At 40.0% G+C, this 251220-nt stretch overlaps 2 protein-coding genes across 3 annotated transcripts; one reads left to right on the top strand and one right to left on the bottom strand.

Annotated features, from left to right (window-relative positions):
• Positions 1 to 8559: 8559 nt before the first annotated feature.
• GHSR (growth hormone secretagogue receptor) lies at positions 8560 to 16143 on the top strand. The gene is made up of 2 exons (XM_072139573.1): positions 8560 to 9812; positions 15387 to 16143. The coding sequence occupies exons 1-2, from the start codon at positions 9002 to 9004 to the stop codon at positions 15689 to 15691; spliced, it is 1116 nt and encodes a 371-aa protein (XP_071995674.1). The 5' UTR covers positions 8560 to 9001; the 3' UTR covers positions 15692 to 16143.
• A 9119-nt stretch (positions 16144 to 25262) lies between these two features.
• FNDC3B (fibronectin type III domain containing 3B) lies at positions 25263 to 213289 on the bottom strand. Of its 2 annotated transcripts, none has more exons than XM_072142793.1 (26): positions 213148 to 213289; positions 176762 to 176899; positions 165779 to 165854; positions 134544 to 134620; positions 129934 to 130174; positions 127442 to 127723; positions 101828 to 101886; positions 94809 to 94966; positions 94322 to 94381; positions 93386 to 93524; positions 93165 to 93218; positions 90620 to 90744; positions 88489 to 88660; positions 85369 to 85455; positions 82284 to 82422; positions 80957 to 81028; positions 77461 to 77579; positions 76033 to 76138; positions 75601 to 75761; positions 73323 to 73436; positions 66902 to 67051; positions 58394 to 58674; positions 50793 to 51005; positions 36706 to 36872; positions 35844 to 35971; positions 25263 to 29593 (listed from the first exon to the last, which is right to left on the bottom strand). In XM_072142793.1, exons 2-26 carry the CDS (start codon positions 176870 to 176872, stop codon positions 29282 to 29284), a joined length of 3603 nt encoding a protein of 1200 aa, XP_071998894.1. In that variant the 5' UTR covers positions 176873 to 176899; positions 213148 to 213289; the 3' UTR covers positions 25263 to 29281. The 2 variants fall into 2 exon arrangements, with proteins under 2 accessions (XP_071998894.1, XP_071998895.1); XM_072142794.1 differs by having other exon boundaries at positions 176762 to 176895; positions 213148 to 213284.
• Positions 213290 to 251220: the final 37931 nt, after the last annotated feature.

The raw sequence follows: 251220 nt of genomic DNA on the forward strand, positions 1-251220 counted from the left end.
TTACAGTTCGAAGACACCAACCAAATTGTACAGCTGCTACTGTCTATGAATGGAGGTGACAGACAAATTTGCTTCATTAGTTACATTGTGATAACATTTGGTACATTCTCTGCCAAATAATTTTTAAATATTGGTCCACATACATCATGGGACATTGTATGTTATACAGGAGGCGATAGGCAAGGGGTTATAAGAATTGAACGATTGGCACATCTTAATAATGGTTTGGTAGCCCACCAATCAGATATTGATGACCTATCCTGAGGTGCAGTGAGCTCTGCAGATTTTTGTGGCAGATAACTTTTAAAAAAGCATTAGCAAAGCGAGTGTATGAGCTTGGCAGCGAGTGTGCATTGATCTGAAGTGTGTGCAGTGTCTTAAGTGTGACTTACGTTTAAGGGAAGGAATACTTTTTGGATCCAGCAACAAATAGATAAGTGCATCTACATTTTTTATTTCCTGATATTCATTGTGTGATTTTTATTGCAACCAAGTAGATCTGAAGGTATTTTACTTGCATAATCTGTATATTGTGTGGGGGTATAGGGAGGCAGTCACCTTGTTTATCTAGACAGTATAGTCACAGGTGCTGCCTAATTAATAGTGGGGTGTGGCTATCTAATTAGCAGCCTTTATATACTTCTGTGGTCAGTTTGTTTGGTGGTTTGCAGCCAGATCTTGTGCAGTGAGCTCTGCAGATTTTTGTGGCAGATAACTTTTAAAAAAGCATTAGCAAAGCGAGTGTATGAGCTTGGCAGCGAGTGTGCATTGATCTGAAGTGTGTGCAGTGTCTTAAGTGTGACTTACGTTTAAGGGACTTAAGTTTGAGGGGCTTTAGCAGGTAACTTCTGTGTTCTGTGTTACTTTGACTGTAAATTCTTCTTTCTGTGCATAATTCTATTGTAATCCCCATTAGAATAATGGACTCCATAAGTGGCATTGCTACACGGTGTACATCCTGTGCCATGTATGCTTTCCTTGAACAGCCGTTCGAGGGGGAATACTGCTGTGTGGGGTGTGTGAAAATTGCTCATCTGGAAGCCCAGATTCTGGATCTAAATGAGCAAGTTTCAAGGCTGCGGGCAATTGATAATATGGAACGAAGTTTGCTGCTCCTGGAGCACAAACTCTCTGGGGAAGATGGGTGTGGGGAGGGAAGTATGGAGGTGCAGAGTGAGGGGGCAGCTAGTTGGGTAACATGTAGAAGGCGGGGTAGAGGGAAGAGTTGTAGAGAGTCTAGTCCTGATCTGGTGCACCCCAATAAGTTTGCCAGGCTGGAGGATGAGGGGGATATCAGCTCTGGGGTAGCAATGCTGCAGAAAGATGTGGCCGCTAGCAACCAGGGGAATGTCTGCTCCAGTAAGAAGGGTAATGGGAGCACAGGCAAGGTCAGACAGGTGCTGGTAGTGGGAGATTCCATTATTAGGGGAACACACAGGGCAATCTGTCACAAAGACCGTGCATACCGAACAGTGTGTTGTTTGCCGGGTGCTCGGGTTCGGCATGTTGCGGATCGGGTTGATGGATTACTGGGAGGGGCTGGTGAGGAACCAGCGGTCATGGTCCACATTGGCACTAATGACAAAGTAACAGGTAGGTGGAAGGTCCTTAAAAATGATTTCAGAGATTTAGGCCATAAGCTCAGGGCAAGGACCTCAAAGGTAATTTTCTCAGAAATACTGCCTGTACCACGTGCCACACCAGAAAGGCAGCGGGAGATCAAGGAGGTAAATAAGTGGCTCAAAAGTTGGTGTAGAAAGGAGGGGTTTGGGTTCATGGATAACTGGGCTGACTTTTCTGTGGGCTACAGGCTCTACAGTAGGGATGGGCTGCACCTCAATGGGGAGGGGGCCGCTGTTTTAGGGGAAAAAATGGCTAGAAGGTTGGAGGAGTGTTTAAACTAGAGACCTGGGGGGAGGGCAACTACACTTGTGCAGGGCAAATAGACGGTGTACATAGAGAGCTGGGAAGAGCCATAGTCCATGGGGGAGGAAGGGGGGCTGGAATGAGATTGGGGAATAAGGACAAAAGGAATACGGACAGGGAAAACCATATAAAGTGTATGTACACAAATGCCAGAAGCCTCACAAACAAAATGGAGGAACTGGAACTCTTGATGTTGGAACGGAGATATGATATAGTGTGTATCAGCGAGACATGGCTGGACAGTAGCTATGACTGGGCTGTTACTATAGATGGTTATAGTCTTTTTAGAAAGGATCGTATAAATAAAAAAGGGGGAGGGGTTTGTTTATATGTGAATTCTTGCCTCAAGCCCGTCTTGCGAGATGACATCAGTAACGCAAATGTGGAGTCCCTATGGGTGGAGATAAGAGGAGGGAAAAATAAAAATAAAATATTACTAGGGGTTTGTTATAAGGCTCCAAATATAATGGAGGCAGCAGAGGAAATGCTGATAAGTGAAATGGATGCGGCTTCAAAGCATGGTGAAGTACTTATCATGGGGGACTTCAATTACCCAGATATTGACTGGGGGGCAGAAACCTGCAGGTCCTTCAAAGGTAGCAGGTTCTTGTCAACAACAAAAGACAATTACCTGTCGCAACTAGTCCTGGAGCCAACAAGAGGGGGGGCACTGCTGGACCTTATCCTTACCAACAGACCTGATAGGGTATCAAAACTACAGGTTGGGGGGAACCTGGGGAATAGTGATCATAATATCATTGATTTTGTATTACGCTTTACTAAGCACGTTAGTGAAGGGGCAACCAACACTCTAAACTTCAGGAGGGCTAATTTTCATCAACTAAGGGAAGACCTAAAAGGCATAGACTGGGATAATGCTCTCAAAGACAAAAGCCCCCCCAAAAAATGGGACTTTTTCTCATATATTCTGAAAAAGTCCTGTGAGAAACACATACCTTATGGGAAAAAGCATAAAAGGAACAAGAAAAACCCTATGTGGCTAAATAGTCTTGTAAGGAAAGCAATAAGCGAGAAAGATAAAGCGTTTAAGGTGCTAAAACGTGAAGGTAGCGATGAGGCATTACAGGATTATAGAGAGAAAAATAAATCCTGTAAAAAACAGATAAAGGCCGCAAAAATAGAGACTGAAAGAAATATTGCCAGGGAGAGCAAAAATAATCCCAAATTATTTTTCAAGTATATAAATGATAAGAAACTAAAAACAGAGAGTGTGGGTCCCCTTAGAAATAACATGGGGGTCATGGTGGAAGGAGATGAGGAAAGGGCCAATCTACTGAATGTCGCCTTCTCAACTGTCTTTACCCAGGAAAATCCCCTGGTGGAAGACACAATGAGGAATAATGTAAATTCTTTTTATAATGTCAACAGTTTAACCCAGGAAGAGGTACGGCGCCGCCTCGCAACCACTAAGATAGATAAATCACCTGGGCCAGATGGCATACACCCCCGGGTTCTGCATGAATTATGTACGGTGATAGACAGACCGTTATTTTTAATATTTGAAGATTCACTGAGGACTGGTTATGTTCCACAGGAATGGCGCATAGCAAATGTGGTACCAATATACAAAAAAGGATCAAATAGCGATCCTGGAAACTACAGACCCGTAAGTCTAACTGCTGTGGTGGGGAAAATATTTGAGGGGTTTATTAGAGATGCTATCCTGGAGTATCTCACTGTGCACAACCTTATAACCCAGCGTCAGCATGGGTTTATGAGAGATCGGTCCTGTCAGACTAATCTGATTGGTTTCTACGAGGAGGTAAGTTCAAGACTGGATCTGGGGGACGCTGTGGATGTTGTATATCTGGACTTTTCAAAGGCATTTGACACAGTGCCACATAAAAGGTTGGTATATAAAATGAGACTGCTGGGAATAGGAGAAAATCTGTGTATCTGGGTAAGTAATTGGCTTAGTGATAGAAAACAGAGGGTGGTCATTAATGGCACATTCTCAGATTGGGTTGATGTTACCAGTGGAGTGCCACAGGGGTCAGTATTGGGGCCACTTCTTTTTAATATTTTTATTAATGACCTTGTAGTGGGTTTACACAGTCAAGTTTCAATATTTGCAGATGATACTAAGCTGTGTAAAGTAATAAATACTGAGGTCGATAGTTTAGCATTACAGAGAGATTTGTGGAAGCTTGAGGGATGGGCAGAGAAATGGTTGATGAGGTTTAATGTAGATAAATGTAAAGTTATGCACTTGGGCCATGGAAACAAAAAGTATAATTATGTTCTAAACGGTCAATTACTTAGTAAAACTGAAGCTGAAAAGGACTTGGGCGTATTGGTGGATGGTAAACTTAATTTTAGTGACCAGAGCCAGGCGGCTGCTGCTAAAGCAAATAAAATAATGGGATGTATCAAGAGAGGAATAGATTCTCATGATAAAGACATAGTTCTGCCCTTATACAAATCCCTGGTCAGACCACACATGGAATATTGTGTACAGTTTTGGGCACCAGTATATAAAAAGGATATAGTAGAGCTGGAACGGGTGCAGAGGAGAGCAACCAGGATTATTAGGGGAATGGGGGGACTAGAATACAATGACAGATTACAAAATTTGGGATTATTCAGTTTAGAAAAAAGACGACTGAGGGGAGACCTCATTACAATGTACAAATACCTGAACGGACAGTACAAGGATCTCTCCAAAGATCTTTTTATACCTCGGCCTGTGACCAGGACAAGGGGGCATCCTCTACGCCTAGAGGAGAGGCGATTCTACCATCAACATAGACAAAGGTACTTTACTGTAAGAGCAGTGAGACTATGGAACTCTCTGCCGCAGGAGGTTGTTATGGCCGACTCTATGTACATGTTCAAGAGAGGCCTGGATGACTTTCTGGAGAGAAAAAATATCACGGGTTATGGGGATAAAACATTTATTTAATTCTTGAAGGTTGGACTTGATGGACTTGCGTCTCCTTCCAGCCTTATATACTATGATACTATGATACTATGATGATACTATGATACTATGAATTCATGTAAAAAAATGCCCTTTCGGGGATCGCTTAGGACGGGTAAGTAAATGTACCCTGTAGTATCCAACCGCAGGAGACAGCAAGACTGAGGACAATCAGAACATAAGCCATGGAAAAAGAAAACAGAACACTTTGAGGAAAATTATTTGAAGAACACAACAAAAAGGTGAAAACTATAGCCACACCAAAGATAGCCACCCCCAATTGGTTAATAAAATAATAAACTAAAAGTATCCCCCCAAAAAATGAATTCAAGTGGGTGCAATATCGAAATGACTGTATCACAACCCTTTTTACAAAACACAATTACAGTAATTAGGAGAAACCCAAAAAGGAAAAAGCTAAATACAGTAAACATACTGCAACAAGCAGGACAAGCAGAAGAGCATCTCATGGAAGGTCAAAATCAAACCTAGCCAGCTGCGTGCCTAGCCCGGCCCAACCTTGCCAGAAACAAAAATGTCTGCATGGACCTGATGAGGATTTGCACTATGGTACATTAATGTTGAATATATACACTCACCGGCCACTTTATTAGGTACACCTGTCCAATTGCTCGTTAACACTTAATTTCTAATCAGCCAATCACATGGCGGCAACTCAATGCATTTAGGCATGTAGACATGGTCAAGACAATCTCCTGCAGTTCAAACCGAGCAACAGTATGGGGAAGAAAGGGGATTTTAGTGCCTTTGAACGTGGCATGGTTGTTGGTGCCAGAAGGGCTGGTCTGAGTATTTCGGAAACTGCTGATCTACTGGGATTTTCACACACAACCATCTCTAGGGTTTACAGAGAATGGTCCGAAAAAGAAAAAACATCCAGTGAGCAGCAGTTCTGTGGGCGGAAATGCCTTGTTGATGCCAGAGGTCAAAGGAGAATGGGCAGACTGGTTTGAGCTGATAGAAAGGCAACAGTGACTCAAATCGCCACCCGTTACAACCAAGGTAGGCAGAAGAGCATCTCTGAATGCACAGTACGTCGAACTTTGAGGCAGATGGGCTACAGCAGCAGAAGACCACACCGGGTGCCACTTCTTTCAGCTAAGAACAGGAAACTGAGGCTACAATTTGCACAAGCTCATCGAAATTGGACAGTAGAAGATTGGTAAAAGGTTGCCTGCTGCGACATTCGGATGGTAGTGTCAGAATTTGGCGTCAACAACATGAAAGCATGGATCCATCCTGCCTTGTATCAACGGTTCAGGCTGGTGGTGGTGGTGTCATGGTGTGGGGAATATTTTCTTGGCACTCTTTGGGCCCCTTGGTACCAATTGAGCATCGTTGCAACACCATAGGCTACCTGAGTATTGTTGCTGACCATGTCCATCCCTTTATGACCACAATGTACCCAACATCTGATGGCTACTTTCAGCAGGATAATGCGCCATGTCATAAAGCTGGAATCATCTCAGACTGGTTTCTGGAACATGGCAATGAGTTCACTGTACTCAAATGGCCTCCACAGTCACCAGATCTCAATCCAATAGAGCATCTTTGGGATGTGGTGGAATGGGAGATTCGCATCATGGCTGTGCAGCCGACAAATCTGCGGCAACTGTGTGATGCCATCATGTCAATATGGACCAAAATCTCTGAGGAATGCTTCCAGCACCTTGTTGAATCTATGCCACGAAGAATTGAGGCTGTTCTGAAGGCAAAAGGGGGTCCAACCCGTTACTAGCATGGTGTACCTAATAAAGTGGCCGGTGAGTGTATATGAGGAGCAGAAAGCTCACCACAAGGGATGAGTGGATCCTATTAAATTTAGGATTTAAAAATCCTGTTGCGGTCCAGGTACCGAGTGGCAATAAAATTAATGTGTGGTGTGCGTGCAACTCTTACCTGACGCAGCACATGAGTTCCAACATTAGTAAGTCGCTCCTTGTGACCTCATAGGGCAGCGCAGATCCCCCCCCCCAATATGGTGCCATACCTGCGCCATGGCTGGCAAGTGCCATTGGCGTGGCCCAAATGCTCCTGGCAGCATTTAAATAGATAACATTCGTGATCACGACCATGGCCAAAAGGCATTGATTTGGGCATTTTTTTACTTTATGACGTATTTATTCAATCTAGAGAAAGAGGGTTAATTTGAAATTTTTATATATTTTTAAAAAATGTCCCTTTTTTTATTTTATATTTTTTCCTTTTATTTAGAGACCTAGGAGGTCTGATAACTCACCTAATATACTACAGTGCTACTTTATGAAGTATATTGCAAATTTGCTGGTTCTCTATCACATTTCGCTGGACACACGGTGTAAAAGTGATTGTTGAATGTCAACCATAAATGTCACCCTATATCACGGACAAAATAAAGGTGACGCTGATTTGGCCCTCGGGCTTTGGGCAACACTGAATGCTGTTCATTTTCTGAAAGAAAAATTATTTATTTTTTTTTTCTTCAATGTATTGCTGGATTCACACACAGTCACCGCTATGATCCTTCCAGAAATACCCTCAGAAGTGTAATCTGACATGTTCCTGATTGTTGCAATAAATTTACTATTGGCCTCTTTATTTCCAGTGTGCCTTTACTTTACATATAGGGCAACACGGTGGCTGAGTGGGTAACACTTCTGCCTTGCAGCGCTGGTGTGTCGGTTCAAGTCCTACCCAGGTCAACATCTGAAAGAGTTTGTTCTCTCCGTGTTTGTGTGCATTTCCTCTGGTTTCCTCCCACACTGCAAAACATACTGGTAGGTTGTTTAGATTGTGAGCCCCATAGGGACAGGGACCAATTTGACATGCTTGTGCAGTGCTGCATAGGCGCTATATAAATAAAGAATTATTATTATTATTAAGTTAACCCTTAACTCTAGTTCTAAGCTCCTGAAGTTGATTATTGGCTGGTCCCCACTTCAAGAGGTTTCTGGCTTTATTATAAAATTGCTCATTCACTGTCCATTGTCACGATGTATGATTACTGTCCGTTAAAGTAATGATTCTTGTGTAAACTTTGGGGTTCATTACAAGTGGGGGTTCATGCACAGCAGAATTGTTGCACAAACCTCTTCAATCAGAGTCCGGTCCATACATCTGTTGTTTTGACTTCAAGCACATGGATCTCAGTAAGTCTTATGTAAAAGTCTTTCCTTAACCCCATTAAATGAACATATAGCAAGTGAATGCATCAGATATCTCCTGGATACAGGATGTACATGACAGCTTTATCTATAGTAACATCAATACTTTCAGCTGTCCTGGTGCTAATATACCTGTAATGTGTATCTGCCCCTGCATTAAATATAGCACTGCTGCTTCCCTAACCTCAGAACATGCTGTTAATGTTTACAAATGTAGCCATCATACTTACCTTTATATGGGAATCTGTTTTCATGGCTTGTCTTCATTCATAAGGAATAAAAGAAATGCCTTAGATTACTGTATAAATCCATGCAGTGGATGACAAATACAGTGTGTGGTGTATAGGAATAAATACATGACCCTACAGCAGCTGATAGCATCCATATAGCACATCAGTGAGTACAGTATTCCTTTTCAGGCTTCTTACACAGGCTGGGAGTTCCTAGAGCTCAATAACCTGAAAGCAAAGCATAGAGACATCTATTACATGGGAGGGAGAAGGGGCGTGCTGAGGATCTCTCTGAGGTTTGTTCTCCAGCTTCTTCATACAAGTCTAGCAGCTGAAATACAGTGCACTCTCCAACACCAAGCAAGGAATAGATGAGACATCAACTCCAGGAACTTCATTTCCATTGATCTTCAAGTTTCTGCATCATGACTTGACTCTTAAGAAGAATGGTCAAGAAATCTAGACGTTGAAGAAAACAGAACTCTTCAGTTTTTATTTTGTTCTGAAAATCTACCATGAACTGGAGTGCAAACCTTGTTCTATCCTTGACTGAAGCCCACAGAGAAATCCTCAGTGTTTACTGGATTGGACATGTTTAATTTAATCAGTTGAAGGTAATGGGTTGCACACCTGCTTCTTCAAGATTACACCTGCACCTACTTGTGGACCTGTGTTACCTCCATACCTGAATTTCAATAAAAGGAAAATGAAGAAATGCCTTACGATTTGCCTGAAGTTTCATGGGGAGAACATTGCACAACTTTATTTATGGCCAGGTGAGAACCATGTCCAGTGAAAGTTATTCAGACAATATAACCAAGGGTTACTACTATAATGTCACCTGGCCAGAAGATCCCCTCTATCTTTTCCCAGTCCCAGTCCTTACAGGAATAACTGTGATTTGTGTGCTCCTTTTTATTATTGGGATAATTGGTAATATTATGACCATGCTAGTGGTGTCTAAGTACAAGGATATGAGAACTACAACTAACCTGTATCTGTCTAGCATGGCATTCTCAGACCTCCTCATTTTCCTCTGTATGCCCCTGGACATATACAAGCTCTGGCAGTACAGACCTTGGAACTTTGGAAGTCTTCTCTGTAAGCTGTTCCAGTTCATCAGTGAAAGTTGCACTTACTCCACAATCCTGAATATCACAGCTCTAAGTGTGGAGAGATATTTTGCCATATGTTTTCCTTTGAAGGCTAAAGTGATCATCACCAAGGGCAGAGTGAAACTGATCATCCTTGTTCTTTGGGCAGTATCCTTTGTTAGTGCTGGACCTATCTTTGTCTTGGTCGGTGTAGAACATGAAAATGGGACCAACCCTTTAGAGACAAATGAATGTAAAGCTACTGAGTATGCAGTCAAGTCTGGACTCCTCACCATCATGGTGTGGACATCTAGTGTCTTCTTTTTCTTGCCTGTCTTCTGTCTCACTGTCCTGTACAGCCTTATTGGAAGGAAATTGTGGAGAAGGAAGATGGATTCTATAGGTCCAAGTATCTCACACAGGGATAAGAATAACAAACAGACTGTCAAAATGCTAGGTAGGACTATTCCTGATATTTCTGTGTTTATGCCTATTATACTACAGTTTAGATTGTTCATGTAAGAGAAGCCTTATCCTCACATGGACTCTCTTCCACATGGTAATGCTTTTAACAGTTACCATTTACTGAAGGTACCATGAAAATAAGCATTTTATGTTGTTTTATGTGTTCTTTAAGTATTGTATCATTTATTATAAATGTCTATATACTCATTAATATAAATATTAATATTAATCTAAATACAAGACAAAAGACATGTCTTGTATTTATAGCATTTTACATTTCTTCCACCTACACACCTATCTGTCCTTTGAGAAAATGTTTTTATAAGCAAAAGAAAAATTAACTAAAAAATGCCTTATTCCGATTCCTTATTTTTTTTCTGTGTGGTCTATGCACACAAAATGTGACCTATAGTAACCATCTGATTCACTCTGTTGTCAAGTTGACAATAAGACTGCGGCACTAAAAGTGGTAGGGTTAGTAAAACAAATAATTATCTCACAATAAAAATGTTTAGTCGCAGTTTCCATGATAAGCAGTAATTGGGTTCCCCAAAATTCAGCAAGCTTTTATCCTATTAGTAGTCTTTGGCTCCTCAAAGAAAATTATCTTCCCTGAGGACATTGGTTATTGCTTCAGCAAATGAAATATAATAATAATAATAATAATTAAACTTGGAATATGTGTATTTTTGTCGGCATATAAATTATACTGCATGCAGGCTCCTTTTGGACCAATTGCTTTAACCGTAGTACAAGACTTTAGCACTAAGTAAACTTATTGTGTGTGTTTACAGGGATGGCGTAAGGCCAGTATAAAAATGGATGCTAATGAGAATATACAATTCATAGCTGGTATAAACAAGCACACCAAAATCTGCACGTAGTGACGCAATTTAGTAAAAGGGAAGACTGTAGTTGCTCATTGCTTACTACAATCCCATATTTTGAAGCCCCCCATAAAATATTAGTACTTAAAGTTGATTCCATTCTAATCTTTAATCTATTTTAGTCCACAATTTTTCATTTTCTCTAATACAAACCATGGTTTAGTAAAATTTGATGCACTATTCAACCTTTTCCGATTCATGAATACAATGCAAGAACTGCAGTAAAACTGACATACTGAGAGAGGAGATGGGAATGTTATTTCTGATTTGTGATTTCTATTTGAGTTTGAGGGAAGCTAAGTGAAAACTAATACGAGACTCCAATAGCATCCAATATTTGTAGCAGTACATAAGCCATATGGAGACTAAGAAATTAAAAGGGGTTAAAATTGGGGATATATATATATACATATATATTTGGAGCTCCGCCCCCAGTCATACAAATGGTATCTCAAAACCCCATTTCAGTCATGCAAGTGTACTAACCCTACATTCAAAGTTAATAGGACTGATAGATTCTTTCCCCTCAGTCCTGTAGACTTAAAGGCATATTCCCATTTCAGCAAATAAATGTTGTTGCTATGCAATACATATAGTTACACAATTTTCCAATATACTTTATGTATCAATTTTTCACAGTTTTCTAGATCTCTGCTTGTTGTCCTTCTATAGGAAGCTTCTATATTTACTTCTAGTAGAAAGAAATCTGAATTCACTGTACAGTTTACTCTATATGATACTAACCTGTGTGACCATGATTAGATTTCTGTCCACTGGAAGTAAACATAGAAGCTTTCTATAGAACAGTGATGGAGAACCTTTTAGAGCCTGAGTGCCCAAACTTCAACCAAAAGCCACTTATTTATTCCAAAATGCCAGCACAGCAATTTAAGCAGTAATTTATTTCTCCTTGTTCTTTGACAACTTTCAATCGTTCAGCCTCCTAAAGACACCAACGCAATTGAAAGGAGGAGGGCAAATTCGCCTATCATTGTAGGAGGATTCTGTAGGAAAAGTCTTTTGAGTCCTGTCTGGTGAACTTCATGCTGGGGTGATGGTGATGGTGCCCACAGAGAAGGCTCCGAGTGCCGCCTCTGGCACTAGTGCCATAGGTTCGCTACCACTGCTATAGAAGGACAGCAAGCAGAGATCTAGAAAACCATGAGGAATTGATACAGAAAGTACATTGGAAAATTGTACAACCTTTTATTATACAAACCAGAACATTAATTTGCCGAAATACCCCTTTAAGAAAGCATTTATCCTTTGTGTCCTTTTACTTCTGTGTTGGTCTTGTGTGACTGATTTTGGTTTTTTGTCTCTTGTTCAATTCCACAAAATAATTGTTATTATTTGGATAATTTATCAATAAGTTATACAATTTTCTAATACAGTTTCTGTATCAGTTCCTCATAGTTTTCTACATTTCTGCTTGATGTCATTCTGTAGGAAGCTTTATTGTTTACTTCCTGTGGATAGAAATCTCCCCCCAGTCATGTGATGTCACACAGGTGCACGTTATAACACACAGCTCTGATTGCTCTCTGTGATATAACAAGCCGTGCACCTGTGTGACATCAGTTAACAATAAAGCTTCCTATAGAATATATCAGAAAATTGTGTTCACACATACCAATATGCGACCTTCAACCATGGAGACTACTCAGTCACAAACCGGTCCCAAAAGTTCATCTATTTCCAAAAAAAATATAATGACTGGAGCTCTACATGTCCGGTTATAGCTCTTGCCAGACCAAATTGATGGATAAATCCTTTAAAAAGTTCCAGAATCACCAGGACTCCAACTCTGGAATAGGTTCATGTTCAGATTGCAGACCAGCAATAACATACACGCTTAGCATAGCCTGTACAAATGGTCTTGTATACTCAAATTTATGAAACACATAAATCCCATAAAATCACATCTACGCGTTTGCTGGTCCCAGGGAACACATCAATGGGATTTTATGTGCAGACCAGCAGGTCTGCAGTCTGAATGTGAACCTACTCCAGACTTGGAGCTCCGGTGATTCTATGGTGTGAATCCAATTATTGCTCCATCGCTCTTCATGCTTTCTCTGTAGTGTGCTGCAAATCTGTATCTGATGCCAATGTGAGTGATACATTTCCCTGCACATTCAAGCCGCTGCTTTGCACACAGCAGAGAAAGGAATTAAGTATTCACCATTTAACATGAGTCCCACAATTTTTCAATTTTTGCAAATATTTGATTTGTATTAAAATACAACATGTAAATAACTTAGCTTCATGTAAATGTAATTGTTGTGGTGCTAGGGCTAACACTGGCTTCAGTAAAAATGGTTCAAATTATTTCCTTTTATCTTGGTGCATGTGATTCCAGGGCAGTGGATTAGTAATAAGACTGGTACACTACATGTCAGTCTTAAAAAAATGTATGACCTTAAGCCATACGTACACAACACACAGTAAAAGTGTCTATAATGGGCTGCATGGCACAGATAAATTTGTTAAATTAATTTAAAGGAGATCTACCACACGAAATCTACTTGTACCCCAGCCTGTACCACATCCTGTTTTTTCACTTACTCTTGAATACAGCTGCTCCAGAAATAAGGTTTGATCTTTAAATATGCAAATTAATTCAAGGCTAATCCACGCCCCCAGTAGCCACTACAGACTACAGACCTCTACATGTTGTGGCCCGTTCTTCTGGCGCATCTACAGCAGAAATTGAGCTCGCAGTGGGGGTGGCAGCGGGAAAGCTCTGCACATGCTCAGTAGCTTCCCAGCAGCAGGTGGGTCGGTAGCAGTAGAATAGGAGTCACTGTGCTTTCGCAGAGCTCTATTGCTCCCGGAGAGCAACCTGGTGCTCGTAGGGGCGGGACTGTAGTTGCTACTGAGGGTGTGTAGTAGTCTTCAACCTCAGAGCTGTCTGAGGCTACTCCATGCCCCCGGTAGCCACTGAAATTAATTTATATATTTAAGGATTAAACTTTATTTCTGCAACAAGGAAAAGCGTGAAAAAATGGAATGCAACTACTGCAGTGATGGGAAATTTACCATGGGGAATCTTTCCAAAAGTAGGTTCCCCATGGTAGATTTCCTTTAAAGAGGCTCTAAACTTCTATACATTTAGTAGACTAATATGTTAATTAGTGATGAGTGGACCCAAACTGTAACAGTTTATCCCCCACAATTAAACACATGATTGGTGCTGGTACCATTCACCGTTGTTATAAATTACATGCCGCCGGCACTACGCCATTTTCCAGAGGATTGCTCCCCCCCGTGTTCATGGTCTATGTAGCTGAATCTCCAATGTTTGGTACAAACCTTGTGGTACAGGTTCGGCTAAACCATCCAACCAGTAACACTTGCAAACAGATCTGACACTAATCACAAGTGTTATCTCTGTAAACACACTTTAATCATTGGTGCTGGCACTTACATGTTGGTGGCCCATGCATGCTGCCATTTGGAGGAGGACCATCGCTCCCCAATACCGCCGGTATTTACAAAGTTAACACTTGTAAACGGTGCCAGCACCTATTGCGGATGTTACTGATACAGGTCAGGATTTTGGGTTCAGTGCCCAAACACAGATCCAAACAGAATTTTCAAATTTGGGTTTGCCTGAACTCGGCTCAAACTGCAAAATATATAGCAGATCTGCCGTGTGTGAACTTTTATTCCAATAACCATCTAATCTAATAGTTTAAGCTTGCAGTAACATTACCATAGTAACGGAAGCCCTCGGTTCCCATAGACCTGCATGCATGGAAGGTCCCTTCCATTTATGATGTCAAAATAATGTGGGCTATTTTGCCCTTCTAAATAACAGAAGCATGACAGACATGCGAGTCTATGGGAACTGATGGTGATGGAAAGGCTTCTGTTTATCATCAGTATTTGAGTTCTGTTTTTTTGTTCCACAATGGAAAATGTAATCAAAGAACAAAAAGTTTCTAAAAATGTTCGCTAGTAAAGAATTTTCTTATTTACTAATTAGTTTAAAAAAGCAGTACTATCTTTATGGACCTGCTATCACTAATATTCCAGCACTGTTCAGATGCTCCTCTGTTTTTTTGGGTCCTTCTTGATGCAGCAGAAATGCTGTTCGGCCAATCAGTGTTGGTGCTAGGTCACTGCTGGGGCAGTGATTGGCTGAGCAGCACTTCCTGTGTGTTGAGAGTGACCAGGAAGTAGGAGACCAGAAAGGCATTTGAAAGTGTTGGAGTGGTGGCAGTAGTGGTGGGAAAAGTATTATTTCATTTTAAGATGACATATGCAATAGATCCATAAACGCATGGAGCACACCCTTTCCATGCAGCATTAGCCTACCTTTTAGTTTTATAAAGCTATGGACACTACCTGTGCAGATTATAGTGGAGGCCCCCGCTGTCTAGAAGTACAATCCCGTGTATTGTTCCCTAGCATTCAAACCGACTCCGTCACCAGATTTGACCACAGTAATCTATAAGCTGCCTTATCGTACATAAAAGAAAGGATATGTCATACCCTACCTGAGGATGCTGGTAGTTCAGTGGGTAAAATCCAGTGAGGCATTCCCTTTAAAATGGTGAAGCCTTAAAGAAATTGTTCAATAAACAAAGACTAAAACACTACAATTTACATGGTAAGATAGCAAATAACTATTAACAGACCCTGACTCTAATATATTTTTGTATTTCTTTCAGCTGTGGTGGTGTTTGCCTTCATCCTGTGCTGGCTACCATTCCATGTAGCACGCTACCTGTTCTCTAAATCCTTTGAAGCAGGATCCTGGGAAATAGCATTGATCAGCCAATATTGTAACTTGGTGTCTTTCGTGCTTTTCTACCTGAGCGCTGCTATCAACCCCATTCTATACAACATCATGTCCAAGAAGTACCGTGCAGCGGCCTGCAGACTATTCCGCCTGAAGAAGGTTTGCAGAAAAGCCCCTTATGCAGCGAATGATGAAAGTTCACCTGCTTGGACAGAATCCTATGTAAGCTCATGACAGGAAATATCTGCACAAGGAAACATGGCCTGCTGTTAGCCGGACAACACTAAAGCCATACGATGTAGGATCCATAAATAGTGCTGTGTTTAATGGTAACACACAATAGTATCTCAGGATTATGTTTGGGGGAAAGCCTGGCCAGTGTTCTGCACCAATGAAAATTTAATATCTGTTCCTATTTTTAGAATAATTTTTTCCTCGGTGAAAGTGATATTTTTTGTATCGGTTGCTCGGAAGGTGCTCAAGGCAATATGGTTCTCATGTGGGACTTTCATATGTTCATATAGTATTTATTACACTATAACCTATATGTCTAAAGTGCAGCCATGAACTATCGGTTTTCTGTCTACATTCTCTTTTCATGCACTTCCTGTGGCTTGGTGTCCAAAGATTAATGGTCCTCGGTAAAGTATAAAGTTTTCATGTCTTGTGATAGAGAGGACAATAAAGTCTCATTTAAAACTGTAATTGTTGTTGTCGATCTTGTCTCCAGAATAAGATCTCAAGATTTGATGGACAAGTGTCTTTTTTCAACCGTATAAACTATGATACAATGATTTATTGTATTTGCATTCATTTACAACCTCCCTTCATTTTTCGTGCTAAAAATGTTGCAAAAGTAGCATGAATCTATTTTATGTTTGCTTGTAGCAGGCATAGATTTTATTTTTAAATTTATAGACACCCCCAAATGCCCCAAACATATTTATATGTGTTAATTTCATTGGTATACAAAAAACTATCCATATTCTTCAAACTCTCATTCAGTTAAATGGGTTGACTTAACATAACAACAGTACCATAGAGTTGATTGGAGCGGCAGGACACATGCTTGACCTGCCGTTCCACCCATTAGTGAGAACAGAACCCCCGAAACTCTGGATTGCTGGAGGTGTTCAGTGTTCTTGTGATCTGTGAGGGTCTCAGGAGTTGGACCCACCCACCAGCTTGTTATCCCCTATCTATCCTGTAGATAGAGGACACCTTGTATTATAGAACACTCAATATACTTTCCACTCAGAAATAGAACACGTGTGTAAAATCTACAGATTCAGAACACAGATAAAGTACAAAACAGTTTATAAAACTAAAAACCTTAAAAATTAAAAACCTATAAAACTGAAAACACAGCACAAGCACAGAGTTTCATTCCATCTTGGTAAAGGAGCTGAAGTATACTCGTCTCCAATGGAAACAAAGGATAAATTGCAGAGTTTGCATGCTGTCCACTAAAGGGCAGTTATATACAGTACTAGTCCCTTCCATATTTCCTAATTATTTTCATTTTAGATCCATCATACAAAAAAGAAATGTTTGTCTGTGTGAACATTTGCAATCCCTTGTATCATTTACTACTAACATAAACACATTCCCTTTGCTCATGCATTTTAGTGCTGAGGGCTGAGTTGTTATTATTATAGTGTATGTGTTTCAATAACTGTTATATATGAGGCACCATTTTAGGCTCCAGTTTATCTGGATGACGCAACTTCCTGGACTGTACCACATAGTTTTTCAGGGGTAGAGGGCACAAACCCCTATCCCAGTTATGACAGCATATTGGATTTCTTGCACATAGTTGAGACTTTAGTATTGAAATCCCTTTTTCTACATTATAATTATATAGGAAGTTACTATTGTTTACTGGTTATTGGAGCCTAACTAGAGAATTTTTTTATGGCTCATTGCTTTGTAAATAGTATAAGCAGTGCAATTGTACCGGGTGCACCTTTTTTTCCACGTTCTCAAAATTAGACCAGACATTTTGTCAGAAAGTGAGTTTCCTGTTGTCATTTTCATAAAATCGGCCACAACATAAAAGAAGATGACAAAACAAAGCTAAGTGGACATAATTACCCCGTTAACTTCCAGTTTGCAATACATTTGTGCGGAAGTTATAAACCAGTTAGCTACTTTGAAGGCTCATCTAAATGGGGCCATGGAAAGTAGGATTTGTTTTCAATAAATTGTAAACAGAATAAAAGCCATGCAAATACATCTTGTGGAGTATTAGAGGTTGGTAAATGGGCTTTAATGGATTGAGACGGACACAAAAGTAAAAGTGTTCATAAACAGGACTTATTTAAAAAAAAAGAAAAACAACCAAAAAAGAAAACTTTCCTTGGCACAACAGAAAACAAAACCTGCTTGATCAAGCTTGTATTAAACAGTTATCCATCTGACTATAACTGGTATCTTACTACCAAGTCCTGGGTACAAAATGGCACCAATGCACAGGGGTGGCTCCAGGTTTCTGTAGGTCCTTGGGCAACAGAGCCTCAGTGGACCCCTTTGCAGTGAACTCATGTGGCTGCATTAAAAATTCCTTAACTATTATTTTATATACAACCTTGGATTCAATAAATATAGCTCCTCCTTACCAGATGCTGCAGGCTGCTGGAGACTGAGATTCGGCGTTGTGGGTACAGCTCTGGGTCCCTGCACTTGCCTGGGTATGCCTGGTGCTATCACCTGCCCTGCCAATGCACTAACAACAGCGTTTGAAGTGCCAAAGTTTGTGGTGTTAACTATCAACACTGTGCGATCAGCTCCAGAAGTCAAAGAGAGAAGCTTCACCAAGTCTGCTCCTGTTACACCCCTGCTGCAGGTACAACTGTGTGCTTGGTCTTGTGGTGCTAAAGGCAGACTTGGACTATGCAGGGCAGTATTTTCCACTAGGCCAGTGGTGGCGAACCTATGGCACGGGTGCCAGAGGCGGCACTCTGAGCCCTTTCTGTGGGCACCCAGGTCATCACCCCAGAATGAAGTTCACCAGACAGAACTCAAAGAATCTGCCTGCAGAATCTTCCTACACTGATAGATGAATTTGCCCTCCTCCTTTTAACTGGGTTGGTGTCCTTGGGAGGCTGAAGGATTGAAAGTTGTCAATAAACAAAGAGAAATACATTACTGCTTAAATTGCTGCGCTGGCACTTTGCAATAAATAAGTGGCTTTTGGTTGAAGTTTGGGCACTCAGGCTCTTAAAGGTTCGCCATCACTGCACTAGGCTCTAAGGGTGCTCGGCCTAGAGCGGCCAGTAGAGGGAGGGTGGCTGCCAGGTGGCTGGGAAATTTTTTATAAATTATGCTGCACTATACTTGGATGTCCACCCCTCCAGTCAGAAGTGTATGTACACCGTGTATGTATGTATATGTATGTATACTGTGTATGTATGGATGTGTATCTATACTGTTCGTATACTGTATGTATGGATGGGTATGTAGTGACCTGTATGTATACTTAGTATATATGTTTGGATGTGTATGTATGTATGGATGTGTATCCATACTGTTTATATACTGTATGTATGGATGGGTATGGATGTGTATCTATACTATAGATGTATATATGGATGTGTATGTATACTGTGTATGTATGCAGGGCCGGCTCCAGGTTTCAGTAGGCCCCTGGGCGACAGAACCTCAGGGGGCCCCTTTGCAGTGAACTCACGTGGCAGCATTTAAAATTCAGAAACTAAAAGTCTCCTGTTCCCTAAAATATTCCCTAATTTATCATCCCAAACAGCCGTATCACGGAAAGGGCAGTTTTGAGGTCAACCAACAGGACAAGCCTAAAACTTTGTGCCCCTCTGCCAAGTAATAAAACTGAAGCTTCTACTCAGCTGCTGCGGAACCTCATAATACACCCCTCAGCTGCTGCGGAACCTCATAATACACCCCTCAGCTGCTGCGGAACCTCATAATACAGATCACTGCTGCTGCCTAACATCATAATACACACTTCAGCTGCTTCAATACATCACAATAACAGTTCAGCTGCTGCAGAACCTCCTAATACACATCACTGCTGAAACAGAAGCCTCTCTCCTACTCATGTACATACAAACCAACAGGCAGTCACACATGCAGCAAGACATATAGAGGCAGTCACACATGCAGCAAGACATATAGAGGCAGTCACACATGCAGCAAGACATATAGAGGCAGTCACACATGCAGCAAGACATATAGAGGCAGTCACACATGCAGCAAGACATATAGAGGCAGTCACACATGCAGCAAGACATATAGAGGCAGTCACACATGCAGCAAGACATATAGAGGCAGTCACACATGCAGCAAGACATATAGAGGCAGTCACACATGCAGCAAGACATATACAGGCAGTCACACATGCAGCAAGTATAGCTACATACAGACAGATACATACAGACAAGCATGGAGGCAAACACATCATCACACATACCATACACTCACCATATGGATCAGTCATACACAGCCATACATGTGACATTACACCCTATGGTGTCTGCAGCAGCCCTGGCATCACACAGAGGAGTCTTCAGGCTTCTCTTCCTCCTCCTCCTCCATCTCTTTGTCCCGATCTCTAAGCTGCCAGATCTCTGCTATACTGCAGCTCCGTGTGAAGAAGAGATGGGGGAAGGGTGGGTTAACCTATTATGTGCTGTATCTCACAGGCTGCTCAGCAGCCTCTAACTCTCCTGTGCCTTGTCCGAGTGAGGGAGGAACAGTGCAGGGCACAGGACACTTCCTCAGTCAAAACAGGAAGTGAAGATGTGCACAGTGTGTGTGGGCCCCCGGCAGCTCTCTGGGCCCCGGCACTTGCCCAGGTATGCCGGGTGCTGGAGCCGGGCCTGTATGTATGTATACTGTGTATGTATGTATGGATGTGTATGTATACTGGGAAGGACTTTATCAAAAGTACACCAATGCATTGTGTGTTAATTCATGATGAAAGCCCTGTGCCTCCAACATGCCAAATATATCACGAGGCTCCAGCTTCCTGATGCATCTGGTGGATGGCTTGCGCTGGAGTGAAATTCTACACCAGGCACTGGCATAGCGAGGGTATTGCACAGGCATGGGTTGAGGAACGCCCCGTACCAGCCCACTCTGCTGCTGTCGGTGCCACATTTGTTCCCCTGCCATGGCCATTTGACGTGGTGGTGGCATAAAGGGGGAAATAATCCCAGTGCTTCTCAGTTCGCAAGGAAACGGAATTAGTTCAGGGCTTGTACACCAGAAAACCTGTCTATATATGGATGTGTATGTCTGCTGCGTACAAATTTCCATACACATTCGGCATTTGCTGAATGGTACCAATAATAAGGCATAAGTAGTGTGAATGTCTAGAACAGCAGTAATTCTAAATATGGCCCTGGGACTATGGATTCGGAAACCTGCCCTAATCTTTCTCAATCCAGCTCCAGGCCCTTTTTCCAGGTTTTACAAACAGCCTGGCTTGGAAAGTCAGTGGTTTTTACTAGATACAACAGCTCTCTCGAGCCTACAACACATAAGTCAGAAACATTGGGGAAATACATCTGCCCTCAATGACTTTGAAGGTCACAGTCTCACAACCTAAATAGTAGGATTAAAGGAAACCTACCATTTGATTTGATGCATTATGAAGCAAACATACCTTGAGAATGCTGTAGCTACACTGATGCAGGATCATATCATAATCCCTGTGCTGAGTGGTTTTGCTGATAAAACAGATATAACATTATGATAATGAAGCTTTGTCGCTACTATGGCTGCTTCAGCGCTTCTCCTAGCACGTGAGTTATTCTCTGCAAGAGAGGATGATGTAATCCCTGGGTTGTGCCAGAAGGCAGAATAATCAATTGCTGCACCATCCCCCAGCTGCTGTCTATGAGTGATCCAGCTCAAGTTGATTAGTCATGTCTTGACCTGTCTTGATGCCCAGAATGTTATAATTGATAAGTCTATGTCCTTACTAGATTGCTCTGCAGAGAATTACCAATAAAAAAATTAGTTCAGCGCATTCTCAGCCCGACTTTCTCATGGTGTAGGGGGATGAAATTATCTACCCCTTAAAAAATTTAAATACAGTTCCCTAAATACAGCCTTCTAATACTATATAATGTAAAACATTGCACGCAGACAATTAGGCATGACCTGTAAGGCAACATTGTTAAACAGGATATTTATGAATTCTTAAAGAGGACCTGTTACCTTTAAATAATGCTCTAGGAGCTACAGCAAATGTAGCAGTGTTAAACTGGTAGCTTTATCTGAAACTTCTGATAAAGCTAGCAAGCCCTGCAGTACCGTACCTTGAGAATGAGATTACAGCATGAGGGGGCGGGACTAGGAGGCGGTGACTGCCGCATGAAACCTGGCAGTCACCGCCAGCCTGTGGAGTGGGAGGGGCTGTCCGGAGAAGAAGCAGCTCCTAAAGCGTTTTTTTCTGGATGACAGGTCCTCTTTAACTATATAGAAACTCATTTTTTTTACAAACAGTAAATCATGTGTTACTGCATAAAGCCTTTATGCAACTCACTTCCATAAAAAGTTAATTTCAAATATTTCTATGGATCATGTCCACCTATGTGTAAAATAAGAGGCACCTACAATGCTTAGCATAAATATTGCCAGTTGAAGATACAGAATTTAAGGGGTTTTAAATGACTTAATCTTAGTGGGGGAGCGCAATAACCCACACAGATTATTTGATATCAACTAGGTCTTCAGAGATAGAAGCTGCACTACCACAGCTCAGGTCACATACAAATATCTAACACTCAAAGCCATTGTATCAAGAAATGAGGGATCACTCAAAATAACAATTTGGTTATAGATCTGGACAGAATCCAATATCTAATAAGTGATACTCCACCACCCTGCACAATAACCCCTGCACAGTTCATAGAGCAAACAACATTTTCCTATACACATCTTTGAGTCTAATGGGATTAATATAGAAAGTAAGAATGACGCAGTATGTGGTTTTAATTCCATGTATAAAAAATAGATGATACATTCAAAAGCAAAAAAAGAACTATAATTATACCAAATAACCCTATTCAGAAAATATAACATGTGTATAATTTAATGAACTGTCATAGAAATGTCAAACCGAGAAAATGTTAAGGATTGCAGAACATCGGGAAGATGTCAAAGTCCTATTGTTTGGGTAAAAATGATAATGACATGTCAATAGGATGGTAGAATACATTACACTAACTAAAAAGAACTCATGTTAAAATACAGAGTACCCTGTTTTAAGATCATAATGCTTGGGATTAATTCAAACCAAAAAATATTTCCTAATATAATTTTTGAGGGGTTTGGTTTGAAATTAGTTGTTTGATGGTTTTTTATTTGGGCTTTTTAATTATACAGCAAATAAGCAAGTAATAGTAGTAGCAATAAACAAATTTTGGGGGAGGATGTTATACTAAGGGTATGAGGAGAAGGGACAGCGACATGAGATGGGGGGATGTTATACTAAGGGTATGTGGAGATGGGGCAGCGGCATGAGAAGGGGAGGATGTTATACTAAGGGTATGAGGAGATGGGGCTGCGACATGAGAAGGGGAGGATGTTATACTAAGGGTATGTGGAGATGGGGCAGCGACATGAGAAGGGGAGGATGTTATACTAAGCGTATGAGGAGATGGGGCAGCGACATGAGAAGGGGGGGATGTTATACTAAGGGTATGAGGTGAAGGGGCAGCGACATGAGAAGGGGAGGATGTTATACTAAGGGTATGAGGAGATGGGGCTGCGACATGAGAAGGGGAGGATGTTATACTAAGGGTATGAGGCGAAGGGGCAGCGACATGAGAAGGGGAGGATGTTATACTAAGGGTATGAGGAGATGGGGCAGCGACATGAGAAGGGGGGGATGTTATACTAAGGGTATGTGGAGATGGGGCAGCGACATGAGAAGGGGGGATGGGGCAGTGACATGAGAAGGGGAGGATGTTATACTAAGGGTATGAGGAGATGGGGCAGCGACATGAGAAGGGGAGGATGTTATACTAAGGGTATGAGGAGATGGGGCAGCGACATGAGAAGGGGGGGATGTTATACTAAGGATATGAGGAGATGGGGCAGCGACATGAGAAGGGGAGGATGTTATACTAAGGGTATGAGGAGATGTGACAGTGACATGAGAAGGGGGGCATGTTATACTAAGGGTATGAGGAGATGGGGCAGTGACATGAGAAGGGGGGATGTTATACTAAGGGTATGAGGAGATGGGGCTGCGACATGAAAAGGGGAGGATGTTATACTAAGGGTATGTGGAGATGGGGCAACGACATGAGAAGGGGGGATGTTATACTAAGGATATGAGGAGATGGGGCAGCGACATGAGAAGGGGAGGATGTTATACTAAGGGTATGAGGAGATGTGACAGTGACATGAGAAGGGGGGCATGTTATACTAAGGGTATGAGGAGATGGGGCAGCGACATGAGAAGGGGAGGATGTTATACTAAGGGTATGAGGAGATGTGACAGTGACATGAGAAGGGGGGCATGTTATACTAAGGGTATGAGGAGATGGGGCAGTGACATGAGAAGGGGGGATGTTATACTAAGGGTATGAGGAGATGGGGCAGCGACATGAGAAGGGGAGGATGTTATACTAAGGGTATGAGGAGATTGGGCAGCGACATGAGAAGGGGAGGATGTTATACTAAGGGTATGAGGAGATGGGGCAGGGACATGACAAGGGGAGGATGTTATACTAAGGGTATGAGGAGATGGGGCTGCGACATGAAAAGGGGAGGATGTTATACTAAGGGTATGTGGAGATGGGGCAACGACATGAGAAGGGGGGATGTTATACTAAGGGTATGTGGAGATGGGGCAGCGGCATGAGAAGGGGAGGATGTTATACTAAGGGTATGTGGAGATGGGGCAGCGGCATGAGAAGGGGAGGATGTTATACTAAGGGTATGAGGAGATGGGGCAGTGACATGAGAAGGGGGGATGTTATACTAAGGGTATGAGGAGATGTGGCAGCGACATGAGAAGGGGAGGATGTTATACTAAGGGTATGAGGAGTTTGGGCAGCGACATGAGAAGGGGAGGATGTTATACTAAGGGTATGAGGAGATGGGGCAGCGACATGACAAGGGGAGGATGTTATAGTAAGGGTATGAGGAGATGGGGCAGCGACATGAGAAGGGGGGGATGTTATACTAAGGGTATGAGGAGATGGGGCAGCGACATGAGAAGGGGAGGATGTTATACTAAGGGTATGTGGAGATGGGGGCAGCGACATTGGAAGGGGAGGATGTTATACTGAGGGTATGTGAAAATGGGGGCAGCGACATTGGAAGGGGAGGATGTTATACTGAGGGGGCGAGGAACTGGGGGCTAAAGGACAAGGGGAGGATGTTATGAGGGTCGAGGAACTGGGGGGCTGCATGGGAAGGGAGCTTATATTGATAGGATCTGGAACCGGGGGATATTTTATAGAAGGGATAAATTGCTGATGAGGGTACTAATTATAAGCAGTTGAAAGCTGATAATGTGTGTTTGGGAGAGGGGGTAAACTGAGGGCACATAGAGCTGATGGGGGGATTTAGTAAATTTGGTGGATATTATTTTCATGGACAAATCCGAGCTGTGCGTTATAGTAAGATGCATCTTATAGTCCGAAAAATATGGTAAAACCTGCAACTTCAAAGGAATATGAGATTTCAGGAATATTCATATCCATGTCAGATAAAGCATAGCTATAGTTTACAACATTATATACAGAAATACAAGATCTTAAACAAAATAAATAACAAAACTTAAAAGAAAAAAAGATTACCATCAAGATACGAAGTAAAACATTTATTGGGCTTAAATATATTACATATACACTAGAAGTACAATTAAGTTTTACATACTGTAGTAATTTCTTATTTTGCAAAATCTATACATTAAAGTAGATATAACAGCTTTAATACAATGCATACAAAGTAGTCTTAAATTTACAATACCAGAAAACGTTACTTTTTTAACATGAAATGTTTGGAATGTTTGTCCAATGTTGACAAAAATATTTGCTTGTAATCCAATTGTGCAAAAATACAAATCTGACATGTCCAATCCTTGCTTTCAAATTGACCTAAATAGGCAACAATCTATTACCAAAAAGCCTTCGATGTGTCACCGAGATATGAGGTGACTTCTTCGCTCCTATGTTTGCAAGCAGCAAATGTAGGTCAGTGCACTTATTTTATTTGCCTGCCATGGTACAAAAGTTATCGAGTAAAAGGCTGCTCTATTATCAACAGGTCATGTCAAAATGAACACGAGTGCAGGTGTCAAATCCTGACCCAAAAGCTCTGGAGGAATAGAAAGTCACAAAGGTCAATTCTAATTGCTTAAAATGTATCATATGACAAATGTCAGATACTCTAGATTTGAAGCCTTGGAGTGCCACATATTGACATCTTTAAGAGCCTTTATTTTTTAGTAAAAATAAAACCTCAAATGGATTATGAGAAAAATATAAAAATATATTTTGGCAATTTCATATTTTTAATGGACACAATCATTATAAAAAAAATTACATTAATCCCATAATAAAAAATACGCGGCCCCCCCTCCCCCAGAAATAAAAGACAGTATCTTCTAAAACTGGCCCGTAATGTTCTTTCTCCAAAATGCATATATAAAATATTCCCATAGTGGCTTACTAACGGCTGGCATAATAGGATTATATAGTAACAGCTATCATGAAACATTCAAAGCAGCATTACTACAAAGAAATAGTTTTGAAAATGAAATGTTTTACGTACCGAAAACGTTCCCTAGCCCCACCCTCCCACGTTTGTTTTTTTAAAAAACTGAATTAAAGAGATAAGGTGCAGTTTTTTTTACAGGTACCACTTCAAATACAGTATAATGTATTGATAGTGTTAATAATACGGAAGTGGCTTCCCATAAATTTGACTATATGATATAATGAGGTACTATACATACAATAATGGTACTTAGCTTTAATCTACTGATGTTGGCTGTCTATTTTAAAAACAAAATAAAAATTAGCCCCACCCTTAGCAGAAACTAGATAATAATGCTGCTATGAATGAGAGCATAAATATTTAGGTAAAACTCGTTGGCAAAAAATCGAATATTTCCAACAGTTTTTCTTAAATTAGGAATTTATTTTAGAAACCAATTAATTTTATCAATTTTGATATTTTGTTTTCAAGGTAGCAGCACTGCTTCAGAATTTCTCCTTTAAATCACAATACTTTATTACTTTATTTCTCTTTTAAACAATGGGACAATTACTTTGTACAATTTTTTAATAAAATACAAATTTCTTTTTATTAACACCTGTATAGATTATGCTCATAAAATACAAACGACATAAGGCATAACATATATTTAAATTAAAAAAAAATAGTAATTTGCCACATTTTTGGCACAAATATTAGTTTGCAGAGCTATGTTAACGTAGTGTTTACAGTTATATTACAAGACAATTCTAACATTTGCTACATCATTATAGGCACACAGCATGATTAGTGGATCGTAACACTTTCCCCAGAAGAGATGATTAGAGAATTGGATTACATGGTGTAAACGTTTCAATCATGGATGTTTTTTTGGCTTTACATGCGCTGATTTTATGTAATGATAAAAAAACAAATCTCAAATAAAAAGACAGATATCACTTAAAATGCTGCTGGGTAAAAATGAACCTAAATTACAAAAAAAATTATGAAACATTTAATTATCATGCTACAAATATTAGTACATTTACTTGCTTTTTACAATAAATAAACAATTGCACTGTAATTGGGGTTTTAAAAGTACTTAATATAATATATTGTAAAATAATAAAAAAAAAAAAACTACAACAAACTATTGTTGGGTTCCCCATTGCTTTGGTTATGGGAATAAGTAGCAGATATATAGAGGAATATGACATGATACCTCATCGAACGTCGGACATGAAATTCAATGCAAAGAAAAGCAGCAAAAATATACAAAATATAGATTTATATAAAAGCTGAGTACATGTTGTGTGTCTGTTGCACCTTCAGCTGAAATGTTTCCCTGAGGCACTTTATAATGTCAAAAGCATGGGTAGAAAAAATGTTAGTAAAATCCTTGTGTTTAGAAATTATAAGCTTTAGATTCGTAGGTTGGCTAAATTTGGCTAAGTTATAAATTGTAGTGTCCTTTGCTTACAAGAATACAGATTTCTGTACCCTTTCAGTCTTGGATTCAATGCAACATACTCAAATGACAATGAAATATGGGCAGTTTAAATAATTAAAATTATTCATATATATGAATCTCCATTATTTTAATATTTAAATAAGTTCAAAAGTTAGGGTTTAAAAATTATTTGTCATCAAAGGAAACCTGTCACCAGTTTTTACCCCACTACACTTGCAGCATCCTGAGGTCAGGTATGGAATCTCCTTTCTAGAATGTCCTCGTTGGAGAGAAATCTTGACTCTTTAGCTTTAAAAAAAAAAAAAATCTCCCCCCTAAACCCATGAAAATGAGCTCAAAATGGTCCAGCTCAGAGGGTGGACAGGGAGTCAAATTTTAAATACATTGGGCTCTATATATTGGGTTCTTGTATCATTACTGAAAAGTAATGATACTCTTGAATTGGATGTAGATCTGCAGCAGGCATTCCCAACAAAGTCCTTAATTGCCCATATATCTGTTTCTGTAGACCCTGAAGCCATTTAAAGATAAATTTGCATGCAGCAGAGGGGCGAGTATGACTCTATTGTTATTACCCCCTCCCAGGGAAGTATTAAACTGATCCCAGATAACCCCATTTAAAGTGACTAATTTAAAGTTCTCATTACTAATATCAGTATGTGCTACTTGATAATCTACTGGAGAAGGTTTCCATAATGTATGTTAAAACATTTCAATTGCAGGTAAACACCCTAATAGACACTGATTTATACTGTATATAAGTTTTGAGATTGTGTTAGGGCAGTCACTTTAAGCTTCATTATTTGCTAAATTAAAGCCAGTGCAAAATAATATTAACCAAACGATACATACAGTAATATACCAACTATGGACTACAGTAAATAATGTTCTAGCTGGTATGTTGCAACAGCTGCGTTGGCTTAAGGCAATGCAATCTTAGTTTTATAAAGTTATTTTGTTGGTTTTGAGCATGCTGTTACTGCCGGCCACCATGTACAGCAGACAACATAGTAGCCTCAAAGCACATACGATTTTAAGGCACAATTTTTATTTGCGTATAGTGTATACCGCTTACGTTTGTAAACATGCAGTTAAGTTCCCTTCTTAAAGATAGCAATATTATAACAGTTATACAAGCAACTTCAAGTAAAATACGTGGAATTTGACAATTTTCTACATGTATGTCTTTGAATGTATATGTCATATGAAAAGTGAGTAAATGCAGAAATGTGTATACCATTATGTGTGTGCAAGTCGGTGCTTCTGTGGAAAGCTACACGGATATACAAAGCCTTCCAAGCCACATGTGTTTGGATTGCCTTGAATTATCCTGTATTCTGATCATTTGGTTAGAAACAAAGTCAAACACTAAGTTAGGTCATGAGAATGAACCAGCTAAGGAACAGTACGCTGCTACTGTAATGTATTCTGTTGTATAGCTACAACGTAGAAACAAATTTCAGCTATGTCCTGGGTTTACATTTCAAAAAGGTGCAGCAAAACACAGAGAATGTATTGAAACAGTAAAAATATGAATATAAAATGTAGAACGGAAAATGTCTGTATTTAAAAAAAAAAAATAAATGAATGATTGAATAAATGGATTATAATGCGCAGCATTAGTTAAGTTTATATCTCTAACCTGTCTTCACTGCTTACTTCATAAAGAAGTATTGAAGTATAAAGGCAAATAAAATAGACAAGGTCGCAAAGCCTAAAACAATGAGAATTGCAAACTGTTCGTCTGTAGGCACAATGCCCTTGAGTTTTGAATGGTCAAGGTGTGACAGGTCTTCCGGCAACACGAGATCGTTCCGTCTCATGATAAAAGATGTAGATGGACTGTAAGGTCCACAGAGTTCCTGTGAAGTATCGATACATCGACGACATACACAAACCCGAAATCTGTAATCCGTATTAGCTTGTACACCTGAGATATGAAATGATTTGTCTTCTCCTTTGTATACCTGTAAGAAAAAAAAATTTTTTTTAAGATCTACAACATAAATGGGAACCACCATTTGAATTAACCCACATAAAATAAATACTTTATAAAAAAAATATATTAAAAAGCATTGACCTTATTCCTAAATGGGTTCCTTTCCGTGGCTGCAAGGCCAGTAATATTATTGGATTCCTACATACTGAATTTTACTTGCATTGTCCTGCCTCTTTGTTTTCGATTGACAGGTCTCACTGCTAGGACATGCTGCTGTATGGAACTATCACTGATTGCAAATATTCAACTACATACATATACAGCTCTGTTTACATATAGTAGAGGTAGGTAGTAAATGCTGTGTCAAATGTTTTACACAGTGCCTTGTTGGACATTGAGAGAGAGTTCTGTTACGTCATTAAACACCTAAGGATATGGAACCAGAGTAATGTCATCTAGGGTCCTTTACCCACTAACATTTGCTTCACCCATTAACATCTACCCCATGTATGTATCTGATCACAAGAAATCAAATCATGTTTTCATAGACTTGTAGTTCTCCTTATGCCTCCAGTATCTCCTGTGTCAGATACATACATGGAGTAGACTTTGCAAATGTTACATGGGTTACTGCGATCACATGACACGAATTGCTGAATGGGGAGGAGACATTTGGCAAGGGTTGGAGTAGATGGGAGGGAAGCCATAGAAGGTGGTGATATGCATGGAGAAGAAAGCCCTCACAGATACTGTTATATCATGACTATTGTTTGTTTTATTGTGCACATTTATTCATGTGTGGGTACTGTATGAAGAGGGCTCATGGGCTGAGTCATATTTGTTCCGATCGTCCGATCGTTCTGATGTCATCGGGGAGCGGCAATTGGTTGCCATGACAGCCTCAGGTTTTTGCCAGTGGCTCATTTTAATGCATACTGTATAAAAATGCCACATATTGCAATACAGGAGTATTGCAGTATATGGTAGGAACGAGCAGACCTTCTAGGGTTAAATTACCCGAAAGGGTCTAAAAAGTTGCAAAAAAAGTTTTAAAACTGTTAAAAAATTTTTAAAAAACCCCTAAAAATTCAAATCGCCCCTTTTCACTAGAACTGCTATAAACCGTAATAAACAGTAAAAATCACAAACATGTTAGATATCACCACGTCTCAAAATGCCTGATCTATCAAAATATAAAAACGGTTATTGCCAGCGGTGACCCTCATAATGGAAAATTGTGCCCAAATGGTCGAAACGCTACTTTTACAACATTTTACATCACATAAAAATGTTTAAAAAAGTAATAGAAATGTCCCACAGTCCTCAAAATGGTAGCAATGAAAATGTCAACTAATTTCACCAAAAACCTACACCTCACACAGAGCGGTACACCATAGCATGAAAAAGTTATTAGCGTCACAAGATTACAAAAATTATTATTTTTTTTAGTATACATTCGTTTAATTTTTCAAAATGTATTAAAACACAATTAAACCTATTCGAATTTGGTATCACCGTGATCGTATCGAACTAAAGAATAAAGCAGAGAAGTTATTCGGAGAGCATAGTGAAAGTCGTAAAAACTGAGCCAACAAGCAAGTGACGCAAACGTATTTGTTTTGCTCTCAGACACTTCTGATAAATATTGCAGTGCCAATGCTCATCACTCTGTTATTTCACCGATGGTCCTATATAATATTATGATGTGTGGCAGTGGTTTGCTATTGTAGGATTTTCCTCTCCACTAGTCATTCTTTTGATGTTTCAGTAATTTCACTATGGTATTATTATACTTTATACTTAAGCCCAGTCTTAGCAAAAAAAAAAAAGTCTTAATGGGTAAGGAAAATATTTAGATCTAACGATGACTGATTTAGCAGGGATCCAGTAGAATTCAAGAAAACTAATCAGGATTTTATCTGCTTGGCGTGACATACAATTATATAACATACTTTTCCTGCACACTGCAGCAATCTGGAGGAAGACATATAGGACAGGGAGTGGGAATTATATTTTCCCCTATTTGTAACAAAATAAATATGTAAATGATATATATCTCAAAGCGCAAATGCCCCTCTCCTCACATTTTTATGCAATTTCCACATTTCCATGTCATGCAAGAGATATGCTTCATGTGACAGCCGAGACTGAAATTAGCAAGCAATTTACTGACTCTGTTGCTCAATTTATCATAATTCACATATTGTGCTTCAATGTGTGTTATTTTTATCTTCCTTTAATTCACTTACATATGAGAACTCTTAACCTCTCATGTAAATTTTACACATTGCCTATTTGAATAAAAGGGCCATATGTACGGGCTTTCTTTTGCAGGATTATGGTAAATGGACAGCCAAATAAAAACTAAAAATGTAATACAAAGTCAACATACAGTGTATCATTGGAGTTTGACAGTTTAAATCAGTGTCGCCCTCTTCCTACACACTGGGTATTGGCTGCATAATGCAAACCGTTAACACCCACGATTGGTGCTGGCACTGATCATGGGTGCTAACCATTTAAATGCCCCAGGCACAGCCACAGAGAGCATTTAAATGCCATAAGTTTATGGCCCCGCCATCTTTGGCCAGATGGCGGCTCCTGTTGACGTTAATGGGGGAGGGGAGGCAATCCGTTCCTATGGAAGCCAGGAGTCTATGTGAGACTCCCAGGCATGTCAAGCGCAATCTATAACAGTGTTCTGGAGGAAAATTCCCATATATTGCAATACAGTAGTATTGTAATTTATGGCAGGATTCATTAAACCCCTAAGGGTTCAAGCACTCTAAAGGTGTCTAAAATTACAGTAAAAAATATAAAAAAGTTTAAAAATAAGTAAATAAATAAAAAGCTCAAGTAAGCTCCCTTTCCTTAGAACTGATATAAAAATAAACAAATAAAATCATAAACATGTAAGGCATCATTGTGTCTCAAAATGCCGATCTATCAAAATATAACAATGGTTATTCCCGGTGGCGAACCCCTTAACGGAAAATAGTGCCAAAAAGTCTGAATTGACACTTGTTTGCCATTTCGCATCACATAAAAATTTTTAGAAAAAGTGATCAAAAGGTCATACAGTCTCCAAAATGGTAGCGATGAAAACGTCATCTGACACAGCTCCATACGCCAAAAAGCTAAATGGCAAAATGAAGTTTTTTAAAAAATCTACTAAAACATAATGAAACTTACTGTATATACTCATGTATAATCCGAGTTTTTCAGCACAAAAAATGTGCTGAAAAACCTCACCTCGGCTTATACACGAGTCATTTAAAAAATAAACCCTCCGGTGGCCCCGATACTCAGCGCGGCTTCCCGATGTCGGTGCGGCTCCTCTTCTGTCTTCCCTGCGGCTCCTCTTCTGTCTTCAGTAACAGCCAGCATAGACGCAGCCATGTTATCTGTCGGCCGGCGCATACTATGACATCAGCAGCGGCCGCGTTATAGTTTGCGCTTGCCAGCAGAGAGCATGACCACGTCTCTTCTGGCTGTTATAGAAGACCGAAGAGGAGCCGCGCCGACATCGGGGAGCCGCGCTGAGCAACAGGGCCGTCGGAGGGTGAGTATATATGCAGGTTGGTTGTATGCTACAGGGGGCTGGATAGGCTGTATACTACAGGGGGCTGGTTGGGCTGGCTGTATACTACAGGGAGCTGGCTGCGCTGGCTGTATACTACTGTGGACTGTGTCCAAGCTGTTTTTGGTGGGACTAGCAGTTCATCTTATGGGAATATCTTGTTGTGTTCCAAGAGAAGATAAGCAGCCATCAAAGGTGAAAACTTCAGTCAGGAATAGCTGTCAGCTATAAAGACTCATGGCAACTTCAATACCTTTCCAAAAATTGGTGTGGGCCTTTATATAACCTATTTGTTAGGGTCTGGACAGCTTGTGGTCATTGGTGACAAGCTTGCCAAAATCTATTCATACCTCTGCTTCCTTATACACAGTTTTAGTTAGTGTGTTTTAGACCAGTGCAATAAACAATACATTATATTTGGAAGGCCTAGTTGAAATTTTATATTTTGACCCAGCAGCTCTGATTTATCCAAGCAATATATCATCTGCACAAGATTGGCGCAGTATCGGAAAGAAAGCAACAATATACCGTACATACTTGTGTATAAGCCGAGTTTTTCAGCACAAAAAATGTGCTGAAAAACGTCCCCTCAGCTTATACATGAGTCTATAACAAAAACCACTTAAAAAAAATAACCCACTTAAAAAAAAATAAACTTATATACTCACCCTCCGATGTCCCCAATGTCGGTGCGTCCCGTCTTCTTTCCTCTCTCATGGACGCGGCCATGTTTTCTTCCTGGCCGGCGCATACTATGACGTCAGCAGTGGCTGCGTCATAGTATGAGCCTGCTGGAAGAAAACATGGCCGCGTTGTATACTACTAGGGGATGGCTGTATACTACCGGGGGCTGGCAGGCTGTATACTACTGGGGGCTGGCAGGCTGTACACTACTGGGGGCTGGCAGGCTGTACACTACTGGGGGCTGGCAGGCTGTACACTACTGGGGGCTGGCAGGCTGTACACTACTGGGACTGGTTGGCTGCATACTACTGAGGGCAGACTGGCTGTATGCTACTGAGGGCAGACTGGCTGTATTCTACTGAGGGCAGACTGGCTGTATACTACTGAGAGCAGGCTGGCTGTATACTACTGGGGGCTGGCTGACTGTATACTACTGGGGCTGTATGCTGCTAGGGGCTGGCTAGCTGTATACTACAGGGGGTTGGTGGCTGTATACTACTAGGGGCTGGCTGGCTATATACTGCTGGGAGCTGGCTGACTATATACTACTGGGGGCTGGCTGACTATATACTACTGGGGGCTTGCTGGCTGTATACTACATGGGGGCTGGCTCACTATATACTACTGGGGGCTGGCTGGCTATATACTACTGGGAGCTGGCTAACTATATACTACCGGGGGCTTGCTGGCTATATACTGGGGGGGGGGGCTGTGGACAATGCATTTTCCACCCTCGGATTATACTTGAGTCAAAAGTTTTTCCCAGTTTTGGTGGTAAAATTAGGGGTCTCCGCTTATACTCGGGTCGGCTTATACTCGAGTATATACGGTAGTCTAGTCTTATAAACACTCTTTATTTTATACTGAGTACAAAATAGCACTAACAAGATTTCCACATTAGCGATGTAAGATTCACTAATTGGCATAGGGCAAACACGCAAAAAAAGATAATAAAATATTGTTTTGTGTAGTCTTTTTAATGAGAAAACTAATGAATTTAAGATCTATGATTGCATTTAGGATATAATGTTCTACGTCTACTGCTCTGAATTAACGAATACAATAATATTGTTATCTAGAACAATTAGGAAATATTTCTAATGTGAAAATGAAATTTTATCCACAAATTCTTTGGGGATTTGGAGTAATTTGCTTTTGGGGTTCTATCTACTTGGTCTGACTTACAATCTCAGAGTTGAACGGCCTGACTTATGGTCGTCTCTCAAAGAATTACAATTTAATTACTATTTCTCTAAAACTCAGGAAAATGAGTCTTGTGGCTTATTACAATCCTCTTGTAGTTAAAAAGAATGGACATTATTTCAACTAAGATGCTGAGCTGAAAGACAACGATAAAGCCATAAAGATAGTTCCGGTGGAATATATTACACATATTTACTTATCTGTCAGGGTTTGACTGCAGTGGAGATGATTTACCAGGGTACTAAAGGTTAAAAGTCACTAACTTTTTAGGCAACTTGTGTTCTATTAATAGCCTTTCCCATGCTGAACACAATTGCTTCATTTTTATAAAACATTTTGTTAAAATTAAATAGGAGACATGTAACACGAGGGGGTCTGCTACTTTTTTAAATGTAACACTATGTTCCTAAGTGTATTCGGCCTCTAGTAGCCAGAACCCCAAGATGGAACACGGGGGGCTGAGGGGCGGAGCTTTTATCGCCTGTGCCCTCATGGCAGCTCAGTTGAATGTATGCAGCCCCAGCTCCCTTCCTACTCCTTCTTCACTAGTTTCTACTGTCCTATCTGTCCTACTGTCTATCTTGCCCCATTCTAGAGAACATATGATGACATCACTAACCCTACTTGTTCCTTTGTTCTATGCTGCTGGGCTTTTAACACAGAAGAATCACTTTCATTAACAACTAATTGGCAAGAATGCTGAGTGGTTGATTCCCATTGCTCCGATATTGATGACCTTTGCTACCAACAGGTCATAAATATGAATACCCCTGAAAACCTTTTCAATATTCTCCTTGGGAATAGTACTAACCTGTTTATATTCGGACTCTCGACCAACCTGTACTTGCAAAATGTATCCAATTGGATCTCCCCTCATAGGGGATACTGTCTCCCAGGCAATTTCACATGTGTTTCCTTCTAACTGCGTTACACGAGGAGCTGAAAAAAAAGTTTAAAAAAAAAAATATTTAGGCACAGGAAAAACTTTTAAAATAAGTGTGACTGCATATTACCCCTGTATTCTTTACCCTATATACTCTGTGGAAGCAAAATCACAGGAGTCAAGATGTGGGGATTATAAAAACTATAATCTTATATTAGAATTTGCAGTGGACTTGTATCTGCTACAACAATTCATACTGGGAATCCAAATGTCACAATATTTTCCAGACTTCAAGGAAAAGGATCTACTTTTTCCAAGAACTACTCACCTGTCCTGAACTCGGTATATGTAGTCTACACCTATTCAAGTCAATAGTACTGTACAACGAAAAAAGAACTACTGAACTAAAATTTTTTGAAGGCTCTACACATACTCAATAATACACTATAGATATATCAATGCATCTATCCATTACTGATTTCAGAAGCTTTGACTGATGCAGGCCTGGATGATAAGACCCACACTGATGGATCAGAATAAGAGACAGGTGACCCAACCTATCAACAAGTCATGGTACCATTTCAAATTTTTTTAAGTCATATGAACCCGTTAAGTATTTCAGTATTCCTGAAGCATAAAGGTTAATTTACTCCCACATTATTAAATCAACAGATGGTTACATTGGTAAAATTGGCCAAATAGGCAAAAATGCGAATATTTCTCAATAATTTGCCTGAATATAAGGTTAGTCACTACATTAGATTTCTTAATTGGCAGTTAGCAGACTCACCTTTAATGGTTGGTGGCACTGATTTGGTTGTACTGAAAGCATAAACATCAGAAAATGGTCCTTCTCCAGCATCATTCACAGCCTGGATTCTGAAGTTGTAGCAGGTAAACTCTGACAGTCTCTGCACTTTATAAGTGTGGCTTGGACCTCTATAAATGGGGAGAAACCTGCCAAAGAAAGCAGATGATATCAATAATGTTGGTGGATGGTATCAACTAATCAGAGTGTGTTTATCACAATTGCCAGTACAAAAAAGTGGTAAAAACAGCGCTAGAAAGTGAAAGCAAGCAAGAGACTGGTTATCACAGACAGACTAACGTTGGATATCCATTCCTGCTGCTTTGTGGAAATACAGTCCTAAGAATTACACAGTAGGACAAACAAGGGATCAAATCAGTGAAATAATGCTGATATAATGTATACAGTGCAAAGACATAGGAATTATATCACTTTTATCTTAATGGAAACCTAAAATCCATCAAAATGCATTTAATAGCAATTTCCAGAATAACATCAGATTACGATTAAAGCCGGAAAAGCCAAAGGAATGATGGCATTTAAACAAGAGATAACAATAGATTTTGTTTAGGAAATCTAGAATATTATGCTGGAACTGAGAGATCAAAATGAGCAATTTTCTTTTCTCATGGTACATTAATAACACACATGAGGATATATAAGCCAACAAGTTATAAAACAAAGGAGAAAAATTACATTTATTAATCAAAACAACGCTGACCTTTAAGATGATAATGGCCACTTACAGACCAAATACTCTAAGTTATAGACAACGTGCTTACATTACACAAAGGAACAACTAGTACAGTCATGTCATATACTGTTTGGTGTTTTGTTTGCCAAACTAAACTAAAACAGTTGTAGGTAATAATGAGCACAAAACGTTCTATCTCCTATCTTGTATCTTGTCCCTCAAACAATCATTACAAAAAGTAACAACTTCTTTAAATTCTATGGTTTTACACATCTAAAAACATTTGACCCTTTGTGATATAATCATTTATTTACCAAAAATGTTGGCAAAATAGAAAAGCGTTTGTAAGTACACCCAATGAAGTAATAGTCTATGGAACAACCTACAATAATTTGAAGTAATGACTTCATGAGCCATTCAAATGATACCAGAGGAATTTACCTCAATTGTTGCTTACAACCAATGCTTTAATTTATTGATCCTTCTAAGCATTCATACGCTCTTTATTCATCCTTGATGGTTGTAAGGTGTTTGTGCTGATATGCTTTGTTTTTTGCCAGTCGTAGAGCTGTGAATTATGGCCAAATATTTTGTCTGGTCCCCACAATTCTTAAAGAAAACCTACCATCAGGAATACATTATTTGAGGTCTTCCTGATGGTAGATTCCATCTTCTATACTCATTTCTACACTGTTTTTTTATTATCCTGTAACCTAATCTAAGTAACTGAAATCTTTATCTTTTATTTATGCAGTTTACCTTTGGAGGCTATTGGGGTGTGTCCGATCTCCAGCAGCTGAGGCTACTCCATGCCCCAGTAATCTCTAGCTGCTCTGCGTCCCGCTGCGCTGCTGCTCGTGCCCGCACATGGGCAGTAAATTCTGGTTTGGCTCCGGTTTCAGTGTGACCCGGCGCATGCACATTGCCAGCTTCATCAAAGAAGCACCGTCGCTCTGCATAGTTATTACACAGTAACGGTAGCCGAACCGGAATTTACTGCCTAAGCGCGGGCACAAGCATGCAGGGTGGCGGGAAGCAGAGTAGCCTCTGAAGGTTATTTGCAAAAGATAAAAATGTAAAGTTACTTAGATTAAATTACAGGATAATAAAAAACTGTGTATTACTGATAGTAGGTTTACTTTAATGGCTTGATTAGATACAACTTGGTACCAGCTTTCTTGTGGCAACCATTCCAAACAAGCCATTATTGCCCATATGTTTGTCAAGTTCTACTTTATGAACTTGAACATTAACATACTTACTGGGAAAATGCAGCTCTTTCTTTCTTCCCAATCAGTTTGACCTTGTGATGAATTTGTTAGAATGTCCATTCCAGGGAATATTTTCAACTGTCTTGAATGTTTTCCCCATGTGAATAATCTTTGTCACTGAACAATGAAACTGTTTGAAAATGGCATTAAATGACATCTACCACCAGGATGAAGGATAGTAAACCAAGCACACTTATATACAGGAACTGCTCTTCTTTAAGTTTCCTATTCTCTTGTTTTTAAGAAAAAAAAGCATTTCGAATTATGCAAATGAGCCTGAGGGGGTTCCAGGCTCCATTCACACCTATGGAGCCCAGAGCCCCTCAGGCTCATTTGCATAATTTAAAGCCTTTCTTTTTAAAAGCAGGGCATAAGAAGCTAAAAGAAGAACAGATCCTTTCAGAGGGGAAAAAAACGGTATGTAAGTGTGCTTTGTTTACAAAATTTGATCCTGCTGGTAGATGTCCTTTATCCCCTTCACAACTGCCATACGGCTGTATGCGTCCTATTTGCACATGCCCTGTGCAGAAAGGACATTTATAAACGCCTTGACAGTGACCAACTTCAAACAGCCATATCTCCTGAACTGTAGCACATAGGAACATAATTTTATGTTATTTTAAACGGAAGAATCTCCCCTTTAATATCATGTATGGACTATGTACCGGAGATATTCATTCTTAAATTTACAATTGGGAATAGAAAGCTGTATATAAAAATTATTTTTAATAATAATAATAAAACTATCCTATCAAGTTAAAGTCTCACATGTCCTGAAAAAAACTAAGTAAAAACTGTTATGATATGTAAAGCTTTTCCAGAGATGTCGTCATTTAAAGAAGAGCATAACAGAATATCAAAAATTGACCTGGACATTCAGGCACCGATGAGCATCAGTCACAAAGGGTTAAAAGCCTTCCTCAACATGATGGACAACACCAATTGTTTTTGTTGGTTAAAGATGGTTTCTGAGTTCCTTCCTCCTTTGCATTGTGGGGATGTTTATGAAAGCAGTAAGGTGCCTGACCTCTGCATGAAAGCCTGTTATTTTGTAACAAGATGTCCACCAGGCCTATATACCTGTGGTGGTCAGCTGACCAAACACCTATGTCAGTTGTTGCAAAACTAAAATATAAAACATATTTGCATTTGCCCTAAAAAGGATATGTGATGCAATATTGAAAAACAATAAATATGATGTTTATTTCAGTCCAAATTCATATTTATGAGGTCACGTTATGAATAATATATAGCAGACATAGCATTTTCACATCATCATAGTCTGAGATCCAGACAACAACATTCTGATAATTTCCAGGATCATTTCTAAATAATCTAGGCTTGCTCTTAATGTAGACAACAATGGGCTATTGGAAGACTGCCACCAAGGTCTCAGGGAATAATAAGATCTCCTTCTTATTACTGAAGTATGAATATCATTATCATTATTGAAGCAGCAGAATGCTCAACGTCGCTGCAAAGCTTAGGATGATTTGCTATTTATGTTTGTATGGCTACTATGTTGAAAGATTTTTTTCTTTTAAGATTCAAACAATACAGTATAATCCGATTACAAGACTAAGATAAACCTATTCACACCGCATATTTATAACCAACAGGGGAATTTATCAATTCTATGGTTTAAAAAAATGATGTATTTGTGCTAAGATGTGCTACTTTTTAATCAATTTGTCTGCTACTAAATATTACAATATGTATTACAATGTACACGTTTCATTATTATAACTAAGGCTTATGTTCACACTACCGTTCAAGGGTTTGTTCCTTACCTCTGCTAAAAATAGTGAAGAACATAGGTTTAACGTATCCATTAAAAATTCCATTGACATCCCTGTAAATTTGTTCTGTTTAGGCAGGTATCTATTATCCATGCATTTTTTGGGTTTTTCCGTTTTGGATAACTTATACCTGCCTAACTGACCATAGCAGAAGACATAGAGTTTACATTAATGTCAAAGGGAATTTTAACAAACGCGTTAACCCTCCGTTCTTTACCATTTTTTAACAGAGGTAAGGAAAAGAGTTTTCAACGGTAGTGTGAACTTAGCCTAATACACACAAAGGAGGAGATCTTTCCGGACCTTTATGCCAGTTTTTTGGTGTACAAACCCTGACAATTAGGGGGGAGATTTATCAGAAATGTCTGAGAGACAAACTCTTATAGTTGCTCATGGCAACCAATCAGAGCTCAGCTTTCATTTTATCACAGAAGTATATAAAATAAAGGCTGAGATCTGATTGGTTTCCATGAGCAACTAGAACAGTTCTTCTCTTAGACGGTTTTGATAAATGAGGCCCTGAATGTGAATATAGGAGGAGCACTATATTACACTGTATCAGTATGTAATAACATAGCATGAGATAGACCACATACAATATGGATAAGAATCTAAAATGTTTGGTTGTTTAGCTTGGTTGACAAACCAGGTGAAATACTAAATATCTAAAAATGTAACTTATAAATCGACTATATTCTTAACCCAGACCTCTGTATGGACGACAAACAATATATGTGTATAAATTATCCTCCACTCCTACTCCATTACCTATAGTAGATGTATCACTTAGTTAAATTAACCATATAAAATGACAGGACCCCTTTATAGACTACCACAAGATGACACAATAATGTACATAAATGTTTATGTATAAGGTAACGGAAGTCTTAAATAAATGTAATTATTTTGAAACAAATAAATATATACCATGAGCTTTTAGCAGATAAGGCTAATAAACAGATGGATTAGCTGTTTCTACAAGACTCTATGTCCCTGAAAAACCAAAGAGCTCAGCAAATGACATACACAGGGCGCTCAGCTTATAAAACCAATGTAGTGAACACTTACAAGATGCAAACGTGCAATGCCGGCAAACCACTTAAGTCATGTTCTGTTCTGAAATTGCAGAACAGTTAACATAAAAGCCGATTAAAGATGTTTCCATTAATGTCACAGTAAGTTTACTCCCACTTCTTATTGTCTTGTGACAAGAGACATGGTGATTTACTTATAACCCACAGAAAATGTTGTATATACTAATATAGATCTATATATTTCTTTATCTACCGCTGCATTCTAGAACATCAAGCTCTGGCACAAATGATTCTAGCTACTAAAAAGTTATCAATCTTCGAATAAAAAAATATTTTCAATACAGATTCTTAAAAAAGGTACTTTGCACAAATAATTATGTATTAGACATAATTATCCATAACAATATCACATAGCCTGAGGGTGCGGTCACATGTCCCGCTCCAACTCTGTTTAGAAACTGCATTAACGCGCACAGGAGTGTGCCACGGAAACGCATGCAATCGGTAACCCAAAATCCGTGTCTTGTATTGTTTAAAGTGTAACCGTCATTCTGAGCAAAAAAATACTAAAAAAACATAATTCTGCTCCAGGTGTCCCTGGGAATCATTCCTCAAAGTATTTTGCCTCTCAGTCCTCATTTAATTCCTTTTTTGGCCCATAGCAACCACGGTTTTTGCTCTCAAAAAAACTACAATCAGCAAGATGGAGGAGCGGGACCTGCCTCCTGTCACCTCATCACAAGTGCATGCTGCTGACCAGTGAGACCATATCTAACTATCTATGTATATCCTATCTATCTATCTATCTATCTATCTATCTATCTATTTATCCCATATCTATCTATCTATGTTTATCCTATTCATCTATCTATCTATCCATCTACAGTATCTATCCATCTGTGTATATCCTATCTTTCTATCTATGTACCTACCTATTAAAGTAAAACTTCTGCACAGCACATGAGGGGACAGCTTGAAGACTTGGAGATTCTCTCCTGCCGTTTCCTGCTGTGGAGTGTGAAATGAAGGGGAGGGGGGATTGTGATGGATCTGCATCTTGTGTCTATGTGGATTATTTGTTTATATACAAGTGTAGGGAAAGCTAAGGGAGAGGTAAGATTGTAGGTGTTTGGTTATAACATTAGTTAGAGCTTCTGGCAGCACAGGACAGTGCTGGAGCACTGAGCTGTGAGGTAAACTGCTGGGAGCAGAGAGAGAAGGGGTAGGTGTACCTCTCTCCGTAGTCAGCTCCTTAGTGAAGACAGAATGTGCCTAGCAATAGCAGTCTAAGGAGTCACTGACAACAGGGGGAAAGCTGCAGACTACAAGAGGAAGGAGAAAGATTCGGGTAACTAATCCAATTGCAAAAGGGCTAATTCCAACCGTCTAAACCCATCTGTTAAGTATTGTCTACAGCAAGCAGTAACCCCACTGTTATGCTCCCTCACATAGTGTCTGCATCTTCCATTGAATATAGATTGTGAGCTTTTACAGGCATGGTCTTCCTTCTACTTGTTAAAGATTACTGTAGTTTTTGTGTATTTTGTACTTCCATTCAAGGGTGCAGCTACAGAGCTAGCAGCCATGGCAGCTACTACGGGGCCTAGAGTGTCAGGGGGCTCTGCCACCCGACCTGCTACACTAAAGAATGGAGGAGGTGCATATTATTGTCACTAAACAGCAGGAGGAGCTGAGAAGATTGTTCACTGTCCTGTCTGCAGGTATAATGTTATAGAGAAGGAGCCGAGCAGATTATACATGGTGTTCTAGTTGCAGACAGAATGTTATAGAGCAGGAATAGCTGAGCAGATTCTACATGGTGTCCTATCTGCAGGCGAGATGGTATAGAGTAGAAGTAGTTATGAAGATTGCACATAATAACATATCTGTAAACAGAATTTTATGGAGTGGATGGAGCTGAGCAGATTGTCCAAAGTGCCCTACATGCAGGCAGCATATTATTGAGCAGAAGGAGTTGAGCAGATTGTACACAGTGTCCTGTTTACTGGCAGCATGTTATATTGATACCGTATTTTTCGGACTATAAGTCGCTTCTTACTATAGGACGCATCCCAGATTTAGGCTTCCAAAAAAGGAAAAATTTTACACCAATTAAAATATCCCTGTTGGTCGCACTAAAGCACAGTACACACAGATCTTCTCCATCCATACTTTTACACACACAGCTCTGCATCATCCATACAGTTACACACACAGCTCTGTGTCATCCATACAGTTACAAACAAAGCTAAGCTATACACACAGAACCCCCCTGCCCCCCACACACACACTTCTCCCCTTTCCAGCACAGCATGTCCCCATTCTCGGCAGTATGTGGTGATGTAAGAAGCATGTGATCAGTCACATGATTCTGACATCACCACGGGCCCTGTAGAAAACCTGAGAGAGGGGAGAGCAGTGCGGAGGCTCTCCTCTCTGGGAGATCAGGTGCAGTTCTATATCAGGGCATTACCCGATCTCCATTACAGTGGTCAGGAGAGTCTGGCAGTGCTGGATCCTCCTGACCTTCGGTCTATAAGATGCAGGCTCTTTTTAGCAAGATTTTTTCTTGCTAAAAAGTGCGTCTTATAGTCCAAAAAATACGGTATGTAATTTAATGGAAAACAGGTCACTATAACTTATACCTTCTCATTCTTGGCTTCCAGTCTACTGGATATCAGCGATGGGCAGCTTTTCCAGAGAAAGCTGTCAATCATATGACCACCCAATGGACTGCTAAGCCCAGAAAGGAATTAACATGGAAAAGTAACAGGACTTACAACTTTTCCAATCTGTTTCCCATCTCCTCCTGCTCAATGCAGCCAAAAAATCCAACTACATGTTCAATGTTAATGTTTCTTTTTTTAATCTCCATTATCATCCTAATCATCTGCCCGTTATCTTCTGTATATTTTACATCATCGCTGAGATATTAAAAACATTAGATATAAACCGTTTACCGCTGAAACATTACTTTAAATGTACAAAATGTCAGAAAGTGGCACAAAAATTTCATCATGACCACCATGCATCATTTCTAGTTATAAATATAGAAGTATCACAAAGTCTAATAGATCCATTTGTAGTTCACTAAAAACAGTCATCAATATATTCAGATTCTCTCTCCAGTTCACATGAAACAAACAGCTCTGCATAGGAAGTCAGCCAGAGACCAACCGTAAGATAATGCTGTCACCTTGGTAAATAGCAATATTAATCTTTCAACAGTGTTTATAACTCTCACTTCAAGCCAAAATTTGAGTCCAAAAATTAACTCACTATTTCAAGCTTCAGTTCCTACAGATGTATAACTATTGTAATATGGGATACCAGACGGGACGTGTATGTCATTTAAAGGGACAGTGTTTTTCTAAACATCATTTACGACATCATAAAACAGAAACTAACAGGTCAATGTTCAGTTTTGGGAAACGTCAGTGCAAAGCTTCTCATTGGGCCCCATAGATCATTTATTACATTTGTACAGCACAGACCGATAGGTACCACTCATATTTAGGCACTTGTGTTGGTACCCTCACAGATATGTGATACCACAGTGCAGGTAGCCCCAGCCCATAGTGCTAAGAAGATACCAAGGAGATGAATGTCTCCACTGATGCTGTTTAGTAAATCACATGAGAAAGATGTAATCTACTTAGAGGGAGAGTTTTATTCATAGGATTTCATACAATAAATACAATTTTATAGCTTTTGTCAATAGTTCCCAATTTACTTGATATACTTCTGAGATTACACTGGTGTTACAGCAATCGGGTAACCAGTGACAGGAGCAGACCATCTCTTCGAATTGAAACCCAATAAAGTCGGACCAGGCATTGAACTTCCCACTGAAGCAGTGCATGAAGACATTCACACGGATAATCTCGCTACTATGTTAATATATGAGATGTGTTGTGGATAAAGTAGCCTATTCTGTTTTCCAAAACATAATTACAAGAAGACTAAGTGGTCTGTTTAGTAAACAATAACAGGAAACACCATTTCCTCTACGTTAGGATTCTAGTTAGGATTCAATATAAAATACATGTCACGCTGTCCTTTTAGCCCTTTACAACTGATTTACGACACCTGCTTGCATGTTCAACATTGAAGGTCATGAAAAAGTGCTGCGTCTTTAGGGGTGGGATGTATCACGATTTGTGTGCCTGAATGCTGGAATACAAGTCATGACTTAGTTGCCATTGCCGGCACAGAGCCAATGGCTGTAGCCTACACGAGCTCCACGCTAAAGCGCATTTCTACACCACGCAGGACCTAGAGCAGAACTGTGCCCGGTGCGCTATAGTGCACTCTAATTGCCAGAAATATATTGAGAGACCAGAGTGCATATAGCGCAAGCGCTTGACAAAATCTGCCTATATGTTCTCAACAATCCATCTTGGACTGGATGTCTGGTGATAGGTATACTGTATTCTGAAGCCAAAACATATCCAAGGAAAACTCTCTGATTCTGTTGATAACGTGTTTGACAAACAATCAAATGTGTATAAGACCTCCCAGATAGCAGACAATGAAGAGCTAAGGATCAAGCGAGCCTGCAGTCAACTACCCATTCCTTTCATTCTGCTACCATTGGTGTCTGCATTAACTAGAAAGCTGGTCATGCATCTGTAAGTCTGGAGTCTGGAGAGTGAACTCCTGGCTAAACACTCATTTGATTGACAGCTTATCTTATGTAAATGAGAACCCTATAAACTTTTTCAAGATTTTCAAGTTGAGCGTGTGGATAGACTTTGGGCAAACCCATGAGTCTGGCTTGTATCTGGTAGGAGGAAAAGCTTTGTTTTACCCTTTGTGCAATAAATGTATATCATATGTATATATTTTTACAAAAAGATTCTATTTTCTTAGTTGTAAGTAATAAAGGTTACCAGTAAGTTTTCTTAGGTGGCAAATGGGCACTATGGGGCTTATTTACTAAGGGTCACAGATTGCACTTTTGTTGGACTTTGCACCATTTTTGGGATTTGCGCAGTTTTGACAGGTATTTAACAGGTGACCGTGCTGGGATTGTGTAGCACGCAACTAGCTTTTGCCGCGGCAGCGCTGGCTTTCATGCAACAGAAATTGGGGGTGGTGCGGTGTCTGATTCAGACTGAGTGCGGGATTTAACTTTCAAATTTTGTCCCAAGACAATGGGGGTCATTTACTAAGGGCCGATTCGCGTTTTCCTGACGTGTTACCCGAATATTTCTGATTTGCATCGATTTTCCCTCAATTCCCCCGGGATTTTGGCGCACGCGATCCGAATGGGGCGCATCGGCGCCGGCATGCATGCGACGGAAAAAAAAAATGTGTCGTGAAAATTGCACTTACCTTCACTCAGCCCGGCTCGGTGTATTTTAGTGCGTTCCGATGCTCTTCAGCGCAGCAGCGCCACCTGGTGGACAGCGGAGGAACTACCTTAATAAATCCCGTCCGGACCCGAATCCAGTGCAGAGAACGCGGCGCTGGATCGCGAATGGACCGGGTAAGTAAATCTGCCCCAATGTACTTACATGCACCAGGAAGAAGAAAGTGAACTACGGTAGACCTGAGCGGGGAAGCGACACATGCAGGATATTGGGCGCACTATGTTAAAGAATCACGGCAGAGTGCATTATCATCAAACAATGCACTTTTGGTAAATTCTGCAATCCAGGTAAGTAAATGTGTCCCTATGTGTTGGTCTTAAGCTTTAAATGATGTCAATGTAAACACACAGCGCAGGTTTCTTTGCGATCTTTCAGGAGCAGGTCGGCCATTTAGCTGCAGTCTTTTCTATTTCAGGCTGCATAACACTAACAACCATATCAATTGAAGTAGAAAAAAGTAACGGAATACAACATCATAATCATTGGACATAAAAATAATTGTGTTTCAGGGGAGTCCTTAAATTACAAGTTTAGTATAAAGTTGCAGTACCTTTCATAATACAAATAAATATACCTGGTCCGAATCCTAGAGTACATAGTACATAGTCATTTTTCTAATAGGGTAGATCCAGAATATATTCCATAGCTTACACTGAGCAATATGCTTATTACTCACAACTTCTGTCCCGAGAATTCAATATCACAGTAGCAGTCAGGTAAAATTTTTCAGGGAATGTATGACATACCGGCAATGAAAAATCGTGATTTGAAACTAACGTAACTGGTATAGATTTTAATGGGCATTTGGCAGTGAATAATGTTCTTCATGTATCGTAATAGTTCAACAGATCCCATCTGGGGTCTCGCAAATTTACCCAATGATGCTATTTTCATTGCAGATGTGCTCATCTGCTCAACAAATATATATTAACCTCATATCATATATTCCTGAAAAAGGTATGCATAAAAACTAGATGAAAATATATGACTCCTCTCAGTGAGCGAGAAAATAAATGCTACTGTCATCCAAAGAGCAGAGGTCATCCCTAACACTAGGTAAAGTCTTTCACCAGCATTCATACACTCTACATTCATACTAGGAATCTCAACATGAGCTATCATAAATTAATTGTCCGTCAATTATGCGAGGGAAACAGAGATCTGGTTCTAGGCATTAGTGTCGACAATTACATCAATTAGTGAAGCAGAATAGTAGCCGCTAGCATAGCTTAAACCAAATGTAATTTACATAACCATACTTTTTTATAAGGTCAAGACACAAAATAAAATCTGCACGTGTATAAACAAAACATGCTGCCAGAGGGAGCCAAGCACAGTACCTGGCCATCTCAGGACTGGCCATAAACTATGAACTGAGAACTAAAGTTCTGGAACAATGAAATTTGCACCTGTATGAAGTCAATGCTGAAGAGGATGGAAGATTTTTGTGAAAATATATAAAGTGCAAAGGTTTAAACACAGCTCAGTGTCCTACAAGATACAGTGCAGGTTCAGGGGGTTAACCAATGCCTATCCACACTCACAACTTGGGTAGTGTTTGACCAAGACCTTGCACTTGGTCTTCATCAGGTTGAAAAGAGTTTGATAGCTGTCATTCGAGTATTAAATCAAAAGTTCCTTCTATAGACCTCCATATAGACCATCGGCTCTGCTACATATCTAGTTAATGCAGTGAGCAGGAAGTGCTGAGGAAGCATGGGGATGACACAGTGTAACAGTCTGTAAAGCCAGATCACAGGGCAGCTCCCCAGACTCTTTAGCATAATTTTAAAAGTTGATTTTAAAAGGCAAGAGGCTTGGATAACAAATATATGAAGACTACCACAGTAACAGTGCCCCTGGTTTATCATGCTTGATGTTTCCTATACTAATAATGGCTGATTCTCTAATATTGACAGAGATAAATTTAGATTTTGGAAATTTTGATAATAAACATTTAACCATGTTATTCAAATATTATTTTCTGTTAAAAGGAAATACATAATCAGTATCTTATTATGTAATTTACCAGGTCATTTGGATTATGCAATAGGCGCTAATGACACACACTTGATGGAAACCACTGATCAGTCATTAACAGACATTTCCTTTTAATCTTCTTAAATGAAGAGCATCAATTGTGTCAAGGACTATCTGAAATGTTGGTATTTGTCTTGTATTTACCAATAAACCAACCCAGACAATTTAGTTCTTGGTATTTCAATTTGTGTTGAAAAGGATTCAGGCTAAGAGTATCACAGTTGCTCGCGTCTTCTTAGCTAATACTTTCTAATATGGATGTAGTATCCTGCATTTATAGGCAGGTGTATATGGTGGATACATTCTTTATCAGTTCCATGCGGCATCATGTTTAATCTATAATTCATCAGAGGTTACTTCCAAATTGGATGCTCATAATTCATCCATAAATGTTAAAAATGTGTGCACACTGCATTGGGTGGGATTATAAAGTAAGAATATTCTGCAGCTTATTTATTGTTGACACAAATGTCACTATTTTCTAGTGTGTATTCTGTATGAGTTCCACCCAGTTTTTAATATTTCTGGTTGTTAATGAAGAAACTTTCATTTACTTTCAGAGGATATATTCTGTGCAAGTGCAAGCTGGATTACAGTATAAGGCTACATTCACACTGACGTCTTCTCGCTGGAGAGGAGGTGGGATGAGCGCTACTCACTCCTCCCCTCTCCATAAGAATTTTGTTTGCGGCACTATTGTTTCACAGCTGCACTTTGTCCAAATTTTGCGCCTAAAGGAGCGTGGTAGAGTATGTTCTTAGTTCGCGCCACATTTAACACTGCGCCACAATTGTGTCGCGACAACATTCAGCCAAGTGTACCAAGAAAAACAAGGTGCAACTTTGAAAACAGTCCAGAACAACCAACAGTGTGAGACACTATTAAATAATGTGGCATAAAGTGCACGGCAAGACAAGCTGCACTACGGCACATTGCAGCAGTTTTCATATATATGGGCCAAAGTGTCCATTGCCAGACCAGAACTGTAATAAACAACGGAGGATCCCAAAATAGGTGCTAGTTACACCCAGTTTAAGGGTTACACTGAGAAAAACAGAATTCCAAATCTTCTTTTCGTTATACATAAAACTTTATTGTTCCTGAGAAAACGTAGTTTAGCAATTATGCTAATTAGCGTCCAGGGTCTCTAAACAAAGCCATTCGGCGCTTCTACTTTCCATAGTTATTGTCTTCTTCCTCTGCTTATCACCCCGCCCCCCAAAAGAGGCTTCTCTTACTGAAGACAGTGAGCAGTTGCCTGCCTGAGCCGGCAGATGTCACTAAATCTCAGAAAGGGGAAACAGTGGGAGAGGGAGGTGATAACCGGAGGAAGGTGGCGTAAATAATTATGGAAAGTAGGAGTCTCGAACAGCTTTGCTTAGGGAGCCTGGAGCGCCAGATGCTAATTAGCATAATTTTAAAACCACGTCTTTTCAGGAACAAAATAGAAGATCCTTCATATGCATTAAAATTCTGTATATATCCTCATGGTTAAGTTACCACCATTAACTGTATGGCCTAAAATAGCTGCATATTTGCTATGAAAATCTGCTCACCTTGAGATTAAGAAAAAAATTGGAAATGGAAATCAGCAGGGAACCCACTGGACCCTTTCTGATAAATTTCTGGGAAAATACATGAAATGGAAAAGAAAAATTGCAGTGTCATGTATTAAGAGGATAGAGAAACCTTGTTGTTTTGGAAAAATCCTGGCACATTGAGTATGATTAAGTGGCCAGAGGATGGACAGCAATGTGTATTACAGTCCAAACATAATGATGTTTATAGTAAACCAAGAGGACATAATGTGCCTTAATGACACAAATAAACAAGAAGAGAAATCATTGAACATGTACCTTTTATTTTTGTCTTCTATTTGAAGGATGAAAATGACATCATCCAATGTTTGAAACTTTGTTCCGCTTTCCCCCCACTTTAATTTCAGACTCTGGGGTCCAGCGGCTGCACACTCAAGCCTAGGAGGCAGAGGAGGAAGCGGGTTTGTCTTTACGCTGATGGTTTCACTGAACGGCCCAGCACCAATTTCGTTCACTGCTTGAATCCGGATTCTGGAAATAAGAAAAGGAATACAGTAAAAATGCTTGGAGATTTCTCTTGATTTTGCAGACAACTCATCACTTTGTATAGTGAAATCTTCTTTAAAGGGTTTTTCCACTACAGCAAGTGATATTGATGTTATTATATGTTGGTAATGAAAAGTTAATTGGAAAATTGTATAACTTCCTTACGGTTTGGGTTATAATGAGCTGTGAACCTGACCAGGGACTGGTTTTTATCCACAGGAAGCAAACAGTGAAGCTTCCTGTAGAATGACAGCAAGCAGAGATCTAGAAAACCATGAGAAATTGATACAGAAAGTGTTTTGGAAAATTACACAAACAATATAAATTTTTTTTCTAAAAGTGGACAACCCCTTTAAGTCATGGCACCATTCCGGACATGCTACTATTAGCAATGGGACAAACTGGACAGCCATTTAAACATGGAACTTTCTTTAGCAGAAAATTAGAGAAAACTTCTAAATAGCTCAGAGAGGAAAAGTCAAATTCACAGGCACTGAATACTATGGTAAATCAATGTACGGCATAAACAATGTTATAGTCTGGGACAAGGATGATATAAACTGTTTAGATGATGTTAATTGTAAATGACAATATTTCACCAAAAGACAGTTTCAACAAAAATATTGAGTCTACATGCAACACTGGATTCACAAAATTTCACGTTAATTGTGAAAGACTTTCTTTTACTAAAGATGAACTGTCCAAGATCTAGGATTTCATGAAAATGAACATTTTACAGAAAATTATAGAAAATAAAAGAACATATAATGGTTGGCAATTTCACATGACCTTTTTCACAAGTGAACGACGTGGATAACAAGAAAGCTACTAAATAATAACCAGATGTATTTTTAAGAGTCAGATCCTTCTTTGTAGCGGGTGACTGCACCCCTGATTTTGCCCCCCCCCCCATTTTGCTACAGTTGGTGCTGCCTGAGTCAAGAGGCTGAACTTGCCTCATGGCTGCTGCACCCCTTGACCTTTTCTAAGTAGAGGTTATGAATAATTTAACTAACCCTGGAAAACCTGTTTATCTTGATTTAGCCTATATATATATATATATATATATATATATATATATATATATATATATATATATATATGAGTGTCTGTGATAGTTCTTATACATTGCTATGCATAGGCACTTTCTTTCTGGCCTGCTCCATGCTAATTACACAGCAGCAGTAGAAGAGGTACACTTTGCTCACCATATGCTGTCATAACTGACCCCAGTATTGTATCGGAGAGATTTATTAACATGTTTCATAGCTTTATTGCCGTTTTGCAGCTGGAACATTCTTCTCATTATTTTCCCAGTGTCGCTACTAAACATAAACCGCTGGAGATCAGTTGGTTGCTGCTAAAACCCTGCAAACTTCTGAACTCTAAAACATGGCCTAAATACATGAAAAATACTACTCCTGACCTAATAATATAAACACAGCAATGAGAATTCTATTTGCAGTCTCGCCAGTGCTCCTAGACCAGAAAATATCTCACCAGTGAATTAATCATCGACAAGATGACATGAGAATGAATTGATATGATCATTCCCAGATAATTAACTCATTCACTGCTTTCATACTAGACCGATAGGGGTACGAAACAACCATTTTATATATCATGTGATTACATTTACATCCAGAAGTATACTTAAAGGACATCAACCCTCAGACATACTGATGGTAGACTGTCCTCAGTGACCTGCTTGTTACCTTAGGGTGGTCTGGGCACTTGTTTTCTTATTCTTCACAAGGTTCTTTATCCTGAGATAATAACTTTTTAAAATATGTAAATTAGACGGTGGCGCTCCGGCCCACATCACTTGAGCGTCTTCTGGCTCTGTATAGTGGTCACCTGTCACCCGGTTGTCTGCAAGTGTTGTGCATGTGCAATTTCTTTGCACAGCCGGTTGGACACCAGTGCGTCTGTACAAGGAAACCCAGAAACAACTTCAGAAAGTGTTAATGCACATGCAGGAGACTTGAAGAGAGCCGGTTGACGTTACCGGCTGTCTGCAGCACTAGTGGGTGGTACATGGCGTGAATACAGATAGTGGGGGATGTGCATAATTTATGGGCAGCCAGGGCAGAATCTGCCCTAATTGTAGCTTCTAATGTTCTTTTAATTATCTAAAAAGGCTTTAAAGGTTATGCAAATGAGCCTTTGGAGCTCCAGGTTGCATTACGGGCTCTTTCACATTGGCATTGGTGCTCAGCTTTGGTTGAGCATACGTTGCGTTTTGTCTCCATTGTCGGCAAAAAAACTGAAGGTTGCATTGCTTTGGTTGCATTACATTGCATTGCTGGTTTTTCAACCTCATCAGTGAAAAAAAATTGATGTTTTATCAGTTTTTATTGCGGACCCATATACTATCTTCTATTGCAGTGGTGGCAAACCTATGGAATGGGCGCCAGAGATGGCACTCAAGTGGCACTGCAGTTTGGGTACTCAATCTCTAAAAGGTTCGCCATCACTGTTCTATTGCCTTCTTGGTTTACAATGTTTGATCCTGGTAGTACATGTCCTTTAACATACAAACTTAGTAGAAAAAAGGAAAAAAAAAGGAAAAAAAAGGAAAAAAAAGATCAATTTGACTAGATTATGGGTCTGTTGGATTGTCTGTCATTTCCTTGTTACATCTTTCATTTGGATAGAATCTGCAATGGAGGGCACTAAAGGAGTCTCTAATGAAGATGTGCACAACACCTTAGCTGAAAAGAGTATTTTGATTCTCTGTCTATTAGGTCCAATAAGTAAATGATATAATAAACCATATAAATTATAGGATATCATTTTAAAGTTGCTTTTACATCAAAGCAAGCCAACTAGCACAAATGTGTTGCCTACAAGATCATCACCTGATAGGTGTAGTGTCTGAGTACTGTATATAGCAACAGCTTTTGAGCAAAGCTCAGGAGTGCAGTATCTGTCGATTTATACAAATGTTCACATTATGTCCTTGAAGCTCTATAGAAAGCCAAATAAAACAGTTTTTGAGAGGGTACAAGACCGTAATTGGACAACCAATCAGTCCTTTACAAATGTGTTATTCGCGCAACCGAGCAGGAACATATTGGTTTTTGTCCACTTATCAGTTCATTGAAAACAAAGCTCTTACAGTCAATCACGGTTATATAAGAAAATCACACACCGGTTTCTAACATTATAAAGAATTATAAAATTGAGGTGTTAGCGACATTTATTAATTTACATTATTTTTAGCAGCTTAAGGAACAACCTGTCCTTGTTTTTTTATTATATATAAATATATATTTGGCTTTGCATAGTCGTGATAATTTCTGTGTGTGTTCCCTAGGAATCAATTTTTAACTAAAAAAGTGCATCTGTAAAGGGCAAAAAAAAAAAGTTTAAAAAACATGGACGTTAGAGAAACACTTGGGAATCAATGCATCAACGTCATATTGTTAACTCATCCATATTGTGCAAAAAAAAGGAGGAATTTATCTTCAAAATAATTACTTATTCATCCTCAATCCGAATACATAATGGTCTTTATGACAGTGACTTCTTCAGATATTCCTAGCAGTATTTGTACAACCACTAACTTAGAGGCGGCAGCGGGAGGCGTCACTTTAGATGCCCTTATCTTCAGTTCTATAACATCTAGTAGTTTTCCGTATCATTTTACAAACAAGAATCTCAGCTTTAACCCCTTAGCCATGTGTGACGAATTAGTACATCACATGTCGGCTGCAGTTGTAAGGAGAAGGAGAAGCATGTTCTGAGCTCCCTTTCCATACAAGGAGGGTGTTTGCTGAATATCACAGCAAAAACCCACTGGTAACAGTCGCAATCGGTGCAAGCACCTATCTCAAGTCTAACCCTTTGATTGTGGCGGCAGCAGTCCAAAGCTGGTGGCGTCTGGACACCATGTGGCTAAGATCATCCCTGTGTCCCCATGTCATCGGGGAGTGATGATCTGTCCCCATTTTACCATATACAGGCAGTCCCCGGGTTACGTACAAAAAAGGTTCTATAGGTTTGTTCTTAAGTTGAATTTGTATGTAAGTCGGAACGATATATATTTTATAATTGTAAACCCAGCCAAATATTTTTTGGTCTCTGTGACAATTGGATTTTAAAAAATGTTGGGTTGTCATCAGAACCAGGATTAACAATAAAGCTTAATTGCAGATTCCTTTAATAACTATTACTGCCAGTGGCAGTATATGGTAAGATCAATCAGCCAACCTAAAAAAAAAATTTCATACAGTCCCCAAAATGGTAGCAAAAAAAAAAAAAGTCAGCTCATCCCACAAAAGTTGACACCTTTCACAGCTCCATACACGGAAGTATGAAAATATTATGAGCACCAGAAGATGGCGAAATGAATAACCTTTGTACAGAAGGTTTTAATTTTTGAAAATGTATTGAAAGACAATAAAAGCAATATAAATGCTATACCCCATGATCATACCAGCCCAAAGAATAAAGGAGACATGTCATTTGGGGCGTACAGTGAAAGCTGTAGAAACCAAACCCCATTTTTTTTCACCAATTTCACAGCATTTGATATTTTTTACCCACTTCCTAGTACACGACATGGAATATTAAATCCCGTCACTACGAAGCCCACACACAGCTCTTTAGATTTAACATTTTTTTTTTAAAAAGTAGAATTTTGAAGGTGGGTAGTGAAAAATGTAAAAAGGGCCTAGTTATTAAGGAGTTAACATTGCATCAGCCTTGTGGTCCTGTCTCCCCACTTCACCTCCTCCACGCTAAATGAGCCTCGAAGAGCATGGAGGGGCATGTGCCTAGTGAAGGAGGGGTCAGGTGCAGGGTGTTCCTGCCCCACGCTTTTGCACTGCCAGGGCCTGTTCAGGTCAGCTATGGCACATTTCTACGTCAGGCTGCATCTAAAAGCTAGTGTATGATCACTCTCTGCCTATGTGTTTAACTCCTGTATCTCTGGTTCTGTAACTCACAAAACTACAAACCTAATGCAGTCTGAACGATCTCCAAAAGCAGGGTTCTAGTTACTATAAAACCAAAGTTAGGGGCGTCTGATGTGACGCTCCGCTTGTAGCCTCTAAACTTGACTCATCTCAGGTAATTTCATATGACTCTTCTCTGCTCCTTTTCATATGATATTTTATAGGTAAGCTGGTGAGATTTCACATAAAAGGGGGAATTCCAAAAAAAACCATTTCATATCCTACCTGAGGCGGTTAGTACTTTACTGAGACAAAACCTGGTGACAGGTTCCCTTTAAGTAATATTTTCTCTTTCTTGAAAAACATTGCATCTATAATGTGTGTTTGTAGATTTATGGTGCATCTAGGAACATTGTACAATAAGCTGTCAAAATGGCCCTTGAGAGAGATGTATGATTCGTGCTCGCAAGGGCACGTCAGGTGTGGCATCGGGCAGGCTTGACTGATGGTTTCTTTATGCAAGCAGTGCCATCTCCATAGTAAGAGAAGCTCATGCGTTTGCATTGCAGTAATATTCGTGGTTACGGCACAAGCAGTTTTTCATTCTCCTGGAGACAACCAGACTCCAGGAGTAAATCTGTGTAATTTAATCTGGTTCTCAATTAAGAATAAACATTGACAGCAAATGAATGGAAAATAAAATCGAGATTGCCGATTACTTGGCTCCCTTGTTATATCTTGCTTCCAAACTGAAATAAAAAGACAACCTATAGAAAATGAGTGGAATGATGAGAAGTAATAGTAGGTGATCTCACAATGTTTGGAGTGATTTCTTTTACTACATTAATGATTTTCAGCCCACTCTAGGTGTTTCTCCTGCAAAATATTTATATTATATAAACGTCCTTGTTATTTTTTTTAAATCAGTCTTTTTTAGTGAACCTTATGCAGTTTTTTAACAACATCATACAAAATACAGCACCCCTCCCCCCAAGAGATGGTCGATTTCTATTTATAATATGAACAAGAAAAATATAGCACTGAAAACAGATTGACTCACTAAGACCCCTTTCTGGATGCTCTTCCATTACATTTGAGTTTCCTATTACTCTGAACCAACCATCTATGAACCAGAGATAAGAGCTTCTAAGTATAATGGCTAACCATTTGCATGACATGGCAATAATGTATGATTTCCCATCTAGGAGACACAACTTTCTCTGATAATAACAGCTGATGAGTGAGTAGAAGGTAGATATGGATAACATTTGTAATGTTTTACTCAACTGGAAAAACCCCTATAAATATATCAAGCATCCAGAACATGACTTGAGTTTTAAGAAGATGAAAGTGCTCACACAGTACAAACTATACCCTTCAAATAAATGTTTCACTGCTGGTTTCTACTACTTATTCAATGCACCATACTCACTATATAAATCCTGTATTTGAAGACTATGTAGAACTTATTGGATTCATTTGCTGTAATCTCATTGGATATGCTGTTAAATTATTTTATGAGAGAACACAAAGCATCATGGGAACTGCAAGCAGCTATAATTTATTCAGCTTTAAGGCAAAGACAGGAAGAAGTTAGTCTCTGCCCACTTCACTGCTGCTTTGGAAGATTTTTTTACAAGTAGCTTTAGAACAGAATAATGCTATAACTATGGAAAGAAACAAGTGAGCAACACAATATGGCCATTGTTATCACATCACAGTTAAGCAACAATAATTATGAAATCAGACTTTAACTATAAGTGGAAACCTGCTGGGGTAACTACAATTATAGTTAATATGTTGGGGTTTGGGAGGCTAGTTCCACTCTGTCATAAGGTGCACTATTTAAGTAAAAATCCCAAAATCTGCCAAGCACCAAAATTTGAAAAACAGTTTTACATTAAACACTAACATTATCGTTATACTCTATGTTTTTAGAAGATTTCCCCGGGTCAGATTATAATAATAATATGCTTTCAGCATATTAATTCAATAATAATTTGCTTTCAGCATGTTGATATGACCTGAACGATTGAATCAATTACCTATAGTAAATAATTTTTATGTTGTCTTCTTTAACATCTCCATTTACAGTTTAACAAATGATGTTACAGAAAGATAAAAGTATCTCACTTCCCGATATTAAAGGATTTGGTCATTATGCTCTGGTGGCATATCGAGCTCCATGACATCTGGCAGAATTTTTTCTTCTATTGCGGGGTTTTGCAACAGGATTTATAGATAAGAATGTTATAAAATAGCTTATACTTACCTTCCAATTTCCACACAGCCACAGCCACCACCACTTGTTAGAAGCTGTCCTGATGAGGAACCAACTAACAATGATGGAAGCTTGCAATTTACAATATACCTAACAATGGCTGCAGACAGTCTTTCTTATCTACTACTGGTATGTTGAATACTACTTATCCCTTATTATATATATAAAAAAAGAAAGAAGATGCTACATACTGGTAGTTCGCTTCAGGTTGTAGATTCTCGATTACATAACTTGTCACATTCTCTACTGAGATGGTAGAGTCTCCCAAGTCTATGTGGTAGGCAATGATTTCTGATCCATTACAGCAAGGTTCTTCCCAGCTTAGTAGTAGGCACACCGATGAGAGCATGGTACATGATTCTAGATGGGCTCCATCTATTACATAAAGGTTAGACACTGCATCTGGAACAGAAGATGGTGTCCTGCAGTTCACTGCATCACTAAATGGTCCAACTCCAGATAAATTTACTGCCTGTTAAAAGAAAGAGAAAATATCGGTCACATAAGTAGAAAAAATATATTATGGCATTTAGCAATCAGAAACCGCTACAAAAAAATATTGTAAAAAAAACAATCTAAAAAAACTATGTGATAAAATAATAAAACATGTGGCACTCTTCCATTCATTTACCCGCTTCTATACTGTCATCCTATCAGTTTCCTTCACATAGAAATTGCAGCCATTAACTGGTTTTGCAAGCCTGACACATCACTACGGAGTCTGGTGAATCCAACATTCACATGAATTATGTTTGTAACATCACTGCTGTTATAGCAGAAGCCGTGGTAGGGCAGAGCTGAAGTGGTATGGACGGGTTATTACTTGTAGACTGATTTCCGTAGGTTGTGGTGGAACCAGATGTTATCATTATACATTTCTATACAATTTAATGGGTCTTTGGCTTCAGGTTTATGAACTCATTGGGGATAGTGTATCATTACTCCGGCTTTGTCTGTCTTTTTTTTGGGACTTTTCTTGGCTTTTCTGCTGGTCAGATGTTATCTTCAATTTAACACAGCTTTCCCATCTACAGAATTTGCTGTTGTCCAGTGGCTGTTGAATGAAGACCTGGCTGAAGCATAGATTTCAGAGTGAAACTCATTTTATCAGAAAGGGAATAAGAAAAAAAGTAACTAAGAAAGCAGAGAAAGAATCAGTATTCACTAGTACTATTATATCTGAAAAGTTAGTCGATCATTTAATTACTTTTAGACTGATCTTATGAAATTCATGTGAAAAAATTAGAAAACAAGGAGCCAGTCTGATTTCATAGCCCACTAGCTTAGGGTCATGGTGTGAGTAGTATACTCAACCCACATCTTACTTCTTCTCAACCCACCTCATCAGTTCCCCTGATGAGCCAATATTTCTTGGTGAAACATGCCATGTCAAGTAGTTCACTTGTTTGTTTAAAAGAAGCTTAATGCATTTATTTAAGAGGGACCTTATGATCAGACAGGACCCAGATTAGAGTAACGTTCCAGGCAGGGAGGCAGCCAACTTGAAGCCAGGACTGCCGCTCTGAAGCTAGGCTGAGGATAAGTTAGGTTACCGTAGTGCCATAATAGGCATTAGTCGGGTCCCCCAATTATATCCATGTTTCTATATTTAATGTTTTCAGTGAGCCCCGTTCTTTTTAGGAGTAAAGGCATTCCCCGGGTTATGTACAGGATACGTTCCTTAGGATTGTACGTAAGTTGGATTTGTATGCAAGTCAGAACAGGTATATTTTAGAGTTGTAGCTCCAGATAAAAAAAAAATATAAAAAATTTTGTGCAGTCATGGGAACAAGGATTATCAATAGAGCTTCATTACAGACACCTTACAGCTGATCATTGCAGCCTGGGATAAAGTAAAACATCCAGAGATCTTCACCAGAGGTCACAGTGGTCAGAGGGGTCCATCTGCAACTAGGGGTCGTCTGGAAGTCGGATGTTAGTTAGTAGGGGACCGTCTATATATGTCTAAATGAAATAAAGGTTATATTTTATTATACTCCCATCATTTGGATGAGTCGTTATTAGTTTTGATGGAAGAGAATAGCGAGGTTTCCTCCGAAAAACTTTTTTTTTCTGCGAGTTACAATGTGGACCAATTTATGAAAATAAAAGGAAGCATTTGGTTGTAATTGTTGAAGATGACAAAAAACTTTTCCTTTAATAAACAACTAAATGGGATGTAGCTTATTTTGTAATACATTGTATATGGAAATGTGTGAGAGTTAGTATGTACTGTATATAGTGTTAGCATGAGGGTGCAGCGGGAGTAAAGTAGCATCAGCTGTCACACTTTGTGCTTGCAGTCTGTAACCAAGAAGACACATAGTTTTGCACAGTAGCTGTATACAAAAAAGTGTAAGTGGTTTCCACACAAAATTATTGACATATTTGCCTCATTATTTTCTTGTAAATGCAAAGAACAGTTGCAAGTGGTGAGAAATATCCCACCACAGTCTCCACTTTCAGTTCATCCAGACCAATGTTTTCATGTGAAATTGTTCAGGCCAATCCAATCCTTTATCTTGATGTTTCCAGTTTATATCATGGGTCAGAGAAGGGGGCAGAGAAATCAATCATTTCCTTCAGTTTACACTACAGCTGGATGAAAGGCAAAGTCATGGAGGCACATTGATCTTCTTAGAGCAATTTGTTCTATTTTATTTAGATCCTTGGCAATAGGCCCCATTACAATAAACGACTGCAGAGCACCATCCACATGTTACTGGCTATAATCACCGGCACAATATTATCATATATCAAAGCTACACCGCAATGCTTTTCAGAAATGTGCCGCTGCCTCTGATAATAGTACCCGACTTCTAGAAACACTTATAAGCCTTAGAAGGTATATGGGTAGAAGTCCTACGAGACACTGAACAGCTCCTGTCTTGGGAAGTGTTTGGCAGTCTTAAAATAAATATGCCCACGCAGACAAGTGACCCCCTACCAGCAATGGCGTGACTTGAAGCTGATGGGCCCCTGTGTACAATCTGTGCCAGACCCACTAGAATAATTTATGTTTTCTAGTACTAGTCTTCTCATATGGGAAAGTGACAACTTATGGGTCCCCTAAGCCTCTTGGGCCCGGTTGCGACCGCACCCTCTGCACCCCCTCAAGTTATGCCACTGCCTAGAGGCCCAGGGGTCTACATGCTTTTTATTTAAACAAAGTATAGGTTACAATAAGGTAAATAGATTGCTGTCAAGTAGCATCTGTAAACCTAAAAGAACAAAACCAGGAAATTTTTTACCCTGTGTATATTTTACAACAAATATTTAAAAATAATGAAATGGATTAAACTATATACTGAAAGAAAATCAGTTTTTACTTACTAAATGTATATTTGCATTTGATTTTCTGTGGATATTTTGCTTGAGCGGCTGTTAATTGCCGTCAGATGTTTTACAGGAGCCTCGCCGACTACATTTACCTGTAGACTGGCTTTTTATTGACTTCTATTGGAGGGTGTTCTAGGTATGATCCTTTTTAGGAACAGGTTAAAAAGTTTTTCACTACGGGGGGACCATTTTTTATAGTAGTGACCTATTTATGGTCAAATGGTCTAAACATCCCATTGACTATAATATAGTTGTATCTGTCAGTATTCTCAGGATTCTTAACAGAATCTGCAAGGGCGGCTCCATTACATAGATGTGAACAAAGTCTTAGCTAGTTCTTTTGTTGGTTCTGTAAACAAGACATTGTTGTGTCCTATTAGACCAACTATCTTATGGTGAATCTGCTGTTACTCTATACAATATAAATCAGCCACATCTCCATTCCATATGTCAAAGTTGTTGATAACCATCTCTGCTATTCTTTGCATATGGCCTTTTAGGAAACCTTGGTATACTGCCATCAATATATATTACAATGAAACACAAAAATAGCCCTGATCTGCAGACATGAATGTGAATATTATGTATGTGAAGTAGAATCCAAGGCTGCCCTCACTAATGTGCAGTTTACTCGACAGTGATCAGGCCTGTTAAATTGACAGGATCTCTAGTACATTTCTTCCATGCCGGTTGCTATAGCAAAAGGTGCTAATATAGTTTCAAGAGATGATTCAAAGACGTTCAGACAGAGGTAAATACGGGTTTCACTTTGCTTTAGGCGCACACTTTATCTAGACTGGATGCTTAGTGCGCAATGAGCATCTTGCATCATTTTCCAGCCTGGTACTGATATTACAGTATGTGACCTATTCCACGTCTGAAGGACTGACAGTTTTATTAGCCGGGAAACAGCTAATAATTACTTTTGTATATTCTCTATATATTTTATATTCTGGATGAATAAATCTCGGATAGATCTTCTAATCTGTAATGTATTTTTTCATTACAGTAGAGTCATCTTCTGTTCACCTATGTAAGCATCCTAAATGCCGCATACTCACTTTACAAGTAATAGGGCAACGCTGATGGAATACAGCATCTTCCAGGCGCTTCCAAGGATAAAGATTCTACTATTTGTCTCTCACATACAGAACGGTGACGTTTTAAAGAATGTTTTCAGTGCAATTTTGGAAAACAGAAATCTGCCCAAACAAATGGCATAAGGTGACTGTATAAAGTATGTTATCACTGCAATATTACTAATGCAGCAAACATACATTGGGAATCTTATGTACTATGGAATCTTATGGAATCTAATACACCCTCTGCTGGCCAGGGAGGGGTAGAGATAGGAGGCAGTTGTGTGTGAGATGATGGGCTTTGTATGTTTTGTAATATATATCAGTGGTCCCCAACCTTTTACCAGTACCCCCCAGTGCCAGCTGTGCCTTGGCACTTCTAGAAAAGGGAATGGTCATTGTGGCTAGGTACTACTGTCTAGCGCTACCTAGCATTAGTAATGCAGAGCCGGCTGTGCGCGGCTCTGCTGTTCTGGGCAGCTGATGCTCTGCATCACACATGGCAACCTGTAGCCAGGGCTCGGATCGCAGTGTTGCATGCACAGCTATGCTATCCATGGCTGCGACTCCTGTTCTACGTGAGACAGGTCACCCAGAGATTGGGGACCACTGCTATATATCACTGATTCACCTGATCTTAAATAGAATGCTATTAAAAGTTATGTTTTAAATTACCTACACCCTTACATTAGTCAGTGATCCTCTCCTTATTGTAATTAGGCGTCTCTATCCTATTGTATCCCAATATCAGTAAACAGTAGAGTTTGGAAATCCAAGAGTCAAAATAAGATACTGCAATAAACTACAAAGTTCACAAGCATCAAGCAGTTCTAGTAGTCTGCTGGAAGTTAGGACATCAAAGTTGACCCATGTTTTCCATATCTCTATAATGCTACCCAAACAGAGAGCTGACACTACATTAGAAACTACATTTTATTCCATAAATATGACTATTAAACCCGATCAATTTCCTCATCTGTGACGTAAAATATGAATAAAGGAATTGTGCTTTTTATATGGTGTCACACAGAAATGATGAGAGATTCTAGATATCAATTTGGAGTAAATTGAGCCCGATTTTTAAAAGATTTCTTTTATACCTTTTTTGGGCAATGTTTGGTGAAGAAACACTACAAAGCAACACTATGGGGTCTAAAGAGGAAGTCAATTTGTAGTTCTTAATGTGTTGTCAAGGCAGTATGCAGTATTTTGAACAAAAACAGCAATTTTGTTGTTAAATAATTTTAACATTGGTACCAGCACTTTACGCTAGAACTCAAACAAACACACAAATACCAAAAAAACATCAAATTATGTGTCCACCCATGGAAGGAAGTCATTAAATTATGATAGCCATTTGTGACATAAGAAGAGCTCGAAATAGACTGAAATTGTAACAGTAGGAGGAAAATACCCTCGAGAAACCCTTGTCGAAGATTTTAGCAAAAAATAAGAGAATGTGTGTGGAGTAAAATGTCATTAGTCATACACATAACAGTGAGTCAGAAATTATGTCAACACCCAATGATTACTACTCAAGGCTGATGGCCAAGGGTTCATTGTACCTGTAAGTAGCAGTCCAATAGTCACTAGAGCGAATTCATCATGCCTTGTATGCCAGTTTTTTGGCTTAAAGCCCATTAAAAAGTTGTAATTCCTTGCACATGGGCATAAAATCGCAACTTTTCCCACTTTTTGTCACCTTTAACCCGCCCCCTTTATTGAAGAGTGGGTTTGTTGGGGCAGGGAGCCTGTTACTATAGCCTATGCTAGAATCCTTAAAAAATTCCCCTTGTTGTTCCTTAGGTGAAGTCAAGATTCGCTCAAAAGAGCATTGTTCTTCAAGATCCAGGTTAGCTATCCAGCTGCTGTGAATCACTATTAAATCCTCTCCTCCATAGAGCTTCAGTGTGATATGATACTTTTGTGAGTGAAAGGCAGTTTAGGAGTGAGGATAGTAAATACCAAAGAAAAGAGAGAGGCACTTTACCTCCTCTTACACATCTTACTGTTTTTTTTAAAAGTATATTTTCTTTATAGTAGTCTGGTTTTGTACATATTTTAGAGGAAATTTAAAATTTTCATGTAATTTTTGAATTTTTTTACTGTTTGATGCAAAGTTGCATGAAGGTGGTAGTGTTTTTGTATTTAAAAGTTATTTCCGTATACATGTCAGGGGGAGATTTCTGAAAAAAAATTGATTTTGACAGAATAGGAGCTTCTTACTTTGTGTGTAACATATTTTTAAACACATTTGTGAATTGGCATATTTTTGTTTTAGCATTCTTGGGTGTCTAAATTCTTGTTGATCTTGTTGTGTATTGTGGTATATATAAATCTGCTCACTTGTTATTTTTAAATCCCTATTTCTGCATAAACCTCCTCTTTGATATGCGTTTTATGTAAAAACGCCCAGTTGCCTGTAAAAATTTATAGGTTTTAGGGTTGCCTTTACTTTTTCTGTTTTACTGCTATATTTTGCAGTTTGTGACTGTCTTAAAATTTCTAGATGAAAAGCAGATATTTAGTTATTTTAGTTTTAGTGATACCGTATTATGATGATTAATTTATGCGAACATATGACTATGAGGTATCTGAACTCTACACATGTTTATCTATTACATTTAGGAATGTGCAGGTAAATATTTTCTGTTAGGAGCACAAGTTTTGCCATGAAAGTAAAATTTTATGTATTTTCAAGAAAATTTTACATTTTGAATCAAAATTGCATAAAAGCGCCTTTGTCTATAAACTCTTTTATGAAATTTTAAAAATGGGGCAAGAGCCTGCTCTCAGAAAATATATGGTTTATTGGTGTTTAGTATAAATCTGTTGTTTGTAATTTCGGTTAGATTTGTAAGCATCAAAATTGTAAAAATAGCTTTATCCAATAATGCAACAAAATTTCCAGAAATGCCTGGCAGCATTTGGCATGCTAACATTTCCAAATTTGTAGTCCAATAACATAACGGAATGTCACCTGTGTCAGGGTTCGTGGTCAGTGGACCCCCTGGGCCACCGCGGGAGATGGTACTAGCTGACACCTGGGACCGGAATCTAAGTGGCACCTGGTCTTCACCAGAGCCTGCCGCAAAGCGGGATGGTCTTGCTGTGGCAGGGTGGCACCAAGTCGTTCCACAGGTGCGACTAGCCCGCAGTGGCAGCCGAGGTTGCAGTAAAGAATCGGAATCCAGGCTCGAGGTCAGGAAGAGGCACAAAGTCAGGGCAGGCGGCAGAGATGCAGAGCTCAGATGTCAGGTCCGGGAACGACAACAGGAGATCAAAGTAGGCAGGTACAGGAACACAAGGAACAACACAAGGGAGCATTCTCTTAGGCAATAGAGCTCAAAGATCCGTCAGGGGATCCTGGGAAGTAAGGAAACCTGGGAGTGCCAGCGCCAATCAGAGGTGCGCTGGTGCCGGCACCCGCGTGTCCCCACTCCCTAGCGGAACAGACCGGCCGGAGCAAGAGCGTGGAAAGGAGAGTCTGATGCAGGGTCCCGGGGGCAGCGCCACAACGGAGAGGGGCACGGGTGTGCCCACGATCCAAGACATGGATCACAGGGGCACCCGTGACATCATGCCTGTAAGCATTTAATACTTTAAAGGAAATCTACCAATTAATGTTATGCATTGTGAACCAAACATTACCTGAGAATGCTGTAGCTACACTGATGCAGAAACATATCTTGTTTATTCCCTGAACTAAACAATTATAAAATTCTGGTTGCATACTGGCTGCTTTACATAAACACATTACTTCCACATACACAGGAGCTGCCTAAACTATCCAGAGAGGACTTACAGTATCAACCTGATCTGGATGACTCATACACAGCAGCTGGGGGACGATGCAGCGATTGATTACTTCTGCCTGTCAGGGACAACACAGTGATTACATCATTCTCTGGAGGAGTGCATAATTAGGGTAAAAGGAGAAGCGCCAAGCCAGTGGTATTAGCGACAGAGGCCCATTATCATAATTCTATAATTATTTTTCTGAAAAAATGTTCAGGGGTTAAACAAGATTTGTTTCTGCATCAGTGTAGCTACAGCATTCTCAAGGTATGTTTGGTTCATAATGCATAAAAACAAATGGTAGGTTTCCTACATTTTATTTGATAATATACATTAAAATTCAGAAAAAAAGATATGGAAAATAGTATGGTGAAATGAAAAACAATAGCAGATATCATTAGATCTGTTTTCTTAACTTGGAAAATTATTTATTAACAGACATATATTTCAGTAAAGTGAGATATGTAACCTTTCTACACATACCTGAAGCTGGCACCAGTATTGCGTTGCAGGTGATAGATTAGACACTTGAAAACTTGTATCGGTGCCGCTGTAAACCAACTCTAGAGCATCCTCTTGTTTTCCCCACTGTAGTCTATATTCTGAAATGTCTGCACCATTGCTCTCAGGACTCTGTTGGGAAAAATAAAAAGATAATCATTAAAAATAAACCTCCAAATAATTATAGTGAAGTAGCTCTGATAGCAGGCGAGATGGCACACAATGCCTATTACGCCCCAAGCAACCAATAACCATTTGTTCTACCTGACGCTACATAAACTGAGCTGGCGATAGCTAACCAATGCCATGCTCCAGCAATTAGCCATCGCTATGCTGCACATGACAAGCACATGGAGCGGGATCACATGCCACTATGAAATCATGGAAGAGATGCTGACTTATTAGCAGGTTACTTTAGGATTTGCAATGCAAAATTTCTAAAATTAACATAAATTAGAATAAAGATTAGAATTTGAGTGGAGGTCACATGAAAGTATTTCATTAAAAAAATGTCAGTTTTCTTTCATATGTCACAAGGACTATGTTTCTAGGAATATCTTTGACAGGAACATGGGATTCAAGCTTCTTTATACTATAACCTTTGCCTGGCACATGCTGCACCCAATCAGCCTTACACCCCAGAAACATCTCTCCCTCCCTACAAGAAAAATCTAAGGACCTACTGAAGGTGTTTCTTTGCGCATACATTTGCATAACAAGGAAATAAATCTTCATTATTAGCTGCTCCCTGTAAACGGTTGCTCTATGGAAAAAGGATCGGGACTCCATGAATCTGACATTTCCATATTATTGAACTGCTAAAGTGTAATAAGCAATATTGAAGTGTTCCGTCATTACTTTCTAATATTATCACTAAAAGTGGCCACACTCCACGTGTCCTCAATGGTAATAGGGACACAAGCCACTGTAAAACAAACCCAATCCTACACAGAATGTTTCTCCAGACATGTGAAGAAGGGAGAGGACTCAGAAGTCCCAGCACAAATTAGATGGTCAGTGGGTCTGGCTGAAATGAAGAGGTTCACCTAATATAAATGTGATATATAGTTGTGCTCAAACGTTTGCATGCCCCCGCAGAATATTGGGTTTTTTTTTTGGCCCTTTTTTCAGAGAATATTAACCTCTTTACGTTGGAGCCTTTTTCATTTTTAGGTGCACAGAGGGCTTATTTTCTGTGTAATTTTACTTCTCAGTGAAGGTATTTATAAACCCATGCTGACTACTGGGAAGCTGGAAAAAAAATTTAAATGTGGTGATATTGGCGAAAAAAAACATATTTCTTCCAGGCACAGTTTTTAAGGCTTTCACTGTGTGCTTCAAATGATACATCTACATTATTATTTGGTTCATGATGAGCACAGTGTTAATACATTTAAAAAAAAAATTAAATGTGCACGAAAAAAAAAGTGTTTCACTACCTTCTGGCCCTATGAACTTCTTCATATCTCATTGTACATCTCAAGATAAGCTGCTATTTTTATTGCAACAATTTTGAGAGCTGTGCGACCTTTTGATCACTTTTTATTAAATTTGTTATGTGATGTAAAATGGCATAAAAGTGAAGTTTTGGACATTTGGGTGCTATTTTCAGTTATAGGGTTCACCACCTTGAATAACTGTTTTTATAATTTGTTAGATTGGGCATTTTGAGACACGGTGAGACACCCAACATGTTTGTGATTTTTACTGGTTATTTTTATATCATTTCTAGGGAAAGGGGGGGGGGTGTTATTTTTAGACCCTCTAGGGTACTTTTACCCTTGACACTCTGATTTTTCCTACCCTATATTACAATACTACAGTACTGCGTTAAGAGGTTAATGATACCACAAAAACAGTTTTTCCACTCACGGTAAGTGGTTGGGTGAAGAAATTTAATGTCAAGCTACTGGGTTTTCTCTTTTTAAATCATAATAACAACCAAAAACATCTCTGATAAAAAGTTCTCATACCATGGTGCTTTTTTCCTGATACCATGCACAGAAGTTTACACAAATGGGTTTGAATGGGGACTTTCCTCACCTATGACCTGTTTGGTGTAATCAGTGGATGTGCATCAAACTTTTGGCCACAAAGTTTGAGGTAAAAATGAATGCAGCACGTTATCAGCAAATACTGGAGGCAAATTTGCACTTATCAGCCAGGAAGCCGAGCATGGGATGTACTTGGACTTTCCAACATGACAAAGATCCAAAAAAACCAAAACCAAGTCAAACTGTCATTGGCTACATCAGAAAAAAGTGAAGGTTCTGGAGTGGCCATCTCAATTTTTCTGACCTCAATATCACTGAGCCATTTTGGGGAGATCTTCAGCATGCAGTTCATGCAAGACAACCCGGAATTTACCTAAGGTTTCAGAATTACCTTTGTCAAATGGTTGAATGTCAAACTGCTAAGCATTGTGTGAATTGGCAGCAAACTTCACAATTTGTTAATCGTATAGAATCTGCTGATTAGAGGATTGAGTATTTGATTGCACTTGAATTCCGATGCTCTAGTTTAACTTAAGGTCCTACAAATGTGTGCATATGTCCTGTCTGCTTTATATAATACAGGCAGTTCACAATTTAAGAACAACCAAGTAACAGACGACCTCTAGTTACAAATAACTCTATGCCCAATGTGATCTCTGTTGAAGCTCTCTGGATGCTGGTATTCTACTGAACGGTAGGACCAGGCTGCAATGGACAACATAAGAATTATGAAAGGTGTCTGTACTGAGGCTTTATTGTTACATTACAACCCAAAATTATATAAATCCTATTGTCATATGTATAAAAAAATACTTTATTTGGAATAACACTTACAAATTATACAAGTTCTGACTTACATACAAATTCAACTGAAGAACAAACCTACAGAATCTTGTACATAACCCATGGTCTGCCTGTACCAGCTCTCTTGATTTTGTAAAGAGAGTAAAGTAGGTAAGTAAATGGTTCTATGTCCAAAATCTTATGCCTTAAATACAGCAAAGTCATCTCATTCTGTTCCCTGAACTGTTATGTTTTATGGAGCAACCCAAGTACATACTGGGTCAAAAAATAAAAAAATATTTCGACTGACCTTTGAAGGAAGGTTTGCAGTGAAAAGTCACTATTCAACATCTGACAGGACTGTGTACAGTACATATCCAGTCTTGTCTAGGAGACTACTCAGCATTGTTTAACAATTAGCTGTATACTTCTAAATTTGGAAATGCTAGTAGTTTGTAAGTAATAACAAAACATATGTTTTCTAGGGCATTGATTTTTGTATTCATGGAAGAACTTAGCGCTACTAAGCAGATCTGAGGTCCAACATCTTTTGTGAGAGCCTAGGGTGAATTGGAGAATATGTAAAACTCCCTCTGCTGAAACAGAATTATTTTTTCACCATGTGTTCTCTTATTAAAGATATTTGTATGACATGTCTGGGGAAACATTTGCTTTTTAGTAGATACACCCAAAATATAGTAACAGACAAATATACCATTATTCTTCCACTTGTGTGTCTCTGCTTGTTCCATAATGAATCCAAATTATTATCACTAGTTGCTTGAAACACCAGAAGTATATACCTGGACGTGTGCCTTCTGGTAAATTCTTCTCACAATACTTCAACATCTCTCTCAATACAGGCAACACAACAGAAGTGTACAGAACGTGTGGGAAGATTGTTCCCAGAAGAGATTAGCATTTAGAAAACTGCCACTGCAAAAGCTAGAATATGATTTTACCTGCTGTTATTTCCTTTACAGAGGTAAATAGGGTTAAGCTAATCCATGTGAGTTACTAATTTTATGGCATTAAGCTTTTAGAGTACAAACACATGCATGCCTATAATACAGTAATATATGTTATATAAACAAATGTACATGCATATAATGTGTGCAGAACAAAATAACCATAACTAGGAGAAAACTGTATAGTCCAACAGCCACTGACCATTTCCTTGCATGCTGGGGTACAGATTGCAATGAATGTTTCACCATCATATTAGCATTTTCAAAAATGCAGCACAGTATAGTCATATATGTAAACTACTCCTGAAGAAGATTCTGGGCAGGGCTGGTTTTTGGGAAAAGTGGGGCCCTGGGCGAAATTTAAACTGGGGCTCCAAATGTTAGAATACTGTACCAACAACACAAGCTCCAAGACATGCACCTAACGAATTATACACATTGAGCACCCACATTAAATATATACACTCTGTGGCCCCTTGTGAATTATATACAATGCCTATTAATAAATTTCCATAGTGGGCCCCCTCATTGTATACCCTGCCCCAATATATTTACATAATGTGCCCCCTCACTAGTTTTATATACTCCCCCCCTTTATTAACTTAGATAATGTGCCCCATCATTATATACACTGCTATCCTCATCATGAATTGTATATACTGCCCCCTTCATGAATTTAAATGATGCCCCCCTCATTATATATAAACTGCCCTTCCCCCTTGATGAATTCTATATACTGCCCCCTTTCATGACTTTAGATAATGGTCTCTCCTCATTATATACACTGCCCCTCTTACAGAATTTAGATAATGGTCTCCCCTGATTATATACACTGCCCCTCTTCATGAATTGTATATACACAGCTGCGCAATCCAGGTCAGGATTTGACCTGTGTCGAGTGTGATGTGTGTCAGCGTCACATTCACTGTGCAATCTGTAGTGATCATACTTGAGCGTCCGCTTACGGCCGTATCGAGTACTGTTACAGCCACTGGCATGGGCTTCTTATGGGTATGGACAGAGGCCCCTGCGATAGAGATGCCAGCCCGACCATGCATACTGCAGATGCCCGGGGGCCCTCTTGAGGTTGGGAACCCCTGGGGTATTTCCCACTTTGCCATGACGTAACACAGGGCCTGATCCTGGAGTAAGCATCACACATGCCTGCATCTCTCTATTGAGGCTCTGACACAAGAAATAGCTGTGGGACCATCGGCAGATGGGGAGTAATAAGGGGGACATTATTAATGGGTCTTGCTACTAATAAATATATATGAATGATTGGGGGGTGCTACTATTATATACATATGAATGAGGGGGTCCTGCTATAATATATACATGAATAAAGGGGGTTCTACTATTAAATATATATGAATGAGGGGTCCAGCAGTGATATTTATGAATGATGAGGGGATGCTACTATTAAATAAATACACATGAATGAAGGGGTGCTAATGTGATATATATGAATGTACAGGTGTTGTGGTACTTTTTAATTAGGGGTCTGGCAAAGCATCGGAATTACTGAGTAGGTGCTAGAAATGTACTTATGTTGGGGTATGTTGATGCTGTATAAAAAATTGCGGTTAGATATTTATGCAGGTTAAATATTTGAGGTTTAATATTTGTGCAGGGGGTAAAATACAATAAATGATTAATGGAATCTAGTATATACTTTTGAAGGGGGCAGCGTGTTGTATGGATTGTTATTTAGCAGCACAGTGTGGGACATAGTTGCTATCCAGGACATAGTTGCTATCCAGGACATAGTTGCTATCTAGGATACATTATAAATGTAAATAACTTTTAGGGACTCAGTGTGGCTATGTGTGACAATAAGTTGGAAACACCTTGCTGGCAAATACTGCCATGATAGCTGGGAGAAGTCAAAGTGATGTTCTATACCTTATGTAGAATTTTCCCCTGGAGAAGGCAGCAGCTTTGACTGACAATCATGTAGTTTATCTCGGCTATATGTATCTCAGTCCTTGTGTGCAGTACATTTAATGCTAGTATATCTATATATATGCAGCAGATTAAATGGTGATATATATTTATATGTGAAGTACATTGTGTATATTTGTGTAGCTCATATATAGTATATGTGTATTCTCAAGTATAATGTGTGGGATCCAGACACCGGCAAGGATTTTGCTATATGGGGCCCCAACACAAGGAGGAGGTTTCAAACAAACCAGGAGGTTTCCCACCATCTAAGGCTACATGCACAGGACTCGGGCTACCCGAATACCAGAACACCGCCGGGTGCAGAAGAGGTGCGGGGCGAGCGCTAGGGTGACAACTGGAAAAATTATATAAAAATTACTTTGGTAGAATATAACATGAATAATGAGTGATAACAGCGACAATCATATAATGATGGAATGTGAGGGTTCCAATCTTAATGTTCATTTACAAAGTAATTGTTAAAAAGAAAAATGGTGAAATCCCCTGTGAAATCCACATATAACATAGGGAAAAAAAAAATATTTTTTTAGCATCAACATAAAGTTTTTCTTTACTACGATGTGTTTGTAATTTCACACCTACAACTGCACATTTCATGAAGCAAAACATGTTAGTAGAAATTAAACTGAGGCCTCCATGTGACGTCACTAGCTCTTCCCTTCTCACCACCAATGCACACACTCATCTTACCTCCCAGCTTATAAGTACACATGTGTCAGAGAGGAATGTCAGGGATGGAGGTCTGCACTGTGCGGGTGGTCCTGCTGCAGTTGTGATCTCCGTGGCGTCTGAGTAAGGACCATACTGAAATACAAATAAGTCTATGTTGGTTATTCCCTGATTTAATGTGTCTGGTCTAGATGCCACAAAGTGAGATTTTATAGCGTTTCTCAATGAAAAATACAAAATCAAAGCAGAAGGTTCATATTTATTACTAGTTTACAGGATACCCTCTTCTGATCCCTTTCATCCACGGCCAAAGTGTCTCCTGTTCAGCTTTTATGCAGCATACTACAGAATATCTTTGCCATTTTTTAGGTGATAGATCATAAATTGCATTCTATACAGCAGGAAATAGAAGCAATGAGTAATGTACCAAAGGTTCAGTCGCTTCTATGAAGAATGGACCTGCTTCTCATAATACATACACTTTAGCTACATCAACTATTTTATAAAATCCTTTGTGCATTTGTTTCCTTGCATGATGGACAGAGACTGTAATCACTGCAGCCTCTGCACCCATGAGTAACCAGTTTTTTGCCACAGGTTATAGTAAATTTGGCTGTCAGGGCATCCCCATCATAGCCTGCCTAGGGTCATGCACCAGGAATTTCAACTTTTGCATGCCAAAAAAATGGCGCACAAGGCATGATATAACAGTCCTAGTGTCTCTATCATAAGGTGCTTCTACACACCTAAAGATGTGCTGTGTCTTTTCTCTTTGTCAAAAAATATGTGTCACAAAATATACACAACAGATAGACATATCTCCCAACCATTACTGATTCCACAGAACAGTCTCAGATTTTAGGGCGCACTTGAGGCCAGCGGGAAGTATGCCCCGAGACATCAACTCTATGAGCGTCCTACAGTGTAAATGTCGAAAACCATCAGCGATCTGTATTATCACTGTGCCTATGCTGCTTTGTGTATAGCAGAGGCTGGCGGGCTTTATGATATGATATTATCCTGTTAAATAGCAATAAGGGGAAGCACCGCATGAGGGTGGCACAATATTAGGGGAAGCTGGGAGCCACAATATAAAGGGGGAGCTGGGGGCCATAATATGAATGGAAGTTGGGCACAAGATAAAGGGAAGCTGGGTACTTAATCAAGGGAAGGTTGACACAATATGATGGGTAGTGTCACATGTTTTTTCCTTATTTTGCCTCCAGGAAAGCTGGGTGATATGGATAAAGAAAGACATGAGGCCAAAGAATATGTCTTTGCAGACCACTTTATAATTCAGCTATGTAGAGTTGAGATTATCCAAAACGTTATGTATAGCTTTGCCGAATTTGTCTTTTCTGCCTATTGTATTTATTAAGAAGCAAAAATAATTCAACCAACAACAATGGGGCTCATTTACTTCCCCGGTCCAGTTGGGATCCCGCGGTGCGTTGTCCGATGAGGATTCGGGTCTGCCGGGATTCAATAAAGTCATGCGCCCGATATCCACCCGGTGTCGCTGCTTCCCCGCTGCATGCAAGTGCTTGATCTTGCAACACAAAACGTTTTTTAAATTCTGCGGTGTTTCCGAATCCATCGGGTTGTCCGACGGCCACGCCCCCGATTTCTGTCGCGTGAAAGCAGGCGCTAATGTGCCAAAATCCGATTGCGTGCGCCAAAATTCCGCCACAAATCGGAAATCGTTGGGAAACCTGACAAAATTTTTCTACCGTTTGTGGCAGCAGTTTGGATAAACAGCTCAGATTTCTTGCTACAATCTTCGTAAGGGTACATTCAGATGGCCGTCTATTGCTGCATATACGTCCCCATACACGGCAATGGCCACCCAGAGGAGGTACAGAGCCACACACGTGTGGCACCGTTCTGCACCGTACACCGCGAAAAGATAGAGCTCCTCCTCCTCTCCATGACACAGCGGGCATACCGCGTATGAATGCACCCTTAGATTCACAGAATCAACCCCCTCTCGCATGAGCTTCTGCTACGAGCTCCAGCATGTCCTGTAGCTCAGCCGCACCATATTCCCACTGATATCCAAGAAGACAGATCAGACTGAAACAAGTCAATCCTACCATCTCCCTACCTGAGCCACTTCCCTCCGTCTCTTTATGTAACACTCATGGCTCGGTGTTTTCACGCCGATTTCAGTTTCAGTAAATAAAAGACAAGATCATTCCCCTCTCGTCGTGTATATCAATATAACAAAGGGGGGAGGATGATGGGGGAGCACAATGTTGTGGCATAAGAGGAAGTTTTAAGCCGTTAAAAAATCACTTACTCCTCCATCATTCAAAGCTCGTACTCTAAATTGGTAAGTACTTCCAGGAAGTAAATCGCTGACTGTACACTCCAAATCACAGCCATGATAGACCTCAGTGGTCTGTTCTCCAGGTACTCCAAGTTCTAGGCTGTATTCTGATACTGGACACCCAGGTGCATCTAACGAGAAAGTCAATGTGAATGTTAATATTGAATATATTCCAACATAACAAAAAACACATGTAACATACTTTATCTCACTTCTAGTAGATTAGAGGTGACTAAAAGAGCGTATGAATAATAATAATAATATTTATATAGCGCACACAGATTACACAGCGCTGCACAGAGCTTGGCAAATCAGTCTATGAAAAACTAAAAACATATATAAAAAAAGCTGAAGATTCTTATATTCTCAGTTTATTAACATGATATGAATATTGATACCTACCCCATTGTAAGTGAACTTCTTTGTGCTTTGGTTTGCCTACTACTCTTGGTGCGTTACAAGGACCTGGTGCTACACACAGTGTGCAGATAGGTTGACTTTCAGAACACTGTAGAAAAAACAATGGTTTAGCAACATTTGGATTAATTATCATTTGTATTATTTTTTTCCTCTAATGTCTATACCATGGCTTAACTACTCATCACACTTTCTATTAGTCGGAGGTCAGTGGTCTTTTACATTATATCTAAAATATACAGCATGCATAAGTAATAGTAATAATATTTTATATAATATTATTATAGAAATTATCTTTATTTACATAACGCCATCATATTACTAATCAATAGTAATAGAACGCTAAGCAGCGTATATCATATGTGATAACTAGACAAATATCTGCAATTTAACAGATAATATGTGTTGACGAAGGCTTTAGTAGGTAGTTGCAAGACCGTCTGCTACATAGGAATACACACTATTATCATTATGTAAGTGTAGTAGGTTAAAGAGGTAGTGGGCTGGTACAGATTAAGAATTTGGAGTCTGTGGAGGTAATTTATCAAGAGATTTCACATGATGTTCCCCCAGCCGTACTGACTGGTTTGGCTGGTGTACAAGCCATGAAAAATGTCCCTAAGCAATTCCATTGTATCTCGATAATTGGCAATTCACCGCCAACAAAACATTGGGGGTCATTTACTAAGGGCCCAAATCGCGGTTTTTCGTCGGGTTGCCCGAAAATTACAGATTTGCGCCGAATTGCCACGGGTTTTTGGCACACGCGATCGGATTGTGGCGCATCGCCGCCGCCATGCACGCGACGGAAATTGGGGGAGTGGCCATCGTAAGATCCGACGGATGCAGAAAAACCACCGTATTTTTTTTTTAAAATGTGTCGCTCGACACGCACTTACCTGCACCCAGCATAGCTTGGTGAACTTCAGTGAACTCCGACTGACTTCAGCGCAGCAGCGACACCTGGTGGACATCAGGCGCACTACCTTAGTGAATCGCCGGGAGACCCGAATCAGCGTCGGAGAACCCCCGCTGGATCGCGACAGGACCGGGTAAGTAAATGTGCCCCAATATCCAGTGAAAGGTCCATACACTCAAAACAAATGTAATATTTTTCCTGAGGGAATTCCTGGAATTCCATGTTATTACACTACATAAAATGATAGCAACTAGGACAAACAGCGACAATCCTCAGTGATTAAATATTCCACCTATATTCTGTTTTGCATTATATCTTTATGTTGACTTCCAATATCATTTGCCCCCAAACTGTAATGAAGCAATTTTCTGTCAAACATTCAAAATGGCACATTGACCATGTCAACAAACCTACCTTCCATTCTGCTTTCTGAGCTCACAATGATATTATTTCTACCATTTTAATGGGCATACTAAAATAGAAGCACTACTTACCTGACTGTGCCCTCCTGTGCTGATGGAGCACACGCGGAGTTTGTATAAAGTGCCTGGTTTCAAGTCATTACAGGTATATTCTGTTGCAGACCCACTATATGCCACCTTCCATTGAGTTGCTGCAAAAAGCATGGCCATTATTATGTCATCTTAAGTATTCTGATTTTCAATAGAAATTAATAGAGAGAGAAGCGAACTACTTGCAAAACATGAAATACAATAAGAAGCAAATAATGACATGGGTACATTTAATATTATAAGTGTAGTCTACTCTAAAATACTATACATAGCTAAAGGCAAACTGGCCACTTTGAAGATAATATATGGACGGATAAAGAGCTTTATTATGAAACAACTGCATTCACAAAACTGCTGGTCTGTGTTCATGCTTGGATAAAACCAATTGTTATATTACACTACAAATTCATGAGATCAGACATATATATAATGAATAAATTCATCATAAATTCAAGATCTGGCCATTATTTTGATGTTAATGTGACTAACACTTATTACGACATCTTGAGCGCAGATGATACTGGTGTAAATGTATGTAGATAGGAAGCCAAGCCTAACATGCCAATTGTCATGTTCATTAGAAGAAGATGAAATGTGACAGTCTCAGCTTACTGTGCACTTAATAGAGGGCTTGATGATGTGCATCTTGCAGATCTATTGAGTTTACATTTAATTTTATTTTCCTTGAAGTCAATCCTCAAAAGAGAACAGACTAAGTTCTGATGACCTGTTTCTTGGAATTCATTAGCGCTGCCTAAGCAATCTTTACGGTGTAATTGGTAGGAAGTGGCTCTACTGCTGTCCTCTACCGCGGCTCATCTGTTTGTGTAACGCTCACCAACATTACCTTGTCCTTCCTACAGCTTTCAGATTAATGAATAAAAATGAATATACATTGCCTACTTCTAGACTTGGATTATGTTGGATAAGCCCGATTTAATTTTTTTTAAAAATATATATATTAGGAAATATTGTTTTAGATTTAAATATTGAGCGTAATGAAATTTGCATAAGAATTATATATTATATTCACAATTTATTTTATGGCATATTTTTGCTTTAAAATGGAAAGATTTTTAAAAGAAGTCACTGTTTTTGTGAAACCACTGCGATTTTGTTTATCATCAAATTTGGCAATATATTATGCATACACTTACAAGGCACATTTAAATGTTAACTGAGAGATTGGATCAACAACTGGCCCATCTATTGCGACAGCACAATAGGGTCCGACTGATCTGGTTGGTTGTATGTGTATTCTGATAGCTGTGTGACATGTATGACAGATATGGAAAATCAGGGACTTCAAAGGGGTCATTCATTAAAAAATATTAAAATATATATACACACACACGATAATTTACTCCTTTGCAGGATATAAATATATCACTGGGGGGCTTTAGAAATGAAAAGCATATACTCACCTCTCCCTGCGGCACCACCCATCACTGCCAGATCTCTGTTTGTATACTGACCATTGCCATGCGCCTGCATTGACCCGTTGTTTTCAGGCTTTAGCAGGCTTTAGCAGTGGTCGGGAAGGCACTGTCGACCTCTTTATGTACACAGAGAACTGTTAGTGACAGCTGGTGCTGTGGCTGTAGGGGATGCGGAGAGAGGCGAGTATATGCTCTTTATCATTTTTAAAGCCAGCCATTTATAAAAAAAATAATCTGTGATAAACCCTTTAACACTTATGGGCTTATGTAATCAATGATAACAGTCTCTTCAGTATGTTGACATCCAGGGGTCTCAAATAGGTCATTAATGTCCTGTCAAGACAAACTGTTGTAAAAGGTCTGGTAAACCTGGATGTTCATAGTGGTGCTGCCTTGCAGTAAAAAAGAACAAAAGTGGTGGGAGGTTCGCCAAAACACTGTCTAAAATATCTTGCACCACAGTTATCAAGGCTTTTAGACCTGTTTTTGGCAATTTCCCTGATTTTCCGATTAAAGGGGAGTGACCTTCAGGAGATGGGTGTGACCTTATGTGAAACGGGTGTGGTTTGCTGGAAATCATCCATGTGCCAAAAATTCTGGCACACAGTTTAGACCAACTAAAAGGGAGTCTGTCCGAAACTCGTAGGCCATATATTCGTCTAATGAAGTGGTAGATGGATCCAGCACTCGTGAAAAATAATTTTAAAATTGCATTTTCTTTATTTAATCCATATTATGCAAATTCCAAAAATAACACAAAAGCCATAGTAAAAAATGAGCTAGAATGCTCCCTGTTAAAAAATAGGTTGAAACGGCAGACCTACGCGTTTCGGACAGATACTGGCATGTCGTCCTTAGTCATGGTCTATCTGCCTTCATACACAACCATGTTTTATACTAAAAGGAAAAAGAGGGTGTGATGTCAAACAGGTGAGTGAGGACATGTGCAGAGGAGAGAAGGTAATGGTGTATTGTTTATCTGGGGTATATAGAGAAATGATATATACAAAGCTTATATTCAGTAGAAGTAGAGTGTGTCTGATCTATTGTTTAGACCGCATGGATAGCGGGTATCTAATTTTAAGATCCAATGAATCTCTCTATTTCTAAGTTTGTAAATCCTGTCTCCACCCCTTGATGGTACCGTAACTCTTTCAATAGCTGTGACCTGTAAGGTGGATGTATTGCCTTGATGTATTTCTGAAAAATGTTTGGATAGACATGATTTATTTTTGATAATGTTAGTGTTGGTGGCATCTCGAATATTTCTCTTTTTCTTTTTAGTATAAAACATGGTTGTGTATCAAGGCAGATAGACCATGACTAAGGACGACATGCCAGTACCTGTTCGAAACGCGTAGGTCTGCCGTTTCAACCTATTTTTTAACAGGGAGCATTCTAGCTCATTTTTTACTGTGGCTTTTGTGTTATTTTTGGAATTTGCATAATATGGATTAAATAAAGAAAATGCAATTTTAAAAATATTTTTCACGAGTGCTGGATCCATCTACCCCTTCATTATATGATATACCTGAGGCAGCACAGATTCCTCCTACAACCTAGCACCGAGCACCGTTCACACTGGAGTTGTGGATTTCGCACAAAAAGAGGTGACCCATATGCAAAAAATAGGTGAGCTGGATATTTATATACAAACTACTATTACTTTCATATATTCGTCTGTCTGGGTGGATTTTTTGGTTTGGTGTGATAATTGATTTGTTTGCTTATTAATAAAGATTATATATTTTGGCATAGCACATGTTTTGTCTATATCTGTACTCCGTGCCGGACTTGACACTACTGGTGAGGTGAGCTGGCATCCATGTTTCCACTTTGTATAGTCTTACACTGCACCAGAATTCATCAACAGTGATAAATCTGGTGCAGCAAAAGACTAGTGTTTACCAGCTACAGGCTGGCAGAACCTGAGACACATTATTATATCCCCCCAGTATGTTTCAATATCAGAATGTTGTCTTCTTCAAGGGTGATGGGTCTAGCAATAACAATAAAATAAAATTGGACATATAACACACCTTCAGAGGTCCCTTCGGAGATCTCTAACAGGTATTTGAGTATTTCTGAGCCACCATTATCTTCTGGAGCATCTGTAAGAAACATTACCATGTACAGTGTCAGAGTTCAATATTTAATCTCAATCCTTTTGACTAAATCTTCAGAACTTTACATTACGGTACCAAGGTGTTGCACCCGGAGGTCGCATTAATGCCTGTGCCAGAATCAAAGACACTTGTACAGACGGTTTTACTCCTTAAAAAAGTTTCATGCATATTAGTTTGTATATAGTATGCATGATTCTTTTCTTCTTTGTGGGATTACAGCTAGTGCCAGCATCTCTCAGCAGATAACTAACGGTGCATACACAGCCAATAACAAAACTCCTTACGGCTGCTGGTACATCTGAGGCTGCAACCTAGAAGCTCCTCTGGTATGGTGTAGGCCCTGGCAAATTTGGGGTCTCCCATTCTGCGAGATTGCTGTGGATTTCTCAGGTCCCTAATCCTGTAGAAGGAGTTGACTTCAGTAATACCATATCTCTTGAGGTCAATGGGCTGAGGGATAAGCTCTACCTCACAGTGAAGTTAGAAACAATAGTACCAGATCTCTTTAGCTTCACCTCATGCTATTTCACAGTCATAACTAAACAAAACCACAATGTGGAAATACAACGTCACAGAAAAGACATTTTGCTAAGTAAATTTATTACAAGGTTATACATTGATTATATCACAATAAAAACAAGACAAAACAATACAACCAATATAATGTTTTCAAGAAGGTGTCACAACTTTAACACCCCCCTGCCTGCAGTAGTAGGTACGTATCAAGTATAATGTGGAATGGATACAAAAGCTCAACACCATGTGCTCAGCGCTTTCCTAGGCATCTGCAATAAATCATTTCATTGTAACACATCAATATCCAGAAAATATGACCCACAACAAACAATGTTCTGCGCGTCTCCATATACAGCTCTCTATTAGAATCCCAAACTTCCAGGACGAGCAGTGTCAGGAGATGAGTGCAGGTCTCTTATCTGGGAGTGTGATAAGGCTGCCGTCTGTCTGAATATGGATGAGATTCCACTTCATTCATTTCAGAGAGCGCATTACCCCGTTCGACATTTATTAAAATGCAGCATCCGTCTTTATCTCTGTGCTCTCTGTATTTTGTGAACTGAAGTGTTTCACAATTGCTCCATATTAAGACAACAACAATCCCCAGTGTCTCATGTGAGCCGCCATTTATATGTATGCATTTCATTCTTGCACATAGAGACATACAGATTCCAGAGCAGAAGTTGTGCAAAATAATCCATAATACACATAATACTGTACTCACCCCACTGTATAGTGAAGCCATGAGCATTGACATCACCCTTAACTACTGGTTGAGATGGAGGACCTGGACGGTCCGGACTTGTGGTGCAGACCAATGTTTCGCTCGGTCCACTACTTCCTTCAACATTTGAGGCAATAAGCTGTAGAACGGGCAGCAAAAGGAGAAGAGTGGAAATTAACTGTAAACTCTACAAAACACAGTCTTGACATAAATGTTAGCAGTGGGAACTCATAATAGTCAACCAGACAGCAAAAGAGCCATCAATACAGCTTTTGCCATGCGTAATATGCTTTTAAAGCAGCCCCATATGATCTAGATGTTCTTATTAAAGCAATGTTAGACCTGAATATACAGTCTATGTTATTGTGGAGATTTAACAGGTGTGGCAAGAAACAGAGTTATTACAATATGCATATATACTGTATCTCTAGATACCCAGGTACCTGATATAACAAGATGCCAGACACCAGATATAACATGATGCCCAAATACTGTACCACACATAGGAAGAAGCCCAGACATGATATAACAAGATGCCCAAATCACAGTTATAACAAGATATCTATAAAGTAGATATAAGTAAATGCTAACACAAGGCAAGAGGCCTAGATAAACATTTACAGTCATAACAAGATGCTTATGTAGTAGATATACCTAGGAAATACAGGATATAGCAAGATGGCCAGATGCAAGGTATTACTAGATTACCCAGATGCCAGATACAACTTGATGCCCAAATACCTGCCCAGATACTAGATATAACAACAAGCCCAGATGCCAGATATAGGAATATGCCTAGATACTAGATATAACTTGTTACCTAAATGCAAGATGTAGCAAAATATGCAGATTACAGATAAAACTGGATGCCCACATATTAGGTATAACAAAATGCCCAGATACTAGATACAACAAGATGCCCAGATACTAGATGCAACAAGATGCCCAGATACTAGATGCAACAAGATGCCCAGATACTAGATGCAACAAGATGCCCAGATACTAGATGCAACAAGATGCCCAGATACTAGATGCAACAAGATGCCCAGATACTAGATGCAACAAGATGCCCAGATACTAGGTGCAACAAGATGCCCAGATACTAGATGCAACAAGATGCCCAGATACTATATGCAACAAGATGCCCAGATACTAGATGCAACAAGATGCCCAGATACTATATGCAACAAGATGCCCAGATACTATATGCAACAAGATGCCCAGATACTATATGCAACAAGATGCCCAGATGCTAGATGCAACAAGATGCCCGGATACTAGATGTAACAAGATGCCCAGATACTAGATGTAACAAGATGCCCAGATACTAGATGTAACAAGATGCCCAGATACTAGATGTAACAAGATGCCCAGATACTAGATGTAACAAGATGCCCAGATACTAGATGCAACAAGATGCCCAGATAATAGATGCAACAAGATGCCCAGATAATAGATGCAACAAGATGCCCAGATACTAGATGTAACAAGATGCCCAGATACTTTATGTAACAAGATGCCCAGATACTAGATGTAACAAGATGCCCAGATACTATATGCAACAAGATGCCCAGATACTATATGCAACAAGATGCCCAGATACTATATGTAACAAGATGCCCAGATACTAGATGTAACAAGATGCCCAGATACTAGATGTAACAAGATGCCCAGATACTAGATGTAACAAGATGCCCAGATACTAGATGTAACAAGATGCCCAGATACTAGATGTAACAAGATGCCCAGATACTTTATGTAACAAGATGCCCAGATGCTAGATGCAACAAGATGCTCAGATATTAGATGCAACAAGATGCCCAGATACTAGATGCAACAAGATGCCCAGATACTATATGCAACAAGATGCCCAGATACTATATGCAACAAGATGCCCAGATGCTAGATGTAACAAGATGCCCAGATACTATATGCAACAAGATGCCCAGATACTATATGCAACAAGATGCCCAGATACTAGATGTAACAAGATGCCCAGATGCTAGATGTAACAAGATGCCCAGATGCTAGATGTAACAAGATGCCCAGATACTAGATGTAACAAGATGCCCGGATACTAGATGTAACAAGATGCCCAGATACTAGATGTAACAAGATGCCCAGACACTAGATGTAACAAGATGCCCAGATACTAGATGTAACAAGATGCCCAGATACTAGATGCAACAAGATGCCCAGATAATAGATGCAACAAGATGCCCAGATACTAGATGTAACAAGATGCCCAGATACTTTATGTAACAAGATGCCCAGATACTAGATGTAACAAGATGCCCAGATACTATATGCAACAAGATGCCCAGATACTATATGCAACAAGATGCCCAGATACTATATGTAACAAGATGCCCAGATACTAGATGTAACAAGATGCCCAGATACTAGATGTAACAAGATGCCCAGATACTTTATGTAACAAGATGCCCAGATGCTAGATGTAACAAGATGCCCAGATACTAGATGTAACAAGATGCCCAGATACTAGATGTAACAAGATGCCCAGATACTTTATGTAACAAGATGCCCAGATACTAGACGTAACAAGATTCCCAGATACTAGATGTAACAAGATGCCCAGATCCCAGATATACGAAGATGCCCAGATACTAGATGTAACAAGATGCCCAGATACTAGATGTAACAAGATGTCCAGAACTTGATATTATTAAATGTCCAAATACTAGATATAACAAGATGGTCAGGTACAAATATTTTACAAAAACTGGATATCCTGTTTTATATATCATAACCCACTTCTTAAAACTCATAAAATACCAGTTTCATCAGTTTCATATTAGTTACAAGCTTTGGGCTATAGGAAATGTTTTCTGTAGTTCCAATGAATTGATAATTATGCAGTATATGAGTTGGAGTTGATATTTACATAGTGATTATGTTTTTGACTTTCTGCTGATGGGTATAAAATCTTTCCATAAAATAATAATGCACAGACATGATCTTGGATTTTAGCAATTAAGAAACAAAAAAACACAGAAATAACATAATATAAAAAAGTTAGAGGAAACAGCGCCATCTGCTGGTACAAGAATCATTCAGGACTCACCCTAAATTTGTATTGTGTGCTTCTTTGGAGATTGTTCACAGTACATGTTAATTCTTCTCCAGAGTATGTTGGTTGAAATACACAGTCCTAGATGAATAGCATGAAAAAAGATAGAATAAGGGTATGGTACGGGATGATAGCACAATAAATACACCGGCTGCTGCAGAGAGGATTCATGGTCTCAATCATACCATAAATGTGATAGGAGTGTGCTGTATGTACACAATAGTTACTGTATTTAAAGGGGTATTCCTCGCTTGGACATTTATGATTTATCTACATTCCCCTATTTCTCAGCCTTTCTACACTCATTTTCATGCTATTTCTGAGAATATCTGCGCAATGTAATGGGGGAACATTAAGTCCCTACCCTCCGACAACGCCAGACACATCAAGACGCTGAGCAGCGTATATTTCTACATGAATTTCTATGCCAGGTCCTAAATACATAAAGTACATAAATTAGAATTGTGCAATTAATTAGCACCCATTCAGCTTGAATGGTCACTTACTGTAACCAGTGCATGGGCACTGTTGGTTAGTGACGTAACAAGAAGCTGGTGGGCCCCAGTCCAAAGTCTGTGCCAGGCCCAGACTATAATGTATGCTTTATAGTAATAGTCTTCTCATATGGGAAACTGACACCATAAGGGCCCCCTATGCCTCCCAGGTGCGATCGCAACCTCTGCACCCCCTAAAGTTATGCCCCTGCTGTTGGTTTTGCCCCCTCATCATGCCCCTATGTGCGAAGATGGCATGAAGGGGAAGTTATTGAAATTGCTGGCGGTTCGCTAACAAATAATAGGGCACTGCGATGACATGAAGGGTCATTGTAATGTCAAAGTGGTGAAACGTGATGTTACAATGGGCACTGTAGTGTCAGAATGGGCACAGTGATGTAATAGGGAATTCTGATATCACCATGGGGCAGTCTAATTTTATAATGGTGCATTGTGATGTCACAATAGGATTGTTAAATCATATTATGGCCCGGTAATGTCATTATTGAGTGTGGTGATGGCACAAAGGGCCATCGTGTTGAGAAAAAGGGGCATTCTCAAGGGCGTAACTTGAGGGGGTGCAGAGGTTGCGGTCGCACAAGGGCCCAAGAGGTTTAGGGGGCCCTTATGGTGTCACTTTCCCATATGAGAAGACTATTACTATAAACCATACATCCATACATTATAGTCGGGGCCCGGCACAGACTTTGCTTTTAGTTACGCCACTGGCATTGTGATGTCATAACATCATAGTGATGTCACAATAGGACAGTGGGGCACATTTAGGACCTTGCGCCAGTTTTCTGTGGGACCTAGCACGTTCTTTCTAGTACAAACTGTGCACATTTATTTAAGAAGGGTCCGCACCACATATGTGTCGCACAGGACCCTTTTGTGTCCCAGCTGCACAAATTGCATCATTGAAATGGGCATTCAGGTGCGCAGATGGACCGTGCGCCAGATTTAACATGCAAAGTCCAACGAAATTGTGTTGCACTCTCTATGTTAAAGGTGCCCCCCAAAAAAGTTGGTGCACTCTTTCAGTGCAGATTCATGAATAAAGGGCGCCATTTATTATTACACTTCTGTTTTGTAGCCTGGGGTTTTTTAGTGGTTTATACAACTCTGTTTTGATACTACTGACACACTCTTTTATATGTTACACTTTGGCCTGATATATTGATATTGGTTGATACTGCTATCTTTTGCTGTCTAAAATCTAAATAAATTTTCACTCTTGCTTGAATTGTAAAATGACCACCAGCACTGCATGTTGTTATGAACTGTTTTACGTCATGTTGACTAGTATTGTTTGAAATATGCCTAATAAAGATTGATTAATTGGCATTTTTTTGGTTTAAGTTTAGTTGTAATAATCCGATATATATTAGTATAGGTACCTCTGTTAATGGGAATCGGTCACGTCAGTTTGGGAGCCTAAACCAACTACAGGTCCTTATGCACATGTGGTTTAGACTCCCAAATCGACCTCGATGAGAGTTGTCTAAAGGCACAATGTAAAAAAACCATTAGGCACATTGCACTCATATCGGTGCCAGTGCCTCCTCTTGTATTTATTTGTATTTCATTGTAGTCAGGATAACAGCCTGGCTTCATTACACATGTGCCATACCTATGGCATTTGCGCAGTGAAGCCACGTTTTACTATACCGTCTTCACTTGCAGAAATGTGTAGGTGCAGGGAGCTCCGGATCAATATTAGTATAAATGTTTGTTTTTCTTTTTTATTGGCCCACGGGAAGAACGCATACAAGGTGATTTGTGCCAATAACCCAGGGGTCTATAAGGTGCCATGGGTGGGTTAGGCCCCTTCCACACTAGCGAGTGTGATGCGATGAACTCGCATCACACTCGCAACGCAAGCTGCCGGGAACGCACGGCCCGAACGCAGCACCGCGGGAGTGAACTCAGCATGTCAGTTCACTCCCGCGGTGCTGCGTTCGGGCCGTGCGTTCCCGGCAGCTTGCGTTGCGAGTGTGATGCGAGTTCATCGCATCACACTCGCTAGTGTGGAAGGGGCCTTAGTGTCCCAAATTGCCATAACAGGTTCCCTTTAAGTGATTCTTATCCTTCTATCTGAACCACCGAATCCCACTTTATTCTGAAATTAAATGACTTATATTAAAAACAAGTTTGTTGAGCTTGTCTTTTGCAATTTCTCTTTAAGCTACAAGCTGGTAAATAAGTGCCTTGTTTCATCCGCTTTATCAAATGGACACTTCTCCCAGTCATGTCTTGCACATAAGATTGATTTCTCCATTGCGCTGAGCGGTGAACATCCACAGATGACGGTCTGACGGATATAGGGAAAACACGTGTGTAGCAGGTATGGCTACAAACTACACACAGAGCAGCTCACATGTGCTCCTTGTATATAAAATTTACAAACCGACCATTCCAAATGTGGAAACTCTGACAATCCATTGGTATTAACCCCTGTGATCCCCTATGTAGTATGATCATGCAAAAAATTCAGAGTGACTACAAAATCAAATATGTTTCTTTCCAGTTTCAGTGCCTGCGTGGTCTTGAAATGAAAGCAACAAGACCCTTACAGATCATTCTAAATCATTCATTTTTAGTGTGAAGAAACACGTACGGTGTCCTCCTGAATCTCCAGCGTGTAGGAAATCAATTCTTCTGGAAAACATCCCTCTGGCCTCATCCAGTGGAGACTTATCCATGTAATTCCAGCTCTAATAAGCTTGGGTGCTGCGGGTGTAGGAGGGATATTGCCTGATGTGTAGTACACAACCTCTTGGCTGTACTCACTATGAATAGACAAGAAACACATGAATAAGCGGCTTGTTTACTATACATTCCTTAATGAAATCAACAGCTTATTTAATTATGGTCGTTTACTCAACACTACAAGCAGGCGACAACGAGTTCAATCTCCTCTTCCAAAGTAACCAGTCATGGGAAGACACCTCACCCTGACAAGTACGGCAATGTTTCATCAGAACAAGAAACTGACTATACTACTCCAACCTTCACAGATCCTCTTCTTCCCCTTCTGGGACTAATATTTGAACAATTCTTTGACATTTGGACATTTTCTAATCAATAAACACAATAAAGACAGTGAGCTAAGTTTAACCACTTGAGAACTGGCCACTCATGGACATAAGGACAAGAATACCAATATTACAACTTTTTTCCTTCTAATGGTGGTATCATTTTGTGCTGTTTGGTTTCGTAGGAGGCTTAGAGGGTTCTGTCCATATCACATGGACTTTCTATGTCTATGCCTGAATCACAATTGATCGAGGAATACGAAGGATTAAATATCGGAGTTTCAAGCTTTCTCTGATCTCCTTTTATTGATTATGATCACATTGAGACAGTGATAGTTCCCACACAATACACATTTAGGTTGGGTCATCAGTATGTGGCTACTTCCTTATGTCATGCATTCGTATTATAGATGAACGATTAGACGTCTGTGATTCAGCTTTCATGTGAGCTCTTACAATGTGTCTAGGAGCTAGTGATAAAACTCAGAACACATCTCCAGCAAATAAGTTAAAGAAGCAACATTGATCAACCACTACTGAATACAGCATGAATATAAGGTATTTGTGGGGAAAAATTGCTAGTCGCCTGCCACTAGTCACTAGATCAGTGGTGGCAAACCTATGGCATGGGTGCCAGCGGCAGCACTCCAAGCTCTTTCTGTGGGCACCCGGGCCATCACCCCAGCACACCAGACAGGACTCAAAGAATCTTCCTGCAGTTCCAAGCAACTTAAAAGATACTGCTTGTAAAGGAACAGAGATCAATAAGTTACTGCTTTAATTTTTGGTTGGCACCTCACGATAGAGGAGGGTTTGGGGTTGCAGTTTGGGCACTCGGTCGCTAAAAGGTTCACCATCACTGATCTAGATGATGTGTATGCAAGAGTTACCAATTCCACTGATCACACTATATTAATATTTCCAATAGCAAAATATGTTTGGAACTTTTGTTTTTTGGTTTTATTTTTGCCATTTACTTCCAAGAAAAACCTTATTTCCGCCTTAAGCCTTCAGACTTAACTATTTTTATCGGATTACCCCCCAGAGTTATTATACTTCAAAAATGTCTCTTCATTAAACTCTCAAAGTTTTTTGCACCAAAATAGTGTCAAGAAGACCTTTAACGTGCCAATTACTAATAGTCCAGCTAGTCATGCACGGAGGCAGACTTTACATAATTTTCTTAACTCTCTTGGATGATTTAAATCCTTTTTATGGCAATTTTAACTGATTTCAATAATAATCATCTAAGTTTCACCGAAATTCCACTGCTGGAATTATGTCAAGTTCAGAGTTCCTGCCTAGTCATAGATGAAATCGTCAATAGAAAGGGGGTGTTTAGCAAACTTCAAAACCAGTTTATAGATATTATGTAAAGAAGCATGAATATAGCTTACAGCACCCTGTATGAAGGGGTCCTATGGCCACATTTTATACAGTACTGTTGTACAGTTGTGGCTGTACCTGGTACTGCAGCTCAACTTTTGAACTGTATGTAACAACAGCACCATTTACAACTACACCTGTAATTACAATGCCGTATATATATGAATAAGAAATGCCGGCAGTGCTGTCCCTTTATTAACAGAACAAAGGGGGTGGCATAACTTTCTATAGAGAAAAAAAAAGTCAATTACTTTTTGTGTTACTCACTATCATGCAACAGAGAAACGCCCCTATCTGTAAAGGCGTAAAGCACCTCAGCGCACTTACCTCTTCCCAATATCATTACGGGCGGCTACTCTGAATGTATATCCCATTGCCGGACACAATTTTGTCAGCTTACAGTGCCTTTGGTTCCCTGTGTAACACTCTCTGAACACACTATTTCGCTTTCCCTATGGAAAGAGGAAAACATTTTGATTTATTAAACTTTTTACAAATTTATTTTACATGTCTGCAAACTCTACAAAGAGTTTGTATGTTTTGTATGTTCTCTCCGTGTTTGTGTGAGTTTTCCCTGGGTCCTCCGGTTTCCTCCCACACTCCAAAACATACTGGTAGGATGATTAGATTGTGAGCCCCATGGGGACAGGGACTGATGTGACATGCTCTGTGTAGCACTGCGTAATCTGTGTGCTCTATATAAATAAAGGAATTATTATTATTATGTTAAATAATCATGGCCAGTCAGTGAAAAAGTACCGGGGGGGGGGGGGGGGGGGGCATTTTGAAGTATTTAGAACCCATTACATTTACGGAGAACATAAAGTATGGATAATATTTTATATTAGAGATAAATGAATCATTTAAGTGATTAGTAAGCATAACATGTTTTAGGATTAATTCTCAGACAGGAAAATATGTAACGGTGAATGAGTGAAAGGCTAGTGAAATCCTCAGAGATCCAATATTTCCTAAGCGCTCACAGGCCCATCAAGCAATGGGAAGAGAACATAAACATATTGAGTGCTCTCTCCTGACCAGGGTTACGTTCATGTTTGCCTGCTTCAATGGTTGGTCGTGCAATGTCTGTGTTTACATCCTGTTTCTTTCTAATGACCTTAACAGATGAGAAGCTTTGGGGCCATCTCTAGATGTTTTCCACACTACAGAAGGCTGCTCATATATTTGTATCTTGCCAATAAGACTGGCCCATAAATCGAAAACACAAAGAAAACAAGGCAAAGATTCTGTTTTTGTGTCGGTAATTTTAGAAAGGACATAGTACAAGATTGGTCAACTCTACCTGCATTAGAACATGTGTTACATCTTAGAATAGGGTCTTGCACAATACACATCAGTGGGGCCAAAGTTTAACTTCATATACTCATGAAAATAATACTAATACACTAATATACAGAGTAATAGCTAGTTGTGCTCAAGGATTGCTACTCAAAATGGTCTCCAGCTATAAGTGGTGTACCTTATTGCCCAGAACTAGGCCTACTATTATTTAACTTCTTTATTAACCCCATAACCAATAACTTGGTCCTTTCTTGTTTTTGTGTTTCAATTTTTCACTCCCCACCATCAAAAATCTGTAACATTATTATTTTTCTGTTCGAGGGCTTTTTTTTTCTGCATATCATATTGTACAAATTTAATATTACCATATACTGAGAAGTGGGGAAAAAAAGTCCAAATGCGGTGAAATTGGTGAAAAAATGCATTTGCACGATTTTCATGTGGGCTCAGTTTTTTATGGCTTTCACTGTGCACTACAAATAACACATCTCATTTATTCTTTGATGCTAATATCTTTTTCACATTTTGATATAAAGAGCTGTTTAGATTTGTGTAAGGTGTAATTTTTTGGAAGAAAAACTGATGTTTTTATAGCTACCATTTTGGGGACTGTATGACCTTTTGATAACTTTTTATTAAATACTGTATGTGTTGCAAAATGGTGTGAGCCTGTGAGCCATTTCTGTATATTAATGTACTTGTGATGTACTATTACATATAAGATGGAATTCATAGAAAAGTTTTTACTTTAAAAATGATACCAAATTAGTGTAAGGAGAATATATAAAGGCTATAAGCTGACTTGGACTAAGTCAGCGAGTGTTTGGTCATCCAATTGGCAAATCAGGTTCAATGTGGATAAATGTAAGGTTATGCACCTGGGGGCTAATAATGCAACATATGTCCTTGGGGGAGTAAATCTGGGAGAGTATCTCATTGAGAATGACTGGGATGTAATAGTAGATCAAAGATTAAATAACAGCATGTAATGTCAATCAGAAGCCAGCAAGAACTTGTCATGTATCAAAGAGATATGGATAGGGATGTAATATTAACACTGCAGAAGGCATTGGTTCGGCCTAACCTGGAATACGCTGTACAGTTCTGGGCACCAGTCCATAAAATGGATGCCCTGGAGCTGGAGAGGGTTCAACGAAGAGCCACAAAAATGATAAGGGATATGGATTTGATTTATTAAGATGACAGAGAAGATAAATTTATGAAAATATATAAATGGTCCATACAAAAATTGTGTTGAAAAGCCGCAGAATTATGAAACAAGAGATCACTCTCCTGAAAAATGAAAGGTTTCACCTCCAGAGGTGACAAGGCTTCTTTCTGCAAGAACTTGGAATCTGTGAAGCTGGTCACAGCAAAAAGAGCAGGGATTTTCCAAAATAGCCTTTACATGCCTTCCTACTACTAACATTGATCACTATGTAACTCTGGAGAATACTGCTCTTTCGCATCCCTTTCCCTCAGTTCTGTCCTTTGGATGAATTTGATGGACATCCGTTTTTTTTCTCTCATACTAACAATGTAACTGCACAGTCTTAAAATGTATTCTTACCTCATCCCATTGTAAAAGATAACTGGTGATTTTTGACCCATTATCGACTGGTGCCTGAAATAACAGGAGAAATCAATATAACATAAGATAATACAAAAAACATAGATCTAGAGCTTCGACATTACTTCTTTGAGTATGGCAATTATTTTGACAAAACATGATGGGGAAGAACCCCTTGGGTTATGACGGGTATAATAAACCAGCAGCAGGATAACGCTTACCTTCCATTGTAGTGTAAGTGAACTTTTGGTTCTGTGAGACAACTTAGGAGGGAAGGGACATTCTGGTGCACAGCTGTGAGTGGTGAATGTGATGGGCTCTGAACAGGATCCCTTTACTGATGTATTCGTTGTATATACCCTATGATGAATGTAAGTAACACCATGTTTAATAAGTGACCAGCATTCACAAACATACATAAAGATATAATAGAATTGTTAATTCCAGCACAGGATCCAGGTGTAGGACCCCTGTCAGCCTGATAATCTAGTCTAACAATAGGTCATCAATATCTAGTCCCTCCTTCTCCATAATATACAATTCCTGAGTATTTTCTTGTTATAAACCTTTGTGAAATAATAGATTTATGTCACTATTGATTTTGCAACGAAACACCAATAAAAGAAATAGTTGTCTACAGTTCAGCTGGACCATTGAAAAAATGTTCTTGAAAACCCTCAGCTTTCCCTACACCAGCATATAAAGAAATAATCCGCCAAACAGAAGCTTCAGCTCCTGATCACAGTGTCCCCTTCGCCTCACGTGGCAGCAGGGGAGAGGTAGCAGTGATAATGAGCTCTATACCTCTGATGTGTAGGTAAAGCACTGTGGAAAATGATTGCACTATAGAAATAAAGATTTATTATCACACAATGTTATCAAATCCTATAGATCAATATAAAATATTTGTGATATACTATTACACTGTAGATATAATTTCATGGACCTTCCATTAGTAATCAGGGTTTTCCATCTGACAAGTTCCTGCCAAAGACATATAACATTTGCAGTGTTTCCATAGACAATTATGTGCATATAAAAGGATTGCCTGTTCACCAGTTGTAGGAAAAATAGTTTTGTCTACGGCCGGCATAATTTGACAGACCCAGTTATTGTTTTCCCAGCTCCGCAGCTAGAACGACAAGGCCATAACTCACCTAACATGGTAATCTGTTGCCGGCCTGAGGTCTTTCAAATGACACTCTAATTCTTCTCCACTGCAGAGACAAATTGTACATTGAAAATGAGAGATAGAAAGGGTGAAGTTAATACAAGCATCTGCCCTCGGCTGTGATATCATCATCAATATAAGGGACATTGAGAGATATAGAGCAGAGGAGTCTGCCTGGAAGCATACCTAATACATGTAACACATTTCTGGGCTTTTACAAGGTCTTAGCTGGGATATATAGACTTCAGCTTGAAATGACATTTCTGCAAGCTTTACAGTGTCTGTGCTAAAAGACATGGAGAATAAACAAACTGCACAAGGTCACAACGGAGGTAATGACTCCAAATGGAAGTTCATTGAGTACACGGTTTCTCATGCACATAAAAAGCATTCACTTTATTACCTATAAAAAATAAGATGCATCCATGATACAGTGACCATGGCTACCATATGGTTCTCACTTAGTTTCTTACCTGTAAATAATCTTATATTTTCCATCTCTCCCCTTGTCTGATAACGCAACCTCATAACTACAGGAATATGAATGACCATTACTGGAGTTTTCTCCACCTGGATAGGCATTGGTGGGACACCAAGATACTAAAGCTGTTCTCGACTGAATGTTAGACACCTGAAAAATAAAACAAATTAAGATCTATTATATCTTAAACATGTGATGAAAAACTCTCACAATCTCACATTCTGCATGGAAAAACTATTTTTCTTTTTAGGCTGGGGGTGGGTGGAGGGGTGTTAAATGTGTAAAAATGTTTAAGTAAAATAAAATAGATCTTATTTATATTAAAAAAAACCCTGCTAATAGAGCTTTGTCGGAGCCCTGGACAGCTCTTCAAACTTTATAGTCCTAGTAGTCCAGCACTTTATAGTGTACCTTGGCTTATGTATTTAGTAGCAACATGCTCTAGATAATTACATGTTAATCTATCGATGCAGATCCTGCAAGTGCTCTGAGGGCGGTCCATCTCCATAACTGTTCTCTGCATTGACCTGCCCCACTGCCCCTCCCCTTTTCTCTGATTAAAAGATGTAGCAGGGTTCTGTAGAAAGACCACACATTTTGTTTCCATTTTTCTTTTTCATTTCAGAAAAGCCCAAGGCTTCAATGCAGCTACTCAGCAAACTCCGTTCACGTGACCACAGAATCTGCCAGCATAGTCCAAAAAGACTGTGAGCCGAAACATTTGAAGAGGAAATCGCAGCAGTAAACAATTTTTTTCTTATTACTATCCATTGGGTTTCCAAAAAAATTGTATATATCCTGCATTTCATATTAATAATGAAAGGGCACCAACAGATCATGCACTGGCAACAGTGGATATATACATTGGATGCCACAGATGGCTTTATCTAATATACTATGAAAGTTTTATTTAGACATTGCAGAATACTGTCATTACTTATGGAGATTTTATATGGTCTTTGTGGTATTACATGGTAGACACTGCATGATCAAATATTTATACAGGCAGTCCCTGGGTTACGTACAAGATAGGTTCCTTAGGTTTTTCTTAAGTTGAATTTGTATGTAAGTCGAAATTGTATATTTTATAATTGTAGCTCCTTATTTTTTTTCCCCAGTGACAAATGTAGTTTCAAAATTTTTTGCTGTAATGGGACCAAAGATTATCAATAAAGCTTCATTACAGACACCTTACAGCTGATCATTTCAGTCTGGAACTATAATAAAGCATCCAGAGAGCTTCACCAGAGGTCACAGTAGGCAGAGGGGTCTGTCTTTAACTAGGGGTTGTCTGTAAGTCGGGTGTCCTTAAGTAGGGGACTGCCTGTATAATGTCTGATGGTTACACTTTGAATCACGTGTATAGAGTGTTACTTGGCAAGTGTATGTACAAATAATAATTCCATTCAATGCAATGCATTAAAATTGTGCTCATATAATTGTGTACATTTAGGTTCTGGTTTGGGGTTTGTGTGCGTTCTGCGCGACCCAAACATAATGTCAGATTGATGACCGTGCAGCCAACCCCTGAACAATCATAGAGGGGCAATAGATAGGGGCATCAATTTACTGGACTGGCTTTATGGCCACCAATGAGGCAATATGTCCAGGTCACATGAGAACTCCAAATTCGGTCCACTCCTCTACATATTAAGCCTTCATTTTCATGTCTTTAGTTTCAGCAAATGGATAGGAATAGGATATTGTGCATTAAATAAAAAATATATATTAAAATATATGAATATTCTTTATAGGAAAGACAAAAGCCACGCAAGATTCATGCTAAAGTAAATATATTATTTTATTTAGTCTACAAAGTGCAATATACAACAATACTGCAAAGTGCAAAAAGAAAATCACATCCCCATCTCTCAGCTCCAGTCTGGAGTGGAGGTGTGCGCTTTAAAAGTCATCTTAGGTCTATTAATGAAGTGATTATAGAAGCATGAATTATTTATATAGATAGAATACAGATGATGTCTAATAAGAGGAGCAGTAAACAGAGAGCTGCTTCTCAATAGGAAAGACGAAAGCAAACAAAGGATCGCTAAAATATTTAATTGGTTTGACGTCTTGTTTACGTACAAAGCAAAACCCAACATATCTCCCCAATTATCTACCATTTACTTTTACAATCAACTCAAGCCTACTGCAGTTAAAAATACCGCTGGGTAATGAGATCCGAAAAGTTCTTAACAAAACAAAATACACAAACCCAAAAAGTATGTCACTGCTCAGTGGGAAACTGTAATTGAACTTGCTGAAGGTTCACCATATAAATACACATGGCAGGGATGCATTCAGCAAAAGGTACTAGAACTTTTTATGGCCTATATTTATGAAGTGTTGTAGGGAGTGTTTCGACATGGAGAACGTCCAGCACTCGAGGCGAGTCTAAGAGAACACTTCTGGTAGAACCAGATGAGTAAGTCGGAGAGATAAAGTAGATAGAAAGCCGTTTGCAAATCACAAACCAATAAGGAAAATGGTAGACAACATATCTCTCCCTTTCCTGGAAATTCTGCAAGTGTGGGCAGATACAGAAAATGTGTAAGATCGAATCACAATGGCAGGACAGTGAAGATGGAAAAATCATGTGGAGTTTAGAAGGAACATGGTACCTTCTTGTAAGCAACTTAAAGCTTGCTTCTTTATACTTACAGACAATATAGGTTTTATTGGAATACGCCACAGGATGGGCCACCTGGGAAGCTTGATACCAACCTTTTAAAACACCTAAGGGTTCTGTAAAAACATTAGAAAATGGTGCAACTAAAGGGATGTCCAAGAGCCCAACATGGTCATCTCCGAGGCAGCCATGAGCTCTGGCAAGCCCTCTCAAGCCCAGCCTTCCTCCACAACCTGAAAGTTCAAAATACTGGCAAGAGAGGAAAAGCCATGGAGGATACCACATCCCTAGGGAACAACCTGTATCTTCTCTCATGAAGTAACTTAGCAGCAATTCAAGGAGATTCCAAAAGTAAGCAAACTGCAGAACTATACATAAAGGATCTATATAGAGCACAGAGCATAGGAAAAGTGGTAGAAACCACTATTAGGTCATCGACGGAAGGAGAGAAATACACCAACGTGTGCGAAGATCCTTTATTGAAGTAAAGATACAGTGACCTGTACCAGGGCCTAGCGACGGGCCGTTTTGTGTTTCCTTAGCGCATTATCAAGCCAATGATTTATTATGCGCTAAGGAAGCGCTCTGTCACTGTATGTTTACCTCAATAAAGGATCTTGGTGAGTACCGCTTACTTCTCTCCTTCCATCAATGACTTTATGGACTTCATGCTCCAGCTATTAAATTAGTTACATAAACTTCATAGTCTGTTCTTTGTAAGGGATAACAGCTTCCTGCTGTTAAGATAATTTCTGGGGGGGAGGGGGGGAGACAGGGTGAGTGGGTTGCAGAGGAGTGGTGAGTATTTGACACAGCTTGAAGTGCAGGGTGAGACAGAGAAAGTTATGAAGAATCACAGATTGGGATGGAGGAATTGATAGGGAACAGTGAACCCCTTCTACCAAATTATTATTTGCAGGCGACTTCTGCATCTACAGAGATGCATGTAAATAAGGCTCTCCTGCTAGCTACACACAAAGAGAATGACTTCTTCCTCATAGTTAAGCTTTAAGACTGTATTTTTAATTTTGCCCTATTGTCTCAATTTTACTGTGGAATATTTGTCTTATGGTTTTACAAAAGATTCTGATAGGTCCTTACGTGTAACTAAATTATTACTGACTACCATATATACTCAAGTATAGGCAGACCTGAGTATACGCGAGACCCCTAATTTTAATACCCAAAACTGGGAAAACCTATTGACATGAGTATAAGCCAAGGGTGGGAAATGTATTGGTCACAGCCTCCCACTATATAGCCTGCCAGCCCCCTGTAGTATATAGCCAGCCCCCAGTAGTATATAGCCAGCCAGCCCCATGTAGTATACAGCCAGCCCCATGTAGTATACAGCCAACCAGCCCCCAGTAGTATACAGCCAGCCAGCCCCATGTAGTATATAGCAAGCCAGCCCCCAGTAGTATACAGCCAGCCAGCCCCATGTAGTATAGAGCCAGCTAGCGCATGTAGTATATAGCCAGCCCCATGTAGTATATAGCCAGCCAGCCCCCAGCAGTATACAGCCAGGCAGCCCCATGTAGGATATATCCAGCCCGCCCCCAGTAGTATACAGCCAGCCAGCCCCATATAGTATATAGCCAGCCAGCCCCCAGTAGTATACAGCCAGCCTGCAGTTTGCCAAGAACATAAAAAAAACAACTTACATACTAACCTTCTCCCCAATGCTCCAGTCCCCGCGGCTCCTCTTCTTTCTTCTCTTTGCTGTATCAGCCGCTGGAGACACTTCCACACAATTTTGACACTATAACGTAATCAGTGGTGACACCGCTACATCATAGTGTGCGCCGGCCAGCAGATCGCATGGGCACGTCTCTGCCGGCTAATGCAGCATAGAGAAAACATAAGAAGAGGTGTGCCGAGGATTGGAAGCCACACCGAGTATGTACGTTTTTTTTTTTTTTTTTACTGACTCCTGTATAAGATGAGATGAGGTTTTCAGCACATTTTTTGGTCATCCACTATTCCCTCTTCACATCAATGTATGGGTTTGTGAGCAGTTACATGTTGACAGGGCATGTCAATGCTGCAGCCATGGACACTGAACCCACTGTGGGAACCATGATTTTGGAGTAGCAGGGTTTTTTTTATTTTACCCCCTTTTATAGAATGTATAGTATATTGTATACATACTATATACAAACTAGTATAGTTTATTGTATATAATATGTCTTAAATGTCTTGTGTATAACAGTCCCTGCACTAGGACTCACATCGTCTCTGGAACTAGGATCCCTGAACTTCTACCTTGGAAAAAATATCTAAAAAAACTTTATGCAGTTGATATCAGTTGAGATACTTACAGACGTAGGACAGATTTATGAAAAGTATCATTAGGCTAAGGCAGTGCAGGGTTAGAGTAGACAGTCTTATTCTCCACAAGATTCATATATGTGTCTGATACTGAATGATAAATCAGTCATAGTTTAAGACTGTCTAGTTGTACTTTGGACCCCCTACCAGTTGGCTTATTGTACACCAGAAAACTGGGACAAAATTCTTTCGGGACAGCATTATTTGTGGTGCACAGACTTTTTCATGCCCTTTTTTTCGAAAGTTTTTGTCTTAACTTTTAGACAGGTTTTTATATGGCTTGAATTAAGAAAGAATTCATTCTTAAATAGGTCTGTTAAATCTGCCCCACTGTGCTACATCTAGTTTTAGGTCCTAACAAGACATGGCTAATGAGGTTGCTCTAAATTTCTTCTGCCGAAGTAGAAATACTCAGCTGAACATTTTTAAGGAGTATTTTTAGAGGAAGAAGAGTAAGAAATATATAGTAAAGCAAATAAATAATATAAGCATATATGCTACAAGGTTACTTATGCCGGGAAACCATTGCTTGAAACTTCACCATGTATAAATGCCATGTTTGATAAATTCTGTGTAACTAATACAACCTACACTGGGGCCAGAATTCCCCCATATCTGTGGATCCAGCGCCTACATTGGGAACAGTGCACAGTGACCTGATTGGAGATTGTGTTGTATGTGCATTGCCTCTCTCCATAGAGTTCAGGGGCTGCTGGAAGGGTGAAGTGGGCCGCTGTTCCCAAGATAGGTGCCGTTCCATGTGGTACGACCTGCACCTATCATTTATTTATCATATATCCTGTGTAAAGGATATGCAGAGAATTTCAAACCTTCAGCCATGTCATTTTAAAATGATATAGGTGAGCCATTACTGCATATTACTGCAGCTGAGCCACCAGTGATACCAGGGCCACCAACCAGCTGCTATTACATCAACCAAAAAAATTACTTTTTGCTATTTCAAATCTGCAGCTGCCCCACAACTCCTGTGTTATTAATAGATGGGTAACAATTTTCCTGATCAGCAGGATTTCTTTTTTTTTTCATTTATTTATTTTTAAGGGGGTGGACGCATGAATCGTGTGCTTGAACATGCAGTGCAGCTGTATTGTACATACATGATCAATAGATGCATGCACATAAAAAAGGTCAACCTGCCAGCACCAAAGGCTATCACAAATATAAAACTACTCACCCATAACTCCAGCAGCTGCCCCCGTGTCCCCAGCAGCTGCCTCCATGCCCATAGATACCAGGAAACTATAGGGCCACAGCTCATTCAGGGACATCTCCAGCCTCTCACTAATGTCCATATTGTTATTGCTGGCCTTAGCTCCCAGATTCAAGGCACTTTACAGGAGTCCATAGAAAAACCAGGCAACATATCACCCTGGGTCAGCCCCAGCCTCCCATCACTGCAGTTCAGACTGACATTATGAAGGAGGGGTGTGACCTCTGATAGCTCCGCCAACCTTAGCCCCAGACCTCAGTAACAGCCTCCAGTCTTTGCACACAGCTCTCACATGCTATAGAGTAATACAGATGTGTTCTAGAGCATCCCCACAGCAACCCCCTTTCTGCCAATACCGCTCTTCCCTCACTGCTTATTTATGAGTAGCATTGCATGCAGCACAGGGTAAAAACCACATGCAGATATATCAGCATTTGGCTTTTTTCAAGGCTTAGAACTGCCTGCACAAGCATCTATGACACTTGTACTTGCGTTAATGCAACCTCTGTTCAGCTTGGCGTAGTTTAAGTGCACATCATGGCATAAACTTTGACAAGAAATGTTTACTTTAAACATGATAATATGAGAAAAGTGGTATAGGAGATCTCTATTACAATGCAAATTAGCCGACCACTCAGGGTTACACACTTGGCATCCCCTGTTGATTTTACAAGGATAAATTACAAAAAGACAAATATTTTTTGTATTCCTTTACAGCCGTTCAAATAAATGGTGAACCATACAGTCCATAATAATAATCATAACACTAATAATAAATTAACACTTTATCATATGAATAGCCGATATACATAACACCTACCGTTAACTTCTCAATCCCTGATAAAATCTCTTGATTCTTCTTTATTTCAGGTTCACATTCTGTAACAGAAACATATAGAAGTATAAGTAACACTAATCACCAAGATATAAAACACAGACTCCAAATGAGAAACTTCTCTCCCAGCCACTTTGCTGTGGTTGTCCTTGGCTATGTACACACACACCTAAATGGACTCCAGACACTAATAAACTCTCCCAACTACAAACAAATTGATTTCAGAATTCTTCAGAAGACATAGCGTCTCCCTCACAGAGGCTTCATTATGGATTATGAAAAGAATAGATGTTTCAACCACATTATGCTATGTGGATGCATAAGGAGGCGGGAGCCTCCGATAATATCTGATGTGGCGGAGGGGCTCACATCATATTCTGGTGCACCTAGTGCCAGTGTATGATATATTCCCACCAATGACTACAAGGTGCCCAGGTCCTGTGATTGCAAAGCCAGCCCAAACCATAACACCACCACATTGCTTGTGACATTGAGATATCAGGTTTGGCTTGTATGAGCTATTATCACAAAACTATGAACCGTGACTTATGGCCAGAAAGATCAATGTTGGCCTTATCTGTCCAAAGGACATTGTAATTAACAAATTTGAATCTAAGTTAATTATAAAGAATTTTCCATGGGGTAGAGGTAGGCAGGGTCGGCTTCAGGTTTCAGCAGGCCCCTGGGCGACAGAGCCTCAGTGCTCAGTGCACATGGTGGCATTAAGAATTCAGAAACTAAAACTGTTCCCTAAAATGTTCCCTAGTTTATCACCCCAAACAGCCCCCTCATGGTCATCTTATATAAAGCCCCCCTCACCTAATACGGATTAATTTGGTATAGCCCTCCTGACCCCCATGGATTCCTTATGTACAGCCTTAAGTGTGTCTGACTTTTCACTGAAAAGAACGTGCAAACTGCTTGTACATGTATTTATAAAAGTGTCTGCGCCAATGTTGTGTTGCAGCTATAACAAGACAGAAAAAATGTGCCCCTGAAGGGACATGTTAATGCTCAGGTGGATATTGCACCATATTTATTACTGACGTGCACCACAATTCTGCAGCATTAACAAATTGCACCAAAAAAAACCCAAAAAACTTCCCGAGCAGTGCAGGGGGCGCCAGATTAATGAGGGCTGTGCACCAGTAATGATTAATCTGTCGCATGCTGCACACTCTACAGGCAAACTGCACATAGTACAGACTCCACTAGTTTTGATAAAGGAGAGGAGAGGGGTGAACAGAGCTTACCCCTCCTTCTACACCAGGATTGTCTCTCCGTAAGGGAATAAACATATAACAGTAATCTGCCAGTGAAGATTGAAATATTCTGGGTATGGAAAGAGTTGATCTTCATCCTCCTTATCAGTATGAAGTGGATGTAACTGATGAATGCTTTTACAGTAGGAAGGACTGGTGACAAGCTGGTTCAGATCCGAAACGCGTCTCTGCTATTTTCACCTTATTTATGGGCTAAACATCCATGACAAACCTGGTGAATAAGCTCTGTATTTTAGTTTTTAATCTAAGTGAAATAAATACTCCAGTTTTTAATTAAGAGGGTCCCCTGGACCAGTGATTCCTGCACTACAGGAGGATGACATAGAGAAGCTGCTTTGCTTAATTAGGTATATTACGAAGTTTACTATTGTCATCTGCTCTATTCATTTCTGTACAAAATACATTTCTTTTAATGTTCAGTTACCCTTTAAATTGTAGGCATTTTAATCCATGATACATTTTGTACTTATCATCATGCTGTGCACTGTGCAGTTTACACCTTGCTATCTTCATTCTGTATAGTCTTTTCCTATTTTCCTACTTATGCTTGAAAAATCCATAAAAACTAGTTTTAAAAATGCTGTTTTTTGACTGTGTTATTGTGATGAATGGAGAAACAGCAAGCGAATCTGACTGTTACTCCATTCATATGATGGACACAGGACCTCCATTCTTGGACCTGTAGGAGCACCAGTGGTTGTACCCTCACCAATAGACAATTATCTACATTGTTGATGTTCAGAAATGTTCGCAACACCTTTAAACAGACCTATAAAAATGATGTTAATGTACTTTACAATCATTATGGACTAAATTCGATGACCTGCAACCTCATTATTACCTTCTCTACATTGTTTATTAGTACGCTACAGAATGCTGTACTGTCATTATATAAATTGTCCACAAGAGGGCAGTCTAAACCACTCATTATATTGTACAGCTAAATATTAACTACAATTCATACAAGAGATGAAATTATTGATGCCACTGTGTGTATTCTATAGACAGATATACTTTATGGCAAGGGACATGCAAAACTTTTTCAATATATCATTAATGTATGCATTAAATGTATATAAAGTAGAGCTGATATCTAAAATTAGTGGAGTACAGCACACAGAATCACGAAAAATAAAGCACTCAATAAAATAAGTTGATATTACATACAGTTCACATGAACCTCTTTAGAACCTATATCACTGATCCATAGGATTCCCATATACTGCCATGCGATGCTGCTGTACAAAATCTTGCAGTGCACAATACTACCAGGCTCAATACTATTAAAGTCTGATAGCACATGCCCCAAATGTTTTATGTACTGAACATAGTGGAAGCACAAAAGTACAGGGGTCTAGTTCTCACAAATTAATGGAGTAACAGACCATGCTGCTACATTCAATACTATGGGAGCAATGTAAATATCTCCATCACTCCCATTCATTGTCTTGGAGATTGCTGTAGATACCAGGGCACTGTGTTCAGCAATTTTTGACAATCCCTGGGTATTGAATGTAGCGGCAGGACACATGTTCGACATGCTGTTCCATCAGTTAATGAGAAAGGGACCCCTGTTCTCGTGATCTGTGGGGGCCCCCAACAGTCAGACTCTCACTGATGAAATTTATATCCCCTATACATCATCAATCATCAAACTTAGTACAGTACTACATTTTTAAATTTCTCTGAAATTTGTAGCATGTGTGGATTTGGGCACTTCAACCATCATTTAATACATAGCTGGACAGGATGCGCACAAACAAAAGTAGAAAACATGCAAATTAATACATGGCCACGGTGAGCCATACATCTAATACGTCCTTTCAATGTGAACATTAGAGACTAGATTGCTTCCATCAGGTCTTTCTAGTGGATGAAGAGGCCATCAAACCTGTTTTGCATTACTTTTTACCAAGTTAAAAAATGAAGTCGGAACCAAGACTCCTAATGGTTTTGCTTTTATTTATCTTCATTTTGACTAAACACAAGAAAAGAGAATGTATTGGTTTCACCCAGCTAATATTTTCCATGCACCAAACCTTTTCTCAATTACTTATCCGCAAACATTTCCATATGCCGGCAGCTCTTTCATAATCAGATGGCTGGAGTCCCCTCTCTGCTAATGGGAAGAACATCTCCCAAGGTTACAAGCAGCCATTACACAGGTCACCATGGCTTTCTGGAGAAGGATGCCTCATAACTATTGCACAACATGCGTCTCAAGCCAAAACAAAAATTAGACGCTGTGAGAGAAGGACAGACAAAATGCCCAGATGTTACACTAAGAGGCTTTAGAATATGCCTAATGGTACTAAGAGGTACTCCCATGTTATGTCTATGCCAGACCGTGGCTGCGCCGGTGGACAAATCTATGTCAGGCAGAATTGCACAATAGCCTAAGAACTTTTGGGGCTGAATGTGCGCAGGCTATAGCTAGTGGCACTCCGCTTGCTGTGCCCCCCTTCACACACCTACAAGCCCACTTGGCATGGAGGTGGCACAAAGGGGGAAATAATGGCAATTACAGGCAATTCACTGGTAATTGGAATTATTTCAGGGCTCGTACACCAAAATACTGTCGTACAGGTCCTGATAAATACCTCCCACTATTCCAAGGGTTCCATTAGTTTTGGGCACCCAATATACTTATAGGCTCTCTACTGTTAGGTGTTTGGGATTCCTGGACTGGAGTTCACACTAGCATATTATTTCTAGGAGGATAGATTATCTATAGTCAATGACATAAGACTATATTAAAGTTAAACAGTACAAAGTTCTAATAGGTGGTTTGGCTTAATGCAGAAAAATATTTGCAACTTTTTGTTGCAACTTACAACCACATCTCTATTACCCTTTTGAGAGACCACACAATTTTGTTGTACAAGTTGTAAAATTGTCCAGTAAGGTCTGTAGCCCTTTATAAAAGTCACAAAAAGCATTTTACTTTTTTTTTTTTTTAAATTCCAAAAGATTTCTTTTACTACAAAATGGAGCTACGGTATATCAGTACAGATGGGAGACGACACCATGAAAATGATCATTTCTAGACAAGATATTAAAAAAATCTACCAATATATAAATGTAATCAATATGAAATGATTGACGGGAAGAGAAATGTTTCTTGCTATATAACGTGTTGACTAAATAGACTCTCTTAGATCCTGAAACTGGGGCTGGCTTCTGTTATAAGCAGATTTCCTGGTACAGTAGGTCAACATGGCAAATAATAGATAAATCATTGACACTTAAAAGAGGACGCCTGTCTACACTGATCCACAATGTTATGATAATGAAAAAACTGAGCAGGGGGCGATGACTGGGGAGTTCTCCTTCTTCTGCTTTCTCGGAAACCTTGTGCGGTGCATCACCCCTCGGGCCTAGACATGCTCAAGCATATATGTTTTATCCAGACTGTTCCTTTAAGATGATTTCAATATCTTATGACATGAATCTAGGAATGTTTTCACAGATGGAATGAACAACTATATTGTATCTTCCTGCTCAGTCTAGAGGATTCTTTTTCAACTGTCCCTTGCAATATTCAGTCTCAGATTTTCCAAGCAGTTTTCCCTGTAGCAGACCGGCCATGTAAAAATTAAGGTCTGTTCTGTCCTTGCTGTACAGCTGTAGAATCACTCACAATCACAAGTAAAATATTGGTCACAGAACTAGTGATATTTATAACAGTGATGTAATCTGCCCTTTGATTTCTTTCTTGCATCACTCGGAGCTGGCATCTATTATCGGAAATGTATCATTTTGTGTTTCTTTTCACTCCCTTCGCCACATGTACAGGGCTTAAGATGTCTCTAAGCCAGACGCAAAGGGATGTGAACACTTTCAGGAGTCCCAGACACAGGACCAGAGTCAAAAATCACACAGAATGCAATAAAGTTACCAGAACGCTTCCCTAGTTGTGCCCTAACCAGCCTTAAACACGTTCTCTGACGTAAGCAGGTTTGATCTATAACATATGGAATGGATGGAGTGCACAGATGCAGAGTATTCCTAATTATTCCCTCGCAATCCAAGAAACTTAAAGGGGTTATCCGGGTTTAAATTTTTTTTTATGTCCGGGCTGGGGAGGGCTAGTTAAACATAATAAACATGTACTTACCTCCTCCGGTGCTGCCGATGTCCCGCGCCGCGGCCCGTCTTCTCTGTGCGCCGGTTTCATTACACCGGCGCACAGGGAGCTTCCGGCCAGCCGGAAGCTCCCATGCGCACCATCTCTCAGCGCTTACAACGCTAAGAGATAGGGACGCATGGGAGGAGCCGTCCACATCGTGGATCGGAAGCTCCCTGTGCGCGGCTTCCGTGCCCCTGTAAACAAACAGGGGCACGGATCGAAGGGACCGCGGCGCGGGACATCGGCGGCGCCGGAGGGGGTAAGTACATGTTTATTATGTTTAACTAGCCTTCTCCAGCCCGGACATAAAAAAAAATTTAAACCCGGATAACCCCTTTAAAGAAAAGAAAGTTATTAGGAGCTGTGTTTTTTTAAGTGGGTTTCTTCAGTAGTTTGATATCCGGGCTACAACTAGATCTTACTTAGATCAGCGCAGTTGTGAAGTCACTACTCACTATTTTATATAATTACATTTTAGTGTAAGGCTTCCTGCACAAGGACGTGGCCAAAATCTTGTCTGGCATTCATTTTTCACATACCCAAATAAACTGTAGTCTATAAGTTATCAATTTAACAGGGGATTTTGGCACACATGATCGGATTTCATGCGACACAAATCGGGGCGCGTGGCCGTCGGACAACCTGACTGATTCGGACTAAGCGCGGGATTTAAAATTCAAATTGTGTCAAAAGACAATGCACTCGCATACACAGCGAAGAAGAAGGTGAACTCCGGCGGACCTCAGCGGGGAAGTGACACATGCAGTACATCGGGCACACAATCTTAGTGAATTGCGCCGGACTTCATCCTCGTCAGACAATGCACCTCTGGGATCGCGACAGGACCAGGTAAGTAAATGTGCCCCATTGTACGCAAAAAAAAAAAAAGGCTGTATATACTGAACTGCTATAAAGTATTGCATTCAGTGCTGCTTTGTGTCGCTTGTTCACAAAATTGACAGAACATGGACTATTTTCACTGTTTTCTAAATCTGTGCCAAGAGTAAGAAAAAGGAAAGGAACTGGGGCAAATAACCACCTGTGTTTGTCCAATGAAGCATCAGGTCTCTCTCTCTTCTGCAGCGCACTTTCTCTGTCTTGGCCAACACAGGAAGTATCATCACAAACTAAGGAAGTGACATCAAATCTGTGCTTGGCACTTCCTGTGTTGATCCTTGAAACATTTGATCTTTTTGTAATGCACTATTTCCAGATCATGTCCAGTACCAGAAGGGAGTAAAAGAATTAATAGTAAATTACTTACTTATAGCTTATGGAATTTTAATTCTGATATTTTGTATTTCACACATATCCGGTCAGTATTTCGTAGACAATGAAAAAGGTCTTACTTATTAACTGGTTCATAACACCTTTGTTATTTGACCTGAATCAAGCTAGTGAAACCTCATGTGTGTTATTACATATATAATAGACTTTTCTATAATCAATACATGAACAGATTTATCTACTTGGCCACTAAAATATCTAGGTAACTGTAAAAGGTTCATGTTTATATTCTAGATTTTACATTTACAGCCCTTTCACACTGTATTGTACTATCTGCAGGTCTCTGATGGAGAATGTCCTAGCGTAAACCTTGAATGTATATGCCAAGAGATGTCACTGAATGGCATCTTTCATGTAATCTATGTAATAAAGTTCCTCTTTAAGCACAAATGTACTTTTATGGACATTTAAAAAGGATCCAAGACTTGAAATGATAATTGGGGAAAATAGGAAGTTGAGCAGCAGCAGGAGGGATGAATAATATCCCTAAAATCATGAGGGAGCCATTCATAAGTCTTCGGTCCTCGACAAATAAAAGGACATTCGGTTGAGTCACTAATCATATGGTAACCAGGAGCGGAAATTGACTTGGCAACAACAAATAAACATATGATCTAATATGAAATAGTAAAGACAATAGATATAGTGCCACAGATTACTAATCATAGCAGTCAATATTTAGCTTATGTATCTATTCTCACAGGTTACAGATCCATGGCTTATGACTGCTTATTTTGGCCCATAAATATAGAACTCACAATTTATGATGTCAAACCAAATTTTCTTTTTTGCTCGGTAGTTTATCTTCTCTCAAATGCTGAGTGCCAACTCCTCACTTAGCTGCTGGACACTCTGAGTATTTATTGTATCTACAGCAACTCTCCATTCCAATGAAATGAGCTCACCAAAAGATCCCAGCCGTCCTGCTCTTACTTTGCAAGAAGAGTTTTACACTTGAGGAATCCCTGTCATGACACTAAATGTTTAGTTTGGAGCCATGATTTTTACATCCCATTTTATTTCTTTTTAATTTCCCCCATGGGTGTATTTTACAAGGACTAGCAGTAGTGGAGAAACAAAATCGCCGTACACCAAGGTCAATGTTTAATCCATATTTCATAAATCCATACGGAGGGAAAACCTTCACATTCTTGAGCCTCTGGGAAACTACTGTCCCGCTGTTATCTCAAAGATCCTCATTGTGAAGATACAAGATATTCCAAAATCCATGTTCTGTCTAGTAGTTGCCCGTTTTGTTCACTCATACAAAGCACTTTCAGCGGGGTTATGTTAGCACACCACCTGATTTTTCCTCATGAACCCTGACCAGGCTCCAAGAGATATCTTAGTAGAAGAATCTTAGGAAAAGTGTTGCCAAGTTCACACCCTCATCCAGAAGGTTCCCTTACACATTCTATTAATAATAGTGGAAAATCTAGCGCAGTAAGCCACATATTTCGTTCCACAATTATTACTGGATGCATAATGGAAGGTCCATTTAAGTCCATGGGAAAGAGAAGGTGAACCGAAGACCCTAACTTCACCTTTCGTTTTTAGTTTCTGTTAAGCCCTATAGTTACGAAATATATGATTTAGCCAGTTCTCCGATGGCAGATGGCAGGGCACAGCTAGATTGCTACGCTACACAAAGGAAACACCTCAGTAAGCCTGCATTCACATGACTGTTAGGGGAGCCCCAAGCGTATATACGTCCCCTATAGGCCGGTAATGACCCCACCGTGCGATATGGTGCAGAACACGTGCAGCACCATACAGCTCCGTACATGGCGAAAAGATAGGACATGTCCTATCTTTCTCCGTGTTACAGTGCCTTGCATCGCTAAGGAGAGGGACATGGCGGCATTAAAAATTCAGAAACTAAAACATTCTCCTGTTCTCTAGTTTATCATACCAAGCAGCCCCTTCATGTTTTTTTATATGAGCCCCCCCCTCCCGTCATATGGATTCAATACATACAGCCCCCCTCAACCCATGCATTAGGGATGTCCCCCCCCCCACCCCCACCCCCCCCCAGGAGCTCTGGGTCCCAGCACTTGCCCAGGTATGCCCAGTGCTGGTGCCGGCCCTGATGGAACCCAATGGACCTCCTTACAAATCAATAAGGTCCTGTTGGCATCTGCCATATGAAAGCACAACTTGAATTCTTTTTTTCTCTTCCTGTGATGAAATACAATGTGAAGTCTTCATCATAAAACATGTCAATAAAGAAATTGTTTAATGTGAATAAACTAGTATAACATATAATCCGTAATTCAGATAAAGCTCGACATGCATACACTGTGAATGTACGATGAGCCCGTTGTATCTAAGCCTCTGTTACCAAAGCAACAAAATATTATCTGGGAGCAGTGCACACTGATTTTTGCATCTCCAGAGACACTGTGACCCATTTCTCAAGGACCTGCCAGCTAATCCGTTCTATCAGCCAGACAGTTCATCTACCCAAGTGCTTCCTGCATTCTTTCCTTACTGAGTCTGATGCATGGACACTTCCTATATCCCTGTAAATAACTGACAAGAATGGAATCATCAGCATCAAGAAGAACTAAAAATGTGACAGCTCAGTAGTTCATATTTCCAGGTTAGATATATACGAGTCTAGTGAGATTTTTGAATGTAGAATCCGAAACCAGTACCAATAAAATTGTTATTAAAACTGCAATGCAACCAATGTTGTTCAATATTGTCATGAAATGTATTAAAATTCACTGCCTGCTGTAACTTTATACCGTGGGAAGGGGGAAGGGCTCCTGCACAGTGTAACAGCCTATGGAATGACAGCATGGAGGGGCTCTGGTAACGCCTCCCAGATCCCTTCATTTCACAAGTTGATTTTAGAAGGAAGGAGGCCATGGATAACAGATAAGAAGATTATCACAGTCACAGTGCCTGGATCTATGAGTAATGATGGTATATTGACTTTAAACTTTTCAAATTAAGAAATCAAATTCCAATAGAATTAATTAATTAATTAATTAATTATTGATTTTACTTGTCTTCAAGACCAAAGTAAAATTTTACTTACAAACAAAATCTTTAACCCTTTGTAAATGCCAAAATGCTTCAGGTTAGTGGATGCAGATCAGAAAAAGGCAGAGCACTGATCTCTTAAATTATAGCCCAGTAAAGAAAACAATGGGATGTGACTGTGCACAAAGCCTGGATTAATAGAAACATCTCACAATCCAAATGTCCTCAATGCACAAATGTCAGTGTGCACAATCTAAATGTGTGCAATGAGAAACTAAATTTGGTGCAGATTTAAAAAAAAAATTTCTACAGCCAAAAACAACAATTAGTTTGGCAGCTCACCTTGCACAGACAATGATGTACTCAGTGGACCATGAAGATTAAACCATATAAAAGTCCCTTTTAAATGGACCCCAAGATGGTACTACAGTCAGAAGAGCCAATCTAGCATCACCCTTAAAGGGAACCTGTCATCGGAAATTGGCTTAATAAACCACTAGCAGTGCGTTGTCGAGCAGCTAAAAAGCTTCTAGATGATGTTTCTTTTATGGTCCAGTTTGGTGGCATTATCCAGAAAATCAACTTTGAAGTGAGATGTAAATTGGTTTTATGAAGTCAAGGAGGCAGAGAGTTTAACATTGAAGTCAAGCTTTCCCTGCTTAAAATGCCCCCTTCCCTGTAAGTGATGGCGCTGCATCCAGGGACATCACTGATCAAACTCCTGAAGTCTGACGCATGATGTCAATCACATGGCAGGAAGTGTTCAGAGGCAGGGAGAGCTTGACTTAAATGTTAATCTCTCCTCCTCCATGACTTTATACAACCAATTGACATCTCACTTTAAAGTTCACTTTCTGGATGATACAACCAAACATGAAAGATACATGATATGGAAAGTGTTCAGCTGCTTGACAACATACTGCTAGGGATTTATTAGGCCAATTTCTAATGACAGGTTCCCTTTATGTAACCATCATGTCAGATGATTATTTTAATATTGTGGATGGGGGTGTTGTGACCATTTTTCTAATACACTTCATTAATAAATTCTTAGTTTGTAAAGAGAAAGGTCTCTCTTTGATCCATTGTTTGTTACACAGTTGTGATTGTTAACCCGTTCTGCTTTCTCCCTGGGTGTAGTATGCAATGAGCATTATTTTCAAAGTTCAAACTTTGAAGGGGTTAGTCCTCCCAACTTTCAAGAAAGTGACATGACATGAGATAATATAGAAACCTGTAAGTCTTTTTCAAAAGGAATAGACTCCCAACTGTGGACAGCACTGTTATAACATTTTTAAACTCTGTCAGTACAGTGTAGGGAACTGGTTTGGATAGAAAAGAGCCTTTAGACATCGGATCACCTAGGTAACACCGTATCATAGGTTAAGATTTTCTTCCCAAAAACATTCTGTGAGCATGTTAACCAAAAATTGGACCACCAGACACATATTTTATTAAACAAGTATAACTGCTACAATGTAAAATCTGTAGGGTGCAGTAAAAAAACACATACAGAATTTTGTGGATCTCCACTAAACAAAACCTTCAGGGAGGGGAGGGGCAGCTTGTGAAATAAACTCACGCCTGGTCTGCTTGAGGCTGCGATTGACAGTCAGCTGCTGGGGTTGTATCCAGGAACTCCTCAAATACCTGCTCCTCACCTTCCCTTGCTGAATATTTTGTCATTCCATTTCTGCTTTTACTATATTGCTGCATATTCCAACCTTGTTATGTTATTTTGCCTCTCAATTCTGTACCTCGCCGCCACCTTGGATCTGACCCAATTGCTTGGACTCTGCATCTGTCTATTTATGTGATGTTTGTGTGATATTTGTTCTTATGTGTTTGTATGTCATCTGCACATACCCAGAGTAGGGATTTTCAACTAGTTGTCTACTGTGGCTTACCACAACTTGGGCAGTTAGGCATGGACGGGGCTTGTGGGTAGCTCAGGGCAGGCCCGGCGCCAGCACCCGGCCAACTCGGGCAAGTGCCGGGGCCCCGGGGTACTGGAGGGGCCTACTCGGGCCCCCGGATCAATTGTACCAGTGTCGCTATAAGACACTGGTACAATTGATCACCATCCGGATCGATCACTTTTCTGCCTCTATGCTGCGGTGGTCGGGAGCGCAGCATAGAGGCAGAATCTAAAACTCACCTGTCCCGGTTCCCACGATGCGGCGCTCCGCAGGGTATGCGACGGCTCTGAAGCCGGTGCAAGTGATGACGTCATCGGATCACGTGTGCCGGCGCATATGGGAGGCCCAGGCCGAAGATAGCTGCAGGCGCTGCTCCGGTGGAACCAGGAAAGGTGAATTCTTTTTTCTTTCCCGAAGGGGGGGGGTCAATGTGTCTGCAGGGAGAGGGGGGAGGTAGGGGGTCAGTGTGTCCGCCGGGGGAGGGGGGAGGGATGGGGTCAGTGTGTATACAGGGGGAGAGGGGGGGTCAGTGTGTCCGCGGGGGGAGGGAGGGGGTCAGTGTGTATACAGGGGGAGAGAGGGGGGGGTCAGTGTGTCCGCGGGGGGAGAGAGGGGATCAGTGTGTCCACGGGGGAAGGAGGGGGGTCAGTGTGTCTGCAGGGGGAGGGGGGGTTCAGTGTGTCCGCAGGGGGGTTAGGGGGTCAGTGTGCCCGGAGGGGAAGGGGGGGTGTCAGTGTGTCCGCAGGTGGAAGGGGGGGTGGTCAGTGTGTCCGCAGGTGAAAGGGGGGGGTGGTCAGTGTGTCCGCAGGTGGAAGGGGGGGTGGTCAGTGTTTCCGCAGGTGGAAGGGGGGGTGGTCAGTGTGTCCGCAGGGGAGGAGGGGGGGTTAGTGTGTCCGCAGGGGGAGGGGGGGCAGTGTGGCCACTGGAGGGCGGCCCACGGAGGGGCCCACTAAGGCTCTGTCACCCAGGGGCCCACTAAAACCTGGAGCCAGCATTGGCTCAGGGCCTGCACATCTTTCTCTTGTCTTTACATCTACAAACTGTCCCCACCATTATGCTGCTCAAGAGGTCAATAAAAGACGTGCACTATATGCAGATTGGCTGGTTGGTAAAAAAGTTTGACAAATATTGCTCTGGAGGGAAAATGTAATGGGTAAAGGGAAAAAATTATGGTCTTATTTATCAACCCACAAAGGAGCTGTTTTGCATGCAATGCACATCAATTTGGGTTCTCCTCCAGTATGCATATTTGGAAATGTAGCTGCAGACAAAGATTCAGTTCCCACCTTGTTTTTTAATAGCTTGTATCTCCGATTTTGTAGCACACAATACCACAAGCCTTGAAAGGCAAGATTCTCATCTTTAATATCATACCACAGAGCTCAAGATAAGAACATCTCAAGTGATAATCATCCTCCAGCCTCTAAAAGTGACTCTTCGCAGGTAAAATATGACTCTTCTCTGCTCATGTGCTTTGGAGGAGATTTTTTCCTTTATCAATAATTGGGTGAGATTTTACATACAAGAGGGGACTCTAGAAATGCCATTTCATACCCTACCTGTGGGGCTAGTAGACTAATGGAATAAAGCAAGCAGCAGCACTTTGTAGTTTAGTAGATTCATGGAGAAAAATCTGGCTGGCTGTCATCAGATATCAGTTGTCGAGGTGGTTCGTCCCATGGTTAAAACTTAAAGGCACCATCCATCTTGCGATCTTGTACATAAAAATAATTCACAAATCAAAATTCCAGTTAACTTGTTTTTGAAATTTTTATGGTTTATATTTTCGTCTCCTCCTCATCATGGTCTTTCCAAATTTGGTCACAGCTATTTAGAATTCGTAGGGCAGTGTCAGCCTTACATACAGCAAATGACATCTGCATTTCACATTCTCCAGTGCTCATGAATTCAGCCTCAGCCCTAATGTATCCATCTGGTCATTCAATATATACAGTATGTATCCGTTTAACTACATTGGCTCTGAGTTCTGGAAGAGGGATTTCCCATCAACTCTCTCCTCCAAAGTAAAGGAACATTTGTCTGTTTAGTTTAATGATAACCATAGTTGACTTAAATATCAAATGTATAATCTTGCTCTCTAATTTCCAAGATTTCTGGTGACCGCACACTGCACTAGACAGTTTTATGATGTCATTTCATTTAAATATTGGGGCCCTTGTATGCTGATCTGAGTCTACGTTACCGTCTGTGTTACGTTCTGGCTAGACTGATGTTAAAATATTTTAAAAATGTCAAAGTAAACAAGAATACTACAAAAATGATCTGGAAACAATTTATAATGAGTGAAAAAATTCTATGGACTGTTGAGGCCAAGGTACACAAAAGACTCACCGGCCGACGGCTGTAAAGAGGCGATTTCTCCTAAATAAAACACAACTACTTCACCCTGGAGGATTTCAGTAGCCAAGATGAAATGATGATTAGTAGTAAATAAAATATTGCATTAAAATAGCCGAAAATGTCTCCTCTCCTCCTCCAAATTGTGGGATCAGACTGCTTTTTGCTTTGAATACCAAGCATTCCATCTGCCCGCCAGCTGTGCTCCTTAATCCTCTCTAATAACTGCAGCTCGCACTGCACCCTGAGAATCCACAACTATGAAAAACTTTGCTTCACACTCACTGCCAGAATTGATTTTTAGACATTTGTCTCATATGAAAGCAGTGTAAACAGTTTTTTACTGACAGGTGGTAAATTTCCAGTCGAATATCTAAAATGACATGTAAAACTTAGTTTGCAGCTGCACTGTACAGGGACATCCACCCACTTTACTGTAATGTACTGGAGTAGAGAATGTATAAACATTATAGCAAAAATGGGAGAAGACATGGGTTCTCTTACTAGTATACAGACCCTAGAGTGGAAGCCTCTCCGGCCGCAGAAACTGAAAAGGAATCTAGTGGAGGTAGGAAATTACCGTAAGTAAATGCATTCTGTCTACAGCTCTGAACCAAATAATGTATGGCATTTCATCAAGCACATGTACTGTCTCTGCCCACCAATGGTTCCTTGATCCCCATTTTTTTTCTTCCCTACAGGGATAACATGCCCTCCTTAAGGGAATCTATTGGGACATTTATGCATCCTCAACCATAAAGAGAACGAAATTCACAAAGGCTCCATTATTATAAACATGTATATTATATTCTGAAATTATGTGCCTTTCCAGGATAGAAAATATTGATGGTATGGTATTGATGGCCTGTCCTTAGCATAGGCCATTAATATTACATTCAGACACCTGACAACCCACACTTTAGCTGCTCAGAGCAGAAGCAGTGCTCTGGTGAACATGGCTTCTACCTTCCAGGCTGCTGTCGTAACTTCCATTGTCAATATGGACTGACTGCAGTTTGGACACATTCAAGTAACAAGGGCAGAGCTGCTATACAATTTATGGGGCTGTACTGTATTGGTGATATCTTCATGCAGGTGATCAGTGGTGGTGCCAGGTGTCTGCATCCATTTTAGATTGAGAATTGATTTATATCTAAACCTGAGACAACCAAGTTCAATACAAGCTGGAAAGGGCTTCTACCTATCCTGATCAGCTTGATTGACAGATCTTTACCTATTTGCATGAAAGGAGATATTCATCAATCAAGCTTAGCCAGACAAGGAGAAGACAGAGTTGGTCAAAACTTTGAGATACTTCTCCTGTTTCACGAGTGGAAAATATGATTTTGAAAGGTTGTCCGTCAGGATTTCATGCCGACCATGGTTTGTGGTTTGGAAAGCATCAATCTTCAAACAGATTTCCTTAAAGGGAATTCATCGCAATACTTTACCTGCCAGATCAGGCTGCCATGTTATGTAGGGCTATGCCCAAACATGTCACCTTTACATTTGTTTTTATTGCCCAGATGTTGCTTCTTTGACAAAACTTAACTTTGAAAATATGAAAAGTAGGCTAAAATGCTTGCGGCAGGGCACATCTTGCTGGACCCAGGAAACACATAGCTGAAGGGGGAAGGATGAGGGAAAGCGGTGGTCAGTGGAAGCCAGAGCCCTGTAATGCTCTGCTAACTTCCTCCAAAGCACTTCAGCCTGATTTGCATTTGTATAAGGTCAACATTTGGCACATAAGGAGTAGCTGGAACAAAACCAAAGCTATTGGTAGCATGTGTGGGCATAGCCCAACATAACATAGCAGTTAGTTCATATAGGTAAATTTTGATGATAAATTCGCTTTATTATGAGACTGTAGTAGTCATATAAAAGCTAGTATACAAAGTCTATTCTAGAATTGATGGGGCCACATGTCTCAAGGGAACCTGACATCAGGAGTCCTTTTTCAGCCCTTCCACATGTCCCCATAGAGCAGTGATGGCGAACCTTTTAGAGACCGAGTGCCCAAACAACAACCAAAATCCACTTATTTACCGTGAAGTGCCAACATGGCATTTTAAGCAGTAACTCATTGTAACCTGTTCTTCCACATATTTTAATTGTATCGGCCCCCTGAGGCAACCAATACAGTTGAAAGAAGGAGGGCAAATTCAGACCATCATTGTAGCTTCTCTCCTAGGTCTCTCTGTACAGGAAGAATAGTTTGTCCAACACAATGACCACCAAAGATCTTCTGTTAAAACTTTTTCATCTTTCCCCCAGTTCCAAACTGTCAATAAAGTGTTGCTTTAAAATGGCGCTGAGAGCAGTTGCCTGTGAATGCAGGAAGATTTGGTGGATTTGGTCCTGTTTGGTGAACTCTGTCCTGGGGCAATTGCCTGAGTGACCAGAGAAAGGGCTCTGAGTGCCACCTCTGGCACCCGTGCCATAGGTTTGCCACCACTGCCATAAAGAATAGTGTACACACTGCCAACGAGAAAAAAGTTAGATCAAAGTTTACCTTTCAGTAAGCAGAGCTATGTCTCTAGTCCCATGGCAGTGGCCAGGGAGGAGTGGGGCAGACATGTATGACATCCCGAGGGGGGATGCAAAGTAGGATGGAGATATGAGGGACATAAAACATGTGATTCCGCTATGTTGCCTTGCTCATCAAAGCTGTATGCACTGGATTTCCTAAACTGTATTTGCTAGGGTGTAGAGTATCATACATTGTGCATATGTGGTGTCCATAATGTATTCTAGCCAAATAAAATGAATCATAACATGTCCTTAACATTATTGCACCCTTGTCCAAAATCACTTTATTCAACACATCTGGCAAATGGATGCCTTTAACACTGCATCATTACTCAAGATAATATTCTAGCTAGGTGCGGACAAACTTGTACAAAGCTCTACAGAACTGGCTACATCCCCATATATTACATACTGGCACAGAATCCTCACTTGTTACTAGTCCTAGATTTATTTAATGGCGTCTCAAAATGTCTCCAATAAAATGAAGAATCTGCAGGCAATGGAGATGAGGGAAGGGGGGGGGGGGGGGGCGTAAGCAATACTCTCCAGTTTGGAAACACAATTATGGCTTTTGAAGATATCTTCTAATAACACATTTATGTTATGCAATGCTAAAAGGGGCCTTCATTCTGGAAACTGGTGTAAAAAACACAGAATAAAGAGAAATTAGGAGACTATGCCCTGATGCACAGGTAAATTAATTTGCATAAGGATAAAAACTGCATTTTCAACAATAATATGACAAGTTACTGGGAAAGCTATTTCTGGAAAGTTCATCAGGTGCACAATACTATTCAGTTTTACTTGTGGAAGGCATTTTGCTGCTGAAAACATTTTTGGTAAGAGTTTGGTTCGATCTCTGCCCTAGTACTATCCTTATGCTATTCGACTATTTTCTAGGGTCATCCAAATTGTGTCAGATTTTCACATCCAATTTTTACAGCTCTGAGCCTGGAAACATGAGTGAAGAAGTGACTGCACAAGATCACTTGCCCACAAACTACTTTCTGATATTAACGCTGTCCAAGTCAGACACAACTCTGACTCACTGATAGTCAATTATGCTATGCACATGTTTTGTCATAGTCCATTCATCTGGTCTTATCCTATCCAATAAAATTACAGCATGCGCGACTCTGATCCGAGTCTTGCATAAAACTCGCCTAATGCAATCAGTGGGAGCATTAAAAAAAACGGACGGCATCTTGATGCCTTCCTAGTGTGGTCAGTGTTTTCATGCACCTGTTTCAGGGATGTAGCTCAGAGTTATAAAAATTTGACCTGAAAATCTGACACATCTCACATGACACTATGACTACAAAAAATACATGGTCGGATATCACTAGGATTGAAATTGGGCCAAACTCTGATCAAAATCAGAAGTTTTTTAACTGATACGAATTATACGATTTTATCATTGTTTACAGGAAAGTGGCCTAAATAATGTACTCACCATGTCATCAACAAAAAAATAATACACCCTTACAACCATGAACGTGCCTTTGTATTTTAGGACAGAGATGGTCCATTGAGATATTATTCTCTGATATCTTTGTAACATATAAATAAATTTGTCATCCCTTTTTTACGGATGGTTAACCAAAGCTGCAGACTCATAGGATTCTACAGAACTATGTGACCTATATTAATTTTTATACTAAGGACACTTTCCTTTAAAATGTCTTTTTCCCTGATGAATTACTGAGGAACCTGTGTGTGTTTAGATATTATGATGAGGTATGGATTCACTGGCATTGTTTTCCTAGGACACTATCAATGCATGAAATCTAATTCCTAATTACTGAGGGATCTATGTGTGTATATGTATAGGGACCTATATGTGTATAGTCTACCCTAAAAAATGGATAGTAGAAGAATAATGGAAAAGGAACCATAACCAGAAAGATAAACGATCAAATGTTACAGTAGTATAACGTACATCTAAATATAGATTGTAAGCCCTCAAAGGCAGGGTCCTCCTCCTACTTGTCTCCTGATGACCGTAGTTTTGTATTTTGTACTTGCATTTGTTCTTGTCTTAATATAATGGGGGTCATTTACTAAGGGCCCGATACGCGTTTTCCCGACGTGTTACCCGAATATTTCCGATTTGCGCCGATTTCCCCTGAATTTCCCCCGGTATTTTGGTGCACGCGATCGGATTGTGGCGCATCGGCGCCGGCATGCACGCGACAGAAATCGGGGGGCGTGGCGAACGAAAACCCGACGGATTCAGAAAAACCGCTGAATTTTAAAAAAAAATGTGTCGCGAAAATTGCACTTACCTTCACTCGGCCCGGCTCAGTGTATTCCAGTGCGTTCAGATGCTCTTCAGCGCAGCAGTGCCACCTGGTGCACGGCGGAGGAACTACCTTAATAAATCCCGGCCGGACCCGAATCCACCGCAGAGAACGCGCCGCTGGATCGCGAATGGGCCGGGTAAGTAAATCTGCCCCAATGTATGTGAACTCCTTACTGTGAATTAATGGTGCTCTATAAATAAATAAATAATAAATGGAGAATAACTCCATCTCACTGTTAAGGCCTCAAGATGAGAGTGAGACGAATTCAAATATTTATCTCCTTTCAGCTCTGTACGTTTAATAAAGTCCCCTTCCCTCCAATGTAATTCTAGACCTTTGATCCCCCAGAAGCAGCTGTCCAGCATGAGCGGATTTGTGCTCTTCTTTGCAGTGTCAAAATAAGGGGTGACCCTCTAAACCTCTCGATATTGCGTACATGTTCTTCAATTCTGGTGGATATTGTACATATAGAGAGACCTACATAAATCTTGTTACAGTGGCATTGTACGCACTAAATTACCCCTTTGGTATAAGCTCCTGATTTTATAAATGGGGTTGTAGTCCACTTTTTTCACAGTTCCATCTGAGTCTCAAGAAGTTGCCTTTGACTATGATGTTCAACCAGACAGACAAAAAGCAGCTTGAGGTTCCCACTGTAGCAGTTACTGTCTGGGGTTTCTGAGTTAGGCAGTCCCACTTTCAGAACATTTGGAGTCAAGCCGCCGGCCGAGGCTACTCCGCTCTCTATTCCACACCATTGTACCACGCAGAAACCAAGGAGTGATGCCTCTGTGGACATCATATATACAGTAAAATACTATCTATGAGCTTCGTCTAGTTGGATTCTGGCACCTTCCTTTATCATTACACCTAAGCAACGTTGTTGTATCTCTTTCCACAGAAGTGTTAGTTCATGACACGTGTGTTAGTTCTTTGTATGTGCAGGCAGCGCTGGTGTATTACCCATTACTGATTGTTTATGCATTTGTTTATTTCATTCTGCATTCAGGCTTGAGGTGCCTAAGGGGAATATTGTTCACCAGTTATGTATGGGGCTCCCACGGCACCACCCTTGGCAGCTCAAGTGGTAAGATTAAATAATTCTAAATGAGTCTGCCAAACAGAAATCAAAAATGTCAACTTACCCAATACTTTCACAGTATGTGGCTGTAAAAATTCACTTTAACCCAACAAATGTTTTACATTTCATGACTCTACAGTTGCTGAACTGCTAGATGGGTAGCACATGCTTAACTCCAGCATGTTCACACCAGCCACCCATGAGCTTTAGGTCTTTTTCAGAATATCTCACAACAACTTAAGCATCTCCAAAATGCAGACCTTGTGATGTATTATTATAGCTATGCAGTGGTAAGTACCTTCTGTAAGTGACTGAACAACATACAAATGCAGTTTACTCATGTATAAGTGGACAGATGAGTGAAGGCTAGAAGTCAGATTCCATATCACAGGCAAGTGAGAGTGTCAATGCTGTCCCCTATCCACCCAGAACGCTAGGCACATGAGCGTTAGAAACGGACCATAGAGCCATGAAAGAAGGTAGACTGAATTGACTTTCTCTTATAAAAAAAAAAGAGTGTCACTTATCTGGGAAAGAGAAGACTCCAGAATGTGTAACAAAAATAGAAGGCAGGTCAGTGCAGACAATGCCCTGAGTCCTGGGAGTACCAGCGTTTGATTAAACCCTGCCCCCGTGCCAACGCCGGATATATCAGGAGACTATATAAATCAAGATTTACGCAATTATCCAGTGACCATTCAACTTGAACGGTCAGAGCCAATAGTGAGTGGCGAGGTGTAGGCCAGGAATGCCCCACACCGGCCCACTTCACCACTGGCCACACCTCCTCAACGACCCTTCACACCCTCTTGCGATTATTTCAGGGATTGTCATCAAAAACTGGCATACAAGCCCTGATAAATGTCCTCTCTGGAATTCATGGGAGTGTGATGTTGACCTACCTAAATATTATAGCAGACAAAGTACAGTAAAGTAAAGGTAACAGGGATGAACCTGTGTAGACAACACAGACAGGTTTAGTGTCCCATTAAATAACATTCTATAGGTGGCACTTGGTATAATAAGAAACTGTTAATTCTTTATCTGCCTGTAATATGACACTGGGTCATTGAAATAATTTATTGCTGCTAGCTGACAATACAGAATCTCTCTTACACATGGAGAAGGAAGCCTTTGTCCCATGTGATGAAATTCCAGACCATATGAACAAAATACCCATCATAAATGAACAAAGACATCTACTGTAACAAGTGCACAGGTGTGTGATCTTCACTACCGCTCCTGACTCTGCGGTCCAGGTAACAAATCACTGTGCCCTCAAGAAATGAATTACTGAGTGGCAAAGTTTTGACAGTTTTTCTGAGGTTACCCATCATAGATTGAGGGGACAATTAAGGAAGCAATTAAAGAGCTTATATTATCTTCACAATAACAAGACACATCTGCTTTTACTCCTTAATGAAGTATAACATTAGGGGACTCCATGGTGTATTTGTTCTAACTGCACCATGACGTTCCCCAATGTTATGGAGATCACAGGCGCTCAGCAGCCCATTCATTAACAGCGGGATAATGATAGCTGTGATCCTGGTTGTTTAAAGCCTTTAGGCGCAACAGTCAAACATGGACGCAGCATTTATAAGGCTTCGGGAATGGTGCTGATCGTCTCTATGGCATCCCCAGGGTCCAATGAAGAACTGCACTACCAACCTTGACTGCCTGGCTGATCCTGCTAGGGACAGGACCGGGCAGTGTCAATGCTAGACTGTGCATTTGTGTAGGATGACTATCCTAATAGTGCCTGGTCCCTCCCATTGAGACCGCAGAGAGCTGGTGACATCAGGGACCAGGAAGTCCATTGAGTTGTTAAAAGTGCAATAAACGCTATGCTAAAAGCTGATCTTTGTTGTCTGAAAATGAGATGTAACATATCATCTCCATGAGCATTTTGTAACATGGATTAAAAAGTCATGGCACATGGCAATACAAAACAAAAGCCTAGATATGGAGAGAATCAGAGGAAATTATAATGCAGGATAGAGACAGAGGTTTATGTAACTGTCAGAGAAATGGCATTTGGGCTGTCATCCTAACTTATGTGATGATTCTGAAGTTTTAATTTCGTACCAATAGACTAGAGAAATGATAAAATGTAAATGTTCCACTATGTTACCCAATGGATCTATGATGTAACTTTTTAGTAACGACTGGAGACCCTTTTACAGTGGAAAGTGGTCGTGGCCTAAGTTGCAACAAAAATGTTGGGAATTTTTTTTTTAATGAAAATGCAGCTTAACCAGAAGTGAAAAGACCGAAACCTTCCGTAGACTTTAACTCGACTTGCCATTCAGCATGTAAATAAATCTAGCATGATCCGGAACGGTCTACTCTAACTTTGCACAGGAGTAGGGTCTAACTTTCAGACAAGTCAATGGGATATTTTCAAAAACTTGTAGAAAACCTGCCTCAATGTAATAAGGCAGAGGTCATACATGGAGCATGTAAATAAGGTGAATATACAATTTAACAATTTAATAAAGAAATTCTCCACAAAAGATGGAATTAGCCTAAACATCCACAGTACCTGAAATTACTATCTTAGGGCATTTTTACCAACTAGATGGTTAAAAACAGAGCCCTTACGAGTCTGAGACACTCACTTTCCAAAATGCCTCTTTCCTGTGTACACGGCTAGAGTCCTATATTTTTAGTATAATTATTTCACTGTTACACAGGAAAAAGAAATACACTTCCATGCACATTTTTTCCAGGGTATGAATACCAGGTCAAAGAGTCCATTCCCTTCCTGTACAGTCACATACACCCCAGCAAAGACAAAATTATAATCTCTCTAAATAATTTTTATTCTGGCAGAATTCCATATGTTAGCCAGTCCAAAGAACACACTGCATGTTGCCTTCCACAGGAACAGCGTCTACTCTTAATTAAGTGGAGTCAAAATTTAAGGTAAACTGCCAAACCCAAATTACATGATTTACTTGGCTTGTGTACATCAGATTTGTTAAGGGACATTTCGATCATACCTTGACAAAATACACTTTGCTTTTCCCTAAATGATGAATAAGAGGTTGTCATAACCAAACCTATTTCTAGAAGCACTGGAAGTAATGTCATCATTCTCGTAAGTGATTTTTCCACTCCCTGATCCTATCTTTAAATCCATAATTCCATAATCAACACTTATCAATTATCCATAGGATAATCAGTACATATCCGATCACTGGGGACACTCATTGAGAATCAGTGGCTTGACATTGAAACAACTGTTAACAAACAAAACATTCTCCAACAAATCTGAGTGAGCTAGAGAAATTTAGCAAAATGTCCTGGCTTCTTTTTATGTAAAAAAAGACAAAAACTGGAGACAAAAGACAAAAGACAAGCCCCAACAGATTTGAGATTGTTACTACAGCTAAAGGTGGTCTTACAATCTATTGACACAGGGGGAGGAACTTCACACTTATTTTTTTTTAATTTTCAAATATTGACCCATATTATTTTCTTCACACTTCATAAATACTTGATACTTATTTGTGTGTTGCTCGATCACATAAAATTTCAATAAAATACATTTACGTTTGTAGCTCTAACATTGAAAAATGAGGAATACTGTGTGCTGGTCCACTGTGCATTTTTAAATTGGGCTCTGCATGTAGTTTTACCTACTATGGGTGAAGAATGAGAATCTGTATTCACAAGCAACAACTTGTACATGCAGAGATATGTACAGGATCACTTGCCAAGTAGAGATGAATGAAAGAGAATATTAGGGAAAGTGGAGATCAAACAGAAAAATGTTAGCTCACAAACCGCTTTACAAAAGTAATTAAATTCATTTGCATTCATATACAAGTACCACACCCACCCAACAACACAGCATGGAGTGAATGAGACCAGGTAGGAGCATATATTTAGTTTGTAAAAGGCTCCTAAATAAGGACTACAGAACCTATGTTTGGATTCCATAGAGCATTTGCAGTTTTTATTTTTGCAGTACAGAATAGAAGCAAAACTGTGTAATTGCAAGCATTAGAAAGACCTTAAAATAAAACTTTATATCAGTTTGGTCTTATGGTGGCAGATGCCGCTCAGTGTTACCAATTCTGGTATAAAAAAAACAAACAAACATGCAGATAATTTTAATGTTAATGTATGGAGTTCCATATGTTTGGTGCTTCACATGACACTGAAACCATGGCTCCAGTATTACATGGTAGCGGTAATCAGACATGTGCTCCTCAAAATCCTGAGTACAAGTTCATAGAAAAAAAAGCAACAGCTAAATACTGGAAGTCTATAGATCGCTGAGGAATGTATTATGAGGAAAAACACTTCCTGTCAAACTACCATAAGGAAACTTTCATTTCCTAAACAGCATGAAATATCCTACACTGAGGTGTAAAGCGCTTACACTAGAAGGCATCAATAGCTGTAGAGCAAAAACAACAATATAACAAAATATTCATTTTACTCCTGTATGAAAAAAAGAAAAACTAGAAATATTGTAGATATTAGTAACAGTCCATCATAGACGCAATTGTCTTATGAACCAGAGATGAAGAAGATGGGGATCAGTGTAAGGGAACGAAAAGTTCATAGTAAAACCTAAATTTGTAACTCAATTTCTTTATTGTTTTCATTCACCGCTAATTCCAAGGCTTTTTTTTTTATTTCAGCAGATTTTGTTGTGATCAGGTAGAGGATTAGCACCTTTCCACCATCTAAGGTCACTTACACACTTGCCATGTATGCTTGCTAGAATCTCCAGCCCCAAAACTCAAGACTGGAACAAAACGGACATGCTGAGTTCAGTTATACTCTTCAGCTCTCGGGTCGGAGGTCTCGGGCAGCAAACGTTGCGAGTGTGATGTGAGTTGGATGCATCACACTTCCAAGTGTGTAAGGGGCCTAAGAGCTCTCTGGTGACTGCAATCTAGTACAATTCAGAATTCACTCTTCTTAACAGTACGTAAAATATTCTCCAATTTATATGGTTAAGTGTACATTCACATCACTTTTTATTGATACGCTTAAGGCGTACTAGCTGAATGTGTCCATAGACATATACTGACAGACAGAGGCATCCTTTCCATCCTGCTTTGTACTTCCAAGCAATGTATACACTCAACGGAGGCTATACAAACCTATGGGGACAGATGCAACTGTATTGCATCCATCCATACATTGTGGGAGGTACCCAGTGATGTTTCCTTAGAGGAAACATCCTACACATCGGCAGAAGCCAATTACTGAGCTCACTCCTCATTCCGCTTACAGTGAGGAGGGATGGAAGAGGGCGATGTGTGAGATACTTCCTTGCCCTCTGTTGTAAGATTACATCGGACATCCACCCAACTGATCTTTACAACGGAGGGCTACAAAGAGATGTGAATGTAGCTTTACTTGATGGATAAAACTAATAAGTTACAAAGTAACATACGGTATGTCAATAAAAAAAAAATCAATGTAAAAATGTGAGTGTGAGTTGAGCCAACCAATTCTACTTTTTCCTTCTGGAGTATTGTCTGATCTGTCATGTGAATTCAGCTCTAGTAGACAGACTTAATTGTGACTTTTGGAGGTAAAAAGTCACACATCCACTTCATACATTAACACCTCATGTGCTACATTTATTACGCTGTCTAAAATACTCCAGTAAGATGAGTAAGATGCCTGCCTAATGATATATCTGCCCCAATGTTCTCATGGGAAATGCCTACATGAAACACATACATACCTTGAGAGTCTTGTTCATTTGCCTTCGGACTGCTTCTTGCCCTGCGTTCAGTCTTTTTAAGTCCAGCTACACCTCCCACTCCTCCACAGCTGGCTCCATTGTGAGCTTTGCCATTGCCGTTATACATAGTTGTACAGTTTCCTAAATGGCTCTTGTATAAAGTGGAAGGAGGGCTGTTCAACCGGTTTTGTCTATCGATCTGTTTGAGCTTTTTGTGTTGAGGCTTGCAATACTGGTCTTCTCGCGTAATGTAACTGGACATCCCAAACAGTGGTATGATTTCTGAAGACAGAAAAAAAATGTAGATATGAGATAAATATCACACCATTAGATGTTATTATTCATGTAATGTTTGAACAAAGACCTATCACACCCATGACTCTGGCACAAGTAACTGAATGGTAAGTCTATGGTATAGTACAGTGGTGGCGAACCTATGGCACTGGTGCCAAAGGCGGCACTCGGAGCCCTCTCTGTGGGCACCCAGGCCAGCACCCCAGCATGAAGTTCACCAGACAGGACTCAAAGAATCTGCCTGCAGAATCTTCCTACAATAATAGGCGAATTTGCCCTCCTCCTTTCAACTGCATTGGTGTCTGAACGATTGAAAGTTGTCAAAGAACAAGGAGAAATAAATTGCTGTGCTGGCACTTTGCAATAAATAAGTGGCTTTTGGTTAAAGTTTGGGCACTCGGGCTCTAAAAGGTTCGCCATCACTGGTATAGTATATCAGTGTCAATGTTATTTATGACTAGTAAACCACCTCCACATTGAGTTGAATACAAGTATTCATGCAGTTTATTTATGAAAATAAAAGCATCCTGTAGGCCGCGCAATTCACGTAAACGCAAAGTGGATGTACATTAATACAGCATAACTAAAATATCAATGAAATCATAGATAAACGTCTCATTGTAATAGCTGGTCTGGTATACACTGGTTTAAAAAAAACAACATTTAAAAAAAAAAAACTCTGCTTTCATCTTATTATTGGGAAATCACTTTTCTGAACATCTTCTAGTATTAAATAAATTAAAAAAAGAGATTCATAAAGATAACTTTTTATCAATTATACTAATAATGATGCAATTAGAATATTGAGTAGAGTTTTATTCATCCTCATCACCAGGATTAATGTCCAGCAGTCATGAACAAGAAGATTGGGCATTTTGAAACCTATTCTGCCAGACTCTTCTTTCCCTTTATTGTGGCTACCAGGGAGGTGGTTAGAAATTTGGCCATCTAAATAGGCAGAATTCTGGCCTTAAAATTGCCATTTAGTATATAATTATGATGAATAAAAACATGCATAACCCGGATGGTGCGTCATTTCCAGTGACACTTCCAGCTCTAATAACAAAATGTTATATTTTCAATGTTAATATACAGTATTTTTTGGACTATAAAGCGCACCTGATTATAAGGCGCACCATCAATAAATGCCTGCTAAAACGTCTAGGTTCATATATAAGGGCATCGGATTATAAGGCGCACCTGATTATAAGGATGAATGACCAGCAGGTGGCAGACCTGTTCACAGTTCAAGGCAGCTGTTGTCTGTAAGTAGGGTTCATATATAAGGCGCACTAGAGTATAAGGCGCACCTTTGATTTCTGAGAAAATCAAAGGATTTTTTGTGCACCTTATAGTCCGAAAAATAAGGTAATAGAGCAGTCACTGTGTTTGGGTACATTGGCAACACAATGAGGTCCTGGCAGGTTTAACTGTTTCTGATGATTTTGGTAGCTGCTTTAAAGAAAAAGGTGTACACAAGCCAGAGATGACTCTCCTACTCCCCCCCCCCCCCCTCCCCCGTCGCATAGGCTATTACTGGTATATTCTGAAAGTGACCAGAATAAAGAGGTAATAGGACTGTCTGCTCTTACGTGTTTAACCAGGCACAGCATCTTGTTGATATTATTAGATTTACCTGAAATTAAGGCTTAGCACAAACTTTTTTTTTAATTTGCCCCAATCGTTTAACTGTAAATGCAGCTGGAATTTTTTAAGAATTTTGGGTTTTCTTTTTAAAGTATAAATATAAAAATATGATAGCAAAGAAGAAAAATGAAAACAAGAGAGTTATAGACTGTAATTTAAATAAAACAATTTATTTCATATTATTGATGTTTAGTATTAAAAAGAATTGTTGTGCGGTTAAATAACTCCCGAAAAATTATTCAAGACGCGGTATCCACTTATTATCGTATCATGTTATAAGAACACAAAGTCCTCAATCAACAGTAGCAGATCACGTGACCCCCTTGCAACAATCTTCTAGCAGGTGAAGGAGGCTTTGTAGTCATTACTGTATCACCCCCCCCTCCATGATAACCAATATATAAAAGTGGTTGGATGGGTGTATGGATCTCCCAAGTCCTGCTGTTGGTGGGTCACATGGCGGGCAGCTGCTATGGACTAAATAGAAAGTTTACTAGGGTACTTAATAAGGTAAAAAAAATGTTAGGGTCCGACCCCTTATAATACTGTACCTTGTTCTCCATATATTGTAGGTGGGAGATGATGAGGGAAGAACTGGGGAGGTATTTCCCCATGCCCAGTAACTGGTGGGTAAAATGGGCTGTGTGAATTGTGTAAGAAATGTGGATGATGTGCAAGGTATGGAGGTAAATGGTGAGTTGGAGAGATGGCAGATGGATAACTAGGAGGGTAGCAATCTGGAGATTGAGGAGTAACCACCACACGTCGAACGCCTGTGCTGTCTTCTAGAACCTAAAAAATAAAGGGAATTAGAGATTAGAACGGAAAATGGACAAAAGATAAAGGGTCACTTTAAAGGAAACCTACCATTTGATTTGATGCAGTATGAACTAAACATACCTTGTAGCTACACGGATGCAGGATCATATCTTGGCTAATCCCTCCGCTGAGTAGTTTTGCTGATAAAACAGATATAACATTATGATAATGAAACTCTGTCCCTTCTATGGCTCCTTCAGAGCTTGCTTCCATGCTTTTTCTCTGCAGGAGAAGATGATGCAATCACTCTTCTCCCTGTCAGACAGAATAATCAATTGCTGCACCATCCCCCAGCTGCTATGTATGAGTGATCCATTTCAGGTTGATTAGTCATGCTTAGTCATGCTTGACTAAGCTCCATTTGTAATTACAAGCTCAGTATTGATCGAGACAGCCATGCAGATCCAGCTTTCCCAAGGTCCTGAATGTTGTAATTGTTTTTTTTTTCAGCAAAACCACTCAGCTCAGGGATTAACCAAGATATGTTCCTGCATCAGTGTAGCTACAGCATTCTCAAGGCATGTTTGCTTCATAATGCATCAAATCAAATGGTAGGTTTCCTTAAAGAATTGTACTAGAATATTATGAGAAGTTGAAGTGTGTGGACACATGTGGCAGATTGGTTGTATACATTTCTACAATGGAAACTTTTCTTCTTGTTATAAATGTTTTCTTGCAGAATGTATATCTATATATCTAAAACTTTCTGTAACAAATCTATCACCTGTAAAAATCGTGTACCCTTATTGGCTGTCACATGAAAATAAACAACTAGACATACTGCTAGTATCACTGCTGTGACTCCACTTGGGATCTTATGTCTGGGCTCTTACTGAAAATAATCGGTTAGAGCAATGTGTAATAACATAATTGTTTAACAAGAAAATTAATTAGATAATCCTGCCATATCAGTCTTGGCCTGGATTATTTGACATATTTCATGAATATATGATTACAGATTGCTGAAGGGAAAGTTCTAAGAAACCCTTAGAAACACAATTTTTCCCGCTGGTTTTTATTAGCTAAATATTTGGGGTAGAGGGAACATGAGGTTGAAAATCAAGCATGATTTTGCCCTTCTGCTTCTGTGTTACAGTTTGACAGGTGTAGCAAGAGGTTGTCATTGAGAGGTTCCTAAAGGTTACCGCTGCACATACAACAGGTCCATCTAGCAAAAACCAATTAATCAAACAGATTTAATTCGGAGAAAGGTAATACTGACAAGACTGATGCCAATTGCATTGTAAACCTGTAATTGTTTTAGCTAAATAATCCCAAAATTGTTAGTCCGTCATATTATAATCCCGTCATACCCTAATTAAACTTAGTTGCACAACACTGCACTCATTCCTCTGTACCCACCCATTTCTCTGTCCATGTCTTCCACAAATCCCTTTGTATTATTATACCATCCTCAACTGCTTTGATGATTTTTTATTACATATTATCATCACATGTAAATTTCTTTAATAAAAAAAATATTAAAATAAAGGGGGCCCAATATTGACCCCTGTGACACACCACTGGTAATGGTACATTTTTAAACTGGGTTGTAATCCTCTGGTTTCTATCACTAAGCAGTTGTATATATTTATCCCTAGTCGGAGCAGCCTAATTTTATGCACCAACTTTTTATGTGATACAGTATCAAATACCTTGGAAAAGTTTAGATATGCATCATCCATTGCCAGTCCCACTGATTACAGTGATAATGCAGAGAGAAGGCAGCTCCTTGTGGTTTCTCTTGGCCTCTGCTGTATGTAGCAGAGCTGGCAGGCGTGATGTGATGAGGTCATCTGCCTGATGGCTTCCGATCTACATACAGCAGGAGAGGAGGGAGGAGCAGAAGCTGCGGGGGAAAGGTGAGTGTATGTGTTTATTATTTCACTATGGGGGACAATAACAGGGGGAGCTGGGAGCACACGATCAGAAGGGCTACGATGTGACAGGGAGCTAGGGGATAACAATGTATGGGAGAGATGGAGGGCACTAAGGAAGAACTCATATTTTGTGGGGTGAGGTAAGGGGCAAAGCAAATGTGTGTCCAAAAGCAAATAAAATTCTATGGCCCGCATCTTTTGTCACTTTTTCCCTGCTACAAAATTTAGGAGCTGTGATTGTCATTGCGTGATACCAGAATAGCATTTCTTAGAGGCCCCACAAATATGTCCCCCCACACCCAATATTAAACTCACGGGTCTGTAGCTGCCACGTTAACTCTTTTACTCCTGTTTTCAATAGGCTATAGAACCAGAGGTACTGGCAGCTAAAGAATATGGAGGGAATTGGATCTTTATCTGCAGCTTCCGTTTCCAATTATGACTTTACCTGTCCATATCTCAGGTCCTGTAGCTCACTTAAGTAGCTCAATTTTATTTGAAAGATTTAATTATTTTCTTCAAAATGATACTAGGATCATGGTTTTCGCTGCCATAGAACCCAAGATATAGGTGTCTAAATAGATGCCCTCCACCCCACCTTCAGCCACCAAGTCAGCCAACTTCACTGGCAAAAGATAAAAGTTATTCAACATCTTAATAAAGAACTGAAAATGAATTATAATACGGTCACTAAAACCCAGGTTTTGCCAAATCTTTGATTTTAATGTCATAAATGTTAAAATTATATGTATCACTCTACCCCCAAATCCCTGTTTCAACACTAAATAAACCTTCGTTGAGCCACATGTAAAGAAAAAAAGAGATGTGCTATTTGGTCCAAATAGTCCACTTCTATTTTTATGGCTGGCTGTAGTAAATCATGTGTGGCCTGGGAAAAACTAAAAGTGGGGCCCCTAAATAAAACTTATGAACAATCACAGTCAGTAAGAGGTTCCTTTATTCCTGCACAATAATAACATTTTGTAGTTACACACAGTAGTATGGTAAGTATCTGTAATATGGGACTGTAGGAGAATTGTATAGAAGATAGACAGATGATACAGATTTATAGCTATATGATAGATTTATAGATCCACAAATATAAAGTAGATTACATATAGATAGCTAGATAGATGATATGAGGTAGATATACATGAGAGGTAGATACAGTAGAAGAGAGCTAGAAGATTGATTTATAGATGGATAGATAATAGATAGGAGATAAATAGGTAGATAGAAGATATATAGATAGACAGCTAGATAGATAAATGGCTAGACAGACAGACATATAGATAGGAAAGTTATAGGAGATAGATAACTAGACTGATAGTTTATAGATATATAGACATCAGATAAAATAATAAGCATCTTCACAAAGGGGTATTAAAGGAGCAATACATCCTCTGCCCACAAAAGTCCACATCCTTGGCCCCTTTAGGACAGGGGGCCCAGGACAAATGCCCAGTTTGTCGCCCCCTAATGCCGGCCCTGCCCAGCAGATACAGTTGTTGGATCCAATACTTTTTTCTCTTTAATCCGACCATCTTGCCATCTTTTCCCCAATATAGCTGCACCCTACCTGCATCACTGTTGTAGACCATGTAGCTAACAGCAAAGTTGTCCCAAACCCCAACCCATACCCTTAATTCCTACAACAGTCACCTGCGTACCTCTCCAATACCAAGTGCCTTTGTGGCATGAAGTATAGAATAGTATAGAAAATACTAAATTAACTGAATGAAGGAGCCATAGTGCAATGCTCATACCAGATTCCAGTTTTTTGCTTCGATTCCACCTTAATGAAACAATAGTGCATAAACAGACACTACAAAAATTGATCCTGCATGCACCCTTGAGATCTTTTGCCAATGGAATACATTCTCAGCGAAAGAAAGATATGAAGCATATAAAACCACATTTAAAAAAGTCACATTCTAAAACATTACAATACTATATTTTTAATATTCCCATTGAAGAGCAGAAATGATTGCACTTTTCTTTTCATATTAAAAGGCCAAACCATGCTATTCACTGTAACTATGACAACAAGTAATTGCAATCCAGACCAGTGTTTAATTTCGAGAAGAGAGATGTAAAGCCGTGATTTCTTCTACCACTTAACTTTTGCCCAAATTACACTAAAAAGCGGAATAGTACATGCCTAACCTCAATTTATACAAAATTACTCTTTATGGAAGTTCTCTCAAATGTCTACTGCATTCTCTATTTACAAATGGGATTGGGTTGGGATTCTTTATTGCGGGAAGCATTCCTATTGTCATATTTATTCTTGCAAAAAAACAGTGGACAGGAACCAACGCATCATATTGATATATAATGCAAGAAGTCCTGTCTGCTGACCGAAACAGCAACAGCAGTACTGTAACTGAGTGATACACATTCAACATTGTTGGCACGACAGGTACCCCTAAAAGGTACCAGTTGAGATGCACTGAACATACCTGTGAAATGTAACCAGGAGGTACATGTATTGGTGGGATGGACCCGTTGGGAGACATCATCGGAACTTCTGCAGGACCTAAAAAAGATAGAGAAAAAAACTTGCCAGTCAGGAAGTCAAACGGATACACAAAACATTCCTTAATGGGTTCTGCCTGGCTAAGTTTGGACCGAGCTGTAATCTTGACCACAATTTGGTTAAGGGGTCTGGAAGTCTGAGTGACTCTGCAGCACGCTACCTACATGGTCCAGGCTTCTGCTATCGCGCCACTACCTGAAGCCCTGTCTCTTCATATTGGCTGCTTTATATAAACACATATCTATCACTGGACCACCAGGAAGTGCACCGCAAGGAAAACATGATAAATACAGACAAGAAGATTAACAGGTAACTACATCATGAGGACTGAGAGGAAAAGATTTTCGAAATGGACGAAAGGGTCGTCCAAATTTCCTGATGTTGTGGAGTTATATGACTGCAGTTGTAAAACTTTTCCCACACTGAGCTGTATTTCATTAGAAGTTAATTAAAATCTAGCATCATGTCAATTGTTTGTACAGAGCCTTAAGTCTTTGCATTGGAAACCTACAGCCTTTCATTAGATTACAAGAGACATCTAAGTTGTGCCCCTTTTAAAAAGAACTTTAACTTGCTACTTTCAGACGTGGCCACCAAAGCCTCAAGTTGCGATTTGAAACCCTCCTGCCAGCCAGAAACCAATGTATGAGCCGATATGGCACAAGGATCAAAGATGAAGCTCCAATGTCTGCTGGGAGCAGAAGAGGAGCAATAAGAGGCTAGTATTTATTTTATTTTTTTGTCTACACTGTGGTCTCCATTATTAATATTGTCTGCTCCGTGGGCTCCATTATTATTGTTGTCTGCTCTGGTGTCTCCATTTTTATTATTGTCCACTCTGGGATTGACAAACATGCAAAAAAAATGATCTATATAGATAGTATATAGAGTTGCATCAACTGGAAATACAGTTTCAGAAGGTAAGTTATTAATAAACAGCTTAAGACTCTGACTCTCTTTAGGCTCTTTTCTTTTGACTTATGGTTAGCTAATTCTCCAGTGGGGAATACAGTCCAGGATCTAATATTTCGCTAGACTTTTGGTCATAGTGATTTATTGTATTTAACAAATTACATATTATTTCAGAATCGTGTGCTTTATGATCATTGCATAGTTTTTACATGATAGAAACCATAAAACGGATTATTATATTTACATAAGCTAATCCTAGATCTTGTAAAATACTCAGTTTTCTGAGCTTTCAAAACCAAATATGCTCCTTCATCTGTGTATCTAAATAGCAAGATGCAGAGAGGACACAACTGAAAGGAAAACTATTATACCCTTCATATTAACAGTATCATCATTACAGGCTTTTATCTCTTCCGTACAATCTGATTTCCAATGTGTACAGTATGGTGTAGTCCACTATGGATGCAATGGCAGCAATGGAAAAAATGTAGACTGCAGTGACCTTATGTTTATGCCACGTCAATGACACAGTCACATCTAGTGAGCTCTCAAGCTATCCCTAAGGGACACCACATCACGTCACACTTCAATGCACAGAAAACCTCTCTTGTCCAGTATGGGTCTGAAAGCATATACAGTACTGGGAGGGTTAATGCAGCATAGAAAATGTAAAAGGTGGCAGAAGAGTGGCAGAAATCAGGGCTTTCAGGGAAAAGTAAAAGCTTTCAGAGCCATTTAAACAACAAAACTGATGGTATATGACAATATGTTATACCATTCGAGGTATATGTTGGGTAAAACTGCCCATATATACAGTATATGTTTCATAAAGCCTGGTTATGGATGCCATGCAGTCAGAACCCTAATCCTCCTAGAACTTTTCATGATGCAGGCAGTGTAAGTGTTTGTTCTTAAGATGAATTTGTATGTAAGTTGAAACTGTATATTTTATAAATTGTAGTTTCAGACAAAAAAAAAATTTGTCCCTGTGACAATTGAAGTTGGGTGTCCTTAAGTAGGGTCCTCCTGTATTACTACAGGTCTGCAAAGACCACTGCACGACCATTGTCTCGGGCAGTAATAGGACCTTCTTTTGAGTTTTGTGGAATCATCAATCGGCACGCACATGAGCCTAAAAATATACATGGGACTGTGTGCTACCCATTGAAACAACTACTACTTGGTTGTGGACATGAGTTACCAGCACATACATTTATATAAATAGACACATTGTTACCCTGGATATAAACATATACAACAAGGTTATCCCTTCACTGGCAAAAGTAAACTTTCTCTTTATGGTGTCAACTTAGCATCTGCTATGCCCCTAATAAAATCTGCAAACATAATCTTCATTTGTTCCATATACTTATAAACCCCACACTTCCGAGTTCATCTTCTTCAGGCCTGATAAGCTAACAATGACACTAAGAGGCTTGATGGAATTCCCATTTTCAAATTCCACAATCTGCTCCTTGTGACCCTGGACAAATGACTGTCCCCTGAAGGGCCTGGCACACAAAAAATGCAGATTGTAAGCCTGAATGCGGTTGCTGTGACCATACATTCCCAAAGACTTATGGTTATGCAAATAATGTAATCCCTTCCTGCCACAACACAGCTATCTCAATACAAGCATCTTCTTTAAAAGTGTTGCTGGTTTTAACAAATATAGCTCTTGGTTAAGAGAGATGTTCAGCAATGTTTTACTATTTACCCAAGGCAGCTTTCAAGTTTTATGGTAAGAAGCTGCACACTGAGTGGCTTCTTATATGTCTAACGTGCCAGACTGACACTTTTATATGGGCGGTTATCAATAAAGTTACCAGAAACCAGAGGATTGTTATTTATCATAATATACAAATATATTCACTAAGAATACTTTTAACATTTTTTAAAATGTGATATGCCTTAGGCCAGTGATGGCAAACCTTTTAGACACCGAGTGTCCAAACTACAACCAAATCCCACATATTTTTCACAAAGTGACAATTTAAGCAGTAACTTATTACTCCCTGAACTTTCAGAGGTTTAAATTGTATAGGCACCTGAGGACACCAATACAGTAGAAAGGAGAAGAAGTTTGGATCATCATTGTAGCTCCTGGGCTGCGTGGGACTGCAAGAGGACTTGAATCCTGTCTGGCAAACCCTGCCCTGGGGTGATGACAAGGGTGCCTGTATAGAGGGCTCAGAGTGCCACAGCTGGCACCCGTGCCATAGGTTTGCCACTACTGCTATATACATATGGACGTGTGCCCGCCATACCGTAGCACGGCGGGCACATGTCGGTGCTCGGGTGAGGAGGAGGGGGTGAACGCAGCTCAACCCCGCCACTTTCCATAGCGATATATGGAGCACAGCTCCATATGCTGAGAAGAAAAAAAAAAAAAAAAATGTCCTATCTTTTCATGGCTATGGAACGGTACAGTGCCGCCCATTGCCGGCCTATGGGGGATGTATATGTGCCGTATATACTTTGCCGTATATACGTCCCCCATACAGCCGTGTGAATGAGGCCTTAAATGGTCTAGTTGTAATCGATTATATTGACAATATAACCCCAGTTTGTTACATAGTGCATAATCCCGGTTTAGAATATAAAAAACTAACCCTCATGCACACAAGCATTGTTTTTGTCCATCAGTTGATTCGATGGATAGCACATGTCCCCATGTAGTTGTATGGGTTCATACTCACAAACGTGGTTTCCATGTAGATGCACATTGTAGATCCATGTAGAGCAAGTCCCATTTGAATGAAGTAGTACAATTTCAGACCAACTTTATGACTTTAATTCCAAATTTTTAGAAGCTTTCCCTCCACAGACTCTGATATTAAATCTTCTATTGGTAGGGGGAACACAAGCTGCTATGATGTTTATAATAGACTGAACATTGAATTTGCTCCAAATTCTACATGCCCTTTCATTAGTGTATATTTATTGGCTTAAAGAGGAACCATCATTTGAGATGATTTTTGATATTGTGTGTTTGGGCAAGGAGGAGTGTGGTGAACATTTTTTTAATATACTTTATTAAAAATATTGTTTAGTTTGCAAAGAAAGAGGCTGCAATGTGCCCCTTATTTACAATGTTCCTTTTCTGTGACTATGGGAAATCGGTCTACAATACTGAAGATGGGTTTCTCTCCCGTCCCATATTTGGTACATGGCTGTGAGTGTTAACCCTTTCTGCTTTCTCCCTGGGTGAAGCATGCTAGGGGCATTATTTTAAAGATCAAGCTGAAAGTGAAGGGGATAATTCTCCCTTCTCAGAGTTATTTAATCAAAATCAGAGAGACTAGATGTGAGCACACACTGTACAGGCTGGAATACACATCTCTATGGGAGGGAGTAGCTTGTTTTGTATTACTAACTAAGCAGAATTTGTTAATGAAGTATATTAAGAAACTGTTCACCAAATACCCCCCCCCCCCCACACACACACACACACACACACAATATGAAAAAAAAAATTCTCAAACATAGGAAATGTACCATCAATATCAAGCATGATAAACCAGGGCCACTTACTCATACATGCAGGTACTGTGACCGTGGTAATAGTCTTTTATTTGCTATCCATGCCCTCCTTCATTCAACTGTTAAGATGCTAATGAGCCAGAAGTGCTCTGAGGGGCGTTACCAGAGCCACTCAGTGCTGTAGTTCACAGACCGTTACACTGTCTCCCCCCTCCCCAACTCCCTCAGCACTCCCCCGTAAATTCACAGCAGCAGAGAAAGTTTCAGATTACCACAGTCACGACGTCTGGATTTATGAGTAAGGTCCCCTGGTTTTATTTTGGTACCAGTAACTGAAGCTTTTCTATGAAAGCCGATGTAGTATGTAACATGGTCTTTATTATGTCATAGCATATTTGGTATTTCCTGAAATAAATCTTATTGAACAGAATCTGCTCACTCCTAAACATCAACAAGGTCATATAGGACATTATGGGCAGGATCTGATCAGCAGTGATGGAAATAAGGCACTTGGAGTACGACAAAAACTTACTCCAGCAGGCTGTGTATCTATTCTCTTAGTCATCCAATCTAATATATCAGTGAGTCACAATCTCTCTTGGCTCAGGAGATATTTTAATAAATGTCAGTTAAGAAAGAACAGGCAGAGAGAAAAAGAGCCAGATATATCTAATATTTTCTTGTACTAAAGATTTTATGAAAAGGTTTAGTGACAAAAGTTACACTGCAGTGACCATTTTGCCAGGGACTCTCTTGTCTCCTTCTCTGTCAATCTCCCATTACCATTAAAACCCTGTATTCCATAAAATAAGACCCCCTCCACACACACACAAAAAATAAGACCTAATAAAAATTTTTTCAAGTTTAGAAATATAAGGCTCCCCTGAAAATAAGACCTAGCGGCAGTCATTGCAGCAGCCCCACCCCCACCCCCGCCATACATTAGTATTAGTAGATCATTAAGATACAGCAAAAGGTTGTGACATGCGGGAAGAATTCATGGGATAGAATCACTGACTGTTGTGCTGTAAATGCGATACAAGCAGCTAACTGGACAAAAAGGGATTATTTAAGGAAAGTGATATTGCTAAACATAAGAGATTGGGGCAAATTATTCCAAATGGAGTCACAAGAATTTTAGAATTTTGAGTTTGAAGAGTTATAAGGATGTTAGAGAAGATGTTGATTTTTGTACAAAAAAAAAAAAAGTGAATTCTTGTTCATGGAAAAAATAAAGACATTCCCTGAAAATAACACCTAGTCCCTCTAAGAGTCACCTAGTGCCTCTAGGGATAAATTCTTATTTTCGGGGAAACGGTAGACTCAGGCAGGGACCCTCAGAGTTCAGACTTTTATAGCATATCTAGTCTATTAGCCATAAATAACTCTGGTGAAAAAGGGCCTTTAAAAGACGGCATATAATAGCCTAAGTTTTAACAGCACATATAAAGTACAGCGTCTAGGAAACCTAGCGAAGAGATATGTATCCTTGATGAAGGGGACATGTAAACAATTTGTAGTCTCTGAGGTCAATGTTCTGAGTTTACATTAGGAAGTGTTTATTTTGCCAGATAACCTCTGAATTGTGCCCTTTTTTAATTACACATTATACAGTTTTCAATCGTCACTCCCTTTTTTTTAAAATACTTTTTGTCTGCTTTTTAACTTCCTTTTATTCATATGAGATTACGTTTCCTATTTTGGGAGAAGACTTCCCACAAGTGATCTTGTGGAGCAGGACTGTCAGGGCAAATTAACCGGAGTTTTATAATACAGTATTTCTTCCCCTCTTTTTAAGTCAGACAAGGACAATGACTACGTTAAGCAGCTTATAGCTGTGAGTTTACCAGATCTCCGTTTGCAGGCCTCCATGCCTAGAATGTTTAAATAGGATGGCAGAATGGATGCTGCCTACTTATATTACTCCTCACTGAGGTCTCTTCTCAAGTCAAACTTCTCACACACAACTAACAGGGAAAGGCTTCAGAATGAGAAAATGTATTTCCCTTTCTGCAGTCAAAGTGTCGAGCACAAGAGGAGCCATTCAATGCATGGTAGGGTGCCTCACAGAGATTGCAATATGTTCTCAGTTGGCAAACACAGCTCTGTTTGGACAGTATGTCCAGCCATCCACTCAGCAAACATCAGGATTCCTATTAGTGCACAGAAAGAAGCGACAGACTGTGTGCATTCACACATCATGGAAGGATTCAGACACAAATCTCCTTGTCTCTAACCTTATTGTGCATTCTTCCGCCTCTCACCAGACGGGGAATCATTTAACACAAATCTGAATCCTAAACATTTCACTTTTTTTTATTATGATACATATTCAAGTCAAGGATGTGACTTCAACGTGGCACCTTCTAAATGTCAGAAACACGTTAGTTCATAGTAAATATTATAAAGTGGGAATCCACTGTACACGTTGTCACACTATGTTTTTGGCTCCTAATCTAATTCCTACAGAAATATTGAATAAGCAATATAAAATACAGGGAACCTGTCATCTTGAATGTGCTCCATGAAATCCCGTTGGTGCGTAATATGGTCTACATGTGACCTCGAACCATTTATAGCTTGTACCAAGATGGTTCTTGGTCTCTAATTCACACTTTAAGGAAGTTTCGAATTAGCCCTGACTAGTCCATGAGTAACAGACCATAAAGTGTCCCGTTTCATGGACTGAGCGGACTCTGGTTTTCATTTATCATAGTGATAAATGATACAAGATGTCAGCAGCACAACACTGTTATCATGACAACACTTTGGAACTGCTGTTCTGCGGGGAAGAAGGGACTTCCTTGCTTCATATATCACTGTGATTCAAGGAGTCCCTTCCCCGGCACAACGCACGGTCCGTGAGACAGGACTGTGCCCGATCCACAATTCACACTGACCACTGCAGTGTGAAATTGCACCTAGGCAGATAGTAGGTCTGAACTTTTCACAGTCATTGGGGCAGATTTACTTACCCGGTCCTGTCGCGATCCCGCGGTGCGTTGTCTGACGAGGATTTGGGTCTGCTGTGATTCACTAAGATCGTGCGCCCGAGTTCCTGCATTCGTTGCTTCTGTGCCGAGGTCCAACGGAGTTCACCTGCTTCTTCCCGGTGCTTGTAAGTGCGTGTCTTGCGACACATTTCTAAATGTTACATCTCATGCGTTGTCCGAATACGTCAGGTTGTCCGACGGCCCACCCAAAATTTTCGAGTGTGCCAAAATCCCGAAATTTGGCGCAAAACGGAAATCGCGGGGAAACCTGATGAAAATGCACTCCGCAGGCCCTTAGTAAATGAGCCCCACTGAGTCTAAAACAGCATGGCATAACTTTAAAAGTACTTTCTACCCAATTTCTCTGATGTCATGGTATATAGCTAGAGTGTCTACACTTATGGAATTTATGTCTGGAATGGATATTTAACCCCTTAAATATGTCTGGAATGGATATTTAACCCCTTAATAAGTAGATTATAAAATCACATCCCTCTTGTATTCCCATGAACCATTTTCTAAGGACTTGGAAAAGGCATCCAGAAAGCTTAGGTTTACGTCAACATGTAATTATCTAATGAGATATTACATATTTTATGTTTGACCTTCCATATAACTATGCAAGAGGAATCACAATATAATTTGCACTAATTCTACATCTACGTTAAATAAGTATCCATTTGTCTTTCCGTCCAATCTATCAGTGGTTTGTCTCATGACCTCATAAGCATATGGTTTTACTTAAGAGAAACCATCCATGCATCTCAGTGCAGCGATTCTGAATCATTGCAGGTAAAGAGATCTCCTGGAAGTATATTCCTGCCTTCAAGGCATGATATACCTCTATATACCATAACAAGGTTTATATAACACTAAGATACTACAAAAATCAACTCTGAAGGCATAGGACGGCATGGAATGTGTAGACGTGTTTCCCATTGGAGACAGCTTGCTATAGATAGTCAGGATGCTATAGAAGTTCATTACAATATCACTAACCACCGAACAGCACTGGAAATTTTCACAACATGCCCTCCAGTACTTCTGGACTCATAAAACTGAGCCTAAATATATAGCCCCAGACAGCTAAGCCAGCTCCAGAAGGAACTTTATTTCCATTGGGAAAACCAGGGTCAGGTCATAATTTGAATTCCTTGTTATTTTTTTTTTTGTACCTTTTTGAACAAGTTCATTACAAGTTCAGTGTATTCACTTCCTACAGTTAATTTGGATAAAAATCTTCTTTTTCATTGCAAAAACATACATGAGCTGCACATTAGGATGGCACACACAATGCTACATTTTCTATGGGTTAGAAACGTGTTAGAGCGAGGACTTACAGCAGACCCGTGTATATGCAGAGTCCCTTCAGGATAACGTCTGAGTTGCAGGCAGAATGCTATATAGCAGGAGATGCTGAGCAGACTGTTCATAGTCTCAAATCTGCAGGTACAATGTTATAAAGCAGGAGGAGAGGAAAAGATTGTACATAATCTGTGGGCAGTATAATAAAGAGCAGGAGGAGATTAGTAGATTGTACATAGTGTCCTATCTGAAGGTAGCATGTTATAGAGCAAGAGGAGATTGGCAGATTGTACATAGTTTCCTATCTGCAGGCAGCATGTTATAGAGCAGGAGATGGCAGATTGTATGCAGTCTCCAATATGTAGGCAGTGTGCCTTACAGCAGGAGGAGATGGGCAGATTGTACATAGTGTCCTATCTGCAGGTAGCATGTTATAGAGCAGTGATGGCTAACCTATGGCACTGGTGCCAGAGGTGGCACTCAGAGCCCTTTCTGTGGGCACCCAGACCATTACCAGACATGACTCCAGGTATCTCCTGCAGTCCCAGACAGCCCAGGACTTGCTGTGCACAGAGCTATTTTAAAGTGACAGCTCGACCTGGGACTATTTTCTGCTTTATTGGTGTCCTCAGGGTGCTGGAAACAATGAAAACTGAGACATAGAAGGGAGTATAAATCACAAATTAAATTTCTGTGGCGGCACTTTGCGATAAAGAAGCGGTGTCTTTGTTGTAGTTTGGGCACTCGGCCTCTAAAAGGTTCGCCATCACTGTTATAGAGCAAGAGGAGATTGGCAGATTGTACATAGTTTCCTTTCTGCAGAAAGCATGTTATAGAGCAGGAGATGGCAGATTGTATGCAGTGTCCAATATGTAAGGCAGTGTGCTATACAGCAGGAGTTCAAATAAAAGTTGTGTAGAAAGGAATAGGACATCACATACACGTTTGTCAATGTACGACCACTGAATTCACATTTCCACACTGAGTACTAAATCCTGCATACTTCTCTATCAGCAAGTCAATTGCTCTTTCACAATCAGTCTGTATCTTGTAGGTAAAACAATCTGTGAGAAAGACAGATTATATGATGAAATTTGGACACTTTTATGTTGCGTGACTTCTTATTGTGTACAGGAAACTCCTGCAAGTCAGGTGCTATAAACACTCCGCCATCCCAATAGTGAAAAATATGGATATAAATACATAAGGGCTGATACTGACTAAGGAACACAGCTACAACATACATTTTTAACCCCTTAGTGACCACCAACCTGTATTTTCATGGTGGTCACTAAAGGGATTTAGGATTGGCTGGCACCTTTCTATAGCAATGTAATCCAAGTGACATGGATCTTTCATTCTAGGAGAAGTGATATAAGATGTTTAATACCATCTACATAGGGAGCTTTTTGTCTCTTTCAATCAATCGGTCCTCCGAATGCTGGACTGCAAAGGATTCAATGGTAACTGGATGATGGCAAGAGCAAGTTCCAAAATATATATATGGTACCAATAATCTTTATTTATATAGCGCAATCATATTCAATAGCGCTTTTCCTTATAATATACATCAGCTTTTGACATCAATCGGTCAGCCCACAGGAGGCCACACTACCACCTGTTAACCCTTAACTGGCAGCCTATTTTTAAGAAAAGTCACGTGTCGGGCCCAAAGATCCTTTTTCATATGTTTTAAGCCGGAAATGGTCATAAAATATAAGATGACTTCTCCCATTATGAATTGCTGTTTCATTAAACTTTTAAACTGTTTTTAAACTGTCCTGAGAAAAAAATAAATAAATGCTATGAGTCTTGAAAAGTGCCAAAACATATTTACAAATCATAAAATTGCGAAAAAAAAATTTAAAAGACATATAAAAGTCTTGTATAGTTGTAACCACATAAAGTCACAGCATAAATAATCTTGATATTTAGGCAGGATGGTTACAAAAATAAAAAAAAAATCAATGGCATCTCATTTCTCTCCAGAAAGAAAAATGTAATCAATAAGTTAGATGCCGTTAAAATCTACATCTCCTACAACAAAAAACGAGCCCTAATGCAATTTACATTAATGGAAAAATAAAACTGTATACAGTAGCTCTTGGTTTGTTCATTAGGACCCCAAAAAATGGCTTGGTCATTAGGTTCAGAACAGGACACTTAGTAAGAGCGGATGCACATTGTCTGTGATCATGGAACATGAAAAGAGTTGTGTCACTGACTTGTGAGTTCTTGTTTCCCTGATATCCAGCATAGCCAACACTGGAATGATTACACTGTCGGCTCTGCTGTATATCAGGGAAGCCTGAACCCTGTACCTTACTTATGAATAGTTCAGTACCCGGCAGAGTGATCAGTCAGTGTCACAGCACTTTTCATGATCCGTGATAACGGACTAATCACTGACAATGTGAATCCGGCCTAATGTTGAAGTATGAGTGAGGTTATGCATGTCCCACCTCATATCTCACAAACAGTGAAGTCTTAAGCAAAAAAGAATTGGTTTCTGCAGTTGGAAAAAGGGAAGTGTCCGTCATCCTTTCAGCCTATATGGATGAGATCTACTTCTATAGAGATTGCCATATGGAACCAATTACCGTAATAATGTTTCTAAATTTTTGCCATCTCCTTTTTGGACCCACCTTGGTACCACCACCATAGTGTTATTATCCTGCTTTTACGCTGCTCCATCTGCACCTGTAGTGATGTGCATGTTTTTTACGATATCTCAGTATTAACATGTTTTAGCAACTTATTGTAGTACGCGGTCCAGTAGAACCATGTCCGATAGACTGTACTTATCTGCCTGGGTATACTAGAGAAAAGTGTATTCTCTGTGTCTAATACTTGTAAAACGGACAAGAAAATTGATATGAAAACATCATGCTATGCTCACAAGAGGAAACTTGAGGACAGACAGGGTATTAACATGCCAATCTTTCAAGGTTGAAGAGTAGCAAAGACGGCACAATCTCAGGAATTCAGGGTTACTGGCCAAACCACAAACAGACATTGTGTCTGAAGGATGGCATTCACCTGCATCTCTTGCCAGTGCCTCAACTACAATTCCAAACAGGAGAAGAATCCCAGGGAATGGATGAGGCTCCCATCACAGCACTATAGATACCGCTACAACTTTAATCACTAGCAGCACCCATTTATTTTACATGTATTAATAACCCTATAATAAAGCGCAATGGGAAATTATAATCAAGTTCATTGTGTAAAATACGTGATTTTCTGTAGTAAAAAAGAGCTCCTTATTGGGACGGCACCAAGCGATGCATATTTTAAAGGGATTTACATAAAATATGCTCTGTCATGAGCTGTAAATTATTTATGTTAGTCCTATAGTACAAAACTATATAGATACTTAGAATACGCTCAACAGACGCTGTACAAAATGTAATTTATTCGATAACCCATCAATATGCATAGGAAACCCATGCAAACTTCATGCATTAACATCCATCATCACCCTTTACCTATAAAGGACATAGATTCTTGACTGATTTCAAGGCGGAGAGTCTGCATGATCCACCATAGATACATCCAACTAAGGCAATGTTGTCTTCATGATGCAAACCCCATTAATTTGCTGAATAGAGACACAAACCTAATGGCCACAATGTTGTACTTCTGCCTCATTGACAATGCTGGAATATTCTTTTACACTTCTCTCACCTGCACCATATGATTTTGTGCCCCAGTCATAATAAATGGTGACTTACTGGACAGGGTATCTTGTGGGGAGCATAGGAGCTGCTAGCTATACGTTTGAACTTTATATCAATGATATCTACAAAGTTCTTATTTAAAAAGGAACCTGATGCCAGATTTGCCAACATTAAATTACTAGTAGGGTATGACATATCCTTTCTAGAATCTTTATGTGCAGTTCACATTTCCAGCTATACCTTTATCTGTCTGTATCTACAGTTCTGTAGCTCTCAGAATCACAGGTCTGATGCAAGCCTCTGACCTTGACTCATCTCAGGTAAAATATGACTCTTCTCTGCTCATTTGCACATGACTTTTATAGGTAAACCAGTAACTTTTCACGTAAAAGAGGAAATTGTAGAACGGACATGTTATACTCTTCTTGAGGGTTCTAGTAGTTTAATGGGATTTAATCTGGTGACAGGGTTTCTGTAAGAGATTTAGCAGAATATTTGGCAGGCTATATGTATATCTATTTATTTATGAGATTTATTAAGAAAATCAGTGCATGTGCTGCAAAAAACAAAGCCATTCACTGGTGTGGAACACATTAAGGTATAGAAATTTGCTATGAGTGAACCTAAGAGGACATGTTTTCCCTTTTACTTGGTCACAGTGGAACAAGGTTGTGACAACTTCATCAGCAGTAAAAGTTAGTTATAGGTCTGTTAACATCTTTTACCAGTGTAGTTCTTCATTTTATGACACCTTAATGAAAACACAGTCCTCTTTTCAGAGGCGGCATAGCTGGCATTGTGGTATGAATGGACTCCTCCAGCTAAAGTAGCTTCTAAATCATCTTACTGGACATCACTAAGTGATGGGATCCTCACTGGAGTATTTGTTAGCAGACACTTGTGACATTTTTGAGATTACAATGTGTTTCCTGTAGGAAAAGACAAACCAAAGTGAAAAGGATTCAGTGGATGTCTTCTATGCTCATGTTGGCACTCTGGAAGCCTTTATTGCAATATCTCGGCTCGGACTTGTGTCACCTCTCTGTTAACTCTCAGCTTCTTTCCAATCACAAATCAATGAATTTACATTTGCTGCATATTTCATGCTCATAATAGCAAAGGTGACTATGAGTCAGTGAAATCTAAAAGATCTATACCTAAATGGGTAATCCCACAAAGACATGATTCTTAAATATATTCAGGATAACAAAATAATACATTCTCTAATTCACTATTATTAATAAAAAATACAGCATTTCACAGACATAATTCCCACCTGTCCCTATTAGTCCTGGTGTATACAATTTTGGTTGAACCTGGATACGACTGAAATCTTCTGACTATGGTTGTATTCTTCTAATGAATAACTTCTCTTATCTGCACACTGAAGTGCTATCAGCCTCCTGCACTACCCTCCTTCATTACAAAATCAGCTCATACAAAGGCACTTCCTACTGGCAAGCAGCAGTGTGCAGAGGTTTACTCTATAAGCTACAGACAGATAAGGTCTTTATCTGGGAGGGAGGCATATAACAGAGTGGAACGTGTGTGTTATAGCTGAGTAAGCAGTGTCAAAGTTCCAACATGTCATTGTGTTTTATATCCATCTCATGGATCTCATCATCTTTCATCTGTGATCTGTCTCATCTCTCTTTTTGTACGTGTCAGATACTACTGAATATTCAGAAGCTAAATAAAAGTGCAGCTAAACCCTGGATCCTGATCATCTAAGCACATTGTCTGCATACAGCATCTCATAGCACAGAGGAATCATAAATCGTCTGCTTGGAGAGACCCCCCCCCCTCAAAAAAGTCTGGAATTTTTCAATGACCATCACTAAGGGAGTTAAAAATGATCTTTAATTGTATAAACATAAATAGGGGATTCAAATTTGAGAACTTTCATTAAAGGGGAAACCCCTTTAAGAGTATATTTCAATTACATTATTAAAAGAGGATGAAGGGAAATTGGGTTATGCATAATTTAAAGGAAATACTTCAACAGTTTTGACCATAATTGGTATAGTACCCATAGAGCTGTGGAATCATACCTTTGTGTATGTGGTAAGTAGCTGAAAAACTGTGAAGAGTCTAGTAAGTGTTCTGGTTGGGTCTTTCACCCTCAAGAGCTTTTGCTCTGGCTTTTGCAATGAACTGTACGACAGCCCCTTACCTTTGCTGTAAATGACTCCTGTAAGTATCCAATAAAAATCCTGATAGAGCATAGCAGAGGTGAAGGGCAGCGTAGCAGCACAGTGCAGAGAGCAGAAAGCTCTTCAGGGTGAGAGTCCCTTCAAAAGCACTTGCAAAAGCTGCAAAGCTGGATAAGAACTTAACTTTTTAAAGTCCTACCAATACTAACAACACACACAATGCTATGGTTACCCAGCTTTCCAGGGGTGCCACCCAACACTGTCTGGAACTTTATACGGTCTAATCTGGTATGTATTCCCTTTAAGGAATACATAGAATTTACAGCAGTTAAAATTTTGGGTCTTTTGACACTGCAGCAACAATGGACACTACTCCAATGTAGTCCTTACTATTTATGATCACCATGTTTTCGATGAGTTTATCCCAGAATGTCTACCAGGAGTTCCTGGATGATGAAGCACAGAATGACTAGAGAACTTGTTGACAGACCTAATTTAGTAATTTGAATTGCTTTGAACTCTACATTTTCTAAATAAGTTTTGGTCCATTATTCTGTCAAATACAGAAAATATCAAGGACTTTGGGTAAAGGTCTGACAGATATAGTTTATAGTTGGGGGAGGGTCTCGGTATACAATGACACTGATCCATTCACCGCATCACACTGCCGTTTTGGAGAACAGATGGCCAAATAAATAAATTGACATAGACCAGGACACATGTGAATCTCGGTGGATTACTTACATTGTAATTGCCTCCAAAAATTGTCAGTCAAACAGTTTGTACTTTCTGGGGTGTTTATTGCATAATGTCTATACAGATGAGCTCCAGGCTCGAGGACCATGAGGGAGATTCCCTAATACTTATTGAGGGAAATCCTCTTTTTCCTGGACTCATCCCCTTCTGTTTTGCAGATGTTGCAGGTTATATCTATGGAGTCTGTTTTAGAGGTTCTTTCCAGTAAATAAACTTCAGAAGAAACCTTGGCCGGTGCTTTCAAATGTAAATTACCAGGAAACGTTTCTTAAAACCAACTGTTTCATTTCCCCCAAATTGTATTCAGTTTGACAGTATTGTCTCCGACCATTTTTACTCAGATTGCTTTGTATCTCATTTATGAAATTATATTTAACTGTATAGTCAATTTAGTCGGAAGTCATCTAAGGCTCCTCTGTATCGGCCTGTAAACCGGCCCACTCACCCACCATGTGAAACTTACCTGCAGCCCTGTAGCTATGTAGCTATGCCCTGATTTCAGGGTGTCATAAACTATATGGTACTAGTCAAATAAAGAAAGTTTTAGAGGCAACCAAAGTAATTCTTTCTGGCTACACAGCGGTTCCTGCTCACATTGTGATTAATTACTAATCACCATTCTTACAGGAGAAGTAAACATTTTTTACAATTTTTTAACTTTCTAGTAAGAGCTTAATTTGACAATGTTCAAGTTACACAAGTTGTATACAAAGGGCCTTTGTGCACAACTTCTGGAGGGATTAATAGCATTGTTCCCCAGAAAACCCTCCACAAGTCACCTTTGTGTAGAGAAGGGTTTTAACTTTCAGAAGATACCTGAAAATATTTCAATTTCATTACATTTGTTTAGTGGGGGGAGGGTAAAAATGAATTTAAAAGTGCTCTATTAAAAAAAAAACACCTTTAGATACAGGGTTGGAAGAGTAAGGCACCCACCACAATGTGTTCTGTATAGTGCAGGAAATTGGGAGGAGAAAAAGGTTGAAAAGAGAAAGCTATATAGAGGCTCTTTATGTTACATTTGGACCCCGCTACTCAGGATTTTATGATCATGATAAGTTGTATAAAGCAGAGTAAACAGGATCCGGTACCAAGTAATAGAAAAGGAAATTAGATACCACTAGACCAGTAGTGACAATCATGATAGATACAAAGGTTAGATCTGAAATTTCCTCTAAATGCTTCCAATGGGACTTTAGTATTTTCTAAAAAAAAAAAAAAAGGTTGAATTATTTTGTAGCATTATTAGATATCTATCCTAATTATCAATTGCATTTGAATTTGCAAAATTTGGGCATGTTGATGGGCTTGTAGGAAACATCTGTCTTTCCTAAATAAATTGTTTTGGCCATATTGTTATCTTATCCTTTGTTCCAAATAATGAAGGAGCAGAAGGAGATCAATGGAAATCAATGTAATTAGAATTATATCACAATTTTTTTTTATATGTTCAGCATACACATCAGGAGCTTCCCAGCGTACATGCTAAAAGCTTCTAAAGGCTATGTTGGCAGACTAAGGCATCTATTTACCTCTATCTACACACTACAGCTCGCATCTAGCAGGAAACACTGGATGGAAAAAACTCAACAGGCGGCACTATATATTCCAACTTCTTGCTGAAAAGCCAACATATAAGCTAAGCAGAGGTCACTAAAGCCCACGGGGGACGGATGCCAATGTATTGCATTCATCCCTGGCCTCCACTGAACTTATGCTCTATGTGGCCCCCAGTGATATAATTGTCCATATAAAGGACAGCTATGTCACTCTGAAGACATCCTGGACAGCCCAATATTTACTTCTAGCCGTTGTATAGCCGTATATATGAACGGTTATAAGGGTACCTCAGGAATCCTTCTTGCAACAGAGGTATGAACCTAGCCTAACAATCAATTTTTGCTAGTAATGACTGCACTTCAGTACAATGCAACATTTACTGTCTTATAACTTTCTCATTTGGTTTGAGCAATTGGTTTTTCAATTTGTATTTTTATTACAACAGATCCGTTTATTTTGGATTTTGGAAAAAATTAGACTGGGAGAACACAACAAAAGAAGGTAAATGTAAATTAACTTAGAATAGCGATTGCATATACACTAATCTACTGTACTGCTAAGCCTTCTTCGACAGCCAATGTCAAGATCAAGTTAACTGGGCCGGATCAGAGTGGTAGTGCGAACAGGATCCCCTGGCCCCACTGTTTGCTTATGCATCACTTCAAAGACATTCCTTACCATACTCCAAGAACAGTTCATCTTAAAAACAGTTTAGGTCTAGCCCCAGAGGTAATATTAGCAATGCTACTAGGTAATGATTTTAGCAGCCTTGTACTGTGTTTCCATACTGGAGAATTGATATTCCAGCTCTGTTATACCACAGACTTGGACAAGCACACTGGTCCCTTCACAGTCTTTAACACATAGCACAATATAGACATATTTAATCTAAAGTACTATCCTGTGATATACACCATAATGAATACATATGTTGTGATATAAGCTTAACATTCCTAAAATGTATTAATATAAATGGTACTGCATAAAGAATTAAAAAAATTATATGACCTAATCAAAGGCAAATGGAACAAAACATTGTCAATGTTTTTGAATTTTGTTAAGCAATTTTATGTAGCCAACTATACGGCATATTGATCCAATACATCATATTATGTTGAACTGGTCTTGGGTTACAGTATTAGGGTTAGACCACAAGAAGGTGCGGCCACTGTTTGGCATGAAACTGATGTTTTACCACAAATAGTACAGTGCTAAGAAGTCGACTTGGCTAATCCACGTTATGAGCTGCACTGTGCATATGTTGGGGCGACATCCCTTATAGGACCATTACGCTGGTGTTGCCTGCAATTAGGAATTTCTAAGCTTTTCGAATGACTGAGTACGCAGGAAAACTACCCTTTAGCAAGTTCCTATCTGCCCACTATTAAACTAAAAAAATGCTTATACTTGCCTTGTTCCAGTGTTCCCCGTGCATGCACAATCCCAGTGAAATACGGCATTATAAACCCCGGCTTTACCGTTCATGCGCTATGGTTAAGGTGCTTGCGCAATGAAGGCATGGTGTACTGCACCGGCTTTATCTAACTGCTGTGCTGGTGTAGGGAGCGCAACAGATGGGTCTGATGTCCCTCATTGGACCCATCTGTAGGAGAGCATGAAGGGTTTTTATAGCGCCCACAAAGGGACTTGTTAAAGGCTGTTTGGGACACTAATCAACCAGTCCATAAGGTGTTCTGGGCATATATAAAAGGGAGCACAGGATGAAATGACAGAACAGATTTATAAAGTTACGGTAATAAACTTTTTAAATAAATGATATTTATGAGTTAAAGGCTGTTCACACATGAAAATATAATTTAGAGGAAAGCCAACACCATATATATGCAGTTCAATCTGCAAGCAGCATGTTGTAAAGCAGGAGGAGCTGAGCTTATTTATATTGATTGTTTTAATGAGTTGCTGGTGGTGCTACCAGTCACTGGCAATGCTCTATAGAGGCCACATTCACACGACCATTGTGGGGACATATATTTCCCAGATACAGGCAGTCCCCAGATTACATACAAGATAGGTTCTGTACGTTTGTTCTTAGGTCAAGAATTAAGTCAGAATTGTATATTTTATAATTGTAACCCCAGACAAATTTTTTTTGGTCTCTGTGACAATTGGATTTTGAAAATGTTGGATTGTCACAAGAACCAGGATTAACAATAAAGCTTAATTGCAGACACCTTTAATAACTGTTTGTTGTAGCCTAGGGCTATAGTACAGTAAATTTCCAACCTCCAGAGGTCCGTTTGTAACTAGGGGTCGTCTGTTAGTCGAGTATTCTTAAAGAGGACAAACGCAGCAGTGTTGCAATTGGAAACCTCTGATAACGCTAGCAAACACTACTGGGCTGTACACTGGAAACGCTGGACTGCTCTCAAAACATGCCCTCTCCATAGGCCAGAGGTGATGATGCGTGTCAGTCACCGCCCCTAAACCCACCCCCTCACGAATACAGCATTTCCAGTGTACAGCGCGGCAGTGTTTGTAAGCGTTATCAGAGGTTTCCGATAAAGCTAGCACTGTAACACTGCTGCGTTACTTTAGTAAGCAGCTCCTAGTGCCATTTTTGAGGGTGATAGGTCCTCTTTAAGTAGGGGACCGCCTGTATACATCCCCATCAAAGGCTATGGTGACAAGGCGGCGGTACAGTGGGGTATGGTACACATACTGTATATCTTTACCCTTGATTGCGCCCCTCTCCAGAGTCCTGGTGTGTGAATGTACCCTTACTGTACACACAGATAACAGTCAATCACATTATATGGAAATAAATAAAATGATTGAAAACACATTTTTCCAAATAATAATAATAATAATAATAATAATAATATAAAGAAGATAAGTTAACTAGCATTAAGAGAAGTTTTTATGTGATACTAATTATCTCATTACATAATATTTCCTTTTTTGACTGTGAAGTTTGTTAGAATATCCAAGATTATGGGGTTTGAGTATTTCAAATTCATACTAGCAATATGGATGCTGGGTTGACATCCGGAAATGCTTCTTTGCAGTCCCACTGACTTTGGACATTGTATATAAGATGGTGGCTGATGGCTGGTTCAAGCAGCAGCATTTTTATTTATTAAATTATTTTTATTCCATTCCCTTATAAACACTTGCTGGATCATTATACGGGGCAGATTTACCCATATTGTCTTACAGTTACACTTGGCAGTACTTAAGCCTCTCCCAATTTATCACAGTGTCTGATTATAAATCAGACAATAAATCTGTCCCTGTAAATCGGTACAGTTCAGCAGCCATAGATTTAGCCAGCAGTGATTATACAATGTGTGTTCCTAGCCATAGGTGGTCTTTTAATCTCATATTTATGCCAGAATCCAAGCGCATTTTGCGTAGTAAATCCCCCCTAATGTTTTATCAGTATGCTTCATGTTTACAAAGAAAGCAGAAACAAAGCACATTTTCGATTCTACATAAAGCAACGCAGCTCCGTTCCTTCTCCTACAGGTAAACAAAGAATTAAAACTACCATAAATATGGTCAGCAGCCAGGTCTGAGCTCTGAAAGGCACTGACAAAAGCAAATAAACCAAAGCACAATAATGAAGAAAAGAGATGGAATTGGAAAATGAAAATACTTTGGATGGGAAAATGTAAACAGGACATTCCAGTATAAGAAAACAAGAGAAAACAGAGAATCCTTCTCTACTAAAATGAGAACTTTATGAAAAAGTGACAAAGAATGCCATCAGATCATACTGAAGGTATTCAGAGATAGCAGCAAGTCTGGATCATTTACTTTTTCGTATAAGAATACCTAAACGCACGGACTCTACATAAGGATTGTTGGGCAAGTTGATCTCTTATGTTTATGGTTCATTTACTAAACGAGGAGACACTACACAATTACTATGACCTAATGCAACTTCTGGAGTGATGGATGGAGCAGAGCATTGGTCCAAGTTACTCATGTCCGGTAATGTACAAAACAAAAAAAAATATTGAATAATGGGAACCACATCCCTCAGGAGATCACCATGATCATAAATAACATGTATGGGAATACAAAAGTAAACGTTCAGCAATTTTACAGCAATTCTTGTGGTCATTTGTGCATTTGCAAAGGATCCTGGGCTTTATGGAGCTACAGTATAGCATGCACTTATAGGAAAAAAAAAACAATCACAAAAAAAAAGATGGAGCCACATGTGGTAAGCTTACAAAGTAGGATGTACGTGGCCCTGTGACCAAACAATAGGCTGCTAGGAATACCTTAGAAGCATAAAAAAATCACTTTATAGGAATAAAGAATCCTTGCTAAGCCAGCAACCTACTTCTATCATCCAGAAATGCCCAGGAGAGACCAAACACTCATAGATTGAATTAGAAACCAATTCTCCTGTGAAGAAGCCCCTTCAGTGGCCAATGTTTACTTGTTTACTTTGTTTTTGGTTGTTATTTGCAACCCCATATTGGAAGAACGGGAGAGCGCGGTGGCGAAATTATCAGCCCGCGGCACCGGGCATCTTGTCCCCGCACTCTGTGCTGCTAATTAGAAATTTCTTTTCTAGGTTATCCCGACGTGTGAAGACTAGCGATAGACAGCACGGGGATCAAGATGAAGAGGAGCGGCGGTAAGTATTTGAAGGTTTTTTTGGTTTTTGACTGGTAGATTTCCTTTAAGTTCTCATGTACATTCAGATATAGAAGGAACTTTATTGAGTCCTGAATTCCAGTCTAAGTTTATATCCATTAGGAACAGGTCAAGCAAGAAGAGGTAAACATATTTCACTAGGTTCATTAAATAAGAGTGTATTCTCTAAAATATTACTCATCAATGAGAGCCAAATCCAAAAAATGTACAATACTGCTTTGAAATGACCTTCCCAATGGTGAAAATGAATAGGTTCTTTGGAAAGGTCTTTTAAGGTTCAGGCTTAAAGGATGAAAGGAATGCCTTTAAGAGAATCCCCATCTCTATTTCACACTCATTCAGTCCTACATTCCTGGCTGGGTCAAATAGCATTGAATAAGGAAACACAAATTACTCTAAGTGGGATTCTAGTGATAAAAGCTACTTTGTGATGGAGAGACCTATACGGAGCCCAGGGTTGAAAACATTGGCCCCCTGCAAGTTAAAAATAACACGTTTAAATGGCTGCTAAATAAATAGGTCTGTGCAGTAATTGTACGGTGTGTAGCATATTATTCCAATATACATGCATATGAAGTATGTGCTCTAGCACTAAACTCGCAAAACTTGATATTTGCATCTTGAGAGCTCAGAGAAATTGGTATCTGGTACCAAGTATTTAAACCCTAAAACCTGTTCTAACAATCACCCAGGACTGTTTGGACCATGTGTCAGCCTTTAGAAGTTACAGTGGCTGGTTAAATGTTGGCACTGAAGACTTCAGTTCCCGACCCAACTAAGGGTGCTGGAGGTAGGTGTAAGCATGCACACATATGCGGGATTTTACAAATGTCAATTTTCCAACAGAAATCTCTAGTTATCTGGCAAAATATTGTCCACTGCAAAAATGTAAGTAAAAAAGTTTCTGCTTAACAATTATGATTCCTTTATTTACAAAATGCTCACAGATTACCCAGCGCTGCATAGAGCTTGCCAGATTGGTCCCCAACGGGGCTCACAATATAATCAACCTACCAGTATGTTTTGGAGTGTTGGAGGAAACCAGAGGACCCAGAGGAAATCCATGCAAACACGGAGAGAACATACAAACTCTTTGCAGATGTTGATCCAGGGAATTGAACACAGGTCCTCAGCACTGCAAGGCTGTGATGCTTACCACTAAGCCCCCGTATCGGTTTAACAAAACATACTCCAGCAGGAAAACACTGGAGGTGAAGGGGTCAGAATGGGATAAAACAAGTAGTTCTTATTATTCCCACTCCTGCACTGCACAGTTACCTACTGATATCTATCTATTATCCAAAAAATGCCAATCACTGACCATGGCCAGTCCCTGATCTGGAGTCAAGAATTTTTCATTTTTCTTCGGGCGAAAGTTTTTACTTTGCAAAAGGACTAAAGTGAAGAAACCAGCACACACCGAGTCAGAAGAGGAGCAATATTAGTAATAACTAATAACATCTCAACCACATCTCGCCCTTTTATCAAATGCATTTTTGCCCTAAATCCCATCAGCACTCTTCCTTCACCCCACCCCAGCCTATTTCATTAATCAATGTCATCGCATTCATCTGTCCTCTCCTACTGCTGTTAGTGATGATAACTCAGTATTTATTCATAGGGCACTGACATTTTGTACCCTTCTGTTCTCACTGTTTAGAATTATTTGTATGTGGAGTTTATATTACATATGCAGTTTTATTTCCTTGTTTTCATTTCCGCAATTCCTCTAATTTTATCCACTTGCAATTTTATCCTCATCCCACCCACTTCAGTTCAACAGTTGCCTCATTAGTCATGTATCTTGTGACCAAAGGGAATGCGGGGGTGCCTTCAACTCCTTCTACATAACTACCATTCTGGATCTCACTAAGTCAATGACATATTAAATCTGAATAAGACATCTACACATAAAAGGACTCTATATACTGTATGTCATTACAGAATGAGTCACTGTAATGCAGTTACATAGTGACTCAAGGAGAAGGTCAGTAATGATGTCACCACAGACAGTCGTGCTTTCGGTCGGGAGCTACACAGGAGGCTAGCAGTCAGTGGCAAGCCACAAGGATGTAAACAGTTCTCACAATATGGCAAATGGGGTTGTGAAGCAAAGAAGCTTTGACCCACATGTCACAGGTCAAACAAACAAAAGCAACATCAAAAAAAGATTAGGCTGCCCAAAGACCCTAACATACCAAAAGACCACATCAATATAAATAAAGTGAGCGGAACTGATTAACACCAACAACAGCTACTGACAAATCAATGATCCCAAGTCTAAGCTGAAATATGAATCATTTAAAAAATGTCCCAATATTATAATGCTGATGGATATCTAAATAGGATTGATTGAGGTGATATTATATTCATTACAAACAGTGGAACGTCATGGATTTAGAGAAATGATACTATTCATCTGGCCATGTCATAGCATTACATAAGGCCGAGCAATGGGCGCAGCCGGCGTTTTTTCTATCTGACGTAGAATAAACGCTGCGCAGCCGACTGCCCCGATACATCAAGAGGTTTTTTCCTCGAGCATCGGTGTATGATAAATATGCCCCTACATCTTTATGGAAGTAAAGGGGTAAACGTCAGCTCCCTAACTGAATGGAGAAGCATCTTCCTGACCTCAAGTCTAATTATTACAAAACTCTCCAACCCAAAGTCTACTCATTATTACAAAACTGAATAAGGTATTGGGGGAGTAATACTGAACCCCCAATAAAGGGGGATTCCAATAGTCAGCCCCCACAGATCTAACAGTCATCACATTATAAGTGTATTAGTGATAACTCAATATATCAGGGATGCACCTTTGTGCCTTTTGCATAAAGTGTAAAATTCAGATTTGTACAGAACTACAACAGGACACCTATAGGCACTATGCATATAGAAGGGAAACTATCTCTATAATATAGCACAATATGGAGCTCCCATGCAGCAGGACTGCATAGAATTCAACCAAGCATGGACTACTATTCACTGGTACAGAGACACTCGGGGGCTGTATGCTGACCAAAAAGTTAGCGTCTATTACATTGTATTCTAAAAAAACAGATGTGAACTATGTGATTAAAGAAATAATGATTTCACATCCTTAGTGCAGGCACACAAAAAGAAAACAATCAAGTCAAAAGTCAAACTATTTTTTGCTGAGAATGGGGATTTCTTTGTTTTTGAGTATATGAACATTTTGTCTCAGCTTCAGCTTTATTCCATTTTTCTTCCTTCTCTCATAGCCGGGGTGATTCATCTTTTAACCGTCTCCTCAGCAGTACACTGAGGCTGCTCTGTTCTACTCCCGCTGTGGGAAGCCACGTCAGCAGGAAACCCTGCTGGCTGCCAGGTCACATTCATAACTGTCTAGAGCAGTCAACAAGCAATACAGTCCAGTACTTTTGGTTTTCACAAGTATACAGGGCTCAAAGCCTGGAAAATGGAGCAGACCAGAAGCCTGAGACGCAGTGTAAAGTGAAGTTCACTTTTTGTTCATTTGAGAAAGTTTTCTGGGTACAAAAATAGAAATAATATCAAAAATAAGTCCCCAGAAACAAAGAGTATCAAAACTGATGCATCTTACTCAGAATAACCCAGGAATGGGTTGACCTGCAAAATGGACTTGACAGTGAATGGCAATCTGCAGCTTTCTATGTATTGTGATTCATGCAAAATGGTGCAAAATTTTCTATTGAAATTATTTGTGTCTGCAGTTTCCCATACAAAGTGGGACCTGATGTCACCTTCCTACTACCAATCAAGATTGAGGCAACTCTAAACACATCTTTACGCAATGAAAAGTGTTAGAAATGGGGAAACATGATAACATTGGCAAATCCACACCAATGTGGGCACACATAGGTTAAATTTGTGGGCATAAAAAAAAATCACATTGTGATTGGAATACATAATGTGATTCTGGGTAAGAAAGTCTAACAGAGTAAGAATCTACACATCTGGACACTAACAGAAATGTCATTTGTTTTTAATAAATTTGGTTTCCTGCTTTTTAAAGTTTTTATTTTTTTTCCTCAATGTTTCAAACTGTGCTGTTGCTCAACACAGCAGAAGAGTTGCCAAATCTCAGTGAAATTACTTACAGTCAGTAAAAGTGTTGTAGAATTTTCATCCACATAAGTAAAAAAGTCATATGATATGTTCCTGGCGAAAGCATCACAATAACATAACACCATAACCTTGGATGAGGCGGACTGTCTTTCCAGCTGCAATCCACTACTACAGTTTTTGTCATTTGTTTTTTAAAGATTACATGTCACAAAAGTTTCCATAAATCTGGTAGGACCAGTTACAGGAGCATGCCACTGTCTTCCATAGAAAAAAAAGGTTAATGTAGCTTTCCAGGTGTAAAAAACTTGTATAATTCCCAAGCAAACTCATGGCTGTATTAGCTCAAAAGGTGCTTCTGCTCAATACCGAGAAAAGTTTTTTTTGTTCTAATAAATTAGTAAAAATATCAACATTTTAGTTTTTTTTCCTGTCAGGATAGGGTACAGAGTGTACATTAATAAGCAAAAAAATAACTTTGCTTCATTGCAGCCAATTGGTTAGATCAAAAGAGTGAAAGATTTCAAGGGGTCTGAATACTTTCTGTACCCACTGTAACCACAAACCTGATGTAATTTGAAAGAGGAGATCTTATCTTTAATATGGAACACGAATGTTTCCAGGTCCTATAGAATTGAAGATAGAGGCATCTGACACCCTGCAGACTCTAAACTTCACTTTTCTAATCTATCTAATATGACTCTTTTCTGATCATTTTCATATGAAAAGAGTCATATTAGAAATTTTCATATGAAAAGAGTCATATTAGAAATTTTTTGTTGGGGGCGAAATTTCACATAAAAGAGGGAATTCCAAAAAGAACATTTCACACCATCCGTAAGGTGGCTAAAAGTTTAATGGGGTAAAGTCTCTTGATTGTCTTCTTCTTGAACAATTTAAATAGACTGCGTACTGTATACAAAATAGAATTTTCTTCACCTCAAAAATAAATCACTATAAAAGCAATAAACAGACAGCTTTCTATTTCCCTATATATTACAGGATATAGCATACACCATCCAGTACCTTACATTCCTATTCCACACAAGTACATATGATGAATGCCAGGCTATCCAGCAGGAAGTGATTAATTATGTTATGATTGCATCATATGAGATCCTTGGAGAATTGCATTAATGACTCTTAAGCCATCATTTTATAAGAATATAATGGGAATAACAATAATAACATTTCTAGTAAAAGAGTTGTCTCTAAAAAATAGGACACCTAATATATTTTGCAGAATGACGAAGAAACGGAATTGGAAACAGATTTAGGAGCGACTTTCCTCATAAAAATACATAAAAAAGATTTCCCCTTTTATTCAGTCCCATCTGGAAGGAATATTGTCCTGCTATTTAGAATTTTTTGACTTCCCATGAAGCTTCAGACTATACATGACAAGTGAAAGACATAATGGGGCACATTTCCTTACCCGTCCCGTCGCGATCCCCGCTGTGCGTTGTCCGACGAGGATCCGGATTTCCCGCGATTCACATAGCTTGGGCGCCCGATTTCCTGCATGTGTCGCTTCCCCACTGAGGTCCGCTGGAGTTCACCTTCTTTTTCCTGGCGCATGTGAGTGCTGATCTTGCGACACAATTTTGTTTTTAAATTTCGCGGTTTGTCCGAATCAGTCGGGTTGTCTGTCGTCGACGCCCCCCGATTTGTGTTGCATGCAAGCCGGCGTAATTCAGGGCAAAACAGTTAAAATTCGGGAAACCCGGCGAAAATGCGCTGTTCGGACCCTTAGTAAGTGTGCCCCAATGTATCTGAGTTACACATGTTGTATGAGTCCAAAGCTGGAACATGTGTAATAGGTGCCCTCTGAAAGATGAGAAAAGGAGATATCTACACATAGAGATAGCAGACCACTCTTGAGGTTAGTGCCGATGGAAGGTAGTCAAGATATCTTGTGTGATGTCTACATCAGATCCTGGGTGAGACTGTTCCCCAGCCTTATACAGAAGCCAGAAAGAATAAACAGGGCTAAAAGTCTCAGCCAGACTGAATATATGCAATGAATTAAAAATGCACCTCTACAACCCCCCCTGCAACTTTTTTGGCCTCACTAAAAAAAAAGAAATCAGTTTGGCACTAGCAGAACATAAAGTTTCAGAAATCCTATATAAAAGAGAGGGGGGGTCAGACTGTGAAAATATCATCTATTTAATTGCTGAGAGCAGTCCAACATACCCCACAAGAGCACAAGAACAACAACCACTGTTCACTTCATGGAAACTATTCTCCATCCTTCCACATTCACGTACAATTATGTGATGTTTTGCTTTTGTGTCTGACACTAGAAGCAAAAACTAAATATATTACTTCAATAAAATGTGTTCTTTCTCCAATCAGAAAGGAGCTTCTTGTCAGTAGACAGTAATGACCTTCGCCTCCCCTTTCCCAGGGTAAAATAGCTGCATAGTCATCTAATAGTGAATATGGATACAGTTACGCTGGGTGATTAATACCCACACATTTTGGAAACCCTTTCCAACAAATTCTGGCTTTTACCAGGTGACTTAAAAAAACAAAGTAACAAAGAATTCAATTCAGGAATGGCCTGCGAAAGGGCGGGGCAAAGTGGGCAATTACCCATGCCCCCCTCCCAAACTAAAAGGGCAGAATGCCCACCATGAGTACGGACCTGCCTCTGGCAAGTACCGGCAGCAAGGACAGAGGCAAGTCTATGTGCTCAGCCTGCGCACACACTATGATGGCGCGGGGCCTGTGTCTGATGACATCATAGAGTGCGTGCTGGGGCAGAGCACATAGATGTGCCTCCGCCCTATCTGCTGCGAGGCAGCTGTGGACATTTTTCTAATGAGGGGAGGCAGCCGTGGAAATTTTGTTAATGAGGGTGCAGCTGTGGACAGATTAGGAGTAAGCGAAGGCAGATTCAAAAGAATATATATAACTATTATAGATATATAACTATACTACATATATCTATGTACAATATGTACCACTATACTACTTTGTCTACGTCTTGTACATATATAGAACTATGTACTGGAAGATGCTTAAAAGTGTTTTTCAAAAGATATTAACCTTATGACAGGTCATTACTTTTTTTTTTTTTGTTCAGGTCATTGCTTGAGCGTTACAAGCTTTATAAATTTTGTAAAAATGTAATACGATATAGAGAATAGGTCTAAAAGAAGGCTTTATAGTCAGGCTGTATAAACCTGCTGCAAAAATAGCTAATACTAATCCATGACATCTATGATCTGCATGGTAAAACCACAGAATGCTACAAATTGCCTAAATTAATCTGGGGCTGCTATGCCAGTACAGAAAAGATTAGAGCTCAAACAACCGCTTGGCACATCTACTTGGAACAATGCAAGTTCAGAGAACCTCAGACTGAATAACTGAAGATAACGCTTGAATAAATGGTTTCTAGAATATAAAAATAGCACAAACACTCTACAGTGTTTGGAATTGTGTAAAAATAATAAACCTAATATTCCAAGCTGACTTTCTCAGAGGAAAAGTCACATTAGTGCCTGAGGTGCTGGGCTACCCTATGATATTATTCTCTAGTATCGACCTGAGGGAGTCATTCCTTCAAGGACAGAATTTGTTATACACTGTGATCCAAGTTTTATCTGAATGTATCTTTTATTGAGAAAAGGCCTGAGAAACAAAACATAAGGAATGTGTGTGAAATGAAACTGCACTTCATGTTCATGTCATCTTCACCCGTCTATTATATTCAAGAGATGCTTATGACTATACCATGAGTACCGAAATAAAACCTTACAAGGTGAAACGGGTGGTTCCATTTTACATAGATTGACTACAGAATCTTTTGGGGTAGTTTATGCAGTTGAGTTTCTATGTAATCTGACACTGCAATGCGGGTTTGACAGTGCCATTTAAAGGGTCAACACCAGAAATAGGTGGTGTTTGGCTTCGGGCTTGGGTTCAGCCAGACCTGACGGACCCTAATCCCCCTGGGTTTGCCCATCACTACTAGTAAGACAGAATTCAACAGAGAATTTTCAGAGAAAAGCAATGTAGGAAGGATGGTTAGAGCTGTAAATGGACAAGGAAGCACTTTGGCTTAATACTTGCGGTTATTCAGCTTAGAAAAAAGACGGCTAAGGGGAGACCTCAATACAGAGATCTCTCCAATGATCTTTTTAGACCTAAGCCTGTGGCCAAGGCAAGAGGGGGAATATTTACGCCTAGAGAATAGGTGGTTCTACAATCATCATAAACAGAAATTTTTTACAAAATGTATTTGGCAAAATGTATCATAAGTCATACTCGATTGCTCGTTTCGAATAACGAACCCCATTGAAGTCAATGGGAGACTCGAGCATTTTTCAAGCATATTTTTTATTGAGAAATAAGGAAGTCAGTCCTGTTTCTTTGTTTGTTTTATTCAATGGAATATTCGTGGCACTTCAAAAAGGAGAATGACCCGTGTTAAACATCTGCAATGTGTTCTTCACAAATATTGTTCTTCACATACTATTTTGAGGAACACTTTTCTGCACCAATGTCTTCTGATAAGTAAGCAGACGTATGGAAACATCTGCAATGTGTTCTTCAGTGAAGAACACATTACAGATGTTTCTGTATGTCTGCTAACTTATCAGAAGACACTAATGCAGAAAGGTGTTCCTCACAATAGTATGTGAAGAACAATATGTGTGAAGATTCTTCACACATATTGTTCTTCACATACTATTGTGAAGAACATCTTTCTGCACTAATGTCTTCTGATAAGTTAGCAGATGTATGGAAACATCTGAAATGTGTTCTTCACTGTGTTCACTGTGTTCTTCACTTAAATGATCCTTAAGTGAAAACTCGTTCTCGAGCAGGCGAAATACTCATCAGAGCAACGAGCCGTTTCGAGTACGCTGATACTCAAACGAGCATCAAGTTTGGTCGAGTATGCTCCCTCATCTCTAATCTTGAAGTATCTGGTGGGCGGCGCGACCGCTCAGCAAAACTACTCCAGGTCTGACCTAATGTAGTTTTGTGAAAAAAGAACGGAAGTTTGCTGGTTTTTCAAAAGAACATAGGCACGCACCCAGCATGGCCGTGGTGTGAAGATGGCGTATTTGATATTCACTGTGCAAGAATTTGCGATAATTTCAGAGAACTGGCGTAGAAGCAGTGATAAATCTCCCCCATGGTGTGTATTGGTGAAACCAGTTGAATACTACAAGTAACCAACAAAGTCACCTGGCAGCAGCTTTCTGCAGTCTCCCAGTTCAGTACAAGTTGGCTAGGTGCACAGGCTAACTGTACATAGATACGGTAGCCTCATAAAAGATCTTTTATAATGACAATTTCACAGTAATTCCCTGTAATGTATACAGGCACTGAATCCAATGAAATATTTTGCGCATTTCACAGTCTGCAGTCTTACTAGAATACATCTCGCCACAGGACTGCTGATTTTTTTCATCTAAAATAAACCCATTATAGTTTCCCTTTAAATAGTGGAAACATAAACCAAGCCTAAGTTTCTGCTCCCGGGCACCAGAAACCACAGTGAAGGATTTAGAATCTCCAGTCTCACTATTAAATAAGGCTAGTGTGAGAAAAGTTTTGCAGTTACAGTCTAACACAGACGTCAGTCTTCCTTACCTTGAATGCACTGCAGTGTTCCGTCCTCTGCGCGTATTGTAAAGGTTTCTCCTGGGTTAACCTGAACTAGAATGACCTGTCAAAAAAAAGATAAAAGTCCTTCAGAACAATGTAACATCTGGTGAATCCACTGGAGCAGGTAATGACTTCATACACTACCCATACCTAATGTAGTGGTGTAAATTAAAAAAAAAATACATCACATTACACAAAATATGTCTCTTCTCTGACTTTAAATAAAAGGTAATCTACCAACAAAATCAAGTCTGATAATCCAGGACAATTACTGATAGATCCAGCCTCAGTGACTGTGGTAATCTTCTTATATATGCTATCCACGACCTCCTTCCTTCTAAAACCAACTTCGAATTATTACTATAATTATGCTGATGAGTCTGAGGGGTTACCTAGACCGTTACACTGCATCACCCTCCCCCTTGCTCATTCAGCTTTTGTGCAGTGAACACTTCTTCTCAGTGCTGAATGAGCAGGGGAGAGGGTGAGACAGTATAACAGTCTGTAAAGCCAGAGCAAAGAGGACCTAGCGTAGCCTTCAGGATCACTAACATAATTTTAAAAGCTGATTTTAGGAGAAAGGGGGCCATGGATAAATATAAGAAGATTACCAAAGTCACAGTGCCAGGATCTGTGAGTAAGTGTCCCTGGTTTATCATGATGGATTTTGGTAGATTTCCTTTAAATAACATAATGAATGTCATGTAATTTCAGCTATATGAAAGATAATGTGCAAAAAATAGATGCACAAGCTGTACCTGCAATTCATTTTAATAAGAGTATGAAAGACTTGCTTCATTACATGAAACCTGTTAGCAGGACATCAGAATGGTACACAATCTGAAAACACTACATAATAAATATTGACATTTTTCTGCTCTATACTATGATGCTCACTGTTCATCATGAAAAAAGTCCTTTGGATTTTCAAATAGTGTTTAGGTTTGAAAATATTAGTTGCACAACACATTGGGGGACATTTATTATTTTTGGAGTTGTTTTTTGGTACCCATAGATTTGCACTGTAATTATATATTGTGCTGCATGATCTTAATGTACCGTATTTGCCAAAGAATGACAAAGGAGTGTCAGAAATTACACACCACAACTATAAAGAGGTTTAAAAGTTGGTGTCTTGCTTTTTTTGTCTTGTTATGCACCAAAAACAGTGCAAAAAGTGTTGGGAAACTAGAAGTGCCAAAAAAGTGTTGTAGTCCATATCTGGAATTTTATTAGATGCAACACTTTAAATGTATGTAAACTTTGCTGGGCGGATGAAAAGTGAAAATTTTTTTCCTCAAATATGCGCTAAAAAAAGTAGCAAAAATAAAATTTAAAAAATTGACCCCTTATGACTTCATAAATGTAATCAGAGCATCTGAAAAATCTGTATATAATACACAACTCACAAAGGCGTCTCCATAGTTTATGCATATGCAAGGAAGCCGCCGTTATCTCGGTGACAGATTTTGCTCAGATGCTCTGTTAATTGTCATCTTTGCCCACGGTTGCTATGTTGCATCGTTTGATTTAAGTCAACAGCAGAGAACATTGCATGTTTATCTAGGACGCAATACTTCTTCAAAAGGCCAAAAAACACATTTCTCTTCCAGTAATTGGTGATATTTTCTTGTCATTTTCACAACTTCAAAACAAACTGAGGAGGATTTACCTGTCTAATATTTTTAGCATGTGAGGTTCAAAAATTTTACCCTTCATCATCCTGCAATTAATACCCCATAATAACAATTAGAAAAACAGAATAGAAAAAATGTTGGCAATTAATTGAATTAATTGAAATGGAAAACTGAAACATTACATAGACATGTTCAAACCCTTTACTCAGGCTGAAATGGCAGAAACTAAAGACTATATCTTCATAAGTATTATTCCACAAGGTTCTGGGGGTTTTCCTATTCTTCTTTACAGATCCTCTCCAGCTCAGATTTTCTGTTTAATAGGGTCCATGTCAGTAATCCGGCCAGGCCACTCAAGGACATTCACAGAGTTGCCCCAATGCTACTCTTGTGGTCTGTGTGTTTAGGGGTATTGTCTTATATTCCAGTAAACCATTTGTCCAGACTGTAGTAGAGCACTCTTTGTGCTGAACTCTATCCAGGGTTGGCTCCAGGTTTCAGTGGGCCCCTAAGAGCATTGTAGTAAACTCACATGGCAGCATTAAAAATTCAGAAACTAAAACAGTCTCTTGTTCCCTAAAATATTCCCTAATTTATCATACAAACAGCCCCCTCTTGGTTATTTCATATAAAGCCCCCCTTACCCCCTGGATTCATTAGATACAGCTCCCACTCACCCCCACGAATTCCTTATGTAGAGACTTTTGTGGTCCGTCCCCCCGCAGCTCTAGCCCCGGCACATGCCGGTTATACCCAGTGATGGCGCCAACCATGACTATCCAGCTTTACCTCAATACTGTCAATTTTTCCTGACCATCCACTAAATCAACCTCACATCACAATCTTGCCACCACCATTCTTTATTTGATGAACGGTTATGGGCAAGTGGTAGACAGTGCCTAGTTTTCTACAGACAATGGGGCAGATTTATCAAGTGTCTGAAAGGCAGAATATTTCTAGTTGCCCATGGCAACAAATCACTGCTCCCCTTTAAAATATTCATGAGCACTGGTAAAATGAAAGCTCAGCTGTGATTGGTTGCCATGGGCAACTGGAAATATTCTGACTTTCAGACACTTGATAAATCTAAATATGTTTAGAATTGAGGCCAACAATGTAATCTTGGTTTCATTAGACAGAATAATCTTGCTTCTCCCAGTCAAAATGTACTTTACGTGCTGTATGATAACTTTAAGCAGAATTCTATATGTCTTTTACCGAGGTGTTGGATGCTACTGGCCACTCTGCCACAAAGCCCAGATTGGTGAAGTGCTGTAGTGATGATTGACCTTTCATCTGCACACAAGATCTTTAAAGCCAAGCCAAAATGAACATTAGGATCTTGGACATCTCACCAAGGCCCTTTTCTCCACATTAGTTTGTTGGGACAGCTAGCTCTATGAAGAAAGTTGTTCTAAACTTCTTCCATATAAAAATAAGGGAGGCCACTGTGGTCTTTGTAACATTCAGTGTGGCAGAAATTAGTTTCTCCAGATTTGCTCCTCTACAAAATCCTGTCTCTACATGTAGGTTGTTCCACTTCCTAAAAAACACCTCAATTTACTACATGTGAAGTTCAATCTGGGGGTTGAAACATCTCAAAGATGATCAAGAGAAATGAGAGGTCCTCAATCCTAAATTTCAAGCACCATTGCATAAAGTCTAAGGAGCTCATTTACTAAGGGTCGGAGCGCATTTTCGTCGGGTTTCCCGCCGATTTCTGTTTAGCGCCAAATTGCCCCAGGATTTTGGCGCACACGAGCGGATTGTGGCGCATTGAACGCGATAGAAATCGGGGGGCGGGCTGATGGATTCGGACAACTCGCAGAATTTAACAATTAGAAATGTGTCGCAAGACACGCACTTACAAGCACCGCGAAGTGACCTCCAACGGACCTCGGTGCAGAAGCGACGGATGCAGGAACTCGGGCGCACGAGCTACGTGAATCGCGCCGGACCCAAATCCTCGTTGGACAATGCCCCGCGGGATTGTGACAAGACCGGGTAATTAATTCTGCCCCTAAATGTCCAATATGAGTGCAGAATGAAGGGAAAAAAAACTTAGCACAACATAACATTAGACAGACTTAACTGCACTTGTGTGTGATCAGAATCTATGAAGCCAAATAAATTAATTGTGCAAGCTTTGCTTTTAGTGCAGCCTTTTTTCACCCACGATATTGCTACAGAAATCCATGTATTGTTACACTCCAGGTACAAGTTGTTTTTATATGGTATGTTGTGACAGGTACGTGTCAAGTTCACAGAGTGTGGACCAGGATATGACATGAATGGTGACCAAAGCTTTCCCAATATTATTTTTAAACATTTCAGTATAAACTGAAGCAGAAAAGTTGCGTAAAACAAGTTTGCACTTGTGTGTGATCAGAATATAACTATGTAATATAAACAAAAATGTCATCAGGATGTCTCCCATTTCTTGGCTTCTAAGACAGCTAAACCAATCGTGTCATAAAAATCAAAGGAGGCCAGGATCTCAGAACCTCCAAGAAATGGTTCCATGGGATGTCAGACACAAATGCCTAGCTAAGCATATACGGCTTCTTTTCCATAGTAATTTACAGAGGCTGTGGAAATCTAAGAGTTCTCTGCCAGACTCCTACATGTTTCTCATTACATGTCTAATTTAAACATCTTCAACATGTCCTCAAACCTGCACAGAATTTTCTGCTTTTTTTTATCAAACTCCCTTAACATGTATTCTTCTACACTTTACTTGCAAAGTTTTGGTGCAGATTCTAAATTGAATTTTTACAGCACAGCAAGTAAATTCCCTGCAAAGCAGCAGCACCAAACTTTAAAGGGCATCTACCACCAGGAGGAAAAACTGTATGCAAATAAGCCTTAGGGGCTCCATTAACACCTAGAGACTGGAGCCCCTCAGGTTCATTTGCATACAGTCATTCATTCTGGTGGTAGATGCCCTTTAAAGTTTGGTGCTGCTGCTTTGCATAGAAGGGACTCCTTGTATTATATATTACTATGATGCCTGGAGTTCTGTCTTCAACACTGCGATTTGTCTGTGAAATCTGTCTAGTGCACAGTTTATGACATGAGTCTGTGGCTCAGTGAAAATGATGGGGTGCACAAGGTTGCCGTCCATGTGCTTTGTGATCCATATGAATCCGAAAGAAGTCTATAAATTCACCAAAAGATGGGTCAACCACTGAAAAAACATGTCATCAAGATCAACAAGATCAGAACTATAAATAAAGCATTAGTTGTCTGTACCCAATAAATGGTACAGAAGGATGGAATATACAGGAAGGCAATCTGTACCATATACAATATAACTACAGCATTATTGATAAGACACCACCACATAACCAGCTTCTTTACAACTAACTTTAGTAAGTTAAATAGTTTAGTAAGTTAAAGGGAACCTGTCACCAGGAGACCCATTTTTAGCACTCTGCCAGTCCCCACAGAGCATAGTACATACACTGCCAAAGTGTTTTTGTATTAAAAATTGGTTTTACAGAAAAAAGATATGTTATATTGTACCTTTCATTAGCATCTGCTGTGTGACTAGGCAGTTGCCTTTTGGGAGGAGCTGGAAAGGAGCAGTTTTCCCCCCCACCCTTGGGGAACAGCTTCTCCATGTGACCTTTTCAAATATATGAAAACACCCATCACTTGGCTTAGCGACGCCCCTGCTCCACTACAGCCAATCCTGAGTGTGGGGAGTTATTCATATATTTGAAAAGGTCACATGTTCCCCAAGGGTGGGGGGGGGGAAACTGCTCCTTTCTAGCCCCTCCCAAAAGGCAACTGCCTAGTCACACAGCAGATGCTAATGAAAGGTACAATATAACAAATCTTTTTTTCTGTAAAACCAATTTTTAATACAAAAACACTTTGGCAGTGTATGTACTATGCTCTGTGGGGACTGGGGGAGTGCTAAAAATGGGTCTCCTGGTGACAGGTTCCCTTTAAGTAAATGAAACAGAAAATGTAATTACAAATATTACCAGTAAAGTGATTTAGAAAAGCTGGAATTTTCTGTCACAACAACAAATCTAAATGAAGGACGGGAAGTGCCTCAATAATTGTCATGTTTTGCAAATCCTTGAGTAGAGCCATACAAACTGGCAGATTCACTCCCAAGTAATTACAGCAGATCTGTAAAAAAAACACCCTTTTTCCATGTTTCTAATATATCTGTAGTTCCCCAGTATGTACAAGTCAGTGAGTAGTGCCTTAGGAATTGCTTTCTAACTGAAAATTCCTCAGATCCATTGTTTCAGTTAGAAAAGTAAATACACTGCTCTTCAGCAGGCCGCAATAATAGCTGCCCATGTGATGCTCTCCTGATGCATCATTAAGGCAGGAGGCAGCTCAGAGAAAGAAAAATCAAACATTCAAGAATGATGTGTGGTACATGTTGCAGAATGACTGTCACCTCCTGGCTTGTTTTTTTTACCATTGGGAAAGGTAGGAAGATGTGTATTTCTAAATCATATTCAGTCAACTTAATTTAAAGGGGTGTGCCCATTACAGCAAATTAAAGTTATTGTTTGTATTATAAAAAGTTATACAATTTTCTAATATACTTTCTGTATCAATTACTCATCGATTTCTAGATCTCTGATTGCTGTCCTTCTAAAGAAAGTATCTATGTTTACTTCCAGTGGACAGAAATCTGATCATGGTCACACAGGTGCACGGCTCGTTATCATGCTGATAACAGTGCTGATTATTCTCTGCATGATAACAAGTCATTCACCTGGGTGACCATGGTCAGATTTCTGTCCAGGGGAAGTAAACATAGAAGCTTTCTATAGAATGACAGCAAGCAGAGATCTAGAAAACCATGAGGAATTGATACAGAAAGTATATTGGAAAGTTGTATAACTTTTTATAATACAATCAATAATAATAATTTGCTGTAATGGGAGTACCTCTTTAATACAAGGGCGGGGGGGGGGGGCGATTTAGAAATGAGAGGCCATAGCAAAGGGTATCTTATCAAAGTTTAGTTTTTCCTTTTTAAAGGGTATCTACCATCTCTGCATGTGCAGAACATATATGATTTCCATAATACATTCATTATTTCTGTCAATTATGCTTTATCTGATAAATTCATGTTTTATTTTGAGGCAATTTGTGCACCCTCAGAACCAGGAGCTCTACTATATCCACCTGGACTATTTCCTCTCTGCCCAGTGCATCTCACAATACACTTCTCATGCTAATCTGAATGAAAAGGGAGTGATAAAGGAGGGGAAAGAAAATATATATACCGTATATACATGCTTTTTTAGACATTTCTATAACTTGCTGCCAGCAGTTTCAAGGCTAAACTCAGGTTAGATGCAGCATGATGGTTAAGTGAACTCTACCATTGCCTTGAAGCTTTCAAGTCATTGGTGTAAAATAAACCAAGGTCAACAACTCCACAAAGGATTTATTCAGCGTGTCCCATTATTTTCCATAAATTCTTCACATCAGTCTGTAATCTCTATTTTGTTATTTGATGCTAAGTATCTATAGTATGCGTTTTCCTTTGAGCAGCCCCTGTGGGATCCCAAGATCATTTCTGGTTGATGTATAAAGGGTAAATAGCAAATTTTATCCTAAAAGACTAACACTGTAATGAAAAAGTCCCAGATTGTTTATCAGAATTCTCATGATCTTCCTGACATTTTAGCGGTCGTTAACCACTAGATGTATTTCATGTGAAATAATCTCACTCAGTGCTTAGATGGTATTAGTATATTTGTGAATTTCCAGTCAGACTCTTAAAGTTACAGTGTGGTAAGATGCAACAAGAAAGTTTGGAACACAGTGATAGACCGATGTACATTGTCTAGAAGGTATTCCACCACATATCCCATAGGCAAGACATGCAAATCATTCCTTTATAACCACTATGACTAGCTAAGCCCCTAGAACGCCTGGTATATAGCAGAAGTACAACCTAAACATTTATGCCGCCTTGCATCCAGCTGCTTTGGTTGGGTCTATTCTTATGCATTGCTTACACTAACAGGAATAAAAAATGCCAATCATACATTTAAAAATGTGTAACTTTTGATGATCAGCAATTGGACACCCACTGATCAAACACTCATCATTTCTGTAACAATAGCCAACTGGAGACATGGAACCACTAGATGTCTAACAAGACTGGTGTAGGACTAAACTAAATTGCTGGGTCAAAGGGTGTTTGAGTTCTGCCAAGGGAGATGGCCTATGCATGCTCCACTGATAATTCTGGATAAGGAATAAGCAGGTAGGTCTTCCAGGAAGGAAGTGGAAAGTTATGCCTCCAGAAAGTCTTGTTAATGTGCAAGAATGAAGATGAAACACTATTAAACATACATCTAATATAAGGCTACATTCACACTAACGTAGCACGGCGGGCACACAACAGTCCCGGGGAGAGGAGGAGGGGGAGAGCCCTGCTCCTCTCTATAGGAAAACACAGCACACAGCGCCGTATTCCGTCAAAAGATAGGACATGTTTGGTACAGTGCCGCACCGTACTGCTCCCATTGGGGGCTGTGTGCCCATTGCCGTCCATGGGGGATGTATGTCGGCCGTATATATGTCCCCCATAAGGCCATGTGAATGTAGCCTAAGCCCTATCAAAGTTTAAGGGCACAGTTCTTCTCACTACATTTGCCTTACATGCATAGCATCTTTATCCATGTCTACTATACAATCCAATGGTATAATTAAATGAATGTATATTTCCTATTGTATTCATACAGTGCACAAGACGAAGGAAAGAATTTTGGTAAGGAAAGCAATGATGACATCTTAAATTATGGCTGTAGTAATACAGTCCTGAACATAAACTATCTAAATTAATACCTTCATATGTTTAAGAGGCTGGGATCAACCAACCATAAAATGATGATTTTATGATGTGGTTAGACAAACTTTAGAAATGAAAGATATCTAACAAGTGAAAAGAATAAAGAAACATTTCCCAGGCTTCCTTTCAATGGAAAAAAATATTCAGGTCCAGAAAAAATAGAAAACTGAATGTTCAGCAAGATGCAGTATTGGCCATGCAAATGTCAGAGTACTGCAAAACCAAATAACAAAATTTACTGTACATTCCCTGGAAAATTTAAGGGAGACTTCACCACTAACAGAAAACCATGTTATACATTTCTAAGAGCTTTTTAATATGCATTTCAATAGAGAAGACTACATGAGTCTCCTTACATAGAAAAATTCCAACTAACTGATGATAATAATCATCTTTACATAGCGCCATCAAATTCCGCAGATTCTGGGGAACACACAAACAAAATAAGATATTACAGAGTAACAACAGTCATGTGAAACAATAGGAGTAAGGGCTCTGCTCACAAGACCTAACAGTCTATGAGGATGAAGGGGTGACAAAAGAGGTATAAGCTTGTATAATGGCCCAGCCATAAGGGGATGGAATAAAAATAATTTCATAAATAAAAAAATGCTGCTTCTTGAACCAACCATCAGCCGCCATCTTATATACAAAGTGCACAATTAAAGAATAATCCAAGCACTCCTTTGGAATATATAATGCCAAGTGAATAGTTTATTTACAAGTAAGCGATCATATTCAAATTATTGATGTTTTGGCCAAACATAGGCCGAGCACGCTATTCCCTGACATGCTGTGTCAATACCTAAGCGCGTGCAGTGCCAGCCAAACTTTTTCCCTACTACGATCTGTGTTTGACAAATGCCTATGTTTGGCCAAAATGTAACTAATTTGAATATGATCGCTTACTTGTAAATAAACAATTCACTTGGCATTATATATTCCAAAGGAGTGCTTGGATTATTCTTTAATTTTGAAGTATTTGGGGCGGGAACCCAAATCCTACCTAGCAAACACACACATCTATTGAATACAAAGTCCATAGTCAGTGGGACAGCAGAGAAGCATTTTCTGGTTAACAGACAGGGGGAGTACCCAGAATTGGTTAATAAAGAGTTATAGTTGCATGCAGTTAGCAATTGTGATAAGCCAGACTAAATAAATGAGTTTTAAGAGAACGTTTGAAGCGTTGGGGGTTGAGTATTAGTCTGATAGACCAGGGTAGGGCATTTCAGTGAATTGGTGCAGCTTTGGAGAAGTCCTGGAAATGTGCGTGGGAAGTTTCGAATTAAGGAAGAGAATTATCTAAGATCAGTAGCAGATCAAAAAGCATGGGTTGGACGATAGACTGAGATGAGAGAGGAGAGGTAGAGAGGTGCAGACAAGTTGGTAAAAGAATCTTGCGCCTATGCCTTGAGATATGGAGATCACCCAGCAGTAAAAAAATGTAAGCCTTTTGGTCAGACCTTTTGAAAGTAAAACCTGGCATAAAATATGTACCTTAACTAGTCATAACAGCTTTATCGAGTCATAAAGTCCTGGCGCAAAATAATACAAGATATGGCAGTTCAGGCTACCGATACGGGACAGGATGTAACGCTACGGCTATGAATTTATTTTAAAGCATGCAATTTGCCTTTTCAACAGCAGATAAGTCACTAAGGCACTTCACGGTAAATATAACTCGACAATGAATATGTTTTTTAAGGTTCTCTTTGAAGGAATTTTTATATGAGAAAACGAATCCATATTTTCAAGTTATCGATACTGATGACCCAAAGTCTGGCATTCTCGACCCCAACTGATCTGCTGATTCCAGACGTCTTGAGGATAAAAATCAACACAAGGAAAAAGGCCAATTCCTTGTGATGTTGGAGAGCTGTATTACTAATACCATTTACTTGGAAGTTGAGCTGCAGCCACATTGGGTTTTCAGCCCTGTTCTTCGTGTAGATTCCAGCACCTGAGGCAGTCAGAATTGTGAACCCCCAGTAATCTGTCAATGCCCTACACTTTACCCAGCCATGGAACATGGTTAGGGAAAGTAACCAAGCTTTGCCTGTGACAAAACGTCCAGCCAGTCAGTGGTGTGAACTCATGCCAATTATAAGTGTCAATGCGTTATCAAAAGGTACTTATCTATCTATTGATGGAGTTTGTGTACAAACATCCTCCTTGTGTTTCATGTTCCCATTTCTAATAGTGTCAAGTATATGCATTATCACACATTTATGATTTAATAATAATGAATTGGTAATTTTTATATCAATGTGAGACTATGTTGTTCTGTAGATATACATATTCTTAGTTTTCGAAACCTGAAGATACACATCATCAATAAAATAAGTTATATGAATTGATGGAACATAAAATAACTTATATGGATATACAAATGCAATTGTCTATAAGACAATTAAAATAATTCAGAAAATTTCCCATGATTTTCCCAATACTGACTCTTCATTATATCAGGGCAATTTTACTAACCTGCTGTGATCCGTCTCCATTTACTATATGCGGCATCATGGCTACCTCCCCATTTAGCAAGGGTGGCAGTTCCAGTGGGATTTGGTCGGTCATCATCATTGTGACGTACATTCATGGAGAATTTTCTCAGCTGCCTTCCTAAGAAGAACAAAAAGAATGTATTAAAAAAGTCAGGTCTAATTAATATTTCAGATGAATAGCGGTATCTCTAAAACTGATAAAATAAAAATTAAAAGCCCATCTATATCTATAGAACAACACAGGAAAAATAATTCAATGTGATGAAAGAACTTGCTGTCTTCATAAATGGAAGACTTTACAATTGGTATCCCTAAATTTTTATCCCTGCAGTTTTATGGTAAAATTGCTATAGATAAGAAAGCATGGAAGCACATCCATATTGAATAAAAAAAAACTTTATTACATCTAATGTTTACACGAAACTAAATTTTTACTTACAATGTTTACTTCACCACCTCAAATGGGTGTATCTGGATATTTCACATTGGAGCACATTTACTTACCTGTCCACGTCGCGATCCCCAATCTGGAATGTCCGACAATCATGCACTGTGCCGTGATTCACTACGAGTGTGTGCCGGATATTCTGCATGTATCGCTCCCCGCTCAGGTCCGCCGGAGTTCACCTTCTTCTTCCCGGTGTATGTAAGTGCATGGCTTGCGACACAATTTAAAATGTTAAATCCCGCGCTTAATAAGTCGGATCGTTCGCCCCCCCCCCCCCCCTCCCTGATTTGTGTCGCTTGAAAGCTGGCGCCAATGCGCCAAAATCTGATCATGTGCACCAAAAACCCCTGCTAAATGCGGCACAAAACGGAAATCGTCGGAATATCCGGCCAAAGTGCGGTCCGCGGAAACCCTATTATATATACTAGATATTAACAGGTCTCCATTACTGGTATGTTGCTTTCAACAATAAGTTCATATTTAAAACAAATTAAAATAGCAGCACAGAGATAACCACTGCTGACCAGGCAAGTCAAAGGCATTTTGATGATCTCAAGGAACAAGAACCAGACAGATGTTAACCTGACTTGAAACTGAAGGTCATCTTGAGGCTGCGCAACCAGCTTCTTGCACAGTAAAATGCTTATAAGGACATGGTAAAAGTACCATTTGTTTAAAGGTATCATATTTGAAGAGGTAATTAACTCGGAGTTCTGAATTGCTTATGTATTAAGGCTTGAAACGCAGCAACCAAACTCATGACCTTAAAGTACATACCAAAGAAGTCTACTGCGGCAGCCAGGTCTATTACATAATAATCATAAATAATGCCACAGTTATTAAAAGGAAGATGAATAAATGTTTATTAAATAAACGGTTCTGCCAGGCCCATCGGTATGAAAGACAAAGCTGAGCCATGGCGAGCAAGGTAGCAACGTCTGCTCTTGTGGAAAATATTCTGAGACATGACCCAAACTAAGAAGAATGTACACAGCTGCTTGATCAGGCAACAAACAGTCTGGAAATTGTCGCGTTGTCTCTAGTGAAGAGCGAAATCACACGTGTTACGTTACCCTTCGAGGAATAAGACAGATTGATTGCTGGTCTAGAACATGCACAATAATGTCAGAATGGTGGCAGATGCTGGGATTTAGAACAGAACTTTATAAATAAAATAGACTGCACCCCAGCTGCTTTCCCTAAACACCACCTAAAAACCTTGTGTAAATTACACATTGTTATTTAAACATGTGTATTAGGAATAAGCTTGTGGTATTACATTGATACTGTTAAAGTCAGGGTGGGGGCAATACAAGCAGAAGCCACCCTTCTGTAGCGGAAGCAGTGTCATAGCAGATCAGTTGAATACATAACATGAATATCTTTCTTCTACCGCTCTGCTCGGCGCCTTTCTCGGTCTACCAGTTTAGAGTGTGTGTGGTCCTTCTGATCTGTACCCACCAAATATACTACACCCAACACTACCTTCAAATGTGAAGGTCCAAACACAAATAGGTTTTACTCTTTTTATCTGTTGAACCACGTATTGCAGTGACCTTCCAAAATATTTTTCTATTCCCATCATTTTCTCAAAATCATAACTACTTAACTCTTAACCAATTAGCAGTAGAACACTCCAAGGAGTCCTGTACATGTTGACCATTGATATGTGCTGGAAATGAAGGACACAAACAGCCTTCAATTGGAAAAGGCAAAGAGGAATAGAAGCACATACACGGTCACCTAACGGAATGAACAGCAACCTCTGGCAGGGTATGAAATATCCTTTTGATCATGCTCTTTATTATGTTAAAACTCAACCATAAATAATCAGATGATATCCAAAAGAGCTGAGAAGAATCACTTTTTACTTGATACGAGTAACTTTTAGAGGCTGGATTAGGATTCCCAATTCAGATGGGATCTATAGTGCGGAAATTTCTGGTATCTATAGTGTTTAGAAACATGCTTTTGGTATAATTTTAAAGAGAAGAAAATAAACTCAGAGTAACCTGGCTGAGCACCGGCAGCTAAGGCTACTCCATGCACCAGTAGCCTTAGCACGGCTGCCTCCTTGCTCTTTCTTGTAAATTACAGCCGGCTTGCACATGCGCCCAAGCTACATCCGCGCTGCCAGCTTTTATGTAGATCTGCACTTGTGCAGTAGCTCCTGCACATTTGCCAACCGTGCGTATCATAGCTCAAGGTAGCATTGGAGCAGGAGCATGCCCAGATTTACATAAAAGCTGACGACACAGTTGCAGCTAAGGGGGGCCGGTGCAGCACTGCTAAGCCTAATGAAGTGTGGAGTAGCCCTAGCTATGGCCCAAGCTGCTCCACACCACAGAAGCCTCTGCAGGTAATTTACCAATTACATAGGTTATAGTACTAGCAAATTTCAGATTAGGGATAAAGGCTGCCAGGGAAAGTCTAACATCAGATCTACTTCTAATGATAGATTCCTGATGGTAGGTTTCCTTTACATATATATGGTTCAATTGCTTCTGCCTTGCATATTTGCTTTTTGGATTATATGTGGGGAATATAGGCTACACCTACTGGCATTTTTTGTTTGACATTTATCAGGGTTAGCTTTTGTCACATTTTTTGTTATTCAACCAGAAAAAAAAATTGAACTGGATACTGCACTGTCTTTTTGGACAGTTTTGTTAAAACTGTGAAGGAGTATTAGTATAGAGGCTCCAATGAAGATTTTTACCTAGACAAAAAGTGTTTTTCTGCCCTGGAGGTGGTCTTAAATTATCAACACCTTCCTGCATAGTATCATAATGTATATTTATTGCAATGATAAAGTCCATAACACCCGACCCCCTAATATCAGCCTAAACCATTATATTAGTATTCTGCTATTGTCAGAGCTCAGTGACAATAAACACTCTCTCCCATAATTCATGCCTGCTCAAATTAGAGGGATTAGTTAGAAATTCAATTTGGAAGCTGTGCAACAATTATACTAAATCTGGCTTTCATTTAAGATGCTGCTGATGTATAAATGTGTACTAGTTATGAAAACCGTCTGCTGACTCACCAGACCTGCAAGAACAAAAAATGTACTCTGAATGCCAACGTGGTACCGAACGTGCTGCAAGAGAACAAGGATTACGTCATCTTCCAAAACTTTAAGGGTAGTGAGGTAGTGATCAGTAAAAACATATAGGTGTGGAATACACCCTATAAAATGGATCATTTGGAAGTGAACACTGAACACGCATTTCAGCTTGCATGGATCTTTCCTTCATTATGAAGACTCCTTATGTATGAAAGTGACTGCAATCATCTCTGGTTCACAGCAGCATTTTGGAAGCAGAACTTCCAATGCAAAAAACAGTAAACAATGTGACATTTCATGGGACAAAAATTCTGTTATTTACAAGCCACAGAACTATAAAATTGTGGAACAAGCTATTTTTGCCATAAGGCAGTACATATAACCTAGTGTTACAAAGACCAAGCTGGCACGACCCGTAGGTGAGACAAAGATAGCCCTAGACACTAAGCCACAACAAAAATGACCAAGAATGTTGTTTTCAATACTATACCTATACAAAACCTATGGTTGAGTTATATGAAAACATCTAAGTAGCCACAGGGGAGTCACACTTATATGGTGGGGGCTGAAGAACTACAGCTCAAAAGGAGGAGGCTATAAGAGTTATGGCACATGTGGTCAATATGGAGGTGTCATTGTAGCTGATACTTCGGAGAGACACTGTGGTGATACAAAAGAAGATGGAAGCTAATATTGTACAACTTGATGCTGTACAAGCTTGATGAAATCCAAAAGATGAGATTCCAATCTTTAATATGACACTAAAACACGATTCTAGGTGCTACAGAACCAAAGGGATTCCAAGGGATAGGAGTCCCAATTGATGCACCTTTTGCAGCCACTAAACCTGACTCATCTATGGCAAAATATGACTCTTCTCTTGAATGGAATATTTAAAGGTAAACAGGCTAGATTTCACAAAAGAGGGAATTCTAGAAGGAATATTTCATACCCAACCTGAGTGGCTGGTAGTTTAATATGGGAAAATAATCCTTTACTAAATATTCAGGGTGGTTACTATACTAATTCTAATCATTATGGTAAATAGCCAATTTAGTTTCCTTGTGGTTTTGAAGACCACTATGTATGAACCTACATTGGGTATGGCAGACCACATGACAATACATATGAATGCAATATAGTGATTCCATTACAGTTATTCAAGTGTTGAATAAATTGTGTCTATATACAGTATAATGCATCCTAGTTTCCTAATCCAATTGACCTACAATTTAATACAGTCTCAGTCTGGCAAAGATGATCACTTCCAGTTAAGAGCTGAGACACATGAGACCACATCCTGACCATCAGGATGTGAGTGGTCAGGCTCTGGTGCTGAATAAATGTAACACTTAATCATGAGAACCAGTATAGCAAAAAAAAAACAAAGCTTAAATATTCACAATTTCAACAAAGTGTTATGTGGAGGAATAGCAAAGATCCAGTATTGGAGAGATCTCAATGATAATGTATAGTAAAGTACATTGTCAGTTTTTGTGAGCGTACAACCAATCATATGGCCACATTACTGGACAGGAGTGAGAATGTGCATTCTATGTTCTTATTTTTATTATTTCATACATTTCCATTCTATGGCTTATGTTTCTAAAGCAGGAAAAACCCAGACTGCTTAAAATATTGGGTAAACAATAAAAATATATTATACCAAAAGAAAGCACTATATAAAAGTAGCTCTCATATAACGCTTATGATAATGTGTCCCCATGTACAGATATTATTTCAAATTTTTACCTAAATAGTATTTAAGGGATAAAGGGGACAGCTCAATTTGCATAAATTAAATAATTGGAGACCTTTCTACAGTATATAGTGTATGGATCATCTGGTCAATTGGTTAGACGTGTAAATTAAATGGTATTTCCTACTGACGGCAGGTACAGGATAAGGCATTAGTGCTGATCGTCGGAGGGCCAGCCATTGAAACTGCCCATAAACACTAGAAATGCTTAAAGGTCCTACATGTGAATGGGGCAGTGGTGCACAAGATCTACCATGACTCAAAGTACATTTGTTATGGCTCTACAGATCCATAGAAAACCCTACACACTAGCTATAACCTGCGCCTATCATAGCACAATACTTTGCCCGGTAGGGCCTGCTGTAGAAATGTCCAGCAGAGCATCCAGCCCCCGGATATATCAGGAGGTCAGAGCTTCCTGATATATCTGGTGCGACAGAGGACGGGGCTTTCATCATACGCTGGCGCACAAACATACGATAAATTAATTAAAAATATATTCATTAATGGCACAACAGTTGAGACAATGAGTGATCAGGATAAGCGGTTCCCATGCCATCAGACATTTGCTGTGAACCTACTGTATCTCATCCCATTCTAAAAATTTTGGTCGTAAATTAATTAGACAAAAGTCACTAATCATCACTATATTTAACAAAATTTAACAAATAAACCATAAACCATGAAATGTCCTTAACCACTATATGTAGTGCATTCACACAAATAATAGTGGTAAAATCAAACCACTTACACCATATAATATGCGTTTATTATAAACCATCTAGCTCGGAAATAGTTAAATTCAGCGGCATCTCTGTGTTTGGGTATGCTTTCCTCACATGTGGACATTTCACAGTCATACATCTGTTCACAGCGGAAGTAACATTGGCATGAAAATATTTCTAAGCATGCAGCAAATCAATTGACCATTGTAAGCACATAATTCATTGCTATCTGATACAACTGCAGTGTGGTTGACATTTGCATGATTTAAAGAAAGAAAAACAAGAACATGCAAATGGCAGAAAAGCTCAAAATTCAAGTCATTTTCTCCATGTGTAACTACAGTCAGAAGTATTGTGATTGTTTATATTACTGATTTCACATAATATAAAATGCAGCCGCCTGCGGTGATGGGAATTATTAAAAATGTGCATATTTCATTGTTGGAGATGACTCACAATCCAATAAATATACCAACTGTATACCAAAATTTGGATAAGTCATCAGTAAGGGTATATTCACATTTAGCTTTCTATTGTATGCATACCCCTGGAGGATTCCTGATGTATCCTTAAAATGGAGAGTAGCAGCGTGCCCAACTATCAGGTCCAGCGCCAGCACCCGGCTTACCCGGGCAAGTGCCAGGGCCCAAGCGTGCTAGAGGGGCCAACTCGGACACCAAACAGAAAAACTTTCAGCCGCTGGATCAATTGTAACAGTGTTGCTTCAAGACACTGTACAAATGATCACCTTCCGGATCCTCTTGTTATCTGCCCCTATGCTGCGCTTGTCGGGATTGCAGACTAGGGGTCCAATGCAAAAAACTCACCTTTCCTCGTTCCCCCAGCGGCGCTCCCCACTGTTCCCGACGGCCCGCACACATGATGATGTCATTACATCATGTGTGCCAGTGTGGGTGTGGGGAAATGTGGCTACCGCAGGTGGTTCTGTCGCACAGGGGCCTTATTAAACTATTTGGTCATACAGTAGGATACCTAGACTAGTTTGTCTTCTCCACCCTGAAAGGGAACGGAAAAGCAAACATCAGCAGCAGACATTGATTTACTGCTGTAGATGTTCATGGTGTCTCCATACGTGGACAGTTATATCAACAGGAAAATATCAACAGTATTCGCTCAGCGGGGGCTTTGGTTGGATACCATATAATGTATACTTTGCCCTATGACAGGGTGAAAAAAGTCTACACTGCTGTGCTTTTTTATGCAGTGTTTCCTGAGCACTAAACAGGCGAAGGATACTGAGCAGGCGAAGACAAAAAGGATGTCTGCAGCAGCCGGTAGAAGTCTTTGGACATGTTCAGCTTATACATTGGGTGCTTTTCTGGCGTATTTGGAACAAACCCAAAAATAAATATTGGAACATAGCCTAAGGCTGCTTTCACATAAGTTAATATTTTTTCTGTCCAATTATAGAAATAGAAAAATCAACCAGACCATAGAAATCAGCACGTGACAGGCTCACTGACCCACCATAATGGGTTTTATATGGATCTCCATTATGGTGTGATGTTGTTAGGAAGAAAATGCACAACATTCAGTGTTACTTTGCCCTATGTTTTTTTGTATTGGAGTCTTTGATTAAGGCTCATGAAGGAACTGCTAACACAGATGTGATCTTCTCCCTTAAAACAGTAATAATTATTGTAACGTTATGTACTTATAGCATTGACTATGCGCTTAGAAGGTATCACTATCTCCTGGGCATGTAGCCGATGCAGAGACCTGCACTGAAGAAGTTGCCTCAGGTTAAGTTTATGTAAATTATGTTTTACCAATTAGCAAGTCAAGCATAGATTACATGTTTTCTTGACACTAGACAGCCGGCTCTCTGCACCCGCAGTCTGCACTGCAATATGCTCAAGGCAAATTACTCACCCTGGAAAGAACAGAGACCCACAGTATGTTTCTTGCTTTCCGGTCTCATTTGCAAACCCTACTGGCACTGTAATAGTGGCCCTAGTGGTTGTCAAACATATCAGGAACAAATATGGCTAAGAAACTACTGTTGACTAAATAACAGAAGTCGTTTGTTGGCTGTTTTTGCTCTGTCTGTGTTTGTAACATGGAGGGAAGCAGGTGGTCACTCGTGTATTTTTCACTATCATGAGAGGAACATTTATTACTCCAGAGACTTTTCAAATTAATGAAAAGAAAGCAATAATAGCCACAGTAAGATGCAGGAACATTATGGAGCCAACGTATCAAGTCAACTCAGTTTTAAGTCTTCAAAATGTGTCAAAATTGTCACATCTGGTGACTTGTTTTAAACTTGTGACTTTTTGTTAACCCACTCCACTTTGCACTTACATTAACTTCATTCCAGATAAAAATCCTATCAAATTAATGTGCGTGAGAAATACTGATGTATGAAGACCAACTTTTTCTAAGGTGGTAATTTTAGGTGAATTCCACATACAGTGGCACAGGGAAACTAAGTTAGTTAGTTGCACCAAATTTGTCAATTTTTAGTCAAAAAGTTAGACATTCACTCCACACTTTAAAGAAAATCTACGACCAAAATCAGAGACACCTACTCCTAATCCAGCCACTGTGAGTGTGGCAATCTTCTTAAATATGTTGTACATGGCCACCTTCCTTCTAAAATCACTTATGATACTGAGCCTGAGGGGCTACCCTACCAACTCTGTGATCTGGCTTTAGAGTTACACTGTCCCACCCTCCCCTCTGCTCCTTCACCACTTGTGCAGTGAGCACTTCCTGCTTTGTTATCAGTGGTGAGGGAGCAGGGGGAAGGGTAAGTCAGACCACAGAGGGGCTAGGGCAGCCCCTCAGCATCATTATCATAATATTAAAAGTTCACTTTAGAAGGAAGGTGCCTATGGATAACAAATACAATAAAATAACCACAGTCACCCTAGCTGGATCTATGAGTAAGTGTCCCTGGTTTATCAAGCTTGATTTTGATGGCAGATTTCCTTTAAAGGACATTTACCATCAGTTTTTCTGATGGTAGATGTGTCCTACTAAGAAGTTCCCAAGGAACTATGCTTCTCAGGACTTCTTGTATTCTAACTCTATACCCAGCAATTGCAGATATATAGTTATAAAAATGATGCTAATAAGCCCTAGCCATTAGCCTGCTCAGAGTTACTCGTCTTTTAATTTATTCCCCTGTTCCGATACAAGTCCCGCCCGTCACCTGCTCGATGAACTATGGATGGGCGGGACTATAAATATGCGCTCAGAGGCTAATCATGTTTACAACTCCACATAGCCACAATTGCAGCGTATACAGTGTTAATAAAATAAGTCACAAGGAACATCGTTCACAGGACCTTCTTAGAAGGACATGTCTACCATCAGTAAAACACATCAAGCGCCACATGTATCAAGCTAAGGCAATATTCTATCTTGTTAACTTTGATATGTCCACAGTCAAGAATAAGCATACTCCTTTTAAATGAACATCTATTAAAAATAAAAGATTAAATTTTCATTATGAAAGTCTGGGTCTATAACTACATTATGTAACATGGAAGGCCTTGAGTTTAGTCTTACTGAACAGGTCCAGACAACGAGAATCTCTGTCTGACTGGAGCTGAGCAATACCACAAGCCACATGTTAGAACAAGCACTTGACAATCGCTTCTATGAACAATAAAGAAGCCTGAAAGCACAAATCCTTTATATGCTCAGGTATACTGTGCAGGACAGGAATAGAGAGGCTGCTTAGTACAGTGGGTGTCCAGACAACTTCATAGCAGACTCTATAACTGGTGTTTTGAATTGGGAAAAATTACCGTACATAAAAAGGAATGACAATGAAACACATCCATCTGTACAACTGATGAAACAGTATAATTAATAAACTGCAATTTATGTCTTAAACTAAAAGCCATTAGGATGTCTGGTACTATATCAACATCACAATAACTTCCACTGCAAATTTATAATAGTGTAAGTAACGATTTATTGATATTAATGAAAGTGACTTATTTTAATTGGCTCCAGAGTATAAAGCTATTGTATATAGGGTGGGCTGTATTTACTGGTAAACTAAATTCACAAAGCTTCTGATCTTCTATACAAAATCACAACTCAGAATACAAATTCTAAACTTTAAAAACTTAAAAAAATATGGAAAAAAGAGAATCACACACACACACACACATATTGCTATAATAAACTCATTGTCACATTGTCTCTTGTGCGGAGTTATGGAGAGGACTAGGTGTGGAAGAGTGATATTAACTTATATAGAAAAATTTTATTGAAAGAGAACCTGTGAAGTATCTTAACACATTCCAGATCATGTTTCTTTCATGGCCCACTATGGTGGCATCATCCAAAAAAGTTACTGGGGTGGTTATTGGTTATTGGTTACGTTATTTTATAATGAAATCCCCAGCCGTCCACCGGCTCTCCTAATGTATCCGGTGGACAACACGAGAGTGTTACGGTGCCACACGTGCGGCGCCGTGCCATTCCATAGACGTGAGAAAGATAGGACATGTCCCCTCTTTCTCCGGAAAGATATGATGCTATGGTAGGCCGGGCACAGGTTAATGTGAATGTAGCCTAACATTGTAGCCTGTAGCCTTTCTGGATGATGCCACAATAACATGATCTGGAAGGAGATATTCTGCTTGACATCATACTGGTAGTGGTTTATTAGGTCAATTTCCCCTATTAGGAATTAATTAATATCGCAGGGTCCATTATTTTGGTGCACTAATTCTGCAGTAATATAGACTGGGATGGTAGATTTTGGTGCAAGGGTTTAATGAATTGGAGCATAACCAAAAAAGGTCTGAACTAACTCCACATTCATGAGTGTGAAACAGAACTTGGTAGACAAGCTTTTATTTGGTCTAATTGTACAGGCAGTGGACGGGGGATATTTTTGCACAGTCCGGTACTAACCAATGAATTTTGACAAATGTTAACAACACATAATGATGAACTGCACAACATACAATTGTAAAAAATATTGTTCTCAATTCTTTTTTTTGAAGTGGAAAACAAGTATTTACTAAAGCAGACATATTAGGAGAGATACAGGTAATCTATAATATTAGAGGCCTTTCCTTAGGATAGGCCAAACTTGATCATTGGAGATCCATATCTCAGCATACTAACCAATCAAGGTAGGAAGAGTGCACTGATCTAGAATACCAGGCACGGATACAACCATCACCAAGAAGGCCGAGTGTTTCCATTTTCAGGCAAAGAATGTCAATATTTGTCCCTTAAAGGGGTTTTCCCACTGAAGGCAAGTTTGGCCTTCGTTCGTGCGCGGCCGTCTGCTCCATTAGTCTGAGGAGCGGCAAGGGGTCTGTCGGACTGAGACCCCCACTGATCAGCAAGTTAGGGCCTATCCTGTGGATAGGGCCTAACTTGCCTTCGTAGGAAAACCCCTTTAAACAGCAGACGTGACAAAGTGCCATTTTTAGCTTCTACTTCACACAATGGGGCAACAAGGAATGTTCTAGTCTCTCCTGCTTGGCAAAACTGCCACAACTACAATAAGTGTAGTTGTGGCATGTATCCTAGGATTTCATACATTACCCACGTCACTGTCTCTGCACCGCTCTTATCTATTTCTCAGCTATGGCTCAACTAAACCCATGATTAACTATGTCCAGCTGCCCTATGATTTACTATAATAAGCTGCAATGTAACATACTATTCTGCAAGGCTACACAACAGAAAGTTATTTACAACATAACCCTAGGTTTTATCCCAGCCTCTATGGTTTTCATTTATTAGAAAAGGCAATGTGGCAACCTCTTTGTAACCAACGAGCCTCCCCATGGTAATAGCATTGTGGATAGTACACGGCCCCGAATGATTAGATCCAAACGCTGCAGATCTCTCCTTTTCTTTAAAGGGCGATACACAATGTGACTGAGCAGAGGATTTGAAATGCATTCCTTTCCTCTTTGTAGCACTGAATAACACGGGTTATCTACTGTCTCCTCAGTTTACGCAGAAGCCATTGTTATAAATGCCATCACCTCTTGTGCACCTGCATATCAAGCTCTCCATTGTTTGGCCTCTCATACAGTGGATTTTGCATTCATTGTGATTGTATCTTAATCTTAGTATGGGACATTCCTATCCCATCCCTTTCAGGGTTTTGATTGCCTCTTTGGTATAGATTGATAAGACATGCAAATTATAAGCAGGGTTTCCCATTCAGCAGAGCTAAACAGCCGCCGAATGTATATTGTGCACCCTTTTCACAAAATGTTGGTTATCGCGCTGTGCTAAAAGGAAACACATTGGTTTAAGTAAGTGATATCTCTCTGTGGAACCAACAAACCCGTTCTACACAGATGAATCAGCGAGTTTCCCATACCTTTCCCTCAATACCGTCTCTGTAACCCACACAAAACACAAGTGTTTTATATATCAAACAGACAATACAATCTCAGAGGTCTAATACTAGAAGACATAACTCACATATAATATTCCACTACAATAAAGAAATTCTTTAGCATAAAAGGATTTGAAAAGAACATAGCTTAATGTCACTACTGTAAGATGCCAATGACAGGTGTCATTGGTTATAAGCTCAGATCAGCATTAAGATTCATTAAAAGAAAAATTCATGTTTTTCTTTTAATCTCCCTTCCATGGAATACAGATTTTAATACTTATCTACTTTTCCTCCTTAATAAATCCTGTGACTATCAATTACTGCCGAGGTAAGACAATAGCGCGATACCCCATCCATGAAAAGGACACTTTGGATTCCAACGAGGAGGTGGACAAGGGTGATTCCAACATTGCTTTTACTAGTTTCAGTTATGACTTTAGTACCATGTTTTTTTGTGCACAAAAAATCATTTGATTTTCTCAGAAGTCTGGTGCGCCTTATATATGACCCATACTTAGAGACAACAGCTGCCTTGAACTGTGTACAGGTCTGCCACCTGCTGGTCATTCATCCTTATAATCAGGTGCGCCTTATAATCTGGTGCGCCTCATATATGAACCTAGATGTTTTAGCAGGCATTTATTGAATAATCAGGTGCGCCTTATAATCCGGTGCGCCTTATAATCCAGAAAATACAGTAACCGGGAAGATAAGACTGTGAATCCATTTGGGCTGTCTAGCTTCTACCTCAATTCTACAAATAATCCATTTTTGATCTATAAACTAAGACATTACATACTTTCAATACATCTTGGTCTTGTGGACCAATGTTGAAGTTAAATTATCAAATTCATGAAAAATATGTTCTGATCACCTCTTTAGTGACTAAGAATTACAGATATTTCATATAGGAATGGCAGCAACTGCAAGGTAAAATACAAAATATTCTACACTTTTTTTGTCTTTTTCAAATGTGACATAGGTGGTTGTAGAAATCTAGTCCATGGGCATCACAGAAGACACATGTTTTTGACTTTTTCTGCTGATCCAACATACCACAAATACAGTTTCATTCCTACTTGGAATTTTTTTTTTGGATACACAAACAGACTTACGGCAAATCCATTGATAGACAGTATCTGACGGTGCACTGCATTTTACATTCGTCTCTGCCATTACCAATGATGTAAAGCTTTAGCTCGCCAAACCACAATTTCCATCCCTATCACAAGCATTTTCCAGGATTGCACAATCTCAATTCCAAAGAATCTCAATTCTTCTTGAATGGTGTAATAGATAACCGCAGTCAGAAAAAAACTATTTAACCCATTAAAGGGAACCTGTTGCCAGCTTTTCGCCACTAAACAGCCTCTTTCAGTAGGTAAAGAAATTATGTGAATCCCATCTTTTATGCTAAAAATTGTCTCTTTAAAAAAAAAAAATCATCACCTTAGTTATATGCAAATGAGCTAAGAAAAGGCACTTTTGCCTCAGAGATGAGTCACTTTGAGTGGCGGAGTGTCACTTCAGATGCCCCTATTTAGGTTCTGGTATACTCATATAAAGAAGAGTATCTCAAGTTTCACAAGGCACCATGATAGTGGTTGTGTGTGCTACAGATACAGGCAGTTCATGAATGTTATAGCTTGGGATGCAAGTTTTAGATAAAGATCCATATCTTATATAACTTTAACTATCTACATCTCCGTAGTATCATACAAAAATCATGATGTGTTTTTAAAGAAGAGAATCTTATCTTTACAATAACATAAAAACTGGTTGCTATAGACCCAAAGATATGAGAATCAGATATGATACTAGGAGCCATTGTTAAAAATTGAATTTCCCTAAGCTGTATCTGCTACTGCACTAGTTTTCTTCTTTCTACACCTTTCAGCCTCTTTACAATGTATTTAATACCCTCTTTAGAACAAAGGCATAGAAAGAAGATTAAAAGTGCACCAACAGGCATGACCACACCCCTAGTGCACCTAGAGTCTCATTTCCATAAAGGTAATAATTGAATTTTCTCAGACATGACCGAAAAGCTATGCATTATGAGCTATAGAGAACCCTTCCCCTAATGTTTTGCTTCATTTGTAGCATAGAAAATAAATGTCACATTAATCTAAACTGTCAGATACGTAAAATGTATCAATAATAACAAAGCAACAGAAATGAATTGCAGAAAGTGTCTGCATACTCTCCACACAGCTACACCTGAGTACAACGCCCGTATTCATAAAGTCATACATGTATGCAACACAGCGCTTTCTATGAAATGCCAAAAATTCCAGCGCATATTTTACATTTGGATTAATTGTTCCAACAACATATGGGTTCTGCTTTAACTTGTAACTGCAAAAACGCAAAGTCAGCAACAATAGACAGCTGGTTAACCATTTCACACTTACAGAGAATCTATACATGGTGAGACGCTTTCTTAATAAACGTGTACACAGAATTCTCTATATTCCTCTCTGGTATAAATAAATGAATCTTTAAAATGTTTTACATTCCAGATTTGCTGATGCAATGACTTAATCACAGGCAAGTGACTAAGAGGAATGTAATGTAGGTCATCGTTACAGCATTTATTAGTACCATTATTTATTCCATGAGACAGAACAAACTATACAAGTTCTGCAAACACAAATTATACTCATTCTTTTTTTACTTTCTGCAAATACTTTCTTCAAATATGGTTTACTGGACTTATATTAGTGGACTTTTATTTTGTATGTCACAGCACCAGGTGTTGACGGGGGGAGGGGGGGGGTGGTTAGAAGAATATTTTCCTATGATATTATCATAAGAAATCTTAGCAGCAGTTTCCCATTAAATGTACTGAACCATTGTGATTGGAGTATTTTCATTTTTTTTTTAATAATCAGAATTCTCTCACATTCTGTACATGAATGTTGTGTGCATTAGGGCAGAAAACATGGCCATCGGTGTTGTTTGCAGCCCTGTTGTCAGCGGTGCCCGAGGTCTCCTCCTCTCCGATGACAATATAAAAAGATTGTCCGAACCACAAATTCCACAGGAATAGAATCTGCTCTATAATTTGATGCCTGCATAGTCGGCTCACTCACATCACATACGTGGGCATGAGACCCACAATATATTCAGATTCACAAGCTGTACAAAAAAGCATATAGGAGGTGTCTATTTATATAAAAACGGGTCCAATTAATAGTGAAGAATTATTTTTTTAAAACAAATATATACCCGCAATTTTGAGTTTTCTCCTTTGGTCTCTGTGTCTTTCAATCCACGCCACATTACATCACATAAATTAGGATGAGAAGCTGTTAAGGTTTGGGTTCAGCCAAGTTTGGGTTGGTCTTGCCAGCAATGATCACAGGTGTTAAAGGGGTTTGCCCATGACAGAAAGTTTACAAACTGTAATCCCCTACTAATGTTTACACAATAAAGATAATTTTAACCCCTTATTTTACAATTTTACCCAGTCTAATTGCTGTTTTAGATCCTATGACTCAGTGATGGCTGGGAAAAATACCAGTGTGGGCAGGGACTCTCTAATCTGACACATAGAAAAAGATATATGAGACAGATCCATTAGCTCTGCTAACTGACCTATAACACACTGGGGCAGATTTACTTACTTGGTCCATTCGCGAACCAGCGGCGCGTTCTCTGCGGTGGATTTTGGTCTTCCGCCATTTGATTGGCTGATTAGAAATTAAGTGTTAACGAGCAGTTGGACAGCAGTTTTTTTGCTATATCCCTCAGGTTATCTCAGTGCTGAAGTAGCTGCTTCCGCTGCCTGTGCTGATAAGCCCAGTGAATCCGTAGTTTATCTGTCGGACTCCTGGGAGGGGCTGCTGCTCCATGCTCACAGAGGAGGAGGTCATGTGACAGAGTTTTCTTTGTGTATGAAGCAGAGCTGGATGTGTTCAGAACTGTGGTTAAAAATGTCTCCTGCACAGAATAGTGAGGTACAAGATCTCCCCTGTTCCCTATCAGTCCCTCCATCCCAGTCTGTCATTCTACAGAACTTTCTCTGTCTCTCTCTGCTCCTCTCCCCCACCTTGTCATCAGCAGTATCAGCTCTGTGCAAATAAGCTGTTAACCCTTAGTGCTCCCACAACACAGACTATACACTTCACATTCATACTTTACTTATGATTACTTATGGAAGCTGCCAGGCTGGTCACTAATTACATCCTGTATGTGCAATGTGAAGTGTTCAGTAGATTTACTTGTGGGAAACTAAATGGATTTAGTTTCTTTGAGAGAGAACACAAGGCATCATGGGATCTGTGGGCAATTTAACTAGCCTCAGCTTGAGGGCATAGACTGACAGACATTAGTCTCCATCCACTTCACCTCTGGTGAGAAAGATTTTTGTCAAACACTTTCACAACAGAAAATGCCATAACTTTAGAAAGAAAAGGATGCACAGCACAAAGTAGGCATCATTCTGTTTGTTTTTAAAGGGGGAATCTCGTATAATAATTTATAATTTTAAAGTTAGCCTTTAAGTATATTTAAGAATCTTGTCTTTGTGTGGGAATACCTCTTTAATGGTCAGGGGTGAGCCTGTACACTAAACCCAAAATTCTAGCTGTACATGTTTGACATGGACCAGAACATTGCAGGTTTGGGTCCAATCATCACTACACATAGGTAATCCACTAAGACTTGTACTTTTAGAGCATGTGCTGTAGCTATGTGACATTTCATGTATGCATCATCAAGGTAAAAGGAATGCTCAGAAATAAGATGCAATGGTGGTAGGATATAGGGATTGTTATAAAGGCATGATAAGTTGCAGGGTGTATATTTTATTCCTGGGTTAGGACAAGACAACCCCTGAATATCAGTTTACAAGATGTATTTTATGAAGAAATGAACCAGGGATGTACAAAATGTAGTATTTAACAGTAAGCCTGCTACAGTTTTTACTCAGAGCAAAGGAAAGATGCTGTGGAACAACTTTAGGGGTTTGCCACTTCACCTCTTTTTATTGTAATGTGTGTGTTAGTATTGTGGGTGGGATATTAGGTAATGTATTAATATACTTTCTTGATATGTAAAGTGAAACCTCCTGTTTTATTTCCTGATTAGCCAGACATTCCTGTCAATACAATGGCCATAGATGGAGGGTCATGTAATCTCTAGCTGTATTTGAACAATTACCCTGCTAGGACATTAATCTTATATCAGGCACTGGGACATGGTGACAGGTGGGCATACCAAGTGCCCGCAAGTTGTTGGAGCTGAGCTTCCGTGCCACTATAAACATGCAAATTTACGACTTTTAAAAGTTTACAACAATGTAAAGTTTACTGACCATAAAAACTATGCACCAAAGTCAAATTTCCTTCCTTACAGGAACAGGCATTGGTCACTCATCAGAAATGGAATGGAAAAGTGAACTTTATTTCAATTTTGAATTCCATTTAACTTTCTGACTGTGATATAAGCTAGGGTAGTGTGAAGAAAATATATGATAGAAGATATTTTGGAGGAAATATGTTGGACATGTTATGTTTAGAATGGCAAAGGGCCATGTAGGATGCAATTCCAGTTGCACACTGTGTTATGTTGGTCTGGGATGCAAACCAAAATAACAGAGGTGTATGGTCAGTGGCTGGGAGACGGATATACATTTTGACTGCATGTTCGTGGTATTTGAAGAGTACAAGAACAGTGAAAAGTGGTGGTGGTGGGGGGGGGGGGGTTGGATTTGTGTCTAGATTTACATAATTATAAAACAGGGCAGCTGTAAAAGTGGAATCAAGTAGGAAAACACCTTAATAAAAAATAGAATTACAATCTACACTGTGCTGTGTACAATGGTATTCGTACTGTAAAGCGGGATAACACGTATAATGTGATTCTCATTACAAGCTCACTATAAAATGCATAACAAATATGGTTTAACCCCTTCACGCTGAGGCTATATGAAGAGGACTCACGGCAACATATTCTAGCAAACACCCACCGCTAATACCCACCGATCATGAGTGATAACCCTTCCGATGCCGCCGGCGACATCTAAAAGACGGCCCATGGCGCCGCCATCTTTGTTATGATCGTCGTTCCCTGTGACTTCATCGGGTGCTGGCAATCGGTTTCCGTGACAGCCTCAGGTCTCTGCCAGACCCGAGGCTGCATGGCATCTGCAGTTTTGTTACAATGAGCCAATGGCGCATTGTAATGAATACTGTGTTAAGTAATAAAAATAGATAAAAAATTCTAATCACTCCCTTTTCCCAAGAACTTGTATAAAAGTAATAAACAAAAATAAATGAAAAAACACCTTGGCCTTAAGGGGTTAAAATATATGTTTACTTTTTGGTAAAGTAATAAGCAAGTACATGTTCCAGGATGCAATAAGGAACAGATTGCCTCTTATCTACCTTGTAAGACAGCCCCCTTAACATCAAGCATGTCTTTCAAGAAGCCTAAAATGATGTGACATAACAATTAAGTAAGAAAAAAAAAATAGTGGCTACCTCTTAAAAAGTAGTCATGTTGTGAAAAACTGCCCCTTTCTCCAATTGGTAATGTTCACATCTGCTGGACTTTTGGTTGTAGGTTCTAATCTGCGTTTATTAGGAGTCATAAAGATAAACCGACATTTACATGGTCTCATTGCTAACTGCTCCATGAAATGAGCTGGAAAACAAATTAGTTGAATTACACTTTCTGCGTACCTACCTAGTGACAGCAATGAGATAGGGCCGCTTCCCTATAAGAAACTGATCAGTTAACATTGAGGAGTTGAAGGTGGAACTCAGGGGCTTCTACGCGGGCATCCATGCTGTTTCCCCACCACACAGTTCACCAGACAGGACTTAAGGCATCCTCCTGTGGTTCCAGGTGAACTGGTCTACCTGAGGCTACAGGAAGAAAGAGTAGGTCTGGACAGGGTCAGATTATCATTGAAGCTTCTGCTTCGGGTCCCAAGAGGGCTCTCAAGGGTTCCAATGACAATATCAATGATTTTGGTGTCCTCAGGATCATTGAAAGATGTGATAGAGCAGGGAGCAAGAAGACTGCAATAAGTAGCTGCTTGAATTGCTGTGTTGGCACTTTGCAATAAATAAATGGGCTCGGGGATGCAGTTTGGGTACTCTGTCTCTAAAAGGTTCAATCTTACACTTTTTATATAGAACGGCTGTAATTCTATTCAGAGACATAGGGGGTGACCCGGGAGGTTTATACAGCTGTGCAGCCAGGTTTATGTACAACAGGGCTCTGTGGTATAACAAATTGTATGTCATTTCAATGATTTGTATATTTTAATTTTAGTTCTGGAAAGTATGCAAGTACGAACATGTCCTCTTCCCTATCTTTGTGAAGTTGACAAGCTAACAGGAAGACAGAGCTTCTGCCACAATTCTGAAGTGACGCTGTCACCGGAGGAAATACTGAAACTGATCACAGTGAATCACTCCGGTCAGTATTGATAAATCTGCTGAAGAAGTCACACAAGTTCAAGGGCAAGCAGCTGCTTGTACCAGAAGTGAAGAAGGGAATGAGTGACATGGCAGAGCCAAAGGCTTCTTCAAATATACAATATAGAATTTCTGTATGGAAGGTCTGTATGGATGGTAGTGAAAGTGAGTAATATCAGTATGTAACTATCAAAAAACTGTGCTGATCAAATAGAATTTTGTTATATTAGGAGATGCGATAACATACTAAGATGTGTCCTGGTGCAGCTACCCTAAAGGGTTCAGGAGAAATAATTCTATAATGTGTCTTGATAATGTTATTGGCAGCCTGTAGGGTGTTGAAGGAATGGGCTTTGTTTGGAGAGTGGAACCTTCATGTTACATGTGGGGATTTGGTTTGGTAAAATGCAAACAAGTCTCTGACCTAACACCATGACCCTTGTCTGAAGGTGGCCCCCGATGTAATCAGTTTCATTTCAGTAATACAAATGCAACATAAATGTATGACAAAGAATGGCAGCTACATAGTTTGTTACATGCGACAGGGGAAAGAGGAGGTGGAATCCAAGGAAAAGTTGGACGGTGCTATTGCCCGGAGCAGACAGCAGTCTTCAGTTAGACAAAATGAAATGAAGGAATGTGCAGGAGAACTTCTCAAACATGCGTGACAGGATTTGTACAGCTTGAGTTTGTTACACAGACTACACTAAATACACACATAGTGCAGTACATAAAGCCCACAGAACACACACTGTGCTAACACCAATTAGAAAAGTACAAGTTTTATGGCTTCTTACTCATTGTCTTCTTTCATTTACCCCCTTAGTGACCTCCAAGGTTTTATCCCTTCTCATATTCTTCACACATATAACATCAAACGTATGAGCAGAATAATTCCTGGGAGGATACGGGCAGAATTAGTACTTCATGTGTTGCTATATTTTTCTGCTGTAAGACAATGTGGGATTATGTTTCAATAGATATATTAGGCGTTAACAAGTAGATGTTAAACTTTAGAGGTGGATAGGGAATCAACTAGATTACCATGACAATGACGTCTATTTGCTTTCTATAATTACATGCTCAGGAGGCCAACCTTCTACCCAGGTGTAACTATATAAAATATTGTTACTATATAAAGATATCGTATATTAAATTACACCATATTTATTTATAGCCTAATTTTTATTATAAACATAATTCAAGTCTCTCTCTTGATCGAAATTAAGAATTTTATTTAAACCAAAATAAATACCTAATGAATCAAATAAAAGAAGCCCAAATATGGGACTGTGTCACTTATCAGATAAAGCAGCTGTTTAGTGAAACTGCTAAACAATATAGAAAGGAATAACCTTGTGTGTTCAGTGATCATGAACTAGCACACTTATTACCCATGGCAGCTCTAAATTCCAATATCACAATAAACCGCAGAAGTATCCTATAACTAAGAAGCATAAAAGTGACATTGCAGCATCTGGCTTTACACATATCATGCCAGCAAGTTATTGGCAATTCAGAGGTTTAAGAAATCTTTATGTTCCCGTTGAAACCTTATGCAAATGCTAAAGAGTGTATGCCGCAATGAATGATGGCAAAGGAGTACACTTCCATAGTTCACCTCCTCAGTCATTTTTGACTTATTGCCGAGGTTCATGTAATTAATGCAGAATAATGTTGCGGCTTTCATGTGACATAGTTTCCCTGCACTTGACTGGTTCCACATGAAAAATCAAGAGGGACAGACACAAAGGTTATATTTTTGTGACCTTTCATGCTGCTTCTATTGCAATATACCAAGTTTGTTTCTTCTACTTTTCTTGAGAAACATGCTAGGTACTTATTATTCTACACCTTATTTTCCTTAATTAATTTCTAGAAGAAAAATCTCTATTTACTAAGGGTCCAACGGACGCATTTCCATCGGGTTTTCCGAATTTTTACGGTTTGCCATGAATTGCCCCAAGTTTTTGGCGCACGCGATCGGATTTTGGTGCATCGATGCCAGCTTGCACAAGACAGAAATCGAGGGGAGGGGGGTTGGGTAGTGGCCGCCGGACAATGCGCAAGATTTAACATTTAGAATTGTGTCGTAAGACACGCACTTACTAGCACCGAGAAGGAGAAGGTGAACTCCGGTGGACCTTGGCGGGGAAGCGACGGTTGCAGGAACTCGGACACACGATCTTCATGAATCGCGCCAGACTTCATCCTCGTCTGACCGTCCGAATCAGGGATCGTGACAGGACCAGGTAAGTAAATTTGCCCCAATGTGTCAAATGACTATGAAAAAAGGCCTGATTTAAGTACAATGAATTAAAGGGGTTTTGTTATCATAGTTATGGTGCTTCTGGTTTGGGAACCAACCGATTTGGAACCAAACAACTCCTGGTGGCTATAGAACTAGATTCATCCAGTGACTGGCTTCTAGAACCAGGGGAAAATGGACCCTGAAAAATAGAAGTGAACTCCCATGTCCGAGATGGCCAGTTATCATATGAAGTGGATCCTGTACCCCTGGAACTTCAGGTCAGGTGCAGGGCTCGAAGCTGGAAGTTTTTTTCTTACCCTTTTCTAACTCCCATTTTCAAGGCAATCACCTTGACCAAGTCAGGAAAGAACATTTAATGTACAGGCAGTCCCCGGGTTACATACAAGATAGGGTCTGGAGGTTTGTTCTTAAGTTGAATTTGTATGTAAGTCGAAACTGTATATTTTATAATGGAAGTCCTAGACAATTTTTTTTCTTTTGCCCCAGTGACAATTGGAGTTTCAAATTTTTTGGTGTAATTGGACCAAGAATTATCAATAAAGCTTCATTACAGACACCTTACAACTGATCATTGCAGTCTGGGACTGTAGTAAAGCATCCAGAGAGCTTCACCAGAGGTCACAGTGGGCAGAGGGGTCCGTCTGTAACTATGGGTTGTCTGTAAGTCGGGTGTCCTTAAGTAGGGGACCACCTGTATATAATAAAATAAGACAGATTCTCATCTTATTTCTGATAATAGTCAGTTTTTTTCATGGATCACGGACAGCACATGGTGATGAAACAAGTCCATGTGTCTAGAGCAGAAGACCCCAATAGTAAAGTAGCAAATGTTAATGTGTGCTGGTTGACTAGGTAGATCAGCAGGTAAAACCCAGGCTACCTTCCCTACCCCCCTGTCCACTCGTTTGGAAGCAGAATGTAAAAGTATAACAGAAAGTTAGAAGGCTGCGCACGCTCTGCAATTATCTTTTATTTACTTAAATCTACGGGACCTCTTTGTGTTACTATGGATCACTTTAACAAATAACACATATGTTTAAATTACAGCCATGACTAATGATTTCCACCCGATACACATTTCCCCAGAGAATTTGATACCAAATGCAAGTCCCACTCATATTCCACAGGTCTTTACTTCCACACGCTCCATCATATGGCACTTCTGACCTAACCAGTAAAGTTGTTTATCAGAACGAGCCAGGTTGTTGGCTTTCATGATACTTCTAATTAACTCTAAGATACAGGGAGGGAAATCTTACAGACTTGGAGTATTTAGTCCATGCAGCCGACATACTTTCCCTAATTACTGTAAATACTTAAACTTTATTTGAACTCGTGCTTTTCACTCCCCTCTATTTTGGGTCCCCTTTCCTCTATTCCGAGAATTATTTTAGTGTATCTAACTCAGTTTGACATCAGTGGGGCCTGTCTTGCATTTGCTCACTAGTGCAGGGTAAGCTTCACCACCGCCATAGGAGTTAAAATCTACAGTTATGTCTGGTTTTCTTAAGACTGTATTCAGAACATCTGGTTATGGCTACAACTACACATAGCAACAAAGGCATCTCCTTTACTGCAAATAGCATGCTAAGAAATCAGGAAATCTAACAATCCCAGGATAAGATTAGTAAGAATATCATAAAGAAATCTTTGCTATGTAGTTTTGATATAGGACAGGTTTTTGATTAATTAAAGGAAGCAAGACTTTTCATTGTAAAGCAGGGAAAATGGGACAAATTTTGCAAATGTGAATATTTGTCTAAATTAGGAAGAAAAAAACAAACAAACTGAACTATATAATATTGCCTCTTTTTTCAATTTACTTTGCCATGAAGCCTTTTTTTATGGTTAATTTGCAATTCAGAGCTGGCAAGACAAACCAACAGGAGCCAGAATGGAGGCCACATTGTAAGATACTACAGAGAAGGACTTCAGTTTTGCATTAGTTACTTGAGATTTCTGTAACTGAAGAGAAAAACACAAAGCATCAGTACTTATGTGAACCCATCCTAATACAGTATAAATGTATACTAATAAACCCCACCCAAATTCACATGGAATAACGCCAACTATGAATGGACAAGATGTGAAATCATTAGAGCCTGCAACCAGCTGTTCTCACAACATGTACAGAAACACGGATGGAGTATGTGTCACATTCATTCTGGTGATGAGCAGATGAAATTACTTTTCACTAAGGCACAGCTAGTAATTCTAGTATGCCATCTGCCATCTAACAGTTCTTATGGCACCAAATACATAAATCCATTTATCACCACTCTAGATCATCCTCCCAACACGGCAACTATTGCATCTTTGTATTGTACACAGAGATTCTGTAGACACATTATCAAAGTGAATACATGGGTTCGCACTGGGCTTCTGTTTAGAGGACTACAATGCTAAACTGCACAGGACATCCTGTAACTGTGGAGAATACAGGTGACATTACAAAATATGGGGATGTGACTGTGTGTTGTGAGGCCGTCAGCATTTCTTTCTTAGTGAAAGTTGCTGTTGAAATGGTTTGTGTCATAAAGACGCCACTTATCTACACATCCAACTTTTGGTATCACTAATGCAAGTTTATTGAATAAGATGCTGACCATTCAACTAGCCATGTAAAATGTAAACTTGCCAGGTCCATCAGCAGAAGCCGCTTTCAATTTTGGTGGGCATAGTCAACCAACTACTGCATATCTGGTCCTCCAGACACTCCTCACATGTTGGGGGGGGGGGGGGAATCAGGGTATGACTCCATGCACACAACCATTGTTTTTTGCCATGTGCTAGTAATTGTTTCAGTTGCTAGCACAGAGTCCCATTCATTTCTATGGGCTCATGCACACACTCATGGTATCCACAGCCAGTTGTATGAGCCGACTTCCTGAGGTCAGCTCCAGCGGGTGCAGGTCTTATTCCTGCCTGGTCAAGAGACAGGAACAGAAAATACAAGGGCACAGCCAGCACCAAGACCAAGCAGCGCAACACAGTAAAGAGGACAGGGGGGTTTCGGAGGCATGCATCTTCACCGTGGTGGTGCTCAAACTTCCAAGTGACACAGATATAGTCCACAAGAAGGAAAGAACGAAGTGGCACACACCTGTGGTGAAAAGTCTTCTTTATTCGTTAAAAACGTACACAGGGAGGCACGCAGTGCCGCAAAGCCTTATTCCTGCCTGGGTTTGTGGCTCGGGCAGTATTTTCTCCAATCAATGGTGAGTGGATCTTACATGCCAACGAAACATTGGCCAAAAAATGAGCCACCAGCCCAAGAGCAGCCCACGGGCCTGTGCTTGATGCAAGAAAATATGGCAGCAGCCTCCACTGCATGTACACTATACTACTTCTATAATACTTCTGTTTTACAGGTCTGTGATGTCAAAACCTTTAGTGGTGCCACATCCAGCATGATCTGTCTGCATCTCAGTTTCATTAAATTGAATGGGCAGAACAGCAGTACCATAGTCACCACAGCTATACAATGTACAGCACTGTGCTCGGTACACTTTGAAGACGAAGCATGGCTCTTCCAAATTAGTTGGCCTCTTGGATGAATGAGAGTGCCGGGTGGATTATAAGAAAAAAGTACACTATGTGCTCTTTCGTTTTCTTCTCCAGATGATCTGTTCTTTACTAGGTTCAATACACCCTAACTTGGTACATCCTGCAGCCATGACAGGTACAGTATGTATACAAGTTAATAAATAGTGTTCTTGGACCTTTGAGCTTTTTCGCACATCAGGGAAATGACAGTGCAGAAGGACAAGGATATTGTATGCCTTAGAAATGCCAGCAACTAAAAATATGAAGAAAGAAAAAAAAAATCAATAATACTCATCCAGCTAAGTTTTAGTATTTTGCATGATTTCTGTACAGAACTAAATATTTTCTGACCATCTGGAGCTAGTCATGGCAGCAAGCCAACATTTTGCTAGTTTTTTTCCCCCCTCAAAGTAAACGACAAATCTGTAACTGCCACGTTGCTAATGAAAAGCCAAGAGAAAGCACATCTTATCTGTGTGTAGATTCATACAAGCTGTAAAGGATATATCTCCATTAAATACAACAAAATGCAAACATGGCTAAGGCATCGTGCAAACAAACGTCTGGGTCGCAAGCAACGTCTGGTGTGCCTTTGCTTGTGGCCTATGGTACATCAGTGGGCGAGCTCTTCTCACCCCCCTGATGTCCATTCCATGTCCATAGGCAGTCGGAACATTTCTGTTCCCACAAGGCACAACACATGCCCCATAATCTAATTAATATTTGGTGGTGCTATTACATAAACAACCCTTGCCAATCTGATACTGGTGGTCTATATTATGGACACACCATTAAATTAGCCCAGAGAACTCCTTTAAGCACAAGTCTTCCCCTTATTATTATTTAGTCCTTTGAATTGTGTACCATATGACTGATTTTAACTCTTGAACCTTTCTGGACCTGCTATCATAAAATAGGGGAATGGACTTCCCTGTATGTTTGGCCTGAACACTTAGAGACTGGAACTGAACTGACATGAGGAGTTTAGTTCCGGTCTCTAAGCGTTTGGGCCAGACATTCAGGCAAGCTTACGATGCGAGTAAATCACATCACACTCACTCGTGGGCTAAAAGTCTAAAGGGCAAAGATAAAATGATATAATATTAGAGGTAGCCATTTACTGCATCTGACTAGTTATCTCAGTCTACAGATTTACAAATAAGTAAGGTAATATAAATCTCTTTATGGAATTGTACATGAAATATAAAGCACATTTTAGAATTTAGGCTATGGGGAAAGTCCAGCAACAAAAGCCATGTACACTGTAATGACTGCTACCAGTGTGGTTTATCCATTATCTACATTCCCCATATTATACACTAGTATTGAAGACTCTATTTAAAATTATACCTTGGGTTGTTCTGATATTGGTCCTCTAATTTGGGAATATACTGACAAGTGGGTTTTCTGGCGGTGACCAATCATTGTTGACTCTGTCAGGTTGTCCAAGGTAAAACTCTTTACCAAGGGCACTGAACTATTCCTAGGTGAAATCTAGATAAAGTTATAGTTTCTCATGGTCTTACTCTCATATAGACATCATAAAGTAAGAACAATTTTCTTACGTGAGATCAATTTGTATTTATGTGGATATAAAGGCTGTTGAGTAAAGTTTTGCAACTTTGAGGAATGATCAGAAGTGCAGGACATGCAATGACTGGGGGAATGTTATATGAAAAGGAGTAAGTTAAAGGGGCTATAAACAAATAATGACAAAGCTTTCTTTAAAAGTTTTACAAGGGAGGACTTTGCAGCTCACAAAGAGATCACAGGTTGCTGGCTGCACTGACTTGGCTCTTGTTAGCTGGGTCACATAGTTTGGGTATACAAAGCTATTTCCTGCCCACCATATAAAGTCATTTAACAGACTACTATTCTGTCTTAACTCATTTGGGATGTTATTAAGTTTACAATGTGTGATCAGTCAGCAATCTTAAACACTTCTATAAAGTCAAGGGGATTAATACCATTGCGTTATTTCTCACTAGACTTGTGATCCTGCGACAGTTCATATCTGCACTTACCATTACCACACAAATGAAAGGAAGGGAGAACTACTGAAATATTTGTTAACCCCTCCAGTAGAAAAAAAAATCTTAATTCTGCCATCTTCTGGTGCTAATAACTTTTTCATACTTTGGTGTACGGAGCTGTGGGTGGTGTCATTGTTTGTGACTTTTGATGACTTTTGATTTTTAGGATTGTACAGCCTTTTGATAACTTTTTATTGCTTTTTTTTTTTTTTTTTTTTACTATTTTTCAAACCCCCCTAGGGTACTTTAAAGGGGTTATCCGGGTTTAAAAATCTTTTTATGGCCGGGCTGGGGAGGGATAGTTAAACATAATAAACATGGACTTACCTCCGGCGCCGCCGATGTCCCGCGCCGCGGTCACTTTGATCCGTGCCCCTGTAAACAAACAGGGGCACGGAAGCCGCGCACAGAGAGCTTCCGGTCCGCGTTGTGGACGGTTCCTCCCATCCGTCCCTATCTCTCAGCGTTGTAAGCGCTGGGAGATGGTGCGCATGGGAGCATCCGGCCGGCCGGAAGCTCCCTGTGCGCCGGTGTAATGAAACCGGCGCACGGAGAAGACCGGCCGCGGCACGGGACATTGGCAACACCGGAGGAGGTAAGTACATGTTTATTATGTTTAAATAGCCCTCCCCAGCCCGGCCATAAAAAATTTTTTCAACCCGGATAACCCCTTTAACCCTGGTTTGTCTGATTGATCCTACCATATCCTGCCATACTACAGTATGGAAGTATATGTGGATTTTCCTCCTCAATCATTACAATCTGCAAATAAGACACAAAAGGGGGCATTTATTCATAGTGTTGCATTTTCCATGTTTTTGGCGCACAAATTGTACGATAATTAACACTGGGATGTTAGATTGTGGCGCGAGGGCTTAATAAATTGATGCACAACCAAATATGGTCTGACTTCTCATTCATGGAAGTGAAATAAAGCTTGCTAGACCGGCTTAAAGGTGAAATCTTAAAGCACATCTATTTATGCACCAAAAATTACAAAAAAAGCATTGTGAGCTTGGAAGCGCAGGAAAAAAAAGTGTCAAGATTACTAAGCTTCGCCACAAATTGAGCAACAAGAAAAAAAAGGCACTGACACTTAATAAATATGGCACAAGGGAAAAATAAAAAATCTGCCAAAAAACTGTCTGAAAGCCAATAATAAATACCCCTCAAACTGCTCAAAACAGGCACAAACACAATGGTAGATGTGGACCAAAATTCTCAAAATCGCACAACCATGAGTAGGAACTGTGTATGCAAACCAATAAATGATACTAACGTAGCCCGGCAAGCGGGTAAAAAGTAATGTCCTTTGAATATTGCGTCACAGAAAACACCTGCAAGTTACTAAGATTTCAGTGTGTGAGATAATTGGAATTGAAATTATACTTAACATCTGAACCAATCCAAAAGGAAATCAGAAAGTACTGTATGTACAGAATACAGCTGCAACAATATTACTGCTTTCCAATCCCTTAAGAAAATAGGCTCATACCATTGTTACAGATAGGAGGATAGAACTTAGCAATTTGTATTTTCTTTGAGTTTCCTCTATTTTTTAATTTTATCTTTTTGGCAGACTTAAATGTGTCACTGTGATTTCCTTGATCAGCCTATGAATGTGTACAGCTGCAATAACCAAATGGTTTAGGGAGACAAAGATACAACTGATTTCCATGGCCGTGTATTCATTGAACTTGTTAATATTATCAGTTAATATACAAAACATGTTCATCACAATTATTCCATATAAATGCGCCTACCTTTCCTGGGTGCACTGGGAGTCATATCTAGGCAAGTCTAAACATTTTTTTTTATAGCGGCCACAGGGTGATGGATAATTAATGTCAATAAGGACTTTGATTTAGTTGCCCCAAATCACCCTCAAAGGTTCCACTTAAACAGTTATTTTGGAGGGCCAACACTAGATTTAATAAATTTATGAACAAATGTTTTATTATAAGTAATGCTAAACACTTCTTCAGCAACACAGTATTACTTCCTCTACTGGTTATCAACGACACAGCTATGTAACTAACCCCCATCATCTACCCTTGCATTCTTGTGGGGTTCAGTGTGGACATACTTCATAAAGTAAATATGTTACAAATCATAGAAATACACAATTTCCCCAAATCTCAAAAACAAAATTCATGGCTTTCTGAGCAGAAAGTTACCATAAAACCTAGAGGATACAGTATGAAAAGAAGAGCGTAAATTTGGCCTTCACAAAGGCAAAGTGATACTGCTTCCCACACGTGTTCATTATCTTCTTGTTGATCTAGCAGAATAAGCTCCCACACTCATCATCATCTGGCATTTCTGGACTGGATGCAAACCAATAACCTTATAGAAAGTCAAATTATATTTTATATTGTAAAACATCCATAACTTTAAGGTTGACCTAATTAGTCATCAGAAAGAACAATTGAGAGGCTCCAAAGTTTTATGTAAAAAAAATAGTGAAGTTCCCTATAGAATTACACTAAGCATGTATTCATGTTGATAATTATTGTTGACCTTCAATATGGCATTCATGACTGAGGGGATTTTGTCAGATCTCCATAACTGTGCAATAGAGGCAGGGTCAGACTTGGGGGCCTAGGGTCCACTAGTGATATTGATTCTGGGAGCCCACCTACTGCTACATGGAAATATTACCTGTATATTCTAAGGCCACGTTTATAGAAGTGTATTCATTGCGTTTTGAAAGGCAAAGCAAATGCATATGGTAAAATGCATCCCAAAACATATCAGTATTTATAATGGTAAAAATACAGATGTATTTTGAGATGTGTTTTGCAATGTATTTTAAAACGCAATGCAAACACATAATGTGAACTAAACTTAAGACTGTGTGCACAAGATGCGATTGAATTAATTTTTAAAATGCGTTTTAGGCACATCTAGAGATTCTCCTCCCAGAACGTTTGCACTCAGACTCAGGGAGGAGATTCCCCAGTTGCGCCTAAAATTTTGTGAACATGGATGTTAGGTCCAGCATTAGGTAGGACCTACTGAAAGTAATCAGTCCCTCTTCTAGCTCCTATTGTGGCCCCTCACCTCATGGCGCTCTGCATCATCCTGTTATTCCCCTTGTTGGAGTCCTAAACCAGCCAGCGGGGGAGTCAGCACGTGGTTGAGCTGAGGTAATAGGCATCGGGACTCACCAGGGTTTTCACCGGCACATCGTTGGGCCAGTCTGACCCTGAATAGAGGAGTAGGCAATGGCATTTTACCTGACCAAATTGTGCCTGTTCTGCTCAGGTTTAAAGAAGGCCTGTCGCCCCCCCCCCCCCCCCCACAAAAGACCCCCATAAACTATGCCCCCATAATCCTCACCCTAGCCCCTTTCTATTTATGCCATTTTTTAAAAAATTTATGTTGGGGAACTTGGTTTTAATCGATACAACCTCTTACCAAATAAGAGGTTGGATCCTCGTATCCTGGGCGCTGCAGTTGATCTTATTCAATAGGAGGCCGTCCGACACACCCCCACCAGGCCCTTGTCACGGGGACCTGTAAGAATAGCTGGCATCAGTGTATATATTGCATAATCGCTAACGGCTCTCTGTGATGCGGCCGTGCTGTGCTTTTTGACAGTGCCGGCGGAATGTTATGTATATATATTCGGACGGCGCTGTCAAAAAGCACGGTGCGGCCGCTGTCAGCGCGGCCACATCAGAGGGAGTCAGCAGCGATTACGCAATATATATGCGCTGCTGCCTGTTGGTAGGGTTAGATGACTAATGGATACTAAGGTTTGTCCCAGAGCCACAAGTGCCACAACACACAACTTCATGGGCTAACAGAAGTAATCAAACCGTATAATCAATTGTCAAACCCATAGAGTTATGGTGGTTCTTATGAGATACCTTTTTTTTTTTTTTGCTTGTCTCAGTTATTTAGGAAACTCTTGTAACAAAACAAGGACGTGCACATTGGACAACTGAATAAATTAATTGAGGCACTCTTTCTCAGTAACGCTAAAAAGCTTTTCCATTAAACACACTAATAAAATCAATTGTCTACATTTTTAAAATAAGATTTTTTAAATTCTTCTATATTAACATACATTTTATGTAACAACTTCATATATACTTTACATGGAAACAAATTGAACTGTTTTAGGCTTTTCTGTGTGGGTGTATTACACTCTGCCTTTTGGAAACATTAACATTTTGATAATACACAGATGAGTTTTGATCACAGAATAAGAGAGTCAAATGAGGACATACTGGAGAGAACTCCAGAAAACAAAAAGAATAATGGATTTTTAGATTATTGATGACATAGGAGTCCTTGGACATATGATGAGTGGATGAGCCTGGGAGCAATCTAAGCATTGCTCCCATATTAGATTGTAAACATTATGCTTTTACAATAAAAAATAAATATATATATATATATCTGTAACATCTGTTCTGCACTAGTATGAACACTGCCTTGCTCCACTCTTGTCTGTCTTAATTTATTTCCACCACACCCATCTGTCTCCTGTTGATTTTGTTCTGGGCTGCAGACAGTTAACCGAGCTGTGATTTACAGATGCCCCCTACATATTCCGCCCCTGCAGTCTGGACGTCAAGGGACTCAGATATCTCAGATATCACCTATTGCCTATTCTCTGACCATCTGTCTCCCGATTCTGTACTTCATTGTCCTTTTGGTTTTGACCTGCTGTTTTGTCTCTGTATTTGCACTTTGGTGCAGGAAGGGAATGTCGACCAGTTTCGCTTAAAGGTGTATTCCTGGAATATGAACGTCTGATACAAAACCCATAATTGTATATATAAATCAATATAACAAAACTCAATGTCATTAGTCACAAAATGGAGCTTAAATAGTTTGATTTTATGACTTACAAATTGTTATGGCTTTCTAAAAGTATGCAGAATTATCATCAAGATGGTCACCACTGGAAACTACCCATTGCCTCACTGAGAAGACGTCTCACCACAACACTGTCCATACTGGATGCACCGCAACCAACCAACTACAGTCAAACCTAGGGATGATCACATGACCTGCCCATACAGGTGCAGGACATGTGACCGGCGGCCATCTTCTGTCCTGTGTCTCCTCCCCAGGGAGAGTCACATGACTGATTAAAGGGCCAGTAGCATTTTAATTCTTCATTACAGTCTATGTCAACAGCATTTTTCTGCTTAGGGTAGCAACATTTTAAATAACAACTAATTACATATTAGATTATATTTTAAGGAACCATTTGTATATAAATTATGCTTATTCTTGGAATACCCCATTATAGCAATTAGGTAGGGACAGCAAGGGGGTCTATACTTAGGGCTCACTCTCTGTGTCTATTCCACCTCCATATGTGTCCATATTTGCCTGTCCCCTTACGGCAGCATAACAATATCTTGGTAAGCTTTACAATCTAAAATAATTGCATGCAACTACTCAACATTGAAGACCTATCAACTATATATCTATATAATACAACATTAGAAATGAATAACAGATGTCTGAGACCACTATTCCAGACTGTACATTAACTTCTTTCTATAAAATGGTATTTATAACATACATTGTTAACCTTACATACATAAAGGCTTTGTTAACACTGCAGACCACACAGCAATATAAAAAGCATCAAATACATGAATTTATAAATACAAAGTGAAAAACTCAGATCAAGCTGACATGACATTTGCAGTCATTATCATCATAATTTTCACTTACACAGCTTAATATAAAAAACAACAATGTAAAAGTAGTCCACATGATACTCTTAGACCCCCTACCATAAGGCTACTAAGTTGTGTTGTAAATGAGCAGGGGTTGTTGAGTAAAAAGAATAGCCCCTGCACTGGGCGGATTTCACCGACCGAGCACAGTGAAGTGGATGGGACTCTGACCATCATAGTAATATATGATGCATAAAGTCCCTTATTCCTTGCGAAAACAACAACACCAATATGTAATCATAATTAGACTCAGTCTATGAAATCTATCTAGCACATGGTCCATCCTCCACTGACGGATTGTGGTTACATTCCATCGGCTGTACTCTCTCAGATATTACAGCAATTTAGTGTAATGCACCTAATCACCAGAAGGCCTTCCCTTCTAAATCACAGCACATCTGGGCTCCTGGATATTACAGAGTTCTGTAAACTTATAGTCACACTATTGGTATATCCACAGTAAAAAGGTCAAAATGATTGCTGCAAATAAACTGGAATGAGACAAAGGGAGTTGTCATTTATAGGTCCAATGGAAAAAAAAACAAAAAGATCTACAGGGTTTTAACACACTGTACACTAAGAATCTAAATGAATTATAATTAACAAATAAATTATAGATCTTGTCTATGATATTTTGGGCACAATAGTCACAGATGAAGCTGAGATTATAAAAGCAGTGCAGTCTGGGCTCCTTCTCCTGCAGTGATACACATCTTATGTAGCCAAGTAGACAGTAACTGAAAGCAGTGATGTACCCAGTCAATAATACGAGGTAAGAGACGTGGTTCTCTCGATTATGGAGCCAAAACAACCATGGGACCATCCAAACCAAGGCAATAACTTAAAAGTTAGGCTGGATTCACATTTTTCCGCAATCATGACGTGAGAAGTGCCGTTCCACAAACTGATCACTCTGCTGGGGACTGAACATAAAATTGATATATGATGCAAGGATTTCTTATTTCCCCAATATGCAGTAGAGCCAACAGAACATATATCAATATTATGCACAGAGTTCAGTCCCCAGCAGAGTGATCAGTCTTCTCACTCTGATAGATTGAGTATAAATGTTATTTTTTGACCTATTGATGAATCTAAACAATAAGTAGTAAACAACAGAAAAGTAACACACAACAAAAAAGTCAACCCCAAACAGAATAAAACTGATAAATATATACTTCTAATATTAAGTATGGGATGCATGTAACACTACTGAAGAGGAAAGCTAAACACATCAATGGACTGTCTCTGCCTGCTCCATGAAATAACAGCTCTGTCAATTGGAATAACTTTGGGACTGTCATCTACATCAAAGATGATGCACAAATATTCCATGTAGCAGACATTCCTTCCTGTAGGTGGCACATTACTGCTTTATACCCATCTTCAGCAACTTTGGCTAAGTTCACATTTCCTCTTGTATCAAGAAGTATAAAAGTTTGGGTTCCCTATTAGAAGCCACAGGAAATGTGCATTCTGTGTGTGACCGAATTTATATAATCTAACGATAGAGGTCACAGTGACAGGGTGGTCTCATGGATCACATAATCAGGGATTTGCTCCTGTCATTAGTCCAGGTCAAAGGACAGCACAGGTCCAACATTCAATTTGTGGTAAAAGCTATTGGTTACGGGCGATTTTTGGTGAGGTGACAGTACTATTAATGGTACCTTTAGCTTTGCCCTGAAGCAAACTATGTTTTTATCCTTATGTAATAACTGAAATATGTCACTACCAACAGCTGTGTGTAAATATTTCCTGCTCCTGTAATGATACGAAAGTAACACAACAATATTTTAAATAATAAACTGTGATCTTACATTGTTTTATCACAAACATCACTCATTCAGAGAGAATGTATTCCAGTAGATTAGAAGTATCTGGAAGTATGTATGGAGAAGTGACAGCAGTGCCTTCATTTCTCCAATGTGCCCCCTGGATCCAGACATTTGCACTGTCTTTCCAGATAGCTGGAGGCTTCAGATTCTTTGGAGTTTTTTTTTATTATAGGAGGAGCTTTGCCTTCACCTGAGTGACATCTGGCAAAACTGTGTGCCAGACAGTACGTGCTGCACAAGAAGCCTCCTTCATTCCCAGCCTCTTCCCTGTGTCTGCCTTAGGCCATACATTTCTTCTGCTCCCCTGTTTGTTTACCCACAAGTCTTCCTAGAGGTTAATGGCAACTACTGACAGGGGAACCTTCCCAAATGTCATCTCTGCCATTGTTCTGGCCAACGTGTGATGGAACTGCAACATCTACACTCAGTCCAATAATAATGACACTACCACAAGCCATAAGGACACAAGTGACCATAAAGAGCAGACACTGCCATCCCTCTATGCCAACAACACTGGGTACAATATATCAGATTCTTCTTGAAAATGTGTTTTAAACTTTTTATTGGTCTGTAACCGCAGGGATGCACAATGCTGATGCCACTCTGTGCGGCTACCATACACATGCCAATCAGAAATGAAGCACATTTACAATTCTTTCCAAATTCTGCCCCCAATCCTCCAGCACTAGGACTACATCCCCGGCCCGGGGAGAGTGTGCAGAGGATTTGGCAGGGAGCGCACAAGAAGTGATCGGCAGCCAGATGGAAGGGAGTCAGGAGACTGCAGAGAGACACAGGGATCAGGCAGAGCCTTCCTGGAATGCTAGGGTATGATGGAGGGAGGCAGCCTGCTCTCCGGGACATCACCCGGGCTGCCAGGGTGCGTGCCCGGCACTGGGTGCCCACCCTGTCCCCAGGAGACCAGGGAGGTGCTGGTGCCACCGAGGGGAGCGCGTCCATCCCGGCACAGGGAGGATGCTGCCTGTCACATCCCTGCCAGCAGCGGTCATGTGCCCGGATGCCAGTCTCAGTGCCATGCTCAACACCTAGCGGATCTACATTACACATCGGGAAACTTTTTATTGCATTGTGTTGTGAGCAGCCAGAAAAGCAGCGTTAGCGCAGCACATGGGGACGTGTGTGAATAGAAGCAGAGAGCTGATCCGTTACCTTATGTAGCGCTGAAATAATGGGGTTTGGACAGCAGGTCTCTCGCCCGGCGCAGCCGCTCCAGTAATCCCTGCCAGCATGAGCCCTACGCGGCAGTGAGGGGCCTCCCAGTCCCCGGCTGCTAGAGGAGCGCCCTCCAGCCCCGGCCCCGCCCCCCCGGCCTGTGATTGGCCGACCCGCCGTGCTCTGCCTGGCGCTCGCTGTATTCCTGTGATGCCCATATTATTACATACGGGATACAAGCGCTGGTGACACGACTACATGTAGCCGCACTGACCACTGCCTGCTGTGCTCTGGTCACAGTCATTATTCATCACTCTCATCTTACATGAGGCGGTTTGTCCCTCAGTAAATCTTCCTGGTTAATGACACTAAGGCTGTGTTCACATCTCGTTTTTTGCATACAAGTGACAGACACGTTTTTTCACAGAAAGTTAAAACCCCCCCCCCCCCCCGGTCCTTATCCTTTTATGGTCGAGAAAAATGTGTTGTGCTGCGTGTTTCATGTCCTTTTCGAAAACTTTTTTAATATTGGTGTCTATGGACCACGTGTGCATAAAGCGTTACAGTGCATGCATGAATCTGCCACATCCGTTTTAATTCTCTTCTTAAAGGACATCTACCACCAGGATGAAGGATTGTAAACCAAGCACACTTACATGATGTTGTGGATACCTGCCATCTTAATAGGTGCATCCGGTGGCAGGTTCCTCTAATGAATGTCATGGAAGCCCTTATTAGGGCTAATCCTTGAGTGGCCTGTAACTTTATAAATCTTTTATCACTTAATATGCAAATATCTGAAAGATGTCTTCAGACAAGTGGTAGCTGCGCGCTGAAGATCTCGTAGAAGCCTCTCATATCTTTGCATATTAGGTGATAAAAGATTTATAAAGTTACAGGCCACTCAAGGATTAGCCCTAACAAGGGCTCCCATGTCATTAGTTGAACCTGCCATCGGATCTACCTTAATATGTAGATCCAAGATGGTAGGTTTCCTTCTTATGCCCTTGTTTTTAAGAATAAAAGGCTTTAAACTGCACCAAGAATCCCACAAAAAGTTGCAGAAAAAACTGCAGAAACTGCCACAAAATGTACTAAATCAGATACACCACCCATCGATGAGCAATTGCTGTTTTTATTGCGACATTTGAAGTGTAAAACCCAATGATTTCGCTGTCATATTATTCTCAGTGCGGAGTTGGAGTGCTCAAAATACATACAAACCTGAAAAAAAACCAAAATGACAGAAAAGGTACAAAAAAAAAACAAAAAAAAAAAACAATAGGAAATCAGCCAAACACACCAAACTATCCTTACTCCCCCTCCCCCTCCTCCAGCGTATCCTGCGCTCTGGCAATCAGACTGGTAATACTTACTGGTGTCTTACTGAGACGGCTTGCCGTTATTCCACCTGGCTACTGTCACTAAGGCTATATTCACACGATGTGTGCCCGCCATACCATAGCACGGCGAGCACAGGTCAGCGCCCGGGAGAGGAGGAGGGGGTGAGTGCTGCTCACCTCCACCCCTCTCCATAACAATGTATGGCAACATGTCCTATCTTTTTCCCGGGCACCGTGAGCCCATCGCCGGCCTATGGGGGATGTATATACAATGTATATTCGTCAGCCATATATATACGTCCCCCAACGGCCATCTGAATGAGGCCTTAGTATATCCCTGCTGCTGTCTCTCTGGTCATTAGTGTAGCTGGTCCATTCTGATATATGTATCCTCCTCTAGTCTCTCCCCGACATGTTTCATCATGGAGCTGACCAGCATAGTGACAGGTAGCAGATATCAGGTGCTTCTTACCAGTGAGGTATTCATTCTTCTTATCACCTCTGCACTGTAGCCATCATATTTAACCCCTGGAGTGTCTGTAATATCAGAACAATAAAACAGTGATCAGTCTCTATATGGGGTGAGGCATTTGGCCAGACTTGTTTCAGAACCATATACAGCTCTTTCCTCAGTGGATAGTGACCAGTAGCCTAAGACGGACTAAACTTTGTGGAGTATTAGTGGTTCTATGGCAAACGGCAAATGGATGGGTGGTGAATTATATGAAGAGAATTAAGAATAATAAGCATTTGAAGATAACAATGTAAACGGACGCACCTACTAAATACATGATAAGCAGTCGAATAGCATCGCTTCAGAAAGTGTGCATGAATCAATAGCATAAAAAGGAATTGCAAGGGAACAGAGAGGAACGTGAAATTTCCTTATTTATTTTTGTTTGTGATAACAATAATAACATTCAGTATGATTTATGTCTTGAGGAATTACAGGAATTACAAGAATAATAAAGAAAAACAGAGGAATCTCTTGATTTTTTTTAATGTAACAGTAATAACATTTGGTAAGATTATTGTAGGGAAAAAATGATAGAATATCATAAAATAAGGGGCAGGGGGAATTGCAGAGGAACATAAGGGACTATAAATGAAAATGAGGGCTACGCTTGATCTTTTTTATCAAATAATAACGAGAGGAAAATATGGAGTTTCTGCTCAATTATATGTATAACACGCATGAGAACCAGGTAGTAGGGGGATGGGAATTGCTTGTAATGGTATCCGCCTGAAGTGGATCACAGGAAACCAACAGCTCCAACTCAAGCCTCAAGAACGCAGGCGTCTTAAATATACGGACTAAAAACACATGCTTAAAAGCGGTCGAAAAAGGCAACACGTGGCATCGCCCTTAGGTATCAAAGTTTCTAAGTTGCATATAATCCTCTATTCTATTGTAGACATTTTTTAAAATCCTCACTAGTCCTTGTTAACTCTTTGTAGGGCTGTAAAGGTCAGATTTGTTGGATCCGATTAATGACTGGTCTTAAAATGAGAAGATAGAGAATACTTGTCAAAACCAAAACTCTTGTGTTCTGACATTTGTTTTTTTTTTTTATCAGGGTTCTCATCATTCTCCCTATATACTGTTTCCTGAAAGGACACTGGGGCACATTTACTTTGGGACTTTGCATGTTCTTTTAGGTGTAAACTGCTTGCGACACAAATTAGGGGGTGTTTTGGTGATCAGTCGAACCGTGCGCTGGATTTGTATCTGTTGCACACCCTGTGTTAAAGGTGCGCCACAAAAAAGTTGGTGAACTAAGTCGGGCCAGTGCAGGGAAGCGACAGATTCATGATTTCTGGTGCACGTTCTTCATGAATCTGTCGCACCCAGTATTATACACAGGCAGAGCACTTTTAGTGCAGTTTCCCACATTCTTAGTAAATGAGCCCCACTCTGTCAGTATAATTCCTAAGTATCCCATGTCAGGATCTCATTGATGGTGTGGTTGTAATTGCTTATTATTGTAGAATTTACTTCCATAGTTTTTCTCTGGAAAGTGGTGTCTAGGTGGTAGGTATCAACGTTTGCTATTTAGGTTTCCTTAATGTGGATTCTACACTAATGCCTAGATTTCCAGTTTTGGAATGGCCAATAGGGGGGGGGGGAGGGGGCTACTCTGTACCAATAATTTTATCTTATTTAATGTAATGTCAATGTATACAGGGGCGCAACTAGGAGAGGCAGGGCCCCATAGCAGGCTTCTGAATGGGGTCCCCCTTCCTACTAATTAATACAGTTATGTGAACACATATAGCGCATATACATACACATACAGTTCAAAAGGGAGAGAGAAAAAGGGGATCCAGTAGCTGGCACTGCTCACACCATAATTAGCAGGCACATTTGGCAGACAAATAGCAGGAGACTAGGCGTTTGGTAGCTCCAGGCAGCCGGGGTGCACATCCAGTATACACAGTCCAATTGCAGTAGAAAAAAAGGAAAAAATGAAGCACTCGCCGGAATAGTGTTGGGCAAACTTCTTTTTATTGCAGCAGAGGTAACAGGATAGAGTGAAGAGCTGCCTCGCCAAGGCGCGAGCCGTTTCGCGCGTACACACACGCTTTCTCAAGCCTTCTGGCTATACAGTGCCATATACATATGTACAGCACATTATGGATACAGCATGAATACAACAGATATATGTTATATACATATTATTCTGTACAATGTGTAGCATAATATGTATATAATGGTGCACATCCTCCACTCATTAGTGTGACTGGTCAGTTGCCAGAGCCCCCTGACACTGCGGGCCTCAAAGCAGCTGCTATTTCCCCCTCTGTACAGGGGGTTTATTAGTTGAATTGTGAACTGTGAAATGAATGGCTCCAGTGAAACGAATGGTTTCATTATTTACTGAGTTGATGCTTCTTACGATATACGTGTCTTTTTTTGTTTAAAATGTCATTGTTATGATCTCGTAAGTTTTCACCAGAGTTCAAGTTTTGCTCTGGTTCTATGATATCCTGCTCTCAGATAGGGCTGTAGAAATGCCCCCTCTTACAATTATATTAGTATTCCAAGGGTCAGTCCCTTCAATAAGAACCATGCACTGTTTGACTTAGTATACATGCAAAGATATGTATAATTTCTTATGGATTCAGTTCAGCCTTAGGTAAAAAAGCATTTATCATTACTCTTTGTGTAACTACTGTCCATTTAAATAGGACTTTAATGTTGCTGTGCACTTACAGTTATCCAGCTTAGCCTCCCCTGCTTACTGTGAAATCCCCTTTAAACGACAATAGCACGCTTATCAGTGACCAGACTAGATTCCTTTAGAGTTGTTTTGCAGACAGGAAATGCTGCTGACACGTTTTTTTAATCCTATCATTCATAACCTTTTGCTAAAGTTCATGAATCAAAATAACTTTTATACATTTTTTTCATAAAAGTACAGAACAAAGAACCAGTTTATCTTTAATATTGAACTTGACATTATAAACATAGTTAATGCAGTAACAAGCGTTGGAAATATTGTTGTCAATTCAATAGAGATATTTAATATGTTTACACATTGATGTTATACACAACAGGGACCTGACCGGGTGATGGATGTGTTTTCTATATTTGATCTGCTTGACTGCACCCATCTTGGCAAAACAGACAGCAGTCTTTAGATCTATGTCCTAAAAGGTGGCTTTGGTGTAAAACGATGGCCATGGCACTATTGGATGCTAGAGGAACCCAAAGAGAATTGGCAATAAATGTGGGGACTTGTTCCTTCCCTCCCTGCTCACCCGTGAGCCATCTCCATACTCTGTTAATGACACCAAAACATACTGTTCCGCCATGGGTCATCCATATATATTTATGGGTCATCCATATATATTTATATATGTATTGACATATTAGGGCCAGTAGTGGATTGTAATATAGGTGGTTTGGGCGGTAACCCATGGCCTAAGCCTTCTAAGGGGCCCATGGCCACCAAAACCACCCACCAAAGTTTAGATTGAGAAGGACCTTTACCCATGAAATCCTCTTTGTCAATACACAAGACACATGTACCCAAAAGCCATTTTGAAGTTCCTCCAAAGTTTTTGAAACCACAGTTTGAAATCCGGCTGAAGGGACACATCCTTCATTCCCAAAGAGACCATTCATTCCCAAAGATTGGGCCGGTGTATCATTCCTTGTAAGCTGTTCTTTGCATACGGTGCATTAAGACCCTAAAGTATTCTAGGTTCAAGATACTGATGAGGTCTGCATTGGAACAGTCACCAATATCAGATCGTCTGAATATGACAGCCTCAGGCCAGAGCTGTATTTGCCATTAGGTGAATTAAACAACTCAGGTGGCAGATTACAGGATCATTGAGGGTGGCAGTACCATCAGCACCACTTCCCTCTGAAAAGTATCAATTGTATGCAAATCTTTAACCTTAGTGCTCTTCTTATTCTATTACACTGTAGTCTGCAGTAGAGAGGTTAAAACACAAGTTCATTATTTTTTTACCAAAAAGCTTTGAATTGGTAAATGCAACCAGTTTTTATTATTCTACAAGCTGCAGCCTCTCCATGGGTTGAACTTTCAATATCAGATTAATAGGTGTCTGACTCCTGACACTCAAAGAAATTAGCTAACTGAATGCTCTGCAAGGCACCAGGTCCACTTGCTTGTTGCCAGGTCCACCACCAATTTCATTTTACCTAATAGATAACCACACAGTTTTGTGGTCCTGAAATACTCCTATAAGGTGTATCTTTTGTCTCATGCAGGAAAACCTCTTTTATGTAATTTATGTTTGGATATTACAGTATATATTTTATGTGCTTATCACCAGTTTAGTGCATTTGTTAACTTACAGTTTGCTCAGCAAATGTGCAGAAAACAATAACAACATAGAATAGCTGTGATACAGGGCTTCTTGTCTTTGTTCTCGTTTGGGAGTTTTTGTCTTTGAGGATTTGTTCACATAAATGTGGTAATGAGTCATCATACGTTGCTGAATTAGTGGAAGGTTACTTACTAATGTTTTCCAGAGAACATTAGCCTGATTTTTGCCAAGTACATTTTTTTAGCACAATGACGACGCTCTGTTTTATGCATTTAAAGGGATATTGGATGAGAAATGTATTTCATTATTTCCTGCCAGCAGATTGTATTTAACATCATTGCAGATTTATATGTAAATGTAATACATCTCTCAGTACCTGTTTAGAAGGTGAGTGTTATGGAAAATGCTTACATCAGATGTAAGCTGAACCTGCATAAGAGATGATTAATATCACAGGTCCCAATAGAAGACTCACTTAGAATCCACATTTTTTCTGTATAATATGTGTGAGTCATTTTTCAAGCCTTACTTGAAACAATAATTATAAGAAAAGTAGCATTTTCTTTACATGCATGATATATTTTAGTATACAGAAAGTCCCCGGGTTACATAGAGGATAGGCTCTATAGATTTGTATATAAGTTGGAACACTTATGCTTTGGAAGTGTGCAACAACCCTGCCAACACATAGGGTTAGGTAGGTGTTGCAAATGTGTCCCTCTCCATGTCTGGAGCTGCCTGGTGAGACTGATTACCTCATTAGGAGGTCTTTAGCATGGGAACTTGGTAAATGCAGCTGTAAGTCTCTGCCTGGGAGGTGAAGTTTTAATTGTCCAAATGTATGGCCTGTGTTACTCAGATGGTAGGAGCATGCTGGTTGGACAAGGGAGCTGCCAGCTCACAAGGGGAGGTTATAAAGCCCCTTGCGGCTGGAAAGTTCCAGGTCAGTCAGGCCAGTTCAGCCCAGAAGTTCAATACATGAAGAAGCAGTGTCTAAGGCAGGCTGCCCTGGCACCACACCATAGCAGAGCTCAACCACAAGGACTCTGCTCCTACACAACTAGCCCAGCCTGAAGCTATTTACCAGGCTGTGTGCACACCTTCCTGAGGACCTGAGCTCCGACCAGCAACCTGAAACCAGCTGAAGTTTAGCTGCTGTTAAGGCTGTAGCTTGTTCCAAGAAAGAACTTCACCAATGTGCTTCTGTGTGATCCCTGGATCCGGCTGTACACCATCACAGGCACCCCATACTTCATTCCCAGGGATCCTTATTTACATACCAGGGTTGCCCCAGGGAGAAACCTACTCTGTCATCTCTGTTTTTTCTTGCACACAACATCTGCTGCAGACCTACTAGCCTGTGGACAAGGCCCGCTAGGCTGCATTAGCCAGCCACTCCGGTTTTCAGGACCCTGGCTTCTTACAGCCACCGAAGAAAGGCTAGGCCCCCGTGGGGGAAGTTGCAAGTATAACTCCGGACAAATTTTTTTTTGGCCAAATTTGAAAAATTTTGGGTTGACAAGGAACCTAATATAAACAATAAAGCTTCCTTACAGGCATCTTATAGTTGATCATTGCTGTCTGGGACTACAGTTTAGTAAATTACCAGTGTCTCACATGGGGGAGAAAGGTAAGTTTGTAAGCAGGGGTTGCCTGTAAGTTAGGGACAGCCTGCAGTTAAAAGTGGGGTGGCACCATTTCGCACTGTACATGGGAAAAAGAGCATGCTCTATCTTCCCCTGTGTGTGAGACCGTGCAGCGCTGTTTTCTATGGAAAGGGGAGGGGTGCCTCTTCTCCACTATGCTGCCATTTGCCCGCCTGGCTACAACCGAGCGGGCATACATCTGTGTGAATGTACCCTAAAACAAACAGAAAGAGACTGCACTAAACTAATCACACTGGTGCGGTTAATCAATCAGGAGATTTATCATTCTCTTACACCATATTTGTGTTATGAAAAATTTACAAACATTTCACAGTTTCCAAACACCGGGCTGGGTGTGAGGTAGACTGTACTATGTGTAGTTTGCCTGTGGAGTCTGCAGATTAATCAAAACTGGCGCATTAATCATTACTCTGGCCCCCTCTGCACTGCTCCAGAAATGTGCAGCATTTTTTTAGTACACTTTGTTCATGCTGCAGAATTGTGGCGCACGTTAGTAATAAATGTTGGTGCAAATCCCGACTAAATAGTAACACACCCCTTCAGAAGCACATTTTTTTTGTCTTGTCGGACACATTGCAGCCTCAACACTAAACTGGTGTAGACACTTTGTAAATAAATGTACAAGCAGTTGGTATTTTTTTTTTAGAAAGAAAACTGGCGCAAACACTTTAATAAATATGGCTCTCAGTCTCTACTCTCTTTACATTGACATCAGAATGGCAACAGGATCCATACTTTTTTTTAAAACTGTAGTTTTTATTAAGATTTTTTTCATTTTTACAGAAAAGAAAGGCATGTAACACATTAGATAGTGTACAAATGAGAGCCACAATGATATAGCAGAAAAGGCAAAACATTTAAACCGTATTAATATAAAACCTAGAACAAGACAAATTGGACAAGACACAGGGACTGGTGGGGAAGTCTCAGAACCACAGCAAAACTGTATTCACAGAGGGGCATAGTTCAAATAGCTCGGGAAGGTTAAAGCCACCTCCCAGGCTACATACCACTAAGGCTTACCTCCCAACCATCCTGGATTCAGAGGGACAGTCACGGTTTTTAACCTCTGTCCCGCCGTCACGGGTGGCTAAGAGAATGTGCCGAATGTTCCCCCCTTATCCCGCGCTACCTGGGGTTGTCATGCTCGTGTCCCACCCCCGAGTACCGCCTCCGTCTTCCCACTGTCTTCAGCTCCATGCGGACTGTACTATCTCAAGCACAATAGGGGGCATTCCATGCTGTTATTTTTCCATAGGTCCATATCCGATGGGGGGCCATCTGCCCCCATGTTCTTGCTATAAGGCATTTAGCTGCCACACAGAGGCTTAGGAACAGTTTGGTTAGATGTTTTCGCATGTTCTTAGGGGGAACAGTAGATACACCAAAGAGTCCAGTTGTACACTAGTGCCCCCTCAAGGGCCTATACCCCCTCCCAGAAAGGAATTATAAGGGGACAGGTACAGAAAACAAGATACAGGGTACCAATGTCTGCCTGGCACCTCCAACATGTAGATGGCACTTCACAGTTAAGTGTATGTAGCAGTGCTGGAGAACCAGTGTATATGGATCTTATATTAGGTTTCTTTGTAGGTAGTACAAATGGAGTTCCGCTCCATATAATTTGCCACATGGCAGGAGATCATCGTATTAAGTGCTGTCTCACATTTCAGCATATATTTGTGGGCGAGGAGAGGTTCCTCTGTGGGAGCAGACAGGCTCTGGTAATTTGTGGATATGGTCCTTTTACCAAGGCACCCTTTCTACATAATCTTACAAATTCGGTCGGCTTAGACACTGAAGCTGACCCAAATTTACTCACTAGAAAGTGCCTCACTTGGAGGTGATACCACTCCTTTCTAGGCAAATTGAGCTTCTGCAGTAGCTAATCAAGCTGCCATCGACCATGTCTGCCATGTGAAACACCCCTGCTCTGGTCCAGTTTCTAACCATAGTTATTGTTAGGCTATCCGGGACATCAGGATTGTAGAGGACGAACACCAATAGGGAACACTGGGAAGTAAGATTGAAGCATTTCTTACATATGTGCCACACTAAAAGCATAAAAGCCATAGGGCTCAATAGAGAATATAAAGGCTTAAGAGGAGTAGGCCCCCATAAAAATATGTTAAGGTGTAAGGGCGCCATCCACAATTTCTCAACCCATTTAGTGTATGCAGCTGTAGCTGTCCAGAAATTTTGGCATTCTATGATGTCTGTTATCCCAAATGAAATTAAAGGTAGCTCCTCGCAAGGCCTCGAGTTCATTATTAGCTATCCACACTGGCAGAGTTTGGAAATAGTAAAATCGCTTAGGAAGCCTGATCATCTTGAACACGGCCATTCTACCTATTAGGGATCTGTCATGTGCCCACCACTTATTTAGCATAGAATTTAGATGCCGAAATAAAGTTCCATATAATGGCTCCATATAATGAGGAATATGAAGCCGTTAGTTGCCCCCCCCCCCAAAATCTTTGAGGGAAGTAGTTTTCCCTTGAAAGTTCAAGTTGTATTGTAGCAAAGCTAATTCCCTCTGCTGTATATTTTAAGGGAGGGTTTTGGAGGTAGATCCATACTTTTTAGCCTCCTCTTCCATGCAGCCATGCTTAACAGATCTGTTAAGAAAAGAATTGTATGGTCTGGACCTTGCTTACTTTGCTGATCTCCCCAAGCAAAAAAGACAACTGAAATTTACAGCAGAATTGATCATTTAGCTTGTTGGCTAGAAGATAGGATTTCTTTTAGATAACTTTAGCCAACTATCATGCATATATAGGAGTGACAACATTTGATTTAGATCAGTGATTTTCAACCTTTTTTGAGCCGCGGCACACTTTTTATACTTAGAAAATCCTGGGGCAAACCACCAACCAAAATAGAACAAAATGACACTAAAACAGTCATGTTATACATATAGTTAATAATATAGATTCTAAATTTATTTTACTCACTCAGTGTGAAACCTGGGCCTGTTTCGATAAACACAAAAGGGATATCCTGGCAGGGATGGTGGAAAGACACACACAAAGCTCTTCCTCAACAGTTCTCAGTTTCTCCCTGTTTTTAGTATATGGTGCTGATTATTATGTGGCTCATATACTGCAAAATAAAGGGGTACAATGAGAAGTACTATGGCCATGAGGCCAGAGTACAAGTGCCAGCTCATATACTCAGCATATGAGCTGGTACTTGTAGTACTCCAGCCTCATGACTATATTATTTCTCATTGTTATATGCAGTATACTGCTGGAGTACTAAAAGTACCAGCTCATATGCTGAGTATTCTGCCAACAGTTCATATACTCAGGCAAAAGTTCATATAGTCAGCATTATTGGCGGGCATTACCTTGGCGGTGGGCAAATGCGAGAGTGTCTCCGCTCTCAGGATGATGCGCCGGCCTCGGTGACGTCATTTTGTCGCGCGAGGTTCAAAGCTTGCGCTTGCGTTATTGTACACGTCTCCTACATTGTAAGCATTGCCGGGACACAAAACACAGGGGGCACCATAGTTTGGGGAACTTTCCCCGCGGCACACCTGACCATGTGCCACGGCACACTAGTGTGCCACGGCACACTGGTTGAAAATCACTGATTTAGATAATAACTGTAACTGTCCGCAGCATTCCAAAAATATGAATGCACAATATTATGGGGATTGTTTTGTGTCCTTTTTTTTAACAATCCCAGAACTTTGTCAACTTCATAAGCCACAGATTGACAGAACTGGAACATGCAAGGAACATTAGTAATATATCAAAGCATGGTGTCTGCAAACAATACCATCATTTGACATTTGATAACCTTGAAGTTCAAAGGCAGATTCTGAAAAGTTACTTCTTTTGTTCTAGATTTGACCAAAACTCATATTGCTATTGCTACATTACACCTCTTGGAGCACCATTACTATCAATGCATTTTTAAATATTTAAGTTAAAGAAAACCACTTTATTCCATTTCCTTTATTGTCTATAATTTCACACTGCGTAGTTTTCCAGAACTTAGTTCAAAGTGAACTAAGACTAAACATACAGGGCAGATTTATCAAAAATGTAAGACAGTGGCCCACATTTACTAAGCAGTCTGCACCATTATTCTGGCATAGACTGCACATAAATACATGTACAAACAGGTTGCACATCAATGTATTGTCGCGGCTGCACTATGCATGATGTGACACAATACTGTGCACATAATTGGGCGCTTTGGCGTGCATTTGTACCATGTACCACATTTATTTTGGAATCCCAACATAATTGTGGCGCAGGTCCGTAAAAAAACTGGTGCACTCATGCACTTTGGTTACCCGCAGGGTGTGCCAGATTCATGAAGACTGTGCTCCGGTTTTGATTGTTCTTGGTGACACAGCCTCTTTAAGCAAAGTAGTCCATACACAGAAGATATGTCATAATGGGTATTTATTTCTTCCACCATAATAAAATTTAATTTTGACTTGATAATATAAACACAAGGACTTGATACACAGGGCTCTGTGCTGTTTGAAAAAGGAGAGCTAGTTATAAGGCACTGTGTTCCATCACACAAGTCTCACCTTGCTAAGGAGGACAGAAGCCAAGTTTATGTTATCTCAATATTGGGATTAGTCAAGGTGGCCTGGGCTTGCTTTTCTGCACAGGCTAACTTATTTGTATATTGATGTGTGGGCATGTTTGCATATTAGCTGGTGTGGGAGTAAGCACACAGAACTGTGGCCTTCCATGTCAAACAGTGTTTTACATAATAAGGGCCAGCTGAGTGTAAAATATAACAGTCTGACTAAAATGTTCAAAACTTACAGGGTTATTCCAGGAATAAGCATAATTCATATTAATCATTAGAATATAAACATTAATCATTTAGAATATAAACATGTTATTAGTTGTTATTTAAAATTTTGCTCCCCTAAGCAGAAAAAATGTTGTGGTCATACAATACAATGAAGAATTTAAATGCTACATGCCCTTTTATCAGTCATGTGACTTTGTCCCCATCGAAGAGTCACAGGATAGAAGATGGCCGCTGGTCACATGTCCACATCAAATGTCCTGCACTTGCCTGGGCAGGTCATGTGATCATCACTACGTTTTGGCTGTAGTCAGTTGGTTGCAGTGCATCCAGTATGGCCGGTGTTAGTGGTGAGACCCATCTCAGTGGGGTAATGTGCAGTGATTACAGTTATACACATCATTACTATAGTTACAGTCTTTTAGGCATTACTGGGAATAGAACATAAGAGGGAGGAGCTGTTGCTGAGAACTGAAGAACTGGCCCTTTAAATTTCCTAGAAGTGCCACGCGTGTCCTAAGGCACGGGGCCGCGCGCACGGAGCGAGGCCGGGACTCGGGAGCGGGGAGAGGTGAGACGCGCTGGCGCGGCACCTGCGGGGAGCGAGAGGCACGGGTGAGCCCGCGACCCGCAATGTGGGGCACGGGTCCACCCGTGACAAACATTTTGTGATTCATGACATTAAGTTTTGTTTTATTAATTTATTAATAGCTTTATGGGTTTTGTATCAGAAGTTAATATTCTCTGACTACCCCTTTAAGCAAATTGTGACTCAAAAATATGTCAGATGAAATGTCACATCCAGTAAGTCATCAGGGCAGTGTGACCAGTGGAAGTGACCATGCAGAAGAATGCCAAATATTAGGGACAAGGTTCAGTACTTTCTGGGTCAGTGCAGAGAAATGTTGTCCAAGTATGGATATAAACTCAAAACAATCATGGTAATGAAACATACGTATAACTCTGCACCACTAGTAGTATGATTTCTGGAAAGTTTGTAGACTAGTCAAATAATGACATTTGATGTAATTGGTTTTTAGATTCTTTATGAAAAATATTTTTAAAAAATATTTAAAGGAGTTTTCCAGGCTCTAAAATTGAAAACTTCTCCTATTGGGAATAAAGCTGCAAAGACATTGTCAGGATCGGAGATAGTGGATCCTGTGGATCACCGCGGACGATGACACAAGCCGACACCTGGGACTGGAATCTAAGTGGCACCCGGTCTTCACCAGAGCTCGACGCAAAGCAGGATGGTCTTGCTGCGGCGTGGTACCACCAGGTCGTTTCACAATCACTAGCACGAGGCACAGGAAACAGCTTTCTCGTAGGCATAAGCACTAAGATCCAGCAGGGAATGCTGGGAGACGCGGGGCTTTATCCATTTCCTGAAAAGGGCCAGCATCAATTAGCGTTGCGCTGCCCTTCAGATCTTCTGAAGCCGGTGTACGCGCACCCTAGGAGACGGGACCGCGCACACGGCCGATGGACGGGAATCAGGAACGAGGAGAGATAAGAAATGGTGGAGGGGCGCTGGGGCACACCGAGGATCACGGGTGAGCCCGCGACAGGCATGGTACAGTCACTAACCTGAGAATGGGGTAGTTATTAAATTGTCTGTATAATAAATAACAAAATAACAGGGAGCAATTAATAATTAATTGACACAATTGGGGGAAATTGACATGCCTTGTCGACAGGTTCCAAGAACAAGGCATGTAACAAACCCCATTAACAACTTTTGTTTCAATTCTCCTCCCAGCATGGCTCTTTAAGAGTGATGGGGCAGAGAGCGGGATTGGCAGGGCTCTGAACACCTGCCTACTGTATTTAGGTCGAACCTGGCAGAAATTAAGATTGGTGTTCAATACTTCCCAATATTTTTATTAAATGTCAGAATATAAACGCAACTTAAGGACACCCGACTTACAAACAACTCCTAGTTACAGACGGACCTCTGGATTTTGGTAATTTACTAAGCTTTACCCTCAGGCTGCAATAATAAAATGTAAGCATATCAAACGTGTCTGAAATAAAGCTTTATTGTTAATAATTCTTCCTGTGACAAACCATAATTTTGAAAATACAATTGTCCCAGGGACAAAAAATAAGTTTTGTCTAGAGTTACACTTACAAAATATACCTGTTCCGACTTACAGATAAATTAAACTTAAGAACAAACCTACAAAACCTATCTTTTACGTAACACTGGTTCTGCCTGTATATAAAAGCAGAACAGGCATATCACAGAATAAATATAATACAAGGTCACAGAGAACACACACCATACATTGTGTGTCAGAGACAAGCATCTCAATCTACTGTTGCACAAGAAAAACCAGCAATTTCCCAAAAGTACAATAACAATATAATCCAGAAAAACTATTTGAAGGTTGCATCTAGACCAGAGGGTTCACAGCACTGGCACAATACAACCAGTCCCCTACTTAAGGACACCCAACTTACAGACGACCCCTAGTTACAGACGGACCCCTGTGCCCCCCTGTGACCTCTGGTGAAGCTCTCTGGATGCTTTACTATAGTCCAAGGCTGCAATGATTAGCTGTAAGGTGTATGTAATGAAGCTTTATTGATAATCTTTGGTCCCATTACAGCAAAAACATTTTAAACTCCAATTATCACTGGGGCAAAAAATATTTTTTTGTCTGTATCTACAATTATAAAATATACAGTTTCAACATACAAATTCAACTTAAAGGGGTTGTCCGAGAGTTCCGAAAAAAAACTATAGGTGGCCGGGAGCGGGCTGCTTAAAACAATAAAGATGTACTTACCTTCCGGTGCCCTACAGTATCCCGCTGTGTATAGGGATGGATACACAATGCTGTGTATAGGGATGGATAGGCGTACCCGGCGGCCGGAAGCTGAATGCAGTGCTGGATACTGGAGGGCACCGGAAGGTAAGTACATCTTTATTGTTTTAAGCAGCCCACTCCCGGCCACCTATAGTTTTACAACCCCTTTAAGAACAAACCTCCGGAATCTATCTTGTAAGTATCTTATACTGCCTGTATACAGAGCTTGTATATTAACTGTTGATATCTACAACTACATTTCCTTGAGCTGTTCCCTATATGGCATTAGGAGCTATGAATAATTAGTTCATTAGATTCTGAACATATGATTAAAGTAGTGAATTTATGCAGGCAATGTTCTGTATGTAGATCAATTATTTCCTTAGTGACCAGTCTATTTTGGGGCCAAATGATCAAGCAATTACTTTATATTTTTCATACCATGAGCCATTACAGATTTAGAATTCTATTGATACATCAGTCTAACAACACTTCTTTTCTTCCAGTTAAGCTTCATTAAGCTGTATTTTTCAATGCTACCATTTTAGGGTACAAACCTTTGTTATTTTTGGAAGAATCTGAAATTCTAACATCATTGTTTTGATAAAATTCATCTTGAAAGATACAATCCAGGGGATTTAACTTTTGTATTTTCCTGTTGTTACTAGTTGCAGTTTTTAATGGCACCATATTTGGATTACGGTACATGAAACAATGGGGCAGATTTACTTACCAAGTCCTGTCGCGATCTAGCGGTGCATTCTCATTGGAGGATTCGGGTCTTCCGGCGATTCACTAAAGATGTCCACTAGGTGTCACTGCTGCGCTGAATTCCGTCGGAGTTCACTGAAGTTCACCAAGCTATCGTGGGTGCAGTTAAGCGCGTGTCAAGCGACACTTTTTTTAAAAAAAAGCGGGTTAGACAAGCTGCGGCGTGGTACCCCCCGGCCGTTCCACAGGTGTGACTTGTCTGCAGTGGTGGCCAAGGTTGAGTTACAGAGACGGCAGACAATCTCGTGGTCAAAGTCCAGGCACAGTGTCAGGGCAGGCTGCAGAGGTGCAACGTCAGAGTCCGATCCGGGGTCAGCAACAGGAGGTCCAAGCAGATGGGTAAGGGAGCACGGCACACAGGACAGCAGCAAGGAGGAACACTGGTACACACGAACACAGAGGGGCTCAGGTAACACAGGAACACGGAGGGACTCAGGAACGCTGGAGACACAGGAACGCTAGAGACACAGGAACACAGGAGACACAGGAACGCAGGAGACACAGGAACGCAGGTAAATTGCAGAAGAGCTTTCTCTCAGGTTGTGAGGCACAAAGATCCAGCAAGGCAGTAAGGAAGATGCTGGCTTTTAAAGGGGAAGTTCAGCCAGCGCACCAATTAACGATGCACTGGCCCTTTAAATTTCCTGGAAGTCCCGCGCGCGCCCTAAGAGACGGGGATGTGAGCGCATGGAACTCAGCAGGGAATCAGGCACGGGGAAGGGTAAGCTGCGCTGCGCCTGTGAACCCCGGGTAGCCAGTGAGCCCACAACCCGCGATATGGGTCGCAGGACCACCCGTGACACATTGAAGTTGATGAAGTTGAATTTGTTGTGTGTATTTTTTCCAGTTTATTGACTAAGATCACATAGAGAAACAAACAAGTCACAAATATAAATGCCATTGGATAAATGATTATCAATACAACACGCATGTAAAAAATCACAGTAAAAGACCAATAAAATATAACTATGATTTTAGAATAGTGAACGCAAGCATAATCCAGTACATAGAAAGGATCACCATAAGGATGGGATTATGGCTAGTGGGGGCCCCTGGGCGCAAAATCTGGTGGAGGCCCCCACTGAGTGTAGCATGCATCCACGTCCTCCTGCTCATTATCCCAGTAGTAACACAGCTACATATAGCCGCCTCCCCAGTAACACAGCTACATACAACCGCCTCCCCAGTAACACAGCTACATACAGCCGCGTCACCCTCAGTAACACAGCTACATAAAGCCGCCTCGCCCCCAGTAACACAGCTACATACAACTGCCTCACCCCCAGTAACACAGCTATATACAGCCACCTCGCCCCCAGTAACACAGCTACATACACCTCAGCCACACCAACCATGCAGTCCCATGTATACATGTAAACAGCCACTTACCCTTCTCCACATGTAGTTTGTTGTCACAGCACAGCTCCTCTACTTCTTGCACTGAAAGGAGGCTTCAAGGGAGGCTCCGCCCCTTCTCATGACATCACAGTTCCCCACAGGTTTAGATCGCTCCTCTTCCCCCGCCATCACACCCCCACCCCCAAACCTGTGGGAAACTGTGATGTCATGAGAAGGGGCGGCACTTTCCGTGAAGCCTCGGGCAGTATGGCAGTATATGATAGGATCGATCAGACAACTTAGGGTTAAAGTACCCTAGGTAGTCTGAAAAATAGTAAAAGAAAAAATAGAAAAATGTTTAAAAATATTATAATAAAAAAACCTAAAAATTTTAATCACCCCCCCCTTTCCCATATAAATATTAATAAACAGTAAAAATCATAAACACATTAGCTATCGCCACGACCGAAAATGCCCGATCTATCAAAATATAATAAGGTTTTTCACTGTGTTTAACCCCGTAACGAAAATAGTGCCCAGAGTCGAAAATGAAACTTTTTTATCATTTTGAAAAATATAAAAAAATCTATAAAAAGTGATCAAAAGGTCCAACAGTCCTAAAAATGATACAATGAAAACCCTCATATGAGGGTGAGCTGAGTTCAGGGCATACTAGGGGCAGTGCTTCCACCTTTCTCCTGACCTGGAAGTTCCTTGAGTCTGTCGACAACAACCCTCTTCATCGTAACTCACAGGATGGGTGAGATCTGAGCATTTTTTCATAATGACACGACCTAAGATTGCGTTGAGTTCATAAAATTGAGGCTGTTTGTGTTTGCATATACTTTGCATAAGGACTCGGACAATCATTGTGTTTTATGGAGAGACTGACCTTGGAGTGGTGGTCAGTGTGATGTGTTTATGTACATGGTGGTTCGCATTACTTTGGGTACATACAATTGATGCTGTTTGTGTTTGCATACACTTTGCACAGGATTCTGACTGTCACCGTGTCCGATTGAGAGACTGACCACGAAGTGGTGGTCAGTATGATGTGGTTATCTTAAATTATTGATTAAAAGGTATGTTTTAGATGCCCTCACCTAAGTATATGTATATTGAATTGGGTTGGTGTCTCTAAGTAGCTGTCTATAAGTGCCTTTGGCAATATATGATTTAAGGCTATTAATCTATTTAATCTTTAACAAAGTATATTACAAAGTTCACTAGTATTATCTTTCCTATTGATTTATAAAATTTTGTCACTTTAAGGGGCAATTTAAATAGAATGTTGTTCCCACATTCCCTGCAATCCAGGGCACCAAACCCATTTGTAAAAATTACTACTATATCTTAGTTTAATGTGTATCACATTTATTGGTTACTCTGAGTGAAGACTATATACAGTGTAGATTTCTAATCATAATAGTGTGAGGAGGCTGGAGTGGGTAATTTTATCTTTATCAGTTTGTACTAGTAGAAACCCTATGACTTTTTCATCCTCAATTTAAAGGTTCTTGCTGGCAATAACTTTCTGCATATAACAGTTTCTATGTTCCTTAGTAGGGAAGAGACTATATATAGAATAACCCGCTTTCTACACTCAGCAGTGATTACATTTTTTTTCACTTTTGGTACCAAAAGAGAAAGATGCCTATGGTTGATGGGGTTCTATACTGATTACTAAGCTCTTTCTGACAGTGAATCTGTGTGACACTTACTACTAGGACATCCACAATCTGTGCTGTATGTTACACACACCAATTTTTCAACTACTTTAGCCTCAATTGCTGAAATTAAGAATGTAAAAACCAGCATCCCCCAACATGTTTTGCCCTCAGGGGTCTGATTTGTGCTCAGGTGGTAGAACATAGGTAAAATATATATGACATATACACTGGAGATCCAAATTAAAGTATAGAATATCACTTTTTTCAGAAATAATGTAATCTCCATTGACCGACATTAGACAGATTTGTGAACACCACGCCACTAGAACAGTGTTTTACTAAATTACGAGTATATCTCGTCACCAAGTTACTAAGTTACCAAGTATATCAACATAAAACCTTTATTAAAAAAAAATTTGATGAACATAATTAAAGAACAGAAGTGACTGTAGCACAGTGAAGGATTATACCCTATATACTCGATTGTAAGCCAACTCAAGTATAAGCCGAGACCCCTAATTTTACCACCAAAAACTGGAAAAACCTATTGACTTGAGTATATATATAGCCAGCCAGCCCCCAATAGTATATAGCCAGCATTTTTGTGCATTAGAAGATATACAATTTATGAAATAAGCTTAAAATACTACTATTTTACTAATGTTTGGATGTAATCACATAGGACTACACAATGACCTTGACATTTATGAAATTGAGTGTTGTTACCTCATTTTGATCTCCAGCATATGTTCTACCTTAGTGTTGTCTTTCGAAAATACCACTATAACCATGTATAGAAACAATTGCTTTTTATATAGTATTCTTTAAACATTGACATAAGGCATGTGTACATCACCATTCTTCGGCTAGCATGCCGCAGTCCTTATAACAATAGTCCACGCTCAGGTTCTCATGGCTTCACTGAATTACTGAACGCCTGGAGTGTCCTGTAACGTTTCGGAGGGAGTTCCTCCTTCTTCATCCAATAAACCTCTCAAATAGTAAAGAAAAATCTAAATACGAAACAGGCTTAGCCAGACACTTCTGAGATGTTTATTGGATCATTAAGCGTGATACAATGGGACAGATTTACTTACCCGGTCCATTCGCGATCCAGCAGCGCTTTCTCTGCAGTGGATTCGGGTCTTCCGGCGATTCACTAAGGTAGTGCGCCCGATGTCCACCAGGTGTCGTTGCTGCGCTGAAGTCCGCCGAGGTAAAATGACCCCCATTATATCCGAGAGGTCTTAATGCGCAGCGTAACTTCAGCGTATTTTCATAATTAATATTGTTAAGTCTTAAACTTGTTGTATTTATTAGACTATTAGGTTGGGTATATAGGATGTATAATTATAGAAAGAAATGTATATTATACTTAGTTACTCCATAAGGTATTTAAACCCGTCCTTAGTCATGACTGCGCATGTTTGAAGAAGGAGGAACTCCCTCCGAAACGTTACAGGACACTCCAGGCGTTCAGTAATTCAGTGAAGCCACTGAACCTGAGCGTGGACTTTTGTTATAAGGACTGCGGCATGCTAGCCGAAGAATGGTGATGTACACATGCCTTATGTCAATGTTTAAAGAATACTATATAAAAAGGAATTGTTTCTATACATGGTTCTAGTGGTATTTTCAAAAGACTGCATAATCCTAAGCGTGAGAGGCTTAGTATACTAGTCAAGTGTTCACACTCTGTTAACATCGGAGTGTCTCTGTATCTATGGTTCGACTTTAGTGTTGAACAGATTTAGTTCATCTTGAAAGACTTGTGTCTTTTTTATTTAAGATGGTTGAGAAGCTTAAAAAGAAGATACCTACAAGTCCATTAGTGCATTGTTGTTGGTTAACATCACAGTGCACATGGGTACCAGTCATGCTGACTGTAAAATCATAAAAGCTCTTACTCTGTGATTTTTAAAGTATATTTATTGAGATATATCATAAACCATATCAGGACTAGCTGGTATAAAATGTTCCCTAGTATCATGTTCCTCAAAGGAACACAGTGCTCACAGATTTTATTTTAATGACATTTAATGAACAGATTTTAAGTAGACTATGAGATAAAAGATCTTTTTTTATGGAGAACTCAGTAAATATTGTGATTTAAAATGATATGATAATGTGTATTTTTCAATAATTGTTCTACTTCTAACCAGAAATGGTATAATAATGAGTGTTATCAGTGTTTGTGACAAGAAATATAAGTAAACCAACTTTATATTGAAATGTCTGTCATCAGCCAACATTCTGGGTGTTCGTGTTTGAGATATAGAGATGATCTTATTGCTCCCTTAAGACCCCATACTGCCTAAGGGTATTTAAATATGCTTAGTTCTTTCAATCTTGCTTGTGATTTTTATTTATTTGATATAGCTCATTTTTACATCCCTGTATCGTAGCTTGACTACATTTGGAACTAGACTAGCCATCGCAGCAGGACAATGGGAGCACAGAGAAAGTTAAATATAAGATGTTTACTCTTATACTACACGCCCTAGCCATATACTGCATAAATGTTTTTTCTGATTCCGGACAACCCATTTGAGCTCAAATCCTATTGATTTGCAGTTACTAGTATTTAGAGGACCTGTCATATCCTTTCTCACAGGAATTGCTTAAAGGAAACCTACCATGAAGAATCTAACATCCGAAGTGTATCTGTGTTAAAGACAGTGAAGTGTTAAAAACTTTATTTTAGTAATATGTAAAGTAACTGCGGAGGCTAGGGGCGTGGAGCAACCTTTATTAACTTACAGATTAGGGTAGAGGCAGGCAGGAGAAATCTACCATCAGATCTACTTCTGATAGTAGATTCATCATTGTAGGTTTCTTTTTAACACATCTATGGCCTCTGCTGACGCAGGAAGAGAGACCCAGTAGCTCTTATTTTGTGAACTCCGCAACATCCCCTACCGGAGCCTAGCCTTTTCTTGTAGCCTGGAGGCAGCTGGGGCCCAGAATACCCAGAGTGGCTGGCTATTGCGGCCTATGGTACGCTGTGGTCACGGTGCTTGGTATGGGGACCAGTGGGCTAACCTACAGCCTGGCAGGTCTCCAGCTGGTGGTGTGTGCAAGAAATATGGAGGAAGAGGCTGATGCAATGGTTTCTCCCTGGGCCCAGCCCTGAGGTATCTGTTGGATGAATCCCTGGGTGATGAATGGGGAAGCGCGTGATGGTAAGCAGACTGTATCCAGGAATGAGACGGAGGCAACTTTGTGCAAATCAACTCACAGTAATTTATTCAACAGCAGGCAATGGCCAAACGATAACAGCAGGTTTAGCAAGCTGGTAGAGTCGTGGAGAGCTGGTCCAAAGGAAAGTTACACGCAGCCTGGTAGTACCTTCAGGCTGGGCTGGTAGAAATGTAGCTTAGTCTGGGTGGTGGATCTCAGCTTTGGGGCTTAAAGGGGTATTCTCATCTGGGCACTCACATTCAGTTTGATAAATCTGCCATATATAAACATTTCTTCAATTAGATGTTATTTAAAAAAATGTTCCTGTATGAAGATAATTTCTCAGAAATGTAGTAATATGGTTCCTTAGAAACGAGATGGCCTCCTCGGATACGGCCACCTCTGCTGGAGGGAATTGCACAAATAAACAAAAAGTTTTTGTATATGAAATGTTCCGGAGTTACTGCATAGCACCAAAGCCGTCCTGTGGTAATGGAGGCTGAATCCAGGAGGTCTGGCAGGACTCAATAGCGCATGTCTGGCCACCGCTACCAGAATGTGACGTGGTCGTAACCGAGGAAGCCATCTGGTTTCTAAGGGACAACATGGCAACATTTATGAGAAATTATCTTCACACAGGAACATTTTTTTTAATAACATCCAATTGAAGAAATGTTTATATATGGAAGATTAGTGAAACTGAATGTGAATGCCCAGACGAGAATACCCCTTTAAGTCTCCTGACTTGCCCTGGGTGCTTGGCAGGGGCCTGAGGCACCTGTGGTTCCCGGTATTAGGACACTGGCTTTTGCAGACATGTGCTGCTCACAGGAGCTGACATGTGGTCCAAGATGGATGGCTGACTATTGGCTGGATGATAGAATGCACCTATCCAGCACCTAGCAGTATCCAAGGAGACTAGGACCTGTGAAAAGTGCATTTTGTCATCCAGCCAATAGTCAGCCATCCATCTTGGACCACATGTCAGCCATCTCTCCTTCTTCTGACTGACCTCTTCTCTCCCTCTTCTGACTGATCTCTTCTCTCCCTCTTCTGACTGACCTCTTCTCTCCCTCTTCTGAGGTTTATAGCCTCCCTTGCTCAGGTGGTAGCACTTTACAATCAGCTTCCAGCTTGCTTTACAAGTGTTACGGGTGCTCCGCTGGCTGCCTGTCCCCTTCCCCCGACCCGCTCCTGGCTCCTGTCTGTATTCCGGGTCCCGGTGTGCCGGCCGCACACCTCCTGCCTCCAGGCCGCGTGCTACCGCTGCTAGGGCGCGCCCACGCTCACTTCCCTGACCTTCTAGGGCCAGTGTCCTTCCCATTGGCGATGGTCACTTCCGGGTTTCCTATATAACCCGGTGGCTCCCTTCACTCCCCGACGGATCTTCAAGTTTTCCCACTGAAGTGAAAGCCTCCTGTTTGTATCCCGAGGTCCCATTCCTGTGTGTTTCCCGTGGTCCTGTTTCCTTGCATTTCCAGGCGCCTCCGTGGTCCTGCGTGTTTCCAGATGCCTCCGCGTTCCTGTGCATTTCCAGACGTCTCCTGTGGTCCGTATCCTGTGGTCCGTGCCCTGTGACCATATCCTGTGGTCCGTGTCCAGTGGTCCGTATCCGTTGGTCCGTAACCTGTGGTCCTTGCCCTGTGGTCCATTTCCTGTGGTCTGTGTCCTGTGGTCCGTATCCTGTGGTCCGTGTCCTGTGGTCCATATCCTGTGGTCCATATCCTGTGGTCCGTGTCCAGTGGTCCGTATCCTGTGGTCCATGCCCTGTGGTCCATATCCTGTGGTTCGTGTCCGGTGGTATGTGTCCGGTGGTCGGTATCCTGTGGTCCGTGCCCTGTGGTCCATATCCTGTGGTCCATATCCTGTGGTCCGTATCCTGTGGTCCGTGTCCGGTGCTCCATATCCTGTGGTCTGTTTCATGTGAGTACCAGCCCAGCGGTGTCTTCACTCTGTACCAGCATTACCAGTACTCCTCTGCGTTCCTGCTGCCATGTCAAGTTGTGACTGTTTCCTGCATCTGTTGTCTTAGCTGCCACCGCGGGTCTCATACCAAACCCCGCGGTGGTCCAGAGGGTCCACAGACTCTTCCCAAAGAGACTCTCAGACGGTTCGCCCCACACGAACCGTGACAACAAGAACATCGTTGAACTATACCATTTGGTATTGTTAACTCTTGCCTCTACAGTACCAATTTCACACAGGTAGCACATGGCCACATTCATGTCAATGGCAAATACGGCCATCTGTTTAAATTACCTTATTGTCCACTGTACTGTACAGTGACTGAGGCATAAAAAAACTTCCTATTTTTTACAGGATCCCCCCCCTGCACCCCACAGAAGTCTATGGACTTTGCACCGTATGCTGCTGTACATACCAGCAGTCCCCGTCGTACATACAAGATAGGGTCCGTAGGTTTGTTCTTAAGTTGAATTTGTATGTAAGCCAAAACTGTATATTTTATAATGGTAGATCCAGACAAAAAACTTTTTTGCCCCAGTGACAATTGGAGTTTCAAAATGTTTTGCTGTAATTGGACTAAGGATTATTAATAAAGCTTCATTACAGACACCTTACAGCTGATCATTGCAGTCTGGGAATATACGTAAGCATCCAGAGAGTGGGCAGAGGGGTCTGTCTTTAACTATGGGTCGTCTGTAAGTCGGGTGTCCTTAAGTAGGGGACCGCCTGTACTAGCAGTATCCAGGGAGACCAGGACCTGTGAAAGGTGCATTCTTTCAGCCAGTCCACAGTCAGCCATCCATCAGCCATAGTATCATAGTATATAAGGCTGGAAAAAGACACAAGTCCATCAAGTCCAACCTATAAGAATTAAATAAATGTTTTATCCCCATAACCCGTGATATTTTTTCTCTCCAGAAAGGCATCCAGGCCTCTCTTGAACATGTACATAGAGTCGGCCATAACAACCTCCTGCGGCAGAGAGTTCCATAGTCTCACTGCTCTTACAGTAAAGAACCTTTGTCTATGTTGATGGTAGAATCGTCTCTCCTCTAGCCATAGAGGTTCCCCCCTTGTCCTGGTCACAGGCCTAGGTATAAAAAGATCTTTGGAGAGATCCTTGTACTGTCCGTTCAGGTATTTGTACATTGTAATGAGGTCTCCCCTCAGTCGTCTTTTTTCTAAACTGAATAATCCCAAATTTTGTAATCTGTCATTGTATTCTAATCCCCCCATTCCCCTAATAATCCTGGTTGCTCTCCTCTGCACCCGTTCCAGCTCTACTATATCCTTTTTATACACTGGTGCCCAAAACTGTACACAATATTCCATGTGTGGTCTGACCAGGGATTTATAAGGGCAAAACTATGTTTTTATCATAAGAATCTATTCCTCTCTTGATACATCCCAAGTCTTTTTCAGCTCCAGTTTTACCAAGTAATTGACTGTTTAGAACATAATTATACTTTTTGTTTCCATGGCCCAAGTGCATAACTGTACATTTATCTACATTAAACCTCATCAACCATTTCTCTGCCCACTCCTCAAGCTTCCACAAATCCCTATGTAATGCTAAACTATCGACCTCAGTGTTTATTACTTTACACAGCTTAGTATCATCTGCAAATATTGAAACTTAACTGTGTAAACCCACTACAAGGTGCCCCAATACTGACCCCTGTGGCACTCCACTGGTAACATCAACTCAATCTGAGAATGTGCCATTAATGATGACCCTCTGTTTTTTATCACTAAGCCAATTACTTACCCAAATACACAGATTTTTCCCTATTCCCAGTAGTCTCATTTTATATACCAACCTTTTATGTGGCACGGTGTCAAATGCCTTTGAAAAGTCAGGATAGCATCTCTAACAAACCCCTCAAATATTTTCCCCACCACAGAAGTTAGACTCACGGGTCTGTAGTTTCCAGGATCACTTTTTGATCCTTTTTTGTATATTCGTACCACATTTGCTATGCGCCAGTCCTGTGGAACATAACCAATCCTCAGTGAATCTTCAAATATTAAAAATAACGGTCTGTCTATCATGGTACATAGTTCATGCAGAAACCGGGGGTGTATGTCATCTGGCCCCGGTGATTTATCTATCTTAGTGGTTGCGAGGTTGTGCCGTACCTCTTCCTGGGTTAAACTGTTGACATTCCAAAGAGAATTTACATTATTCCTCATTGTGTCTTGCACCAGGGGATTTTCCTGGGTAAAGACAGTTGAGAAGGCGACATTCAGTAGATTGGCCCTTTCCTCATCTCCTTCCACCATGACCCCCATATTATTCCTAAGGGGGCCCACACTCTCAGTCTTTAGTTTCTTATCTTTTATATACTTGAAAAATAATTTGATTATTTTTGCTTTCCCTGGCAATATTTCTCTCAGTCTCTATTTTTGCGGCCTTTATCACAGAAATAGAGGTCTGGAGAAATCACACGCTTTTGTGAGGCCTCAGAATTTTTTATGTTTGGACCAATGTTTGGGACAAACCAAGTGGCAGGTAATGGGAGAAAAGTTTAATGGATGATAATGCCCAATCCTAACATTCCGAGTTACTATAATAGAGGTTTTAAACAATGGATAATAGTAATATTACTAGTAATAGTAATACGTATGAGACTGTTATGGAATAGCCTTTAGGATGTAATAAAGACATTCAAAACAGGTACATACAATAAAGGTTAAGAACACCTAAAATGCCCTGTGACTACACATTAAAAATTATCTACGCACCAAAAATAACACCTGGCTATGCAAGCGTCCCTGACATTTGGAACACCTGTATGCTGAGCCACTGACAACATGATATTTTAAAACAGGAGAAGGTAATATTTCAATTTTGCCGTTCTCTGAAAAATTCCTGCTGGAGTACTTATAATATCAAAAGCTGTTGAATGAATCCTTCAATATGTTGTAATCACAATCCCATGTTAAAGTACACTGTTGCCTTTTGCAAACTAATATCTCTGCTAAATGTGTGCCAGAGGATCCAGTCTGCTAGTCGTAGGGACCATTAACCTTCTGACTGCATCTATTACTAAATAGCATGAAGCCAGCACCAATTGGACCTATGTTATCGCCATTTTAGGCTAATGAATGGCTGACAGCAGCGTCCTTCTACTGGACGGATAGACAAGAAGTCTGCTGTATGTAATAAGATATCTGCTTCAACAATTACTTCTTTTGTACTTGTACACTGTTAAAATACATTAGGTATTGGGTTGTCATACAGGGAGATTTTTATACGTGGTACGTTCTAGTATGCCTTTCACTGTTATCATGGTCACATTTAACAATCTTCAAACTGTCCAAATGGAGAATAGTTTCTTCCCTGACCTGTATCTCCGGCATCTCACCCAGTCAAACCAGTTTCCTTCACTGTGCTGACAAGATGCAAAAACATTGAAATGGCGCTGTCCACAGTTAGGAGTCTGCTCATTTTGGACTACATACGCTTGCCTGGTTGTTGTCCCGCTTCCTAAAAAGGCTTACTTAATGTTAATGGGGCTGCCCTTTGAGGTAACTTTGAAGTTTTCCTCATCCCACACTGAAAAACAGATTTACATATTTATTTCACATGATCATCAGCAAAGCAAACATCTTTAAGTCTCCGTTCACTTCCATATGTGGCTTTTAATGATAAACTATAGGGTCGAAGTTGCTGATCGGTGGGGGTCTCAATGATGGTTTTATACTCTTTGTACCACGAGACCAAGAGAGCAGCCGATTGCGCATGGGCTGGCTGCTCCTTTCATCTCTGTGGCGCTGATGGAGAAAGCCAAGCACCATACTTAGCCATCTCTGTCAGCGACATAGAGATAAGTAGAGCAGCCAGCTACTTTCTTCTTCTCGGGGGAAGGAATGGGGCACAACGGACCCTTATTCTCATGATCTGTGGGGGTCCCATCACTGATATCAGCTAACCTGTAAGTTACTGGAGAACCCCCTTTAAAGTGGAGAATACAGTCATACATCAAATGTATTATGTAAGTTAATATCTGCTTGATGACCAGTTAATTTTAAAGGGAGGATCAATTTATTTTCATTTTATTTGTGGATTGAAAATAATGTAATACTTATTAATATACTTAATATATCACACCCCCTACAAGACCACCACGGTTAATTCCAACCTAGGGTGCATTGGTGAATTACAGAAAGAAGGCTGGCTATCTGAGTGTGTGAATTCATCACATCACCATATATCCATATCTATATCACCATATCACCATATCTATATATTAGGCTACGTCTCCTGGCTTCCACTATTTCAGCCACCATATCAGTTCTGAACATTGCTACAGGGTACCATCATTCTGTTACCTTTCTGAGTAGTTCTGAGGTTACTGAAGGCTTCCCCAAATGGGACTGGGAATGTTGTTAAGGTAAACCTAGCTGATAGATCAAATCAATGTCAGTACATGGTAATGAGGAGACAGGAAAAGAATCTGGTCAGAGAAAAGGCCCATGTCAGGACATCTATTACACCTATGAAGACTGGGTTTGAGCTCTGAACAGAACAGAACCCAGAGATAAGTCTCCAGGCCAGTACACTAGCATCTTACATCTGGTTGACATATGTGATTGTATGAAGGAAGAATGTGTCATGGAGATAACAGCTATAGAAAAAAACATTTAAGCATAATTTACACATAGGCTGTGGCCTTTTCCCTGTCACTGTGCCCAATGCAGTATATGCATTGGCAAAGCCAGTGATTCAAATATCTTCATGTCAGAGTCTGTGTCATATTTTTTAGATATTTTTAGATCCTTGGTGGGTGAATAAAGACATACAGAATCCTTCCATTATCCTCTTCTAATATGTGAGAAGATGTTTTAAGGTGTTGTCCAATGTTACAAAATCATTAAAGCTTTCTCCCACACACATTGGCACACATATCCACAGATTGGGGCACATTTACTTACCCGATGAGGATTCGGAGCTGCCACGATTCACTAAGATTTCCTTCATGTGTCACTTCCCTTCTGAGGTCCACCAGAGTTCACCATCTTCCCGGTGCATGTGAGTGCTGATCTTGCAACACAATTTGATTTTTAAATTCCGCTGTTTGTCCGAATCAGTCGGGTTGTCCGATGGCCACGCCCCCCCAATTTGTGTCACATGAAAGCCGACACCGGCACAATCCAATCGAGTGCACCCAAAACCCAGGGCAGTTCGGCGCAAGACGAAAAAATTTGGGAAACCCGACGTAAATACGTCCGACGGACCCTTAGTAAATGTGCCCCATTGTATCTGTTAATGCATTTTCACTTCTTTGATATGAATGGAACTAAGTTTAGTAAAGATAAGATATTATTCCACCATAATTATGCAATGTTTCGCCTTCTCCATAAAGGCATTATCAAGCATACTGAATCAATCACCAACACATGTGTAAACGTGACTTCATAGGGAACATACAAAACATTCTCAAAACATTGTGTAAAATATATCGTAGGTTCACTATAAAAAGTATACAAAGATACATATATAGTAAAGATTATAAATGTGACTCATAAAAATAGGGATTTTAGGGGCAAAATACGCGTCTCCGTGGTTAGACACCGGAATGCCCTGAGAAAAACAAGAGACAGAGGAAAAGTCCTTACGTCTCAGTGTGTATATTCAAGGTGTCATGCATAGATGTACTGACATATGTAAAAGTCCGCAATCTGTATGAATGGTTATTATGGTCTTCCTGCTCAGAGAGCTCTATCAATGTCCATCAATATTAATTGAGCAACTGGAACCAAGGAAACATACATGCATAGAAGGAATAAGGTTCACAATATAGCCATCTTGTTTAAGGGCAAGCCAAAATTTTAACTCTAAACAGACATAAACTGGAAAAGGACCAAGACGATCCAAACGGGACACATAAGGGAGTTGCGGGAAGATGCACGGTGGTCCCCCGGTCACCCAAGAGTCACCGTATTCAGGAAGGTCCAAAAGGTCCACTACTAAATCCAGTAATAGCTGTGGAGTATAGAAATAAAAGAAACATTATACAGACAGCTAAGGTGAACCCATGCTTCGTAGTGTACAATATGCAAGACTAAAAAGCATTGTATAAATGTATATCAACAAAAATAATAATAACAGGTCACTCCGCACGGAGAAGAGAATAGAACAGTATTAGGTTCAATTATGCAAGATACATAAATATTTAAAGAAAAACATTCAATGGGAAGTCCCTGTTAAGACCATGGGGGCTTAAAGACCCAGGTCTATGGATCCACTGTACTTCCCTACGTTTTAACAATAATTCTCTATTGCCACCCCTTTTGAGCGGAGGAAACGTAATAATAATGGTGAACCTGAAATCATCTAATTTGTGTCCAGCCTCGGCAAAATTACATGGTACTGGGAGGTTAAACTTGTTAGTACGTACAGGAGCTTGCACTGACGTATACCAGTAGGTAAGTAGAAAATTGATTTTGTATACTTTTCCAGTAGTGTGGCGAACAAATGTTTCACCCTTCAACAATAGTTTACAATTATCGCAGGCCATGCACAGTAGACAGCCTTTGCTGTTTGTTTTATTCACCCTGGTGGTTGTCACATCAGTTTTTACAAGCATATCTCTTAAGTTCCTATTTCTCCTATAGGAGAATAGTGTTGGTAGTTGAAAGTCCTTTAAATTTTTGTAATATGTCTTCAAAATACACAAATTTTTCTGGATGATGGAGGGTATGCATGTATTGCCTTTCCTCAACATTTTTTTTAAACAGTAAGGAGGTATGGTCCATCTTTTGTACTTTGTCAATGTGCTCACCTATGAGGGATTTGGGGTACTCTCTTTTGATGAATTTTCTGCCCATTTTAAATAGCTCTGTCCGTTGTGTGTCATCATTATCAATGATCCTTTTAACCCTAAGTAGCTGGCTTTGGGATAGGGAGTGTACCATGCTCCAGGGGGGTTGGCTCTCATACCTAAGAAGTGGATTACAATCTGTTGCCTTTACATAGATCCGTTTTTAAACTGTTGCTTACCACAACGACCTTAGTGTCAAGAAATTGTAGGTAAGAGTCTGACACTACCATAGTAAATTTAATGCCTGGATCACACTGTTTAAAAAGTCCAGGTAAAGGTCCAAAGAGGGGCGGTCCCCCAACCAGATGGTGAAGACGTCGTCGATGTATCTCCACCACTACAGTAGTAGATTGAAGTGGTGAGGCACATAGATGCACGTTTCCTCCAAATCGGCCATAACAATGTTGTCATAGGCTGGGGCCACGTTGCACCCCATAGCCATGCCTCTCAATTGTACAAAAAACTCAACATTGAACATAAAGAAGGCCACACACAAGGTAATGAACTTATTGAACTGCTGATACTTGTATTGCTACCTTGTGCCCTTATGGCAATTAAATATAAAATCTAATCTGTGTTGCTCTTTTATCTCGATCCACGAATTCCCACGTCTCGCATATATACATGCTACCGAGTTGGTTCCTCACCCTATATAATCCCGTTACGGACCAAGCTTACATTAAAGGAGAACTGGTGGCAGCTCAGGGTTGATAAGATTCTGTCTCACTGAGGCTAGTGAGAGGGATCGTATAGCCATTCAGGGCTGTGATTTATTGTTGTGCTATATTCAGAAGTTGTGTGGACAGTTATAAATCACTTGCTGCACCTCTTAGAACCTGTGATATCTGGGAGTGTCTATAAAAGGATAGCTAGGTGACCTTGCGTACTCTTCAGGGGTCCAGAACGTCACGGTTTCCTTCACACAAACTTTCAAAGATAACATGTTACTTTTGTTCAATGGGTGATACCCCATTTATATAGCTTTTTATGTCTGACTTGTGCATTGTTGTCTAATAAGCTGTGTAATATTGTAATTATTTTGTTGATTGAGATGTTTTAGGGTAGTTTTTATTGGCATAAAGCAGGGGTAAAAGTGAAAAAGTTTTTTTGTTATGGTTATATGCGAAAAAAATCACAATTTGCTGTTTTTTAAATTTTTTTTTTAAGGCGTTCACCATACGGGTCCAGTAATGATTCTATTTTATTGTACAGATCGGTACGGATGTGGCAATGCCCAATATGTGCTGTTTATGGTGTGTTTTTCATGTTTTATTGTGTTTGGGAGTTTTACACTATATGGGGCATGCAGGGGATTTTTATTTTGTAAAAAAACTTTTTTTTTTACTTTTTTTGTCATCATCTGGTCACTTGTTCAAATTAATACACTGCCATACAGATGTATACAAATGCATAGGCTGACAACTGCACCGCTTTTCATTGCTGCAGTCATGTTTGACTGCGGCTCCTAAAGGGTTAAACATCCCCAGGATTGCGATTATTGTCACATACAGCCTGTCTCCTGCACAGATAACACAGGCTCTGCTTCACTTCATGGTGGCTTAAGTGGTCAATACGTTTCCCAGATATGCAGTACCTCTCCGGTATCAGCAATATTTCATTTCAGAGAAAACTAATTTTCTACCTCTGGAATTGCCATCTCAATACACCAGTTTAGGTTACATGCACTCTGCACTTATGCTCATCCCGGCTGTAGGGGATGTGTACCAGATATATGTCCCCAAAACAAAGGTTGTGTCTAATGGTACTCAGGTGCCTTCTACCTACACCTTCTTTCTGCAAGGGATTGTCAACCATTCTGCACACTGGTTGTGATTTTTGGTACTAGGCAGTGTATAAATAAGAAAAAAAAAAGTGCATAGACATGACTTTGCCCTTGGTGCAACGAAAAGCTAATTTGCACAAATATTAAAACAGATATTTTCATGTGAAGCATGAAATCTATATTTGGAAATTCTGTAAAGTGACCTAAGCAATTCTAATTTAACTGTTTTGTGCGTGAGTGTGTTTCTTTAATCTCTTGGTGTCCACTCTATAAAAGGTAATGGATTAAAAATAAGGAAAATGAAAAGATCTTTTAAAAATTCTTGCAGTATAATAAAATGAATGTAGCCGATGTATTAAGACTGTCATTGTGCACCAGTCTTAATAATTGGCGCACCCAGCACGTAACATTCCAGAATTCCAACCTGCACCAGTTGTTTGGCCCAGGTTACAGTAAATTTGTCTGGACCCTCTAGGAAACCTTATTCTCTCTCATGTACCCCTTGCTCCCCCCTACCTCATGCACAAAAGACACAAAAACCCATGGCGTGCATCAAGAATTTTAACACTCATGCTTTATGCCCCCAAAAACTATTGCCACATTAATTGAGACATCACATTATTATAGCAGCAGATCATGGCACTGCACAGTGCGGTGAATACCACAGTATGATTGGCTATATTAGATAAGCAGTGATAAGGGAGTCAATGGGCAAGGGTTTAGCCTGCATATACAGTAGGTACGGAAAGTATTCAGACCACTTTAAATTTTTCACATTTTGTTTCATGCAACCAATAGGTAAGATCAAAAAAACTTCTTTTTTTGCTCATTATCACTTTGCACCACATCTTGATGGAAAAAAACTGGAAATATAGATATTTTTGCTAATTTTATAAACAAAAAACTGAAATATCATGGTCATAAGCATTCCAACCCTTTGCTGTGGCACTCATATTTAATTCACATTCTGTGCATTTCCTTCTGATCCTTCTTGAGGTGGTTCTACTCCTTCATTTGAGTCCAGCTGTGTTTTATTAAACTGGTTGGACTGAATTAGGAAAGGCACACACGTATCTATATAAGAGCTCACAGTGCATGACAGAGCACATGAGAATCATGAGGTCTAAGGAACTGCCCAAGTAACTCAGAAACAGAATTGTGGCATGGCACAGATCTAGTCAATATTGCAAAATAATTTCTGTAACCCTCAAGATTTTCAAGAGTGCAATGGCCTCCATAATCCTTAAGTGGAAGAAGTTTGAGACAACCACAACTCTTCCTTGACCTGGCCGTCCAGCCAAACTAAACAATCATGGGAGAAGAGCCTTGGTTAGAGAGGTAAAGAAAAACCCCAAGATCACCGTGGCTGAGCTGAGAGAAATTTCCAAAAAGTCCTCCACCATTTGGTCTTTATGGAAGACTGTGCTGACGGAAGACTCTCATGAATGCAAGACATATGAAAGCTGTATACAGTTTGCAAAAACACACAAAAGACTCCCAGACCATGAGAAATAAGGTTCTATGGTCTGATGAGACAAGGATTAAAGTTTTTGGTGTTAATTCTATGCGGTATGTGTTGAGAAAACCAGGCGCTGCTCATCACCCGCCAAATACAATCCCAACAGTGACACATGGTGGGGGCAGCATCAGGATATGGAGGGTATTTTTCAGCTGCAGGGACAGAAAGACTGGTTGCAATTGAAAACCTCTTCCAAAGTGTTCAGGGCGTCAGGAAGGGTCCCCTTCCAACAGGACAATGACCCTTTGTGAACATTCATGACAGGCACTGCTAGAGCCCTGACCTTAACCCAATTGATGAGACTAGAAAATGGCTTCCACCAACTTTCACCATTCAACCTAAGGGTGCTGGAGAGGATCTGCAAGGAAGAGGCAGAGGATCCCCAAATCCAGGTGTGAAAAACTTGTTGTATCATTCCCAATAAGACTCCTGGCTGTACTAGCTCAAAATGTGCTTCTACTCAATACTGAGCAAAGGGGCTGAATACAGATGACCCTGTGATATTGTGTTTTTTTTAATAAAAATATCTACATTTCTGGTTTTCTTATGTCAGGAACAAAAAAGAACTTTTTTTTATCTTACCAATTGACTGCAATGAAAGAAAGAGTGAAAAGTTTAAAGGGTCTGAATACTTTCAGTACCTATTGTATATGTTAAGTATTTTCAAATATATTTTCATTTCTTCTTCCAGGAGATGCTTTTTAGCATCCAACGGAGTCTCAGAATACTCCTCACAATTGATTCATTTTGTTCCAGGTAAAAATATTACTATTAGTATTGTTTAACATTTAAGTCTTATGTTTCACCTCATGAAACTTGATGTCAGAAATCAGTCTATTACACAGAATTACTGATGTGTATAACTTATGCCAATATTCATACAATTTCAGTTTATTACATTGCTTATAAATCTGTCACATCCCACTACTGCAGTAAAGTCAATGTTTTATTAATATTTTAATAACCTCTATCACTTTGTGTACATTCTGTTGTGTTCAATAAATCCTCAGTAAAAGAAAAATGCAGGACTGGTATCGGGAAAGAACAATTCACAGAACTGTGTGTATGCTATCAACTAACATATGGAAAGAGTTGTACTGACTATTGTATACATTAATGGCTTAAATCACTGACTCTACAAGTTATACACTCAGTCATATGGGAATGTTAACATCATAGTTTGAATAAATATCTTAGAGTACATTTATATTACTATATGGGCAGATTACTGAGTCTTTGTTACCTCTTTAAAAAATATAATATTTCTTTCTCTACACTGGGGATATAACAACTGCGCCTCGCAGCCAAGATGCTAAAAATGATAGTTCTACCTAGCAGAGAAAGCTGCTCAAAGGATCTCTATGCATATATTAAGTTACAATCAGATGAAAATTGGTAATGTGCAATAAGCTAAAAAAGTGAAGGCTTCCCAAGAGATTTTCTTGGAACCCCTATTTGTATGACTACATCAAAGACCTTCGATGCTTGGGCAGGATCCTGGACTGAAACAATGAGAATATATATCCCAGCGCTGTATCATGCGGGACGGGTGGGCATGGCCGGCCACCTTGGCAGGCCAGAAGCTGAGCCCAGCCCACCTTCCATGCTTGGCAGGGAGCACGGACCAGAGAGACGGGAGCCCTGGTGGATGCCGGGAGGGACTGCAGAGGTGGGTACATGTTTATTTTTTTTAAGCAGTCCCCTGCCGGCCACCATTGTTTTTTGTTTTATGGTCTAGGACAACCCTTTTAATTCACTATGAAAGTTAATTGCCACCACAACTTAACTGCTTAATGACTAGGTCCTTTTTCCTTTTTGAATTTCCAGTTTTCACTCCCCATCTTCAATAATCTGTAACTATTTTATTTTTCCATTTAAATTGCTGTGTGAGGGTTTGTTTTTCCTTTTTTTATTATTATTTTTTTTACTATTTTTCAGACCCATAGGGTACTTTAACCCTAGCTTGTCTGATTGATCCTACCATATACTGCCATACTAAAGTATGGCAATATATGGGGATGTTGCTGACCACTGGCACATTGTAAGAAATAATCAGAAACTATACAGCCTTGAGTCTTACAAAGATCTGAGGCTGTCAAAGGACCAGACCATCGCCCCGGATGACGTCACGGCTAGTGACAATCTACGCCAGGATGGCAGTGCCCACAGGCCGGGGTATCACCAGCGATTATTGCTAGTACCGATCGTGGGTGTTACAAGTGGGTGTTTGCAGCAATATGCATCAAACGCTCACCTTGTATGGAGAGGGCTCAGCCTAATATGTCACACATCGGTAAGAGGTTCATAACATAACTAGCATGCTTAATGTCAGGATTCGGGATGCGTGGATCCACTGGACCACCCTGGGGGGTGGTACTAGCCGACACCTGGGACTGGAGCTTAAGTTGCACCTGGTCTTCACCAGAGCCTGCCGCAAAGTGGGATGGACTTGCTGCAGCAGGGTACCACCAGGTCGTTCCATAGGTGCGACTAGCCTGCGGTGGCAGCCGAGGTCGAGATACCTTAGTGGGAGACTCGTGGTCAGGTCTAGGCACAGGGTCATGGCAGGCAGCAGAGATGCAACGTCAAGTCCAAGCAAATGGGAACGGGAACACAGGCACACAGGAACGCAGGACATGGGAACTCAGGAGCAGGAACACATGGGAGCAGGAACGCAGAATACACAGGAACGCAGGAGACACAGGAACGCAGGAGACACATGAACGCAGGAATATTGCCAATTAATGGCGCTCCCATTAATTTTAGAGAAGCCGGCACGCGAGTGCCTTAAGAGTTGGTGGCGCGTGCGCACGGCGGACAGGAACGAGACAGGAGCCGGGACGGGTGAGCTGCATGAGCGATTTGCTGGTGGGGGCAGAGGAGCACGGGTGAGCCTGTTAGCCTATGGGTCTCGGGACCACCCATGACACTTACTACCAACTAGATTTCACTATAGTAAGAGTTTGACTTCAAATACACACATTGGTCAAGATTTATCAAAAGTAGTGCAAACTAATATGTTGAGTGCACCAGATAATTTAATACTGGCGCACAGTCTTCATTAATCTGTTGCATCCTGCACTGCACGGAAAGTGTGCACCAACTTTATTTTTGTGCACTTTTAACATACAGCATGGCACGGTGGACACTGCAGCCACAAAACAAAACTGTAGCAAACACTTCATAAATACATGTACAAGCAGTGTGCACATTCTTTTCAGCACAAAATCAATAAATGTTTAATAATTGTGGGCCATTATATATACAACACTGTAAACATTGGGGCACATTTCCTAAGGGTCTGCAGACCGCATTTCCACACTATTTCCGATTTGTGCTGCATTTAACAGGGATTTTTGGTGTACGCGATCGGATTTTGGTGCAATCGCGACTTTCATGCAACACAAATCAAGGGGGCCTGGCCGTCGGTCGACACGACTGATTTGGACTAAGCGTGGAATTTTAAATTCAAATTGTGTCGCAAGACATTCACTTACATACACTGGGAAGAAGATGGTGAACTCTGGCGGACCTCAGTGGGGAAGCGACACATGCCGGATATTGGGCGCATGATCTTGGTGAATCGCGCCGGACTTTATCCTC

This window comes from Engystomops pustulosus, chromosome 3 (assembly GCF_040894005.1).
Source record: "Engystomops pustulosus chromosome 3, aEngPut4.maternal, whole genome shotgun sequence".
Classification (NCBI taxonomy): Eukaryota; Metazoa; Chordata; class Amphibia; order Anura; family Leptodactylidae; genus Engystomops; species Engystomops pustulosus.

Excerpts from the sequence above, each read along its gene's own strand:
- FNDC3B (XM_072142793.1), bottom strand. The coding sequence starts at position 176,872 with ATGTACGTCACAATGATGATGACCGACCAAATCCCACTGGAACTGCCA. Across the intron at positions 93,219-93,385 it reads CACTTACACTACAATGGAAG|GCACCAGTCGATAATGGGTC; the intron begins GTAAGCGTTATC and ends CTGTTATTTCAG. Across the intron at positions 81,029-82,283 it reads TGGCTTCACTATACAGTGGG|ATGCTCCAGAAGATAATGGT; the intron begins GTGAGTACAGTA and ends TGTTTCTTACAG.
- GHSR (XM_072139573.1), top strand. The coding sequence starts at position 9,002 with ATGGGGAGAACATTGCACAACTTTATTTATGGCCAGGTGAGAACCATG. Across the intron at positions 9,813-15,386 it reads ACAGACTGTCAAAATGCTAG|CTGTGGTGGTGTTTGCCTTC; the intron begins GTAGGACTATTC and ends TATTTCTTTCAG.